General features: G+C 37.7%; 2 long non-coding RNA genes across 3 annotated transcripts; one reads left to right on the top strand and one right to left on the bottom strand.

The window, feature by feature from the left end:
- Nucleotides 1–55,804: 55,804 nt before the first annotated feature.
- On the bottom strand, nt 55,805–189,391 carry LOC134174167 (uncharacterized). 2 transcript variants are annotated; one of them, XR_009968531.1, is made up of 4 exons: nt 188,999–189,391; nt 122,118–122,222; nt 56,528–56,641; nt 55,805–56,158 (listed from the first exon to the last, which is right to left on the bottom strand). It is a non-coding gene; the product is annotated as an uncharacterized LOC134174167 (long non-coding RNA). The 2 variants fall into 2 exon arrangements; XR_009968530.1 differs by lacking the exons at nt 122,118–122,222; nt 188,999–189,391 and adding an exon at nt 61,460–61,549.
- LOC134174192 (uncharacterized) lies at nt 128,790–144,813 on the top strand. The gene is made up of 3 exons (XR_009968546.1): nt 128,790–128,934; nt 129,317–129,510; nt 144,563–144,813. It is a non-coding gene; the product is annotated as an uncharacterized LOC134174192 (long non-coding RNA).
- Nucleotides 189,392–244,748: the final 55,357 nt, after the last annotated feature.

Here is a 244,748-nt window from a genome sequence, read left to right as displayed (position 1 = left end):
TGAACCTGTGTAGGAGTTGCAGCCATAGATCACTGATATAGGGCATGTCAGGAAAGCAGAGGGAAGCAAGTAAATTAATCCCTATTTCATCTGTTAACTACTGGAGAATGAATGTGGGTGGCTTGTGGTTTGGGTGGAGTCGGAGTCATGATGTTTCCTCACCTTTCTTGCTCCTCTTGTCTGTTCTGTGCCTCTCAAACCTGTCTGACAATCTCCCAGCTGTTTCCTCAAATTGGGAAACACTATTTAGCAGCTGGTACAACCCTGTCTGTCTTCCTGCAACATACTTAGTGGAAGTGAGTGTCTTGTTTTCTTTTGGCCATTAGTCACAAAGGTCTAGTTTTATAAAAATAGGTTGCTGTACTTGGTGTTACATAGCTGAAATGACGTGAATGGCACAGTTCAAATTTCAGAATGAGAACTTGGGAAAGGCTGATTGAAGCAATGTTTAATCCACTTAAATATAACCCACTAACATGTTGAAGGGAGGCCTTATTCTTGTAAGCTGGCACAACCTCATTATTCGCAGCTTTTCAGTGAGGGTGTCTAAAATTCAAAATCAGAACAGTTTTTTACATTCATTTTGCGCAGATATGCCTTCTTGGAGGACAAAACAGTACAACTTAATTTTAAGTTATATGTATATTTGTCTTTCCCAGTATGAGAATTAGCAAAAATGTTTAAATCTCAGCCAAGGGCAAAGCCGTCTATATCACTGAGAAAGAGGAAGTTTTCTGCTCTGTTTCAGGGTACCTTAAAGAAAGGCATGATATTGCGCTAAGAAATATATCTGTGGTGCTTTGACCCTGGTTAGACTCCAAGTGCCCACCAAAGCCAGTGTGTCACTCACACTCAGTTGGACAGGGAAAAGAAAATATAACGAAAAGCTCACAGGTCAACATAAGGACAGTGAGAGATCACTCCCGAGTTACCATCATGGGCATAACATACTTGGCTTGGGGAAAAATTTACTTTATTATCAATCACATCAGAGTATGATAATGAGAGCCCTCCTGCTGCCACAACCTTGCCACACAAAACCCAATACACCATTTTATCTTGCAATTTCTTTCCATGGACCACCATCAATTCTAATTTTGGAATAACCTATTTTTTCCCCTATTTCAGTTCTACAGAGTTGATCTTTTCAGCAGTTGAGCCTGGTTTAATTCTAACCAAAGATCACTGGAATGGGAAAAGGGTAAGAGTGGTGGGGTCACACATACTATATTTATTTATTTTTGTCCAGTTAGATTAGCATCTAAGTGTTTTTTAGAATAAAGACAGAAAGGGGCACAAGACATTTTTTTAGTGGCTTCCTTACTCAAATTCTTCCTAAGACTCTGACGGTTCTGGTTGACTTGGGCCATGATTAAATGCTAGTACTGCTTTACAGTAAAGTGGGTGGGAAGGATTTCACTTCTGCTTGACCTCTGATGACTTCCTTTTGTGTACAGCTGGTTACTAGGACTTTGCATGCAGAACCACATTTGTTCTTAATACAGTTACACGTATTCTCTCATAAAGAGATGAATGATGCATTGTAGCCTAAGTCTTATGTAGCATCTGACTTTTAAAAAGGGGGTTGTGAGTGTAGGAGTAGAATGTGTATATGTGAACCACTGTATGTTTTCAGGTCCCTACGTGATGAGTGGGTGACGTGGTGACTGAACAGAACCGTCCTGGCATGCTCTTTTGTGTTCCCTCTCCTTCCTTGTGGAAGAAATATATCTACAGAATCTGTAGTCATCTTTGCTCAGGTAATCCCACAATTTGGGCTATTTTCATTAATGGATAGAGAAGTATCTCCAGTCTGCATAAAGATTTGATTCATACTTGGTAGAAGGAAACTTTGAAGGCTGTAGGTATTTCTTCAGTTATCAATGGAAAAATTTGCTGTCGCTTAGTTAATAGATTCACATTTTTTACTTCTTGCCCTTTAATAATGGCCTGCTCACTTCCCTGGACTTATTATTTCAGAAGGTTTCATTTAAGAAAGTTATTTCTGTAAATTAATGTACTGCAGATTTATTCTTCAGCATGTCTACATTTGATATATACAGTATTTAAGTTTGTATTCACTTAGCAAAGCATTTACTCCATTATCATGTAATCATTTCCAGTCCAAATACAGAATCTAGAGATTAATGTACTATAAATTTCTTCCTGCAGCAGTTTTATTGCTATATTAGTTATTAAGTTATGTTTGCATTGAACTTAAAAAATAGGAGAGATAGATAAGAGATTTGTTTATGTTTTAAATTAAAGTGAGTGTTTTATAGTCAGTTCAGATCGAAAGGGTGAAGATTATGACATACACGCTATCTTTACAGCTGGTTAAATGTTGACAATCAAATTTGGAAAAGTCAGGAAGATTTCTAATGTGGCTTTGTGCTTTTTCCACTGTAACAAATGGTTTTCCTTTGTTTTGTGTTTGCTGTGATGGTGATAGATTTTTATTTTTTATTTTTTTCCAAAGGCCACTAAAAGCATGAATTTGAATTAGCAGAAGAAGTGTTGTATCTCTTTTCAACCTTTTCTTTTTTACTAGCTCAACAAAGGAAAATATTGGTATCTCGCACTTACAATTCTTTCACTGTTCAAAGGGTCTTAAACTCCCTCATGTCAAGGAAATTGTTGTGGTTTAAGCCCAGCTGGTAATTCGGAACCATGCAGCCACTCACTCACTCCCCCCCTTTTTCCTCCCCCCACTCACAGTGGGATGGGAAGCAGAATTGAAATAATGTAAACCCCATGGGTTGAGCTAAAGAACAGTCCAGCAACTAAGGTATAACACAAAATTATTACTACTACCATTAGTAATAATAATGATAAGGAAACTAACAAGGGAAGAGGATATAAAACTAAAAGGGGAAGGAAAAAACCCAAACAAAAAACACAATACAACTGCTCACCACAGGCCTATTTGTACCCAGCCTGACCTGAGCAGCAATCTGGGCCTTCTGTGTAACTCCCCCAGTTTATATACTGGGCATGACATGCTTTGGTATGGAATACTCCTTTGGCTACTTGGGATCAGGTGTCCTGTCTCTGCTTCCTCACAGCTTTTTGTGCCTCTTCTCACTGGCAGAGCGCGAGAGACTGAGAAGTCCTTGATCAGAGTAAGCATCACTTAGCAACATCTAAAACATTGGTGTGCTATCAGCATTGTTCTCAGATTAAAGTCAAAACCACAGCATTGCACCAGCTACTAAGAAGAAGAAAAATAACTGTTAACAGCTGAAGTCAGGACAGAGACTAAGCAGAAAATAAATCGCTAAGGTAGCCTCCTAGGTCCTAGAGAAGCTTGATCACCTCCATATGGAGCTGGTCAGTAGCTCAACATGGAACATACATACCTAACAGCATCTTAAGACCAGGGCACAACTTTTTTTAAGATTCAGTAAGTCAGCCTCATTGTAACTGAATCATCCATAGGGTCACTGTTTTTCCCATGAAGCAGAATACTCTTAACTGAGAGTCCCACTGGTATATGTTCCATTTAAGTATCCTGATGCATTTGTTGTAATTGAGCAAAGCAAGTTGCTGAAGTCTCAGTGCAATCTGTATGGAAAGCTCAGAAATTATAGGGGGAAAAAAATAGGTTATTTTCAGCATTATCATGTTTTTTATATATATATATATACTGTCCTTAATATCCAAATGTCCTTCCAGCTTCAGCAACATGATGTAGGACTGTTACAAGAAATATACATTAATTTCTAGATTTCATCTTTACACTGGAAAGATTATATATAATATATATATTCTGCTATAGTAGATAGCAGAATATCTAGTTCTCTGCTGGATAAAAAAACGTGTATATCAGATGAAATCTATAGTACAAAAGGTTATATACTTACATCCTTTTACCCATACAGATAATGACAGTATCTGTATGGGTAATCCTGAAAAGTGTTTCGCTTGCTTGATCTTTTCAGTTTCTTCCTTTGCATTGTCTAATTTTAGACAAGTTGCTATATATAAAAACTCTTAAGCAAACCTTTGTGAGCACACTATATGCTTTTTATATAGTTAAATGTATATAATGTTAAAACACGTTTTACAAAATATGAGTTACTCTACACAGATTGAGGTATAAGCTGTTTTATGAGAGATGCATGCAGTTTCATTGTCCAAAATAAATTTCTAGCCCTTTAAAATACAAATTAAGTGTAAGTATGTTGGGTTGGTTGAGAGAAGAAAATTTATATTCTCTGTTTCACTTCTTGTCTGTCATTCCCATCCCTTTTTTCGTTAGTTATTAAAATGCACAAAGCCACTTCTGCCAGAACACTTATCCCCTGCCACATTGAATCAGCATTTCCACAAAGAGTGTTTCCTCTGAGCTTGGAGCTGTCACAGATGGACTGGAAGAGCTGCTTTCTGGTGATGCAGTGCAGCAGGGGACACATGCTCAAATGACAGCAACAGTGCACAATTAACATAGGCTAAAAAAGCATAAAGGAAATTGTAAAGCGAGTGAAAAGCTGCAGAACCCTTAACTGTAACTCACTCAGGGCTTTTTCAGTTCTCTTTGCAATAAGGCAAAAAAAAAAAAAGGCAAGTTATTAAAGCACTGAATATTTTTGTAAGGCAAACTATCACCCTGTGCCCTATTTTTTTATTTTTTTTTTTAATAGAATTATGAAGTATCAGTGGACTAAAGCTGCCTTCCACATGAAAAATATTCTTTGGGAGAATTTGTAGACTCAAATGATGAATTGTCTCAAATTTGCCATTCTTTTATAAAAATTTACAAATACAACCTCAGTTTCCTTGATAGTTTTAATACTTTAAAAAAGAAAAATGTTCTTAAGCTATCCTTACTGAGAAATAGGTTTTATTGGGAGCTCCCTTGTACTGCCATCCTAATCAAAAGTTGTGACTGATTGCTCTGCTTCATAAGGTATAGGACTGAAGCATGGAGAGTTTTTTCAAAACATTGCTCGGCATCTCCCAGGAGGGGAGCAGCCCTTCCACTTGGATATGATGGGCTTATTCCAACCTTTGCTTAGTGCTGTGCTTTCACAAGTCTGCCTACTGGGGCACGAAAACCACCACACTAGTTAGTGTATCATGCTGCCTCTCCTCCTCCAGCTCTGCAAGCGTCAATATAACATCTACTTGCTTGGCTGTTAAAATAAATAACACTAATGATCTCCCCAGCAGCCTCTGCAGACTCTTTGGAACTTCTCCATTTTCAAGGTCACAACTCTGCTTGAGGTTGATAAATTCATAAATTAATAATACTTAGCACTTTTCATCCATGAATGTCAAAGGTGAGAAACGTTTTTTTATTCCCATTTTTATCAAGCAGGAAATTGAGCTGTAGAAGTGACATATATAAAATTGTTTTGGAAGCCAATGCTAGATGCAGGAAAATAAGGTGTTTTTTTTTTTTTTTTTTGCACTCAGCTTGCATTGTAGCCATTGCATCACACTGCTTCTCAGTGCCCTTTGTGCAACAGTGCAGTCTTATTTAAGCTGAGATTTAAGTCCCACAAGAGTCAGGAAATTAAACTCTGCCACACAGTCTGTTCATTGTACATTTTTATTGGACATGGCCTATACATTACCAGTGGTCATCCTTTTTCCAAAGGGGGACCTTTTCAGGGGACCTCATGCTAGTAAATGATGCATATTTCATTGTCTTATTTCTTTTATGCCGCAACTGCAAAACAAAACAACATAAATTTTATTCTAGTGTTCATGACTGAACTGATCAGGACTGCTCTATTGTTTTAGATTTTTAAAAATTATTTAAGAAAATGCCATAAAATACAAATGAATGTCTTGTCTTTAACACGTCTCTGGGGCAGTCCAAGGATGATTCAGACACTTTATACCTCTTGTGGAACATGAGAGAGGTAATGGTGAAATACCCTGGGTAAAGACCATCCCCTTTTGGAAGTGGTCTCTTGTCATTCTTAATTTTGATATTTCTCACAAAACCTTTTATTCAGCAAGGATGTTCTGCATTTTCCATTACCAGCCTCATTTCCCCAAAGGATCTCTTGACTGTCTATTACAATTCTTGTTTCACTCTCAAAACACTTTCTTGAAATGAGTACTTCTAATAAGCACCTCTATTCAGGTAAGCACTCCAGAAAATCCTCTAGATGGTTAAGAGGAGATGCTGAAGAAACACTTAGAATTGTCAGAGTAATGCTTTTCTCTCCCTGAAAATTCTGGGAGAGTTTTTCTTGAGAAAAACTGAACACTCTGCCAGGCACTTCAGGTAATATTTAGCCCTTTAACAACTGAGATAGCTTTGGGTACAACCCTGTGTAGAATATACCGACAGAGCCTATTAACCTGGAGCTGAGACAAACAGGCTGCTTTATTGACAGGCTCTGGGCAGGTCCTCCTTACCAGTTTGTTAAAATCCCGGAATTGCTTCTAGGAAAAAAACTGCAAGATTGTCTTTCTTTCTAAAGATGGGTTTAAATTTAATTTTTTTTTTTTTAAACAATTTCTTTTGATAAAAGGCATCCATCGTGTAATACACATTAAAATACCTGTATAGATTTTATTGATGTGATTTCCACCTCCTCCCCCCCCCAATCTTAAACTCTTCTTTTTTCTAATCTCAGCAATATTGTCACTGAGCTACTTCTGTGTGATTGCTGCCTCAGACTGTATCATTTGTGTATTCGCTTTGTAAAAGAATTTTACAGAGGAAGAAAAGAAGTGTGAGAATACTATCATAATGGTGACATAGTGGCTGATGAAAAGTGGCTGGTTTATGGAGTCGAGGAATGAATGATCTTGTTTATCTCTGTGGCTGCTACAGCACACTCCTTGGCAACTTTTTTGCAGCAGTCTACTGGTATACTCAAATTTGAGTTTTAGACACAGTGACCCTGTATGTAGGAAAACTGGGTCAGCTTTAATTTTGCAGCTTTCACAGTCCATACCAATTTTCAGGTCCTTGGAGGACAGACTTTGTAATTTGATTAGAGTGGCACTTGCTGCTTTTTCTGTTTATGTGATTTGTCATTTAGAATTTCTTCTACACTGTAAATCATGATTATTTCATATATCAAAAGACTTAACTTATTACTGACAATATATTTTTTTTCTCTCCCTACTTCTAAGGACTGATGCATCTAATTTCCTGTTAAAGATCCCAGATAAAATAGCCCAACAATGTGGTAATTTTCTGTTAACAAACAGTGTAACTGGAACTACCACTAGAGGGCTTTAATTAGGATCTAAATCTTACCCCTGTAACACCCTTTCCAGTCTGGAGTAATCAGATGGAATATCTAGCTGTTCTTTTTTCTCTAAATTTGAAATACAGGCTAACAGCTGGGTTTTCTGTTGTTGTTGTTTTGTTTGTTTTCTAATTAATGTTAGACTTAAGAAATCGTGAAGATGATTTACTTCCCTAAAGTTCAGTTAAAAAGGAGACAGAGAAATTTTCAGATAGGCTTTGAAAATGAAAGGCTTTTCTTAATTGTGGAGAACAACCACTACTTTTTAAAGCACTTTGCAGACGGGTCTTTTAAATGTCTTCGAGGTGACTTTGTTTAAGGACAGAAACTCATAGTATAGAACTTTGCTAAAGTGCACTCATAGTATAGAACTTTGCTAAAATGCTAAGGAGGGGGAGACTTGGTGGCCAGGGTGTTCAAGTGGACCAGCAGCCAAGGCTTCACATGGTTCAAGCACTAATACAAAGAAACAAAATTTCTCAAGGGTATAAAATTCATCTAATAATACTTAACATTTACCACTCTGAGTACATCTTCAAAGAGCTGAACTAATAGCAGCTAATTTAATCTTCAAACAAGCTGAGTGAGGAGCGTTATCATCGCTGTTTAACCGAGGGCCAGAGCAAAGGAGTAACACTGCACAGAAACAGAAACGTATGCCTCTACCCAGGTACTTTGTGCCTGACTAATAGGAAATGTTTCTAGTGTATTCAATTCTGATAGGTACTTAGGGGTGGCTGCTGACTTTTCCCAAATTCTTAGTATTTGTTATTTTAAAGTCTAGAGGTGAAGAAAAGGTTATAACCTGGAGAAAAAAAAAACAAAACAAAACAAAAACCCCACACCACCAATAACAAAATCACCCCGTATTCCCTGTTATAGGAGGTGGATAAAATGTCACAGAGAGTAGACATTTTAGTTTTCTCTCTCTCTCAAGATCCCTTGAGATCTGTGATTCTCAAGGGCTCCCTTTACACTGATTCCCCTATGTTATATTAAAACTGAAACTCAGCAAATTTAACTGGGCACCTTGCAGGGTCCCTGGAAAGACTGCTGCTGTTGTGGTACCCCACAAGTGCTTCACCTCTCCAAGCCACAGGTAACCAAAGTAAGCACAAAGTGGTTTCCTCTTCATTGACTCCACATTGTACAGTGACATCCTGAGGGGGCTTAAGGAGACAAGGGATAGTACTGTAAAATGGGAAAAATGTCAAAACCACAAAATAGATACACAAAGGGACATAGGAGGCCAATGTCTAATCTATAAAGGAACAGTATGTTTGCTTCTACATAGGCAAGTCCTGACTGGAGGTTTATGTGCTTTTCTGCCATTGCAAATCCAAAACCAAACATGGAAACACACAGACTTTTAAGTACTTATGTACATATATACATACATTTATATATGTAAAATTATCACCCAGTTTAAACAACTGACTTATTTTAAAACCAATAATACCTAGTTTCAAATGCTCACACACCTCTACATATTGTTTTGGTTTTTTTTTTTCAGAAACTGCAAAAAAATGCTGATGTTGTGGTGCTGCTTTTGCAGAAACTGCAAAAAATGCTTAGATTGAGATGATTTAGAGATTCTAGCATTTTTTAAGGACTTTATTTTTAGTAAAACTGAAAAGCATTTGAAGAAAAATTATTTTGAATGAAAGAATTAAAACTCCTTGCTCTAAGAGTGTGAAAAAGATGGCTTTAAGTTTTAATCTTAATATTTTTATTATTAATTTAATATTAGTATTCAAAGGTGGTTTTATTTAAATGAATAGCTTATTGCCCAGCTTTTTATACTGCAGAGAACAAGTAGTATTTCATTGCAATGCTGGGCAATTCGCCATGTTGTTCATACTCCAGAACCTTGTCTCCAATCCCCATTTCTCCCTGACATGACTGGTCCAACAGAGCCATGTGCCCTCTTGTCAGCCGAGTGAGTATTGCTGCAGTGTGTACTGGTTGTCATTATCGCTCCCTTCCCATCACTGTTTCCTTGCAGTTGCACTTCAAAGCATCAGGAGGCTCAGATTCCACAGTGATTTTTGGAACTTAGGGGATATGATAATGAAAATCTTTTCACCTCTTCCTTTTGCATATTTATTTTGTGGTGATACTAAATTTATGAACACTTTTTGCATTACACAAAGTGGTGCACACCAGATTAACAAGAGTATTTTATTTTATAAATTAGCTCATTTTCGTGGCTTTGTCATGGATCCAATTCAAGCGAAAAAGCGAAAAGACACATTACAGTACTAGCCATTGCTTTGGAAGAAGGCAGAAATTTTGTGTGCCTTAGACAGGTAAGCAATAATAGGTTACCTGCTTAAGGCACTAACTCTAAGAGCAGCGATAACCCCTTCTACTCTACGAAACAATATCCTTAAGAGGAAGAGATGTAATGTGATCACATAGCACTCAGAAACGTATTCACTGCTCTGCTTTGTCTTTGTAAATCTTTTCAAAGTTCAGCAGGACAGCCGTGCTGTGGCTGCTAGCTATTAGGGCTGCACACTGCTTTTCAGATTTACAGCTGTGTACTTGTCATTTCCAGATGCAGTTTTAGTAAGACAGTCACTCAGGAAATGTTGTGAGAAGCAGCAGGTTTCCAGTAAAACATGCCCATAAACACCATGGTTGCTGGCAAAATAAGACTTACACCCAGATGCTTTAGGAGAAAAACAATCTATTCTTTGTTCACATCTACCCTGAGGGTTCAACTTGGATCCATAAATATGTACAATGGAGCAGCCCATCCAGCTTGGCTGGCCGATGGGACACGTAATTCCCCATTTCAGGCGCTTCTGCTATTTCTGTTGCATGGGTCTGTACAAGGAGTCCAACTGATGAAAATAATTCAGAAAGCTGTTTCAATAAAAGAGTATAAATTATGTGCTGATTTTTGTTCTCGGTTCAGCTATGGCTAGTTGAGAACTGGAATTTAGCAGGAAAATGTGAGAATCCAGAGGGTGAAATGCACAAAAATCCTGCAGTTTCCAAACTAAACTATCCCAACACCAACCATTTCCAGTTCCTCTGGACTCTGGGAAGAGCAGAGTGCAGCACAAAAATTGCAGAGGATTAACTGAACCTGACAAAGGGTACCAAGGTGGGAACAACAGGCTGCTCAGGCATTGCTGTCCTTCCTGCTGTTGAATAGAACTATGAACTGGGATCTGGGATTTCTGGTGGTGGGCTCCATGTGATTGCTGGCCTTTTCGCTTTTCCAAACTGGGCAGTGAAATTAATAATCTGTAACAGGTCTAGAGAAGTTGAGAAGCATCTTATACAACATCTATTTCTCAGCATGCATATTGACCATTTCAGTAAAGCTCCAAATACCAGAGACAACCACACTTTGAGAACACTCTTCCTCTTTTTTCTTACTTGATCTCATCTGTTAACTTCTTTCACATATTAGGAAAAAAAATAAGAACTATTCCCATCTGAGATTTCTGGCATCCTTCATTTATGCATGCTATATTTTGCAAATTGAGATTATAATTGTGACTGGTGACAACATATTACATGATGGTTTTCTTCCTCATTTATTTCTTCTAGATTTTCTTCTTAAGTGAAAGGACGTCCCAAGCCAGTTTCCACTTGAATGGTGAGCAGCATCACATCGAGACTAGAGACTGTATGTTAATGTTTGCACCCCTGGGCATTAGGGGTAGGGTACATTATCTACTTAAACTCAGATGGCTGGATGCAAAGTGACTACCAAAACTGCTCTGTCACTTCCCTCCTCTGCTGGACAGGGGAGAGAAAATACAATGAAAGGCTTTTGGGTTGAGATAAGGACAGTGAAAGATCACACAACAGTTATTGTCTTCCTGGGTGTTGTGGTTTAAACAAAGTCAGCCATAAATCATGAAGTCGCTCTCTCACTCCCCCCCTTTTTGCCTTCCCCCTGCTCCCGGAGGGATGGGAAGGAGAATCAAAAGAATGCAACTCCCACAGGTTGAGATAAGAACAGTTTAGTAACTAAGGTATAACACAAATCACTGCTGCTACTACCAATAATAACAATGATAAAGGAAATAACAAGGGAAGAGAATACAACACCTCACCACCTGCTGACCGATAACTCACGTTTTCCACCTGACCGAGCATCGACTGATATCTTTTCCAAGCCTGCAGTCCTTTAGCCCTTCCGGGTAACTCCCAGTTACATCCTGGGCATCACGTGCTGTGGTATGGAATACCTCTTTGGTCAGTTTGGGTCAGGTGTCCTGTCTCTGCTTCCTCCCAGCTTCCCCTCCTCCCTGACAGAGCATGAGGCTCACAAAGTCCTTGGCCAGACCAAACATTTGAGCAGTAACTAAAACCATCGGTGCTATCAGCACTGTTCCCAGGCCGAAAGTCAAAAACACAGCACTGCACCAGCTACCAAGACGGAGAAAAAATGACTGCTACTGCTGAACCCAGGACACTGGGCTTAACTTTACTCCCAATTTTCTATAAGTCCTCCCGCCCAGAAGCACAGGGAGATGAGAAATGGGTTTGTGCTCAGTTCATCACATATTGTTTCTGCTGCTCCCTCCTCCTCCAATGAGTCCTTCCCATCAGGTGAAGTTCTTCACCAACTGCTCCAGTGTGGATCCCTTCCATGGGGTGCAGTCCTTCGGGAACAGACTGCTCCAGTGTGGGTCCCCACTGGAGTCATGAGTCCTGCAGCAAAAATGCTTCAGTGCGGGTTCCTCTCTCCCAAAGGGAGACATGAGGGCATGCTCCCAAAGGGAGCAAAGGGGACATGAGATCCAAAACAATAGTACAAATTGAAATGTAGAAGTGATACTTCAGGAGATCTCCTGCCCCCACACACATGGTGTAGAATGATCTTTACTCTTTGAGATGACAACTCCTTTTGTAAAATATTTAACTTAAAAAAGAGGAAAAAAATAAGCTTTGTTTCCATTATTTCACCTACTGCATGTAGGCGTGAGCTGGCACTTCTTGTGTGAGAAAAAGTTAATTTCCCCAAGAAAAAAAAAAGTTAAAAATTCTGGTATAAACTGCTTAGAATTGTGAGCAGAGAATACTATTCCCAGCCAAGGTGAGATTTTCTTCCTAAAGGACAACAAACTTAATCACAAATGAAAATCTTTATTGTCTTAGTAGCTTCATTTGTAATCTGGCTTCTTTCGCTCTTTCTGAATAAAACTGTTCCCCTGTGAATGTTTTTCCTTTTCACAGTTTATTTTTTCAGGTGTGCCATAAATTGGAAAAAATACATAAAATATCAAACTCTTCAGAAGCTTTAAAATAAGATTTTTTTTTTTTCAGTCTATAATAAAAAAAAAATTTTTCTTCTGTGTTCTAACATAAATTTATTTGGGCTTTAGTTTTTCCTTACTTATTTCTTTCACTCTGTGCCTTTCCATTTTCTTGCCACTAGGCACGACCGTGTCAGAATACCCAGGCTTCATTGCATTTCCATCCCTCTTTTAGATTTCAGTTTTACTTTTTACTTTTTCCTTATCCTAATTTTAATTCCTCTTATCAGTAAAGGTAAGTCTGCAGATGTGATATTATTAGACTATTTCTTTATTGACTTATGGAAGTTTAAATTTCTTTATATAACTAACATAAGTGAGGAGATTTCAATCTAGTCTTGTGATAGGTTTTGTCATGTCTCTTCTCCCATGTTGCTGTTCAGTGAGGTACCAGAGCAAATAGCATTCATTGACATACTAACACCTCTTGCATTTTTGTCCTGGGTTCAGCAGCAGCAGTCATTTTTTTCCTTCTTGGTAGCTGGTGCAGTGCAGTGTTTTGACTTTCGGCTCAGGAACAGAGCTGATAACAATGATGTTGTGGTTTGGCCAAGGACTTTGTGAGCCTCATGCGCTGCCAGGGAGGAGGGGAAGCCGGGAGGAAGCAGAGACAGGACACCTGACCCAAGCTAGCCAAAGAGGTATTCCATACCACAGCACGTGATGCCCAGGATGTAACTGGGAGTTAGCCGGAAGGGCTGGGAGTCTGCAGGGTTGGAGGAGGTATGGGTCAGTGCTTGGTCGGGCTGGGGGGGTGAGTTATCGGTTGGCTGGTGCTGAGGTGTTGTATTCTCTTCCCTTGTTATTTCCTTTATCATTATTATTATTGGTGGTAGCAGTAGTGATTTGTGTTATACCTTAGTTACTAAACTGTTCTTATCTCAGCCCGTGGGAGTTGCATTCTTTTCGATTCTCCTCTCCGTCCCCCCGGGAGTAGGGGGAGGGCAAGAAGGGGGGGAGTGAGTGAAAGAGTTGCCTGACTGGGTTTAAACCACGACAATTTTGTACCCACTTCTAATTTTGTTAAAGGCTGTGTGATCTAGCATCCCTTTGGAAATGAGATCATCCATAGCTGTTGAAAAAGCAGTGGTGAACTGTACTTCAAATGTGTTCATATGTTTTTATACAGCTTGGAATTCCCTTATTTTCTCTTACCTGGGATATATAGCTTCAGTACAAGCAAACCACATGTGTAATGGCGAAAAAGATGAAGAAATGGAATAAATCGAAAAAAAGTAATTACTGTAAAAAAGAAGAAAGCTTGCCTTCTTTCATTGACTGTTTTGTTCCATTATCAGAGGGTACATCTTCAAGGCATAGTTCAACAAACAGCAGGATACATGTTTGAGTGTGAATAACAAGCAAAAGATATTAGTGAATTTTCTCTGGAAGCATCTTTCAGTTTAGACCCAGTTCTGAGCTTCTCCGTATACTCTAGAATTATACCTAAACTTTGACAGATGATAGTGTTAACAGCTTGTCTTTTGAGTCATTAATTGAAGTATACTCCTAAAAGTGATTATGTACTTAGAAAGATAGGAAGTTACAGCTCAGAGAGAGAAAAACTGTGGTTCTTTTTCTCTTGCATTCTATTTTCAAGGATGGTGTTGATTACATCATTCAGGCAGGGAAGGGTGAAGCACAGTGGTTAGGTCACCTTAATGAGGGCAAATAAAATGTGTTTCTTTCAAAGAGGTGGAGAACCTTTTTAATTAGACATTTGTGGAGCGCTATTATTTTTTTATATGTTATTTTTATTGTGGTTGTTTTCCCAGGAATCTGCACTTAACAGAGGGATGTTTTATGTGGTGCCTTCTGGTTTTGTGCACGGAGGAAGAAGTTTTAATGTTGCTTTTTTGGATTTTTTTTTTTTATGAGTGAGGAATATATATAACATACATTATTTATACCTGCTCTTTAGATATGCTATCCTATTTTTTTCCCACTGAAATAGAAATAGCAAGCTTTTTATATACACCATTTTCCACAGAGTATACGCAACATGACTTTTGGGGGATATGTTTGGTTATGCTTTGTAGTTTCATAGGTCTAGCACTCAGGAAAAAAAATAACTCTGTAGAAATGTCTTTATCATTATTTTAATAGATGAACATTTTTCATAGGAAAAATGTCTGTCTAAACCACAAAAGTCTCCAAGATAGTGACACCCTAGTGCCTCCATACACCCAATGTGTTTTCAAAGTAAGTTACAGAATTCTGGAATTCTGTAATGATTTTGAAAATCTTTCAGTCTTGAGTTTTCTGTCTGCAATAACCTGGGCTAGAGCAGAAAGGGAACCTGAAGTAGCTGTGTAAGACCAAATGCTGGATCACTTAGCTGCAGATACCTGGCCACCTTCAGGAAGTAACAACTTCCAAAACAGGCTCCCTGAGGGCTGCATGTAGGTATTTGAAAGTAGAGGAATAAGAACTAAAGAAGCTTTTGACATGATACACAAAGAACGAGATTGGGTCTTAAATGTCTCAGTAATGTCTGTCAGTGATACGTTGGAGAGTACGGAACTTTGAGGATGGGTGGTGGGCCAAATGAGAGTTTGTGGGTCAGGGTCAAAGGGAGAACTGTGATGTAGGTCTGCTACAGGCCATCCAATCAGGACTCTGTGGATGAAGCCCTCTATAGACAGATAGGAGCAGCCTCACACTCACAGGCCGTTGTCTTTATGGGGGACTTCAACCACCCTGATATATTTTGGAACGACGGTACAGCCCGGCACAAGCAATCCAGGAGGTTCTTCAGTTTTGTGGAAGACAACTTCCTTCTGCAAGTAATAGAGGACCCAACAAGAGGGGGTGCCATGCCTGACCTTGTGCTCACAAACATGGAGGGGCTGGTTGGAAATGTAATTTTCAGCCTTGGTTGGAGTGATCATGAGATGGTCAAACTCGAGATCCTCAGGACAGCGAGAAGAGCGTGCAGCAAGCTCACTGCCCTAGACTTCAAAAGAGCAGACTTCGGCCTCTTCAGGAACCTGCTTAGTAAGATTCCATCGGATAAAGCCCTAGAGGGCAAGGGGCCCAAGAATGCTGGTTGATATTCAAGGATCACCTGCTCCAAGCTCAGGAGTGTTGCATCCTGACAGGAATGAAACAGGGCAAGAAGGCCAGGAGGCCTCCATGTACGGATAAGGAGCTGCTGAAGAAACTTACTTAGAAGGAAAAAAGAAGCTTACAAAAGGTTGAAGCGAGGACAGGTGGCCTGGGAAGAGTATAGGGGGCCTATAAGGGTGCTGGAGAGGGACTCTTCATCAGGGACTGTAGCTTAAAACAGGGGAAGTTCAGGTTAGGTATAAGGAAGTTCTTTACTGTGAGGGTGGTGAGGCACTGGAATGGGCTGCCCAAAGAAGTAGTAAATGCTACATCCCTGGCAGTGATCAAGGCCAGGTTGGACAGAGCCTCGGGTGACATGGTCTAGGGTGAGGTGTCCCTTCCCATGGTAGGGGGTTTGAACTAGATGTTTAGGATCGTTTCCAACCCTAACCATTCTATGATTCTGTGCTGTTCCTTTTCAGCATTTTATGCTTGGATCTTAGGAAGATGTTCAGATGTGACACTTGGAATTCAAATTCCAGCTTCTGAAGTTGGATTTCTAAACCTTTTCTTTCAAAGCACAATTGCCATGGAGGAGCTAATGCCTTTATTTAATATAATAACTCTGTGATTAATACATCCTGTCAGTGTGTGGGAAACCTGAATTCAATTTCCTCTTCTGCCTGAGGGATTTGAACTCCAGACCACACAAAGTGACCTGAGCAGCCAGCTCCAGTATTTTGTAAGTGAAGAAGACTCATACTTTCCAAGATGTCCAAATAACACACAAACCCAAGTATTACGGAAGCTAGTTACTCTGTTATCAGGTGGCTAGTGTTCAGAAAACACAGAGCACTGAACTCAGCTTTTATTCCTCTGAATAGGAACTTTATTATGATGCTGGATATCAAAGGTGCCTGAATTTAGCCATGTGAGCATGGACTGTGAGCCAGAGAGTATTTCCTGAGAATATGTGTCTTGAGCCCTGCAGAGCCAGCAAATAAATGTGTATCCAGTCACTGAATCTTGTAGGACTGTAGAAGCCATTGTGTCAAGTTTCCTCACGCTGTGAAAATGGCCAGAAGCATACCTTTAGGGAGCAGGACACCTTGAATGCCCAAAATGGCAACGTAGCCATGGATACGTTGAAGTCAAGCAAGTCTTTAGAGGATTGTAAGTTTGGCATGACACAGGATTCCGCTGGCAGTTTTTTGTAGGTTCAAGGCAAGAACCACCCTCCCTTCAAAAGCTGAAGGAAAGGATGCAATTTCTTGATGACTTTAGTGTGTTTGAAGGGCAATACCATGCTTCGTTGATTGCATTGGATATGGTTGCATACTATTCCAACTTGTGTTATACTGTTACATTTTATTGGTTGCTCAGTTATTTTCATTCCCAGTGCCACTACAGCTCTGAAACCAATTGTGGACGTGTGTAGGTCAAGGGGAAGGAAATTTAAGGGTCATCTTAAGTTTATACAGTGGTGCTTTTTCATTTTCTACAAAGCTAGCTACATTTAGGCTCCCTGACGGGTAAGCTTTTTTCCCCTTGTCTATTATTTTCAAAGAAGAGAGTGCATATGACAGTCTGAGAATAGCACCAGCCTGAACACAGATGGTAGGGATTACACCACACTGAGCCTTGACCTTCAAAAGCCTGCCGTTTCTTTTCAAGGTTTCTCTTTCTTTGACAGGTGGACTGGCTTTTGTCAATTACTTTCATTAATGCATTTTTTTCATTATGATCAATTACCTGAGCTTTAGACCATGTCTCAAAATTACAGCAAAGCAGGTTCCAAATTGAAAAACTGAAACTGTTTCCCATCTTTTTTTCCTTTCTGTTGCACCGAAGTACTCTGAAACACTGGAAGATTTAACTCATAATGGAGAAATATTGCCCGGTTTCTACTAATTTCTTATCAGTCACTTGGTCTAATTCTGGCTAATACACAAGGTACAGGTTAATCCATCTAGCCACAGTTCAGGTTTGGAGGGGACTGTATTTAAAAGATATTATTTTCTGAGATGTTATAATTAAATATTGGAGCAGAAGCTAACAGTGATTTTATAATGGGGAGGGAAACTTTGCATAGACCAGGTACAGCCATGCCTGTAATAAAATGGTACTGTAATATAAACCTCAAATGAAAAACCAGGGCAAGATCACTGAAGTTAGTGGAATGAACACTGGTACAGATGAAAACAGGATTTAGCCTTTTCTTCAATAGAGATACTGACAATCATGTCAGAAATTCAGATGCATACTGGAAACCTCAAGGCTTGAGCAGCCAGAGCCATAGTAGTCTGCAGAACTGGGCTGCTGGTGTAAGACAAGGTTCTCTAGGGAGTTTGGTTTTACTGTGTTGTTTTGGGGCTAGATGAAAATACCATAAATGGTTTTCTTCAGCATTACAGAGTGATTTCTGTGACTGGGAGAATCATGCAGTAATCTACTGACTGGTCACTGATTCCTACATTTCTTTCACAATTCAGCATCTCAGCAAAAATGCCTGGTTTGAGTTTATTTCCAACAGACATTAAAATTTCTCTGTCACAATCTATTGGTCCAGGTTATAATGAGGAATCAGACCATACACTGACATATTATGACAATAAATCAAAATGAAATTCTTCATCTCAGTCCTTTAACTGGCCTCCCTGTTCTCTACATCTAGACTGAGGGGCAAAAAGGCTGGGCCTGATTTGACCTTTTTGTGCAGTGCAGTTTGCCCTTATTCACACAGAAGAGCAAAAAGAGTGCACATGGTTTGGCCTGGGTCTTCTTCCCCAGATGACTGGCAGCAGTTGATTTCTCAAGAGCAATAGAGATGAAGAGAAGAATTTGTAAATTGAAATGTTTTTCTGGCTTGGTGTCTCCTTTTACACAGTGTTGAAACTGAAGGGATGATCTAGTCCCAGATCAAACCTTAAAAGGTGCTAATAGACAGGGCAGCCGGAGGGATAGAAACTCCTCATGGTACACAAGGGAGATAAGCAATTAATACTCATTAATGTTAATAAGTGTTGCTGCATAAATCCTCAGTTTCCTGGACCAAGCAGAAGAAAGTCTAAAACCATAATAAATCTGTCTCAAATTTAGTAATATTTGTTCCAACTACAGTATAATCACTAGAATAACATTGTGGTGCTGTAAAACATGTTGAAATATAGTGTTACATCATCACTGCTATTTGTTACTGTAATTTTAGTACAATAAATTATGGTGCAACCCATTCTTTGGGATTAAAACTACAGTTTGAATATTGCATTTTTAGTCTAGATAATATGCATGGTCCAGGACAGTAAAAGTTTTGATCTAAAATAAATAGGTGATAAAAAAGCCATGAGATTAGCTTTTATTTTAGAACCTCATTAAAAAGGGATTTATCATTAGTACCAAATATGAGGGGAAAAATCAAAATCTGAAATGCTTCATAAATTGACTCATTTTTTACCATGTGACTTAGAATTCAAAGGTAGCTTAAAAACCACAGGATACTAATTTCGAAAGTTATTCACTTTGAAAGTCACAAGCTACTTAAAAGCTTTTATTTATTTTATTTTATTTGTTTCTTTTCAATACTGAACAATGATTTTCAGACTTCTGAATGGGAATTTTGCCTCAAATTCTAGTAAAAGTAGGCTAGGTCTCTCATTAGTATTACTACAGGGAATAACTTGGAAAAGCTAAGCTAAATGTGCAGGATTCTGATTTGGGGATTTTTTTTGTTTGTTTTTTTTTGTTTGTTTGTTTTGTTTGTTTGTTTTTGACATATGGTACATTTTAGAAATTCAGATATCTATAAAGAATGTGCTCAGGTGGAATCTTCCTAAAAATTTATTTTACTACCTAGACTGTGTCTTATCTGTAGGTCTAGACATGCTTTAGCAGTCACAGGAAGCATTTATCTTACACATAAAGCTTTCGGAAAAGGGGGTTTACATTGTTTTTTTTTCTCTACATACCACCCCTTTGAAAAGGATCCTGAAATATTTTACAGATTAAAACCATGGGAATAATTTCATCACTGAAGTGCTGCATTTTAATCTGCACACAAGTTAATTTACGTCCTTCCTTTGTAAGACAATGATTACATAAAGAATCAGCCTGTATTTGTACAAGTTGCTTGCAAACAGTCAGAAAACCTTATTACTAGCTGGTCAGGTTAAAACATGCAGCAAAATGCTCCTGTCCTCAGGGCCACTGAGGAATGGGTCTGAGATCATAAACTCAGCCTGTCTTTCTTCAGTGCCTATGGTTGTGCTCATCTCACAGAGTGCCTATCTCTGTGTGCCAGGTACAGGACAGAGCCACCTCTAGGTACACCACAGCCCCTCTGACTCTTCAGGCATATGTTGTTTTGCCTCTTCTGCAGGGTACCTGCCAGTGACACCTTCAGGTTCTTTCCCCAAGTGAGTGAATTCTCATAAAACTAGTACTAGTATAAGTGGTAAAAAGTTATCTGTGATAACTAATATTTATGTAGTGGTTTTGTGCTATAAAATTATGTGATTATTGATGATACTTTGTAGAACAAAATCCAATGTTACATCAAAAAACACATATAAAACCAAAATGCTTTGTCTTTGTCTAAGCAATTCTGTAAGCACTTACCAGAAATATTACTATTCACTGCCGAAAGTGTACGTAATTTGAAAAAGTGTTTTACATCCTTTCCTTCCCCAGCAAAAAATTGGCAGAAAGTTTTCAGCAAAATATTTTTGCTTTGTGATATAGAGTTTCATGTTATTAAAACCCAGGTTTTTCCTAAGAGAAACATTCTGTATCACTAGTTAATATTTTATGATTATGCTCTGAAATTACCTATTTTCCTTGCTAATTTGAGCTTAAATTTGGAAACCCCCTTAGGCATTTATTTATTGTCAAGCATGTGTTTAGACCTTATGAAAAAATACATGGGAAAAAAAAAAAGGAAGACTAAACAAATAGGCTTCAGTGGGATTAAGTTATTCTGAGTTATGCTATGAAGTTTATTATGGATTAAGTTATTGCTTAAATTATGCTGAAGTGGGGCTGACTGAGATTAATGCTAGCAGAAAAGTAACAAATAGTCAATTACAAATGTGAAATAAATTATTTTGTTCATTGGACCAGTCTTACTGAGATGAGCATGGTTATCTCTGAAAGATGCATTCACCAAAACTTTGGTTGAGTAAAATTTGCACAAGAGTTTACAACTCCTGAAGAGCAATGAACTGAGCTCTGAAATGGAAATTTATTGAAAACTTCAGTTCATATTTATAAGCACTTAACAAGAATCTACAGATGTTGAGATCTGCCTTAACATGCTGCTGTTGTGAGAAATTATCCCAAAACTTTGTGCACACTTTGTTCTTTCATTCAATGCTTTGTTCTTTAATTGGCAAGCTCTTAAACATATCATATGTCAAATTAAAAGTTAAATAATCTGTTATTTTTCTTATTAATGACATAAGTATATTGCGCCACTATAAAATTACTTTCAGTCTAATTATGTCTAGGCAGAGATTACTGGTAATTAATATAACAAATAATTTTGACTACAACTAGCAATAATTGCTTTCTTGAAGAATTTTCTAAAACCCTTAAGTAATTTTATTACCTCTACATACGGTATTGCAATAATTCTTTAGAAGTCAGTAATTACTTAAAGAAATAAGTAATTAATTGCTACATTGAATTACATGTTTGAAACAGAACAAGAACAAAGTATACGTTTGCTTTCAGAACTGTTGGTGAATGCCTCCTTCTGGTTACCAGGTCCAGAGACCCAGAGGCTCTCAGCCGGCCACTGAGTCAGAGCCTACCTCTGCTGCATAGCTACTGGGAACACCCAAACTGCTGCTCTGCCCCATCCCAGGAGCCTCAGGAACCATTAAGTGATTATGGAAATGAGCACCTAAGTCTCTAAATGCCTAATGTTGTCACAGAAGCATCTGCAAAGCTGCACGGTGGGAGTGACACCTCACAGGTAACATGCTGCCCAAAGCCCTGTTGCAGGCAAAAGCTCTGGGAACCTGAAGTGAGAGTCCCATGCAGAAAGAAAATCCCTGCACTTACAGGGGGAAAAGAGTAGATTTATTTTATTGATGGCCATTATTTTTTGTGAGTGTGTGTTTGTACAGGTGCAGTCATTGCTTGATTGCTAAAAGGGTGTCAGGTCGCTGTGAATAGGAATGGCATTCAAAGTGAAAGTGGTCCAAGAACAAGATATTTCACTTAAAGGATGATCTGTGCTGTGAAATAATTTGCGAACCTCTGATATACTGTATTACCCCAGGACATGGCACATTAAAATATAGGTCTGTGAAAGTCTGTCATTTAAAAGGCCATCTAGTACCATGTTTTATATAAATTGATACCCATCTTATCAATAAATCTCTTTAAAAAAAGATACATGATCTAAAATTTAAAAGTAAAATTTAATTTCCTCTCCTTACCAAATAATACGCCTCAGTACCAGGCTCATGCTTCAAGATCCATTTCACTAAGGAATCATTTTCATCTTCTGTATTCTGTGTTGCCTCCTTATGTCAGATATTTATACTTGTTTTATGTTTTTGCCTCATCTTATCTTCCCCCTAATACTGAGATACCAGTTGCTTCTGCTGCTACCTCTCCTGTCTATCCATTCCCTAAAGTCTTGGTGACCTATTAATCCAGGTGGGAAAAATTTCACAATTCTGAGAAAGGCTCCTTAAAGTGATATTTAAACTTCATCTATAAGGAAAAAACACTTCATGTGGAATATGAAAGTCCTGAGGACCAAATTACAGATATCCAGTGTTCATTTGTTCAACAGAATTGTAAAGAAGAGGTAGCTCAGTGACCCTGCTCGGAATTTTTCCAGATGAACTTGCTTTCATCAAAAATAAAAACCAGCCATTCATCTGAGACGTACAGCAGCATAGTACAATGTGACATCCGAGTAAAGGTTATTTTGACCAAATATTCTAATGGCATCAGAAATTTGCATTTGAAAAGGGAGAACTAATTTTTTTCCCCTGTTTCAAGATGATTGTGTTTCAAAATTTTAAAATTTCCTAGAGTCATGTGTGCAGTGACAGCAACTTAACTTTAAACAGTTTAATTTGCTCAAAATGTTTAATTGTTTGTTTGTTTTTTCCTTCGAATTTAATTTTGCAAGACTTTGCTCTTGTTTTCTGGTATTACTTTGTTTCAGTAAAAGGGAACATTTCAAAAATCACGAATCTCTCTCTGATATGAATTCTCTGGTAATCTGTAATAGACATACAAGACAATAATATCATGAGTTGCAAGTTAACATATCATCTCTACCAAAGCATCACAAGCCTTACTCTCCAGCATGACAGGTGGGTGCCATCCAGAGATGTTTATAAAGTACACTAAACACTGTTCTTACTTTTTCTCTAAAACTTCAGTGTTATGTTTTTGTAAAGCCACTGACTTTATTGGATGCGGGGACTTTTCACAAAAGGCAAGGTTTATTTTGGACTTTATTGTAATTTTAGGTTCTTAAACTTAAGCCATTATTTTGATTGCTATTTTTAATATTATTATTACGCTAAACAAAAATTAAAAGCCAAAATGGACCTCATGTTTCTCTATGCTTTTCTCCAAATATCCTATAAATTTTGAGCAAAATACACAGGATTTGTCAGAATAAACCTCATAATCCCCTTTCTTACTGCGTGTTCTATTAATGCACTAAGCTAAAAATATCCTATACATACTAAAAAGAATAAGTATGTTCTGAATCCCAGCCTAGAGGTTTAATGCTGAGATACTGTTTCAAATCTTTTTCCTGTGAAAATTGGGTCCAAATCATAATAGCTTAGATTCCAGAAAGGGTTCCTCAAGCTGTTGTTTGCAGGCTAAATTGGGTTTAAGAAAAAACTTATTTGGGAATTTATTATTGCATTCCTCATAAAACAACATCCCATAGTTTTATTTCCCTAGCTTGTGACATATTCACAGAAATCAGAAAAGGATTAGCTGACTGTAATACCAAACATATTAGAGCAATCCCTTTATATCCGACAGCAAATTGCAAACAGCAGCCCCGATCCTATAAGCTGTGGAGTTCATATTTCAGAAGTGCTGAAATATTCAACAGCTTATTAAAAGTCAGTGCTTATTGTTTCATCTGATAGAAAATGCAATATTCCTCCAAATATTTGAAGTTACAGCAAGAGGTCTGTTTGACTGGGAAATCTTGGGAATTTCTAAGCAACCTTATTAAATTAATAAGCACCAGTAATGAACTAATGAAAACTCTACTGTCCTCACAGACATTCACATAGTAACATATATACATATATACACCCACTATCTTCATGCAATCTATACTTTGGTAGTCTGTGTTGCACAGGAATACTTGCTCTGTACGCATAATGATATATTTGGAATAGGCTCTTAAATACATTATAGCAGCTTTACCTCGTGACTTGTGCAAAAGGCTTCCTCATAGGGTGTAAACTACTATACAATTTAATTAAACGTAATAAAATTAAATCAGTTGCAATGATTTACAGGATAATTAAATAATCTAGATATCATATCTTATATGTAAAGTAATAAATGCTAAAATTGTGATGAGAAGAGGCTTAAAATCTAGCAGTAGCTTCTAGACAAAGCTGACCATAGGTAATGTCTTTTCACCAAAAAAAGGAAAGGTATTTCTGAAAGAGAGATACGATATTCAATTTGGATTTGTTCTTCCTTCATTTTTAAGAAACTAGGTGTTGCTCTACTGAACAGAAAAGGAAAGAAGGTGTTCTTCTGGAATACCTGCACAAGGTATGTAAAAATTTGACATATATATAAAGATTTAGTAGGAAATTATGCAAATGTGTGGAGGATTCTACTACTTTTTTGAGGATGTCATATGGCTGCCAGTGCACCAGGCTTTACAGGGAGCCCTTGCCAAAAATGTGGAAAGGCAGAAACATTTTATTTCTGTTCGCACTATTAAAATTTAGTGGAGTTGAACCCTCCAAGAAAGGGTCCTGACAGCTTCTAGGATCACACTCTGCATTCTGTAATACTGCTGAACATACAGCCGATGACAAGCAACACGACAAGCCTCCCTGATAACACTGCTTTTCTATGGAGTTTCTGCTTTATGTGCATTTGCTATCTTGCAAGATCTGCATCTTGCTGGTACTATACTGCTGAGTACCAGTTGTTCTGTGCTCCTGCTGCTTGTGCTCAGGTAAAAAGAGGGAATTTGCTTTTCAGGGAGAAAAGATGTGCACACTGTTTTCAGTCAGAGACCAGGCTATAAATCTGGTCACTAAGACAGGTAGTTTATACCTCCATGTGGATATTAGAAAGCTATGAAATGCTCCTGCAATGAGTTGCACAAGCTATGTAATATGGGAGCTTTTCTTAATACATTCGTTTATTCATAAGTGATACTGAAACAGACAGCAGAAACTTTTGGGGTTTTTTATTTGGTGTTTTTTGGATTTCTTTAAGCAGTGACGTGTTACTGCACCTTTTGTTCTTTCGCTTCGTGTAGTTTAGCTAAAAATGTATAAAGACCGCTTTAGAAAGAGAAGTGCAATGTTAGAAAATTAAATGGAGCCAAGGTGTGCCCTTGTTTACATGTCTGACATTATCAAGAGTACCAGGCACATGTTGCCATGAGCTGTTTAATTGTGTTTATTTTTTTAATACCAGAGGCAAAAGTGCAGCTTAACTTTATAATAAAAGAGAAATTTTATTCTTGAAGTTTAAATATGAGTATAGTAAAGTATGATCTGCTGTGCTCTTCCCAACTTCCAGATTCTTTTGTGTGTTACATTCAGATAGGTGGATATTTCTTCCTCCTCTGTCCAAAGAGGAGAATTTCATATGAAACCTATTCTCCATTTTAAGAAGTTGGTTAAGGATCCTAGCTTTCAGTAGGCGAAGGAGATCTCTGCATTCCCCAGCCCTCCTCTCCCAAAACTATATCACTTGAGGAAAACTGCGTTTCCCACATCCTGCTAGAGCCATTATCATTAGTCAGAGCAGGTAAGCAGATGTGCAGATTACATAAATCCAAGGCAACATTTGTAAAGGAAAATACAGAATAGAATATACCTTTCTTATTAATTTGCACACGTGCTAGACTTGTCCAAACACATTAGGTGTAACAGTCTCCCTTCCCAGAGATCTCTGAAGCATACTGTGGTAGACCATAAAGTCAGGAGAAGGGGTAATTGAGAAAGCAGCTGTCATTGAGCAAATGACTTAACTGTAAAGTTGTACAAAGGTCTCTTGCTTTTTCTCATAGACCACTACAAACTGCAGCACTTCTTAGCTCCATTTTGAAATTGCTGGTACTGGGTGAGCTACAAACGTTGCTCAGATATGATTCATTTTTTACACTGGAGAGTGGCCAGCTCCTTAACTGCTGTATTTTTGTTCAATAAAACCTTGATAATTTTGAATACATAATGAGCTACCACTAGGCATCCCATTTGTACTTTGAATCTCACTTTGAATCTCACTGATGCTGTCTAAATCCAGAACAGATGTTACGCAGTTCTTGGACTTGGTCAGGCTTTGCAGTTCTATCAAAGAAATTAGAATTGGACCAATTGTGATATTGAAAAAGGGATCAAATCTGGTTAACCACAATCAGTTTAAATTGTATGGCAGCTTGCAATCAAGCCTTAGGGCTGGAGAAAGGGTTCAGGTACTGATTTGATGTGTTGATTTAATTTCCAGAGTGGAATGTCAGAAATACAGAATCATAGAATAGTTAGGGTTGGAAATGACCTTAAGATCATCTAGTTCCAACCCCCCTGCCATGGGCAGGGACACCTCACAGTAAAATATCTCAGGCAATAAGGGAATTGTTTAGAATTATTTGGTTGACATTAGAAGATCAGTGTCTTGAATTCGAGTTTTTCCACATTCAGGACAACCTAGTGACATAAACCCAAGGGATTCATAAGCATCATTAGCTTAAGTTTCAGAGACAAACTACTCTTAGTGGTATGTGGTAAGATCATACATCCCACCCCTTGATTGTCAGTTATTCAACTGCATTTGTTTATAATGTTTGACTAAGAGTCTGACTTGAAATTGCTACCCAATAGAATATATTGGTACTGATATGTATTGTGTGTTAGGGTGTAAATAGCCCGTAATCTGAAGTGGGATGTCTTCTAAACTTCTGGCATTGTAAAGCATGCTGGGAGGTAATGCTCCCTCTCATTGGAATTACCTGCCACTGAGTGAATAAGAGAGGACTCCTGAAGGCCTTTGGTATATAATTACTTTGTGTCAGAACCTTTATGTTAGTCTTTAGTTTTCTACTTGAGAAAAGGTTTTCACAAGCAAAAGGTATTCAGTAATTTAATGTTCAGTGGAGTCATAGAAAAATATTTCAGTCCTTCTTTTAGGTAAATCCTCTCTTAGTTACTTGTTCATTACATTACCAACTTCAGCAGTAAAAATCGTTATTTCAGCTGGTGTACATAATTAAGACATAAGTCCTGAATTGATGTAATTCACTAGACGGGATTATTTCTTCAGTGAGATGCACTCAGCCTGGGAGGTTCACATACTGCCAGCGCCACAGTTTGATTTGTACTTCACCCCCACACACTCCGCCTGACTGATCTTTTCTTTGCTTGATGCTCTTTCCCTTTCTTTTGGAGGTGTAAATGTAGAATAAATTCTGTGTGTTTTCCCACTGAAGACTAGCAAGATACACATGATTCCTCACCATTAAGCTCTTAATGGTTGTTTGTTTGTTTCTCAACAAAAAATTTATTTATGTATCTGGAGCACAGTCTAGTCATTAATTGCTGGAAGATCTCTGTATCACAAAAATACCAGACTTTTTAAACATGTGCATTTATGAAATCAAAGAAGTGCTAACTGAGGCTAATTTTTAGTCAGACAACCTTCTGTTGTCCTAAAATCAGTAGGAACTTCTGTTTTAAAACGCACATAGTATACTACTATTTTATAGTTACTTACTTTCATGCTTTTATGAAAAGTTTCACAATATTTGATATTTTTTCTTCAGTCCCATTTCCTGGGGTAATGTGATTATGTGAGATTCTTGAGTTCATTTAAAAAAATTAATTCCTTTATCTTTGAGCTGAACAGCAAAGTGTGAAAACGTGACCCGAGTGCATGCTAAAAGCTGGAAAGCTGAAGGCAAATGAAAAGAATTCAAAGTTTATTATTTAAAACCCAAATTCTTTAAATGTGATATTCATGTTTTTTTGGAAGGATGAGACTTTGTTTTTAAACACCTGGGACAATCAGTTCTCCATAGATATGACTAGAGTCTTAGAATTACATATATTACATACATTTATTATTTCTCTTATATAAATGTATGTCTACATATATGTTTATATATATGTATGTCTACATATATGTTTATATATATGTAGAAATAGATCTTAAATTAACACATAGCATCCTTTCAAGTTTGTATTTTCTTAGTCTCCTCTATAAGAAATCAGTTATTTCCATTTGTTCAGGGAAATGACACCATTGCTTTGCTCTGGTAAAATTTAAACCCTTGTAAGGAATGGTGAGGTTTTTCCATTATTAGCAAACTCTTCTTAAATTATGAGATACTAAGCTGGCATGCAATAAATCAAAATTAGCAATTAAGTTAACATTTTTAAAGCTTTTTAAATTCATAGGTGAAATAATTATGAGTATTCACTAATATCTTCCTCTTGTATTCTTACTTCATGTGTCCTTTCAAGGGTATCTGCATTTTCAAGGCAGATAAATCCTGCCTACGCACTTTTTCCCACCTATGCATACTAAAGACAGTTAATGAAAGCAGCATGAAAACAGCATTCTCCTGAGTCCTGTGGACTACTTCAGTAACAGATATCTTGGATTGAATCTGCAGGCAGTGTCTTCAAATAAATGCAGATATTAGTTTGAGATAGCTAGAGCTACAGTAAGTGTGTGCAGGATGCAATAATTCATTAAAAAAATTTAAAAAAGAGCTCATCTGAATTCCTTTATAATGTGTCAAAACATCAGTTCAAATTATTTGTGGTTAAAGTCATTATTTTTAAGTTTCATAAGTATGTCAAAGTGCCAGCTTCATTCCAAACTTAAATCATCATGGCCATCTGCAGTAAAAATCATTCTTGCTTTGGTTTTCAGAACCACTGTTACGCTCTTAGACTAAACATTTAACTGTCGCAAGCAGTCAGCAGCTTTACCGCTACTCCTGCCCTTGCAGAGGCATCCTGATTCAATTTGTCTAAGTACATCAAAATATTTTAATTTTGAAGTGCCCCAAGCATTTTGGAAAGTTTAAATGCTATTTGTCTTCTGAAATATTTGAATGTAAACTAGAATGAAAATTGTCTTCATGATTCTTTTTTCATTTTAAGTGGCTGTCACATTTCTGTTCTGAAAAAGCCACTGAAGTCCAAATGTACAGTTCCCCTCCCTTCCTGCTGCCCCCCAAGTAATTGTAAGCTGGTTTCAAGTGATATAAGTTACATGGTAACTGCTTGGTTTCCTTCATTCCAAGAGTCCTCTTTTCCTGTAGAGTTCAATGAATTGAACACTTACTAATGCCACCAATTTGTCTCAACTTCTAAGTTTGGGTTTTTTTTTCAGCACTAGATTGCAAATATGATCAATTGATCCCTGAGCCTAAGATAACACATAGTTAGCCCCAGGTTAAAAATGACATGGATGTCTGAGCTGGTTAAAAGGTATCCGTCAAGCACAAAACTAGATGAAATATGGGTATCTGGCCTGCCAAAGTAGTCACATAATATTAAAAAACAAAACAAAACAAAACCAACCTCAACCAAAACCCAACATTATTAATGACTTTGAAATATTTGAAAAAAATGTGCAACTAAATATTTGGCAATATGGCATTAATTCAATAACACTTTCAGTTGTTTTTTAAGCTTAGAAACTTATGTGAAATACATATATATGCATAACTAAAAGTTTATTTTTGTCATCACATATACTATTAAGTCAACACTTGGACAGGCTTCCTGGTAGCACTGTAGTCCGTTCAAAATTCCTCTGAAGCCATAAAACCCTTGCAATACAAACATACGTTTTCGCAACCACAGGTGGGTGATCACAATATTATAAATATCTATGCATTCAACCCTACTTATAAACTCATAAGGCTGGAAGGGCTTTGTTAGTTCAGCTCAGGCTATTCTCCATGCCCAGGACAGAATCAGCTATGCCCATGTCACTTATACCAGATGTTTGTCAAAACTGTCCTTAGAGAGGTATTGGCAGCATCAGGTCACCAGCCTGGCCATATCAGTGAGTTTCTCTTTCTAATGTTTACATTTTTTTCTGTTAATGTGTATTCTCCCAAAATATAAGTCCTGTTGGTTTTAGTTCTATTCACTAACAACATCACATATAACAACTTACAAACTTAATTTTTCCACTTTTTTTCTGCGTACTTGAAGACCTTTCTTACATTTCCTGTCATCCATTTCTTCTTTATTGTCAGCCCCTTACTTGGCCAGTCATTACTTTTAGATCATGTTTTACTTTGTTTGCTCCCAATGTTCTCATTGGGACCACTTTTATGTACTCTCCCTACCTGGTCTGTCTCTCTCATGACTATAGCACCCAGAGCCAAAGCTCAAGGGGAAGGAGGCAAGGGTGTGTCTGCAAATTGCACAAACTGGCTTCTCCTTTTCCCTTTGCCTTATGAGGAATATCTCAGCAGTATGGATAATACATTGCAGCCTACAGTCATGTAAACAAATGGAAATATATATCACTCTTAATTAGAGACAAAGAACCTGACTCATTTGAAATTCTACCCTGCTTCAGCTATCAGAACAGCCACAGAAGCCTTATATACTCTTGTGTGCCTTAGAATGAAAAGTTCTATGTTGGGGGGTGGGGTGTTGGTATGGGTTTTTTTTTATGCTTAGTTTGTTGGCTTTGTTTTGTTTTTCAAGAAGAGGACATGCTATGTTGTGCCATATCCCCTTCCCAGCTGGTAATCCGTATGTCTGCATACTTGTTCAGGCCTACCACATTAGTTACCATGTAATTACAGGCTTGTGAGAAGAAAAATGTAGCAGAAAAAGTTAAAGAATATTTAAATATAGACTTTATTTTATAACTTGGGCATTATATTCCCATTTTAAAACTGTCAATGAACCACTGGGAATTTTCTTTTTCTTGCTGATCCTCTTTAAGGCCTTTATGAATAGCAGAGAAAACAACTCCACTGTAATAAAAACAGGGTTTTGTTTTCCTTTTTTAAAATTGAGGCATTGGGTAAAATAAAGGTCATTGCAAAAACCTTTGAAAGAACAGAAAGAGTAATTTTCCCCCTTTTGCTCTTTTACTGGTTTTCAGTGCAATGTAAAAAATCATTTTTAAGTTTGCCCATCTGTTTTACATAAAACCTTAGCTGACCTTACACAAAGTGAAACAAATGCACAAAAAGCTATGCTGTTGGGTTCTTGCCAGTTAGACAGAGCAAAAAGAAAAGAAAATGTAAAGTTAGTTCCTGATCTGGTGTAAATTAGCCTAGCTCCAGTGGGGACTTAGAGTGATTTATACCAGCAGAGGCTGAGGCTTGTATTTCTTATAAAAGACAGACTTGTTAGACCCAATCCTGCTACCACTGAAATCACCTGTAGTTTTGCTATTGATGTTTGTGGAAAAAGAACCCATGCTGAAGGACCTGTCTGCTACAGGTAAGCAGTATTCATCCATACATGAAACATAGGTTATTCAGCAAATTGAGGGGAAATGTTGCCACATAAATAACTGAGATTTGTGGACTTGCAGGTTTGAAGTAAGGCTTGAGTTGTACCCTGACTTTGTAATACTTCTTGTACTGGAGTGTTTGAGTGCTCACTAACCAAGCCAAGGAGATAGTCTGACATTAGACATGAAGCAGAGATTCTCAGCACACAGAGGTAAGGCTTATGCCCTGCTGCTTTTCTCCTGTTACCCTAACTAACTCCTCTCATGCACTGTTATTGTAAGTGAATTCTGAAGAAGGGAGGTTGTGCCATGCAAGGAATTAAGTAAGTGAGGCATGTGAAAGCAGAGTACACCAGGAGAAAAATATCATCTTTAAATCCTCACACATCTTACCCTGCACTCCAATAAAACTTCTGTTAATGTGCCTAAGGGGTGAACTATCCGTATTATATTAACACTCCAATCTAATATGACTAATGAGTATAAAGTAAGGTTCAAGCTTTTAATTAAAAAGGCAACTGTAAGTTACTGAATGGTGAAGGTCTGGCTAAGTTTCTCAGAAGTAGGTTATTTAATAGAATGAGGTGCCCCAAAGAGGCAGTAGGCCAAAAATCTCTCCTGAGTCACATTTTGTAGACAGGTATGGACTCTGATTTATGAAAGCACATATAGCAATGAGCACGTGTATATGTGAGTCTATAGAAATGAACATGTATATGTGTATTACAGTGAGCACATACGGTGATACCTACATTTAGAGACTGCCTAACCTTTCCAGTAATAGCCAAACTTTTTCTAGTTGCTTGTTAATTGTAGTGTATCTGCCACACTTTCAAAATGCCTCTTGTGTGCAAAAAAAAACCCTCAAACTCTCTTAAATGTTATTTTGACATGATCAAGAAAAGACTTTAGGTGTGACTCTACAGCCTACAGACTTCTAAGTGAGTTTCAACACTGGATTAAAAGTGGTTGGTTGATATATAGTTATCAGAGATCTGCTTCTTTTCTCATTCTGATTGAAAATAGTCCAAATTTGACTGTCACGGGTTTCAGTTCACCCATGTCCAGCAAAGACTTGACAGAAGCTGATATATTCTGTAGTTTTATCCTTTGCTTCAATTATCTTAACATTATATTTAGAGTATAGGTTATTCCATAAGTTTTTCTCTGGCTGCTGAACAATGTCCATATTTGCAATGATGAAATAAGAGAGGGGCCATGCTTGACCTCATGCTCACCAACAGGGAAGGGCTCGTTGGAAATGTGACACTCCAGGGCAGCCTTGGATACAGCGATCACAAGATGGTCGAATTTGAGATCCTCAGGACAGTGAGAAGAGCATGCAGCCAGCTCACTGCCCTGGACTTCAAAAGAGCAGACTTTGGCCTCTTCAGGAACCTGCTTAGGAAGGTTCCATGGGATACAGTCCTAAAGGGCAGGGGGGGCCCAAGACTGTTGGTTGATATTCAAGGATCACTGCTACAAGCTCAGGAGTGTTGCATCCCAACTAGAAGGAAGTGCAGCAGGAGGGCCAGGAGACCTCCTTGGATGGATAAGGAGCTCCTGAGGAAAATTCAAATGAAAAAAAGAGGCTTATAAAAAGTGGAAGCAAGGACAGGTGGCACGGGAAGAGTACAGGGATGCTGTCCGGGAAGCTAGGGACCAGGTTAGGAAAGATAAGGCTCAATTAGAATTAAACTTGGCTAGGGATGCTAAGGATAACAGGAAGGGATTCTACAGGTACATAGCAAATAAAAAACAGACTAGGGAGAACGTAGGCCCCCTCAGGAAGCTCTTGGGAGAACTGGCTACACAGGATTTGGAGAAGGCTGAGGTTCTGAATGACTTCTTTGCCTCGGTCTTCACTGGCAAAGGCTCTGACCACACCACCCAAGTCTTGGAAGGCAGATGCAGGGACTGTGAGAATGAAGACCTTGGGCTCACTGTAGGAGAGGATCTGGTTTGAGACCATCTCAAAAATCTGAATGTGCACAAGGCCATGGGTCCTGATGAGATCCATCCGCGGGTCCTGAAGGAGCTGGCGAATGAAGTTGCTAAGCCGCTGGCCATCATATTTGAGAAATCATGGCAGTCAGGTGAAGTTCCCGATGACTGGAAAAAGGGAAATATAACCCCCATTTTCAAGAAGGGGAAAATGGATGACCTGGGGAATTACAGACCAGTCAGTCACCTCTGTGCCTGGCAAAATCTTGGAGCAGATTCTCCTGGAAGGCATGCTAAGGCACATGAAAATCAACAAGGTGCTTGGTGACAGCCAGCACGGCTTCACTAAGGGGAAATCCTGCCTGGCCAATTTGGTGGCCTTCTATGATGGGGCTACAGAACTGATGGACAGGGGTAGATCAGTTGATGTCATCTACCTGGACTTGTGCAAAGCATTCGACACTGTCCCACACGACATCCTTGTCTCTAAATTGGGGAGACATCAATTTGATGGATAAAGAACTGGCTGGGTGGCTGCACACAAAGAGTTGTGGTCAATGGCTCAATGTCCGTCTGGAGACCAGTAATGAGTGGTGTCCCTCAGGGATCGGTGTTGGGACCGGTCTTGTTCAACAGCTTTGTCGCTGACATGGACAGTGGGATTGAGTGCGCCCTCAGCAAGTTTGCCGATGACACCAAGCTGTGTGGTTCGGTTGATACCCTGGAGGGAAGGAATGCCACCCAGAGGGACCTTGACACACTTGTGAGGTGGGCTGATGCCAACCTCATGAAGTTTAACCATGCCAAGTGCAAGGTCCTGCACCTGGGTCGGAGCAATCCCAGACACAGCTACAGGTTGGGCAGAGAAGAGATTCAGAGCAGCCCTGCGGAGAAGGACTTGGGGGTGTTGGTCGATGAGAAAATGAACATGAGCCGGCAGTGTGTGAGCCCAGAAAGCCAACTGTATCCTGGGCTGCATCAAGAGCAGTGTGACCAGCAGGTCGAAGGAGGTGATCCTGCCCCTTTACTCTGCTCTTGTGAGACCTCACCTGGAGTATTGTGTGCAGTTCTGGTGTCCTCAACATAAAAAGGACATGGAACTGTTGGAACAAGTCCAGAGAAGGGCCACGAGGATGATCAGGGGACTGGAGCACCTCCCATATGAAGACAGGCTGAGGAAGTTGGGGCTGTTCAGCCTGGAGGAGAGAAGGCTGCGTGGAGACCTCATAGCAGCCTTCCAGTATCTGAAGGGGGCCTGTAGGGATGCTGGGGAGGGACTCTTTATTAGGGACTGTAGTGATAGGATGAGGGATAGCGGGTTAAAACTTAAACAGGGGAAGTTTGGATTGGATAGAAGGAGGAAATTCTTTCTTGTTAGGGTGGTGAGGCACTGGAATGGGTTGCTTAGGGAGGTTGTGAGTACTCCATCCCTGGCAGTGTTCAAGACCAGGTTGGATGAGGCTTTGGGTGATATCGTTTAGTGTGAGGTGTCCCTGCCCATGGCAGGGGGGTTGGAGCTAGATGATCTTAAGGTCCTTTCCAACCCTAACTATTCTATGATTCTATGATTCTAAGATGGAACACTTGCAATGAATGGCCAGTAGCTTTCTGGGGAAAAAATCTGACTTTAATCATCTACATTCTTAAACACAATTAATATACAATGACGTATATGAATCCAGTACATGAATGGTTGTACCTGAACCACTAGTCCATCAAATAGTGCCTTGTTGACTAAGGGTGGCAGGAAAGGTGAAAAAAACATCTAATCAACAGAGTAATTAGACCCCTGCAGAAGTACAATTTGGGGGGCAGTTGACAGATCCCTTCTTTGTGAACCTGAGTTTTAATATTCTTACTGATTTCTATTCTATCTGAAATAACTATATTCACCATTAAAAGGGAGAACAAGTGCTACCTAATGTCTTCCACTTCGTTTATTTAGAAAGATAAGATCTGTCTGTAAATGAGTCTCAAAACTGAGTGGAATAGTTGGTTTTCTTTTTTCTTTTATGTTATCATGATGCTATTTAAAGTGGAGCAAAGTCACTAATTTCCATATTCAAAACACTGAAGCAATCAGAAAATAGGAGTCTGGGGAAGGGATAAATCATGGCAAAAGTAAGAGTCCAAATCACTTGCTTCCATTTAGAACAGTTTTTCATACATGAACTCACTTTTCCGGAGAGGCTTCTGTCAAGCAAAATAATTATTCACCTTGAAAAATGTTACATCTGGTAGAAGCAATGAATATAAGGAGACAGAAAATGCAGAAGGTTTCTGTCACCTACCATTTCAAATCTGACCATGTCATGTTGGCTCACTGAGCTCAGCAAAAGGTGTTTGGTACTTTCAGCAAAACAAAAGAGGTAAGAAACTGTACATGACTGTAGAACAGTCAGCCTGTCTTTTTAATCTGCCAAAGGCTGCTGATGGTATGCTGGGTAGCTGGGGCTTCTTCAGACACATTTAATGCTGTGTGCCAGCATGCTTCCAAAGGCATTAGACCTCTCCCGCATTAGAGGATGAGCTTGTAACAGTTACCTGTAACAGTAGTCACAGGGCTGGGAACAGTAACTGACCAGCCAGGAGATGTCTTTTCTCAGAAAGACAAGCTGTTGTGAAGTAGCTATTGTTAGCTGCTGCCCCATAGTGGGGCAAACTTTGCTGGCTCCTGCCAAAGTTGCACCCCAGTGTGAGCTGGGATTTACAGTTTAATACCGCTTTTCTGTGAGCTGATAGAGCTCTGACCAGACGATACCCTGGGAAACAATTCCTGCTGACCGTCTGGGCAGACAGCCAGGATCTGCTCTCCTGGGTGTCGGGCTGAAATCTTTCCGAGTGGCTCTTGCAACTCTGCTTCAGCAGCTTGTCCTGGATTTTTCTGTTGTGCTCCAGAGCAATTTTGTGGTTTGGTGCAAGAAGAGACAAAACCCCTAGAAAGCTAGTAATTCTGGCACTGCTCTCTAACAGCCTTTAAGCATTTCCTAGTATTTATCTTGAGGCATTCTTTTCTGCTTGGTTTTGTGGCTTTTGCTTTGTTTTGTTTTGTTTCAAAGTCTTTTTATTATCTGTTTCATTATTGCTGTCCTAGCTCTTCTGGTGAATATACATTGCTAAATCAGTTGAATTCACATCATAGCAGCCTTCCAGTATCTGAAGGGGGCCTGTAGGGATGCTGGGGAGGGACTCTTCATTAGGGACTGTAGCGATAGGACAAGGGGTAACAGGTTAAAACTTAAACAGGGGAAGTTTAGATTGGATAGAAGGAAGAAGTTCTTTACTGTAAGGGTGGTGAGGCACTGGAATGGGTTGCCCAGGGAAGTTGTGAATGCTCCATCACTGAGTGATTTTGTTCACAACTATAGGAATGATTGCTTTTATATACTAGAAAATAACACGAAGGTAAAACTTAACCTTGAAGAAATATATAGAAGATCCTCTTGATAAGACCAACATACAGAGCATGGGGGGACTGGACTCAGTAATGGAATTTTTGCATGGTCATTGGCAAATTCTCGTCCTTCCAGTACAGTTGTGGCCACTTCAGGCTGGGATCCTGAATCCTTTGGAATATCACACCTCTAGGCAGTGCCCTCCTCCCTTCCACTGGAATGAAAGTGATAATGGTCCCTCTCTGTCATCTTTAATCTCTTTTTGCCTATTTGCACTGTGAATCTTCAGGGAACAGTCTGGTTTAGATTTGGTGTTTGGAGATCTCACAGCCCCAGAGAGCCCTGATTTTAGCTGTAAAATTCAGGTCTACTGGAATACAGACAAATAGCTGACTGCTTAAGTATGCAGATGAGTCGAATCCCTGTGGTCTCTACAGGTGTCCCTATGAGGCAGATGAATCCATCTAAAGATACAATAACAGAAAAATAAGAAAGCTAGTGTAAATGCAAGAGATTTCTATTTGTTTTGTCAAGATTTACTTAAATTATAAGTTTCAGTGCTTTAAAAGCATGCTGAGATGGAGCAAGGTGATATTTGTTTTTAAGTGCTGCAGGGCATTCTTCCAATCATTTAAGGAGAAAGCACTACATTTTCTAAAGAAAAGTATCCATTCTTGTAATGCAGGTTCATTAGGCATCAGAGTGATTTGTTGTATTGTTTCCTTTATAAATTATTTTCATTATGTTTTATCACAGTACATGACTACTGCCCTAAGGGACTATGCGGGAATGAACTGAATGGCAAGCGTAATAGACTGCTTTAATTAAAATAGTGTAATGCATATTTCAGTGCTATTAACAAAAACAAAATTGATTTTGTTTTCTTGGTAATTGAATATATTAAAGCCCAGGTGATGTTTTTCTATTGTTTAACCCTATGAGTTCGGCTTCATTTGATGCTTTGAGCAGGAAATTAATTTGTTACCAAGAATTTCAGAAGGGGAATTTTCTTCTTTGCCAGTGACATTTTCTTCTTTCTTTCCCTGCATCAAGTCCCCAAGTGCATGTGTGTACTCTTACTGGGGAAAAGCAAAGCATAAACATTAATTTCAATAGTGAAAACCCCTTGATCCTTTTCAGTATCTTTGAGTGAGCTCCAGCAGTGAGGATACTGATCCATGATAAAGAAAAGCCCATTAATTCTCTGCACTTTTTAACCTGGTGTTCTGTGGAGACAGCAGTAGTCTGCCACCATAATTCCATTAGTTAATGAACACTCAGGAATTTGTCCATCATAAGAAAGACTCTTGAAAATTACAATAAATCAATGACACCTGCTCTTCTAAGTGGCTTCCTTTTCTCCTTTTTCTCTTGATTTATATTGGCTATGAGTCTTTTTTATTTCCTTTACCCTCCAGATACCGAAAGTTTACCTTTTATCAAGAAGATGCATTATGCTAGTGACATGACAGACATGGGCAAAATCAGGTTAATGATTTCTGAGCAGAGCAGTCAAATAACCAACAGACCTAGATAGTGAACAGCATCAGAGAGCTGAAATACATGACTCATCTTTCAGAGAAAAAAAACATTTTGCATAATAGCTGTTGTCTACCATACCCTTGACACCAGAGCCTCCTTCACTTTCTTAAGTGGCATTTCCACCAGAAACTACTACTTTGCAATAAATATTGTAAAGAGCAGGGTGTTTCTGGTATAGCCATCACAATTCTCTATCATTTTATCACTTGTTAGGATGACATGTTCTCCTGGGTTCAGCTGTGACAGTTACTTTTTTTTCCTTTTCAGTCGCTGCTGCAATACTGTGTTTTGGCTTAAGTCTGGGAGCAATGCTGATAACACACCAATGTTTTAATTGTTGCTCAGTAACACTTATCCTGATCAAGGACTTTTCAGTTTCTCATGCTCTGCCATTGAGGAGGGGCACAAAAAGTCAGGAGCAAGCAGAGACAGGACACCTGACCCAAACAAGTCAAAGGGGTATTCCATACCACAGCACATCATGCCCACTATATAAACTGGCAGGAGTCACCCAGAAGGCCCAGGAGATGGTCAGCAATTGTGTTGTGTTTATTATCACTTGTGTTTATTGTGTTTTTTCCCTTCCCTTTTTAGTTTTATATTCTCTGCTCTTGTTATTTTCCTTAGCATTATTATTATTAGTAGTAGTAGTTTTGTATTATACTTTAGTTATTGAACTGTTCTTATTTCAACCCATGGAGTTTACGTTCTTTAGGTTCTGATCCCCATCCTGCTGGGAGCTGGTTAGAAGAAGGGGGAGAGTGAGAGAGCAGCTGCATGGTTCTGAGTTATTTGCTGGGCTTAAACTGTGGCACATGTCATGCCTTGAAAAAATGGGTTCCTAAATATCCAGGCCCTGAGTCTCACCTGTTTTCGCCATTGCTCTCTATATCAAGAAAAAGCATATCTTTTCTCAGAGGTTTTGTTGTTGCACTTGCAGCTGGGAGAAGAAACAAAGGAATATTAATAGAGACACATGTTTTATGTCTCCACAAAGCCAATTGCAGAAGGGTCACAGGAAGTGGACAACGTTAGCAGGACTGACATAGCATTACATTCTTCTCAGAGGATCCCTGAGGAATAGTTGCTGTTTGTTGGAGCCTAGGGTATTGGGATTTAAAACTGAAAAGATTCTACTCTGTAGCTCACATCAGATCTGAGATATATATTACTTATAGCAGAGATGCAGCGGCTATGGAAGATATTACTTCCCATTTTATGGGATGAAAGATTGTGGTTTTCCAAGTAAATAGTAAAATTCCCACTGACAGCCACAGGAGGTAGATCACCATTTTATAAAACCTGCCCTATTTCCCAAGCATATGCGACTTGCTAAAGGGGAATGGTATTGTGAAACTAAGATATATTAACTGTAATTTTATTAATTTATTTTATAAGAAAAAGAAAACAAACACAAAACCACTCCAACCCTACTGAAGCAGCATGAACCATGCTAATGTCTATCTGGGATATATATAATATAGGAATAAATCAAATGGCTGAACTGAAAAATAAATCAGAAATCCAAAAAAAAAGGAACAGCTAGACTGCACAAGAGCAGTTACTGCTGATCCATTCAGTTACTCTGGGGATACTCAGACAACACTAATCATTGTGGTATTCTGAAAACATTCTCTAGAAATCCTACACTCCTTAAAATAAAATATGGGTATCTTTGTTTTCCTATCAAAGATTTTCTGTCCAAACTCATTTACTCAACAAGAGCCTTTTACAAATGATTCTCCTGCTTGTATAACAGAAGAGTAGGCCATAATTAAACTGGTGAGTCATCAGTCCACCAGGTTTCATAGGAAAACCCTTATTACTTTAAGGCACCTGCTGTAGCTCTTTGACTCATTTCCCATAGAAGAGTTGCAGATACAGATTGATTCCAAATAGTTCCCATAAAAGAACAGACCAGTGAACTGGTTTTACATAAATTTCAGTCTTTATAGTTTCTAGTCCTATGCAATTAATGAGATTTGGCTGAATCCCCAGTTACTTCTGGGTTGTGATTTATAAAGCACAAGTCTAGATTCAGGCTTCCCAAAAATTATTTCCCACATTTTAATGTTATTAGCTCATTTCTAACAGTGCATCTTTCCATGTTTCTTCTTGGAACTGGTCACCTTTAGTCAGTTACAAGATGAGTTTAATTATTAACAGGAATATGCTGAACTGTACTTAAAAGTATTTAAAAATTACAACACGACACGATGATGTGTGTCATCAGGAAAAAGAGACGTTACTCTGAAATATGCTCAAGTATTACAAATATGTCAACATTTTCAAAAACTGTTGTTAGGTGCTGCCCTAAATAAGATATTTTGTTCAAATAATCCTAAAAAACTGTGATAGTTTAAATAGATTAAAAATATTTCAGAATAATTAAAATTATATTTTCGTAGGTAAGAATATTATAGAGGCAGGATGAAGATAGTTTAGCTTTGGCAGAAGAAACAGATCTTCAGTATTCACGACGAAACACAGGCTGTATCCTCATTCAGACTGTGATATTTGGGTTCAGTACAAACAATCTGTAATAAAAGTATAAGGCTCAAATTTCAAAGCAATTGCTAGAAAATATCTGTTAATACTCAAACAATATGCAACTTAAAAAGACATCAAGAAAGCTGCACAGAAAGAGGTAATTTTAGAATTAATAAAATTCTAAGGAGTGAGCAACTACCAGGGATAACACATTATGTTTAAAAAACATAGGGTTAAAGATAGTTTTTGTTCAGAGTTTAATATTTCACTGCAGTTTGGCAGTAAAATAGAAGGGCTTTTTTTAAAGGCATAAAATAAAGTAGTTTCACTCAAAGAGGTGATCTGGGAGCTAAACTTGCACGTTTTTTAAGAGACACATGTTTGAGAAGCACAAAAGATTATTCAGTTTGTTCAGAAACACACTGAAACCCTTCTGGGTCAAATCTTCACCTTTGTCAGGGAACATTCCCATTGAAGTTAACCTTTAATGCTTCCTCTTCTCAGCCATTCGGCTCTGGTGTATTCTATGAGGAAAGAAGTCCTCAGATGTCTGTTTGCGGTGTGTTCTGTGAACAACAAGGCATAAAAATAAAGCAAATATACTGAGCATCCCAGGTTGCTTTAGCAGGCTCAGAGGTTCTTTCACCACTGAAAAAGAATTTGCTCACAAGTAGCCAGCCTTTAATGCTATGCTTCACCAGAAACATCATATAATAAAATTGCATATTTACCTCAGATTTTCTGATTGAAATGCTACACTCTGGTCATTCATCTTTTGTTTACACCTTTTAGGTGTTCTCAGCCTTGGAAAAAAGTTGTCCTTCTGCAAAGTTTATGTAGGAGTAATCATGCTAGTGGCACAGTCACTGAGGAATAATGCGAGCAGTGGCCAGTAGATGATACATGCTATTAGGTATATTTTCAAATCTTTGCAGTCTCTTTAGACAGTAAAGTCTTTAAGATTCAGATATTTTTATATTTTTTATTTTGCATTTTTTGAACTTGTATTTGCACAGGTTTTTCAGTGCCAGCATAATGTGCACTGCTCCTTTTGGAACTATTAGCTGTTATCACAATACATTATGTTTTCATTACAGAGACCTGTAGTCAAGGATTAATAATGTGACCATTAAAGTTTCTCTTACTAGACGAGACATATTTTCTACTATTCTGTGCCATTACTGAATTTTGGCCTTCTTTTCTTTCTGCCCTTAAAAGTCAGCCAGCCTTGCTTCTCTCAAGTCAAAACGAACTGACAAACAGAAAGTATCTGCTGCTCTCAGACAAGCCACTAATGTAACTTAATTTTCCATAAATAGTGCCTGCATCATCTAAGTTCAGCTATTTCTGGCTGCTAATAAGTTAAGTTGTGCATACTGACTTGTTCATATATAGCTTTTTTTGAGGTCAAATCCACTCCAGCTAAATATGATTTTGAAAGTTGATGTTTATGCAGTAGTTTTGGCTCTAAGCCAGAGCTGGAACTGGACAGCTGGAACAAGAACTCATGTTGCAATATATTCAGGTATAACTTCTGTGAAGACCTGTAAGATTTCTCTATATCAAATGCACACAGTACTGGAAAATAATCATAATAAACCATCTTTCAGAGAACTGAATGAAAAATACTGATATTTTTATTAGCCTTCTCAGTCAGTCAAGGACAAAAATTCTTTGCCTCCCTATCTTTTTAAGGAGACTGAATTCCAATCTTGTTTATACCATTGTGGATCAGACCCCCATGAAATTAGAGCATTAAAACAAATTTACCTAATATTCTGGTAATGCAATAAACCTGTGGTCCTTTAGTGTAGTGGTTCTTCTGAAGGAAAGCAGGCCACAGCTAGATCCTAAATTCTCGTATCAAATTTTACCATAAGGATCAATTTAGAATCTTAGGTTATGAGTCTAGAAAAGACATGCAGATTTTATTCAGTTCATCTCTAGGCTAAAGTCAGGATTCACTCTAAGAATGTCTGACATTCTGAGTATTTCTAAACACATTTGCCTCACCTGTTCTTAAAGTAGTTGTGGTCCCACAGCATTTTTAATGTACTTGAATGTCTTTTCAGATTTCAGATGAAGTATCTTCCCATACTCGTCTGCATCTTGTATATTGAAGTGTTCTCTGTTATTTTTTATCACAGTCCCAGTGCAAATAATATCATCTCCACTGAAGCAAACTGCTATGTATGTATGTGAACTGTTATGACTGTCCCTTCTTTCAGATAAGCCAAATTCTTTCACTCTTGCATCTGTTCATGTTTTTTACTTTGCTTTGAAATCTCTCTACTTGATTCACATTTCCTCTCACTACTTTGATGAAACATCTTGTGCTCCATGTCAAGAAATCAAAAATCAGTCCAGTGCTTTTATCACAACACCTTTGCAACCACCCATTTCATACCTGGAAATATCTAAAAGCAAAAATGCAAAGCTGAATGAAAAGAAAAAGTAATGAGAAACAAAGTTCTTTCTTTCTTCCTCAAACAAGTCAAGGTTCATTACTTACTTACTAGTTAGTGTGAAAAATAATTCCGATTATCTCTTTATCTCTTTTGCTCTGCTTTTATATTTATTTTCAGCACTACTATTTCAAGCTTTTTATCAAATAAAAAGGCCTGCAGCAGTATAGAGTATTTCTAAATGCCCTGATGAAACCAGTAAACAAAAAGTACTTTGGAGAAACAAAATGGGAGACAGCCATGTGACACAGGTCTTCTTCAAGTCACACCAGGAAAAGTGAGAGATTCAGCCTACCTTCTGAGTGGTCTGAATGGTGGTGTGACAAATTCTCCCCTGAAGGCCAGAAGTAGTCAGGGAAGAAAGGCTTTGTAAATCTGTCCGCTCTTATCTTGGCTATTAGTTGTCTCACTGCTTTTAAAAAATGCAGTCAAACATTTCAATTAGGGTATTCTAATACATAGACAAAAAAAAAAAATAATTCAGCTTCAGGAATATGAATCATAAGGCTGATTCCCCATTCAGTCTAGAAATCCATATGGAAATACATCATTAATTTAACTAATATTTAGTTGATTAAATTAAATTCTTAGTAGCATAAGGTGCAGAAAGAATGATTTATTTGCTCATACATTTAGAATAATTCTGTTATATCTGATTCTGTTCTGACAAAATGCAATTTGCACTTTCCCTAGTTAAAAAAAATTAATGAAAATTAATTTCTAAAAGAAGCTTTTTCCTTCTTTTTTCTTTGGGTTTGTACACTGCATATGGTTTTTCGTAGTGTGGTGAAAGAAGTAACTATTCCACAACAGCAGAAGACATTTAAAAATGGAAAGGTATGTCTTAGCAATGTATTGTCTAGAGGGCTAGAAAATGGATTCAATTTAAATGAAATGACAGAAAGCAAAAAAATCTGTCAACATATCTGCGCTCTACTGCTTCTCTGAGTCATGAAACTCCCAAGCCATAAAGAAAAGTTACAAATGAGACACAGAGAAAAGAAAAAAGACACAAATTCAAGTTTTACTTCTTTCTTTATAAAATATGATTCATTGCAGGCAAATTACTACCCATCATAATAAATCATTATTATCTATACTGTGGTCAATCATAGGGAAGCGGCACAGGGAGAGAGTTGGGCTTCAGATTCACTCCTTCTGTATTTAATGTACAAATATACAAAACCAGTTACAAACTAGTAACTTATAAAATATTAAATTGAACCCGATGATACATAATCCAAGATAAAATACCAGACATGCGAAGGAATGTGATGAAGTGGTAAGTACGTATATATGCAGCTAATGCCCATTTATCCCTGAGCCTAACATGATGTGACATGATTCTTAAGCACACTTGCTTTGTTATATCAGTTTTCTCAGCTTGACCTTCAGCAGATTACCATGGCGTCACTCTAAAAAACCTGAAGAAATGTAAAGAGGGGTTCCATCGGTACATTGGAGAAAAATAATATATTGTACATGGATTAAAAGCAATAGATGGTCCTCAAGTATATATTACATGATATTTTGTCAATTTGCTGGGCTAGAGCACTCACTCTTTTTGTTTTGGACCGCATCATTACAAACTATGCTTTTAATCTGAGATTAACCAGGTCTCTGCTAATTCACCTTCAGTTAGAAATCGTTAGGAGTCCCACTATTAGATCATCTCACCCACATTCAAAAACAGGTCCCCCTTAGCAGGGAGAAAAGCACAGTGGGAATAACTCTGTAAACTTTGATGTTCCTTCTTGTTCTAGGTGCAAGGTGTTTTGTACTCATATAAGTACAAATGCCCTGGAATGCAAGGGATGAGCCTCACCCTGAGAAAACCACCTGCCTGATCATGGTGCCTCCCCTGTCAGGTAAGTCTCTGGTTGTCACCTCACCCACATCTTTCTGTGACTTTCAGCTGTAAATCTGTCTTATGGTTATGTACCAGATTCTTATAAATGTATATATATATCACGTAAAATATAGTCTTCATAGAAATGGCATAAACCAAAAGCAAAGGAGTCTCTTTCCAACTTTATTTCCATTCACTGTTGTACGCTCAAGATTGACAGATTATTCCCTAGCACTTATTTTACCTGTTGTAAAGTCATTTGAGTACACGCAGGTGCTTCACATGTATGGGACTGTAATGGGATTTAAAAAACCCAACAAAACAGCACTCTCTATTGGAGGCAGGACAGAAAACCTCAAACTATGTGAAAACCCTGTGCCTTTAGGGAGAAATATTAACAGACCCAACATGCCGAGATGGACTGGTAAGGAGAGATTTCTTACCCTATTTCAAAATGTGTTGCTTTGATTAAGATCGATGTGTAACCTTACCACCAAAAATATGGATCTTGCTCAACACCCTATCAATATGTGTAATACACTGTTCTTTAATTAGAGAGGGATGGTTTTCTCTTGTATCTCAAAGACTATCAACTATCTTTTTTTTTTGATAAAAGTCCAGAAATAACTCTTATGGAGGACTGCATTCAGGCAGTCCTTAACTGGCACAGAAAAACTGGAAAGCACCTCAACTTTTTCCACTGGGACAGGGATGCAATGTGTAAAGGAGAGAAGAGTGGATGTAAGCACTAGTTTTCGGTGCTGCTCTGAACCCCATTGGGTGATACTAAGTTTGTTGAAATTAGATGATAGTATAGCATGGTCCTGAAGATTAAGGGCAACTTTTGATTAGTTTATGAAAGATAAGAATGTTAGGACTCAAGACTTGAAACACTCTTAGTTGAAAACAGAGTGTAGTGGAATAACTAGAATTTCCTTCTATGGAACTGTTTGTTTAAATTCTCTTCTAAAAAGTGTTTTTTTTTTATAAGAGCTTGCATCCTTTAAGTCTGCTCTTACTGCTCTCTTGTAATGCTTTCTGTTAGATATTGGCGTTGGGGTGTGTGTGTGTGTGTGTGTTTTAGAATTAAAACAAATGTATTCAAAGAAACCCTAATGAGAATCTTTTATTTAACAATACCTTTGTCAGATAGAGTTTATTTCCCTAATCTTTCTGAAGCAATTGCTTGCTAAATGAGTTGCCATAACCTTGAGTCCCTCAGATTACTGCACTTTGTTTAGACAGTATGTCTTTCCACAAATCTAATATAAATTACATAAATTGCATAAATGGAAATTAAAAATATTTTATAGTGAACTCATGTGGTTACAAGGAGATCCCAAAATGAAAAACGTGGCCTTGGATCTGAAGTTTTTCTTGGGGTCTTTCTTTAATTATGTTAGCCATACTTAACAAGCTAGTTGCTCAATTCATCCCCCTCAGTTATTAGAAATTCTCTTTGACCTTCAGGGGAGGCCTGAACAGTGAGATTAAAATAAATGATTATCAACATGCTGCACATGAAACATCTTGCCTAAAAACACAGAGAAAAAGATCATCTGAGTTCAGAAATTCATGTCTGCACAAAATTAACAATGAATTTCCCACATAATTTGCTAGGTTGGCATCCAAAGCCTACCCTTTAAAATTAACACTTAGGTCCCTCTTTCCACCAGGTGCTTCCTAATTCATTTTTGTCACATAACATTTATTTTCATAACTTTAAGAGGATATAGTCTGAAGGGAGGAAAACTCTAATAACTTCTAAGATATATCTTTTAATTGCAAAACTTTTGAGCACATTTATAGCTTCCGTGAAAGTGTGATCCTGTGTTCACTTGTCAACAAACCCTGTCAGGAAGGGTTGCTGACAGGAATGAGCCTTTCCAGTTTCTTTATGATTTTGGAAGTCACACTTGAGAATGCTTGTTGGCATGGTTATCACCTGAGCAGTTTGTTCTATACAGCATCATGAATCAATTAACCTTCTTGGTTTTCAATGCAGGTAAGATCTAGATGAAGCCATTCATGTCAAGTCGTTGTTGGTATATGTGATCATAGTTGTCATTTTTGAGTGTCATCTGTCTTGTGTAGAATTTCTTCGTGTATCAAACATTCTTAAGCCGCACAGGATAGATCATGATTGGGTGGATTTTTCCAAGTGAAATGTAGTATTTTGGGGTTGAAAATGGAAGGTCAGTCTACAAATAGCACAAAAGGTGTCATTCATCTAAGTTATCGTTTGAATGACAAAACCAGTGAGAAAAATTGAAACTTTCACTGGCAGACAACATGTGTTTATAATAAGCAAACAATTCTAGTGATGCCAGGGTGGTAAAAGAGCCAAACCCCTGAAAAGATAAACGTGATTATTTCAACATTTATAACTAAATTCTGAATGCGCACACATTCAGTTATTTCAGAATACGCTTGACTATCAGCCTAGACTTGAAAGAGAAGTTTGAGACACATTTACTGCTTGGGAAGCCTAAGTCATTTACCTGTTTAAGAGAAGACACAGTAAATTTCAAAATGCAGATGATGAGACACTAGGCAGGGAACAAGTGTTGGGACAATGCATGACATGATGGAACATACAAGCAAGGGCAACACTGAAAGGGGGGAGTACCAAATGACAAATATTTCCTTAAGTGATGAGGAACAGACCTAGGCTTTCAAAATTTCCAAAATTTCCAAGATTTTGAGGAAGGTGTAGGTGAAAGGTTCTTGGAAGGTCTTTATGGGAGGCATCTTAAATCTCTCATTCGAGGTCAACACTGAAACCCAGGTATCAGAAACAGGGATGCCCAAGGATAAGGACTACACAGTACTCTGAAAAGCAGAATACAGAGCAAAACAGCATATGCTTTGTAACTGGATACTACTAAAAAAATAGACCTCAGAAGAGAAACTTCTCATTTGAAGTACGTGTGCTTTGTCACAAGGAAATAAACTAGGAAATTTTTAAAAATCAATGCAGAGACCCTGCATCCTAAACCAGAGAGCATTGCTATATAAAAGTGATCATGTATGTTCTGACCTTGAACCGTTCTAAGTATCCACAACTGATTTCACTACAGTTCAGCTATAATTCCTCTAAAGGCTTTTACTTAATGAATTAGAATATAGTTCTCACTTAAAGGTGTTTCAATATCATCTTTGTTTGATTTGCAGTTCCAAATCCTGGATACTCTAGGCTAAATCTGAGTAACTTTGTTGCAGAGAACAAATTTTTTCAAAAATGTATTGTGAATTTGCTTTCTTATGAAGACATAATGAATGCATGATGATTTTTTCCATGTACACTTACCATCTTTTCACTATTTAAACAAATCTCTTTTTTTTTAAAGGAAAAAAATAAAATATAAGATTATTTAATAGAACAAACAAAAATACTGGGTGTTTTTTTTTGTTGTTGATTTGTTGTTTGTTTTTTTTTTCTCTCTAAGATGCCAAGGCTAATCTTTCTGAAAAACAGAAAAAAATCACATGCAAAAAAAATCACTGCCTAAATTCTGAATCTTTTTCAGGAGCACAATTGGCCAAGGCTCTCTCTGAAGTCAGTGGAGAGAAAAAGTGGTACCTCCAGAGAGCTGTTCATTTTGCTGCAGGTGAGTATCTCATTCTACTTACTACGGAGACCCCCTGATAAACATACATGCCTGATAAATGTTTTTCAATTGAGGGTTTAAGTTGCCTAACAGACATCTAAGCCATCTTAGTTGCTGCAGGGCACTTCATCTGCCCCACTACTGATGATCCAGATGCCTAGATCTCCTGTATTCCCTGTGTTGTATCAGCCAGCCCATTGCAGTTGTCCTTGATACCCACCGATACCTCAAATGGCATATGATACCTGTGTTTAGGGAAATGATTCAAAGGCTAGTTATCTAAAGTCAGATGAGGTTAATTTTTGTTTCGGATATCATGTTTAGAAAATTTCATCCTTAATTTGTGGGTATGACATAAAAGAGTTTGGTGTCATTTTCACACTTCCTTAATTGTTACCTCTGCTTAGGCTAAATTGCTAACTCTGCAGGACAGACTGTGTGTGTCTGTGTTTTGGCCTCACCCACATGTGGTGGAGACAACGTAACTACCTTTCTCTCTTTCTCATTTTACATCGCTTGTTTTGATAGTAAACTTTTTGGAGCAAGGATGGTCTTTAGGTTTCCACATGGTACTCACCTAGGTGAAGGTCCTACTCTGCTTAAAATAATGGGTGTAATACTGTTAGACCTGTTAATATAAAACTGGAAAAAAAAAAAAAAGTAAATATTTCAGTAACTTGAATAGAATAGTTTGGGGGTTTTGATTTTGTTTTTTTTTCCTAGGCTAGCCAGACTTTCTCCCACATCTTCATTATGTTTCCATCAGGTTGATGAATACAAATATTTAATGTTCTTCCCAAATTATTAACATTCTTCCCCACATTGTTTTATAGAACGAGTCAGTTGGTGGTTTTGGCAAGCCTAGTTCTAATTATCCTGGCTTAATTACAGGAAAATATTTACAGGAAAATTGTGCTTAAATGCTATCTATCTTACTATTGTCTGGATGGGAAGAAAATCATGTTCTTTCTGTTGCTAAGTATTTAACACATCTGTAATAATAGCCTGCTCCACAATTTTTCTTAAGAATGCGAACAGAAATAAAAAGACTGACAAGTACCTAACTACTTAAGTTTAGTTTTTAGGAGAAATGTAGGTATTTTCACATCAGCCTGAAATGGCTGATATCACACACGTACAATCCTATCATTTCAGTTCAGTGTTTAAGATATTTCATCAGTTTATTCTCACACAGCTTTTTTTTGGTATGATGGAAAATATTTATGGCAAACTTTATTTTATGCCCACAAGGGGAATAAAAAAAAACAGAACCCAAAGCAAAACCTACAGCATTCAAAAATAAGAAAAAAACCCAAAACTTCTAAGAGGTGATTTTTTTCAAACTTCCCACCCCTTTCACTTTCACTAAGAACCGCAACAGAATAAAGAAGATAAGCTAACTACTAAGAAAACGAAAATCTGTAACCTATACCTGTCCCCACTTGAACAACAACTGCAGCCATCGTATATGCTAGCAACTGTATAGTCATTAAAAAATTACACCACTGAAATTTCTTTCCCAGAAAAGCTGCCTTATTCAGCCTTCCCTTGGCTTTCAAACACTTCTTTGCCTTGTGCTTCTACCACACGAATACTCGGAAGCAAACTGCTATGGACCAATAAACAGAATGGAGCCTAATTCTGTTAGAGTATAAGGGGAATCTTACGAACTTGTGTTCATAATTATAACAATACCTGACAGCACAGCCTTCACACTCCATATATTCTGCACATGTGCATCCCATACCCAGAGGTGCACACGGATGCACACTTTAGAGTCCTGAGAAATCTATCTGAATATTTATGCATCTTTTACTTTGTTTCAGAAAATCTGGGCCTTTCTAGCCTAAGTGTTGTAGGGTGTTCTTAAGACTCAAGTACCTAGGGAACACCGAAATAGGATCTATTCTCCCAAACCATGCATGTGGGTCTGCAAATGTTCGCTTCTTGCTTCTTTCAAGGTGAAGGTTAAGCCTAGTTAGGCAACTCAAATTGGTTTAGGTCCCACAGAATTCTGCCATCTCCCACTTCTTGCTGCCCACCTAGGGTACTGGTTCAAAGCTACACAGATCCTTACTAATAATTTTACCTGCTGAGCTCAGCACCATTTTCTGATTTTTCTGTACAGGCCTCTGCATTCTGATCATGCTTGGTGTTTGATAACTAATTTGCTGCATAGCACAAGCCTCATTGACTATTGTAACACAAGCATGGCATTTAAGTAAATTAATTTATAATTATTTCTAATGTGCAGCAAAGTATTTACAGGAAATGTGGATTATTTTCTTTATTGTTGTTAAAATACTATTCAAGAAAACTCGCAGGCACTAATTTTAATTAGGAGCATATTATTCAGGACTAACAAAATACACGAATAATAATATTTTTCTGTCATTAATAAAATGTACAAATTTTTGCTTTTGATCTTTGAACAGCTTTTCTCCTTCTGTATGTGCTCTTAAGTTATGATTTGGTGCCACTTATTAATTTGATTAAGAACTCAGTATGTTCATTTTACTTAATTTCTCCATTTTTGCACAGAATAATCAGCTCTCTTATTCAGAAAAGTGAGCTAATTTGAAAAAGCAAGAACTAATTTCAGACAAATGCTTCCGCAAGATCATTTCATAGACTTGTGCATGCCCTATTTCCAATGACTTAACAACTGCATTAAATTTTTGCTGGCTTCATTGCATTGCTGGACAGGCTGATAGGGTGATATAGAGATGTTGTTCATCTAAACCATAGTCCAGCAAAGCAGTTGAGCATATGAATACTTTAAACATATCTATACTTCACTAAAATTAATTTAGCTGCTCACACGTTCACTTTTATGTGTATGCTTTGTTGGACCGAAGCCACAATTACCAATCTGCTAGAGTGGAGCTTAGTAAAATATATTGAAAGGTACCATCTCTGTGAATAAAACTAACAGTTTGGGAATGTGATAACTATAAAATGACTAAAGTTTAATTTTCTCTATCATCACAGGGAAAGGTATTAAAAAGTCTTTCCACAATAGGCTGAGTAGTAATTCTTAGCTGACTCTTGAGGATACTTAACACATAACTTACCTCCATGGCCTTTCTAGTGATGGTTCTTCTCAGTCTTTTGCTCTTTCTTCATTTTAACATTACTCCCTCTGTCTGTCTTGACATCACTCTCTACAATGTAGTGTGGCCTCTCTCTGAGACCTCTTAAAAGGTCTGTTGCTATTCACTCTCTCAGAAATTAATTAAAAATCTTGATGCTTTCATTCACGAGAGTCATTTAAGAGAGAACACAGCTTTTTTACTTGCTTACCTTGAGGAGGGACATGGCAAACCAGGATCTGCTAGTGCTTTATGGACCTTTTACTATAGCATCTCTTCTTTGCCCTAATTTTACAGACCTCCCTTTACCCTTGCTGATATCTCACATATTAGTGAGGATTCACTGAATTCTCCTGAACTTCCAAGCTATCACACGCAGAACCAGTGCACTGAAACAAAGAGCTGGCTTAGTAGCAGCTATCCAACGTTACTACTTTATCATGAACTATTGTGAAGGTAGGAACTCTATGAAGAAGACTGACATATAAACTTGGTTGTAAATTACTTGTTTGAAATTATTATAATTTGGGTTAAATTCCAATATTCTGGTTGAGATTCATTTTATATATTTTTAAGCGACCTGCTGATTCCTAGTACTCTGTCTGCCTTGAACATCTACTGTTTTTCTTCTGTTTCTATTCCTTTCTGAGCTGACTTGTAACTTAAACAGGCCTCCTGGATTTCACACAAGTATGTAGTAATACAAAGTATGCAAGTCAAGCAGCTTTAAAATATATGGGAAAATAGAAATTATTTTCACTACATGGGAGTTGAACACTGTCGAGAGTCTTCAGTTGTGCTCCTTCACTGGACACAAAGGACAGCCCTGAAATCTGTACTGAATCATATATTAAATATTGGGTTTTCTCACAGAGAAGCATCCATCATATTACTGCTGCTCTTCAGCACAGAAACTGTAATGAGATTATTTGACTTTAATAAATCTTAGGTTTATATACATCTTTTTAAGTAGACAATTACATCCTCCAACCAATGGTATCTGTACTTGAGAAAGCATCATAATGACTCCAAGACTGATAGAGTCATTATAATACTCTCTATTACAATTCTGAACAAAACTACAGCTTAATTTTTGTTTGGTTTAGATGTTTAGGTAAGAATTAGAAACAATGAGAACTGGCATGCCTCAGAAATAAGTATGTACTTTCTTTTGTAAGAAAGAGTTAGCTGGACCTCCATGCCTCTGGAGGTCATCTGTTTTCTCTCATCTGTTGATGTTCATTCCTCATTGGGCATACTCACTTGAGTTAGAATAGTATCACCAGTTTAGGTCACCTTTTGAGTTTGGGCAAGTGGAGGCAGTTATGCTACAGTAGTTAGAGATATGTTGACAAAGTTCATCATATAGGTGGCACTGAAACATGTGGCTCCTGTCTTCCGCATGCATGGTTAGACTGAAGCCTCTGGAGGTCTGACTGCAGAGGCAAACCAGAGTTTTGCTCCATAGAGCCCCAAAAGATATGACACTGTCAAGAAGATGTTATTTACAGGCAGGGTAAAACTGAAGAAATAGAAGTGCCTTTTATGAACAGAAATCAATTTCTCATTCACTACATGTATTGTATTTTATAATAAAGTTGTCAGGTTTACAGATAAACCTTTTCTTCATAGAGAAGCCTGGAAAATCCTGTTAGCAGAAGAGTGACCTCCTTTAAAGTTTATGTGATTGAAAAGTTCTAAATAAACTGTACTTCACTATAGCTCGTTAAATTTCCATTTTATTTAATTTAAATCAGTGTGGTCTATAATCAGTGAAGTTCCTTTGCTGGAGAGAAGGAAGCTTTAGCTTTAGAACAAATACACATGATTTTTTCATTTCCTTAATCTTGTGCTGTAGGTGGTCAGTTCCAACTGCTGCCTTTGGCACTGGAGGTTTGTTTAGTTTAAAGCAAAGTAAAACAGACAGAATAGCTAAATTGAAAAATTGAATTTAACATTTTAAGTGTTATACTGCAGTTTATATAATATCTGTGTTCCCTAGAGTTATGTATTATTGATGTAATGTTCTTTGACACAGATTGATAGGAACCTGAAGTGATTAAAGGGCAGGTAGAAACATTAGGTTTGCTTTTGGAAAAAAAAGCCTGAAATATGGTATAAAATTAATCTGTCTGGCTGAGGAAGATACTGAGGGAGAGCGTAGTGATGCAGTGACAGTGGCTACGTATGATTTGATAGTATCATGGCTGGTAGTCATAATTCACAATCATCTGGGACAATAATGTCAGGATTACAGATAGCTCCTAGGTTTTTGTTTACTACTGACACAGATACCACTTGACTTCCTTTACAGGAAAAAGAGAGTAGTAGTATTTTGATAAGGACAATAGTTTTTAATATCACTGCATTATCTGAGAAATTTGGGAGTGCACAATGACAGTGGAATTTATTCAACACCCATCTCACCAATGCTGTCCCAGACAACCAAGAAGTGAGGGCAAACAGCAGTGCAACAGTTATCTCCTAGTACAGCACAGAATTCCTCTAGGAAACAAAGCGTTGCCCTGTACTGCAGTAATGCACTTTATGACATGAACATTGATCAACTTAGTGTTGTGTGGCAGTCTGTGGCCTTTCTTGCGCTTGAGTTCTGCAGAACATTGCACAGTTTGTCCTGCGCTGGGAGAACTTCAAAAAGGTAGGCCAAGCCTTGGGACACATTCCAATGCCTTTGTATGGCAAAGCCCTTGTATGTAAAAAACTACATTGATCTACTGACCCTCCAGGATCTGAGAACCTGAGCTTCCATCTTTTATGATCTTTCTTTAACTGTCATACTGATTTTCAGTCTTTTAGCAAAAAAGCTATTTGTTTACTGCACTCTACCAGGTGAGCTCTTGCGCTTCCCAAAACCCATGGATTTTGGATTTGTGTTTTTTGCTGCTGTTTATATATATAGCAGTGACCCTATGTTTGAAGCATTCATGCACAATTGGGGAACTACCCCGCTTTTAAGGAAAAAAATCTAAACTGTCCTAGCCCACTGAAAGGGTCACAATTTCAAGGGAATTTTCTCTCCTTAAGCCTAGAAACTGAAAACCTAACATGGACTTAAATGGGGAAATGGAAAGTTGAGCCTGGCCCTTTTTTTTTGAAGGAGAGGCTGGTGTGATTCCTTCCTGGAGCTTGGATGCCTATCTCACAGACATGGAACTGTTCAGGAAGTTCATAACCTAGAGAAAGCTTAAGATGAAAATAATGTATTTGTCCAAGTTTACTATTGTTAGGTGTTACTTTTACCTCCAAATCTATGGTACAGAACTGGAGTATATTATATCACCCTTTTCTCAAGGGTAATATAAACTTTTCTTTAAAACCAAGGATCTAAGTCCACTTACTTTGAATTTAAAGACAAAAATTCTCATTGTGCTCATTGAGAAGAAGACTTGGCCTAAATTTGCTATTTCACCTGAATAATTAATGTTTTAAATGCTATAAAGCTTTTTTTATTTTTTTGCTATCTAAGCAGAATGAGTAGATGAGCAAATGATTTTTCCAGGTAGCCTAGAAAAATGCTGGTCCTTTTAATATCTGAAAATGACAACTTTGCAGTTCTATTCTCATTTTATCCATCATTTTTAATTGCATGGTAGAGTGCTACTTTTTCAACTGCTTGTAACTTCTGTGGTCATTTATTCCACTGCAAAAAGGGTGGGAAACTACTCCATGCCGTTTAATTCTTAAATTGCCTATATTGAATTTTTGCCCTTTGAAAGCTGATATTTATTTTACTGTATCTGTGACTAATAGGTTTCCTAATGGTTATAGTTACAGAGAAGAGGAAAACGAAGACGCTAGTTAAGACATAAAGTAAACATGAAAATTCATCATGCTTCTATTTTTTAGTGCTTCCTGTGCTGAACAAATAGAGTGTTACCTTCTTTTGGTAAAATTCTAACAAGAAGCTTGTGCAAGAATCTGGGAAAATTATCATCCTGAAGAGTAACTTATACCTCCAGAAATCAGCAGACTCTTAAAGTATAGAAGACACCACCAGCTAGCACATGTAGAGAAGTATTAAAAAAGTCTCCTGTCAGAATCAAATGACTTCAGGATTAAAGCTTGAAAAATGAGAGGCTGCAACAATTAAGAAAAAAACCCACTACAGCATAGTTCAGTCAAGGAAATACTGAAAATTACAGAAAGATATTCACCATTCAGAATAGCTTTACTGAATCAAATTCACATTAGCTGAGGATCTAGACATATATGAATGTTTATTACAGATATTCTATTGATATGTAATTCATGGGTGGGGTTGGGAAGAAAGAGGTGATAAAATTTATGGTTGTGACTACAGATTTGCTCCAATTATTTTGGCTGTGTGCCTCTCAAAAAGGGGGGACCGTCTTATTGATGACAGGAATTAGTGAATGCAGTCAGAGTTGTCCCAGCCTAGGGTTTACTTTTGAACAGGTGGAACTGTGGTTGAATAGGGCTATTACAGAGGGTGTACTGACTTACTTCTGAGTCTGTCACCATCATAAGTAAGTCATGTTGAATCTAGGACAAGAGAAGGAGGATACTGTGCTTAATGCACCTAAGATATGGACCCTTTTGGTCAGCAGGGTACACTGATAACTCATATTGAGCTCACCATCAGTCAAAATCCCCACATCCCTTTCTACAGGGCTGCACTTCAGCCTCTTGTCCTCCACTCTATAATATATATAATATAATATAATATAATATAGGATTACACCATCCCAGATGCAGAATCCAGCATAATTGCTCTCAGTAGAAATTGCTTTCAGTAGAGTTTTAACAGATCAGCTATATGCATTATTTTACACCAACCAAATTATGCTGTAGGACAACAGAGAATGACACTGTGGGCACTTTGTATCATGTCTCCCAGCAAGCTGAGCATACCTCTTAACTGCTGCCTCCAGGTATTTGTTGATGAACCTGTGTTGTCTCATTGTTTTCTTGCCATTTAGAATTCCTTTCCTCAGGATAAACCACATTTATCTTTGTTAAGCATCTCTAAAAAAATAAAGCAAAGACAGTTTTCTAATTTAGTCAATGGATATGTTATGATAATGTGTTTAAAATTCACTGTAAGTCATTCTGTTGATGTCAGTATTATGGGATACCCTATAAATGAAATTGTATTGTATTGTAAACCTGTCCAGCAGATCAATAGATATTATAAAGGACCTTCCTCTTAGATGAAAACGTAAGTGGTCCAAACCTGATTATTTATTTGAAATAATCTTTGAGGAGAGAATTTCTTTTTTGGATTAAAAAAAAAAAAAAGGGAATCAAGAAAAAGCTGAAAGATTAATAAGAAACACTTTCTAAAAGCTTATAGATAGCCAGTTGTACAGTAGCAGAAGTATATGAGGGAAGAAGGGAGATTGATAATATTGCATTTTGTATATTCTTTGTATCAGGTCCTAGATCTCCTTGTGTTAGTGTTGAGATGCTTCTAACTTCTGCTAGAAACAGACCAGGCCAGAAGCTGAAAATGTAATGTAAAGATTGCATTATTGTTTTTGTTTCTAGCCTTGAGATGTGTGCATATATGAGCATGTGCTCATCCTGTCTTAATTACAGTGCAGATTGATGTAACTTAGCTCTTAGTCATTATTCTCATAACAGTGTCTATATGCTATTCCAACTGATTGTTCAGCTATGTAAAAAAGAGATTAAGCTAACATTTGGTAAATTAGACAAGTAGCATAAAATATCTGAGCAATACAAAAAGTGTTAGTTTTCTTTATACCTCCTTAAGTCTGAGAGAATTCACTGAGAAGACCAAGAAACTTTTAACATCTTGTGCCAGAATTTGAAGTTCAATTAACTTCAAGGCAGGGTGGTACTGGGGCTTTTGGATGAATGCATGTGAATTCTTTTGCTGGTTAAATGTAGAATCCATTTGTCATGTCACTTCAGGCATAGTGATAATTACATAGTCAAATAGCTACCTGCAAATATCACAGATATACCTTCCTGTGCTGTTAGCACAGTTAACTAGACAAAATAATTTTAAACATATGAGCTCTATTTACTATATTAGTAGCACAAAAATTTACTATATTAGTAACATAAAAAAAGGCCGCTGCTAGATTACATCTCAGACTGGCATGCTAATGCTACATCTTGCTGAAATGAAATAATTATGTTTGGAAGATAATTCTTTTTAAACAAACAGCTCTATTTTCAGATCTTTGAGATTGCATGCTTGCTCCAGAAGTAATTTGAAATTACCTAAACCATTTACAATTTCTTTGTACTTTGGCAGCACTGTGATAAACATATTATTCTTGGTAAGTCATAGGATACTATGTTTATTCTGAGATCTCTTGCACTTTCCATTTCAGAAAATCAGGAAATTGTTTGTTGGCATTTGAACTGAACATAGACTACTAATTCATACCAGGAGTACTGGCAAAGTGAATTTTAAGAAAAGTTTTCACATTTGATCTTTTTCCTGGAGTTGCAAGTGTGTGGGAAAATTATTAGAGTCTTCACAGTACTTCCTTAAGTGTGCAACAACAGCAAATTGGCTGCAGAAAGTCAAGTATTCAGGTTACTGTATCCTGTTCTTCCAGCTTATTTTTATTTCCATGGTAATGAGCTAGAAATTATCTTTGCCTGTTCCTTCTTTTACGCATCCATTTTGTTTTTCCAGGCCATGCTTAATCTGTTATTTTTCTGTTGAGACATCTATGTTCACATCTGTCATATGCTGTCATACCTTCATTGTTACCTTTTTCCCATAGCTGTAAGGTCTTCATCTCTGTTTTCCCTAAATTTCAAAATGCTCTCTCCAAATCATTTATATAAACCTGTGCTTAAATTACAACACTCAGCAATTTTGACTTTATCAGCTTGACCCCTCTGAACCATCAATTAGCCTTGTTACATACAACAGGTTCAGGTTTCCTGCCTTTATCTTAACCATAGAATATCTCAAATTTGAAGGAACCCATAAGGATCATTGAGTTAAATCAACTTACTTAATTTTTAATATTTTTTTTTCTGCTGTATGTCTGTTTTTGTCTCTTAGATTGGGAGTTATTAAAAGCATTTAGTCATTTTAAGATGAAAGAATGTGTCTGACTGAATGTTCAAAAGCACTGCTACCCAATTCCCACTGAAAGTAACATTCATTCTCTTCATTAAAAAGATCCGCGGTCTAGCCTTGCAGACTTTCTCCAGGCTTCCATCCTGGGTTCTTTGTTCTCTTCCTCTGCCAGGAGCTTGGTTCTTTCCCTTTGGTCTTAAGGGCAACAAAACTCAGTACCACTCAGTCTGTGGAGAAAGTTTGCAACAATGTGGAACAGTGCTCCACCAGTTTCTTCCTTCCATTTCCAACACAGTTTTTTAGGGTTTTCCAACTAACCATAGCACAACAGAAGAGGTATAAATTGTGAGATTATAAAGCCAGAGAGACTGCTGCAGACTGATTATGGCAATTCCAACTGATATCTAGAGATAGATAGAGCTCCCTTGTTATACGTTTTCTCTGGCTTTGGAAATCTTTTTGTGTCACTCTGGAAAGAAAGCCAAGCGTGCAAAAGCTTTTGGCAAAAAAAATGGGGCTTTGGCAAAATGTTTTTGTTTGGCTCAAGAAACTCAGGTTTTCCTTTTTTTACTCTCATCTGCCAGGAAGTCTATTTGACTATTTAGAAATAACCCTGTCAAAATTTCATCAAAGCCACTGTTTCTTTCCAAAATTTAGCAATTTTGGCATAATATTAGTTGGAGCAGAAAATGCTTAACTGAAAAAATTCAGACTAGTTTCATAAATGTTATTACATTCATTAAGTACATATGTAACAGTAGCTGAATTAGCTGTTTACACACATCAAGTCATCTGAAATATTATAAAGTCAAACAGGGCTCAAGAGTTGGTTGAGTAACAGTGTCATAAATTTTAGTAACCCTTGATCTTAACTCAGTGTTCATTATAACACGTCTGTGAACAAAACTAATTGAAACATCAGGAAATGGTCAAAATGCAAATGAAAAACATTAGCAAAAAAATTGAGAGTATTTCAATTACTTACTTAGAATAATGCATTAGTGTGACCACCAAATTAAATTTCTATCCATGTCCTGACACACTTTTTTATTTGAAACCATAGCACAGTTATCTATCAAATGAATTATTTTTTGCTGATAGTAATATTAGCTTATAAGTAACACATGAGAACTTCAAAATAGTTTAATACAGGGCATTAGGTGTCATTATTCCTAACCCTTTAATGTTACTGTAATCAGGAAAATTTTCAATATATATAATTTTCCTGTATTCATGGTAATATATAAATGAAATTAAAATTAGACCTTTTTGAGTCTTTTTTGTGCTTCATCTGATTTTTGTTCTTTTTCATATAAAAGTAGTCAAGTCTTCTGAATCTTAGTCAGGACATGTGAAGAAATGAAGGACATTTCCCAAACAGCTACCATTGTATTCATATGTAATTTCTTCTACAGTTTCTCTCTGGTTTGTGTGTGTATGTGTGTGCCTGTACATTTATTCCATCTGTAAGATCCTATCTCTCCATCTATCCTTTGCTTGATATGTCTGTCTTGTATGACCAGGATGGTATTTGATGGTACTATGGACGAAGTATAGAAATAAGATGGCCTGAAGAAATTGAAAGGAGCTGACAGGAACTTTTCACACCAAATTCAGTGTAAGTCTTTGCTTTCCATGCTTTTCAAACTAGGACCCTGTGATGTACAACTGTATTTTGAAAGCTATATTGCAATACTGTTTTTCCTAAACACCATACGCTATCACGGAATCGCTTCTTATGTAGAGTTGTTCTTTCAAACTTGCCAAGCATATTTCTTGTTTCTAAAACTACTCACTATGCCGAAAAATCTTATATATAAGGGTAATAGATGCCATTTTCTAATGGGCTTGCTCTCTCTAGGGCCATGCTGTCAGAATACTGGTGAAGCCAAAAGAGGGAACCTTTAGCTGACTAGCAGAGACAATCGCTGATGAATACTACTGTCTGTAGGCAGCTTTCCAAAGGCAGACAATCCTTCCAAACAGTCACCAGAAATATTGCCTGTTCAAAGAGTAAACCAAAAGGGTGCTTAGGTACATGTTAAGAAGAATCATAACCTGGAGCATTTTGTATCCTTCCCTACATGCAAACTTAAACATTCATGCTATTTTTAGAACTTTTTCAAACCATAACCTGAAGTTTGAGGTCTGAAAAGTCACTTTAGGCTCTGGAAACCTGTATGTGATATGTGGGTAAAGGAGAGATACAAAAAAAAGTGCTAGAGAGCTTGCACTTGCCGTAATTTTCAGCAGTACATGTATGCCGTTATAAATATCAGAAAAAAAAAAAATCAAGTCAGTTTCATATCACTGATAAATACTGACTCTACTCAGTTATAAGCGCTAAAGGCTGACAGATTCAGCATGGATGTTTAGTTGAAATAGATGAATTACTCACCTGATTATATGCATAATAGGCTCAGGTTATACAAAATGGGTGCAAAGATCTCAGAACATTTTCTTTAGTTAGCATTCTGATGTTTGTACTTCACTTCCAGCTTAGGAGAGAAAAAAAGAAAATGAAACAATTTAAAATAAATGTTTCTCATCACAAAATTTCTGTTTGGGTTTCAGTTTTGGTGAAACACTGGCCTAATTTCCACTGTTTAGGCATACACACACTGTGTATATAAATATACCAAACCTCAGATGTCAACACAATGTATCTACCAGTATATAGAACTTAACATACCTGTCGAGTCTTAAGCAATTTACATAAAACCTAAAGCACTTTGCCTAACTTTCCACTACTCCTGATGCCTTCAACTTACACTACTGGGAAGACACTGTCTTCCCTCCTGCTCCAAGACCCTTCGTTGGACACAGCTCCTCTCATGAGCTATGGAGAGTTCGCTTTTTGGCTGCAATCATGTGCCAAACTCTTGTGACACTGGGAATATCGTGTGCTGGGTTAAAAAGGTGCACAGAGATGGTTAGAGATCTGCGACACTGACACTACATCTTCTGTGCTCAAGACAATACACCAATAGCCCCCAAGAATTCTATATAATCTAATTTTGGAGAAATAATAATTAGCTAGCATAACTGAAAAAAAAACAACCAACCCACTTTTCTGAAGTATAATATATAATATACCCCTCTGTATCTCCATCAGTTCAAACAAATCATGTGCTATTGTGGTTTAAATCTAACTGGAACAAGTGTTAACAACATTTTGCAGAATACAGTCTACATTTGACTTAAATAATGCCATGATGAAAGTAGAGAAGAGGCCAACTAGAATCTTCAGAAATCGTGCATAAGATAAAAGAGAATGTCTGCATTTTTTATCACTGTTGATATGTTTTCTATAACAACAGCTTCTTTATATATTACGGATATGATATTCTGTGTTGTGTGATTAGTCCTTAAACATGAATTTTGGTGGACAATTATGTGGAGGCCTTAGTATCAGTGAAGCTCTATTAAGAGCCTGTCTCAGTCAAGGTTTTGGTCTTTATTTTGGATCTGTTGGAGCATAAAGTGTAACTAATTAATTATTTTTTTTTCCCCTATTCTCTTCATTTTGCAGAAACTTAAGAGTAACTAGGTGAATCAGGCCCTTTGTGTAATGTATAATGTATAATGTACGTGATACCCAGTGAAGGATATTTTCACGTACACACATAGACCAGCTAAAAAATTATTAACATAATTCCTGTTCAGGCATGGTAGAATTCCAATTGCCCAGATGAAAACTACATATAATTTTATGATTTCTGCAGTGCTTCTGTACTGCAAGAGGTTTTTCTATTACTGGAAGCACAGATACATCTAAGTATATAATAAACAAGAAATAAGTTACCCCACCCTTTTCAAAAGAACTAATCAAGTACTGCAAGGAGAATAAATGTAAATAAAATATTGATTAACAACTAAAAGGATTTTAATTATATTACTTTCAGAAATAATTTAATTTAACCTAAACAGACAAGTGGGAGCAGATACTTTGCCTTAGCATTTTTCAAATTGCCTATTAAAATTTCCAGGAGGAAATTCAAGTTTAGTGTCTGGATTTTAAAGATAAATAATATTTGTGTCTTTCCGTTATGAATTTATGAAGGTTTATGTAGTGCCAAAATGTAATGATGTTGCATGTGTATTCTTTTAAAAATAATCACACAGCTTGTATGCTCTGTATAATACACTGTGGGTATAAAGCAGGTTTTAATTAAGAATTTGAACACTGAATTGTGATTCTGGCTACATCTGTCACATGTTTTCATATAGATTTATATCTACATTGTTTACGGAATTGTTTAGAGATAACCAATTTTTTTAACTTTTTTTTGTACGATAAAAGCAATTATAGTGATGGAGCACTCTTTGTGTGCCCATTGCCACTGAATGGCAATTTTACTATTTATGGGAAAAGAGATTAATCCAGTTCTTTATTCTCTGCCATAAAGGCTTGATCCAAAAGCCAGTGAACTAAATGGAAATTACTTATCACTCTGATTTTGTACGGCGCTTGGCACTGCCGTTTCCTGCTTTACATCACATTATTTATTAGACTTCTGATTGATTACACATACACCACCAAAAGGAATGGGACTACAATAAGAAAGATGCACATTTCAAAGTTTCCTCTGAAGAAACTTTCAGAACTATAAATTCTTTATAGATTCTTTTTGCGATTTTGTACGTTAATTAAACTCCTTACACCGTCTGTGGGTGCAGAGAGCAAGAAAAATGCCAAATTAAAGATGAAAGGGTGCTACTGAGCTTCCTGTCCAAATAAACTGAAGACAAAATAGGAGAAGAACAGAGACTTCTGATGATACCCTTTAACATCAGATTTAGGAGCAATGGTAGAGAGTCCTCTTTATGCCAAAGAGGAGATGAGAAAATGCAGAATCACCCTAAGGAAAAGTGTGACAGGGACGGATTATGTGTCCCTTAGCTAGTGCTTCCTCTCTTGGGCCATTAGGAGTAGGCAGGTCATAGAGCATGTGAAATACAATTTATATGTATTTTGAAACTGTTTTTCTATTTTTCTATGCCTATTCTGCAAGTTTGCCTGTCCAGTCCTCTTTCCAAATTTTGACGCAGTTTCAAGCAATTTCTCGATGAACTTGACAAGTATGTTGCGGGAAACAAAAATATGAGATTCAGAAAAATAGACAGACACCCTGTTAGAGCCCCTCATAGTATGCAGCACGGTTTCCTGATTTGCTGCATGCTACACAGAAAGCACAGCAACGCTGTGACTGCTGCAGTCTACAAAGTTTTGGTTGGTGTGGGCTCACTTTCCTAGACACCAGAAACACACATCTGGGGAAACCAGGCTTCACCACTGTGTTGCTTATGCAACCCATACAATCCTCCACACATGGTACTTCTGCAAGAGTAAGCTTTAAAAACAAAACCCTTTTACTCTGTGTAGGCACAAAAGATGCAAATTTGGTGGGTCAGAATCTGAAGACTACCGGTATCCTCAGCTGACCTTTCTACAACTTCATGCTTCCTTTGCACTTTGAAGTGGCTGTATTTAAGCTCCTCTGTGTACATACAGAATGATCTCTCAGGATGAAAGGTAATACGAAACCGAAGACTGCAGTGCTAAGAGTAACGCCTGAAAGAACAAGGCAAGTAGGAGAGATGCACTAATATTCACCATTAATCATTACAGCAGGTTACACCTACATGAAAAATATGTGCTTCTGTATTTGCACAAATGCACAAGAGTGCAAAGACTGTGGAGATGGGAAGCACAGACTGTTTTACATACATTGAATACATGTATGGCTACAATGCACATAAAATGAGAACGACATTGAAACATAATGTATAAGCTAAAGGGAGTGTTTAAACCGCTGGATGTTCAGTGATGTATGGAGAGTCAGAGCTGACATTTACAAACACAAGTTATACATGCAGTTTTCATTTCTTGACCCTTGTCTGTAAAGGAGTGCTTTCACCATCCAGGAGACAGAAAGAAGGGACAAAATCCTGATAGGTAAACTGCACTTGCCTTTCTTTGGTGCACCCCAGCCTTTAAGCCTTGCTTTCATCCTTCCTACTGAGCTTTGCATGTACAAAACCTGGACATATAATAATATATAAGATATTGCCCATACTTCATTATGTGGAGTTTTATTAAGAAAACTTTTATTCCTGTCAGTCATATCCACTAATGCAAAGTCAATATTGCTGTAAACTGAATTTAGCCCAATTCAGTATCTTGCTTTCCATTAAAATCGAATGCAGGTGGGCTCTTAACATGTTTCTCTTGATGTGGACAACAGTGCAACAGTTTCCAGTCTAACATTAAAAATTTTTTGCTCATTTACGATATTTTTTTTCTCAAATACTTTCTCAACTGTAAGAGCAGGAAAATAATGCTCTAGTAGGTGCTGTAAGGGTGAATAAATCTGAAATTTTGATATGTTTAGATCCTATAGCTAGTCAGGCCACATGAGTAGGTCAGACAGATAGTGATTACCATAACTGAAGACCACAGTACTTCAAGGAGTATTCAGTATTAAATGTTACAGTGAGGTTCCCATTTTGTCTTTTGAACCTGAGCAACTACAGCTTGAAAAAGCTTTGGAGGGGGTCGAAACCTATATTCCTTACTTAAACAAATGAACTTCAAACATGAATATCGTACCCTCAGGGACAATCTACAGCTAACACAGTCTAACTACAGTTGATTTTTGATTTGTCTGAATGGAAAATGAAAGTGGTCTAAATATTGGTCTATTTTACTCCAAAACAAGTGTGCTTGGGATCAAAAATGTGCCTCTAAGAGATAGCAAAATAAAAAAAACTGTGTTAGCAGCCAGTATGCAAAGTTCATGGAACATCATAATTTATAAGAACCACTGCATTTATTAGACCACTCCATTTGTTTTCCAATTTTCAATAAACTTAATTTCTTATTTAGTTCCTGATTCTGTCCCATCATTACCAGAGGTTTATGAATATGCATGTTTGCAATTCCCTTTGAAATCTGTACAGAAAGCAGGAGTGGACCCTAAATTCAAATAAATCACTGCAAAGACTCAGTGGCTGACAAGTGTGCCTTGCCTGAACGTGCCTGGTTGCTTGCACATGTGTCCGTTCGTGTGGTGGATGAGGTATCATCTTAACGCAAAAAAGCCTTTAAGCTGTAACCCAGGTGTGGACTTTCCACAGAGGCATTTAATTCCATGAACTTCTTTTTAAGGTGAAGAAAGCACAGCTGCCAAAAGAAAAAGGAAGAAAAAAATGTGGATGACATCAGTGGGGGAATATATGTATCCCATACTCCCTGAGGCTTGTAGTAAGATTTTAGATCTTTGCTGGGAGTTGTATGAATTCTGCAAATAAAGTTTTTATCTGCATAGACTTTTGTGTTTGTTAAAATGGTTTTCCTCCACCATTTCTTCTGTTTGGCTCTTTTGTCTCTAAAAGTAGCTTAATGATTGATTCACTGACTGAGAGTATAATAAGCACTTGGTTGAAGCAGCTTTTTATCTGCCTTTTTTTCCTTTTTCTGTGCAACATATGCTTTTCTCTTTTCTCTCTCAACAGCTTCGTCTCTTTCAGCTTGGCCATACTGCTGAGGTGACTTAAGATTAGGAAGAGACATTATTATCACATCCAGTAGCCATTTAGCCACTTAGCTGCAAGCTACCCCACCGAGCGTTTTTGTTCACCTTTCTGAGCCAAGGAGGTTAGTTACGCCTCTATTAAAGCATCCAGTTTTAACTGGGAATGGGAGAAGTACAACAGCCAAGCGTATGCCTGGAAATAGTGATAGTAGCATTTCCTAGTCTTACTGTAGCTGAGCAGCTCTTGAGAAAATTCTCATGTTTCCTGTCTCACAGGTAAGGTGATAGGTAGGCACCCACGAACAAGATATTTGCATACTTGTTACACTCAATAGAGCTTATTCTTTCCTCAGAACAAAGAACCATGTAGGAATATGAATCTATATATTCATTAATTATGTCACGCAGTAAGTGAGCTGACTGGATTAAATTTAGAGAAAATATTAATCATGCTGTCCTTATTAGTGTGAGGTGACGCTTGCCTTTCTTCAGATAGCCTATAAGAGCAAGAGGGTGGGAGGAGATGACTGTATGGTGTCAGGGGAATGATACTGGGTTCAGGGAGTGGTTGTGGGATAGTCACTGGGAATGTGTGATGGTAAATATTTAGGTTTGCACATTATTGCAATGTCTGCAAAATCCTGAGGATGGGATCGTGTGGGGATGACCTTGAATTTAACTAAAATTACATTGGTTGAAAGAGACACGGTAAGATTGCAGGAAACAGATGTCACCCGGTGCTCTTGCCTGAAGCAATAATTGCCAAAGGGTTTGGAGACCAGAAAAATGCTGAAGATATTGGAGATCAAGAGTACAGTGGATTCAAGGGCAATACCAAGGTGTGATAGTGTGGTATGGTAATAAAAAGTACTGGCTTCATACTGGTATTGATGGTGCTGGGAAGCCTACTGGGAAAGGAAAGCTGTCAGTTCCTGAGAGATGGGATTACAGGAATGTGAAACCTGGTGTAACCCAGCATGGCTGCTGTTGTTCACTCTCTCACAGAACAGCAGCAATGATGAAATTATGTCTGGGTCAGACAAAAGAAGTGAAAGGAGAACAGCCCCTGCATTTGTGCTGAAATTGTGACTGCTGTTCAGGGGAGACAGGAAGAAAACTGGATCTAGTCTGTTGCTCCTCCCAGTAAAAAAGCTAATGATCTGATTTTCCACAGATGGAGGTATAGGGGTGAAGGGGAAAGGAATTTCTCAAGCTATCTGGACTAGCAAAGTCAAACTCATGACTGTCAGTGTTCTTTCATTCTGTTACAACTGTGCTATACTCCTGCAGCAGCTACAAATCCTTCCAAATGTTTCTGTGATTATTAATTTTTCCTGTGGCTTCCTCAGGTTAGAAGATTCATAGCCAAGCAGAAAACTCCGTGTATGTGAGCTAAAGAGGCTAAAATATATTCTTCAAATGTACAAAGGCTGAACTAGGGCCTCCATTACTGAAACCTGTCCATAAGGTACGTCAATTCCATTTTGTAGCTGTGTTTTATAAACCACCTTCTCCACTTTCCTTATTCTAAATGCAGAAGAAAGGCTTGCCTAAGGTCTTTATTTTTCTTCTGTATTGAACTAAAAGGCATGTCCTTCTTTCTTTTTTCCTTTATGTTTTGGACTTCTGATTGGACTGTTTACTAACCTACAGGGTGCACAGTTTTTACCACATTTTGTTTTTACATTTTCGTCTATGTTCTTATCACTGTATTCTACAAAGAAAAATTGTCAGCAAAACGAATAATAAGAAGAAATACATCTGAAAAATAGCAAATAAGATGGGCACAATATTTATGAAATGAAGGGAGTATATCAGGTATATCTAGTAATACAAAAACTTGCATAAAAATCACTTTCTGAACATTCAGTACCATGTCCTCTGTCAGATGGGGGTCATTTAAGCCATTTTAGCTGTCACATTTTATACTAGAATATTGTAATGGAGCTGAAAACTGAATTCCCCTCTTATGCCTGAATAGTGAAACAATATAATTGTATTCTACAAGAATTAAGTGTATGTAGCATTTGTGTTACTAAATTTTTTGTCAATAATTGTTGATGTATTTTAATTAGTCTTTATCTTCCATATTTACTAACAGTTGTTACAATCTAAGCCATTCAAACCATTTTGCAAAATTGATTTGACAACAATGGAGACCGTAAAATTAATTTCATCCTTTATTCTTGTTCCTATGATGTTACTATGACATCATAATCTAATGATGTCACCAAGTACAAATCTTACTCTTTATCCATAACAATGAAACATCAACTACAGTGATACCTTATGTACATTGTATTTAGAATATTAATAGTGCTGCTGCTCTTATATAAAAAATTCTTAATGTCAAACTGAAATCCTGGCTAGAGAAGAAAAACAAGCCAGAGATTGAGGTAAGAGTCTGATTCAAAGCTTTTGGAAGACCACAAAAATTTTCAGGGATTTCAGGTGGCTCAGTACTTAGTCTGAGACTCCTGTCAGAGAAGAGTGGTGGATACTAACTGATGTTTGTGTGTGCAACTAATAGGAAAGGTTAGATGTAAAGAAAATAATTAAACTTTTCCTCCCTACTTTTTTTTTTTTAACTTAAAAGCACATTAAAATTCTATCAATTCTTCTTCTCATTAAAATCCTGAAATTATCATCAGCATTCTAAAAAGCAAAATATGTCACATCCTTTTCTGGTTAGAGTCCATCATAAAAAGATTCAGTGACATGCTTTGCCCTAATGTAAATAAAAAACAAGCATGAGAATTCAGTCTTAAACTGAATTCTGTTACTCTGAGGAATGTTAGTAAGAAAAAACACTAATCCCCCCCCAAAAAAAAACCATCATAATGAGGAAAGAGTACAAATGACATCTTAATGACACTACTGTGGAAAGTATTTATTTTTCTATGGAGTTTTTTTCAGTGATTTGGGAAACTTAGTCTCAGCAGTTCAGAAATAGGCTTATTCAGTCAGAGAACTGGATCATCATACAATTCTTTTATATTTGTATCTATCTTTTATATCTTTTCTGAGCCCCCATGAGAGGCTAGTCTCCTACTCTCAAGATCTGCAATGCATTCCTTGGACTTACTTACACTTTAGATATAACTAAAGTTACCATCTATCCTTGTAATATAATAATTTATAGCAACCAGTAATTCAGTGTGTTTTCCCCTGGTGTTACACTTCAATGAAATAAATAATATAAATTAATAATTGTTAAAGTTGCAACATCAGATTGTTGTTTGATTTGGAGCTCAAGTTTAGACTAGAAAAGTTGTCTGGCTGGGATAAAAGAGAGATACCAAAGCAGCAAACGAATAATGGAAAGAACAGTGAAATGCAGTTTTCCTCTACTTGCTATCCGCACTGTACTTGTACCACTTGGATTTCCACTGCACAATGAATTAAACTTATAGAGAAAAAACATGTTTTTTATAAGACATCTGCAGAAAAAGGTAGCTGGATTACCCTATCACCTTAAATTACAAGTTAAGTATATCCTTATACAACAGGCTAAATAAGATTTCAGAAAAATATTTCCCCTACGTTTGGACAGCCTACATGGAATATCATCTTTTATAGGGAAGGAATGCACATGAGCCTAACTTATTTAGACCAGATTCATGGTATGGATAAGGTCATATGTGGCGTGGTGTTTGTTTTTTTTTAAGTATTTGTAGGAAACAGGCTTGATTACAATGAAAAGTACAAAACAAAAAAAAACAAACCAAAAATCAAACCAACCAAAAAAACTATTACTTCAATGCTTGATGGAGTATATATGACCTACTTAATATTTCTTGGTACTAAAGGATGCATACGAAGTAACTAATGTGTCCACCCTTGCATGCAGTAAACCACCTCATTGTTTACAACCACCCTGACATTTATCCTTACCACAGCCATATCTGTTCTGTTACCCTGCTTTTCTTAGAGTCAACACTTTTTGCCAGCTGAAGATCATTGCTAGAATTACATATTCTCTGTGTGTTATACTATGCAAATCATACCAAGAAAGCCCATACATGCAATTAATATTTTCTACAATATGCTAGTGGTTAATATTTTTTAAATTCATTGTAATTAGATAATCTCCTTAATTTCTGTATATTATTGTTGTGGAACATGAAACATAAATATCTACTTTCTAATGAAGAAAGCGACCTGGCACAAAGAATGTCTCTTCAGGGCTGGATGATTTCCTTGACAGAGGGGACTGACACTAACAGTGAGCACCAACTGCTGACATGAAGGTTCTAGAAACCTTTTAGCATATTTCAGACCTAGCTACTATCTGAATAATTCATTCAAAGAGTCACCTTGTGGGGAAACAAAAAACAAGCAAACAAACAAACAAATCTAACTTGCATCCATGACATGAAAACACACAAAAGAGCAAATTAGAATATTCAAAACGTCGTAACTTAGTGTGATCTGCAGGAATAGGAGTGTTGTGTGGTCTTGTGAGGCCCTGACTGCAGGGGATTATTCTGCAATAGGACACTACATCTTATTTGATAGTATTTAATTAAATGAAAACCTCTGGTCCGAGGAGTAATTTGGAGTTCTTTCAGTATGCCTGAGGAGCTCAATTATCACCACTTCGACACAGTCTGGAAAGTCTAAATGTGATGGTGAAACACAGATACTTTTGATACTTCAGTGAGCCCTGACATTCACTCTGAAGTCCAGACCAGCTTATACACAGATACAGAATTCATGACTTGTCCATCCCGTTTAGAATGCAGAAACACAGAGCTCAAAAATCAAGCCCTGAAAGCTGGCTTGTGTGAAGTATGTAGGCATTAATGTAGAGATTCTGCTCACTGGAAACACTGGTGGAACCATCTAGAGTCTTAGAATATTCTGAAACTAGAGTGGCATCACAGAATTCGGTAGTGGCTCTAATTTTTACAAGGAGACTATATTTGTGAAAACAGAGAACGGATATTAACAAGTTATGATCATGACTCTCTCCATCATGGCAAAGTGCACATGGGCTCATGGCAAGGATATAAAAAAAGCCTGTTAATTGGAAACATTAAAGAAAGAAAACAGGCACTCGAAATGTATGACCTGGGTGGAAACTCCAATTTGCAAAGGATGACTATGCCCCACTATAGTGATGCAGCCATGAAAAAGACTACGTAGTAGTAGTTATCAGAAAAAGTTAATTACCATGATGTAATGACCTGGAGAACAGAAAGCATATGAGCTAGACCAGTTCAGTTCACCAGAGTGAGGTCTGGTGGGAGACACAGTAGATAAGTCTGCTCTGATGTTTCAGTTTGGAATAGGAGCGTTCTTTAAAGAGGAGCTTCCAATTATCTCCACATACTGCTCTGTGGTTTACTCTTTGGAAGTACACAAACTGGATTCCTTTCAGACTAAACTAAACCAAACCAGGAGATGTTGTTCAGAAATCCAACAATGCAATCCAGTTAATAATGGGCATTCAGTCCACAGGACTAAAGTGTAATTAGTACGAAGACTAAAAATCATCAAAATACAGAAGGGTTGGTTTGGGCCTTTAGCACCGTATCATGTGCTTTTGAAACTGTTAGAGCCTTGTGGAGCTGGCTGCCATCTTTCAAATATTCATGCTGAATTTGGCCGAGACTGTTGGGCTCAGGACTCTTTCTGAATTTTATATTCAAGTGGTCACTGCAACTCTCACCTACAATACGCTAAACAGCTGAAATATATTTGACTTTCAAGAGCAAAAGAATGTAAAGCCAGATCAGAAAAAAAACACTATCTAATTTAATCTAATTTATTTAAATATGTGAGCTGGAACTAAGACCCTTAGGGACAGCTTAGCTCCAGACAGTGGAGACTAAACATTCTACCAAGTCCAGGTTTGTGACTGTGGGGCAGGGCTTTTTTTTTTTTCCTCTTTCTGTTGTCTTTTAGAATAGCATGTTTCCAGATCTTTTCCAACACTTAGCTGACTTTTCGACAAGTTTGTTGTTCTGATTTTTCATTTGGGTTTCACAACTACTTTTAATCCATCAGATTAATTAGAAAAATTAATGAACCTGAATTGTAATAACATTTAACCAATCTCTATGAGTACAGTGCTCCCTAGACCTAAATGACTGCCTCATGCAAAGATCACAGTCCACTGAATATCATTTAATTATGGACTACAGGCAGAAGAAGCTTGTTAGCTTTGCTAACCAAGCACACCAAGCAGATATCAAAATCTCTTTTTAATAAACCAAAAAAGCCACCTGACTGTAGATGGTCAATATCTATCACATAGGCTGAAGCATTAGGCTTTAAAATATACTTAGAGATTGGTGCAATTTAAATGTTCCATGCTATCGCAAGCGATATCCAATTACAGCTTCTTTCAAAATGTTAAATGAGTATCTGTTCAAGTTTTAGAAATATTGAGGAGCCTCTGATTTACAGAACTCTGAATTCAAAGTAAAATACATACATGTGGTATATACACAATAGTTCAAATTCTTGTATGCATAGCTGTACTTATAGCTGTGGGGGGTAACATAAAGGAAAACATAGATTTTGAAAGCACAAAACCAGATTACTCTCTGACAGATTAAGTACACTTCTCAATTAGGAAAAAGGTATCTGCAATCTTGTAAATTTCCAACACATTTAAATACCTTCAGAATAAACATTCTATTAAAAATTCTTGAGTCTATCCAGGATAGTTAGAAGCATTTTTAAATTATTTGCAGATCACAGATCCAGTGAGGGCATAGCCAAAATTACAGGACAAAGCTCACTCCTGAGCTCAGATTCCTGCATCCTGTGCAATAGCTTCATTTGAAGGCCACAGTTTCCATAACAATGGTACTGGGAGAAGAATAACTTACACGTTGCCACTGTGACACATTGTGTTATTCCTTGGAACACCAGGGTGCATTGTTTGTGTCACATTACATTTGTGATACAATTAAAGTCACTGGCTGAGTCTGACGCAGTTTTATATAACTGACACACAGTAGATTGTGAACTGAATGATCTTAAAAAGTGATCAAAAAAAGGAAACAAATCCGAAAGCTGGACTGGGTCTGGAATAAGTGTTAAAGATTAACTTTGTAACTATTATATGCACATGTATACTGCATGTATGTCTCTATATATGAAATAAATATGCATGTTTATGCATATGATTTGTTACGAAGAAGTTTCACCATTTCCCACTCATGCTTATCCTCACAGTACACATGCCTTAGAGCTACTTCAAGACAAATTAACAAACCTTCACAGCCAAGTGTAAACTGACAGACTAAAGAAAGTGAATTATCATTAAATATCAGGCAAAACTGTGAATCCCATGGTAAAGTAACCTGTGGAAATACATCCCCAGCCAAATTACGGAAGTCTGCTGTTCAAAGCATTTAAAGCCATACTGGCCACAATAGGATGTTTTCACACTGTTGAACTTTAAGTATCTAATTTATATGATTTAATTAGGAAGAAAGCTCCCTAAGCAGTTAACATCCTCCAAGGAATGAATTAAAGAACCTATGCAGAAGCCTATTTCTAAACAATGATTACGTGGGGAAGCATAGTTCCATATTTAGACACTTTCGTTAAATGCCTTAATGAAAGCGGTATAAACATCCTCAATACCAGAAAATGAACAAACAAGAAAATCTCATTTAAAATGACTTTCTAAGACACATTCTGAGGTTCAAAAAATTTTTATCAAACTTTAATATGAAAAAATTTCTCTGAGGCACTACGATGCCAAGTTCAAAGTATGGGTTTAAAGAATAATACCTAATTAATAATAACTATTACCTAATTAATAATTATGGCAATGACAAGGGTAGCTTTGATCCAGCCAGATTGTATCTTTGACAAAAACCAGAAACTACCTCAGTGCTTTATCAAACATGTGATTTAGAGCACTTATCTGGCATATCACAAACTTCTGAAATTTAATCCTAGCTCAACTAAAGCTGTACAGAATTTGCCATTGATGTCAACATGAGTGAAATTTTATTTCTATTGCATATGTGATAAAAAAAATCTGTTTTTTCTCTGTGCACAAAGTAAACTAAAGCAGAGATGTTGACATTTTTTATGTGCAGATATATTTCATGCCATTTGTATCATACTGTCAACAGTTGAAGGAATTTTATCAGGGGACAAACAAAAAGGGAAACAAGTTACTAAGAATTTATTTAGTCATTAGTTAGATTATTTGGAACATTTTTGTTGCTGCTTATATAGTACAGGGATCAGTACATGAAGATATTCTGCTACTTCTGGATTTTAAGATAACATTAATAGTTAATTTTCAATAGTGAAAAATTTAAGCCTTAAGAATGCTGACTGATGAATATGCTTAATTGATAATGAGCACTTGATTAAAATCTTTTCAAGCCCAACATGAAGCATTTAATTTATGCATTTGAAATCTATGACGAGTAAAACTTTTCAAGGTAAATATAATCAACGGCTGCTGATATAAAGTTGAAGATTTAGACAGAAGTTTTATAATTCTGATAGTGAACCAAGCTCAGAAGCATACTATAATCCCATTTTTTGCATGAAAACAGCAGTTTATATTCATATATTTCTGCTGAAATTGATACCACAGTCATGCCCCCCTATGTACTTTGTGAGAAATTACTTTTTATGTTTGATCAGTCCTAAAATACATACACTATGAAAGAAGCTGGTTTGACTTAAAGTCAACCAAAAGAAGTTGCTTAAGAATAGTGATGTCTGAGTATCCATGAGTTGCTTGTGTTCTGTATACCTCTACATTCTCCCAGTCACAACCACTGCCTGCTCCTCAAGAATCATTTTTGCTTCCCCTAGCCCTCAGTATGATGTAGAGATCCCTGAGTTAGTGATAAACCAAGCCAGCTTCATGCACACAGCGCAGACTCATAGAAATAGGCAAGTCGGAAGCAATAAATCTGCTCTCAAGAAAATGTACAGAGAGAAATTCAAATATGCGAAGCATTAGATCTCTTGCACTGAAGCTGTACTTCAGCTAATTAATACCTATAGACAGAGCTTAGTAGACTGGAGACAGTGGTCAGAGAAAGGAAAGCTGCTTCAGGAAAAAAATCTGTATGAATGAAGCATGTATGTATGAACGCGTGAATGCCTCTGCATTATATACCCCAGCACTGCCCATTCTAGATAAGACTACATAAGGCCTGCCTGGACCTACACATCTGATATTCAGCCATTAAAATCAATACTCATGGTGGTACAGGAATCTTATAAGAAACACGGAGTTCAGTGGAATTTAGGAACTGTAGCAGGTTTTATGGTGCTTCTATTTTTAGGTATAATATTTGCCAAGCAATCCAAAACCATTAAACTTGAACTGCATATCAGACATGAAGCAATATGGAAAATAAGGTAAATACTCAGCCCACAGCTCGGCAGTATTGTATAATCAGCTATTTGGTCTCTCCTTTTTTTTTTTTTTTAAATCAGCAAAATGTGCTGTCATATTAGAAATGAATGAATCAGCTGATCATAGCTGATCAAATATTAAGCAAAATTAATCATACTTTCTATTACAGTAGTGTATTTCCAACACAGACTTTTGTTTTTAAAAGGATCCCAATCAATGTTATTCTTTGTGAATTAGTTTCAAACAGCAAATACTCTTACTATTACTTTAATGAATAAATATATTTTGTTTGCAGGAACCAGAATTAAAAGCCTAGTTTCCACAATATAATAGAGCTTGTGCACAGAAAGACTTTTAACAAATTGTGTTATTTTAATATGTATGCAAATCCATACATCTGCTGTGCTTGCTAGCCTTTTGAAAAAAAAAGACTTTACGGATTTTCATCCAGTTAGTACAGATACAGGTCAAATATGCAAACCTGCAAGACAGATGCAGGAAAGATCAGGATTACATGTACTGTAAGTTTTATCCAAGTTAATGGCTTTGTCAGAGGGAGAGCAAGTTGAAGGCTTGGTTAGACATAAACCAGATCAACTCTATTAATCAAATGTAAAGGAAACAGAAAAACACTGATGGATTTGTTAGTAGGATACCAAATCTAAATCCCTTTCAATCCACCCCTGTTATCTTAGGCTCAGTCTTTAAAAATTATTCAGCTGACTTTGGGTGGTTTTGATTGCTTTGTCTTATCTTCAAAGTAGCTACATTTTTACAAAATTCCTAAAGTCTGCTTCCATAAATAGACAAACTGGTGATGTTCCCTAAAGGGATTATCCACTGACCTGTTGTTAAAACTCTCCATGTTTTAACAAAACTATAGAAATCGGCATTTCTCCAACAGCTGACAAGGCATATGCTTGATAAGGAAAGAAGGGAAACAACTTTGCAAAGCTGTATAGTGTAAAAGAGAAAAGCATTTTTTCTCCTCTTATTCTACAAAAATACCTTATACAAAGAACTTGTTTCCTCTCCTGTTAGATAAGAATAACAACGGTGCAGGTACATTCTAAAAGTGAGATTCTTTATAGCATGGGTTTTCTGAAGGGCAAATTGTGGCAATGGTTGTTTTCTTTCCAAATGTGTGTTTCTATGTGGAAGTAGTATGCACAAGATCAGCAGATATCGATGATTCACTAGGGTTTCCTTCAGATTAATGATTTTCTCCTTTGTTTGTTTCAGGGATCTATAGGTGACTATTTAGGCAGGAGCCTAGACTAGCCTCACTTTCATGAGGACTGAAGCAATAGTGTGTGTGAGATTTCAAGACACGACAGTGCAAGAGGTTGGGAAATCCTGTCTAGTGTGTAAGACTGTACTCAGAAGCCCAAAGTCAATAATAGTCTTGCTCTGCCCCTACCATACTAAAGTCAATATTCAGGTTTGCCGTGAAATATCTTCTCCAGCCAAACCACTTAGCCCATAGAAAGTTTGGCTTACCTCTTGCCAGCTTGTTCACATATTAAGGACTCATTAAACTATAAATTATATAAGCAATGTTTTCTGGTTCCTGACTTTAAGGAATGGTTTTCTAAAGCAAAATTAATATCTTGCTTTCAAGGAATGAGGTCAACTGATGCGGTACAAAAGACTGCTTTCAAGAGCACTTTAGTTCCATTAAATGGCATACAGTAATAGACTAGGAAAAGCTTATGAATGATTTTCCAGTTGCATTCTTCTCACTGTCACATTTTCTTTGTCAAACCTGTAATTCTCAGAAGAGGTCTTTACTGACAAGAATCAAGTATCTGCATTTTCTCTATTTCATTAGAGTCTCCAGCCAGCCAGTGAAACTGGCCACTTTAGAGTTTGTCATTGTCTTGAAAACTAATTTTATACTGCCCTATGAAATGACCCCTTACTAGAATGTACTGTATAACTAGCATCACACATGGATTTTTCATCCCAGATATGGCAGGGATCATATAATGATATAGGAAATAGCTAGAGTACCGTCATGTCAGTCAGGGAGCAGGTTATTTTAACTCACTCCAAAAATGCTTATCTCAAGAGCATTTCTTTCTCCTTGGAAATGAGAGTCATTTGTTTAAAAAGAAATCAGTGATACACACCCACTGTTCATCAGTTGTCACCTCATCATAGGGCAAAAAATAGTTTTAGCTCTTCACACAGACTGGGTGGAGGGCAGACTGCAAGGATTTGAAAAAGCCAAAGGAAAGTAGAACAGATACGGCATTATGAGAAGATATATAGGGCTACAATTACACTCTGCTCTTTGGCTTGTGCAACATGGAAAAGACTGCTGCATTTTAAGGGAAGCATGCTTGCAATGGTTGTAAACAGCAAATCGGGAAGGGAAACAGATGCTCGATTCATCCTTACATTTCCAGAGACATCTGTTCTTCCTGATACTCGTTTGAAATACTTTAAAATTTCATTTTTTTTTTTCTGAGTACAGTGTTGAAATGTTACGTTCACCTAAAAAGTTATGCAATTAAATCACTGATACCACTGTGGTACTGGAAGACAGCAGAGGGATAGAACTGGAATGATGGAGACTGAAAAAAAACCCCACCAAAAACCCACTGGCCTGAATATTTGAAAAGCTCTTTCAGATTTAGCATGTATATGAAAATTAAAGGGTTTTTTAGATGTCCTAGATACAGATTATTTGCACATCTCATGATACTGATAGTGTCATCAATAACATACACTTTATTCAATAAAATAATATAACAGAATAAAATAAAATATGCTCTTAACTTTCTGGACAAGCATTCAATAGCATCTTGAAAACCTAAGAAGAGAGCATATATAGCTGCCTGGCTTTCCTTCTTCTTTATTTATGAAGGAGACAGAGAAGCAGTATTTAATGCCATTATTCCTTCTCCTGGTGGAGCTTTAAAGTCTCATATCAGGGTCACTATGTTTTGCAAAACAGGTAACTATGCGTATATAAGGTCCTGTAATAATAATCCTGTATTGTTCCCAAATAAACCTGAAATAAAAATATTGATATACATTTTCAGGTTTTGTGAACTCACTGTGGCATGCCATTATGATTTACATAAGATGATGCTATCAAATGTCAAATGATAACTTTTAGGACTGTAGCACTTCTTCAGCATCTGATTACAAAAGGAAGAGTAATGGATGCAAATTAAGGTTGTCCTTAATTTGACAAATTAAGACCAAAGCAACTAGTACTGTTTGTTTTCATACTTTATAAAGGACAACTAATCATGTTATTCCAATCAAAAGGTGATCTGCTGTACCTTTCCATTCACTGTTACTTTACAGATACTCCAAAAGGTGTTATCTTATTGTAAAAACAAGTATTTTATTAAACAAACATTCTACACAGAATGTGTTGTACTTTCTGAAAGGTCGAAATGGTGAAGATGCAGGTCACAATAAAATGTCAGTCTCACAATCATTTATGTGAAACTTTCGTGCATTATGTACATTATGTGTTTACGTGAAACACGTATGCATGATTGTATATTTACAATTAAAGGAGAGAAACCTGATAATTTCAAAATATTCTCATTTTTAAGAAGCAGAAATGTAAAGTCTGTCCTAATCATATAATTTGTACTGCAAAAGAGACTGAGGTAAACAATAAAAATAATTTCCTCTCCTCCTGCAAAATGAGAAGATATTAATGATGGTGAAATAAAAGTTAACTGATGAAGCCAAGATTATAAGTGTTTTGATAGATTAATAATAGAAACTCAAAAGCACTTTAGAATTTCTACTATTAATGCAGATAACAGCAAGGCAATAAGAACTATTTAACATTTCTTTTCTATAAGCATTTAAAAGAGTATTGAATACCTGTCCAATACTGTGATTTTATAGTAGTTTGTCTGATACTATGTTTCATTACAGCAAATTTTAACACCACAGCAGTGGAGGACTGGAAATTACTGATCCTTAACAGGGAAGAGGAGGATGAAAGAAAGCCCAATATGCTTTGTATGAGCTTTGGGAAGTAGAAAATTCTGACTGCAGACTTCAGAGCAATAATATAATTGCAATATTTTTTTAAATTTTTTTTAAGGTCTGAAAAATTATCAAAATTATCTGTTCCCTTCAAATACAGTCACAAGGCTAATGACATCCAAGCAAGTTTGATTCTCATTAAAAGACAATAAATTCACACTCCTAAGTCACGTAAGTGCTTTTGAATGTTTTTGAATGCTTCCAGTCTTGTGATTCCCAATGATCTGCACGAGGCTCCACAAGAGCTAACTTTTTGAGCATAGGGTGAGAGTCAAGCCACCAGGACTAACAAAAAGGATAACTCAACTTCCTTTAGACAAGACTAAAATGCTTTGCTAGCTAGAGCTGAAGAAGTTAGATATGCTGTTCACACCCACCTTTTATTACGTGCTGCTGTATCTACTATGAGCTACAGAATCAGGAAGTTGCTACTGAGGGAATAAGCAACAAGTACTGGCACAAACAGAACTGACATTTCAGGCTTTCTTGTGTTGCTTCCCACACTTATCTGGAATTTGGTAACGCAGAGACATTTACTGACTGAACAAGATAATGGAAACAATTCACATTCACAGTAAGCAGGAATGAGAACTGTGTGGAACCTGATAACTACTTAAATATTTAGCTTGATAATCCCACAGGAAAGAGACTTTTACATGGGAATAGAGGAGACTATGTTGGAAACAACCGTTCAGAAGATCTGAAAAATGTTAGAAATATCTTCCTGATGACTTTCTGGACAGAGTTGCTTTACCACTGAAATGGGTTTCCTGATGACTCTTGCATTTCTAATCACAAGCAGATGCTGGGGAAGGCAGAATAAAAGAAGTTATATGTAAAAAGAGATGGAATGAGCCTTGCAAGAGTTTCACAAAGGTTGAGATTGTTCATATAAAAGCAATATGTTTTGACATACCCATAAAGTATTTAAAATCTGTATTTGTCAAGGTCTGATCATCTCTACCATTATTCCAACAAAATGCTGTGATGATGCAGGAGCAACAGTTATTTATGTGAGAAGAGGGTCATTGACAGCAAGAGGTTTAGAGGTTAGTTTCTTTAGTTTTTATAAAAGCACAAATGGGCTATGCAAAGTATTTCAGCTGATGGGAAACGTATCGCAGGTGCTTCATCTGTGTATAGCTTACACAGAATCTTACAAATAGTATGGGGAAACAGGCATTTCCTTCTTCTTGCTATTTTTGTCCTATGAAATATCAGCTTGGGTATTGATTAAGGTCTAGAATAGCCCTACCTTCTTGTTGGGAAAGCCCCTTTGACAACTGGTAGCTATTGTCTTCTAAGTCCGCAAGATGCAAAACATTATTATGTGTGTTGTACTTTCAAAAACTTCTTAAAGCACACATATATGACCCTTTGAAAAAAAAGTTATAACTAAAGTTATAAATATCATAATGACTTCTAGACCATACTAAATTTTTTCATGGCGTTTGTTATACCTTGTATACTTCAGTTAACCTTTTTGGCATCATTTAAGGAGCCTTTACTAAAAATTCTGTGTTAGAAACTTGTTTTCTTTTTTTCATCCACAGAGACTGCAAAAGTAAATGTTATGAGATTGAATGTGGACAGAGCATGTACAAATGTGTATGAGTGGTTTGTGACACTACATAGCCCTGGATATATTTTGGCTACTCTTTCAAGATTCTTGCTTCCTTTAATGCTGGGTTAGGGAGCAGAATGCATATGCTTTACCTAGCATATGGAATCCACACAGTCTCCAGGGGACAGACAAGAGTTTTTTTTATGGACACCGAGAAAGACAGGGTGGTGTTCACTATTTGGTTGCTATTTGCTCCTTAAGACCACTGGTAATTTGAGGCTTTTATTTTTTTTTAAATTATTATAAAAGAAGCCATTAATAAATTATCTAGTTAGGTTTGGGAAGAGTAAGAATTTGGTGTACACTAGATGTTTTTGTGACATCTTGATCATGACTCACTTGCTAAGTTACATGATTTAGGTGGTGAGCAAGACTGCTAAGAATCTCAGCACTGTTTTGGAACCATGAGGAGAGTTTCCTTGTGAAGCAGAAATGATGATCACATTTAGGAAGAAGGAGAGTATATCAGTGTTTGTTACACAACACAGAATCATCTGGCACTCAAAGAGTAAGTTACTGTAACTTCAGCTTGAGTTTCCTACACAATGCCCATATTTACAAAAAAAAAAAAATAGAAGGGAAGAAATATTCACTCTTTTCAGGTTTCATCTTTTTGGAAAAGTTTAGGTTTTCCAAAGGTTTCATCTTTTATGGAAACGTATAAACAATTGATTTATGAGGTAAAACGAACACTTTATCTCCCATGAAGCTGTTGAAAGAATAACACCGAGGCCTTGAATTCTTAATGTTCTTGGCTTCTCACAGCAAAGTGTAGAAGGTTATTGAGATTTGGGATACAGGCAGGCTTGCTAAGAGTAGAAACTAGGTCAGAAGTATTGTAATTCTGAGGTCTGGGTATGGGTCAGCTAGCTGGTTGCTAGTCTTGCTACCAAGACGGGGACTTCATGCAGAATGGATGTAATCAACTTAGAAAGCCTCCTCTCCAGTGTTGTGTAATACATGAGATGCGGTCATCTTAACTGATGCTACCTGAGTCATCCTGTAAGTCACCTGTTCTCTAAATATAAGATCTGGACCAAACTTGATATAGATCACCTTATTTTAAGAAGCAAGTCTTCTCTTTCTTTCCTACACACTGCTGTCATTCAGAGTTCACAAACATCTACTTACCTGCTTCAGAGCCTGACTCAGCAAGCCTAGTATGTTTTAATATTGAAATTCTAAATACAGAAAACACAGAAGTCAGCAGAGTTCCATTCTAAAATGCTAAGAGAGGAATTACTAATACCATTCTATGATACAATTTGCCAACAAAGTGATGCGTATGTATATAAGCCTCAGAGTGCATAACCCATGATTTCCATTTTTCAAGACAGCGTCTCAACCACTAGCCTAAGGACAACACAGGGATCTAATGGTTAGTGGCCTTACTTGTGGTAGGAGAAAAGATGTTTATTTCAGCTAGCAGATTGAAGAACAATCTTTGTGAGGACCAGGCACTTTGCAGTCTTCGCATGAAGGTGTAATTCAGACTTTGATAACATCTGACTTTACTTCAACCTGATAACACATGTGAAAATCATAGACACAGGTTTATCTTGAATGTCCTGACTCAGATTGCTCTCTGAGGCATGGTTTTGTGGTATTATAACTACAACATTGTCAAGGCCAGGATTAATATCTCTGCAATGTTTTGTTGCACCTTTTGAGGCCAGTGTGTGTTCATAGACTGCCTCACTGTGCTCTAATTAGCTTCAATGAGAAGCTAATTTGGTGGCAATTATCAAAGTGTTTTCTTTTCTACCCTAAAAGCAGGGCACATTCATGCATAACTTACTTCCATATGAACTTCCAAATCTGATCATCTCCCAGACACAGAGGGGCCTCACTTGGACAGCCTATCAGGAAATGCAGTAAGCTAATTTTGGTAAATTGTATATTCAACTGTTTAGTATACTCAGGCATGTCTTCAGGATAGTCCATGGGACTTCACTTGCCAAGTTGTGAACCCTACCCACTGTGAGTGCCTCCAGGTGAAGATGTCATTCAAACTTTACTGTAAATATGCACTTGTCCCTGAGGTCTAATATGGATATTAAAATCTGTGGGCACAGAACCAGAATTAAAAAAAAACAAATCAAAGCAGAACAAGATGATTCTTAGATTACAAGTTTAATTTGCAGAGTTGCAGATTAGATACAGGCCCAAGTAACCTGTAAGTCTGGTAGGTGACACTGCTTTGAGCCAGAGGTTGACAGAAATCTTCTGAGAGATCCTTTCACACTCAAACTACTCGTGGTAGTTTAAGTACCTTAACCATGGAATCCCTGAGAAATGGTAAATATTCACTTGCTTGTAACTGTTTCAGATTTACTTTCTGGTGTAGAGCTGCACTTCAGGGAAGTGCTGTCCTTTCTGTAAGTATAGTTTCCCTGTATCCCCACCCCAATAGGAACAAGATAATTAGGCAATTTAAATAATGTTCTTCTACTTTCAATAAAATTATAATGTCTTCAGTAGTATTCTCTGGAAAACAACTCAGCCACAAACTGAAATGAAAACACATGGAAACACCATTCACTGGTGGCACAAGAGAACAGCATACTGAGCTTACCAACCCTCCCCCTTCCTCTTTTTCAGAGAGCTGTTAAAAGATCGAGGCATAGAACCATTACAATATAAACAAGCACTACAGATTTTGCAGTAGGTGGGACCATCTGGACCCAGGTAATGTCACCCTAAACAATCTGCCATCCAGTTGCAGGGAGGGAAAAAGTCTTCTGTCACTCAGAGCTAAAAGTCTGAGATGGCAATGTGGTTTACTGGCTCCCTGGTCCAATTACAGAAAACAATGATTATTTATTATTCCAGATAATGCCAGTGGACATGGCCAAGCACCATCCTCCCTGTTAACACTATCTGAATTGTGCCATGTATCTGAAAATAATTGCCAGCTAAACTAATAGATGTGTGCTGGTATGAAGATGGTGTTCTCTGCTGTATTTCTGCAGACCAATCAGACTATAATACAGCTTTTTCTTTGGTGTTCATACAGACTACTACAGTTATCAGGATACAGTGTTCTGTGGCTGGTGATTTGCTCTAGCCTTAGAGCAAGTGTACATAGAGGGACCTGCTTGTGCCCTGTGAAAGGTTTTTTGTGTTTATGGCAGAATTAAACACATTACACTGAGTAAACATGAGATTGAGTTGTAGGGTACATACAGTGAAGCAAAGCAGAACAGTTCTCAGAAAACAGCCAGAAGTGTGATCCAGTCCTATACTACTGGTAGTGCACTCTTACTTCTCATTCTTAAAACACTCTTTTAAAGTGATGATGTCAGGGAGGTTGCTTTTGAAGAACATAAAGCCACTGATGAAAAATTTAAGCAGGAAGCCATAAGAATATTATCAGAAGTGAGGCTTGCTCACACCCCTGAATTTTAAGTGCAATTTTGGAAACATTCTGAGCAATGAAAGGAGCTAACACTTAACTTCCTGCACAAGAACTCTCTTGTTCGAGTCATTAAGTTATACCAAACACAAATTATTACCGATTAGGTCCTAAAGCTGCTTCAAATCCCAGAATCCTGACTGACTTGTGAGAAGGCAGGCAAATTCATTAGCAGTAACAACAGAAACACCAAGGGATTTATGTGCTATTCTTGTATTGTGTAAACCTGTTCTATTTAAGGTTACAGGTTACTTATTTTTCTGATTGTACGTAGGCATTCTGGACTGCAAATTAGAGATTCCAAGGCTTACTAGCATGAAATAGAATTGTAGAATCATAGAATAGTTAGGGTTGGAAAGGACCTTAAGATCATCTAGCTCCAACCCCCCTGCAGGGACACCTCACACTAAACCATGTCACCCAAGGCCTGGTCATGAACAGTGACAGGGATGGAGCATTCACAACTTCCCTGGGCAACCCATTCCAGTGGCTCACCACCCTTACAGTAAAGAACTTTTTCCTTATATCTAACCTGAACTTCCCCTGTTTAAGTTTGAACCCATTACCCGTTGTCCTATCACTACAGTCCCTAATGAAGAGTCCCTCTCCAGCATCCCTGTAGTCCCCCTTCAGATACTGGAAGGCTGCTATGAGGTCTCCACAGAACCTTCTCTTCTCCAGGCTCAACAGCCGCAACTTTCTCAGCCTGTCCTTATATGGGAGGTGCTCCAGTCCCCTGATCATCCTCGTGGCCCTCCTCTGGACTTGTTCTGACAGTTCCATGTCCTTTTTATGTTGAGGACACCAGAACCGTACACAATACTTCATGTGAGGTCTCAATATTCTGAAATTAATAAGGAAGTATGAATGCCTTTCCAACATCATCCTGGTTATTGTTCAGATTATATTGTTTTGATTAAAAAAAAAACAAACAAGACAATAACTGGGAAAGAAATTCCAAAGGAATTATCTTAAAAAGCTAACACTTTTACCCTGACAAAAACATTGATATTAGATGAAGGCATGGGGAAAAACAGCAGGTGTCAAATTTATTACAAATGAAAAAGGCAAAACAGTAAATGAACAAATTGAAATAAGGTCTTCATTATAATTCAGATTACATGGATGAAAAATTCCTTTTCTTGTACCATGTCAAGAAAAAGTCAGTTCTAATAATCTTCCCAGCTAATCACCAAAGCACTATTCACACCTTCTTCTACCTTCTCTTTTTACTTTCACAGTTTTCCAGTCCAACGATTGTTAAAAATATATGCAATTATCTACTTGGTTATCGAATATAATACATTAGATACAGTCAATCAACTTTGGCTGTACTTATGGTTAAGAAAGCTACAAACGTCTTTATGCCTTAGCTGCTAGCATCCCATTTGTATGCTGGCATACAGAAGGTGCAAATAAGAAAAAGCTAAGTGATACTTTGAAATCGAACAGAGATCGCAGCATAGTCATGTGCATATCCTGTCTCCTTTATATTGCCAACTTCCTCTTTGCATTCAGCAATCTATATTCCCCTTGATACTTATTTTAATTGATAAATATACAATAGGGAAAGCTTTTGTTTTGACTTTCACCTGTTACTTCTACAGTGCTTCCCCGAGTATAAATTCATTGCTATTTTTAATTTGAAGACATGTTAATTTATTTTTAATAAAAGGTAAGAGCAAAATTACTGTTTCCTGTTCGATGAGTTAGAACTTGCATTATATATTTTTCCAAGGATGTTCCCTTTGTTTCATTGAGTATATCACCAGCACTAGAAGATGAAGTACCTCTGTTTTCATTTCCCCATTTGTCACTGGGAAAGAAACTACCTCCAGGTTCCTTCGGTGGATGTGCTGTCTAAAGATCATCATACCAGGGGTCTCTTTTGCCCTCTGAATGCTAAGGACTTTCAGCAGCAGGAAGAAACACAGACCGTTTGAGGTCCTAAAGGAATTTAGTGGGAGTGCTGTCTGGAAAGCAGGAGATTAGGTTTACATCCTTATCTTAAATCAAAGAGATAAGATTTTTTGCAAGTATTTAATAAGTTGATTATCAGGTTAGAACAATTGCTGTAACTCTAGAATCTTCTTGCTGCGTTATCTTTTATATGAAGCGGGCAATCTGTAATGAAGGATGCTTAGAATTTAATGACTGGATGTTTGAGCCTACTGGTGAAAATACATGTGCTTGGGAAATTTTGCGGCTGGTAACTTGGGTGGGAATCAATCTCAGTAGGCATTAATTGGACAGACTGAAACCCTAACGCCTGAAAGTTTTAGGTGCTCTTAGATGCCTAAGTACCTTGAAAGATCTATGTTTTAAGAAAAGTATGTCATTAGCTTATTTGATTAAGTACCTAAATATGGCTCAGCTTACTCTGAAGTTTCTTTTGGGCGTTGCCTGCAGCTCTTGCCAATAAGAGCTAGTGCAGACCATAGTGGTTATTCCTTCTTCCCATCGCAAATATTTTCAGTTATTAATTAACCTTATATTAACAGAAAAGTGCCTGGAATTCCCACCAATTAAACCAATAAATTTTCTTTGCCTCTTTAATCTTAGTATTTCTGTTGGATTTTCGCCATGTAGATTTGTAGTTTAATAATTTATTTGCTTTCTGCTCCTGACAGTTCAACATTTATTTTTTGCATTCTCATGCATCTCTCAGAAACATTAAAACATTTTGATTTGAAACTCGGAAGGCAGATTTTTTTCACTGTGAAAAGGAAAAAACCCACAAACCTGCATGGAAAAGATTAAATGGCCCCCACTCAAAACCAAACACCAGGCTGGAGAAAAAATATTTTCAGTGAAACACTAACTGTTGTGTTTTTTTTTTTTTTATTTTTTCCTTTCTGCTGTCAAACTGTACATTGTTGCACGACTGCATTCCATGCCACTTACTGAACTACTAGCACCAATGCCCATTGCATCAGGGACCACGAGGAAGGTCTCACATCTCACTACTAACCTAGTTCAGCTTGTGCGAACTGACAAGATCACAGCAGACGGTAATAAATATGGTTTCAGACAGCCACCATATGCTTTCCTCTGGAACTCATTCCTATAGGATTTAGATTAAGCTAACACAAACTGCATTATATTACTACATAGTTCTGAGTTACTGAAATAGTCAAAGGTCCACTGTTTGTGCAGGATTCAAGATGCAAGACATGAAACGTGACCTGCATAATATCTGAAAATGTGTGAACCAGACATTTAGATTTGCATATTTGGACTTGCCTGTTGGTTGTTTTTCTGTGTTTTTACTCAGACACAACTCACCTCTAAGGAAAAATCTATAATATTTCATTACAGTTAATATAAATAATTGGAGTAAACAATTCTTCACAAAAAAAAACAAACAAACAAACAAACAGGTATAAGTAAGAATAGGAGAATATGGGTTGTTGTGCTGTTTTTTGGTGGGGTGGTTTTCCTTTTGTTTTAAAGTCAAGTACAAGAAAGCTAATAGAACTGCTTCCAGCCCTTCAGGGGCTGGATTTAATCCAAATTTATGAAAGATGAAGAGCATCATCTTAGCCAAAACACTTCCTAAATTTGTCTTTTTGCTAAAATGAGGCCACCTAGAAGATTAAAAGCTTTCTTCTTTTTTCTGCTTTAAAAAACATAATTACACTCTAATTTAAAACTCTAATTGAGTGCACTCGTATTGGTAAGATGTGCTTTTTCCCTTTAGGGACAATATTCCTATTAGTCACACAAGCTGTCTAATCATTTCATGGTCCTTCTTTTTTCCCCACCCTACTCCCCCATTATAAATGAGAAAATTAATGCTTTTTTTTCTTTTTTTTTAAGAGTATCTCAATTATATCCTCATAAATTCAGCAACTGAACATTTTAGTTGAACATTTTAGTTGCACCTTTAGCCAGTGTAAATTACCATTACAACTGCTGATTCCAGTGATCAAAAGATAACTTGCATCAGCTGAGAATTTGACCCATGGAGACAAAGTAGCTAAAAAAGTATAGAAGTAAACTATTTTTTTCAAGCTTGAGATTTTGTTTCTTGGCTATAAAAACACATTAGCTGTGTTTTATCTTAAATTTTATTAAATTTTTTTACATTATCCAACAATTGATCACATTGCACAAAATAATACCATTCAAAATACAGTGACTGTATTTTTCTGATTAAGGAGACCAAAAACTGTCTTAAACTAGTGAGTCTGATGGGTAACCTTTTGTTGTGTAAGTGACTTTATTTGAAGCTTTCTTTTGCAGTTAGATAAACGGTAACACTTTATGTTATCTCTTTGCCTGTAAATCCATCTTTGCTGATGTTTGGAAGATTCTATGGAAGTACCTTTTTACAAGCACATTTCATATTTTAATAAGTACTTTAAAGTGGTAATATTCACTTGCAGTCACAGGAGCATTTTAATGCTAGATTATTAGGAGACTACATTGTTTTTCTTCCACCAAATCACCTGGAATGCTGAATAAGTCTTGGTAAAACAAGCATGTGAACTAAAGTATTAGTTCTAGCTTATATAGCCATTGCATAGTCTTTGTAAAACAAAAGGCAATTCAGCATTTAAGAATTATCTTTTATTATTTTCCATACTATGCCTTCAGACCTTAATTCATAAGCATTATCTTTGTTCTAGGTTTAAAGCTTTTAAGGAGAAATAAACTTAATTACATATAGCATATGGAAAATTTGGGTTTTAACCACTAATCTGTGGTTTGTAATGAGTTTGGATGGAAGGAATTCAAGACTGAAGTATCATGTTTCTCATACTTGTCTCCATTGACTGCAAGAGTTCTAGGATTTCTCAGTGAAAATCATCATCTGCTTAAACAAAAAACAAATAAGCCGACCATGAATCTTTAAAGTTTTTAAAATCCTTAATTTTTCTGTGTTTTAATTTGTCAAATATTTATCTACAAATACTTTGAAAAAAATGCAAAGAAGGTGAATAGTTCTTGAAATAATAAAAGCTACTGATGAAAGATTTATCGAAATTCATTGCTGACAGGCATTTATCAGCATTTTCTGCACTGGATGCAGGGAAAAAAAATGCAGTTATTTTTATTCATCTTGTTTTCATTGTTTTTTTAGATACGATGACGATAAACAGAAATAACTTTCAGAGAAGAGGACCAGATATGCTGGTGGTACATAACTCTTCTAACATCAGACGGCTTCTCAGTTTCCCCTAGCTGAAGGAAATGTTATTTTTCCAGAGCCATTAATTATTATCCCTCTTTCTACTCTGTCATATTTGGACATATTTGGTCTTAAACACATCTGGTGGTGAATCTGAAAAGATGGCTTGTTTCAGACCCTGAACCTCCTCCTTCCTCACGTACATGAACCCTAAGGATGCTCAATACGATTAAGGAAAAATTCCAAGGCTGTAAGAAAGGCTCAAAGTGAATATTATTTTAGAACACTAGCCCAAGGCTGCAGCCTTTAATTGAATTCACTGAATTTCAGCTAAGTAGGCAACTATCTTTCCAACCTGAGGGAGGCCTGTGTACGTTAATAACATCAATGTTATTAACAAAGCAGCAAATATCACACTGAAGACATGATAGGAAGCTTTACATTTGTAGATGAAAAAAAAACACCTTTGGTTGATATGATTGCTGATCAGTCGTTCACAACTTACTGTTGTGACCTCAGTGACCCTAGCTGTTCTGCTGCATTAGATTTAATTGCCACAGTATATAATTGCTATGTGCCAATCGTAATCACACCCACTGTACACAGGCTATTTGTCATCCAACTGTGCTTAATTAACAGTATGAAATCCTAACTCTAGATCCACTTTTAACTGCCTGAGTTCATGATGAATTATTTGCTATTTAGTTATTAAGATACTGTGCAAATGACTAGCTGTCAGTTTAGAAGGAACTGGCTAGAGCACATGTTTGTGGTATGCCCCATGAACAAACTTAGCAGAATGGTTAGGAATTAAAAATGCTGAAAAGTCATCAATTAAATATCATCTGGGCATACAATGGCTCCATAAAACCCATTTACAGGAACAGTTTAATTTTCAAGTGTGAACATGCTCATTTTGGAATTCCCTTGAAACTCACAGGAAGAACTTGTTAGATTAAGTTTCATAGAGGATGAAATACCAGCTGAGCTTGTTTCAGAAGTATGGGGTAGGGAATTTATAGAAAAAACCTGACACATCTTAATACTCCACAATACAGATGTTCTTTTCCAGTTGTCCATAGGAAATACAAGTTCAGTTAACCGCTATAACCAGTATGAGTATGAAAGATGGGGAGTCTGGGTCTCATTTTAAAAATACCTTGAAAGTTTGCAGCTGCTCTATCCCACTCCTTCCTCCTCTTCCTAACAAACAACAGTGTAATTTGTCTGGCCTTGAAAATCTACTGTGAAAAAACAACAACCAAACCCAAAATTCTGAATGAAGAAATGGTAAATGAAAGCAAGAAACACTAGGGAGAAAGTAGGCACTTGTCTACTTGTATTTCAAGCACATATTTACTCATGAAATTGGCTCAACCAATGACAGATTCTCTGCCACATATCACCAACATCTGTCCTTGCAAGTTTTTTTAAGAGCCCCAAATGGGTAATGCTCCCAGGTAAAAATGAAAACCATTGTACTGATACCCACTGTGCAGACATCACAGATAGCGACGCACATCAGTATTCTTCAACTGCAGTCTGTTTCTAAACTTAAAGCTTATGATTCTTAATACTGTCTATATCTCCTTTCCAGGCATATTTATTATCAAGAAAGGTGACACTTTCCAGTCATCTGCTTGAATAAAGTAAAAAAAGTTGGCTTCTTCTCCATGTGTGGGAATGTGTGAGTGAGAATATTTTGGCAGTATTAGAAGTATCTGCAAAAGGGGTTTTGACACTGTCTGTTCCTATGCTGTTGTGAGATTAGCAATCCTCTAGAACCACCACAAATAGACTTTCAGGCTTAAGCTCACTGCAATAGGGTGGCATCATCAGTGTAAGTCAAAGAGGCGGTAGTTTTGTCATTTTTTCAGAGTAAAGTGGAATGTTCAAGGCAAATGAAGTTCCTACAAGCCTAGTAATGGCAGCGGTAGCTTATGGAGGGCACATTTTTCACTGTGTCAGTTTCAACAGATATATCACAAATCACGTGGCATTATGGGTTTGTTTTTTTGACATTATATCTCTTCTCACCCAGGCAACTCTCAGATAGATTCAATACACTTGGCTAGCTTTTACTTGCCCATTATGACAGTACAATAACATACTCTACCCAGCTTGGCATTGGCATCCTTGTTCAGAACTGTGAATGTTTTTTAAAGCCTTAAGATATTAAGCTTAAGATATTAAGCTGTTATAGATCTGCCATAGAATACAGTTAAGTGTATTCTGTGTATACTTCTGCAAAGCAGATGATGATATCACAGAGTAGAACATACCATTTCCCTTGTTTTAAATATAACAAGGTTTCATAGGCAGAGATCATACCACTGAAATTCTAAAGCTGTATTCCTGAATATATGAAATATGAGAGAACCTTACAATTACATGGTATAAAATATCAGCATATAGTAATAGTAACAGAAAATGTGAAAACTGCTGCACTGCCTTATTCATGTAACTTCTTTGTGTGAAAACTGCACCAAACAATAAGATATTACTGTATCAAGCTACTTTTGTAACATGCTTGAAATCATCAGATAAAAGGGCTTTTTTTTCTGCCGATTATTTACTGTTCACAGTTCATGAACAATCATTTTTCATCTGTACTTAGAGAAGTGTTTCCCATCTTTCCTGCTGGACAGAATATGTAGGTTTTGCCATAACAGCTAAAGATCACAAAGCAAATACAAATTCCTGCTCCCTTTGTATGACTCTCGGTGGAAGTACTGATGTTCCTATGCCTGCTCAAACTAACTGTACTGTGAGTACATTCAACTGATGGTTAAAATGGATGTCTCACCTAAGACTTAAGAACAACTGGAAAAGAGGGTGACCAGTGATAGGTTGTCTTCTGCCACAAGCCACTCCTAACTACTCACTTTTATTCTACAAAATGCAGCTGCCCTTCTGAACAGTACTGGTAATGTAAAATAGGAAAGACATACCATAATTTTTGCTGTGCCATTTTTGATGAACCAGTCAAGCAACTTAGATAATTATCAGCGGGGATATTTTCTAAAATTTTATGGTAACAATGTTTGGACTCTGATTTCATTATTTTGAATGTTCTTGATGATGATCAGCTAAATCACATATCATGGCCTTACCTTCTCATTGTGTTGGACTGGAGCATGAAATGAATGCAACCCCAACAGCAGATGACACATGCTGTACTTTCAAGATTGATTTGAGTCAGAATGATTCACAGCTATGTTTATGAAGCTTTGGAGATTCAAAACACTTTCATAAACTTATACCTCATCTACTAGCTAACAATAAATAAAAACTATATAACTTCAAAGACAATATTTAGGTATGCTGAAAATTCATTTGTAAATTGTACATTGCCTTATTTAGCCAGTCCTAACTACATGAATTTTCTTTACCAGTATTACTTCTATAAAAATTAAAGACCCATCTTATTATTCAGCCACAACTATTTCATTATTTTAGTATCTTTATAACTTTGCCTGATGCTTACATATTTGTGTATAGCATTCTTTTCCTCACCTGGATATAAATATTTTAGTCTAAAGTGATCTGGCTCATCAGATAATTGAAACTGCTCATTCTCAGTATTTCTGATTCAGTTGATATGCTTTTTTTGTTTGTTTAATTGACACTTTCATGCCTTTTGAAATAAAACCCGGCTAATGAAGTTATTAACTTTCTTGAGATAATTAGTAGCTGCTTGTTGTTTTTTTTCTTTAATTTGTTTGCAAGAGCAATATTTTTTACAAAGACGCAAATCAGCAGGTGTATGATTTCTTCCCTTGATCTTAAGGTAGTTTATAACACTGCCAAAAGAGCATGACTGGATTACTAATTTAAAATTTTCCTTTTCCAGTATCAACCCAACCAGACAGTCTACTTTCTATAAAACAGCCATATTTCTGAGCTGCTTGATACACTAAAGTAGTTTCATTTAGTCTATATTTATGCAAAACACTGAGCGACATACCAGGCCACCCAGTCAAAACCTCTATGAATTTAAATAAGGCCAGAGAATAATGTTTCTGAGAAGCAGGGTTTGATAACTGTTCCTTCTATGAACAAGTATTTTTTTGGCAAACACCCATTCTGTTGTAAAAACACTTGTGCATCTTTTAGGAACCTTGAACTACATTCTGAAGTTTGGACTAATTGCTAATTCCTCTTCATTTTAGAGAGGCTTTGCCAGAAGCAGCAGTGGACAGAATTTGATCCTGATTTTTTTCAGCATGAAGAATAACTTGCTTGATATAGAAAATAGTTAATTTATCTCTATTACCTTTCCTTTTTTATGGTGACAGGTAATTATGGTTTTCCCTATTTTACTTATTTAAGTGAAAAAAATTGCAGTAGTACAATCTCATGATCAGTTTTCTGATCTCTTAGTAAGAACTAATCCCATTATTATGAATAATTTAAAAAAAAATTTCCATTTTGCAGATTAAGAAATAACAAAATAACTGCAAAGCTATAAAACCCCAGGTATAATAGCACTCTACTTCCCAAACCATATTCTAACCTCCATTTCTGTATCAACATCTCAGGTATAAAGTATACAGTTTTACTGATCTTTTCTCCTACATACATAGACTTTTGTTGAGTTGTGTTAAAGGAGTTCCGTGACAAACTGCAAGCAGATAGTATACCCACCATTAAACATCGACAGTCTTGACATGTCTAAATATCTTTAGAGATTATCAATAAGTAACATGACTGAGGGTCAAAGCATCACAGCATGGGAAAACTGCATTAAGTGGATTAAAGGAGATTGTTTAGACATCAACCAAACATAATGGATTTATCACATCTTAACTCTTTAGCAAGAAAAATATGCCATTGTCTGGTATAAGCCCAACTAGAGTATAAAAATGCCCTGATGGGTGTTACTCTTGGGTTTTTTATTAAATCTTTGGCTTGTATCAGTTCAAAATACAGAATGAAAAACATTTGCACTGAACAGCTACATTACCTACTCTTGATTTATTGAACTAGCTTTTTTTTTTTTATGTATATTTTTGCCATTTCTCAGACTTTTCATGAGACCTGGGCTAGTACCAGTCAAAATTAATAAGATCATGGCTTAGGCCTGTATATTACTTTACTAGGTTTGCATCTAATAAATAAATATTACAAAACAATGTCTTGCTTAGGATGTACACACACATTCTTAGACAATTATTAAAAATGTTTCATATTGGAAGTATTCCCATGTTTGGGTTTTTTTCCTCTTCTTTTGAGTTTAGAAATCTGTGGCTAGATTTCTAGAACTAATTGGATACCTAAAGCTAATTAGCCACATTAACTAGATCATATTGAATGCAAACATTACACATTGTTGTTTTTTATTTGTTGTGCTACCTTTTTGTCTAGAAAGATGCTAAGTTAATAAATTTCAAATGAGTGCACTTTCTAACACCAGGCAAACTGCTGGTTTTAAAAATACAAAGTACCAGCACCAAATAGGTTTCATGAAGTTCTGGAATCATTCACCTGTTTTTTTTTGTCATATGCATGATTTCACAGTGCTCTGGTTGAACTATGCTTACATATTCCTGCAGCTTCCTTTGTTAAGTCAAGCATCAGTTACAAGTATGGAAAAAAAAAAAAAGCAATAAAACAGTCCCAGATGTATTCACTAGCATGCTTTTGTGACTGACCTTATCTCCTAGTTCTGACAGACTCACTAAAACCCTACTGAAGTAAACACGGGTGCTTCAGTTAGCTATACTCAACTTTCAGTGAACTCTAAGGCAAATGGACTTTAGATGACCACCAAGACTATGTTTTGTATCACATCACAATTATTTTCCAGCTGACAGAGTCCCTCCCAATCAGTACAGCAGACAAGATGCTATTCAGCTGAAATCTCTTCTTTAGCTTTCAAACTGATATAAATTAACATAATTTTATTAAAGCTAATGCTAATTTAAACTTAAGATTTTGTTTTAGGACCTGTCCTGGGTTCAGCAGTAGCAGTCATGTTTCTGCTTCGTGGTAGCTGGTGCAGTGCTGTGTTTTGACTTCCAGCCTGGGAACAATGTTGGTGAAACCGATGTTTTCGGTTGTTGCTAAGTGATGTTTACCCTGACCAAGGACTTTGTGAGGCTCATGCTCTGCCAGGGAGGAGGGGAAGCTGTGAGGAAGCAGAGACGGGGCGCCTGACCCAGGCTAGCCAAAGAGGTATTCCATACCACAGCACGTCATGGCCGGGGTGGGGGGTAACTGGGAGTTACCCGGAAGGACAGGGGCTTCCGGGTGGGACTCGTTTCTTGGCCGGTGGTGTCGTATTCTCTTCCCTTGTTATTTTCCCTTATCATTGTTGTAGTTGGTGGTAGCGGTGGTGATTTGTGTTGTACATTGGTTGCTGGACTGTTCTTGTCTCAACACATAGGAGCTGCACCCTTTTGATCCTCCTCCCCATTCCTCCGGGAGCGGGGAAGGGGAGAGCCCCGGTGGGGGGTCGGGGGTCCCTCGATTGTTGTCAGCCCGGCACCACTCACTGGGAGTGAGTGAACAAGTTGCCTGACTGGGTTTAAACCACGACAGACCACTGTTTAGGCTGAGGAAGTTGGGGCTGTTCAGCCTGGAGAAGAGAAGGCTGCACGGAGACCTCATAGCAGCCTTCCAGTATCTGAAGGGGGGTGCCTATAACGGTGCTGGGGAGGGACTCTTCATTAGGAACTGTAGTGATAGGACAAGGGGTAATGGGTTCAAACTTAAACAGGGGAAGTTTAGACTGGATATAATGAAGACGCTCTTTACTCTAAGGGTGGTGAGGCACTGGAATAGGTTACCCAAGGAAGCTGTGAATTCTCCATCCCTGGCAGTGTTCAAGACCAGGTTGGACAGAGCCTTGGGTGAGATGGTTTAGTGTGAGGTGTCCCTGTCCATGGCAGGGGGGTTGGAACTAGATGATCTTAAGGTCCTTTCCAACCCTAACTATTCTATGATTCTATGAATACTGCTGAAGAAAAACCCTATCATGACTGAAGTCCAAGATATTGTAATAAAAATTTTATGAGTGTATTATATTTTTATAAATAGCTCAAGCTTGAACTATATTGCTTTATACCACAAAGATATTTACAAACATATATGGGGTGGGGTGGTAGAGCTTGCTTTTTTTTTTACTTTTTAGTCACATTTAGTAATCACAAATACAAATAACAGCTGCTTGAGACATTTTTTTAAATATACCTGCATACAAATTCCACAGCAAACACAGCTCTGGTATTGTTTGTCTTAGATCTGAGAGTAAACTCAAGTAAAAAAAAAATCGATTCCTTACTTTAATCAGACATGAGCATGCAATAGATTAATTCTACGTTATTAATTGTGATGTTTATAAATCATAAATGAAATTCAGCGGTATAGCGGTATGAAACTGGGGTGTGAGGCACCCTTTAAATTTATATTTGTTTTTCTTTTTCTTGTCATTTTTTTTGAGAGTAGTGCTCTATACCACCTGGCTGTCACTACTGAAACCACAGGCTGTCTTGTCAAGGCCAATGGAGTACTGCCACACAACAGGGAGCAAAAATTACCCATGTTCTACTTGCTTACGGTTTCATCTTTTGTACCACAAAATAAACCCCAGAAACATTAAGACCTGAATCCCTTTACTAGCATATTTATTTATAGAAGAGTTTGAAGTGTGACTCTGGCCTTGTCAGGCTCCTGAGGTTTCAGCTGCATATTTTCTTTAAGGAATAAGAGAAATTATTTATGGAACAGATACATAAGTATTCCACAGAGCTATTTCTTTAAGTCTTGTTTGGTTTTCTGTTGATACGGGAGAGATATCACTCATAAACAAACTACTGGCAAAATATTTTTCTCCAGATATAGCAATGATGATGAAGGTGAGTGATTTGAGAAGGCAGAGAACAGTTGCTGAATTGTTTTGATACATCTGCATTTGTAAACTCCTGCATACTGTGAAACTCCTTAGGCACTTGAAAAGAATCAGTGACTGATAAAGTGCTGGACAGGAGTAAAGCAAAAACCAAAGAGAACCGAGAAATTCATGTCTAGGTGGAGATGCATTAGTTGTAGCATAATGAATGTACCCAATTAATGGAGATTTTATAGCAACAGAAAAGTTGTTTGTATGAGTGATAAGCTAATTATACCAGAAGAAATGGAGCAATAGTCTTCATTATGAAGTGCACATATCCTTTCAGATTTAGTTACCCTAATGGATTCTAAAACAGGCACTAGTCTCCTTCAGGGTTATATATATATCCTTTTATCAGTGTGTGTGCACACACGTATGTGTGTTCATGCATAAATGCACTTCTGAAAATAAATATACTGGGTTATATAATTACAATTTCTTTGCTTTTATTGGTTCATGCTCATGCTGGCAGATAGCTATGCTTAAAGGTCAAGCTGCTAGAAAATATAATGCTAGCAACAATAGCAGAAACTGCTGAGGTAGCAGAATTTAGGAAAATATTTCTCTAAATCTTGTGTTTGTTACTCTGTCTAATACATAAAAGGCTCAAAAAAAGCCCCAGAGAAGATAAGTATCTCAGATTGTTACATGAAGGCAGCTACTTTGCTAAGATTTAAGTGTGGGAGTTTATAGCTGTCCTCTGGATACAAGGGTGAAAGGGCCACAGAAACAGCAGCAGAACTTATCTAGTCATACTGCACTTGTTCTCACTGCAAATTTTTTTTCCAGCATCTCTTCCCCATGGATGCATTTTCTTTTCCCCAGCACAATGCCTATCTCTGTCTAGTCCATACCTGATGCTCTAAAGCCATCTTAAGAATGTTTAACTTCATATTGATCTATCCTCAAAGAATACAGATTAATTAGAAGCACAGATGATACATAACCATCAATATTTTGATGTCACATGCCAGGATCCTCAAAATCTGTTTACTCTTCCTTATTCTTTTGGTGAGCACTGTATTGAAGTTTTGATGCGTTTTGCCACACAGAATGAATCACAACCTCAGATCTGAATGCAGAAAAAAGGGTTACAATTGCAAGAAAACATGATGTATAGTGAAGTCGATCATGACAGACTGAGCAATCCAAATACTCAAAGGTGTTACTAAAGTAGGCATATTACTGAAAGGCAGATCTCCTATTTTAAATGGACTTTTTCTGAATACATTATAAAAAATCCTGAAGGTCTATTTCTATCATCAATAGTTGTGACTTTTCCTTAAGACTTTTTCTTCTGTCATTCCTTCTAATATAATATTATTCAGAGCACTAGCCTGCATAAGATGGCATTATTCAGAGCACAAGGGACATAGGCCAAGCCTTTGTAGAATTAGCATTAAAAGTCTTATTTCATAGCCACTGCTCATGAAAACAATGCTTCAGAATTTTCTAAAATTGATGCAGGAATATGCACATGCCCACACAAACGCAAAGTTGTTTTTTTTTAATATATCTATTGTTCTTATAAGACAAATGAGTCTATTAATTGACCTGATTCTTATAGAAATATTACATGGAAGAACAGAATATCCAGGACCGAATAATATCAACTGCTTCAGACTTTGTATTTGTAAAATTATATAGTATTTCCAGGTTTAGACTTAGGAAAGTGAATGTGTTATTAGAAATAGAAGTCTGTCCATTTTTCTTCTTCTACAGTATGACAAATACTGGTAGCACTACACATTTTTACTATCAGTAACTGCTCTGAAACCCATGATCTCTATAATCCTCTTTCTGACCTTTAAATGAGTGAAGGATTTATGATACTTCCTAGAAAATCTGATTTAGGTATCAGATAAATAGTTAAAGATTATGATGCAGTAACTGGGCAGATAGTGAATTACAGAATAAAGTGTTATGAAATTGTTAGACTTCCAGGAGTTCAACAAAAGCTTTTCCATCTGCAGAAGCTACTCAAGTTTTCTTTTAAACTTGTTCAGTTTCTACACCTTGCTTTTGCTTATACCCTCCTCTGGAAAGCCTTTCCAGTTTTTCTAAAGTTCTGTGAAAAACTGCTCTCTTGGAGATCTTCTTAAGTGAACATAAAAGGGATCTTAAGAAGAAAATAATTTAACCAATAGTCATTTTAATATAGCTGAAGGGATCAAATAAGATACCTGATATAAACCTAAATGATTTAAGCATTATTTCCTAGATAAGGAAAACCCCCTCTCTGTTTACTGATGATCTGGAATTGCAAATGGTCTGTCCCATGCAATTCCTACATATCTATAAGATGGATATAATATTAAAAAGAACACATCAGAAGTTAATGCATCTAAAGTCCATTTTAAGTATTTCGCTCTGGTCACTTGAAGAGCAGCATATTTAGTACTAATGAAATATACTAGCAATGCTGATATGAATGCTACTAAATTGCTCAGTACAACCTACTGGCCTTTTAAAGCTTACCCACATTTGAGGTGAATCTACTTGTAGGACTGAATAGTTAGTTTAATCATCGTACTAATTCACTATCTAATCTTGTGTCTTATGTTGTTGAAAGTATGATGACTTCACATGCAGTGAGTGCTTATAAACCGTTTGAAAGTCACCAGCTTATTTTGTATAGGTGGCTATATTAACTACCAGAGACTACTACAGTGGATGTCCTAAAAGGGTGATGGAAAACTCAGCCCATTTTTTCCAGCTCTAAACCAGAATAGGATGTCATTCAATCTCTAAGCCATGCAATTTTCCAAGTACCTTTTGGTATAATTTTGTGAGGATGGACATATCTATTGAATAGGCCAAAAGTTTACAAGATACAAGAACTAAGAAAATTACAAAGTTACAGTTTTAAAGTCTCTGTCAAAATTGCAGAATGCAAATTAAATGGTTTTCTGATGCTGTAATACAATCTATGATTATGTATGCATGAATATTTATAAATGACTCTTAGTAATGTTGCTGGACTAGGTAGCTGACTTATTTGAAGGAGGAAACAATTGTTTAATTAAAATGAATGTTTAAATGGAAAAAACTCATTAAATTCATAGCTAATATGGAACAACTTCATGTACTGCAGGTTTTAAATTTAATACTGTCAGTTTCTTCTGGAGAATTTTTGCAGAATTTATTTTATCAAACTCCATTTAACTGATCAACATGTAAGTTAAGGAAACTTTTTACCAGCTGAAGTCTAAAAAGAAAGATACTGCCCCATGTAGTACAGAGCTGTAAATCTGAAATAGAAACTGCTTCCTGTCTGACTTCAGTTCTTTCACAAACAAAACCTGGTCTGTTAAATAATGAAAGATATTTGTACAAGCAAAGTGGAATTTAATGTTTTAAAATGGTATATATTTACTGAGATGAAACAAATTGTATTTAATGTATATTAAAAATTTATTCCATAAACAAAACACAATAAGTTCGCATTTTTAATTATTGTGAAAAGCATGAGTATAATCCCAAATTTGAATGCTGGAATTAGTTTTGAATTATTTACACTGTCCTTGAAACATCAGTATTATGGATTTAAAAGACCAATACAAAAATTACTGTCCTTTCAAGATAATTTTACAGATTAGAAATAATACTACTAAAATCAGTTATTCCCCAGTTATGTCATAAAAATATGCATGCAGACACTGAAACAAATTCTCTCCATATGTTCCTAAAAAAAAAAAACCATCATACTATGAAGGCTATTATAACATAAATGGACTACACTTTTCAGTTGTACTGTGAAACAATAGGTTCATTAGGGCAGGAATTAAGAGTCTCAGAAATACTAGATGTCAGTTACCTTTCACTGAATAACTTTTTTAAAAAAGATCTGTAAAATCAGGTACAGCAATCATCTCTTACTAGTAACTGAATGTTTTAGGAAACATCTTGTCCATACTCTCTCTCAAATTACTGGAGCACATGTGCATATGAGTTATGTATCCATAAGCATCAAGATTAAAAGGCTTTGGCCTGTGTAAACAAAAGAACAGCTTTTTCCTTGTATATCATGTGCCCAGTGACACCTCACCAGTATGATGCTATGTATATGCACATATATATATCTGGGTCAACTTGCCACATGAACACAGCTCCTTCAAAAGCAGAAGATAACACAAAACACGGAGGAAGAACTTGGGCAAGTTGACAACCTCAGAAGCCCATCCTGATGAACACACAGACTCAACAGACACTGCAAAATATCCACTGAATCCTGTCAGCACAGCTAGTGAAGCTGAATTAACACTGTGCTTACAGTATTAATAGGAGATAGGAGATTTCACATGTAATATGGCTGTGTGTCCTGTGCGCCCATTACTGTCTGGAATGTTAAATTTTAGGAAAGCCATAACTTGTTATAAGTGCTTGTTGTGTAGTCACAGAGTCAGTGTGCGTATGGACAGTCACATAAGCCTGATCCATTACCTGACTTACCAACCAAAACTACTGGGAAACCGGCAGTTATGCTGTCCTTTGCAGCCTGCTTTGGTTCATTGCAACTCCTTTGCAACTCTGTCACTAGTGTGACAGAAACTGGGACTGCTTTCCATTTTCCAGCTCGATGCGTACAGCTCTGCAGAAGCTTATGCTTAATTGAACCTTGGAGAACAGCCTGAGCACACACTGCTCTCATCCCCACAGGGCATCGCAGGCACACAGCCCTGTCACAGGCTGACCAGGTGCTCATCTGTGTGACGGATCACCGTGCTCTTTTATTTCTTAATATCTAAGTGCAGATACAGCCTGCAAATCCCTGATTTCCACCAACAAAACTCCCTAGTCTTGCAAGCTTTTCCTTATTAATTTCCTAGTCAGTAAGAAGTTGTGGGAGTCATAAATCAAAGTGCTTTACACTTTAATACATTTACCTCAAAATATCATACTGTCCACAGAGACAATATCAGTACAAATTATCTATGATACCTGGCACCATAACATGATTGCAAACAGTAAAATGAGTAACTATCAAACTTCTGACATATTAACTTGCTAGCAAATCCTTATTAAGGATGCAAAAGGAGCCACTAAAAGTTAGGCAACTTAATTCTGCCTTCCCATACAGACACAATATGAAATGTTCTTGGATTTCATGATTTCTTGTCTTTTCTTTCACTACCTAAGTCAATTCCCAGGACAGATTCAATATACAACAGATAATATGAACACTAATTTCTTTTCCTCTCCCTCTCATTCTCACAATTTAATTGTCTGATATTTCATTTATAAGAGAAATCCACTACAGGTCATCTTCCAGGTATTTTACATCAATTTTCAGTATTGTAAAATCTACTGAATGATATAATAAAGCATATATTTATAGAACTGTAAACATCAGAGCACAATATTATATGCATTTTAAGTGGAATGTAGTGCTCTGACAAGCAAATAAAAATTGCACTCACTTTTCACAACCCACTAAAATATTGCTTAAGTGTTTCCCATTAGAAACAAAATAGGTTTTAATGAAGGGATATTTTAAATTATTGAGATGGTCTATGGAAGAGCTCCTTGTAAATGTGACAATTGATAGTGTTTAGAGGAGTTTCATTGATGGCTCTTTGGAGTGAAATATTCTGTCTACATTGCTTCCTAAAGAATCCTGAAAGGGATTCTTCCCTGTAGAATCAGATAAGTGAGGAAGGCACTGAGCACTGCCAAGCCATACCTTGGAAATGCCTGAATTTTCTATCTAGTCCCCACCAGAACACTACCATCACCACCACTCCCCAGCCTCCCAAAGAGCTACACTTCCTTCTTAATGTGAATAATCTTAATCAAATAAGAAAGAACATGTGAGTGAGTTCTGTCAAGAAGTCACTTGTATTTCTCTCTCCAGATTATGTCTCCTACCCATTTCTTACAATGGGAGTGAACAAGAAAGGGACTCCTTCAGGGTGTCGCTTTCTATAAAAGTTTACCTTTTTTTTCAGTCTTACTTTTCATTTAGTATCTTACCATTTACTACTATGTCTAACTTGTTAAAAAATTCCTGGCCTAGACAAATATTGAAATAACAAAATGTCATTAGTTGTAGCTAAGAAGCTGTAAACCTATATTGTACAATATTAAGTGAATTAGGGAGACTAACTTTGATAACTGGCAAGTCTAACAGGAGCAATCTGCAAGCACATTCAAAATACTTATCAATACTACTTTGATTTTACTGGCAAACATTTTCTGCTGTATAGTCTTTAACACATTTCAAGTATGACCCAAATCTCACAAAGTTAATGGGAGTCTCTTCACTGCCTAATGTCATGCTTTGCATTAAGCCATTCATACAGCTCACTAATTTACTGTATCTGACCCTAAAGTTTTAATATTCTTACTCCTCTCATTTTAAAGAAATTGATGGAATAAAAGTAGATATAAATGGATGACATTTGTGCCCTATACATGTAATTAGTATGACCACTTAATTTCCACATTTTTATTTACACACGGGTCTGACTTTTAAGAATATCTGACTGTATTTACAAATGTAAATTTAAGAAATATATTCTGGTATAATTCTTTAAATTTAATTATTCCGGAATCAATGGAGGCTTATTAAGGGAAAACATTGTTTCAATTGTCCTTTAGTAGAATTGATTCAAAAGCCAGGACTTTATTTATTGGAGAGATTTTAAGATATTCTATGTTACTGTAAATTCACTGACTTAAGCAGAGATGCACCTGTTTAACAGTCTGCCCACTGACATCCATGCATATGTCAATAAAAAAATGAAGGCTTAGTGTTCCAAAATTTGTGCCTGTTTCAGGTTTATTTATAATCTCAGAGGATGCTCTTTTTGATAACAAGTCTATAATATCTTCTAAGATTTATCACGTCAAAGGATAAAAGATAAAATGACAGTGTTCTTTAGCATTCACCTTACATGGACAAAATACCTCAAAAAATGTCAATTTACATGCACTTAACAGTTACAGACCTCTGACCTATACTTAGAACTGAAAGTGACAGACTCCTTTGTGCCCTCTTCTAGCATTCTGCTCACTGATTACACAGCTAGTAAGAATCTCACTCTCATCAAATCACCAATCAATGATTCATAGTCTTCCATCAAGTTACAAAAAAGTCTTAGTTTTCGAATTCCATACATACATTCTAAATTCAGGTATCAGGGAACTTAATAAACAGGTATAGGAAATGAAATTTAATTCCATAAGCATTAAAATTTTTGAAAAAGAATAATAAAAATGAAAATGGATAAAATCAAATTCATGGGTATGGAATGATTCTATAATAATGATCATGGCTTTTGAACATATACAGAGGAAGTGGACTTACTGACATTCTGATGAGAAGAATCAGAGTATGGTTCATTTAATTCATTTCAGTCAGGAGTGTGAGAATAGAACCTAGGCTTGTGCTGGCACCAAGGTGAGTGATGCTAAGTGAAAACATAAGAACTAGATATCAGGGAAGAATGCAATTAAGTTTCATGAAAAACTATGACATCTCTGAGAAAATCCGAATGAACTATGAAATGAAATAATCAAGGTGAGTAGCTGCAGAGAGGACACCGGAGTGAGGGGAAGCTCAGCATCCAGGAGCCTCAATTCTGAGTGGTGAGAGCCACCAGGGGAGCCTTAGGTCCTCAACAGGACTTGCCCAAGTGCTGGCAACTCAGCAACATAAAAGAGAGCAAAAAGGAGATGTAACTCAGAAACCTGAGTACAATGAAACATATATATATATATATATATAAAGAGATAGAGATCAAAGGGACAAGGAGAAAGTACATCCTGAGGGACCAGGATCAAAGAATGAGGCAACAACAGGATGACTTTAAAAGGAAATGGATTAGCCACAGCTCAACTGGAAAGTTTAGCGATATCTAAGTGTAAAGACATTTTGAGAGGAAATGACAATATGTTTCTCTAAGTAACTTCCAAGCTAATATTAAAATATGGAGTGGAAGAGTAGCCTAACGAAAGTCAGTATATTACAGACAATTCTTATGCCTTCATTCTTCAATGAAACTTAATTTCAAACCTGAAAAACTTAAAAAATATAGGGAAATTGCTGTGATATAACAAATATTGTTGAAAAATACACAAGAAAGATGGCTTTCTACATAAGAATGGGTCTGTAAAGCATGTCATACTAAGGCAAAGAAAGGAAAATTTCAAAAGCCAGGAAAGACTGAATATGGTTGAGCAGATGCAGAAAAAAATATATAGTATAAAAATATATACAGACTAAAATATCAACAAAACTTGTGCAAACTGAAAGCAGCAAAAAGGATACAATTTGGGTCTATAAGCACTTCTGGATCGACAGATAAAAATAAGAAAATAATCCCTTGTAGGAATGGGTTACATAAGAAGCAAAAAAGTTCCCATCCTGTCCAGAGTTTATATGTCATTAATTCTGTAGTAAACACATTCACCAAGATTCTCTAATAATGTCACACATTCTTTACATTTTTATAGTACAGGAACGGATTAAAAGCAAAGAAAAAAGGGAAAGGATTTAAAACCCCTCTAAATGACATGTCTATATCATTACATGATTTCCCTAGTGGTCTTTAAGTTCACCCTGGGTGGCATATTTTAAGCTTAGGGCAAGTCTCCTGCTGGAGGTCAGGTTTTTAATTTTGTATTGTGGCTCAACTCAATGTTCAGTTTGGCTGCTTTGCTGCATAAATTTCTGCTAAGAGCAATATATGCTGGTAGTGTTAAAAAAATACATTGCTCATGGATGCGTAAGGCGTTGAAAACCTCTATAAATGTCTCTTTTACTAGAGGTGTAAAAAATGTGGCCCAGTGTGTCAAAACCACAGCTGCTTTCCTTGGGGTTTCAGAAGGCTCATAACAAATACATTTTTTTATGAATTTGTGAGAACACCCTGAGGAAAACAGCTGCATTGTTACAGAACCCATGAAATCTCAGATGAGTCCGAAGTATTGGATTTTAAAGAACTGCTACTTTAAAGACTTTTTTGGTTCAGGTAATATAATTCTTTTATTTCATTTTCTATAAAGATATTTTAGAAGAATATTATGGTGATTATTTCTAGTTGACTGAGACAAAAATGCAAAGGCCTTGACTGTTGCTCTCACCTGTTAAAATGGAAACAAACCAACATGCTGCACATGAAAAATAGTGGTGGTTTAGGCTGTTAGGTAATATTTTCTGCCAAACACTCAGCAATTGGAATGGGAATGAATTTATCCAAGAGGCTGTACAGATAGGTAGAATCAAATCTCAACTGTTTCATTAATTTCTATGTACACAACTAAGTCAACAGGTTCAAGGCTCACTTAATGGCTGAAGTTCCTTATAGCAAATGCCTTACTGAGAGTTTTCTACAAGGAATACTTATATTTTTCCGTATCCCCTACATAAAGTTTTACTGAATTAATTTGGGAAATCAGCCCTCTGTCTTTCTAAATACCTATTTATTCACAGAGTGCTGTGGTTTAAACCCAGTCAGACAGCTCGTTCACTCACTCCCCCCCCCCCCCCTTCCTTCCCAGCCCCTACTCCCGGAGGGACGGAGAGGAGAATCGAAAAGAATGCAACTCCCACGGGTTGAGATAACAACAGTTTAGTAACTAAGGCATAACACAAATCACTACTGCTACCACCAATAATAACAATGATAAAGGAAATAACAAGGGAAGAGAATACATCACCTCACCACCAGCTGACCGATAACTTGCCCCCCCAGCCCAACCAAGCACCGACCCATACCTCCTCCAACCCTGCAGTCTCCCCGCCCTTCCGGCTAACTCCCAGTTACATCCTGGCCATGATGTGCTGTGGTATGGAATACCTCTTTGGTCAGTTTGGGTCAGGTGTCCTGTCCCTGCTTCCTCCCGGCTCCCCCTCCTCCCTGGCAGCGCATGAGGCTCACAAAGTCCTTGGCCAAACCAAAACATCATTGTTAGCAGCTCTGTTCCCGAGCCGAAAGTCAAAACACTGCACTGCACCAGCTACCAAGGAGGAGAGAAATGACTGCTGCTGCTGAACCCAGGACACAGAGCAATGAAACTAAGAACTAGGAGATTTCTTCAGTTTGCTCTGCCTTTTGTGTGAGCTTTTCAATACACTAGCACTTCCTTAATGCCTAGGTATTTGTGCCTAAAGATACAAGAGAATGTTTCTAACTCTTCTCAAGACATATGACATTGAGCTCACTAAATCCTCAGAGCTGCTGCATCACTGCTACAAAAGCCTTGACAGGAATTAATACTGGATCCTAAATGAGTGTACTCAGGTGCGTGGTTGCTTGTGTTTATAGAGCTACATAAAAAACCCACGGAAGGAAGAAGTGGGGGTGATAGTGTAGAAATGGTTAGAACTTTGGATTCTAAAAGCCATCATTTATAAAGCACTTGCAAATTCTACAGGTAAAGAATGCTCTGGAAATGAGAAGTAGTCTTTACAGAAAGTTTATTAATTCTGCTAAATTTTGACAAGAATAACATTTGGCTTGAGCAGGTAGACGATTATTTGACAAAGTTTATGCCTCTGTCTATAAATCCAAAAACTCTCTATGGGCACAGACAAAGGATGATGAAAAATGATAAAATCACTTCTTCCTAAATATGTTCTAAAGTATATCTGACAGGACCATCATATGGAAATTATAGGCTATGAACAAGCTAATATAATAGCCAGGAAATAAGTTAATGTTATTTTATTTATATACAGCCAATTTAATTAATTTATAGCCAGTAGGAGAATTAAACGGCTATAGATCTCTCTGCCATGGCAGACAAGAAGCTTATTCAAGAAGAGTGATCCTGAGTGTGATCATTAAAATTGAGTCAACTATAAATCATATTGCAGTGTTACAAAGTCTGGCATTATGTATCCCTATTGTGCTGAGGTGTTAATTTCATCAGTCTGATACCAAAACTTGGCTCCAAGCAGTATGTATTTGGCAAGTACTAGCACAGATAAAAGTTCCATGACCTAAATTACTACTGTAAACTACTGTAATTCACAGTTTGATTTGTTTGGGGGCTTTTTTTAAAGCCACACATTATTTTGTAAATAGCATTGTAAATATAACTGACTATTTTTCAGTTCCTTATGCCTTTACAATGAGAAATCCTAGAATGGTTCTAGGTGGCAACATTCCTAGAAAGATTCTAAACAGAAGAATTCCTGGAAGAGAATATGATGTGCAAATGCATAGAAACCAGTGGAATTTTCCTAGAAAGGTTCTACATAAAGGGATTCTTGGAGAATATGAGAAACAAAAGTAACTAAAAAAAACCTATAGAACTCTTAGAATGATTCTATGAACAGAAAAAGTCCTAAGCAGCAGTTTTAAAGACCTCACATGCGAAAGGAAATTCCTCAAAATTGTCCTGAAATTCCTAGAATAATCACTGAATGATCTGTAAAATTCCTAGATTAGTGAAATTTCAGGAAGTAAAATGAACTTCCGCAAAACCATTCAAAGGTTTTTAGAAACGTTCTAGAATTTGGAATTGCTAGAAAGCTGTGGAAATACCTAAAAAGACAGAAAAACTACTCAAAACTACACGGAAATGCAAATAAAACAAGGCAAATTTCCTGGAAATGTTCTGGAATGAGAAATTCTTGAAGACAAAAATACAAGATAGGAATCCTAGAAAACAGAGAGGAATTCTTGGAAATCAAAAATAACCAGAAAGGCTCTAGATTGAGGAATGCCTAAAAAAAGCTCAGAAATTCCTAGAAAGACTCCAGATATCAAACGATTGTCCCAAGTCTCCTGAGTCGTAGTCCAGGAGGCATTTTAAGTTTCATTGCTTCTGTTCAGTGGTTACTTATAGATGAGAAAAAAGGTTAAGACTCAGTTAAGCACAATTACCCTCAGAGATTTTATCAGGTCAAAGACTTTTAACATAGTTTCTTTTATGGAAAGGGCATTTGTATAAACAGATTCTCTGAGGCAACTGCATTTAACCAGAATTCTATCAAGTAGAAAATGATTTTGTTTTAATATTTATATCCACACCTTCTTTAGTTAAAGATTTATTTCCATAAAAGCTGAACACTGTCAAGTCATAAAAACACAAGGCAAGCAGCACCACATAGGAAAATAAAACTACCTAAAAGAGGGGTGAAAGAATCATAGAATCATAGAATAGTTAGGGTTGGAAACGACCTCAAAGTCATCTAGTTCCAGCCCCCCTGCCATGGACAGGGACTCCTCACACTAGACTATCTCACCCAAGGCCTCGTCCAACCTGGTCTTGAACACTGCCAGGGATGAAGCATTCACAACTTCCCTGGGCAACCCATTCCAGTGCCTCACCACCCTAAAGGAAAGAATTTCCTCCTTATATCCAATATAACTTCCCCTGTTTAAGTCTTAACCCATTACCCTTTGTCCTATCACTACAGTCCCTAATGAATAGTCCCTCCCCAGCACTGTTATAGGCACCCCCCTTCAGATACTGGAAGGCTGCTATGAGGTCTCCACGCAGCCTTCTCTTCTCCAGGCTGAACAGCCCCAACTTCCTCAGCCTGTCTTCATACGGGAGGTGCTCCAGTCCCCTGATCATCCTCGTGGCCCTTCTCTGGACTTGTTCCAACAGTTCCATGTCCTTTTTATGTTGAGGACACCAGAACTGCACACAATACTCCAGGTGAGGTCTCAAGAACACTCCCCCAACTCTATTGTGCCATGGCAGTGAATTGATGATCCAGTGGCTTCTTGTCAGACATGAAGAGAAAAAAGTGGGCTGAGAGATAACTTACTTTAGTATACAATGGAAAGTTCTGGAGTATTCAGTATGAAAACGGTGACATTTCCTGGCTCTCTTGAGCATCATGATCAAGTACTTAAGAAAATAAGCAACCTTGAACAGTTCATGAGGTTAAGAAGAGATTTGTTTCACTTAAGCCGATCTTTTTCTGTCCTTTTTATATAAGATTGTTCAGCAAATTTAATTTCTAACAATAATCAAATGCACAATTATTGCTATCTACATCATACCTTGTTTGCAGGCAGCTTACATATATGAGTTAAGATCCCTGATCTTTGGCACCAAGATGTAGAGAGGAATAAAGTATTTTAGAAATTTTAGTGAACTGAGGTTCAGAAAGGTCAAATGACTTATTTAAAGTGGCCTGGTACCCTGCTTGGATGGTGAACAGCAGCTAGGAACCTGGAAAAAAGTTGCTTTGAGAGAGATAAAAATTAAAACCCAATGAAATTTCATCACTGCCAATCTTCAGGGAAAAAAAACCAAACCAAAAGCAGTTTAATTTGAGGTATTGGTGGGGATGGGTTCAAGGGTCTTGTAGGAGTTTTGTTATTCTCACTCATTCCTGCCAGCATTAGTTTTCCCCTTCTTTGTATCTAAGTTTAAGCAGTGAGAGGTAAGCAATACAGATTAGCCCTTGTTTGCCCAGAGTAATCCTGTTGCTGCAATTACCATGAAACGTAGAGTTTATTAGTTTTAAAACTTATGTTTTCCCATATAAAAAAAAATAAATAATAAAAGTATCTAAAAGCCTATGGTCTTAAAAAGTCAGCACATAGGACAACTTGCTAAACTAACTATGAATTTAGGACAAGAATGCACTTTTACTATTTCAACAGATGCTGCTAGATTTTCATTTTGTTTATCTTCTAAAGTTTTAGCAGAGCCCATGGAATTAAACAGTCCTGACATTCCAAGATTCCCTAGACATGGTTTAAGGCTCTGGCTTTATCATTTTCTGTCTTACAGACCTTCAATTTTTAAAATGCTCCATTTATTACCAATATCCAAATGGACTATATTTGTGGATCAGCAAGCACTCCAACATGTAGGTCGGCAAGAAATTTACAACTTCACAGCACTGAGAGCCTTGTCATAAACCTTCACTGCTTTTGTATCTTCCCATTCTGGTACAGATGTGGAATTCAGCTTTAAGACCTTGCAACAGGTTGTACTTTATTTCATTTAAAATAATACCTTTTCATGTATGAGTAATTTGTGTTGAAATGCATCTAAATCAAAACAGCTGTACACATAATACAACTGAAAACTCTCACTATATTGAAAAAAACCCTGTATGTTTTGTAAAGATATAATGAAACTTTGTTTCTTGATTGGGTATATACAGAAGGTAGAACAGACATTAAAGCACATATAAATAAATATAAATGTAGCCATTTTGCAAAGCCTTCTTTGTAGAGAAGCTGTGAAATGATAAACTTGTATGCCACTGGTGCTGATGTATTGCTGGACTTTTCAGAACGTGGAAATAACATTTTTCAGGCATGATCAGTTTAATTGTGTCATTCTAGCATGGTTAAATAGTTTCCTTTTAACTTTATCAAATTGCACTTTAATATTTTCATAACATTATATGATTTGGGTTTTAATTACATTATACGATTTGGTTTTAAATTTATAATTGAGATTTCAGCCTTTTCATATTTTTGTTTAGTTTTATTCATTGTTTGCTGTTTCCAAAATTCATGTTCTAATCAGTATGTTGTATTCTTATTGTTCACTGTTAGCATAACAACTGGCATTCAGTTTGGTTTTGTATGTATCATGTCAACTACATGACCTACCTGGTAATTGGAATTTCCTAGTTTTGGAAATTTGTCTACTACATATAGAGGTTTTACGTATACAAATATAAACATAACATTTATATACATAAAATTATCTATTTAGCATATTGTCTTTGTATACACACAGAGTATATATACCTATATACACGCTGTACATAACAAAAAGCTTCCTGTTTCCATTACATGTACTTCTAAGGGGATTTCATAATATAAAACTTTATATACTTATACACTTATATACAACAATATATACACTTATACTTTATATATTTATACACTTATATACAACAACAGATTATCTGTCATTCAGCGCATTGTGTCCAGTAAGAATATTAATTATCAGACTGGGATAAAACACAGGCACATGGCTGAAGGTGAGGCATTCAGGATGGGAAACCTTCCTGGATTGGAGACTTCAAATTCAGGATCTGAGCATTCAGTGCATGGCTAGCTGGCCTGGGCAGTCTGCCCACTGTAAATTCCTGGAAGGTAACCAAGCAGCCTGCCTGGTTTTTGTCCTAAATGTTAGCTGATTCAACACAATCCAGTATAAAATTTGCCCCTTTACTTTTCTATGTCTAGGACTGAAATGGAAGAATTTGGTAAATGCTGTATTACTAATTGCCTGCAGTTTCATCATAGCGTCGAATATCCCCAGTGCTGTGGTTTTTTTTGTGTGTTCCTTCTTAGATTCTGTACATATGCCTAAGTCAGAGAATTACTGAGTCTGATAAAGTCAGTGTAGAATTTGAAAACAGGTTATTAGAAAAAATTAATAGAAGGGCAAGAGAAACTCTTCCCTCCTCTCCTCCCTCCGGTTTCATATCCCCAGTGCTGTGTTTTTTTTGTGTGTTCCTTCTTAGATTCTGTACATATGCCTAAGTCAGAGAATTACTGAGTCTGATAAAGTCAGTGTAGAATTTGAAAACAGGTTATTAGAAAAAAATTAATAGAAGGGCAAGAGAAGCTCTTCCCTCCTCTCCTCCCTCCGGTTTCATACCAGCTATTATATGAATTCCTGAAACAAAAGCCCTTCTAAATAACAGTATTATTAATTTATGCTCATATAAAGCTTCTTTACCTCCATGACACAGCACAATCTAAAGATTCCTTTAGAGAAATTCACAATTAATGGATAAAGGCAGTAACAAATTAATTATGTTTTATGTGTTATCATTCAAATATCCATAAAGCTTCTAAATGAAAAGCTAATTAATATGAATGAGGGCTACACTTTTTCTACAGGAATAGAAATAGCATAAATCTATAAAAGAAAGTACACTCACTCCTCCCAGTGTCACTGTACCAGTATGTCTAGCCCATCTACAGACAAAAGAAGCCTGTAGGATTAATTCACACCGTGAAATATATCTTTGTAACTGGGTCACATTTAATTCACAGTGAAGTTAAAGAACTTTGTAGACTTCAGTGGGATTCCCAGACACATGCAACTGATTTAGGAGCACAAGGTCCCTTTGGCTTTCAAATGCAAGTCATGCCCTAAGTCATCTAGACATTTTCTGAACTGACCTTCAATCACACAGAGATAGGGTGCAAGAAAAAATGAAAAGCAAAAAAAACCAACCCTACTCAACAAAACTGCGTAACTACAGTCAGTTGAAAACTACTACTTGCTTTCCTGTTTAGTTACAGATTTTCATACACTGTTAAACATGAAAAGTAAATACAAAACATACAATTGCTCCAATACCTGGAGAGCCAGTGGTTTCCAGCAAATTTCATACACCATAAAGGCTCTTGGTCATACGCCTTATGTCATATGAGATGAGAAAAAGGACCTTGTAATTTTTGAAGACTGTCTTATGCTTAGGTTACAGATATTATGTGGTTTTGAACTATGTTTATTCACTATGAATATAATGCCATATTCTGTTAAGCCCACTGTTTCTTTTAAAATATTGTAGCAATTCAACGATAAATCAAAAGAGAACAATGTTGATAAAAAATTTGCTTGCAGGGTGGAAAGTAATTTTTTCAGAAAATAACTATTTCTTAAACAGGATCTGTTACCAGTTCCAGTGAGTCTTCAGTTTAAAATATTTGGGGGAAAAAAAGAAAAAAGGAAGAAGAAAGCAGAAAATTAAAAGATTGAAAAGAATCCTTCTGGATTTTTTAATGTCAAAAATGTATATAGGGCGCACAATGAATTGCTATTCAAAACTGTTTCTGATGCAAGATAAAAAAGTGTTAAGAATCATGTTAAAAATAAAAGACAACTGAAACACTTCAAACCTGCACTTTACTCCTTGAAAAAAATAACTGGTTGCTTCAACCCATTCTCATTTTCTTGCCTGATTGTTCCTCACAAAAAAATCAAGACTTTTTTTCCCTAACCTAAACAAAGGCAGGAGGAGGCTGTGTCAGTCACTACTACTCAGTAAGTCTCAGTGGATAATAAGAAGAAACAATATTTTTTCCCCCTTTTTGCTCATGTAGGACCTTAATCCCAATTTTGATTGAAACCCAGGAAGTTGACTGAAATAAAGCTGGCAAAAATTAATCTTTATTTAAAAAGGCTAATTAGTAGCCTTAGTAGAAACCAGTATTAACAGCAAATTATTTTGGCCCAAGAACCTCGTAAGAACATTCAGATTACGCAGTGAGCAGGAGTGAAAACTAGTGCAAAACCAACAGATTCTGTCTTTTATTCTTCATATCCCTTGACTAAGTTTCCTTTTTAGTCCCCTAAGAAGAACTTATGGCATTTAAATGTTCTTTTTTTTTTTTTAATTGTCAGTACTGATACGTGATATAATGATCCAGGCCTTTTCAAATGCTTTTGGGAGTACAATACATAGCTTAGCTTTATGCAAACACATCATTATAAACACAGCTTCTGTGGTAATAGAGTCTGGAAGAGCCTTCCATTGTTCCCCAGCAAAGGTGTCACCTGACCTTTTGAAGAAAAATTCTTTAAGATGCCACAATTAAAAAAACTTCAAGTCCACCAATCAAGCAAATAAAATCTTGACAAGTAACCAGTCATCATATGCTTTATAAGACAGCAAGAGTAGTAAGCTAACTGGTAAAACAGTTTGCTTGATCCAGTCAGAGAGGAGAGGAAGCTTCAGGAAACTCTTAAAAAGAATGAGATGAATGGGACAGAATTCCCAAACTGAAATCTTTCAAACTTAGTATCTGAAGAATGACAGGATCCAAAGGCAGCACACCATGCTTCCAAGGGTCTCTGTTAAGGCAGGAGGGAAAGCCTGGCACTCCCTGAAAAAAATATTTCATTGTAATTCTTTTCAGTTTGTCATAATTTATCTGAAAGAGTGTAAGGCAAGTTCAGGGTCAGTGATCAGAAACACACATGAGTTATGGTCCCCGCTTGTGCCCTTGCTGGCCTTAATTTAACATGGCCTCACAGTCACATTCTCCTAAGCACTTAACTTCTAACCATCCACCTAAAAAGACAGAGCAATTAGTGATTTAAAAAAAAAGAATGACTACATTCTTGAAACATCTGGAGGAGAGGCCACTACTCAAGGATACTAGCAGACAGTGGGATGCTTCAAATGAGAAAGAAAAAAAAAAAAAGACTTTGATTTAAATGAAAATAAACTATTTAACAAATTTCATGCCTCACAAAGTCCTTCATATCACAAACTGTATTTACAAGGTTCTACAGTTGGAAAAGAGTGTGACTTTTGATATGTATTTTCAATAACTTGTGAATTTAAGAACAGGGAAAGCACAGTTAATTCACTAAAGGTAATGGTCTGCACATGCAGATTTTCTTTTACACTGAAATACACTTGTTTAAGCTAAATTTAGAATTTAGGACTTCCTTTTTATTTTTTGGGGGGGATGGGTGGAAAGGGGAGGAAGAGAGGAGAGAATACTATTTTGTACTCTACATTCTACACATATCTTTTCTGATTTTTTTTTTTAATATAGCATACTAATAACTTTTCATTATTAGTTTCTGTCAGGTTTTCTTCACATGTGGAACTCTTATTTCCTCTTGGTGCTCCTATGAATTCTATCCACATTTTTATTATCTTTTCAGCAGGAAAATCAGTCCAGGTATGGCTGCATATGCTTTGCATACGTGGAAAATCAGTCCAGGTATGCAAAGATGCTACATGGTGCTGTCTCTGCTGACCGCGGATTCTTGAGAAATTCACTGGCCACCCGAAACCTTCTGTTCCAGTTGAAATGCGCCACTGTGTCACTGCTGACAATTCTGACATGAGTTTGAAGTGACCAACAAGATTACGGCGTTACATGTTTCAGTGTTGCTTAGTTTGCATTGCTATGAAAATTCAGAAAGAATAGCCTAAACTGGTTTTATTCTTTGGGTCAACTACCATATAGAAAGAGAGAAATTGTAACAGGTTTGTTTATAGATTTTTTTTTCCCCTCCACTTTTTTTTAAAAATAAGGATATTAAATATCTAACCTTAATAAGCTTTTCAACTAACAGAAATACCTGGATTAGACAAGGCTAAACTGATTTCATTTAGAACCTTTATTTTCAGTGAATGCAAGTAACTGAAATTCTATAACAAAATTAGATTTGAATAATCAGAGTATTTTTCTACACTTGGTTCATATAAACCTTGGCTGTAGAAATGGGAAAAATATATGCAATTTTTATTTTTGTGTATGCTGAATCTCAAAATTTTTTTTTTAACACTGGAAATGTAGGTTTTTATTTTAGCTGTCTTTTGGGGTTGCAAATTGCTAACATCTGCCTTTTAGTATCATTCTTTACAATAGTCTGCTCTCTAGATATCCTGTTAATGACTGTAATTTTCTAGTCAGCTGCTATCTGTCAAGGTAGTTTAAAGGTCACTACTTGCTATGTATTAGAGAACCTCATGTAGAAAGTGGGCATGAGTTCTTTACAGCAAACGGAGCTTATGCTTGTATTTGCTCTGTGTTTGAAAACAGGGAGTTCAGGAGCCTCAGGTCACACATCTTTCAATTTCACTCTCCTTTCTGGATGTTTGGTCATACACCTTTCTGCATGTGTTTTATTCTAGCAACAGCTTGCTATTTCTTTTGTTATCTTTGCCTATTTGTAAGACATTCTTTACTTATCTGTAACTGGCAAGGCTGTGTTAATTCAGAGCCGTAAATTTCTCTCCCACCTCTCCCTTAGAGATTTCATTTTCGTAAGTTTTTTATTCAATTACAAATGTCACTGGACACATCCAATCTTTTCAATGGTATTTACAAGTGTTATGCTGTGAGAAAATGAAGGAGTTTGTGTATTTATAGCCTTCTTTATATGTGCTGAATTAAACCCTTCAGTGGTGAATAAAAGAATGATTGCACATTTGACTTGGAAATATCTGTCGTTCCCCTTCTATCAGGTATTCTCTAATACGACTTACAACTGAAAGAGTGCCTTTGCCCCATGGCCAAAATTACACAAACGTAATGAAATAATGAGTGCACATCTAACTTTTTTTAGTGCAAAGGCTGCCTTACATGAGGGATCTTATTCACATCTGAAGCATACTTAGCTGAAGGAATCATGATGCTACCTACTCCTCTTTTGAAACCTGAAAATATCTCACCGAATCACAGAGCTGCTGAGCTTGGAAGACACCTCTAGAGGTCAGCTGATCCAAACCCCCTGCTCAAGCAAGGTCACTTAGACCAGGTTGCTCAGGAACCTGTTCAGCTGGACTTTGATTATCTCTACAGACAGAGACTCCACACCATTTTAGTGATCAGTCTCCTTTCCAGGAAAAAAAAGTTTGTCTTATGTGTAAGCAGAATTAGGAGATTAGCAAAATTGTATTTGTTAGATAAACTTTGTTAGAGGTGTCTTCCTGCTCCTTGCCCTTAACATTCCTTCCCTCCAGGGTATCAACTGAACCACACAGCTTGGTGTCATCAGCAAACTTGCTGAGGGCGCACTCAATCCCACTGTCCATGTCACCAACAAAGATGTTGAACAAGACCAGTCCCAACACTGATCCCTGAGGGACACCACTCGTTACTGATCTCCAGCTGGACATTGAGCCATTGACCACAACTCTTTGTGTGCGGCCATCCAGCCAGTTCTTTATCCACCGAGTGGTCCATCCATCAAATTGATGTCGCTCCAATTTAGAGACAAGGATGTCGTGTGAGACGGTGTTGAATGCTTTGCACAAGTCCAGGTAGATGACATCAACTGCTCTACCCCTGTCCGTCAGTTCTGTAGCCCCATCATAGAAGGCCACCAAATTGGTCAGACAGGATTTCCCCTTAGTGAAGCCATGCTGGCTGTCACCAAGCACCTTGTTGTTTTTCGTGTGCCTTAGCATGCCTTCCAGGAGAATCTGCTCCAAGATTTTGCCAGGCACAGAGGTGAGACTGACTGGTCTGTAATTCCCCGGGTCATCCATTTTCCCCTTCTTGAAAATGGGGGTTATATTTCCCTTTTTCCAGTCATCGGGAACTTCACCTGACTGCCATGATTTTTCAAACACGATGGCCAGCGGCTTAGCAACTTCATTCGCCAGCTCCTTCAGGACCCGCGGATGGATTTCGTCAGGTCCCATGGACTTGTGCAAGTTCAGATTTTTGAGATGGTCTCGAACCAGATCCTCTCCTACAGTGGGCCCAAGGTCTTCATTCTCACAGTCCCTGCGTCTACCTTCCAAGACTTGGGTGGTGTGGTCAGAGCCTTTGCCAGTGAAGACCGAGGCAAAGAAGTCATTCAGAACCTCAGCTTTCTCCAAATCCAAGGTAGCCAGTTTTCCCAAGAGCTTCCTGAGGGGGCCTAAGTTCTCCCTAGTCTGTTTTTTATTTGCTATGCAACATTCCATTGTTGCTGTTATGTTAGAGCCTTAGAACATTAGTTTTCCTTCAGTATGGAAACGTTACAGTAAAGGTGTTTTTGCAGCCCTGACAAACAGGCATCTGGCAAACCTGCATGTGCAGTTTAACAAATACCAGAGTCTACAAAGGCATAAGCTCTTCATAAACTGAATGAATGAATAGTAAACTTCTGTTCTGATCTGCCCATTGAATAAGCCTCTCTCTCCATTTTTTACAGAATGATAGGAAAGAGATCTTAAACTTTTGAGAGAATACGTCAGGACTTCTGTGTTTAAAAACTCACAGAAAAAGTCTACATAGAGCTTCGTATAAAAATATTTCACAACTCATAAAAAGAAAGATACTTCTGTCATAGAAATGCTTCTATTTGAATGAAATTGTTTGCACAGACAACTTCTGAAGCGAAATAAGACATTGCTGAAGAAATTCACCATGGTAATCTTAGGCAAATTGCCACCTAAAAGCATAATCTGAAAGCAGAATCTACCACAGATAGAAGAAACTAAGGTTACCACTTCTACTTCTTCTACCACTTGGAAGAAATCAAGGCTAATATCTTTCTGAAAACTTACATTAAGCCACTGACCAAATCTTTCGGTTTAACCTACAGGAACAGTGTGTAGAATTCTTTTCCCAGTAGTTGACTGGAAGTGATTAAGAATAATATGTTTTGCGTACTGAGACTAATATATTCAGGAGTTGGTGCTCTGGGACTGAAATAAATTCCATAAAATTTGTTCACTTGTTAGCTGAATGGCATTAATGACTGACCTTCTTAATCCATATTCAGAAACTTTCAGATCAGAAAGGTCATCTCTAACAGCCACACCTATTCATATGTATATTCTACATCACACTTACAAATGGGGTTGTTGTCTTCAGATTAATAGAAAATTAACCACTACATCATTAAATCTGGGAATACAGTCTTGAGAATTATACAAATCTATGTACAATAATAATAATGATAAGCATGTGGATATTCCCTGCAATAGCAATTGCAATCTGCAAAACCCAGTGTCCTGGGTTCCGCAGTAGCAGTCATGTTTTTCCTTTGTGTTAACTGGTACAGTGCTGTGTTTTGACTTCCAGTTTGAGAACAGTGTTGGTGAAGCCGATGTTCTCGGTTGTTGCTAAGTGATGTTTACCCTGACCAAGGACTCTGTGAGGCTCATGCTCTGCCAGGGAGGAGGGGAGGCTGTGAGGAAGCAGAGACGGGGCGCCTGACCCGGGCTAGCCGGGGAGGTATTCCATACCACAGCACGTCATGCCCGGGGTGAGGGGTAACTGGGAGTTACCCGGAAGGACAGGGGCTTCCGGGTGGAGCTCGTTTCTCTTGGCTGGTGGTATCGTATTCTCTTCCCTTGTTATTTTCCCTTATCATTGTTGTAGCTGATAGTAGCGGTGGTGATTTGTTGCTGGACTGTTTTTGTCTCAACCCGTAGGAGTTGCACTCTCTCGATCCTCCTCCCCGTTCCTCCGGGAGTGGGGAAGGGGAGAGCCCCGGTGCGGGGAGACGGACACGGACCTCGATTGTTGTCAGCTCGGCACCACTCACTGGGAGTGAGTGAACAAGCTACCTGACTGGGTTTAAACCACGACACCCAGGCAGTGTATAGAAAAAAAACCTCAGAGTTTTGTACCACATAATATTCCCAGTAAAAATACCTGCTTTCAAATGCAGCATTTTACTAGCTATTTTGGGGAAGATATAGCCATTAAAGAGTATCATTTAGATATACAGTATGAAATAGCTCTTAGCAAAACTGAGCTTTTGGCTTTCAGTTCAGTGAGTCATAGAATTTAAAGAACAACAAACATATCCTGAACTTCATTGTATTGCTTGGTACCATTGATTATTTCACAGGCAAACTAAAACAAGTTACAAAAACGAGGCAATAAAAATAAATATTTAAGTTATTTCATTTTGTTCTTTATCACTGCTCAAAATTACTGGTTTTCGTAGTAGAAAAAAGAAAAGTGGTGCACCATTAACAACTTTGATGAAATCTGAACAGCTCTATTAGATACAGTAAGTAAAAAACTTACGGTATCTTTTAAACAGTCATAGTGCAAAGGCAGATTAAAAGCAGATGTTTATAAGTGAAATAACCTATCATAACAAACAGCTATTAGGTTACCAAATAAAATTGAATTTACCATGGCTGTGAATTTGGCAAAAGTTTTTTTAGCATAGGAACAGGCTGTTGTTTATTAATATTTAACCTGAGAATGATAAACATTTTGTAAAGCGTTAACCTACATTCTATAGTCTATGTATTAGAGCAGTGACTAATAGAAATGACTAGAAGAAAATATAGTTCAGACTGGAGAGAGGATTTCAGTCCTAGAAAATATATTATTCTATCAAAGTAAGCAGTGACCTTCAGCCTCCCTCATTTAGTCACATGAAGCAGCCTCCTAAGTGAATATTTTGAGTGCCAGCCTAGCTCATCAGCTACAAAATGGCATATGTCATGTGATGTATCACATAAACTAGGATACACAGGTTAGTGGACAGCATTTGCTCTGCAAATACTGAACTTAAGCTTTAACTGTTACATACATTTTTCCTTGTAAATTCAATTATTCTGTATTAAAACTTGCATGTTAAATGTATAATAAAGCAAGAATACATTTAAACCTAAGTTTGAGAATGGAGTCTTTTTGCTTATTAGGAGTCCATTGTAGCATCTCTGGTTAATAGCTGTAGTAAAATAATCTACTGAACAGCATACTACAAGTATAGTATATCTTACAGCCTGTCACTAAATTTTTGGATCATATTCAGGACATCATAGCACTTCCTTCTATATAGTTAGTGATATTAAACTATGTACACAGTACTCTACTGATGATGAATGAATGAATGATGATGATGAATTATACAAATCACCATGTTTGTATGTAATTCTTACTTTAGCTAGCTGTGCCTTCAATTTAATTTTTATGTTATGTAGTTATATTATGATGTAGGTACTGATCATGGATCAGGCCATCTTGTACATAAGCACAGAATGACAAGTCAGTCCTCATTTGACTTTTGCATTACAGGCAACACTGAGTGAATTCTAGAATTGTTCTTACCTTTTCACTTCTTCCACTGTCTGTGCCCAGGTGTCTTCCAATGGTATTTGCCTCACTACTATTTTTCTCTTCCTGGCCTCTCCTCCAATAACCATATTGTGCATCCTGGAGTACAAAAAAGGTGTTTGCCTTAGAAGGTGGACTACAAAACCGCTGAATTTTTTCTGTTTGCTTAAAATGCTGTATAAGTCAAGTGCAGAAAAGAACTTCAGTCAGACTCTGTAACTTCTAGTTATTTTGGAATCACTGGATGATGTTAGAGGTAGCTTAGACATCCCTCATGCACCGCCTGTATATCTACATTAGCCTTAAATTCAGTGGAGAAAGAGGTAGGCAAGCAATATAGCTCATGGTGCATTGAAGTTAAAAGAAACTGTAGGGTTTGTTGTTTGTTTTTTTTTTAATTTTCCTTCTAATAATTACTCCTACTATCCTCAGGTTGAGGCTTAACTGTGTTCTGCCTACAGCAGATCTAACAATCACAATTGTCATTTACAAGGTAATTGTTTAGTTCAGAGTTGACTTCCAATTACTTTCTTTGAATGTCTGAGGTACTCTGCTGGAACTACTAAATATTGATAACCAGTGACAAAACCCAGGAAAATATATTTCAGTTCTGCAGCACTTTGCCATAAATGAGAAAAGGGACAGAAAACCAGCAAGCAGGCACTTGCACTCTGATACTAATACCTGTGATATTTTCTGGTTTTGTTTCGTGTTTTTTTTTTCTGAAGTCTTATTTTAATTAAAAATAATAATTAAAAAACAAAAGAAAAAAGAAAAACAAAGAAACAAAAAACTGTACATTCTTATACAAAGAGTTGTCTTTTCCTTTGGCTAAAAATGCCAATCACAGCCTGTTTTCCTAACAGAAGTGTCTCATAGGAAGTAGTCTGTAGACTATGAGCACGAGACAGACTTCCTTCCTTACTTGAGGACAGGGACATTCTGAATTACATAGTGCTAATAACACAAAAGACAGCAGTCTCTAGTGTTGACTTTGGCATTCTAAAAGACCAACAGCCTCCTTAGATGTGGACAGCTTCTATTTGCACTTATGTCATATTGCTTCAGCTACCTCCTCCTGTTCAGTTGTGAAGATTGGTATTCAATGTCCATTGGACATGTCTGCAGAAAACATCTTCTAAATTGCTAGTCTGTAATCAAAATGAGGTACTATTTTTCCTAGGTTGTAATCAAAATGAGGTACTATTTTTCCTAGGTTGATCATCAAGATGTCTCATACTAGTTGGAAAACAAGTGCTGTTAATAGCCTTGATATGATCTTCCTTTTCACAGTATATCCTAGACTATTTTCCAGATAGATATTTCTGTTGTACAGAATTTACATGTTTTTTCAGTTTTATCCCAGCAACTTCAACTTTATTCAAACCTGTTCACAGTCCTAACTCATGGCTGGGCTTAAACCATGACACTTAAATGCTTTTTTCTCCCCCAGATCAAAACATAACGTGGTTGAAACATGAAAATTTGTATTTTCCTGTGAAATAGCTTGGGTGCCAAGCACAATCCAAACTGCAATCTTAAGCATGTCTCCCAAATGGAATGTTGACCATGCTCAAAAATATGCTCTGTTTTTCCAACAGAACCTGCCAGAACCCTGCTGATCTATCAGTTAGGAAAACACTAGGCATCAGCCACCTCTCCTAGAAATTATACTTCAGTGGTAGAAGTTGTTACCTCCCTTAGTTCATAAGCAAAGTCATCTTCCACCTAACCTTAATTCTACATTTTTCTACTGTTTTCAAAGAACTCCCCCTTTCAGACTCTGTTTGGATGAGAAAAATGTTCCTAAGGCAATTAGTTGTGGTATACCTGAAATCCTTAAGACATTTTTGTCTGGTTGACAGCTTTCCTATCTCAAGAAAACACTCCCAAACATTCTCTAGATATAATTTTACTCCCACCTGCAACTCTTCAAGTCAAATTATTTTAACCTAATGATTTTTTCCTCCTCTGGAAATGTCACAAACTGCATCTACTTCCACATGTTTTTTACTCATGTATGTTAGAGACAAATTTGGCTAATGAAGATAAGATCATAACACTAAACCCCATACGCCACTCATACTGCAGCCTGTGGCTTCAACTTTTGCGTTAATACTGCTGGTTATGGCACAATGCCGTTCCCTGCAGTCTCCAAGTAAAATTCAACTTTCTGTTTGCGTTAACAGCCTGATTGTTCCTGTAGAATGGCAAAAAATTTTCAAGAGAACAGAGACTAGAAAATGCTTGTAGTATTTTTCTCTAAATGCAATGTAACTTCAGCCTCTCAAAAATATGTCAAGAAGTATGAAACCTAAACATTAGAGGCATGGCTCTAATAAGAATAGACACTCTCCCTATTCTTACTCAGTGATGTTATTCTTACTTTTCTAGATTCTACTAAGAAATTTCTATATATCGTCCAGTTAAATTTAAGGAAAAGAAGAAATCTTGAAGTTGATTTTTATGTTAAAATGCCTCAAACTGTTAAAACACTGAATTTGATTCAGTGTTAAATTAAATTGTCTAAATTCCTGTGCCACTAGTAAATTAAGCCAAAACTACCTCAACAGCATATGGATTTACCAGCCTATTTAACTATTGCACATATTTGGGAAAAGGAAGAATTACTTAAACCTCCCTGTCCCCCAAAACACCCTATCAGGTCTTTATTGTAACTGTTTTATCATATAATTTACTTTTGTACCTGTGCTTCATTATGAAGTCAAAAAATTTTATTTATACTGCAATCTCAAAGCACAGCAAATATGCTGAGCTAAGCAGTAATATTATTACAAATTATGGTGTCAACAAGGCTCTTATACATAAGGTCAAACAATTTCACTGCTGCAGAAATATTTGTGATTTTTTATAATTTTTTAAAAACTCCATTGCAAGTACAAGGAAGGCCAAATTTTCCAAAAATAACAAGACAAAAAAACCCAGAGTCTGCTCTGGTGGCCACGGGGATACACGTAGTCATGTTTTGGAAGTTTCTTCTGGACTTATGATCTCAAAAAATCACAAAAAATAAGACAAAAGTAAAACCAACATTTTCACAGTCATTTAACAGAATTATGATGAAACTCAAAATTACAACCAGTTAACCATCTTAATAATTATCAGAATAATTAGCAAACACATAATATTTATTAGAAGCTGTTTTCTCCACAACCTTTCATTATTTTCTTTCCAATAAAGTATATTATTGCTTTAGACTCTTTTTAATGTTACCTATTTAACCTTTTTCTTTTTGTCAGCTCTTGAAACAGAGCACAGATATGGATTTCATAACAGCCTTACATTAATGCTTTTCAGAATTAAGTTTTTCCCCTATAGAAATTCAAATTTTTATTTTAGCTCTGGTTTAGGATGAAAATAAATGTATGATTAATATACAGGGAAGATGGATGCATGATTAATATACAGGGAAGATGGATGTGTGGAGAGCTTTTTTCCCTATCTTTCTTCATTATTTTCTCTTATCTTTCTTCAGTAGATTTTCAAATATCCCGTGGCATAAGGAAAATAAATTTATTCCTCTTTTACAACTAGAAAATAACCTCAGACTGTGAACATAAGTTGTCTAAAACAACCTAATAGACTGCTGGAAGACAGGGGTAAGATGTCCATCACAGCTGCAGGGTATTTTAAGAGTTAAACTGGTATAATGCATAACTATGGAATGTAAGGATGATTTCAATGAGATTCTACCAGGAACATAAATAAAATCACATAAGAACATATTTTAAAGTATGGTCATGACACAAAGAGGAAAACAGAACATAAAGAATAGTATTTGTAGAAATTGTGAAACAGTACAAAACTAGAACACTGGTAGAGAACCATGCCTAAGCAGAGTGAAAGGTACATGAATATTTGAGGCAAATACTTTATTTACTGAGCAAATAAAGAACTAAAAAGAAATTAAAATGTTTTGTTTGGGAAGCAAATGGACTGGTTTTTATGTTCTTATTTAAAAAAAAAATAGCCAAAAAAAATCACATTCAATTTGAAGAAGATCATTCAGGTTTATACTCAGTTTAAAAACAAGAATATATTAGCTGCACATATACACATGACATTCCAGCAGGAAACTGTAGAAACACAGATAAGCATGAAATTCCATTTCCAACTAAAGAATTTTCAACCTTAGCTTTCCTCAAAGTTCACTGTCTATAATTTATTTTTAAGGTTAACCAATAAAGAACTCATCAGTAAAATATCCAGAGTTCATTTCTTCTTCTGGGTATGATCATCTGTAGGAGACTACAATTGTTCTGTACCAGCTCTTTTGCCTGCATTCAGTAACAGCAGTCATCAGGCATAGATTGACCCTGTAAAATATTTACATTTGAGTCTAGAAAGAGTATAACAATCTGTAGTGTCATAATATGAGTGGCAGATCCTCATTGTTTCAGGCTCTGCTCCTTCTTGTTAGAGAAATTCAGCAAGTGCAAAGGAGCATGACTATATCTTGCAGTGCTAAACAAATGATTCTGATATCCGGTCACTGTCAAATGCTTCTACTTCTTTCGGTTAACTGAGTATCCTTCACAGACTTCACAAACCAAGATACTGATGGGAAATTAAGAACTTTTTGGTTCAATAGGAATTTTACAGAAATCTAAATGCCTTTGAATAAACCTTATTGAAAGTTTGAGAATACTTAATTGAAAAATTGTAAATTAAAAACAAAAAAGTCTGATCAAGTTGAGTTAACTATAATCTTCTGTAAATGTTTAAGTAATTGGCACTGCATAGTCAGTTGGAGTTAAGCAATAAACAAGAAAGAAGAATTCATGGTTTCTGCTACAGAATCTATCATTCAGGCAGGTAATTGAAGATCCCTACGCCTCTGCTGTTCATTACTAATATCGTTTATTTAAATAGAGGTCATCTGGACAAGAGCTGCCTTTTATCAGATTTGTATAGAATCAGAGAACCATAGAATAATTAGGCTTGGAAAGGACCTTAAGATCATCTAGTTCCAACCCCCCTGCTGTGGGCAGGGACACCTTACACTAAATCATATAACCCAAGACCTCGTCCAACCTGGTCTTGAACACTGCCAGGGATGGAGCATTCACAACCTCCCTGGGCAACCTATTCCAGTGCCTCACCACCCTAACAGGAAAGAATTTCCTCCTTATATCCAATCTAAACTTCCCCTGTTTAAGTCTGAACCCGTTACCCCTTGTCCTATCACTACAGTTACCCCTTGTCCTATCACTACAGTCCCTAATGAAGAGTCCCTTCCCAGCATCCCTATAGGCCCCCTTCAGATACTGGAAGGCTGCTATGAGGTCTCCACGCAGCCTTCTCTTCTCCAGGCTGAACAGCCCCAACTTCCTCAGCCTGTCTTCATACGGGAGGTGCTCCAGTCCCTTGATCATCCTCGTGGCCCTTCTCTAGACTTCTTCCAGCAGTTCCGTGTCCTTTTTATGTTGAGGACACCAGAACTGCACACAATACTCCAGGTGAGGTCTCACGAGAGCAGAGTAGAGAGGCAGGATCACCTCCTTCAACCTGCTGGTCACGCTCCTATACGGTATCTTGCACAAAAAGGTGACAATCTTTGACAGAGTTAAGAGGCCTTCCATTACAAATAAACCTTCAATAATAAAGAGAAAATATAAAAAGGATAGGTATTTATAAAAACTGTTCATTTACCCAAGAATTATGTATGCAAATAAAGTTAAACAATAATTTCTTACTATTAATTTTAAAAATGTGAAGTATACGTTATGGATGAACTTCATGTAGAAAAATAAAATATTGAGTCTTATGGCTGATTGAATTATTTGCTGTGGCTATTTTTCAAACATTTTTTATTTCATGACTATATCCCTATATAGTCTAATATTTTCCAGTGAAAAATGTATTCAGCTATTTCACTCATTACCTAATCAATTGTTGAATAAATTATTCATGAAGAGAATTATTATCTTTGACCTTTGGAAGATGGAAGATACATCATGACCCCAAGTAATTAGGAACTACAATTATGAATATAGAGGAAACAGGGAACAGTGTAACTGCTCTTCGAATAAAAAGTCTTGCAGGCAATAAGCTGTTCAGAAAAAAGTTTGCATTTGATTTCCATTCTGCAACAGAGCCATGAATATTTACAAGACAGTAATATTTTACTCTTTGCAGACAATTTCTAATTCCAGTACACATTTAAGTCAAAGAAACAAATCAATAATCAGCTATAATTTTTTTACTTTCCCAGTCAAACAAAACTGCTAGCCAGCTCTTCAGAAGGCCACACTCGGGAAAGCTATTCTGAGTGCATGGGCGGAAATTCATGTGATTCTTGAAATAAATATATGATCAATGTCTTAGTCTAAAACATCTGGGCATCTCACTAGATGACCAGCACACAGGACATGTGTATCTTGCCACTGATATACTTCCTTTATGGCTGATATAGCTACCAAATATGACTTAGTAATTTTCTCAATTTTTAATTTTATGCTTGATGAACATTCATTATTTCCCATTGAACTGCTTGCTGTATGACATTTCACTACTGCAGAAATACTTGAATACAAAAATGTATGTTTATTAAATATGAACCTGAAACCCCTTCTTCCTGTAGAAAAGTAATGGTTGACCTGAAATTTCATTTCAACATTCTCTTTTCAGATTCCATGAAACTGTTTCACTTGTGCACTGCTTAACATACAGAAACTCAGCTTCCATACTTGGACACTTATGAAGCTTTTGACTTATTTCTTGTCAAAGCAATAAACTTGAGACTTGTATTCTTGTACCTAGTTATTGAAGAATTTTACTGCTGGATGTGGTAAGATTATTTTCTTTATTCCAGAGGTAGTGAAAATTTTATCCAGGCTATGGTATGTAGATGTAGAATCCTTGTTCAAATTGCACATAAATACTTATGAAAGGTCCTCCAAAACATAGTAGAAAATAGCAAGCATTTTCATCCAACTTCCAAACCTGCCTGTAGAATGTTAAGTGGGACTATAACTCTTTATAATTATATTTTAAAAGTAGCTTTAAAAATGCTAAAGAAAAAATGTTAGTGTTATTTACAATAGAGTTTTGAGTTTTGTCTTTGTTTTTGTAAGCATTTCACTACTTTTGTTCTCTTAAATTTCACAGGAATTATGGGAATACTTGCAGGAAATTATTAACATACACATTACGCTAAATTTTTACCACAGACCATTTCCTGTCATGCTACTGCAATGGTCACCAGAAGCAGGATTTCTGTGTATTCTCTGCCAAAAAAACACTCAAAACCTGTAATGGAACAAGAATTACATGGCTTCTAACAAATAACTCTACTTCACTTTCAAAGTTAATTCTGGAAAGAGAAGAGACTAAGGTGAAGGGCAGACTGCCAAAAGTCAAACAGGTATTTGCACTCAGCTTTGTATAGAGTTCTTTTTTCTTATTCTTTATATATTACCTCTGAAAGAACAAAGATCTTAAAATTATGATTTCTCCATTTCAACACTAATTACATGGCAAATTTTATAAAAAACATGTATGATGAAAAACATAATGGACTTTCTCAGGTGTCACGTCTAACAGGCACGTATGCCAAGTAAAAGCCATGTTGCTGGTTTGCTTTTTTCCTAACCGCTCAGAACTGTAACCTTACTCAGCCTGTTTTGCAAATTTCTTTGAAGTATTACAATGCTGAGATCGAAATCCCATCGTGGCTTGTGGGGCTGGATGGCAAATGAAATTTAAAAGTCTGCCAGTCCAAAAGTGCTGAACCATGAATGCCAATGAAAGCCTCTTTTTATCTGAATGTCATCAGCATTAGAAGTTAATTTATGGACTCCTTTTCCTGAAGTGCAGATATTTAATCTGAATTCACTGACAAGCTGGCAGTTTTAACGCCGAGTTGGGTATCAAAGTTCTAGACTGAGAGGCAAGAGAGCAGCTTACTTGATTGCTTACTTGATTGATCAATATTCTACTTGAGCTGAGATACATCTCCTGACTATTCTTTGCTGCTTCCTGCCCAACACTGTATCTATATAATGCAAAACCAGTTGCAGAAAGATATGGACACTCTTTTATTCAAAGATTCAAAAGCATTTTTGACTGCTGTGTCATTTGAAAAGATTTGATTTATTTAAAAAAGAAAGGGAAAAGGACTCAAGTCATCCACTGAGTCTCTAATTTGGAAAGAAAATAACATGTGTATGTCATATATGGTTGGTTTTTTTATAATCTTTTATGTCTTGGAAGACAGAAAGGTGAACTCAAAGCCCACAGCTGGGTTTCAGAGAGTCAGAACTAATCTAGCCCTCATTCCGAGTAATTCTGTTAATGCTCCATCAAGGGACGAAGCATAACTGAACTGCTAGATTCCAATTTTGACTGGGCCTTAGTTTAGAATCAGAGAATCATAGAATAATTAGTCTTGGAAAGGACCTTAAGACCATCTAGTTCCAACCCCCCTGCCAGGGGCAGGGACACCTTATCCTAAATCATATCACCCAAGACCTCGTCCAACCTGGTCTTGAACACTGCCAGGGATGGAGCATTCACAACCTCCCTGGGCAACCTATTCCAGTGCCTCACCACCCTAACAGGAAAGAATTTCCTCCTTATATCCAATCTAAACTTCCCCTGTTTAAGTTTGAACCCGTTACCCCTTGTCCTATCACTACAGTCCCTAATGAAGAGTCCCTTCCCAGCATCCCTATAGGCCCCCTTCAGATACTGGAAGGCTGCTATGAGGTCTCCACGCAGCCTTCTCTTCTCCAGGCTGAACAGCCCCAGCTTTCTCAGCCTGTCTTCATACAGGAGGTGCTCCAGTCCCCTGATCATCCTCGTGGCCCTCCTCTGAACTTGTTCCAACAGTTCCATGTCCTTTTTATGTTGAGGACACCAGAACTGCACACAGTACTCCAGGTGAGGTCTCACAAGAGCAGAGTAGAGGGGCAGGATCACCTCCTTCGACCTGCTGGTCACACTGCTCTTGATGCAGCCCAGGACACAGTTGGCTTTCTGGGCTGCAAGCACACACTGCCGGCCCATGTTCATTGTCTCATCGACCAACACCCCCAAGTCCTTCTCCACAGGGCTGCTCTGAATCACTTCTCTGCCCAACCTGTAGCTGTGCCTGGGATTGCTCCGACCCAGGTGTAGGACCTTGCACTTGGCATGGTTAAACTTCATGAGGTTGGCATCAACCCACCTCACAAGTGTGTCAAGGTCCCTCTGGATGGCATTCCTTCCCTCCAGGGTATCAACCGAACCACACAGCTTGGTGTCATCGGCAAACTTGCTGAGGGTGCACTCAATCCCACTGTCCATGTCACCAACAAAGATGTTAAACAAGACCGGTCCCAACACCGACCCCTGAGGGAGGCCACTCGTTACTGGTCTCCAGCTGGACATTGAGCCATTGACCACAACTCTTTGTGTGCGGCCATCCAGCCAGTTCTTTATCCACCGAGTGGTCCATCCATCAAATTGATGTCTCTCCAATTTAGAGACAAGGATATCGTGTGAGACTGTGTTGAACGCTTTACGCAAGTCCAGGTAGATGACATCAATTGCTCTACCGCTGCCCATCAGTTCTGTAGCCCCATCATAGATGGGCACCAAATTGGTCAGACAGGATTTCCCCTTAGTGAAGCCATGCTGGCTGTCACCAAGCACCTTGTTGTTTTTCGTGTGCCTTAGCATGCCTTCCAGAGGAATCTGCTCCAAGATTTTGCCAGGCACAGAGGTGAGACTGACTGGTCTGTAATTCCCCGGGTCATCCATTTTCCCCTTCTTGAAAATGGGGGTTATATTTCCCTTTTCCCAGGCGTCAGGAACCTCACCTGACTTCCATGATTTCTCAAATATGATGGCCAGCGGCTTAGCAACTTCATTCACCAGCTCCTTCAGGACCCGCGGATGGATCTCATCAGGTCCCATGGACTTGTGCACATTCAGATTTTTGAGATGGTCTTGAACCAGATCCTCTCCTACAGTGGGTCCAAGGTCTTCATTCTCACAGTCCCTGCGTCTGCCTTCCAAGACTTGGGTGGTGTGGTCACAGCCATTGCCAGTGAAGACCGAGGCAAAGAAGTCATTCAGAACCTCAGCCTTCTCCAAATCCTGTGTAGCCAGTTTTCCCAAGAGCTTCCTGAGGGGGTCTAAGTTCTCCCTAGTCTGTTTTTTATTTACTATGTACCTGTAGAATCCCTTCCTGTTATCCTTAGCATCCTTAGCCAAGTTTAATTCTAACTGAGCCTTAGCTTTCCTAACCTGGTCCTTAGCTTCCCAGACAGCATCCCTGTACTCTTCCCGTGCCACCTGTCCTTGCTTCCACTTTTTATAAGCCTCTTTTTTCATTTGAATTTTCCTCAGGAGCTCCTTATCCATCCAAGGAGGTCTCCTGGCCCTCCTGCTGCTCTTCCTTCTAGTTGGGATGCAACACTCCTGAGCTTGCAGCAGGTTATCCTTGAATATCAACCAAGAGTCTTGGGCCCCTCTGCCCTCTAGGACTGTATCCCATGGAACCTTCCTAAGCCGGCTCCTGAAGAGGCCAAAGTCTGCTCTTTTGAAGTCCAGGGCAGTGAGCTTGCTGCACGCTCTTCTCACTGTCCTGAGGATCTCAAATTCGAGCATCTCGTGATTGCTGCATCCAAGGCAGCCCTGGAGCGTCACATTTCCAACGAGCCCTTCCCTGTTGGTGAGCACGAGGTCAAGCATGGCACCTCTCCTTGTCGGCTCCTCTATTACTTGCAGAAAGAAGTTGTCTTCCACACAATCGAGGAACCTCCTGGATTGCTTGTGCCGGGCCGTACTGCCCTTCCAACAGATGCCAGGGTGGTTGAAGCCACCCATGAGAACAAGCGCCTGCGAGCATGAGGCTTTTCCTATCTGTCTATGGAGTGCTTCATCGGCAGGTTCTCCTTGATCAGGCGGTCTGTAACAGATCCCCACAGTAATGTCCCCCATAGCTATATTCTCTTTAACCCTGACCCACAAACTCTCTGTGGACTGCTCATCTGTCCCCAGACAGAGTTCCATACTCTCCAGCCTATCCCTAACATAAAGGGCAACTCCCCCCTCCCCGTCTGCCAGGCCTGTCTTTCCTAAAGAGCCTGTAACCTTCCATTCCAACACTCCAGTCGTAGGAGCCATCCCACCATGTTTCTGTGATGCCTATTATATCATATCCCCGTAGACATGCACACATCTCTAATTCCTTTAATTCCATCTGGTTTTCTAGTTTCACATTTGACACTGTTTTTTTTATATATCTTTTGCCTCCAGGTACTGTTCTCTACAATGGAGTCATGGTATCATTGGCAACTCAAGGTATGGTACAGTGTTTACTCCATAAAGATTCCCTGTTCAGAGAGTGGAAAACTCTTAATCTATTGTTAAGGCAAAGTCCCTCTTCAGGATTAGCAAACAGCAGAAATATTGGCATATCGTATTTTCAATTACTTTCTTGAAAAATTAACCATCTTTACAGATTCAGAATTTAATTAACAAAATCATACTGGTGTCATGGAGGCCAGCACGCTCCTACTTTTCATTGTGTAAACTGAATGAGGTGTGGATTGCTTAAGGATGAGGGCTGAACCAGTAAATTAGACTGGGAGATATTTGAGTAAGCACCCTTGTTTTATAGTAAATTATGTCATGTATTAGAGTAATAGCAAAATTTTGTACTGTTGTTAAAGCAGATAGGAAACCTGTGGTTATGTCATCACTCAGCTGAGACCAATGACTCTTACTGTGTGAGCAGCCTGCAGGAAAGCAGGACACAAACATAAATATAAACAGTAGAATAATGAGTAGAAAAAGAAACATTACAAACAACTGGTTGGTGGGGTTAGGGTTATATTCACAAGTATTAAGAAAAGCAGATAAAGATAACTTTGTCAGGAGGGCTAACAATTTCAAATACTTTTTTTTTTTTTCCTCTCAAAGCCTGCCACATGTGCAGCTAACTTTCCAAAATACCTTTGCTATGAGTCTACCCATTTCCAAATGAATCAATACAAACTGGGAATCCATTGGTCTAGTTTATTTATCTATTGTAATAAGCATGCTTGATTGCCAGGACCTGCCATTCGAGAGGCCAAATCAAAAATATTAACTTCTTTCAAAGATGCAGCAACTTAGCCACTAGAAGAATGCAAATAAATCAATTCTGCATGCTTAAACCCATCTCCCTTTCATGCAAGCCTGGTGATCGAAAACGATTTTTTTTTCCACCCTGCCTTATCATTCTGAGGTATGAAAAAGAGATTTTGTCACAGTAATGTAGCACAGGAAGAGAGAGCTTGTTATAAACTGATTAGAGTTTAGACTGAAAGGCAGGTTTTCATTAGTTTTGTTAGATTGGGCATCATGGAGTAATTACCACAAAAAAACTTCTGAAAGAGAAGGTGGGCCCAATGTGTGATGCATGAAAGTATAAAGGAAAGACCTAATGAGCAAAAACGAAAAAAAGATCTTCCCTTATACAAAGCTAGAGCTACACCAATACAAAATGTTAAACTTCTCTGTTAAGGCACTCAGGAAAAGGTACACATCCTATTTGAGAAACACTTTCTTTTAGTTGCTTCTTGCTGCAGTTAGCTATTCAATGTTTGTTTCTCAAAAATATCTAGGGATATACATCTATCTTTCCATCTGCAATTATTCAGGCATTAGTGGCAGGAATACAAGTTAGACTGGTGACCAGGTGGTTTGCTTAAAGTCAGAATCACAGTACATACGGCTAAACCTAGCCTTAGTGAAACTTCATGTATTTACTTACTTACACAGAGATTAACCCATTGTAATCTGCATGAAGGTAAAGAATCTGTTACAGACTTTATTCCTTTCCACAGCAAGAGACAGGACAAAAGATCCTTTTTTCAAACATTCAGAAGAAAACTTCAAAAAATTTGCTTACTCAGAAATATTAGAGAATTCTCTAAAGGACAAATTGTTCATAAAAGGAACAGTTCTCTATAAAATAGATTAAAGGCTGTAATGATGGTATCATTAATTCTCTTACAATTCAATCTCATCTTTATAGAAAGCGGTGACCCTCTCCACTCTATTATGCTTTAGAGCCTGATTTATGAAATAATCCCAAGACATTAATGTTGTCACAGGTAGCGTCTGTAATATTTCAGGCGGTTTACAGCACTGCTCTAACAATGGATTACATTTTGTTTGAACTCCATTGCACTTTATTCTTCATTGTGCAATACTTGCTTCAGAAAGCACTGAGCTATACATACATGGTTTCAGTCACAATACTTCATAAATTCCTTTCCTCCACACTTTATCCTCCTGCCCTAGTCTCCAGTGGTCTCCATTTAGTCTTCCCTTGGTCTCCTTTCTACACACACACGTTTTGTCTTGCTGCATATCTGGAACAGCCTTCATATTCACATATACCAGATGCCTTTCTCCACATTGTTTAGCAAATCTCCCCATCTTCTTCTCTCATCATTAATAATCCTCTTCTGCTCCTTTTCAAGTGTGGTCCTGTGTATGTAGATATACACATACACACAGGTAATATTTTTTTCCTCTCATATTTACACTGAAATTTCTTGCAGATATGGTTGACTGAGAGAATAAATATTTTAATGGATACATCATTTGAGAGGGGCCAGATAAATTGCGTTCTGCGCCTCACTCAGCCTTATTATTCACTCTTCCCTCCTCTGTGATGCTTATATTTTTTCTCTGCTTAACCAATCTCAATGGCTCTTCATAATAGTGCTCTCTTTTACATGCCATTAATAGTGCTGTTATTACAGAATTTTATCCATCAGAGCCCTGATCTCAGTTTTGGCCTACAGACTAGGATGACAGTGCTGGATTTCACTGCAGACTTTCAAACTGAATATCATATGATGAATGGCAAGAAATTTTCTACTCCACCAAAATAACTGAATTACCATCTAACATTTTATCATGATTCACCTTAAATACCTGAAATATTAAAGTGTAGTAGAGATAAAAGCTCACAACAGTTACAAGGATGCTCTCAATTATACTTTGTGCTATAAAGTATAATTGTAGCACAATTACAGACCCCATGGTATGCCCTAAATATTCTTTCTAATTTTCTTCACACTTCTCTTTCCCTGTCTTTTAACCTGTGCCTGTCTTACTGAAAACTATACAGTGTCACAATGTACTCACCTGCACCAAAGTTCTCCAAAACAGAGCTATGCTGAAGAAAATTATTTTCTCAGTCTAGAGTAAGCAGGTCTGTAGTACATGTGTGTAGCTGACAGAGCTGTGTGCTGGATATTTCACTTTGGTTAGGCTACAGCCTGAATCCTTTATAATAGAAGTTTATATAGTTAATAAATCAGGCAACTTTGTAACTTGAAAATTTTCGCCTTTTTTAATTTTTTTTATTTTTTTTTAAGTATACTTGCCAAAGCTGGTTTTTTTGTTTGTTTGTTGTTTATTTTTACTTTTGCCTCAAGACCTCAGTTCAGGTGTGGGTATTTTTGTGTGACTCAAATACCCAAACAGGTCACAATGTTAAAAAATCTTTTCACTTTTTTCCAGGAAGAGCATGAATTTTAATTAACAACACCACTTTTGCTCAACACCGTGCCTTTTGCCTAATGAGTTAAGAGCTTTACACAACTTATGTCTCAAATTACTCTTATAGATTAGAGAAACAATATTATATTCATGTACTTTGGTTCATCTAAACTGAAGTTTGTGAAAGACAGGATCTTGACCTTGAATTACTCAAGCAAGGTTTTAGGTCATCACTGTACACCACAGAGTAATTGCCATTAGCTTTTGCATTCAATGAGGACTAAATAGGACAGAATAGTGCCCGTTACAAAGAGCAGTCATGCATTTGTCTATTTTCATCATCCTCTCAATTAACATCACAGTATTTGTAAGGCAAAAAAAATGGAACTGTACTAGAAAGACATATCATTAACAGACCAAGATCCTGCTTCTCATTAATATTATACTTTGCAAAAATCTTTTCAAAAGACATTCTAATATAATCAGTGCAAATGATCATACAGCATGGTCTTTCAATTTTCTGGACAAAATTAAGAGCAAAATCGTTACTTACTCTTCTCTTGCAAGTTTGTATGACACAATCACTGTACTGATTGCCACAGACAGCCTGCTTCTTCCTACTACTGCAGAATCAAATTCTTCAAAGGTTTTAGGAAGAATTTAACCCCAATAGATCCTGCCATCACACTTCACTTTTTCATGGTTTGTTATTTCTACTGTGGTTGACACTTTGAAAGCAGAAGTCAGGGCCCTATTAAGACAGGTTACCAAAAGCTAGAGGAAACTGAATTCATACCACCATCACCATTACATGCAGTGACTGTACTCACCTCTCACTGCTTATTGTTTAAGTCAAACCTTGACCCAGAAGCACAAAAAAGGAAATTTAACTGCCTTATTTATTCCCTGCTGATGAAAAAGAAAGCCCTGCCCTCTATTTACAGTGCCATAAATCTAATATCCATTACAAAGACTATTTTGCAAAACATAGGCCCTGAAATTTAGGCCAGGATTTATCATTCCAGGCAGAACTACTCACTGCCATGAACACCATGTCTGAGAAACAGACTATGTCCACTTGAATACTAAAAATAAAAGGAAAAAGGCCTCAATCTCTACATCAAAGTGTCTATGTCTGTAGAACTTGCCCTAGGATGTGAAGAATAAGAATATAGCTCTGTACAAGGTTTTTATTTCACTTCAGTATAATAAATATTTTATTATCCATAGTCATATGACTATCTACCACTCCTTATTCACAACACTGCCGTCGGGACACCAGAGAAGGCTGATCATCTGGGCCTTCACCTTTCTTAGGCAAAATAAAGGTTAGAAAGTGACAGAGAATTGGCAAACCAATGCTCCATAGCAACAGGCAGGCTGAGGAGCTCAGATGGTGGGCCAGCATTAGGGCAGAAGAGTAGGATCCATCCTCACATGGGTAAGAGGCAGGGTAGGGTAGTATAATGAACAGGATGACGTGGATATAACCAGATTTTTTGTAACCTTCAAAACCCCAGTTTCAGGGAATGAAAATATTTAAAGAATTCACTCTGAACTCTGAGAAAAAGAAAACAAAACAGATTACTCTGTGAAAGTAGACTGCAAGAAGCCTAATTGTGGGGTGAAACAAAAGGGGTCAGTTGGAAAAACAGGTGGAAGGCTCAAAGTTTCCCTTCTGTTTCCTTTCCCTAAAATCTTCTAATTGAGATCCTTATACAATGCTTCCCCTGTAAAGCTTGAGAACCCCGTACTGCTTTGGGTCTAAAAACCAGGTATGCATTAGAAGAAGAGAAATGGAAGACAAAAGGAGTGGTCAAGACAAAATAGAAGGAGGGAAGAGTCGAATTAAATAACGTTCTGCTTGTTCTCTTATTCCACTTGAAAAATCAGCCTTTTTCTTTTTACAGCTGTGTAATGTATGTCACATAGATGCAAAGTTTGGATGTAAATTTGATAAAACTGAAAATAGATGCCTTCTATTTACAGAACTAGCATTCCAATTAAGCAATAGTTATTGTCATTAGTTTGATATCAGTTCTCTGTGATTAAACAGATTCTTGATTAAGCATGCCCTGATCAAATGGATTGCACTGTACAAGTGTTTTAATGTTATGCATCAATAGGTGGTTTGAATTGCCCAACTGAACAATTCCTAAACAAAAAAAAATAAAAATAAAAGGAAGAACAAATGAAAACTACATGAGAAACAATGGAAAGATTATTACAGCTTGATGTCATTTCCTTTGAAGAAGAGCAAATTGGAAAAGCTTAGCTGATCAAGAGGTACAGCTGTGCAAGATTTACAATATACAAAATAATGTCCTGACAGTGGCAGTATTGGCAGATAGTACTAACAAATCAGTACTTAACATGCTAATCTATTAGACATATTACTTACAACTCTCAACATTTTTCAAGCATGAAAGATTTGAAAAGGCTCTGGACAAGAAAATCTCTATCATTTTATAAAGATATTATGATTTTATTATTATGTCAATGTGAGATGTCTTCTCTCTCAATTCCATACGCTTCATCATAATATTTTCCTCTTCTTTTCTCTGCTGACATTGATTATTTTAATTTACTGTCACAGCCAGAGCACTTGGAAGACCAATAATATTTTTTATTCCTTATTATAGTACAGAGTATACTTGAACCCATCCCCTCTGACAGTCACTGTATGAGGAAAATAGATTTTTCACCTGATGCACTGATTGTAGCCTGGGTTTCATAAACCAGCAAGAAATTTAATGACCTTTCAGCTATCTTTCATTGCAGAAGAAACCAACAAATCCTTAAATCTCCAGCAGAGCATTAATGAACAGTAATGTTAATTTAAGATAATACAACATACAATAAAAGGTAATACAGAGAAGAATCCTTATTAGATTGACTAAATGGAAGGTTATAAACTCATGCTGTGTATATTTTAATTTCTAAATTTTGAGCTACATCTCAATTCTCTATTGCAATATAAAAGGCATTGCTGTAGCATTACAAATACTGATATTTTAAAACCATCATTCACATTTAATTGGTGTAATCATTCTGTAGTCACCCCCAACCTGATTAAAGGTTATTCAGTACTCTAGCCATTCTCAGCAATTAAGATCCTTCAGTTTGGCATGGATCATGTGCCATTGGTATACCATCATTATGCTGTATTTCACCACTGTACCAAGTAAACAATTTGACATCTAGTCAGCAATTCTACTAAAAGAGCTTTGCTCATTGTCTCCAACCTCACTGTGAGACAGCAATGCTATTAGACTGCTATTTATATTCCTAAACTAAGAGAACTACCTCAGTGACCTGTTGATCTGGTCTCTACAGAAGGAAAATTCTCCATGCCATGCCCTGGATCCTGTATCTCATGGGCCAGATTTTCTTCCACTTACACCAGCCTTTCCTCAGCATAGTTGCAGACTTTCTTGGAGGTATAGTGGTGTAACTCACAAATATGTAAGGAAAGACTCAAAAATATTTTAAATAAAAATTTCAGACCATTAGCCTTTGGAAAAAAAAAAAAAAAATATATATATATATATATATATGCTTGAACTTCAGCTTTGAATCCCAGTTCTTGAAACAAGAGAATGTTTTCAATTCCTATGATAGCAAAAGAAGAGAATGCTGACTAAACCTATTAGCTTTTCTGTGTGCTTATTTCACTTTCACTTTTTTATGTACAATAAATAAAAAATGAACTGAACGATTCTAGAGTACGAAGACACCACATCATTGTCACTGTGTTCTTACAAATCTGATCCACTCATGCTGCTTAAGCTGCTGAAGCCTTTGAAGTTGGGAAATACTACCACGAACTTCTAGCACTGGTAATTAAGACATAGTGTAGCAAATCAAAGGAGACGTGCTACCTAGCATCTACAGTTCCTTCCTAAAAAAATGCAAGCTGGAAGTCATGATAATAAATCAATTGGTTCTGCCTTTCAGTAGAAAAAAACCCTGTAACTTGTTATATAATAACTCAATCCCATCTCACATCCAAGATCAATTCCTCTTTCTCTTCATGCTTTATGATCTCTGAATTTCTTTTTCTTAAGACTAATTTTTCTTATAGAAAGGGAGTGGAATACTGTGGGGTTTGGAAAAAAAAGTCTCTCGCCATTTGTCTTCTCAGCAGGGAGAGCAGAAACATTTCCTTTCCCCTCTCCCCTTACTACCACATTTTTCTTCTTCAAGCTGTTGTTTTCCTATAAATTTAAGCAGGCTGAGCTTCTGAGGCTGAGCAGAGCTAAAAGCTGAGCTAGCAAAATATAGTATATAATGGTTTATTAGCACAACAGGGTTAAGTAACATGTATGAGCCTTAGGGAGCGTCATGTTCTGGGTAGTAGACTGACTCTCTTCACATTTCATAATGTATTAAAAATATAAACTATACAACATTTCCATAAAAATAAATTTATATGTGTCCTAATTGGAAAACTCACTGCCATATTAACTTGCTTACTACAGTAAACCATCTCATAATGCACAGATTGTGGCTGAGTTTAAATCATGCGTTTCATTAAAATATTTCTCTTTTTACTCTTCTATTATATCTTATAGTTTAGTTTTTGCTTCAAAATGGGTAGCAGGATAAGGAGTTATTAAAAATACATATACACCTAGAGGGCACTGAGCAGTTTGATTCTAAGAAGGAAAAAAAAAGAAAACCTTCTGCATAGTGATAAAGCTATTTAACATTTTCAGACCTGTGGGCTTTTACTTGGCCTTTCCTGTCTTAAGTTTACATCATTGAACTAAAGTTTTGTATTACTTCCTAGAACTGTGAGCTTCTTCAGCTACTCTAGGTCTATGCTGGATTTGTGGGTGTCTAGCCCAGCCCACCGATCCAGACGAACCTAACTGCATCTGTGCAGATTAGCATGTGTTGGTCATTTCCTTCTTCTTTACCTCTTTGTATTAGTGGCAAAGCCTCAGAGAGCAGATCTAAAAGGAATTACACAAACTTTGACCATCTATAATCATACATGTAAAAAGCAGATCTCATTAGATCTCATGTGCTTACATCCTGCTCATTGCCTTGGACTCCTTCTCACATGTATGGGTGCATTACTATAAAGCTTGTTACCTGTGAAAGCACTCCAGAACAAGCTTCAAACTCCTGCTGGTACTCACAGGTGCTATGTGAATAGTGCTGAACGTGATACTGCTATCACAGCCTTGATGTTCACTTCCTGCATGATCCTGCACAATGCTACATAAATTATTTTCCACACCCAGGAAATCTTTTTTATTGAAATCATAAGACACTCAGGGCAGAACATGTTTACCATTATAATTTCTACAGTGTATTTTGTAATAGGACCTGACTTAAAATTTTTAAACATCTGTCCCAAAATGCAGTCTTCCACCACAAAATCTGGCTTGCCATCATATACCATAAACGTTCTTATTTTTAAGTTATTTTTCCATAATACCTGAATTTAAATACTTCCAAAATGACAAAACATCAGCATTTTCTCTTGACATCTGAACTGTGATAAGTACACAAGGCTACACAACTTTCAGTGTCTGAATGTTTCCTTATATTTTGCATGGGTAATGCACAGAAGAGCTACTACACAAGACACCCTTCAGTTTTGGATTTAACTATATCTTCTTTCTCCTATCAGCTATTTTTAACTTATTAATATCCACATAATCTCTAACTACATGTATTTCATATGAATGTATTACATGAATTTCCTTATTGTGGCTGTATGCCATTATCTTTTAATTACTCACTGGACTGTATGTTTGAATAAGGTTTTCTTCACTGGTGACTGAGAAGGACTTGTCTCTGGCTGAATTCCTCTGATGAAGAGCTTGTGTTGAGGGGGTATATCAAATTCAATATGGGATTTAAATTTTCTCTACATGAGATGTTCTGATACAGAAATAAACATGCTACATAATCCTACCATGACTACGAAATACATATGTTCAAAGGGCCTTCAGGGTTGTCACTTAAATTTGGTAAAGAACTTAGATACCACTTAAAAACATTTTATAAGGTCATGCTTCTCCTCATACTTCACAGAAAGGACACATAGGTATATTTCAAAACCTTGAGAATGCTTCTTTTTTGTAAAGAGAAATGCTTTGCAATACAAAACATTATTAGGGCCAGTTTGTGGTAAGATGGGAACATTGGTCAGATCTCTTCCTTTCTGATTTTCAGCCACGGTGGAGTAGATCCAAACCTAAAATCACCATGACATCATTTTATGTCATGTTTGAATGAATTGCTCCAGTTACCAGCCTGATTTACTCACTGCTTGGTTAAAACTGAGTGATTATTGTTTTTGATACTCACTTGTAAGACTTTCAAAAATGAAATGCCATTTTCCTGATTTTCACAAGCACATTTGTAATGTACAAGCTTTAAATATGCAATAAGATACCAAATTGCTGAAAACAGATGCCTGTGTTTTCAAGTAATCTACTTCCGTCCCACATCTAGAAAAGTATTTTTCTTTCTGTTCAAAGATATTGTTACAGAGTAAACATGTAAACTGTATGTTTAGAATATGTCACAGATAATAGAGCCCCAGCATTCTGAAACAATATTCAGCAGAGGAAGAGAAAAATCCATAGAGAACTTGTTATAAGAAAAAAACCCAGTGAAAGCCATGTAGGTCTCTGGAAGATAATACTCAGTTGCAACACACCTTGAGAGTTGACAGCACTTGTAAATAAAAAAAAATCAAGGCTACTAACAAGAGGAAAGAGAAACAAGAAAGGCTAAATCATCCTAAAAGTCTCACAAAAGAGGTAAGGGTCCTTCTAAAATTATGCTTAATATATAATAATGAAAAAAAAATCTAATTTTTTACTGAAACAATTTCTGCCACCTTGAACAAAAAAGGAACTTTAAAAAAAAACAAAACAAACCAAACCGTAAAAAACCCAATGCAAACAAAAAAACCCAACTAAAAATGTGCCTTGCCCTCCCCCCACCCTCCCTACGGAAAAATGAAAAAAAAAAACAAAACAAAGTTGATCAGAACTTGGGAGGGGTGGGGGGGTGTGGGGGCGGGGAAGAGAGAGAGAAAAGTCAAAATCTGTTCACAGATTGCAACAATGGTCTTGTGGGAACATGTGCATGTGCTTAAACATTATGCTTCCTTCCTCTCTGGTTGTGAGCAGAGTTATGAGTATGCTGAGGCATTTGCAAAATCAGATTCTAAAATTAGAATGCATCTAACTAAAATCCTGTTCTTTGCCTAGTCAGTTAATATCCTCCCAGTCACAATTTCACCTTCACATATGTTAGGGAGCTAATTTTTTAAACAAAGAGACTCTGTCTAAAATGAAAAAGAAAAGACCATCCTCAAGATTTTCTGATCCCCTGAAGGGCTTATACCTCTTCTCCTTCGTTTTTATACACAAGGAAACAGTTTTAACAAATATTCATATTTTCCAATTAACCCACCAAAATCCTTGCAAAATCACAAGTCAGGATATGCATTTCTTTCAAGGAAGTGACATGACAGATGTTAAATCTGACAAGACCCATTTTTCCCTACAAGAAAATATTCATAAACATTTCCTGTCCCAATGATTCATTACAATTTCATCTTCAAATATATTTTTCTTTACACCTAAGGATGTCAGAGATGTTATATGGTCTTGGGTTTAAATTTAAAATGCATCAAGACAAGGAAGGAAAGAACATCTTTTTTAGGCAAAATAATTAAAAAAAAAAACTTTCAATGCAAAGTAGACCACTGACTACCTGCACAGGCTTCACTTTGTGCTTGAAGGGCTGAAAACACATGAAGTAAATAGAGTAAAAGCATGCCACTACTACCAAAATATCAAACACATGAATGCATAAAAACGCCAAGCTTTGACACACACACAAAAAAAAGAACCACTGTATGTAAAAACCTCCTCTTTCTTCCTCTGCAGCTCCACCTTGGATCTCTGATACCCCTGCCTCTAGAAGCACTGAGAGCCATGCACTCTTGAGAACTGTCTCCAGAGCTACAGAAAGTCCCTCAGTTTTGTCTGTGTACAGGAGTTGAATACCTGTAAGCTCAGCATCATAGAAATGATCCTATTTGAGTCTTAAATCACATAATCTTTTTAAAATGCTAGTAGTTTTGTGGAGACGGGCTTTGTCTAAATTCATAAGGATGCTTACATGTTGAAGAGAGTAAGACTTAAGTGTGCCGAGTTGTTTCCTAAATAAGACTAAATAAGAAAGTTTTTTACATGCACCCCAAATCTGATCACTAGTCAGAAGCAGGAAGAAATCCTTCTCAATAGAAACAAACAAACAGAACAACAGATTTAAAAAAAATGATCTTTTCTACACTGAATATTGATGTGGCCGTGTTCAGGATGTACAAACATGAGCAAGAGCCTTTAAATGGCTTCCTAGACGCACAGGAGAAACTAGTAGCCAATGAAATGAATGAAAGGTAATCAGAAAAAAGATTTAAGTCTGCAGAAGATATAGAAGACCTTGGGGGGGGGGGGGGGGGGGGAATAGTCTCTGGGGCTTAGAGAGGAGGTTTCTGGGTAAGGACAATTCAAAGACTGGAGGTTTTTTATTTTGGAAAAAAGAGCTTGTTTGTAAGATGAGTCTGTGAAGATCCCACTGCTCTACTAATTAGTGTTCTGCTAATTAAATTGCCACATTAGTAAGGCAGATGTTGTATGTGTTAGCAGGATTAAAAGACACCTATACCAGTGGGCTTTTTTTTATAGTTTGCCAAGGTTGGAGCATCTATTGATTAAATGCTTCAAACATCCCTGGTAAATACTTCACTCTAGTGAACTATCACTTTCTCTCAATGTCACAAAGGCAATAAGCAGAAGCTTATGTCTGAAAAAATATATGTGTTTTGGTACGAATCTAATACTGCAAGGTTACATTATGTTACTGAAAATTACTGTCTTCAACCCAAAATTAACTACGCTGTGTCAGTGCCTTAAGGATGTGTAACATACTCCTTGAAAGACATAACAGCAACAACAAACCATCTCTGGACTACGCTTGCAGGAACACATCCATATTTCTCATACAGTCGCTTTCAGACTCAGTTACTAATAGAGACCACCCTGTTGTGGTTGGCAGGAGCTTCAAATGCTCTGACTTCTGGGACCTTTCCTTACATCAATGGATAGATATAGTGATATCTAAGTAGTACTATATAATCTTTCAATTCATTGTGTTGTCTCTTTGAAGAAATATTGTGCATTCTGACCCTACTCTTCCAAGTCCTTTTTTGCTCCCAGCCTAGATGATCTTTAAAGTTCACTTTTCGTCCAGTATTACGGTGGTCTCATGAAGAACAGTTCAAGTTTTTGCGACTACAGTGACTTTACATAAAAACCAAATGCCAAGCTGTTTGCTAACATAATTAATGTTACGCAACATTATTTTAAGCCTTCACCTATGAGAAAGCAGATACTCTGATAAAACACTCCTAACTCAGGCAGGGATTTTAAGCTACTCCAGGTGGAAGGAAGGTTTTAGCTTTCTGAATGACCTCTGTGGGATCCAACCTACATAATGAAACTAAAATGCTGCAACATACTTCAGAAGTTCTTCTGGATCAGATACCGTTTAATATGGCATTTTGGTGCACTTTTAGAAGGGTGATGGAACTAGAATAGATAGTTTATGAAACCAACCTGCAGATCATTTATTACTGGCCTGTATTTACTGATGCAGCAACAAACCCATCTAGTTAGGGTCTTATTCCTTAATTAGTTAATTTAACATTTTTGTCTAAAGTGAAATCAACTATATGTACTGCATAAGGCATAAATCAGTCTCTCGATATTATATAATCAAGTAACTTACTGGGCAGTATTTATTGTTGAGGCCAATTGATATATATTTCATTCATGTGCCAGAATTGTCAGTGTGAAATTGTGACAACAGCTGTCTATAAGTGAAGGATTATGACCTCCTCACAGTGATTACATGCTAAAAATTAATTGTGTTAGTGTCGTCGTCCCCCCCCCCAGCACTGTAGCGTTGTCATTACTTGAAGCAGAGAGCGTGGGTGGGTATGGGCAAAATGCATGTAAGAACAAATAGATTACAAGCCACACAAATCAATGCTTGTTATTGCTAAGTCATAAAAAATGGTTTCTAGCTAACAAATACCAAAAGAAAGAAACAAACAAGTTTAATTTAACTACCAGTGTGTCTATTTCACACACTGTAGTAACTGGACAAAGATAAATTGTGAAACTAACATATTGAGGTGCTAGTACAGCCATATCTTTCAAAGCCCTGAGTTTACCAATCATTAAAAAAAATACCCCAGTCCTTTTCTATGCCATAAGTAATGTAGTAAATCTTGTTCCTTTCAATGTTACAGCATCTTTCTTCTTGGTGCTAATTCTTGCCAGCATTTCCTGTATGAGATATTGATCTCTGCTTCTTAAAAATGAGTTTTCTTTGTATCCTTTCTTACTCAGTGTACTTTACATTTGTATACTTGATATTGCACATTCTTTTTCTGGGGAAAGCTCTGCTCTGCCCCTTTCTTTCAGCAGAATTCTTTTCACACTTCGAGTAGCACTGCACTGTGCTAATTTGGGAGCTGGGAGAAGACAACACACAACCAACCAAAAAAAAACAACACTCAAACCAAAATCTGTTTGGTTTATTGTATATTTTTGGTTACACTCAAAAGCATTAACTGGAAGCCTGAAGGTCAGATCAAGCATTGAACTACCTATGACTTAATCATATCCTTTCCCAGAGGCTACCATCACAGTAAGCTACACAGGAACTTCAAAGAAGCTTCACGTATTTGTGCTATGATCAAAAGCCTAATTTGCAAACTCACTTGTCATGAGGCAGTATAGCGAATATGGGAAAAATCTAATTCTTGGGCCAGAATTCAACACAGGATATAAGCGCATTCCTAACAAAAGTATGTAAATACAGCTCTTCACTTTTTACATATTTTTTAATTACTTTAGGCATATGCTTCAGTAACCCCTCATTTTTGGTTTTAGATCTCTAAGAGACATGAGTGGTTTCCATCTACTTATTGACAGAAGGGATAAAGACCAGCAATACTGTTACTTCCCATAGGTTGAAACTCTGTCTTTCTGCTGAGTAAAAGAACTGCAAATAAAAAGTACTGCAAATAATACACAAAACATTTGTTCATCTGACCACTGATGTTGGGGGCTGGAAATACGGCTGTGAACATTGCTAGTGATTTGGCTGGGAAGAAAGAAATTTTCTTATGTTTCCATATCCTTTTAAACCATTGTTTTTGTTTTCCAATGCCTGCATATTTATTTTCCTTTGCTCTCATGAGCTGCTTTCCAAGATGTGACCTACTTTTCAAAAATATTTAGTCAACACATTTTCCATTACATCAGTGAGAGGTGCTGGTTTCTGAAGTCTTCCATATTTATTTATTCTTCTTTAATCAAATTAATTAAAAATGGCTTTAGAGAGTACCTTTAGGTCCCCATTTTAAGAATGTTACTAATAGTAATATATGTGGAATCTTTTTCCAGCAGAACAAAACAGTAACTCCCTGTGCTCTCCTTTGAAGTAGTCTCACTCAATTGATTCATCCAGCTGTACTACCACTGGCAGAGAGCACATATCAGTATGTCCAAGCAGGCTGGAGATAAATTCTTCCTTTCTTACCAACCCTGACAACTCTAGTTTGCATTTTCATGATAGTTTAAGTTAAAAGTTCAGTTAGACAAAAAGGTTTTCGACAAGTAAGGCTTTTTTTTCCCCCAGGCCATTGGGGCAGGGAGTAGGAAGGCTGAGACTATTCCATACGATAAAAAAGCCATTTGTTTCACCAGCACTGAAAATAAAACACAACACAACAAAACAAACAAACAAAAAGACACCAAACACCTTTCTTTTCTATGAAATATTGAAACTCACTTACATGGGGCTTTTCTTGAATTTTCTATTTGAAAAAACAGCTACCTTAATACAAAATTTTGATCAGATCAATATTCTAACATAATGCAATACAAACAGCTTGATTAGGAAGCTGTGCAAAGACATAAAATTACTCACAAGGGTAATTTTTCTGCTTCAAGAAAAGGCTGTGTACTTTATACAACCATTCCCATCACCCTCAACTTCCAACTAGATTCTTAGCAAAAAATAATTTCAAGCGCCATCTGGAAATTGTGGAAAATCTGTCATTCTACATGTCAGAAAATAATATCCTATAATGGTTGTTTTAGGTGGCATGTTTGCACTTATCTTTATTTATTTATTGCACCAGTTACATACCCTTTCTTAAAAAAAAAAAAAAAAAAGAAAATGGTTGAATGGGCAAATTCACTTGGGGCGATTTGAAATCTTGCCAAGTTTTGGTGGTGAGGTTTGTTTTTTTCTTTTCTTTTTGATAAATTATTTCAGATACTACACCTATACCTACATTTAATGTCTGCTTTTGTAGTTCTATAGTAGTTTTGTTTTTATCTCTAGTCATTATATTTTGAGATTGTCCTATGTTTAATCCTTGGAGGATTTTGCTGATGTATGTAGATAATGGTATATCCTATACTCCATTGTACATTAAGAAGTAAGCCCATTCAGGACTACACAGAGAATAAATGAAAATGTAAGATCCAGAACACAGATATCAAGACGTCATGTGTTCCAAATAATATACTTCCTGGTCTGTTACTGGGAAGTTACTGTCCATCTAAGAATTTATTTTTTCCCCACTCCAAGAAAGTAATTAGCTTAAATATTAAAACTTGAAGGAGAGGGGGAAGGAGAGAAAAGTTTTCCTGCAAAAAATTGCTGGGTTTTATTTACACAGAATTGCAAACAGTGCCTTGCAATTACAGTTTTCATAACACATGCACATAATAGGATATATTTGTGACGTATATACAAGGAAATAGGCATGTGCCATTGTTTTTTCTAAATTCATGCAGGTATCAATACGCACAAATGTTCTTCCCTCCAGAGACTGAGATTCCTTGGGGTTAGGATTTGTGTGTGGCAAGGTATCAAGGTAATCACTTGTCCTGTAGGGCTGTTCCCAGAGACTGGCTCTGTGGCTGTGGCCTGCCCAGCTCCAGCAGACTGATGAGGCCTTCCATGAGGCCACAGAGCCAATCTGCAACCATTGTGTTAGGGTGAAGCTGTCATTCATTGCCTGCCTGGAATGCAGGCTTGTGTCTACTTTATCTACAATCTCTTTGAGTATAAATGGATGTTTGCTGGGCCATAAGACCACACGTATCACCTCAGGTGGAATAATAATTGTACTTGTAGCAGCAGCCAAGCTATTTCATGGACGTGTTTGGTTGGCAGAAAAGTGAATCAATTTATAAAAGAGTGTGCAGCATTAGATAAAGCCCAAGCCCTGACAGCTTTATCTGATGGGTTCAGTTTGTTTCTTAGAAGTGAGTTGCCCTGAGGCATTTTGCTGAGTTTTATCGAATAGTCACTTTATTTTAAGCAACAACAGAGGCTTAATAGGAAGAAGGAACTTGCTGAAAGGTCACCTGTAGACAGGTACTATCATCTGAGTAAATGCAAGCTTTGTATCATGTGAATCTCACTACAAACTGACAATAAGCATTCATCTCCTATAAGCGCTTTAATTCCTATGCTCACATTTTAAACAGTTGCATTGTTGTAGATGTTTAAATATGATTTTCATACAACCAAACTGGACAGAACAAGAAGCTGTATTGTAATCAAGAGAGAATAAATGAGAGTACAGTTTAGTTCATTCAGTAAGGTTCTTTTGTAATGAAATACAGTCTAAGATAATTTCCATAAAAGCAAATTAAACAGACACAGAAATAAACTTCTATACATCTTGGAAGTATTATGATCACACAAAGTAATTACCGCTAGACACTAATTTCAGTTACTGCCAGCAAAACCATACTTAAACATTACAGATGGCAGGAAAAAAATAAAGCAAAAGGGAAAAATCTTGGAAGTTTAGAAACTGCTTTCTCCATTTTTTCTTTTCCAAGCAAAAGGTAAAAAGTTCTGAGTTAAAGCAGAAGTATTTTGCAATTAATTAATCTAGCCACAAAAGCAGAGATGCTCAGTCCATTAGTCCATTGAACCGACCCACAAATTACTTTAGAAAATGTTGCAAGACAAACCACTGCGAGACCATTTAAAGGTTCTTTCATTGCTGCTATTTTCAGTTACCCATTTCATTACAATAATAAATGTATGTAAGGAAAAATAATACATAGAGTAGTATTAAGGAGAAGATATGTTTCCAGAGTAAGACTATGATTTTTCTTAAATCATGCCTTCACAGCCCTGCACCGCTATTGTTTGCACAAGCCAATCAGTGAATCATAACATACTCAAAGACAGTATGTTCACAAGCTTTAAGTTAGCAAACTCACCTCTCAAGCTAGGAAAAAACCCTACCACACAACAAAAATGTCTTGTAAATTATAGCTGAAGATCAATGTTTTCAAACTTCAAACACTGGGACTGGCAACTCAAATTCATATTCATGAATCAACATGAAAAAAAAACAAACACTTTATATTAAGAGGTCTCAAAAATTCTAAGTAACTAAATGAAAATTTCTAAGTTTTAATATTAGAAAAAAATAATGGTCAGTATTAAGAACCCCCTAGATTCTTAGGGACAGGTACCAAGTATTGCTAAATTAGTCACATTGTTCTTTAGAAAGTTTGAGGTTCCAGTGTGTAAATATTCAAAAGGAATAAGTTGCTTCTGTTTAGTTCTGTTTAGATTCCTAGGATCCCCAGACATCAGTCAGTGGCAAATCCCTCTGCTATGTCCCAATGTATACTGTTTTTAAAATCTGTGGGTTTGGTAGAAGAGTCCAGATTTTTGTTTGTCCAAGTAGAATCCTGATCTCATCTATAGAAAGACCATATCCCCACTAGAGTAAGCTAATAAAATTCTCACTATTAAATATTGGTTCAGACCTTACAAGAACACAGGGACCCTGTCCCCTATGTAGTCAATAAACCCACCAGCTTTCTATACAACTTTCAGCCAAAGATCTAAAAACTTTTCAAAAATTAGAGTTGTGCTTCCTACTCCTCCCAAACAGCATTACTCCCTATTCTGAAGATGCAACCTTTATATCCCCAAGTACCAGTAAAATTGGAATCTGAGCTTTGCAGTTGTCTGAGTATTCTTCCCTATTCTGAAGAATTCTGAGCTGTGCTGTTAGCAGAGATGTACAGGATCTGTATCGCAGACTCATACAAGCAGCAGCAAGCAGAGTTCTCAGAGTCAATTTTGCCATTCATAACACAAGGACCTTGTAATGTTTTGTTTTGTTTACTCGATATTGTGTACTGGATTGTATTTTTTTGCAAAGTGACAGATGCATTTTATTTCATTTCTAGTCAACCATACATTTAATTTCAGGCATCTTAGTAGAAATACGAAGTATGAAGTTCAGGTTGATTACTATACTCAAGAACCTAAAGCAGATATTGGAGGGTTTTGTTTTTTTTTATTATTATTTTTTTAATACACTATTTATTCAGGAGGCATTTATTTAAATGTCCATTAAAGGTTTAAGGGGTGTGGAGTAGTGGAAAACACAAAAACACAAAAAAAATCACGGAAAGTCAAAACCCAGCTTGCCAATATTTATTATCTTTCTACAACAAATATGTCAAGTCCCATGAATCATTTAGGATATGTTTTTTGCCCCCCCCCCCCCCCCCCAACTTTCTCTCGGTTGTACATGGTTATTCGTTAGCCGTTAAACAGTGCAGCAGCTCTCTCTTTCAAGGACCTGCCAGCTATCTCCATCTGGCACCAAGTCCCTGAGAGGAAGGAAGCTGTAGTTGCATTTAAACAATCCCCAGTATAATCTCTTTGCTGATGCAATCTTAAGATCCTGCTATTTGCCATGACATGATTCTGGGCTTTGACACAACTGATGCACAAACACAATGTTACTGTATGTCCTAACATGTAACTGAAAAGGCAAGAAGCAACAGTACTCACGGGATGGTGAATGTGCATGTGCTTGTGCCTTGGGTTTGTGCTATTCTTAGTGACTTTGTCTCAACCACCTGGAAAGGGGGAAGGGGACTTGAATGTCTATGTTGCCTCTAATGGATGGGATTTTGAGAAACCTGGCCTAGTGGAAGGTTTCCCTGCCCATGGCAGGGGCTTGGAATTAGATGACCTTTAAGGTCCCTTCCAACTCTAACCATTCTGGTTTGTGTGAGCCCTATATGTAGGTGCTGCTGAATGCAGCACCTTGTCCCTGGCAGCCTGTGCAGCTGGACCTGTCCCCTGTTGCTGGGATACATGCTCAGCTTTGCTACTGGTTTGACTGGCAAATGAGAAACTGCAGCTGCATCCCTCAGCCTAGGTCCCCGAGCTGAGCTCAGTGCAGGAGCAGCAGGAATTCTGGGCTGCAGCAGGCAGTCATGCTCTTACCATTACTTAACATGAACCACAGTGACAGCCTCTGAGAAATTCTCTGTTCATTTACAGCCTTACTGGATTCAGTAGAAATGCTGGTGCAGTCAAACAAATATCCAGTGTGAATGAGGTCATCAAATTTATCTCAAAACATATTTGGCCCATTAATTGCCCAGATCTAACAATGTAAACTGACTGCATTATAGATGTATTTAGATTACTAAGCATCCCTATTCATTAGCAGTAGAGTACTGGATTTTGTGATATGCCAGGGCACTAGAGTGGAAAACCTATGGCATCTTCAACTACTGAATAATTAATTCTTTTGCTGAATTAAATATGAAAATGGTACAGGTTATGCAGAATTTCTTATGCTATGCAATGTCTCTTCAAAACACATCATATTACTTAATTTCATGTCAACATCCTATTTTATTTACTCTCCATTTTTAACACGCAGCACTCTGCAATATTTTGAACCTACTGCCACATAAAAACATCAGATACTGTCAAGTGGGAAGTGAAGATTTTCTCAGCAGATTACTAGGGTGTTAGCTTGGGATTGTGGGTTAGGCTTCTTTAGCTCAATTTCCAAAAATTAAGGCTGTAACATAGTTAATAAGGGTATTTAAGTAGTAAAAGCTGGTTTCCTGAATAAAAAAAAAAAATTGTTTAAGCCTTTGAATCTTCCCAGCACTAACAATAGCTTCCTGCTGCATGCGTACTACTGAAGAGGAAATACCATCATGGTAACCCTCATCACAATCAAAAGAGCTAGAAAGATGCAGATTTGTTTGTTTGTTTTAAAGGAAAAAGCCAGCACATTAGTGCATTTAAGCATGAGTCAGACATACTATAAAAATCACTTTCCCAGAATAATGAAGTCTGACTTGCCCCTTCTCCCTAAGCTTTGCTATGAGATGAGCTGCTCCATCCATGTAGGCAGCAGCCTTGACAGCAATGGGAAGCCACTCTTCTGTAAGCACCACAACATACTGTGAACAGAGCTACCAGGACTCACAGGAAGTGATTTGTGCCACAATGGTTCCTAGCAGTCTGGACCTCGTCCCTGTTTTTTCCTCCCCATTCCCACTCATTTACACCTTTTGTCAGTATTTAGAATTTTCAGGGTAAATTCAGCACCACATGCCCCACACCTGCACCCAAGAAGGACCAGAGGAATTTGCTGGAAAAGCTTTAGTTAACAATACTGTTTGCCAGAAAATCTGAGATAAGATAAAAGGTCATCTCTCATCACTGGGAATATTAAGGTAGCTAATGCTAAAACATACTAAAAATGCTGAGATTTGATACTATGACATGGATAGCTATAGTGATGCAATTGCTGAATTTAGGATATGCACAATAGTATGGTTTTATTTGTGAGAAACACACAACATTTGGAGCAGAGACATAAAACTTCTGGATAGAATTTGTTACAGGTAGGAAAAGAAAAATATTTGCACAGGACTTAAAAATTCATCTCTTTATTAAAAGTTGAACACTGTATCTTGAAGTTAGGAACTTCTAATGCCCATTTCTGAACTTGTTGGGTCTACTCACAGAATATTAAACTAAAGCAAAAAAGACACAGAAAACCATGTTTCAGGGAGAGAACAAAAAGTTGAACTGCTGCTAAGGTCCAGAAATAACATCATATACCACAGAACTATACCAATCACTGCTATAAACTATCTTCAAGCACTTCCTATTTTATTCCAATTCATCTGCTATTACTTCAATTGTGATGTTCAGCCTCTTTGTCATGATGGACAATTAAACAATTATTAAAATATAGCGGTTTATATAAATAACAAAAGCCAGAACAGCATATATTTGATGGAATCAATATTGTTTCCCCTGTGATCAAAGCCATTTTGTCCTTTAAACCAAACAAAATATCTGGAAAACAGAACAGATGATGCTGAAGTGACCTTTAAAGGGTGAACATTAAGCATTGACAAAAAAAAAAAACAACCAAAAAACCCCCCCAAAACACCCTGCTACAATTTTTACAATTAAAGGGAAAACAACAAAATTGTTAGCAATACAATCCAGTCAATTCAGAGTCTCTCTGCTAGCTGAGAATCTGCCAACTCATATAAAAAATTTGCATTTCAATATGAAACATGAAATCCCTTTCTACCTGTTTGAAATTAAAAGAGATCCCAGTGGAGCTTGCAAAATATATGCCCATTGTTTAATGACCTTCTAATACTAGTGAAAGAACATCCAAGAACATTGCAGATAATTCTGGTCTAATCAGGTTAATGACAGAAGCCAAGACCAGGACTACAGCAAGCTGTTCGTTAGCATTTGATATTTCTGGCAAATAAACTCACTGCTGTTCATCCATTAAGTTCACATCCAACAAATGGTAACAACTGCTCTTGACATTCAGTACATAATATTCTGCTCCCATATAGAATCCTGCTGCTGTAAAAGAGTCATCACTGGCTTGAAAGAAGAAGCCAAGCATCTTTAAATTGTACTTCAGTAAAGCTACAGCAACAACTGATCATCGTTTTTTACTTTTTCCTCAGCATGTAAGGAAGAATCTGAGACTATTCTTCACTGACATGCAGGACAGGGAAAAATAAAAACGAACCACATATTATGGGATATTCAGCCTTTGTGCTGAGATCGTGGTTCAGTGATCATGTTCTGAACATGATATTTTTCATAAGTACTGTTCAATCCACCATGTGCAGGAGTCAACATTTCTGCTGGCCTTTAAGTCCCAGTTTTACGTGTTTCTCACAATCAGTATGCACTAGTGAGCTAAATGGACATAATCAAGCTTGCTAGAGCTAACCACTGACCAGCTTTAAAAAGCCTGGAAAAGCTGTTTTCTCCAGCTGGATTGTCGATTACAGCTATCTCAGCAAACATGCATATAAGAGCACTCCATTTTTAGCCATTTACCTAGAGAGTATAGGGAAAGCAAAGATTTGCTGAGGTCAGACTGAGATTTGTAGAAAATTGATAGCTGTTTGGCCAGAAGGTACTATTTCCCTGTTCACTAGAGGGGTTCCTGCCTTGCAGGCCAGCAGCCCTCATTACAGTTTAGAGTTGCAAAATGCCTCAGATTCCTTTAGTCCTAATTCCCTCTGCAGCCAGTAGAGTCCTGAATGACATCCATCAGTGACAGCCTTGAGGAGCTGCTCAGGTAACTTCTGATTCCTCAGGCAGTGATGGACTCTTCCTGTTACATAGGGAAGTCACTGTGGAGATAGATTCACTCTCTTAACTCCACCTGAGGAACACCAGCATGCCAGTGCCTTGAGAAGCTAACTGAAGGACTGCATTTACCCACTGGAATTACTCCCCACTGTAGCAGCCATTCTACTGATATGTCTCGCATTTTTTTCTGCTATCCTGAAAAATATACTGGAGGTAAGGTACGTACATTCAGAAATTCAGATACACGAAAGTTTCTAATGAGAATCTTAAACATTACTCAAGACTCTGCCTATTTTTTCAGAGGAACCTGGATTTCTATATTCATCACAGATGCAGGCAGAACATGGGAGTTCAGCTAGGCGTGTTAAGCAACATCTGAAGTTCAGGGGAAGTCACCAAGACTCAGTGAAAAGAACAAGCCTTTCAATTCCTCCAGGTTATTAGCAGAAACCGTAAAAACATACAAAAGACAAAGAATAAGCTAGCCAACAGTAGATATCAAAAAACAAGAGTTCCTGTGGTAGGCAAGGAATCCATTCCCTCACAGTTAGTTTCTCATCTTTTCCCTTTGGTCCTCCCCAAAGATACAGGATCTCAATATGAAAGCCTCAGTGTTCCTGGGGATGATCAATGACTCGAGAGCGGGGTACATCTTCTCATGCTGCTAATCTACTCTGCTTACAAATCAATTAAATGTTTCATCTATCTCTTGAAAATTGCCTTGAAAACCGGTAGACAGTTATGAAGTTCAGCTAGTCTGCCAAAGCAGGTGTTCAGCCTTTTGATCTTCAGTTGCAGAGTGATCCATACAAGTCCACATATGACATGGACTACATCTACCCTGTGCAGGGATGTGCTCTGCAGAGATATCCATTAGGTTCCCCTAGAGGGCTACAGTGAAACTGCTTTGGGATCCAAGCTGCTAACCTCTCTCGCACTAAATGCTGTCTTGGTATTGCTGCTATGTTCATTACTTCTGTTGCCACTTTATTAAGAAAAACAAACCAAAGTTCTTTACAAAGCACAAGTAGAGTAGATCAAAAGTCTCAGTTCTTAGAAGAAAAATGAAAACAAGATAACCTTCTAATAATTTTGAAATTGTCAATACTACATAAATATATTCCCTTTATACACTTTTTCCAGCCTTGCCACTTTATTCAGTGGATGCATAACCTGAAGTCTCTTTGACAAAAAACAAACCAAGGGGTTTTCCAACTGAATCAGAAGTGAGAGACTATGGATAAATACTCTGATAATATTTTATAGTCTATTTCTGCAACAGCACTATATAATTTTAACTATCTAAAAAGACACCTTCATTTTTCTTACTGATGCCCATTTGTACAGTCTTACAGTTACCTCTCAGGACTCCTGAATATGCTTTATTATACACTTTAAATGGTTACAGATATGGACTCTCCAAAATTTAAATGATTATGCAGGCAACATGCCATCTGACAGGTAAGTGCGTTTAGTGCACTTAAGTGGTTTAAGTGCATTTAGTGGTTTGGTAAATATTTTAATGGGGGGGGTCAATTGTAATTTTGTTAACAAGCTAAATAAAACTTAAGTGAAACTAAACTCATATAGATTCACAAAAAAAAAAAAAATGGAACCACCAGCAATATACAACATTGACCAAGAATCTAACAGAAAACAAAACACCAAAGCAGCTCTGACTTTCTCTATGACAGTTAGAAAAAGGTTAGGAAGTGCTTCACAGCTACTTAAACCACATTTGAGATGTGTTCTTAGATATACCACAGAGGTTAGCTGATAGTTACAGCTCTAGTTCTCATACAGGCAGGAGAAATTTCCAGGCTGCTCTAAATTCAACAATCTGGCTTTTAATATTTCAGGAAAATATGGTCTAGCTGTCTTTTGTTTCCATTCTAAAATGACTGATGTACCTCAGCAATTGCTGAAGGAGAGGTATGAAAAAACATACCAATCTATCCAGGAGAGCCCATCAACGGGTCTTTCATGCGTTAACATTTCCTGATTTGGAGACATATTAAAGGATATTTCGTCTATGTTTTTTATTACTCTAGATACAGCAATTTAGACAAGCTTAACTGCAATTAATTTCAGCTGAGGTGAGCAAGAGTATACATCTCTCCTATCCAGACAAGTCTGTATTCCCCTTGCCTTCCCCCCAAGGTACTCCTTGCTTGCAACTAGAGAGCTTATCATTCCCCAGGGGTTTCTACTGAGTCGCAGCAGGATTTTAAACCCCCTGAGGCCTAAGAGCTCAGTCCCTGTGGGGCTCCGTTTCCAATGTATCCAAGTTTGCCATCACATCTGCACTGTGATAAAGGAGGCACCTCAGAATGTGAGGATGAGAAACAACAGGCTGTAGCTCTGAAAGGCTGCTACACTTGCTCATACCAAACTACTAACAGTGCAGGTGGAAAGAGCAGCACAGAAAGCAAAGTGTAGCAAGGCAGAAAGCAGCAACTGATGGACCTGGTGATGAAATCAGGTGGGAGTAGCAAGGCACAAGATCATGAGCCGTTGCCATTTTTGAATGAATAAGGAATCATAACTGGATTGTAGATTAACTGGTAGCAGTAAATAAGGTAGGAAAAAGCAGATGGAAGCAGCAACATACTTCGGTACATTATAAGATATTCATTACAAGACTGCCTGCAGCAGAGGCTGAAACCTCATTACTCATATGTACTTCCCTGCACCAAATGTGTGATATTTACAGTTATGATTAGTTTACAGACTAGCTGAAGCTTGGACTGCTGCCTGGGTTTGTTCTTTCAGAAACACTTGAGCCATCTTCAGGGTAAACAGATACGACTAAGATAAAATGTATAATGCAGAGTGGCTAAGAAGTAGCTCAAAGAGCAAAGATGGCAAGAATGGGACCTGAAGACAGAAAAATATTAATAAAATAAAAGAAGAAAGCAGACTGATGGCAAACACTGCAGGTGTATGGCATGCATTCATATACAGTGGGGCAATTAATGAAATAACATATACCAATGAGATTGTCTTTTAAAAATAAAAATTACTGCCTGATATCAGTTGAATCATTCATCCTCTGATTTGCTGGAGGTTTAAGCAGCATTGTAGCTCACACAAATAAGTTTCTTTCTCTTACTGTGGATATTATGCATTAGCTATGAGGAAAATGGGAAATAGCAAGCCACAATCAGCCCTGATCAGAATCTTAGTGTTAGGGAAAAAAAAAGTCAAAACGTTTTTAAAATAAGGTTTTTTTAACGTAGCTGAAAACACTTGCTCAGTAAAGGCTGGTTGTGAATCAGGGTGGAATCTTACTTACTAGTAGCATTTTAGGATGCTTCTCACACCAAACAGTATTTACGTGAGCTGACTGAGGGCTTATCAGTTGTGAAGGAAAAAAAATTCAAGGTTGTAGGAATGGCAGAGAGTGTGTGGAAAAGGAAGGGGAGATGAAAAGGTAGCCCAGTAGAATAGAAGGACCAAAAGGGATCAGCTGTTTTCTTATGGGAGGAGTGAGACAAACCTAAAAAGAATGAAAAGTGTTGAAGCTTGAGCAGGATGAATACTGATTTCCCTTTCTCCTTCTCTTTGCCTATCCCATCTTGTCTGCTATATTGAGAACTCCTGACTACCTAGGGGACAAACTTGCTTTTCAAAACTCCTAAATCAAGCCTCCTGCTTACTTTTTTCCTTCAGCCTTTTCTACTCATCTGTACCCTACCATGCAAAAAAACAAGCAGATAACTAGTCCGTGCCTTAGCAATGAAAAAGGGAAATGTTCAAAAAATGGAGTCAGGGATTAGCAGATAAAGATGATTTCAGAGAAGGGTTTTTTATTCTTTTTTCCAAGACAGCAGAAACACACTTGTTGCTAGAAGAACCTGACCCTGATAGCACAGTTCATCTTTTCTTCTTTATTTAGTGGGTTGAAACAACTCATTGTGAGGCCACATGAGTGCCAGAGCTGGCAGTGTGAGTTGGACCGTATTAAAATCAGCAATGAGCCTAACTACCCCTCTCAGCAACAGTAAGTTGTTGGGTTGGCTCATACTGGATCAAATGCTGTCTAGCTGCACCTTAAACTCCCCTGTCTCCTGCTTCTTTTTTTCCAAAGCTGATAAAAATGAAGATCTGATCATAAAAGGCTAATGCTACTTGGGTGAGAGCTGCCTGTGCTGAAAATGGGCTTTCTTTTGACTTTCTGATTCAATGCATTCAGCTGTTTGATTGGCTGCCTTCAGGAGTGCATGTCCCAACGATTATTACCCAGAACTTCCCCTAATTCTTAATGAGTAGTTAATTAGTTTCTGCCTAAAAAGAAAAAAAGAAAATCAGTGTCATGATATGGTAGAATCTCACCAATCTAATGCAGAGCCCTTTGCATCATGTGAGAACAGGTATCAACTCAGCTGGTTTTGAAAATACCTTTTATGAATAATCCCAGGTTTTCTGAGTTCACATTTTTCCAGATTTATGGCTGACCATTATTCCTATGGGTTTTTTTTACATCAGCACATGGCAAAAATTGATTGGTTTTTACTTTCTTTCTCTTCTCATATTTTCCTTAGACTGCTTCATATAGCAAATCTAGCATGGTGTTCAAAAATTATACTGATGTATGAAGACCTTAACAATCTGAGGAATATCAAATTGCTTTCAGACTGAAGAGCAAAATAAAAAGAAGAAAATTACTTGGTGTCGTGGTTTAAAACCAGGCAGAGCTCCTTCCCTCACTCCCCCCCCCCCCCCTTCTTGCCCTCCCCCTACTCCCAGAGGGATGGAGAAGAGAATCAAAAAGAATGCAACTCCCACAGGTTGAGATAAGAACAGTTTAGTAACTAAGGTATAACACAAATCACTACTGCTACCACCAATAATAACAATGATAAAGGAAATAACAAGGGAAGAGAATACAACATCTCACCACCAGCTGACCGATAACTCCCCCCCACCTCCCCAGCCCGACCAAGCACCGACCAATACCTCCTCCAACCCTGCAGTCTCCCAGCCCTTCCGGCTAACTCCCAGTTACATCCTGGGCATGACGTGCTGTGGTATGGAATACCTCTTTGGTCAGTTTGGGTCAGGTGTCCTGTCTCTGCTTCCTCCCGGCTTCCCCTCCTCCCTGGCAGATCATGAGCCTCACAAAGTCCTTGGCCAAACAAAACATCATTGTTATCAGCTCTGTTCCCAAGCTGAAAGTCAAAACACTGCACTGCACCAGCTACCAAGGAGGAGAAAAATGACTGCTGCTGCTGAACCCAGGACACTTGGAAAGACATGATCACAGAGGAAAATATATAATTTGCAGAGCAAATTGCGTATCAAATGACTTCAGAACTAGTTCACATTGTGCTGCTTCCCACAGAAAATGCCAAAGGACTTTCCCACACCTCTACTAAATGAAGACAGCCTTTTCTACAGGTGAAGATTTGTTAGGAATTAAGGAGTTTAAAACAATTATCTACATGTTTCATGCAATTCTGGCAAATTTTAAGGGAACCATTAAAAAGTTTATGTTATCTTCTTATGTTGGAATTGGTTTATTTGTATCACACATATTCCAGATTTAGTCTCTTTAACAGTGAAGACAAAGAGCATCTCCATGATACAGTAAAAGAACAAATAATCAAAAATATTTGAGCAAAAGTAAATCTACATGTATATACTGTGTATAACAGCAAAAAGACACCTAAAAGAACTAATAAAATGGGACTCTGAAACCAAAATTGAACTGAAAAGTCTACTACAGGAAGCTATCACAGACAAAACTTAAGATTCAAAACTGTTATGAATGTATACAAAGATAGCAGACTCACCTAGATTGCTATAGTTAACAACTATATATATAATTCAAGATTAAAACTTGATTAAAACCTGAAGCACAATTTCTAGCAACATCATGATTAGACGTGTGTGAAGATGTGCTGTAGTATGCCTGCCTGCTATAGGTCCTTTTAAAGAACCTGGTTGTGGCCACTTCTAGAGACAGGATTATTGGACTGCCTGATTTTATCCAGGATGAAATTTCTGAGCACTTATCAATTTCTTAACTAAATAAAAGTGTGTTTCCAATGTTTTTTGAGCACAAATGTTTCTGAAACTATTTCTGTCTCCACAGTAGGAATAATAAAAATAATAGATAATAATTTAATAAAAAAAAATAAGTAAATAATATGTTTGTCTTCACTGTGAGGGTGGTGTGACACTGGAACAGGTTTCCCAGAGAAGTTGTGGCTGCCCCTTTTCTGGAAGTGTTCAAGGCCAGGATGGGTGGGAGTTTGAGCAACCTGGTCTTGTGGAATTGTCCCTGCCCATGGCAGGAGGTTTAGAACTGCATGAGCTTTAAGGTCCCTTCCAACACAAACCATTTCATGATTGCTGTATCCAATCTCTACCCTTTCAGAAATAAAGGAAGAAAAAACACCCCAACCCTACTGGAATAAGTAAAGGTATAATGTCTCTGTAGAAAATGTTGCTACCAAATTGAACAATATTCCAGTATTGAGCAGTGGACTTTGCACAGAACATGTATTGCCTCAGCTATATCTACAGCTTATTTTGGCTTAGCCTATACAGTTTAAACCCCAGCATAATTAACCAAACCAATTCATTATTGAAACTAGATGATATTAAGGTCCTTTCTAATCCTAACTATTCTATGATTCTGTGATTGCCTCTAAAGATGAAGAGATACGGCTTTAGAAGAATCAATTTAAGCCTCTAAATGGAGTCACTGAGTGTCACTGACTCAGCCCTGAAGAATAAAAGAAACAACAAGGTATTGGCCCTTTGCCTCTTCTGCTTTAAGCTTCAGAATTCTAATTTTCCCTTTGCAAGTATTGGCATACATGAATTGTACAAGTATTTGTAAATGTATTGATGAAGAAATTACATTGCATTCATGGCTCAGAATAATGATGCATCTCAATTGTAAATATTTTGCATCAAAAATTTCTGCCTCTTTACTCTCTGTTTCCTGCATTCTCCCCTCCTAGTTTTATTTACACATCCAGTTTCAGCAACTGCAAAGTCCTACAGGTCAAGTTGTTCCTGACTTTCAGAAAATTTTGTATTTTTTTTCTCCTGAAATACATGTGCAATTAAATTGCATCAAGTTCTATGTCTTCTTTAAAGACAGATAAGCAATGTCTTACCCTTTGTGATCTGAAAGATGCACCTTAAAATGCACAACCTATGTAAAAAAAAAAACAAACAACAACTACAGAAAACCTATCAACAAACAAAAACTCCTGAAAATTAATTTGCTGGTTTTAGTACAATCTAATTATTTTTCAAAATCTTGGTCTTGAGCAACTCGAGCAGCACAGGCTGTAATACTATGAAAGCCAACCTGATCTTTCTGTTTATATTTGATAATTTCCCAAAACCTCAGTGTCAGTCATTTCCAGCAGATATTTACCAGAAAAACAAAGATGACTTAGTAACTTCTGGCACCAATGTATGTGAATCTGTGCTACCTGTGCTCTGCTGCACAGGTTCTCTTCCAGTGTGATTTTCCCATCTCAGTTCACTAGTGAGCAATGCCTCTCACTATGGAGCACAGATTTTAAAATCAGTTTTGAAGCTCTCACACAGAGATTTCTTTGCCTATTTGTTATTTAAAATCAAAATCTTTACACTACCACAATTAGAAGGAAGAACAGTTTGATTTAGACTATAATCAAGTTGTCTTTTCTGAGCCAGAGTAACCCAAGTAGGCCACAGAGATACCACACTAATGTAACATTCCACTGTCATACCACACATGTCAATTTGCTGGCTTTTAAGAAAAAAAAATAACCCACCACTTTATGGGAATTCCACTATTTCATTAATCTTTTCTCATTTATTACGATAACTGTAATTATCATAATGAAAGAATACTACAGAATCACCAAGCATATTTTGTGTTATTGTAGTGGCCAGACACATTTCTAAGTGATATACAAGCTCAGGACAAAAAGGAATCCTTACTCCTAAAAATTTTACAACCCTGGTTTAATGTTAATGGATTAGTGAGTCTAGAGATTAGAATCGTCTGCTGTCTAGTCCTAGGCACTAGGACTAAAGAAGGAACCATTCAGATTAACATGAGACAATAGCCTCAGTTCACTGGCAGTTAGTTTGCCAAATATTTCTGAGGGTAGATGGAAGTTTAAAGAATTGTTTGCAGCTCTTCTTGGAGAGCACCTCCCAGGCATGAAGTCCCAGTGGGACAAAGCCCAAAAGCACTTAATACTCAGCCAGATTTTCAAAGAAGGGATGATCGGATTCTAGAATAAAATTCTCTGGTGTGAACAAACAAGGATAAATTTGGCAGGGTGACAGCCCTGAAAGTAAGGACAAGTGCTTTCTCTTTGATATAATAGAAAATCAGTGGAGAGGTGCAAAAACTAAATGGTGATATAGAAGAATTATTCTGTCAGCAAGCTTCAGTGTGGATAAATAGGGAGCAAAATCACATTTCTACAGGCAAGAGAAGAGCATATGCAGTAACCAAGATGTGACCTGATGATCTAGACAACAATCTTAGTTATGTGAACTGACTGAAAAGGTACTGACTTAGAACTGTAAAGCAGGATGAGACAACATAATCAAGACATACGAAGGATGTGAGGATCTGCGGAGATACCTAAAGACAATGCCTGGGGTATTTGTTAACAACAAAAACTGAGAAGCTCTGCATTTAACTGAATGAGCCTTAAAAAGAACAAAACATATTGCGGGGAAACTGAAACATGGTACTAGATCGTAAGACATATATGATATTAAACAGGCTTCTTCAGTTCTGTCTTGGCACTGAAATTGCTGACCTGACTTTCATATATTTATTCATCAGTATTTGAACTCATTTATGAGTACAAAGAGAAACATCTCTTCCTCGAAAAAGACTAAAAAAGATTTATATTATTTTTTGAACAATGAATTGTATTTAGATCCTGATGACTTGCTGTTTTTTTTATACATATATTTTTGCTCTGACAAGTCTGTGTTTTTAAATTAATTTGACAGTGTGATTCAGTGTAATCCAATCCACGTATATAAAGAGAACTGTGTATAACGCAGAAAAGTGCTAAAACAGAGTTCTTCTGAAAAGGCATTTGGTGTGATTGTAAAAGTTCAGGAAACTGAATCAGAAATCTGAAGCAGGAAACAGAAATCTAAACCAGTGCTACAAATCTCAGTGGGACAGCCATTTGTAGACAATGAAGTATTCCCACCACAAATCTTAGTATTCATGCATTATATAAAACTGAGTGCTCTTCTGGGAACAAATAGAGGAGAAAAAAGAAACTTAGATTGGCCTGAAACATTAGACCATTATTGTTCAATCTCACGTAGCTTAAATTCTCATAGCATTCCTGTTTTGAACCTCTATTTTTAGGGACACTATCATCAGGTGTTACTATGCACATTTAGTTGCAATTTGGCATGCAAGGTATAAGCCCAGAAGTGAAATTATTTTAGTTAATTCAAGGGGAGAATGTAATCAGTCAGACTCTTTTTCTAATTAAAAGCTGAAGAAAAAAAAAAAATTAATTCCAAATGCTTTCTTGCACAAAATAGCTCCAAATCAGATACGGATTTAAGATGCGTAATTCAAGCTTGAATACAGGCTTGAAATCCTCTCCAGAAAACTCCAGGATATTTGCACCCAGATTTTGGGCTGGGAACAGTTTTTGTTCAGTCATTTAAAAAAATGCAAAACAAGACAGTCATACATGCTATAAATCTGTTTTGAGTTCTTTAGAGAATTTGAAATTACAATATGAGTAAAAGATTCAGGGTCTTGGTTTGGATTTAAAAGACCCACAAAACTATGAACATATCAGTGTATAACTACTTCATCAACATAACAGAAATACAGGCCATAGGTGTAAGCAGCACTTTGAGGGGTAAATTAAATCAAATGCTTCATGATGTTTTTTTCACTAGGATGTATTCTTTTGCCTACTTTAAATCTTCCCTACTGTATTTTAAGATCACATTTGCTTGTTTTAGGAAGAATAAGTTCCCTACCTCCTTACATACTGAAAAACATTTTCGCATCATCTCCTTGATGGTGAACATTGCTATTTCCTTTCTTCCTTCTCTTCCTGGAGGTTATGCCAATTTCCTTTTCAGTCTATCCAGCCAAATTATATTTCCCTACAGTGCACTGCCTGGACCTGGACACAATAGGTAGTCTTTCCCAATGTTAAGTACAGCAGAGAGCAATTTCATGAATTTTGCAGGCTGCAGAACATATCATGAGCTTGGGCACTGTATATATAATATTATCATGAGATACTATTTGAGTATTTATCCTCTTGTGACAATGTGGTATTTGTCATTTATGATTTATATGTGATTTATTATAATTACCAGATCACTTTTTGAAGGATTTTGATTGTCTCATTTTCTGAATAAGCAGCTTATTCTTATAAAAATGTAGTTAAATTGTATTTCAATGAGGACCAATGCAATATATTTTTAATCAAGGTCTTGAATTTGTCATTTTGAATTCTTTTACTGTTTTTGACATATTCTGAGCTCATTTCCCATTGCTGTCATCTGCAACTTTAATAAGCATTAATAAAAATATTGAATAGCACCAAAACTGGTGATAGAGCATTTTAGAGCCCTGTCAAAGGAGAATAATGAACTGAGTGAAGAATAACTGAAAAATTTCAAAACCTTGCCTCACTCACTTAAGAGCTAGACCCTATACCACAAGGTTATGAGGGTGTTTAAAGAGTGGCAGGATGAAAATCAAGCTAGAATCCTTCTGCAGTATATTATCCAGAGGGCCTGCTACACCATCAGACAAACTTAGATTAGCTGTACATGATTTGCTCTTTACAGGTCTATGCTGGCTGTTACTCATCTCTGTTGTTTTCTAAAGAGCTTAAAAATAGACTGATACTTTCTGTACTTTTACAGAAATTGAAGTTCAGCTGGCTGGTCTAGAATTTTATCCCCCACCATTTTTTTATTATTTTTTTTTTTTAGTTAAATCACAAACCTTTTCTAACCTTCCCACGTATAGCATACATTCTACACATTCTCAAAGATAGTGTTCATCTATAAAGTTTATTTGGTCTGATTTAAAAATATCTCCAAATAACAAACAAAACAGTGACCATTCTGTGGAGATATTTTGTTAATGCTGTTACAGGATTAGCTTGTTCTTCTGAATCTTCTCATAGCAATGGATTATGATCTCTTAAGCTAATTTCCTTTCATCTTATTAATGGAATGTCTTTGCAGGCGCATAATCAGAGGTAACTGCAATAACCAAATCAGGAGTAGAGCTTCTGCCATTGTTTGATCCTATTTAACAGCATGTTGGATTTGAGCAGATCATTATGAGGATATCCTCCCAGGAATTTCCTGGTTGTCTGTCTGAAGAAAGGATCACATTGTTTGCTATTACTCGCTTTGTGGCCCAACACTTTCATTACAAGACTTTAAACTGATGTTTTCTTTCTTCCAATATTTCCATTATTATTTTCAATGATACAGGTTTCTGGAGATGCCTACAAAGATTCCATAAGTAAGTAGATTATAATGTTTGGGTTTTTTCATTACTCCAATACTCTTAAATGTTACCATTTCAGAGTTAGGTAGTAGCTGCTACCTGAAGATCCATCCAAGTAGTAATGTTTCTGTATAACTAAAGCACTGCTCAGAGCTCTGCCTTTCAGGCAGGCAAAACTGTTCTGGCCATGAAAAAGTATTCCTAAGCAAGGTAAACATCCTTAAGTCAATGCACTGGGTCATCTGCTAATATACCTATGGCACTCTCAAACTGCTTTACTACTTCACTCCAGACTAGATTTGGTGTATCACATTGGCAATCTTTCCCTAGATAATGCAGAAACTTTATGAAGAATAATTGTTTCAAAATATGACCCAGCAATGCTTGAAAGGAGCAGCAATTAAAAGCCCAGCTTGGTATTCACCCTATTACTTCTGAGATGGCAGCACTGAGTAGGGGCTATCCTGTGAGGCCTATTAATTAAATAATGAAACAGATACAGTTCTCCAGCAAGAGACAAATCTGGCAATCCCAGATTACAAGAGACACTGAATGGAAACCATTCAATGCTGAACATCCAAACACTGAATATCAGAATTCTGAACAAGTCCAGCAAAGGGATATGGAAATGATCAGTTACTGCTTGAGTCATAAACTTTGGAAGCATCTGCTGAGCTTAGAGGAATCTCTTTGTTTTGAACACTCAGTTGAACAAAAATGTACACATTTCAGCATTACAGGACCTCTTCAATACAGGCCTGAATTACAGTGTTCCAGGGGAATGTGCACCCCCCTGAAAAATTACTGAAACAAGTGTGTGCTAGGGAAAAGTACAGGCTAGAGATCAATTTCTGAGTTAGTGTGATATGTTTGAGTGCGGAATTTCCCTTCTACTTTGCAAAGTAAAACATTGTCTGATGCTTTGCCTTTAAAGCTATTTGGAGTTTGATGCCTTAAAACAGTTTGTGACTAAGGAAGTGTGCCATCTTGATAGAATAAATTGTTTTCTCACTGTTGAAAATTAATTGTAGGGTTATCAGACTGAGAAATTCGATCATTTTTGATCAGGGAGAAGCAGAAAGATATGGTTTGAGTTGGCTTTCAATTAAATCATACATTGATACACTAAGTAAATACAATATCTCAACTTGAAAAACCCTCTAGAACTTTCCTAAAGCTCTGATTTACTTCTAGCTGAGGTAGATAATTTTACTCTATTTTCAAATCCAGAAGACTCGGGCACAGGTTCCATTTGCTCAAGATTTTACAGATAAATAATAATAAATATCTCAAAGGTTATAATTAATGGTTGCTGAAGGTACATACACACCATGAGGTGAAAAAACTGTAGTGGCTGAAGTGTTTCATCAGATATATCATGAATGACTATTAGCATAAGAACCTTTTTTTCAGAATAGAAAACAATCCTGTAGACTTTAAAATCAAAGCTTTTACAATATACTACGTCTTTTGTTCTGTAGTCTTTTGTGCCTCCTCAGAAACTCCTACAGGTTTGTGTGTCAACCTGGCCTTTAGAAAAAAAAATTAAATATAATTAGGTTTGCATCTGATATGAAAATCTTAAGTCCTCCAGCAGTTGCCATATTAAGTTTGTAATAACATTAGAATACTGTTCAGGACTTGTAAATTTACTTCTTTAAGGGCTGCAGAGAGAAAAAATATAGGAGCTACCACAGTGACTGTGAGGCCAGCAGTTGGTTCAGTCACATACTAAGAGTAACCCAGAGCCAGGGAGATACAAAATATTTCTCCCCCCAGTTTTAGTAGCCTTCTGTTTTCTAGGCCTAAAACATCAAGTTAATCCCCCCTTCATAATACATACTGCCACTGATTTCAGTGACAGAGAATACAGATGGGATAAATTCTTAGGCCTAACCCAGAACTCGGGAATTAAGAATCTCCCCAGCGGGCCTTCAGTCAAATTCTGCAGATGCATAGTAGAAAAATTAGGTGAATAAAACTGTCCAGCTAATGTAGTGCATAGCTTGGCTGTCATCATAAAACACAGACTGTCCCCTGTGTTCTGAGGAGTTGGAAGAGACTCTTCACTTCTGCTTCAGTCACTATTCCACAAGGTCTTGAGAGATGAAGTACAGCCACTAGTCTTTTTGGAGTGGGACCTCAGCAGCAGCGAAAATGGTGAGAGCAGCTCTGGCCCTCCCTTTGTTTGACCTTCCTCAATTATGTTCTTACATTATTTGAAGGGAGAAGCTTATCTGAACAGATTTATTCACTACATGGGATAATGCAAAGTAAGAGGGGTTCATTTTTCATCTTGTCCCTGCCCCCCCCCCCCCTTTTTTGTCTCCAAAGGAAACATTATTTAGCTCTGTAACTAAAAATCACTTTGGTAATAAGCACATTCAATATTTGCCTAATTATAATGTCTCTGTTTTGTGAAGAATTCTGTTCTTGTGTTCAATCCTACTTTTTTTCCTATCATCTATGAAGTATATTTATGAATTATGCATGCAAACATAATTAAAAGTAACAATTGGTGAATTTAATTCTAGTGGCATTGTTGTGTCTTTAGGTCTCTTACACAACTTTAAGTGCAATGAGTTTATGCATGTGGCAAAGGTTCTCTTGTAAAAATATAACTACTCTGTCTAAAGTTTCTTAGCATACTAACTGCACTGTATTTGGGAAACTAGTTTTGCTGTTTGATTCCTGCTTATTTCTGAGTGATTAACAGGCTAAATTCTGGACTGGAGTAATATTGACCAGGTATATAACTAACTAAAATGTTAGTGGAGTACTGGAAGTGGGTACTAGAAAATAACGCTGCTTAGATTTTAAATACCTGATCAATATATCACAATTGTTAGCCTGGATTATTAACTCTCCTAACATAAATTGTATTATTCATAGTCTTTCTATCTGATACAGTTGGAAGATTATTGCATTTTCAGCATTCTTAATACACTACATTTTTCTTTTATCTGCTTTTAAAATGAATTTATTTACTCACAGAGAGCACAAAATAGTTTTACCCACAGTTGATCTGAGATCTGCCTGCTGAAGTTTATCAGAAATTACTCAGAAAATATCAGATATGATTTACTCTTCCAAGGTCTCTTACAGTTCAATTGGTATCAGATCTATAGTTTTGCTCAAGTCCTTTTATTATCAGCATGTTGAGATCTTTCAAAAGAATAATTCCAAACAAAGGCACAAAACCCATGAAGAATGCATCATTCACTAGCAGAAGAGTTGCCACCTATGCAAGATAGGCCACTAAGATAAACAGCTCAAATGAGTTCTAATATCTTGCCCTTATTCCCTCTTATTTTTAATATAAACTGGGTTTATGCTATATAAAATATATATTTTTTTTTCTTGTAACAAGTATGATGGACAAATCCTGAAAATACGGTTTAATCTAGTGCACGAAAGTGTTGCTAACACAGTGTATAAAATGCAGACTTCATATCAAAAGGGTCTGCATATGTCCTGTACTTAGGTCTATGAGAATAACAGCTCAGGGCAGATCTGGAACCTTACTTTAGACATAACAGGAAATACTGACCCAAGCAAAGTTGGCTTGAGAACTCTATACTAAAATAGAGTCTTAGAGATAATCCAAGACATCAAAACACATTGTCTTTGATGATGCAATACAACCACATCTGCATTGATCAGATCTGTATAAATCACAAGTCATCTTAAATCAATGCAGAAGTTGAAAATTGTCAAAATTTAATGGCTCGGTGATGCCTTGTTTTATCATTGTGTTAATCCAGCACTTTATTACCCATGCTTTTCTGCCTTATTCATTCAGACTTGATTTACACAATTCTAGGTTTGATGCATAAGACCTTAAATAGAAATACGGAATCCCTACCAGACCCCAATTTAGGGTATTTTGCTATTGCCCTGAACAATAGTAGTTTAACAGTGAACCTGAAGATAAAATGCTGTTAACAGTTTAGATCATACTTCCTTCCCTAGTTCTTTTACTGTCTTCACAATTTCAAGGTGTGTCACAAATTATTTTTTGTCAGCCAGTTCCACTATTGTCCTAGGTTTGGGTGTGATACAGTTAATTTTCTTCCTCATAGCTGGCACAGTGGATTTAGTCTGAGAACAATGCTGAAACACAGCGATGTTTCAATTGTTCCTAAGCAAGGGCTTTTCAGCCTCTCAGGCTCTGCCAGTGAGAGGCGCACAAGAAGCCAAGAGGAAGAGACAGTAAACTTGACCTGAACTAGCCAAAGGGATATTCCATAACACAGCACATCATGCCCAGTATATAAACTGAGGAAAATCGGCTGGGAGGGTCCAATCGCTGCTCAGGTCAGGCTGGGTATCCCCGTCAGTGGGTGGTGAGCAATTGTCTTGTGCACCACTTGTGTTTGTGGGGGTTTGTTTTTGTTTGTTTGGGGTGTTGTGGGATTTTTTTTGTCATTTTTCTATTTTATCTCTCTGTTATTTCCCTTTTTATTATTATTATTAGTAGTAGTATACCTTATTTTGATTGTTAAACTAGTCTTACCTCAATGCAAGGGTTTTACTTTTTGCTCAGTTCTCCTCCCCACCCCACTGACGCAGGAAGGGTGAAGAAGAGTGAGTGGGTACATGGTGCTTTATTGCCACCTGGGGTTAAACCATGACAACTTTCTATTGAGATTCTGTTTTAAAACATGGGTTTATAATTCAAAGAAGCATAGGAGAAAAGTAAATAGCATGAATGATGGATTAAATGCACAGCCAGAATATATTAGATAGTTCTGTGCTATAAGAAGTCTATTGACTCCAACTTCAAAGCAATCTTTTCAAATTGACCAAACATTCATGAAAATATCTGTTAATTTATTAACCTTTTGAAAGAGTTCATGAGAAAAAACTTAGCAAAAAGTTTGCAAGGAGAGCACTTCAAAAGAGTCCAGGATGGAAATAGTCTCTGATTAAATAACTGTCAATACAGTTTATTGTTTACTTTACTAGATAACAACTTTTATTTTATTAGCTATACATTTCCTGATTTGTTTCCTGTGCTTCCAGGTTTTCACATTCATTTTGTGCTATTGACACCCACTAGAAGTACTCAATAGTGAGAATAAGATAAGCAACTTTGAACCTGAATCCCCTTGAATCCTTTTACCACTGTTTAACTTGTACAGGTTAATTGATTTTCTTTCCAACCCAGTGCTGATGCCAGATTTACATTTCCTCACTTTCAATCTCCTGCTGTACCTAACCTTGTATCGTTCTACTTTGCTTGTAAGAATCCTTTATCTAGAAATGTTTAAGGAAGGAAACCTGCCTGTCTTCTTCTCTCTCCAATTTCAACACAGGTTATTTTACAGTGCTTCATGGCCTTCTATATAAAATGTATGAAACCAAAAAGGAACATGACATTATGTGAATTAAGAGCTATGGGAAAACAAGATCAAAAATGAAGATATTTACTTGAAAGTGATCTTCATATAAATATATACACATATACACTTAACAAATAATCTAGAATTAGAAATTTATACCATCTCTACATTGAGGAGAATACTAAATTACTGTGCTTAAGAGGCATTAACTACTATCTTACAGACCAAGAAGGAAGGTAAGGAAAGAAGGCAGAAGAGAGATTATTGTGTAATTGGGTTTGATTTGTTTATTTGTTTTGTACAGGAAATGTGAGGTCATCAAGAAACCTTGACTGGGAATGAAAATGGTTTGCAATCTCTCCTTTTATGGTTTGAAAAATAACACTTTAAAGAGATGTTAGATGGGATGGCTCCAACAACTTGCCATCTGTCTTCCCCCTGCTTGGCCCTCCTTCTTTCTCTCTATTAAAAATTGGATTTTTTTTTTTTTTTAAAGTGAAATGTAGAGAACTTTCATCTGATTGATGGCTTCCTGTTGTCATTAAGAAGCGGTAGTATATTATCAGAAAGAATTTTCTGAAAATGTGCCATTCTGTTATAAGCCACCAGCAGGAAGCTATCACTCACAGAATTGTACAGTTTATTTTAAAAGAATTAAAATCTGTTAATTGACACAGAGAATTAATATGAGAAAAAGACAATCAGACACTACTTAAAGTTTTCATATTAGTGATTGATTGTATTGAGTTGGGAATCATGAATTTTTGGAAAAGGGAGAATAAGGTAAAATGACCTTTCTCCATGAAAACCAGATGACTTTGCATACAGTTATATCAGTGTTAGAAAAGCATAAATAATCATATATATTTACATATAAACTTTTAAAATATAACTCTGCGTATACTATGTACATATATACAATATATATTTTTTATTCATAGGTAATTGTACACTTATATAACATACAATCAGTTTCAAACATGAAGTTGAGAAGTCTTATAGAGCATAAATCTCGCTATGCTCAGTGGCAAAACAACTCGCACAGCAAGATATGGCATGGAAAAAGTATTTCAATGAACACTCCAACTGAGGTTTATTACATATTGATCAACAACACAGCACTGATATTAAGATGAAAGGTATGAGCCTCTTGTCTTTTATCTTTTGTGTTAGTACAGGATACAGTTTGCATAGCGCTTCTTTAGGAGTATCATCTTTCTAAAAAAAGAAAAGTCTATTTAAAAAAAATAGATATGCCAGGTATTTATGATTTAGAAGGACCTCACTGACACTCTAAAAACACACATCTGCAAAGGTAAAATTTCTATGTCTTTGGAATGAAATGAAGATTTTACTGGTAGAATTTAGAACCTTTAGAACCTATCTTTCTATACTTTCATATAACCCTTCACCAATATCAACCTACAAATCATATGCTAAGCTTCAAGTTCATCTTTCATGTTTACAGGAATATTGTGTTGGATGCACATAAAGATTATTTGATTTAATTCCTGGGTACAAGAGGAATACTCAAGAAGCAAGCATCCTGAACACTGTCTTCAGCAGCCAAAGAGGAAAAAAGTAGTGCATGAAGTGCCTTAGCTGACCTAGTCAACACTGTCCTCAGTCAGGACAAGCACGAAAAAAACCCAACCCTTACAAGAGTTATTGTAAACACAACCTCAAACATGAGTAGTACAGGAAAGCTCTTTTCTTGGCCAGGGATGAATCCAAGTCCCTAATATCACATGGCTAATATGATCCCCCCATTTTAAAAGCTACAGTTGAAACAGAACGTTTATATCAATATTATGTTCCTCCACAGAGATTATTTTTCTGTGTCTAAGAGGAATATGAGATTATTTACAGTATGGCATATGAAATGCTCCATGAACTATCTTGTGTTTCTCTAATCTATCCAGTTCTATTCTTGGAGAGCATACCAAATCTGTAAATTACATGTCACTTTATGTTATCATATATTTAATTGATTTCCATTATATGCTTTTATTTCTACTAAATAGAGCATTAATTGATGACAGTAACTGTAACTGTTCAGCAGAGTGCCATTGTAACTGACCAGTTCAGGATCTATGGTAACAAATCCTTTAGATAGAAACAGCAAACCTCTAGTGGGTAGGACTACACTGAGAATTACCTAGGTCTTTCAAACTTTCAGTTTCGAAAGAGTTCTGGACACATTCAGTATCACAGAATCACAGAATCCCAAGGGTTGGAAGGGACCTCAAAAGATCATCTAGTCCAACCCCCCTGCAAGAGGAGGGTAACCTAGAGTACATCACACAGGAACTTGTCCAGGCGGGCTTTGAATATCTCCAATGTAGGAGACTCCACAACCCCCCTGGGCAACCTGTTCCAGTGCTCTGTCACTCTCACAGTAAAGAAATTTTTCCTGATGCTCACATGGAACCTCCTATGCTCCAGTTTACACCCATTGCCCCTTGTCCTATCACTGGACATCACTGAAAAAAACCTAGCTCCATCATCCTGACACTCACCCTTTACATATTTGTAAACATTGATGAGGTCACCCCTCAGTCTCCTCTTCTCCAAGCTAAAGAGTCCCAGCTCCCTCAGCCTCTCCTCATAAGGGAGATGTTCCACTCCCTTAATCATCTTTGTGGCTCTGTACTGGAATCTTTCAAGCAATTCCCTGTCCTTCTTGAACTGAGGGGCCCAGAACTGGACACAATAATCTAGATGCAGCCTCACCAAGGCAGAGTAGAGGGGGAGGAGAACCTCTCTTGACCTATTAACCACACCCTTTCTAATGCACCCTAGGATGCCATTGGCCTTCTTGGCCACAAGGGCACATTGCTGGCTCATGGTCATCCTCCTATCCACCAGGACCCCCAGGTCCCTTTCCCCTTCACTACTGTCCAGCAGGTCAGCTCCCCAACCTGTACTGGTACATGGGGTTGTTCTTCCCCAGATGCAAGACTCTACACTTGCCCTTGTTGAATTTCATCAAGTTTCTCCCCGCCCAACTCTCCAGCATGTCCAGGTCTCGCTGAATGGCAACACAGCCCTCTGGTGTGTCAGCCACTCCTCCCAGTTCAGTATCATCAGCAAACTTGCTGAGGGTACATTCAGTTCCCTCATCCAGGTTGTTGATGAAAACATTAAACAGCACTGGTCCCAGCACCGACCCCTAAGGGACTCCACTAGTCACAGGCTTCCAGCTAGATTCTGCCCCATTGACCACAACTCTCTGCCTTCTTCCTTCCAACCAGCTCTTGATCCACCTCACTACCTGATCATCAAGCTCACATTTCCTTAGCTTATCTATGAGGATGCTGTGGGAGACAGTGTCAAATGCCTTACTGAAATCAAGAAAAAACACATCTACCGCTTTACCATCATCCACCCACCTAGTTACTTGCTCATAGAAGGCTATAAGGTTGGTCAAACATGACTTCCCCTTGGTAAAACCATGTTGGCTACTCTTAATGACCCTCATCCTTGATATGTCTAGAGATGGTGTCAAGAATAAGTTGTTCCATTACCTTTCCAGGGATGGAGGTAAGGCTGACCGGTCTATAATTGCCTGGGTCCTCCTTCTTGCCCTTCTTATAAACTGGTGTGACATTTGCCATCCTCCAATCCTCAGGCACCTCTCCTGTTTCCCACGACTTACCAAAGATGATGGAGAGTGGCTCGGCAATGACCTCCGCCAGCTCCCTCAGCACCCACGGGTGTATTTCATCCAGACCCATCGATTTGTATGTGTCCAGATTGCTTAACTGATCCCTAATCCAATCCTCACGGACCAAAGCAAACTCCTCCTTTATCCTGACTCCTTCTGGGGCTATAGGAATCTGGGTCTCCCAGGGAGAGTCTGCAGGAGTAAAGACAGAGGCAAAGAAGGCATTCAACACCTCTGCCTTCTTTATATCCTCTGTCTCCAGGGCACCCACCTTGTTCAGCAGTGGGCCTATATTGCCTCTTGTGTTAGTTTTATCCGCTATGTATTTGAAGAAGCCCTTTCTATTGTCCTTGACCTGACTTGCAACATTAAGTTCCAAGGAGGCCTTAGCTGTCCTAATTGCCTCCCTACATTCTCTAACAGCTGTCCTATATTCCTCCCAAGTGGCCAGCCCCTCCTTCCATAATCCATAGATTCTCTTTTTCTGCATAAGTTTGCCCAGCAGTTCCTTGTTTAACCGTGCTGGTCTCCTGGCTCCCCTACTTGACTTCCTACCCATTGGGATACTCTGATCCTGAGCTTGGAAGAAGTGGTCCTTGAATGCTGACCAACTGTCTTGAGCCCCTTTACCACAATACTTCACTTAGCAATTGACTGAAGAGGCCAAAGTTGGCCCTTCGGAAATCCAGAATTGTGGCCTTGCTAGGTTTTCTATTCCTCCCACACAGGATCCTAAACTCCACCATCTCATGGTCACTGCAGCCCAGGCTGCCATTGACCATCACCGCTTCAACCAGACCCTCCTTGGTGAGTACTAGATCCAGCAGCACTCCTCTCTTAGTTGGTTTGTCCACCATTTGCATTAAGAAGTTATTATCAATACACTGGAAGAACATCCTAAACTATGAATGATTGGCTGTGCAAGTCTTCCAGCAAATATCGGGGTAGTTGAAATCCCCCATGAGGACCAAGGCATGCAGTCGTGAGGCTGCTTTCAGTTGCCTGTAGAAAGCCTCATCAACTCCTTCGTCCTGATCAGGAGGTCTATAATAGACCCCCACAACTGTGCCACCCGTACCAGCCTGTCCCTTAATTCGCACCCACAGACTTTCCACTTGCTCCTCATCTGCCCCTGGACAGAACTCAATACATTGTAGTCTTTCTCTCACATAGAGAGCAACTCCAACACCTCGCTTTGCTGACTTATCTTTCCTAAAAACGACATAGCCATCCATGACCACATTCCAGTCATGTGAGCTGTCCCAACATGTCTTTGTAACTGCCACCAGATCATAACCTTTAGACCGCACACAGACTTCTAACTCCTCCTGTTTATTCCCCATGCTGCGTGCATTGGTGCACAGGCATTTAAGGGAGCAAGCCGAGCACACTAGTGGCACCCTTGGGAGGCAGGAGGCCTTCTGGTCTTCATTAATACTAGAACAATGCCCCACTAGTTCAAACCCAGCTACAACCCCCTCGCACTTTGAATCTAACCTAAAGGCTTGTGAGTGAGCTCTACTAACTCTTGCCCAGGTACCCTTTTTCCCCTGGGTCTAAATAATTATCCTTTCCCTCAAATGAAACAATAGATTGAGAGTCCTCCCTAGTCTGCCATCCTTCAAGCCCTAGCATGTTTCTCTTGGGCTTGTCCCTAACAGGCCCAGTTATCTCCCCTTCCCCCTTCATACCTAGTTCAAAGCCCTGTCAATGAGCCCTGCTAACTCCTGCCCCAAAAACCTTTTCCCTCTCTGGGACTGGTGTATCCTACCTGCCACCAGCAAACCAGGTGTCTCATATAGCAGCCCATGATTGAAAAACCCAAAACCCTGCCTTTGGCACCAGTCCCATAGCCATACATTAATCTGCAGACTCTTCCTATTTATCTCTTCTCCCTTGCTTGTAACAGGTATGGAGGCAAACACCACATGCGCTCCAGAGCCTCTAACCAGCCGTCCCAGGGCCTGGAAGTCTCTCTTCATTGCCCTTGCCCTCCTTGTAATAATTTCATCACTGCCAACCTGAAAAACCAGCAGCGGATAGTAGTCAGAGGGCTGCACCAGATCAGGGAGTTTCCTTTTAACATCTCCAATCTGAGCATCAGGTAGGCAGCAGACTTCACTGTGGGATGGATCAGGTTGACAAATGGGCCCTTCTGTTCCCCTCAGAAGGGAGTCACCGACCACAATTACTCTTCTTTTCTTCTTCATTGGGAAGTTCTAAGGCATGGGGGTGAGTGACAAGCCCTAGGTGACTCACAAGATAGATCTACTCCTCCATCTCCATCTACCTGGCCCTGTAGTTCCAAGACCTCGTACCTGTTACTCAAGGGCAACTGGGAGGGAGAAAGGGATTGCGAGGGTTTTCCCTTACCTCTCTGAGGAGGAACCTCCCTCCATACTTCCTTGTCCCTTAAGTTTCCTCCTTCTGTCCGATGGTAGGAGGGAAGGGGATCCATCACTTGTTCAACCACTTCCCTCTGCCCTTGCCTTAGGGTGTGGCTCCACCAATCAATTTCACTTTCACACTCTCTGATAGCTCTCAACCTTTCAACATCCTCCCTCAGTTCAACCACCTGCTTTAGCAGGTCATCCACTTGCTGACACCGCACACAAGCGGTGTCACTGGCTCTCTCCAGTACAAGTGCTGGGCTCAGGCATTCACTGCAGCCAGAGACCTGCATGGCCGCATGTCTGCAGGAAGGCTGTGTACCCACATTATTCATCACTACAGTTTTTGATCTTCTTGTGACCACGATCTATCTAGTCGATCGGTCTGTCTACGTCTCTCTGCACAAGCAAGCAATCCTTCCTCCTCCTGCGGTCCCGGCAAGTCCTCTTGATCAGGCGGTCAGCCTGCTCGCACTGCCACGCAAAGTGCCTCAACCCGCTCTTTTTGCCCACTGCCGAGCAAACCGCCTTGCCGAGCTCCCTGGGCAGGTTTTTACCCACTCAGGGCTGGTGCCGCTGCTTCAGGCTTCGCCCCGTGTGAGTCAGCTGCTCGCTCTCATCAGCTGAGCTGCCGGCTCCTGGGCAGGTCCTGTCGAGGCCTTGAGGCTCCCTCGGTGGGAGGCTCTTGTCGCTCTGAGTTGAGGCTCTTGAATGCTGGTCTCACCCCACTCTGCTCCGGTGTTGCAGGCGTCCTCTCTCAAGCTACTCACCCCAGCAATTGTATAGTACATGCCTTTCTTCTATTTTATATTTTCTATCTATATCTCAGTTTAAAAACAGAATATCAAATGCATGAAATAGTTTTTTTTGTTTTGTTTTTTTTTTTGTTTTGTTTTTTTTTAAGATGGACAGACAAGACCCTCAAAAAAGTGTAGTTCAAATCCATTAAACCCTATGGAGATCTTCCACATCTAGATGAACCTTCTGAGGTCCATACGTTTAAAGAATTCTAACAATATGAAGCATAATCATTAGGTAAGAAAGGCAAGGTAAGTTCACGGTAGGAAAGATACCTAATACTTGTTTTCTCCCCATGGATTTGGTCTGAGTAGACTGCTTTGATTCCATAAGAAGTCATGGATGATGGCTGAGAAAACAGCATAATCCATTTACATTGTGGATCTGTGATTTACAAATTAATCCATCAGGGAAAAAAAATATCCATTAAAATCTTCCAAAACTCCTTAAAACATTACTTTGACAACTCCAAAATAAATGAAGCAACTTGGGCACAAGACGTACTGCCAAGATGTTTGGGCTGGAATCACAATATAAAATACTAGTATTCTTTTACAACAAACTTTGAGACAAAACTTGAAATAGGCTGTTCTAAATAAGGTTTTAAAAGTCTAGAATATTTACAGAAATTTAGAAACAGTAGCATGGGTAATTTTTAAATGGAAATATTTTGGTACCACCTATAAATAAAAACTCATAAAGCTAGTCTGACATTAATATTTTTAAAGTTGCTCTCCCTTTTGCTCCCCAGCTTTCTCTAATCACAAAACTTTAGTGAATTAATTTTTCCCCTTTGCTACACATCAAATAATCATCCTAAGTACTAGTCTTGCTCCAAGGGAGTCAATACTTTTTCAACCTGTGCCTCATCAGCACACAGTATTGAGTGTCTTCTAACATACAGAGAAGTCAGGAAACCTTGGTTACTTCAGATGAGAAGAAGGGAATATCTTCTCCAAGATGACTGAATGTTCTACTAACTAAGCGTGAGTAGAAAAAGAGAGGGAGCAGTTTCTTAGAAAGAAAGTATGCACTTAGGGCTCTATAACTTATTATGGCTCTTTAACTCCAAGTTGAGATAAATTGGATTAATAATTTTTTGTAGGTCTCACAAACTTACATCTAACAATTTTATGCCTCAAACAACATGAAATCTGATCATCTAACAGCTTTAAGTGTGTTCAGCCCTCCAAAACCTTACTTTTAGTGCAAATTTATTGATGGGGACTGAAGCACAGATATAGCAAGTTGCATGCTCAGTCCTGTGGCAGAACAATGATTTGAGCAGAGATTTCTCAAGCTTTACACATCCCCTAGTCCTAACTAGATCTAGAAAAAAGTCAGACTTTTCCCACCTCAAAATCTTAAGATTTTAGAAATTCCATTATTCCTGATACATATAAAGCAAATTTTTCCTTTTCAAAATATTTTAATTAAATTAAAAAAATAATGAAAGGAGGAAAATACACTATATTCACTATTAGTGTGTCAACAGTTTTCCGTGCACTGTTGGAGGACCACTGGATCAGACACCTTTTTTAAGGCTGCCCTCAACAAATGACACTTATTTTGCCTTATTCTATACAGATGCACAGGACACAGACCCATTCACTCTCAATCACGCAAAACTGTACAGCTCCTCATACCAGCACTGAGGCACCCAACATGAAGGCATCTTCTATGGGTATCTGTGAAAGCATTTTTTCAACAGCATGAAGGTGTACATAAAGCGTACACAAATAGGACAAGAACAAAGCTAGCACATGAGATAAGCAAGAAAACAAAAAAGAAAAACAAAAAACAAAAAAAACCCAACCAAATAAAAAGGAAAAAAACCAAAAAAAACCAAAAACACACACACACAAAAAAAGTCCAAGAAAAAAACAAACACAAATGACCAATCAAAAAAAAAAGTTAAAACCAAAAAACCCCACAATAGAAAACACACACAAAAAAACCCCACAACAACCAAAAAACTAAACAAATGCCAAGATCATAACCAAAATACCCCCAAAACTCCAAATCTTCCCCATCCTCCAACATAAATCTTTATTCCAATAATTCTTTAGGTTTCAGGGGTGGAGGGGTGTCCCTTTGTTTTTCTTTAATAGAAATCAGAATTTTGGTTATGATTTCTTTACTACTATCTACAAAATGGTTACCCAGTGAATGAGACAGAGCAGGTTTCTATAGACCAGGTGACAGAAGAGAAAGAAGGGAGATTTAGACTAGATATAAGGAAGAAGTTCTTTACTGTGGGGTGGTGCAACTTTGGAACAGGCTGCCTAAAGAAACTGTGGATGTTCCATCCCTGGAAATGTTCAAGGCCAGGTGGGGTAGGGCTTTGAGCAACCAGCTCTAGTGGAAGGTGTCCCTGCCCGTGGCAGGGGGTTGGAACTGGATGATCTTTAAGGTCCCTTCCAACCTAAACCATTCTACGATTCTATGTGTAAGGATCTGAATTTTTTCTGTCTTGCACTTTAAAAGGTCAAGTCCAGTTAAACAGAAGTACAAGTTTTAAAACTCCCTTATCTCAGGTCAAAACTCTCTAGTTGCTTCATGAATTCTGAACTCAGACCAGCTAGAAGGTTCAGCATAATAAAAAACAACAAATCAGGATTATCCCAACCATGACAAATCCTGTAGTTACAACAGAACTCTCAAACTAATATTCTAAAAGTAAATACATTACATTATAAAAATGACATACCAAATGGTGAAAGACGAATCTAGACCCTTTGATAAATCTATTCTGCCCCAATTTATGTCAGTGATTTGCATATAATAAAATTGTCCTTGAGCAAATAACTGATAACATAGTAAATCTGTCAATGGAATAAATTAATTGCTTGTTAAGGCTCTCTGGCAGTTTATTCATACAAGAGGCAGATGCTCTAGTACAACACACTACTTGCAGGAAATATTTTTCTGTTATGTGGTAAGAGGGGAAAACTGAGTAAAGATTAGCTTTGGTTTTACAACAGGCTCAATACCGCAAAAGAAAGGAAATACTCTTTAAATAATTGATATATTTGATGCTAAAACAAAATCGGTGTATGTTAAGTTACCTGAATTAGACTACTTTCTCAATTGGTCTAAAGATTAAGGGTTGTTTTCTGAATATGGGAGAGGTTTATAAACTGAATATTTGCCCCAAGCACTTATTTTGTACAGAATATTTCATGTTGGTCATTTTACTTAATGAACAACTGCGAGTAGCTAGAGCAGAATAAGAATGCACTCAGACAAGAAGTTAAGACTATAAAAATCTGAATCTAAACTTTTAGTCACCATAGATAATGAAATATTCATGTTCTCAATACACCTATTTCACAGGTGATTAAACTGACACATCTACCCCAAATCTTGTGGTAAACCCATTGCTGTAGGATGTTCGGCAGTCCTTTCCCTCAGCCAATGGCATACATACAATGGCATATATACATGATGAAATATACACCTATTTCTTGCTCTGAGGCAAGCCTTAAGAATTGCACAGTCCTGTTTAGTATTTAAGAGACCAACATTTTAAGGAAAAAAAAAAATAGAAAAACATTGAGGAAACACAGATGTCAATTGCAAACTACTGCTCCTCACCATTTTCTTCCCATCCCCTGTGATCACACAGAAGCCTGGAAGACTGTTCATGCAAAGGTGTAAGGTAGGAACATTTACAGGGTTAAAATCTTCAGGCAAAAATGGTATTCATTTTGATATTTAGTGTCTAGTGATGATATTCCCCTTGAAATATGCTTTCTGCTAAGTCATGTGGAGTGAAACTAGTGTGAGGGATGATAGTAAAAATGCAGTGTTTGTGAGATTTGATCAAATAAAACCTGTAAAATTGTGTTCCTGCTGTCTTCTCTGCTCCCTTCTTTAAAATAGAAAAGAAAAAAAAACACAAAAAGTCCAAAAAATATACCACCAAAACCACCAAACCATACACAAAAAAATACCACCCTCACTTTTCTTTAAGCTACTGTTGAAATATAGACAAAATTCATGAAAACATATGGATTTCTTGCAGTTAAATACAGAGCACATTAGGGGAATGGCAGACCTTCGATTTTCAAACTCCTGGGAAGTGAGATTTTTCAAGGAGTTTGAAGTGATAATTGCCATGGATGAAGCCACCTATTGCTATGGTTGTATCCAGTTGGAAAAGCCATTTTTCAGCATGCCTGCTCCTGATGTACTGTGGGAAAATATGTCTCACAAGCTGAAAAATCAAACCTGTATGAGAATCTGCTCCTGGTAGAAGTGAGGAGCAGGTGCTTACATATAAAGAGCTGTCAGAGTCAACTGAAAAAATCTTCTTATAAACCATAAAGTGACAGCCATAACACATCCTGTACTAGGTATATTACAAGCCACAAATTCTCCCACTCAGAGCTTAAGGCAGCATTTATATGTACTTAAGTACATATATTTTTACAAATACATCCCAAAACCAAAACAAACTGCATTTTGCAAGAGTAATTATTGCAGAAGAATGCTGCTAGTTATATACATGGACCTCATGGTTATAGCAGGATATAATCTTTCATATTATCTATATTGTATAATATTTGTATTATTGAAAGTTAAATCCAAAGCAATTGTGTTCCTATGTGTTACTGTAATCTATCACTTCTGGTTATAATGAAAATTTTTTCTGGGTTCTCCAGAGCTTCTCAACTTCTGCTGTTGCACATCACTGGAGAGTTTAAACAGCCCTGTTTCAACACAGCCCTAAGAAATAACAAGATTGTTGATGCTCTCTCTTCTAGTAATTTTTTGTCTGAAAGGGCACTATACTTTCAAAACAGCCATGTTAAAGCTCTTTCCCCGAATGACAGTAACTTGGGGGAAGAAACTAGTACCAATCTCCAGCACACTGAGGCACATATTAGAGTTCTCTTCTCACAAGAGCCCTAGCTCAGACATTGCCAGAGAATAGAAAACAAAAAGGCTTAAGCAGGCCCCTGCAGAAGGCATTGTCAGCATGTTTAGGCTTTATTCAGAAAATGTTTTTATTTGCATCAGGCTCTATGATCACTTTTCACCAGTGTTGGAATAGTGAACTTCTAGTCAGTATTGTATATGCTGTCTTAAAAAAAAACACAAAAAGCCCAAACTGAAAAGTACATAGCATGGACCTCAAAACAAAGGTATTTCACACAGCGCTTACACATCATTGAGGATCTGGCCTTCATGTTGTACCTGTGCTAGCTACCCCATAGGAGACTGGTTAATGCTGCTTAATTCCTTGCCAGACCCAAGAAGCAAATTACAAGTCCGATTCAATCTGCAACAGCTGACTGCAGAAAATAAAGACTGCAGCATCTATTTCTTTTTCCATGCTTAACCCTTCTGTTTCCCACTTATCCCCAAGGGATCCTCATATCTCGAAAGTCAGCATACTAACTGGAGATTTTTATGTATTTAGTTTTGGGATTTTTATTATTAATCTCTCCCCCCCCTCCTCCCCAAATCTATACATGTTCAGCACAGTCTTTCACTGTGATTCCCACTATCCTTAGGCACAGTTTCAGACTGTGATTTTTACTCTCTGTGCTGCTGGGAGAAGTGGAGAGAAATAGAGCTCACCTGAAATTCCTAAGGTATGTTTGAATAAACCTGCATTGTAGCAAGCTTGACTTACATAGCAGCTACAAGGATTTAGTCAAATAAAAGGGGACTCGGTCATTTTAAAAACCTTGTTAGTAAAGGTGCACCTAGATGCAATTTATGTAGTAAAAACAATGTATGATATAGCTAGAGACTTTGGGGCATTTTCTGAACAGAATGACATAGGGTAATTTCTCATCCCTCAATAGTAAAAGAAAGTAAAAATTGTATTCCATTAATAGAATTACATAGCCTGTAATCTAATGTTTCATATACCTATTTCCTGAGGTTCTTAAAATCCAACACTGAAAATCCTTCTTATGTGATTAAGTATTTCCTATGTGAGCAAGTCTATATTTGTGAGTAATTCGCTAGGTGTTGCAGTAGCTTCTAGTGGGCAGCTTATGCCAAGATTGGCTATTAGAGTACATATGTGAGGAGAAACACAACAGTGGATATGAGGAAAATCAGAGGGATAGGTAGGAGTAAAGGACGTCTGAGAGTTATACTGTCATGCTTAGGCTATATTGAACTTTATAATACATTACTTAGAGAGAGGGGAAAAAAAATGTACTTAGATTGAGTTCCTACTTAGTAGGAATGTCATTCTTTCAGAGATCTGTCATGATGCTTAAACTAACAAATAGAATTCCCTCTACAGTCCAGTACCAAGGATTACCTCTACCTCAAAACTGAAGAGTTCCACATATGCTTGCAATATTGAAACAGCCAGACACAAGTGATAAATTATAAGTACTAACCAATCTTATTAATCTATCTAAAAATAGGCCAGGTTGGACAGGGCTTTGAGCAGCTTGGTCTAGTGTGAGGTGTCCTGGCCTATGGCAGGGGTTGGAACTGGATGATCTTTAAGGTCACTTTCAACCGTAGCCATTCTATGATTCTACGTCTCCCTGGGCTGCTAGAACACCCTGGAGCAGGATGAGGCACAGACAAAGCAGTTTCCAGGTGTCTTCCACCACTGTGATGTTTGGCAGGGGAATTTCTTCCTGATGTGTTTTAACATTCTCTAGCTCTCTGTCATGGCAAGTGCATAGATAACTAATTACAGTGCCTAAAACTAAAGCTCCTTTTCCTTCAGATTTGATGCTAAGCAACCATTTACTTAATCTTCAATGAACATAAAGGGAAGAGCTTTTCTTCACAGGTTATTCTACAGGTTTGAGCTCAGAAAGGTCAAGTCTGGATCTTTAAATCCCTAATCTAGAAGATAACAGTATGTCTACCGACTACATTGAAACTACTTCTATGAATTAGGTTAAGTGAAGTGTTCATGGCAGATGCAAATCCTGACAACATGCTGAAAAAGCATGAAAGGCAAAAGGATCAACACTGTTATAAGAATGCTTTATATGCAGAATAACATTATGTGACCCTTTATTAGAAACCTTGCAAATTCCTGGTACTGAAAGAAAAATAATAAGTGGGAATATTCACAGGGGCTAAAGAATAAGAAGTATAAAGCCTGAGTCACTCGGATTTTTAGCAATTATAGTTTCTTCTGCTAAAGGTATAAATTACAATTACAGCTTTATAGTGCTCAGTGGAAGTTTTGTACTGATTACACAGAATCAATCCCTCCTTCCTGTCCACAGGCCCATAACTACAGCTGTTATATTTGAGAAAAAGAAGAGGGGAAAGGTATGTGGCATGAAAATTGCGTATGTTCCAGCATCTTAAAAGGCAAACTTTGCTGGAGTCTGGGTCAGTCAAAAGGTTTCAGTATCACAAGGTTTGTAACCCCAAAGTGAGAACAAGGACTCATGTTGCTAAACTCCCATTGATCTCCTACTGTCTGTCATGCGCCTAGGAATACTGTACTTTAACCTCTGGCATTTCAGCAATGCTTCCCACAGGATCTTTTAAGAAACGCTCACGCATAACATGGACTACCACTGAGATAATTGCACTGGGTTTACTTCCATGTTTCAACTGTTCTCTGAACCACAGGTATCACTCATTATTATGAAGCAGGTCTCATAAGCCAGTACAGCTTAATCAGACAGTCTAAATTCTACTTTAAGCTGTCCTACTTATCAGCTGGTGCTGCACAGGCCGTTGGTCTGTGCCATACAAAGGTCCTATGGACTATGCCTTTACAGAGGCCTAATACTTACCTCAACCTAGGTAGGTTAAAGCTATCCGAGTATGCTAGCAGCTGGTGATCATTTAATGCTTTCAGAAAGCTGTACCATATGAGAGTGGAGAGAAAAACACCCCACCCAGAACAACAACGAAAAACCCAACTATGATCAGAAAGTCTCTGTACTACAAACTATTAATGTCTGGTAGACTACTGCTGGCAAATGCCAGTCTCTGTCCTGTCTGCATCTTCCCTCAATCACCCCCCGCTGGCCAATGTGAATGACCAGGCAGAGGGTTGGGATGATTAGTCTGCCACCATTCGGCTGTTGCTGTGCTGTAAACAAATGTGAGTTAGTCAAAATTTTATGGCTGAACAATAACAAAGCAAGTGGAAGAGATCCTCAGCTGCAGGAAAAATGAATCTGCAGTGATTTACACCACTCAAGTCTCACCATCTCATGTTTATGGCTTTTCATCAGTTCATCAAAACAGATGGCTTAATAGAGCAGCTTTGGAAATTTAGGACTAACTTAGGACTTTTTCTAGCCAATATTCTGCATCCCTATCTTTCTTTGGTCTTTATAACACCTCAAGTATACCAGATACTGTTCTTAATGCTGGAATAAATTAAGGAGCAATGGAACAGGTTGCCCAGGGGTTTTGTGGAGTCTCCTATGTAGGAGATATTCAAGGCCAGCCTGAACAAGTTCCTGTGTGATGTACTCTAGGTTACCCTGCTCTTGCAGGGGGGTTGGACTAGATGATCTTTTGAGGTCCCTTCCAACCCTTGGGATTCTGTGTGATTCTGTGTGAAGGACAGAACTGTGTCTACAGACTCTAGTCCAGGACCCCTTACATCTGCAGGATGTATTTCTTACTGTGGAGAGAATCTAATTTTAAATAATTTTAGTAATTACTATTTTAATGCTTATTCTAATATCTATAAATATACATAACAATGTCAGTGATAAATAACTGTAAAAATAATATTTCATCAGCACATTTCCTCATCCATAGTTTTTAAGGATGACTGAATTAATAGTAGGGGGCAGTTTCTGTAAAGGAAATAGGATATATGGGGAATATGTTCTCCCACAACCTCTTTGATTCTAAATTTAATACACAGATGTAAACACACCTGGTTTCTGCTGGGAATAAAACTATTATCATCTTGTGAAGAGGTATGGAGCCAGGTCCAATAAAGGACTTCACTGCCTGCAATTTAGGCACTGAAAAGTCTGTACTTAAAGAAGTTGGCCTCAAAGTGAAATTCAAAACCATGAGGCTTCTAGGCTTTCTACACATTTGGTAAAGCATCTAAATATCCCCATGCTGCTGCTGGTAAATGCTGAGCACAGAGGTACCTCTGGATTCCAGACCATGATTTCAGGATTATTTCCCATTTTTCTTCAAGAACTCTCTAACGCAAAATGCAGAAATTGGTCTTGCTGTCAGGGCTTGCCAGCAAGGAGTTGCTGCTTTCACTTGGGTACTTTAAACTCAATGACGTCTCTGCTGGTTGTTCCCCTTTTAAATATTGCATTGCTTGTTGCATAGTGACCTAGATTCAACAAGATAGAAGCAGAGCTGGTTTAGATGCCAGAAGTGCCTTAAAAGAATGCCCTACTTGGACCCAAATAGCTGTTAACTCTAAGTCAAGGCTCTCCCCTGAGAGATAACAGTGCGAATTTAAATGTCTCCAGCCTGAGGGCAACAGTGAACTCTACTGTTCAAGCTTCTCAGCCAACCAATTCTAGCTACCAGATGATGCCTAAAAGGATACTGCTTTTCTCTTCAGTTTAAAGAAAGTGGTTACAACTGCTTTGGGTGAGATGTATGTTTCTATCAGCAGCTCTCCTATGCTCAGAACCTCCTGTTAGATCAGACCTTTCACTAGAAAGCCAGCGAGGTTTAAGTACAAGCCAGATATTTGGTCTGAGGCAATACTGTGCATATGAACAACATATGAACATGAACACTGCTAATTTTTACATCAAATAAGGCACAAGGAAGAGCTGTCTTCTGGATGGTGAAGCTTTGCATTTCATTTTTGGTCATGGACACCTGAAGCCCGAGTAAAAGCCATGGTTTTTACAGTGTATTTACATGTATTTTTACATGTATTTACAGTGGAGGGGAACAGGATTGGGGTAGTTTGTTTTGTGGTTGGGATTTTGGTTTCTTATTTTTCCTCCTTTTCTAATAAACAGTCCTTGCCATATTAATAATAAATAATATTGAAACAAAATTTCCTCCTCTGCAGCTGTTTGTAGGCAAAGCCCATTGTCAGTATCTTAGTCAGGAGCTCATCTCCTAGATTCTGGCTCTTCGCCTTTCTCAATGCTTTGGTCAGGGATTTTATTGTTTGAGAAAAAAAATAGCTGCCAATCTTCAGAACCAGCTGTTCTATTTTATGTTCATCATCCATTATTATTTAACAGTATGTATGATCTTAATAGGTACAAATGGGAGATCCTTCACATTTTAAGTGTAGACCTATGAAAAGAATAAAAGAAGACCCCAAAACAACCCATGATATACTTACCTACTTCTCAGTCGATCAATAGCTGTAATAGAAAACTGCCTAGTAAGAACACAGAACAACTGCAGGTCTAACATTATTGATCCTATGTATTTTATTATAGGCTTTTGACTCAAAATTTGTTAATTCTTCTAATAAGCTGATAAAAGTTCCATTTGTCTATTTACTTGTTTTACTGAAATACAGTTTTCCAAACTAAATTGGAATGAGAAATCACATTAAGAATAGGACCTTTAGAAGTGTTATAATTTGAAACCATGTACAAGACATTAATGTCAAATGTGGTTTTTAAAATTATTTAGGATTTTTGTCTCTTGATTACAAATATTAAGCACCCTTATTACCATGGCCTTCTCTTGGTGCCAAGATTTATGCAGCCTAAATTATCTCCCTTCCAAAAATGTTTATTTTGGACCATTTTTTCTATTACAATGACCACGATTCTGCTCTTCCAGTGGATGCTGGAATAGAATGATAGTGGGATCCTGTAGGGACAACAATCTATTCAGATCTTATTAATGGATTGGGATATTTTGTAAAAAATAATCCTCAAGTAGCTATAAGATATATTACTGTTAATGATTTATGAAGAGCAGTGCACAACCTTTGGTATCCTTCAAACGAATGCCACCAATTATGTAAATGCAAGCTTTTGCAAAATACACAGAAACACCAAGAGCATATGGCTCATAATAAAAAAAGTATTCAAGAAACTCAAAGACCAGTATCAGGCATAACAGAACTATCTTGATTAGGTAGATCAAACATAGGTAGTACCTGCCTATTTAAAACCAGGTGTTTATGACTGTACATAGACAACATTAATTAATTACACACCTCAAAATACTATTAGAATAGTTTTAATTCCTTTGACTAAGGCCACCTTTGGATTAGGAACATGAGACAGAGCTGAAAATACTTGTTCTAAAGGGTAGCAAACCTTTAGCTGGTAACAACCATTAAAATAGTACACTCAAGGAAACAGCCTTAAGACACTGGATGCTCATGGATGTCAATAGGGTGAAAGCCCTCTCACAATCTCTCCAGCCCTGCACCATTTTGTAGTGCTTCATTTTTGTTAATGGTAATGATGTGTATAATGTGTAGCAAAGTGTATAATCTGATGGGCAGAGCTCAGACGGAATGGCTGACTGTTAGAGTTTTATTTACCAGCTGAGCAACTTCAATATGGACATCAGTGAGGCACAGCGTCTAAAGAATCCCTACAGTGCATGTTTTTTCCAAGTCATTTCTTAGGGGTATTTCTGAAAGTATTCTGTGCATAGATGTGTCTAGATTATTAACTCTGTGGTGCCTGATAAAAAGGCATAGCAATTAATCTGCAAAGGAGTCCATCCTATGTTTTAAAACTCATCTGTTTGTGGTTGCCATAGTTACTAAACATACTATAAACATGGTTTGCTATTTGCAATATATGTAACACAGCTACACAGAAGCCCCCCACAATGTTTGCTGTTGGAATTGATAATTAGTGTTGGCAACTTCCACTGCCAACTTGCCTTTTGAGATGAGGGACAGTGCTTCTAGCTGTGGAAGCAGTGCTCAAACGCTTATGGAGAAAGAGTGATATGAACTAAACAGGGAACCTTCCAACAAAAATTATCAGGGCAGGACATTAAATTAATAAAGCAACATTAAGTAAGTAAACTGATCAAACTGGCATAAGGGACTCAGATATTCCCTGTTGTTTATAATAGGGAGGCTGTGAGTATCTCTGTACATGTAAGCATTAGTTGGTTCTCAGCCACCAAAGCGACCTGGCATCTTGTTTGGACAGGCGAATATTTTTATTCTCCTCTCTTACAAATTTTAACTGAAGGCAGCTGTATCAGTGTGGTAAGTGTGGAAGACTCATATTCACAACTAAGGATTGCACATAGATTGCAGCCAGCATTTTAGGCTTGCAAACATCATTACATGAGAGTTTCATTATATAGTACTCAGAAACAGGTTTGTCAAGGTTCTTTCCCATTCCTTGCAAATCCCAATTTACATGTCTCTTAACCAGTCAGTCTAAATTATTTCTCCCATAATTCTTGGCTTTTCCCACCATATTATATTTTGCCATGCTGATGATCATGCAAGCTGGTCAGTCCTTGAACTTTTTTTGGCTGATGATACAAGTCACAATTGCACTAACTCAGTTAAGCTGTTGGAAACCAGAGGAATTCACTGAACTGACAGACAGAGGAAGACAAAATGCCTGAAGAGATTAAAGAAAAAAAAAAAAAAAAAGAAAACAAACAAACACAAACAAAACAAACCAACCAACCAAACAGAAAAAAAAAACCAAGAAACCCACCCAAACCAATTTTAGTCCTGTGCAATACTAGTGTCCTCCCTTATTCAGTTCTTCACTGATCAATGGTTATAGCATGAGTTCACCGCTTACCAGCTGTAGGATGATCCACACAGATGAGAATCGTTATGAACATCACAGCTATGGGAAATGATTCTGAGCCTGACCTTGAACAGAAATCAAAGAACAACTAAAAAGGCAAAAAGAATAGACAGCTTCCACTGGTTTTAGTACTCTTAAACTTGCTTTTGTCAAGACATTATTCAGCATAGAATCATCCTTGATAGGTCTTTCAGTACTTGAAGGGGGCTTATAAGAAAGATGGGGACAAACTTCTTAGTAAGGCTGCTGTGATAGAACAAGGGGTAATGGTTTTAAACTAAAAGAGCATAGATTCAGACTAGATATAAGTAACTTATTTATTTATTTTACACTGAGGTGGTGAAACACTGGAACAGGTTGCCCAGGAGTTGTAGATGTTCAGGGTCAGGTTGGATGGGGCTCTGAGCAACCAGATCTAGTTGAAGATGTCCCTGCCCATTGCCAGGGGACTGCAGTGGATTGGCCTAGGTGACTTCTAAAGGTCCCTTCCAACCCAAATTATTCTATGATTCAAAGCATTTTCTGGAAACGTGTTTTATTTGAAAGAGAATTTATAACTGCTCAGATATTTCACCTTTGGCCTTGTAGAATTAAAAATTCAAGTTAAAAGCATTTTCCTGCACTGGATTTGAAGTATAAATAACAAAAGCAGTAGCAACTACAAACCATTTTTGTGAAAAATCCTGATCAGGAGTTTGGTCAAGCGCAATACTTTCAAGTTAACCACTCACATTTTTGAAATTGTCAGCTCTATGCTATTTGCTTTTGTACATGACTAGTCAGACTAAAATATGTCAAAATCTGTCTTCACTTCACACAATGATGGTCTAATTTAACCCCAGATAGACTTTCACTATTTTAATCCAGTGGTTGACAAGTTTCTATGCATGCAATATAAAAGGAAGGTGGCTGAAGTGGGAATAGAGTTAATTTCAGTCACTGGTTCCTGAGGAGAGGGAATAATAGAAGATGAAAGATCAATTAAATTATTTCTTGAATGAGTGTTTAAAAATATTTCACCTCTAGAGAGGAGCAGCTTCAAAAATCAGTATAGAATATGGAGCTTTTTGTTGCTTGGTTATTGGCTAGAATCACAAGCATATCAACAGTAAGTGCAAGTCACTTTGACTTAGAGTTGTAATATATGTGAACTGAGTAAGTAATCCCACCAGCTTCTAGAAGACACGCATCCATTTTAAAAAAATGCATGAGGCAAGGTATTGGCATCCTTCTGGTAGCAGGACTGAGTAATTGTGGAAGCTGAATAGATACTGCATAAATGACCTAGCCCCATCAGAGCACATTAAAATCACAGTGTGCGAATAACACCATTTTTGACATAGAAATTTTATTCTCTAATTCTGCCAGTATGGCACCCTTTCAAAAACCCTTTATGGTGCAAATTTCTTCAGAAATTACAAAGGACATCAAAGTCTCTAGAAGATCCAAATCCTTACGCTTTTATTTTGTATGTTTGATGAACATAATCAACCTCGTGATTCTCTAATAAATTTTCACTTGTCTCACAAAACAAAATGCTTTGAAGACATGAACTTCTTCACAGAGAATCTCTTTATCTGTCATGAATTTCATGTGTACATTACAAGGAAGAAACGATTATTTTCTCATGCAAAAGTATAATGTCAGTCATATGAAATAGGGTTATGTCCCTTGGCATTTATTAATTACACTGAAAATTCCCTCAACTCTTTGAGTACACCACTGTCACTGTTTCTTTTAACATTCAGATAATTGAGGCTGCACTGTATTCTATATTTGTAAATCTAGATATTCTCTTTGTTGTTTTTTTTTTACTACCTGAAAACAGTTTTTCTCTGGCTACATAGTAATTTAGGCCAGATTATACTGTTTCAGGGCAGAATTTACCTAAAATTTTGGTAAATACACTCAGTCATGGCAAAGAACAGTGAAGCTAGGGAAAGCTAGAGAATATCTTCAGGTGAAAATGTCTTCTTGAGGAATCTAGCACAGCCTTGCAACAAGTTACCTAGATTGGCTGGGGAAACCTACTAACAAATAAAACCCCAACCAAAAAGAATGAACAAGATAAAAAAATATAAACAAACAAAAAACACCCCCCCCCCCACTCACCAGATAAAAGACCCACAGACAAACTCAAACAACCAAATACCCCATACCTCAGATTTGGAAACAATAAGTAAACAAGTGAACTAAGGCAGCCATTTACTTCTTGACTACATGGTAAATAAATTTATTACTAAGATAGTTGAGCTTTCTATTTCTAGCAGAAAGGCTCTAAGGCAAAAATTTAGGCCTGCCACTTTTCTACCCATGGGTGGATGCTTCCCTTTTGGGAAGCAGCAACTTCAGGTGCAAACATTTTAGCTCGTTTCTCATTCTCTTATTCTCAGCTGTAGAGGTAATACCCAATTTTTGCCTACCAGGAGCTTTGCTACTAAATTGCTCATAAGGCATCTGGTTGCTTTTCCTGAGTAAGCCTTTCTTGGCAATACCCTACTGCTAGTTTTCAGCCTCTGTAAGCCAATTCCATTTCAGGGAAAGAAACTTAGTTCTAATTTCTGTGAGCCAGGTCCAGATTTACAACTATGCATTTGTAGCTAGGAAGCAAAGCCTTGGTTCTCTTTCTAAGCTTCTGTGCAGTCCACACTGGAATCTGTACAATGCATTGTTTCCATGTTCTCCTCTTTACATGCCAGTCATGAAGCAATTCTATTCAATCTTTTGAGGATGATATACAGAGAACAAACGATAAAGAACACAGAATTCTTTTAGGATAAAGACCCATAAACTGACTGCTTACATGAAGTTGCTGGTTTCAGACTTACAAAGCAGACTTCAGCCATGTGTTTTCGAATTTTTATGTCATAGTCAGTAGAAGGCTCTGCTTACTGTATATTGTTAAATATTACAGAGTTACCAAGTGTGGCTCTAAATTTAGCCAATGATGTTCTTTTGTTTGGATCCTTTTCTTAATAATCATCCCATGTTGCTTGGATGCATGCCCCCTGTTTTTTGTTGCTCTGTTGTATGGGCATAATGCTGCACATTTAAAAAAAAAAAGAGAGTAAAGCTGCTAAAATAATTACTGTTCCACTGAAACTACCCAAGGATTATTTTTTGGATAGAGAAATACAGACATTCTATCCCAAGATTGGTTTGACCCTTGCTTGATTGAAAACAACATCTGTTTTCCATGTTTCCAGCTGCGCTTGGCTAGTCAGAGGTAGCCAATTGCAGACATGTGACATCTCCTCAGCATGTTATGTTGACATCACTGACTTACACCTTATTTGAACAATAGGCAGCAAAACTTCTCAACACTTTTTAAGTCTCCAGTAGCTCTAGCCCAGAAAGGTCAAATACTTGTCAGTGGCCTTTTTCCCCCTTATAGACTGAGATAATACCCAGTACAAATGGAAGCCAGGAGCATAGAAGACAGAATGTTCATTCCATAGCTGCAGAGAAACGACACAGAAAGAAAAGCTGTTTAGAATTTCAAACCTGCAATTCTGTGGAATTTGAGGGTAGATCAGGAAAATAAAGATTAAAATATCAATACTACACAGCCAGTTCTGAGGCTCCTGATAGCAAGTAATTTTAAGATCAATAACTACTTTGTTTAAGAGACTGCTGAAATAGAGGTGTCTGAATAGAACTAATATGTAAACAGCATCCTTTTCAGGAGGAGCCATTTGATAGCCCCATCTGGGACATGAGATAGTATCAGGCAAGTCACAGAATGTGTAGTGAAATAGCTTAATTTAGTACTGAAAGAAAAATAAATGTATGACTACTTTAAGATTAATGACAGATGAGACTTGATTCCCCTTAATCTGTTTCCCCATTGCTGTAGCTCTTGAGAAGGTAGGAGGAAACGGCAGTCTGTGAGAGTTGGATACTCAAATCCATTGCCAAGAACGCAATTCTGATTTAGCTTACTCTGGAGTCAGTTCAGTTTATGCTGCCTGAAGTTCATTACCAGACACAAAGCCTAATGACTTTAGTTCCACATCAGGAATTACTCTGCTCTTTATTCTGGAATGCCAGTTTCTGCTAAAGCTGGTGGCCCTTTTTCTTGCTTCAGTCCTGTCTACCTCAGTAATCTGGTTCCCCTAACTAACATTATCCTGAACAACCTACACCTTCCAGCATATTTAAACTGAAGATAAGAGTTCATTTCATGACTGACTTTCATATATGGCCAGACCAAGAAAGGATCTATATATTTTGTGCCCAGATTTGCATGCCTACATGGCAAATACATTGGCAGAATTTGAAGACTATCTTTTTTTTTCACAGTTCAACAACAAAGGAGGAATGAAAAATAAGTAAAATCATTAGTGGCACTTAATCAAGGAAAAATTGCCAAAAAGGCAACAAAACAATATGTAAAACAAAACCGGACAGAAATAATTCTTGTAACTGTACTCTTTGCAGATCTAGTTGGGTCGGTTACAGACAACCTTGAAGTTAACAAGCAGAACAAAGAAAGGCTTAAGCGGACATCAGAAATTTGGGCCTGGAACTAAATCAGTATTCTAAGCACTATCGGCACACATAGCATCACTAAATATTCATTATAACTACAGTGGCAATTAAGGCAAAAAATATTTAATTTTCTTGTAATTCTCACAACTAAACACATTCAGGTTTCTAGCATTTCCAAGTTTGGGATATCTCTAGACTTCATGTTACAGGAAATATGTCAGATTTAAAGATCATACCAAGAAAAGAAAAAAAAAATAAATCTGTCCTTGGTTACGTTACATACATCACCTTTGATTACTGAACTTAGAAGAATGTTTTCGATTGACCAAATTGACCTTCCATTTGGCCAATAATTCTGCTTGCTTACTTTTCCCATTTACTTCAGAAGTGCAAATAAACTAGCCATTTATATATTTGTTTAGACTTTCAACTGCTTTTCAATTTCTGGTTCTAATACAATGTTTGGGTTATATGCACCACAAAGGAATGCTTGTTTAAAAATTCATTTCAGTTGGAAATTTTATATTCCGGAAGTTGTATAGAAAATTCCGTGTTGGTCTTCAATTAAACAAGACTGCACATCTAGCCAGATACTGCCCATTTAAATTCCACTTTCTAAAATTTGTCTCATTGTTTATAAAGCATTATGCAGCTAATGAACAGAAGAACCTGCTCAATTTGTCTTCATTACTGAGCACATCAACAGTGGACCCAATGGACGTCACCCAGCGGATTGTGGGGCTGGGAACAATCAGTTTACGTTTTTGTGCTCATCAGTATTCAGAAAACCCGACACTATTCATAAGTGGAGCTGTCTCAAGTTGTAAAACATACCCTCTTTGCATCAGTGTCCAAGAATAAACAAACAAACCTAGGGGGTAAAGTCACAGGATATGAGTAAAGATATTAGTGACCCAGACAGGGACTTCTTAATTGACCCTCAGGCCAAATCATTAATGTCGTCTATTTATTTGCATATGTGAGTAGTATTGTTGCACATGTGTTCAAATACGTTGTCAAGGTATGCTCTAGTTTAAGGTGAGATTTGCGTTTAATTTTGAAAGAGAACTTTGTTTAATAACATTTTCTTTCTGATAATACAGTAATGCACAGGGGCTTTAGTCTCGAAAAAGTACACTTAAACATAGGTATCATGTCGTTTTCAAACAGCTAATACCCTCTGCTAAGGACCAGTAAATGAATACTGCTGACAGGGAGAGAAAGGAACAATCCAAGGAGATGGCAGTAATTGCAACAGGCAGAGATCTTAACATATTAGTTCTCTAGCCATTGCCAAGCATCAGATTATTACAGGCAGCTGTGGGAGAGGCAGCCTAGGATAAAGCTGTAAGTTTTGAAAACAATACGTGGGTGATAAGAAGAGAGTTAGATCATCAGACTCTGAAATATAACCAAACCTTCCTCATGTTTGGTATAAAATTGTGAGGCTATTCAACCGCACCAAGAATTAAAACTGGGAAAATATTATGGAGCTTGTTTGGCAAGTGGATGGATCTTCTGCCAGTACACTCTTCAGGCCCATTATTTCTATCGCAGTTGTTACAAAACAAGCAAACAAACATGCAAGTGTCGCAAACATAGGCGTAAAGAGAAAGCACATTTCAAAGTGGTGATCTGTAATGTCTACAAATTACCTTCACATAGACACATGTGTACCTATAGCAGAAGAGCCACTTATATGGCTGACACACAGTAAACAATCTTCAGAACTAAAAGCATGAGTTATTGTTTGCTACCTCTGGTTGTAACAGGCTCCTATATTCTTGTGAACATGCACAGAAAAGACCTTCCAAGACACTGATCAGATGTTGTCATAATTCAAGTAGGAACCAGAAGCAGCACTACACAGTTCCTCTGAATAATAATTGTTCCCCAAACTGTTCAAATTATGACTATAAAGTACTCAAATAAAACTGCTTTCTGTCAGACAAAGAAATTTATGAGATTCTTGAAACACAATCTGAACACAGTTCAGCTTAAAGGAACAAGGATTAAAATCATTCAGCTCTCTGCTGAGTAATAATGCAGTTGAAGGCTGCCATCTATTTTGGGAGGTGAGAAACAAATACCATTTGCCACTCAAAGCTTGATGTTTGTTGGATTCACCAATCTTTCCCTCAAAATGCAGCTTATTTCCTGTCTCTCATTAAACCTTTTGTTGTTCTTCTGACACCTTTGCACACTCGGTCATGTAATAGGTATTTTTCCAGACTACAAATCCATTTCAATTCTTAATGCATTATCTGAAAAAATTACTTGCATTAAGAGCTTAAAATGCTCAAAACAAGTGTCAAAATCTGAGTAGAAATGCTACAACACATTTGAACAAATCAAAGAATTGTGTGATCTAATTACTCTAAATCCAAACACTGAAAATTTATTAAAACAATTTAGCAAATGGCTAAATTTTTTAGACAGCTTAACAAGAGTTCTGTCTAAAAATAAATCCGCAGGGTAGGCTTTATTAGACATGCTTAACAGAGGCAGGTCTTTCCATAAAGTGCTTTTAAAATCTCACCCTAAACACAAGATTTTTAACACTTAAATATATTGCAGCTTATCAGTCGAAGCATAAAGTCAATGAAGTTGTACTAAATTAAAACTGCAAGAACAGAAATGACCCCACAATAGCCCATTAACATTTTACCTGAAAAATTAAATCAGGAAACATTTCCCAAAACCATCAAGTTGGCACTGCACAGTTAATAACCTGCCCCAAGAGACTAACCCTTGAATTCCAAATTCCCCAATTTCAAATATGCTTAAAGGGAATTCTATCTTCCATTAACATATTCAGTACAAATTCTAAAGCAATTTGCAGAGTCTATATCCATCTGGAGACAAGTGGTTTCTCTCAATAACTGAGCCACAATGGCTTGCATCATTCTTAATAACGAAACCTTCAATCCATAATCACTTCTTTCCTGAAACATGCCTATGCAAATCCCAATATTCTGAAAAGTCCAAGTCAAAGTGCTATCCTCAAAAAGGAATAACATCTATAGAAATCCACACCCTTTGGTACTTTCCAAAATAATGCAAACCTTGAACACTAAGAACAAGTAAACAAAGGCAGTTCTTTATCAAAAGTATTTTTCAACCCACAAATCTTTAACACCTTTTTGTCCTATGAAATGTTTGTTCAGTAAATGCTTTTATGATTTATTTGTGCATGATAAGCAAGGAATAACAATTTTCTGTGACAAGAAGAAGCCATAGCCCATATTGACAGAAGTTTTAACAAGGACTAGTCCCCTGAAGAAATAGGTTCCAAAGATGAAGACTGTTTTCTGAAATCAGCCCATCCAGCAGATGGAAAAGAGGGAGAAAATTAAGAAAAACACACCCCAAAACTTCTTAATCTTTTAGTACAAATTCTCCTCAAACAAAATATCAGTCACTGCTATCTCCCCAGACACTAACTGTATATGGCAAGTTACACCTGAGCATTCATATGTTATACTGGTTGCTCACCTCTGAAGTTTCTGCTGCAAGAATTAGGTACCTACTCCAAGAAAACAGCTAGCTGCTGTCATATAGGTTACTCCAAGGGGTAATCTGACAGCAATCTCTCATGTTCTTCTTTGCTGAAGTAATCTGCCAGAAATCCTGAAGTGTCAGAGTTTCCAGCAGTCACCATCCCAATCCTTTACTTCCTTGATAGCAATTATGACAAAGACATTGCCATGCAGCTCAATAGTTTCTGGTGAACAGTTTCAGAAACAGCCGGCACAAACAGGATCCTACACATCAGAACCTTCAAAAGTCACTTAAGGCTTTAGTATCCAAGACCAGACAAAAACCTGAGCAGTAACTTGAACAGTCTGAGAGGTAAGATTAACTGTGTCACTTTATAGCTGTTGGTCTAGTCAAAGGTCAGCTGCAACTGAGGAACCCTTCCAGATCAAAAATTAAGCAAATATTATTTACCTAGAACACACGCTCTTAGACTGCATGAATACACCAAACACAGCTAAACTCATACTCAGCAGATAAGGGAAGAAAATAAGTTAGTTTAAGAAAACCTTGCAAACATAGAATCATAGAATAGTTAGGGTTGGAAAAGACCTTAAGATCATCTAGTTCCAAACCCACTGCCACAGGCAAGGACACCTCACCCTAGACCATGTAACCCAAGACCCTGTCCCACCTGGTCTTGAACACTGCCAAGGATGCATCGTTTACACTTTTTTTGGGGCAACCTGTTCCAGTGCCTCACCACCCCCACAGTAAAGAACTTCTTTCTTATATCCAACCTCAACTTCCCCTGCTTAAGTTTAAACCAATTACACTCCTTGTCTTATTGCCACAATCCCTGAAGAAGAGTCCCCCTCCAGCATCCTCATAGGCTCCCTTCAGATATTGGGAGGCTGCTATGAAGTCTCCACACAGCCTTCTCTCACGCTGGATTTCAATTCCACAAAACGGTTTGGTTAAAAGTCAGCTCATTGATATTTTCCAAAAAAGACCCCATCACACAACTCACAATTCACGTTCCTCAGTAAGATATTTTTTAATGCCCTTTTCCACATCAGAACTGACATATGCACAACTTACTCCATTGTTAATCACTATAATAAAGAGCCAGTTTCACCCATTACTGCAAATAGGGGTCTGGCCATTCATAGTGTTATTGATAATATATATCAGTATTATAGCTGCATATACTCTATGAGCAAAATCTCAGTCAGAATTGAGTTCACTGAGCTGAAAAAAAAAACCAGAAATATCAAGTTAAATCATAAACTAAGTATCATACCACATGTCAGCAACAGTCATTTGGAGCTCAGAGCACTGTGAAGAGAATTCCCATTCATGTATGTATAGAAAAAACATAGTGCGACTGTAAGAAATACTAAGCAGTTATACATACATTGAATATTATTTAGTGAGATTGTGTTACACTGGAGGCTAATTATAAGAGTTGCTGAAATGGAAATGAGAATTTGCCCCTCTTTCAAAGAAAAGAAAAATTACACCTTTTTGTACCATAAAAATTTAAGGAAGATGTTTGCATCACAACATTGCTCCACTCCTTCTGCTGGGGGGTAGCTGGAACCACTTTAATTCTGCAATTTTGTTCAAGTGCTAAAGTATTTGGATATAGCTAGGCTAAAAATGAATAAGTAAGCTGTAAAATCAAGTTTCCAAATTATTCCACAACCTCTACTATATAAAAAAAGGAGGAAAACAAGTTCCTCTTTTTTTGCAATAAAAGTCCTTAAATACTTTTTTCTGAGAAAAAAAAAAAAATCATCACTGTTATCCTAATTTTAGCTATCTATACCAGTGGGCTGATGTGCTGTGTGAGCCTTTTTAATGGTGAACCCCAGTTTACCTTGACAGGAAAGCTGTTGGCAGGACTGGACAGACATATAACATGTAAAAACTGTTAAAGAGCCAGGAGATCGAACCTATGTGAATTCGTGAAAGTAAAACACTTGAACTTAGTAACATCTTTTTATCATCCTCGGTATTGGACTGGAACTTGAAATATCAGTTTGAATACTTGGTAGCTATGAGAACAGAAGAAAAGAAACTGCACATGAAAAAAATAAAAACACCACTGCTTTGATCAAACTGCTGAATAAACACTACAGAATAACTTTGCATTTATTATAACAATTTAACTGTTCCTATTTATATGAAGACTGAGCTATTCACATGTTATATCAAACAGATGCACACCTTTTTATCAGTTCAGAATTTCCTTAGGTGCAAATATACATATAAGTAAAAATCGGCCTCTTTACAAAGACTGTCAGCTGATTGAACATTCATTTAATAACCCAGCACACAGTGTACATTAATTTCATTTTTTCTTTTCTACCTCTATATACTTTTATGGAATTCTCACAGGAGATGTTCCAGCCCTATTGTGTGCTGCTCCACTCCAGCTGCAAAGGGGCTGGGACTGGGGCCAATGTGTGTGAATACTTGAAGGGTCACAGGGTTAGCAGAAATTGGCTGCTTTTGCTCTTTCACTCTCCTCTGAGAAACTGCTCCACACCTCATCACTGAGAAATACACCTCCCACAGCCACTTTTGCCTAATGCAACCAAAACACACCAGGAAAGAACGTGAGGGACTGGAAGCCTGAGGTCACATTCCAATCAAGCAGAAGATGTTGAAAAGGAAAAAAGTACCTTTAAGCAGGACCTCAGGAAAGTAAAAGCATTTCTATTCATATTGTTTGGAAAGATGCACTTTATTAGGACAGTGGAGCAAAGCCAGGGCAGAAAAGCTGTCTGATTGTGCTCAAACATGACAACATATTTTCTGTGTGTTAATGCCTAATGGTGGCAGTTTTTCCTGTTTGTTTACTTTCAACAGTTTGGAAATAAGGACCTCAAAACCTGAATTCCTTGACTCAACCATACAAGATGCAGAAAAACAGTGAAATGCTTACTCACAGTCTCCTATCTCTTGCTCCATTTCAATCCTCTGCCTTCAACTGTGGATATTTCCTTAGACACGAACCACTACTACGTATACTGGTAGTTTTTCCCTCAAGTACTAGAACAGGATCTCCATGTTTATTTATGTAATTTCATAAAAAACAGTACCAATTAAACTTAGCAGTGATCTGAGCAGGTTTATATTCAGTGATGAAGTGCATGTGGGTCTATTTATTCTTCTCTTTAGTGAAAGATAAATGAATCTGAACTAGATTAAGGAATGTGGCACCTTTCATCTGGAACCATTGGAGGAATATTTACATTATTTCCACTGGTTCATTCATTGCCTACAGCATTTAAATGATGCATTTTAATCATACTGCCGTATAAAAATACATTTCTCTTATGTATTGACTCTCATCAACACTGGAACACGTATAATCCTGTCAGGTGAGTTTACTGGCTTTTAATTCTAGAAAGCTCTTTCTACAAACTCGTAAGAAACTTTCTTCCCTATTTTTGTTTAGATACTTCAGTAATGATTAACAGTCAATATAAACCCTATGGTTTCCATCCAGAAAGCACAAGATAATGGTCACAAATGGTTAGTTGTGTATTTTAGGGTTTGTGGGTTAGGTTTTATTTCCCAGTTTCATCACTATTTTTCTATGAATTTGGCTTATTGAAGACTGAAGTTGTTAGCTTTGAGTGCATGTTTCTTAATACAACATCAAATGCAGCCAGCTGCTAAATTCATTTTTTTGTTAATGGATGGAGGGAAATATTTAACACTTTGACTGAATGCCTGCATATACTTGCAACCAGAGACAGACAGTTCCTTAGTGCTAAATCATGGCTATCTGGTAGACTAAATGTTCACAAATTGTCAAAACTAAGTAGAAATTGTCCTGCTTGCAGCCTCCAGAAGGAAAAAAGTTGGATACAACATAATAGCATGTGTGAGCGCAGAGACAATGAGGCGGGATTTATACTTAAATCAAGTACACTTTCCCCAGACTGTGTGCTTCCTTAATTATGAGGATGTCACAGAAAATTAGTATAAAAAAATAACAAGGACACTGCAGTAATGAAAATACATGCATTGGTTTGCTAATGATGTAATCCACAAGGAAGGTAACATGCCAAACCCACTCCTGAGGATCAGAGGGCAAATGCTCTTGGAGAGTTGGCTGCCTCCTCAACCTACCTCCAGATTAATGAGCTACTTCTGAGACACCTAGCTCCAGCCTCCATCCAGGCTCACTCTCACAACCACTACAGATACATCTGCATTGACTTTCTGAGTTGGTTATCCCCAGCTGTCCACTAGAAGTTACCAGTGCCCAGATGTGCCAATGAGAATCCTTGTGCATTTCAGCACAGAGTCACCCTTGACTTTAACTGGGGGTGAAGCTTACTTGTGCTTCACAACCAATTTTGCAGTATGATTGATAAAGAAATATTCAAGATATTATCTATGCAGGTTCAGACACTGGCACAGTAATTTTTAGTTGTGAAACTGTGGCAAAGTTCATTGGAAAGTAGCATCTTAATAGCTGTTTTCACCTGCACATGTGATCTCACTGTCAATGACAGGGTAGTGTCCCTAGCAAGACCATTAGACCTTTTATAGTGCTTTTAGTACCTAAAAGATAGATCAAGAAAGAAATTTGTGACAGTTTCTGCTGGTTTGAAGATATTCTTTTGAAAATGTATTACAGAAATAGCATACAAATCTAGATGCAGGTACATCACCTGAAATTAAAGCCTATCAAACAAATCATGAAAAATAAAGCATTCGGTCTTACACTGCTGTAGTAAAGTATATTAGCAACTGCTTGCTGACAGTAGGTGATTTAAGTTCACTCAATTCAGGTCTCTATACGGGATTTTCAGAACTTCATAATTATCTTTTCCTTCCTATCAGTTCTTAAAGGTATCTTCTGAAAAGACAAATTCCACTGTCATGTACACCAGTTTGGTTTAGCTATCGCCTGTAATTCTGAAATAATTCAGCAAAACAGTGGTATAAAACCCAGTGGAAAATATAAATTTTTTTTTAGCAGCTTAATATTTTGTCACTTAAAAAGAAGGCAATATAAGTTACCATGCGAAAAAAGCTGATTAGAAAAGCAGGCACATCCTATCCTTCTCTCTATTTCTGACAAGTTGGCAACTGCTCAGGATTGATCAGAGACTGGCCTATTTCTCAAGGACCTCAGGAGATTATAAAATCTTAAACAATAATCTCAGGAAAATGCCTAAAGCGACTTTTTTTTAAATGACTGTCTATTATAAAAGAGACAAAAAAAAGAAGAAGAATTAAGAAAAGGTTCTGCTCTCCAAACTGGCAGAGAGGTTATAAACAATGCTTTAAGGAAAGCCTGAGACACATGACACTGACATGGACTCAGGCAAGCTTGAACTTCTGCCATAACAAACATACTATATCTGGAAGAGACGAAATTAGATTTGAAATAGTGTTGTTCATGTGCAGAGTAAAGAAGCTGAACTGGTCAATAGTACAAACCAGTCCTGGTCAGTAAAAGAATGGGCTGGAAATGAAGTATTGAGTGGGAGAACAGCTTAACAGCTTTCCAAATTTCACATAACTGTATGAACACTGGAGAAAGCCCCTTAACAAGACTGAATAGATAACTTCACAGGGTTGTCCATTCTGTGATCATAATTTCCTCTTCTCAGGGGCAGAAGCTAAGGTAGAAGGCATGCCGAGTACTCTGTCTTCAGATGATTCAGCTGATATGGGACCGGCCCTAAATTTAAGTACTGCTTTTAAGGATCTAACCTCTTTAATTAAGGTCCTGCACCCAGTAGGAAGCATGAGAGTCAGAGTCTGTTTTTAACTCTGTAGCAAAAAGGCTTTCTACCCTATCATGTAATTTCATGCCAACGAGCACCCCTTAGCATTGTTTGCAGGACCTGCACTACTACAGTGTTTAGCAGCCAAGTATTTTATGAAACCTGGATCTTAATTCCTCTGTGTGTTAATGCCCCCTCTGAAAAAATGACTTGAAACCATTTATCCTCACAACAGCTTTGTGAGGTTAAATAAAGACCATTCTTTGTCACCATATAAAGCTCTAACATGGAGTACAAAAATGTTCCTCTTTTGGGACATTTTACATTAATTTCCTTTGGTTTTGTTGTTACTAACTCTTTTAGCACACAAGTTCTCAGCATGAAACACCCACATAATCTGTGGAATGTAAAAATTTATTTTAACAGCTAGAAAGAGCTAGTTTGGCCTTTCACTTCAGTGTCTAACACTGAGGAGTTTTAATTAGAACAGGACCGATAAACATGAATATTCATTACTAGCTCTGTTAATGTTAAAATCATAACATACATACTTTGTGGTGTGGGATATAAATACAGATTCTCTTCTTATCAGGCAGTCAAGTTTTTTGGAGTAGACTAACATAATTTTGGTATCTCTTTTTGGCTTCAGTGTAGATTTGCATAGTAAAAACAGACAAGAGCAAGTAGGAGGTGAGAAGTAAACTTCTCTATAATGTTACCTTTCAACAGTTTTTACTGATGCTACATACTTCAGATTATCCATTGGGTTAAAAGTACAAAGAAAACAGGCACATGTATCCCTATATTACTTCAAAATTAGTCTGTTTGAATCACTGCATCCACACAGGAAACCTTAAGATTTCTCAGCATGGGAAAATACAGTATTGAAAGGAGAATGTACCTATATTTATAGTAAATATTATAGTGTCTGTACTGAAAGGAGGGAGACGATGAATTTTACTCTTATTAATACCACCCACAAATATTTGTTTTACAACTTCAGTCCAAATTAGAGTCAAAGAAAACAAGGTAATCTGCAAAATAATCAGTAATAATTGAGCAATTGTATTAAAATATAAATTTTGTTTCTGATTTTTTTTTAAACAGTAAAATAAGGTCATCCTATCAATTTGTAAGAGCTCATAAAAATAAACTGATTGATGAGCATTAGATTAATATTAGCATTTTCCAGGGAAAACTTCTTGTATAAATTGATGAGATGTTGGAAATAAAATATTCAGGACATTTTCCTTGTTTTGCAATTACTATCACTGATATGTGAAGTTCTTTGGAAACAGTAATAATAAAAAACAGCTTGGAGAGGAGTTTATTTTAGCCCTTTCTTTGTTGAAACAAAGAAAGTTTATTATCTTTATTCTGCTGTTATGGTCCAAGCTGGTAAACCAAATAAGTGATGTTTTTACTTGGTAAGCCCTTATTTATTTTACGTTCACATTTCATGCATTAGTTTCATTATAGGTTAAGTAATAACAATCAGAATTTATGATAATAAATATTTTGCCAAGCAGTTTAAGACAAAGGTTTGAAAAGGCTAAAAAGCAGGAAAAAACCCTGAACAAACCTCTCTGCAAAGACTGCCCTCCCAACCCTCATTTCACAGAGCATCACTAGATCTGACAGAGGTTAACAGTTTTAACACTATTTTGTCTCAACAGCCACATGTGCTTTTTGCTATCCTTGTGACTTTAAACTCCACAACTTCCTATACATCTGCATGTGTAGTCCAATTAAACAGGACTGTTCAGTCCTCCTGCAAAGCAGGGAAATGATGCGCATCTCACAGAATATTGTGAAAACGCATTCAAATACCTTAACAAATTGTTGATGACCAATGGCAACCCTGTTGATTTCACTCAGACACAGCTTCATAAGCTTTTGAAGAAATATTTCAAGTTCATTTTATGTCCCCAGTTCTAATAGTTCTGGCCAGGACCAATATGGTGTAATAATACAAAGGGATATAGAGCATATTTTCCTTGGCTGGTCTCCCACATATAACTTCTTACCTCAGCCACTGACAAGACAATTGCTTTCAGTCCACTTTCAAGGAAAAGTTGAGCATGGTTTTTAAGAAAACATTAGTATGTGTCTGAGCATTCTATGTAATCTCAATCTTCTTGTGAAAAAAATGCTTTATGTTTTGGGTCATTAAAACGTGACAAAAGTGTAAAAGTATTCAGAGAGGTGCTGTATATAACCAACTCGAGTTTCTTTGTCAGAAACTTCTGGTTAAATTAACTATACAAAAAATGTACTTACTGTATCTGGCAGAACAGTGTTTAATACAACAAGTTCATATTATAAATGTTCATTACTTTTTTAAAAATGCAGAAATTTATTAAAGACCTGCATCATTTTCTTTGGGACAAATCTATAGCTCTCCAAATATACAGATTTCTCCTATGAATTAGGGAGCACTTGAATTAAGTTAAGCTTGTTCTTCTGTAAGCATCTTATTCATCCTTGATATTTCAGACAAACTACAAGAAAAGCAATGTTTATATTTGTTTCTCAAATAAATTGCAGATTTATAACCATGGCTTTCTCTCAAATATGCCTTCCTTTACAACTTTACAGAACTGGAGTTTGACACAATTGCTCTACACTGCCACCAGTTCTTCAGAAGATGAGAATCATGGAATACCTCAATTCAGAAGTAACACATACGGACTGAGTCCAACTCTCTGCTCTTTGCAAGACTACCTAAAACTGTATAAAGAAGATTGCCCCATCCCAGGTGGAGAATCTGGCATGAGTTTTGGTTAAATTTTATATAGTTGGTGATTGCCCAGCTCTCTAGTTTATACACATCTCTCTGTAAGGCTTCTCTGCCCTCAAGGGAATCCACATCCCCCTCCTAGTTTAGTATTATCAGTAAACTTACTTAATGTACATTCAATTCCTGTGTCTAGATCCTTTATAAAAAAAGTTAAAGAGCACAGGCCCCAAAACTGAGACCTGGGGAACCCCACAGGTGACTGCTTACCAGCCTGGTGTAACCTCATTTACTATAATTCTTTGAGCCCAACCCATCAGCCAATTGCTCACCCAACATACTATAGGCTTCTCCAGCTGTGTGCTGGACATTTTACCAGAAGGATAGTGTGAGAGACAGTATCAAATGTGTTGCTAAAATCCAAACCCAGCACACCTACAGGCTTTCTTTGCTCAACTAGGTGGATGAACTTGGCATAAGAGGAACTTAAGTTTGTTAAGAGGGGCTTTACCCTCATGAAACTATGCTGCCTGTGACCAATGACTGCAATGTCTCTCAAATGTTTTTCAGTAACTCCCAGAATAACCTTCACTATAATTTTAGCAGGCACTCAAATGAGACTGACAGGCCTGTAATTACCAGGATCTTTCTTCTTTGCCTTCTTGAAAACTGGACAGCATTTGCCAGCTTTCAGTCAATTGGAACCTCTCCAGTCCCCAGGACCTTTGAAAAATAATGAGGAGAGGTCCTGCAATGATATCAGTCAACTCTTTCTGTACCCTGGGATAAGCCCCATCAGACCCAACAGATTTACATGCATCCAGATGGAGCAGCAAGTCCCGTCTGTTCATCTGTATTTGTAAAAATAGAAAAAAAGATCACCCATTCCAGAAAAAGTGGTACTACTCTTTCTCCTCTAAGTATTGTTATGTCAGAACAACACAGAAAATTTATATAAATTTCAGACACCTCATTTTTTAGTTATAATAATAAAAAATTCAAATATTGAGTGAAAATATCATATATCGAGCTACATGAAGAGAGGGGCTTGCCAACTCCTAAAAGACATCCAATGTCAAATCCTTTGAAAGCATCAAATGAAAGTTTCCAAACTTTTTGACTCCCTCCCCCCATTGCTAAGCAATTTGATCCATGTATCTGTTGGGCCTTTAGCAAGATCCACAGCAGGTTCATTACTGTGTCTTGAAACCTATGAGACATCTGTATCTGTTAGCAAGGTAGATAGTATCATACTACTAGGTGCTACGTGACAAAGCAGTCTTCATCACTAACAACAGCTGACCATATAATCCACCACAAGCTACTTATTGGATCTAGCATGAGGTATGGATGAAAGAATAGCAATTTGACTGAAATACTGACATTACAGCAAGAGTGGATTTATTGGTTCCTAACCGATTCATTCAAACAGTAGAATGCTCAGCCAATTTGGATGATGAAGTCAGGCAGAGCTTTAGAGGCTTTTCATTTGTGTGTTTGAGTGCAGCTGGGGTATACTATGTGCACTATTAATGTTCTCCAATATTAACCTTACGCCTTAATTTCAATATATAGAGGCAGTATCTGAACAACAGTTTGTTCTAATTTTGCCATCTTGGAAGAAAGGAAACACAGGTGGACAGTTCTACTTGGAGTCTGCATGTCCTAATTTGTTGATGAAAACAAAGATATGTTCTTTATAAAATGAACTGTATTTTCTCCTGAAATGACAGAAGTATATGCCGTACTGTCATACATAATCGATAACATTAGTGAAAAAGTTTGATAACACCAGGCAGAAATAGAGCACAGTCTTAAAGCCTAACGAAATTATGAATAAATACAAAGTGCTTAAATAGTAAGCTAAATGTACTGTAGATTTCATTCAAGAACCATGATATTAAATTGAAAAATAATCTGCATTGATTTTAATTTTTCTTGTTTTGAATCTTTTTATAACAGATGTGAACTGCAGAAAATGGAAAAGCTGAAGGGCACAATGTCTTTTCCTCAGTATTCTTGCAAGTATCTTATACTTTTCATTCTGAAGTACGATTTATATAATTGCCTATAATGAAGAATGGGAGGGGAGATAAAAAAAATTGCACTTTTACAGGCTAAGTACAGTTCTTTGTGCTCCAAAAGCTTTCATTACATCTCTTGTCTGATTTTAGCTAGCATCAAAAATGACACAATAGAGACTAGCTGAAGTGGGCAACCTCACCTGCTCCAAGGGAACATATACAAAAGTGTGGTAGCAATTCACAGGTCACTGAAATCACAAAAATTTCTGCTGTTACACCCTTCAGAAGATTGAGCAACTACTGATGTGTGTGAGGTGAGGTGCCAGGAAGGCAGTCAAGACTAAATACAGTAAACGAAACTTAAGACATGTAATTTAGATTACGTAAACCTCACTGATTTTAACTTCAGGTGCACTTAAGACTACCTATTTAATATAGAGCTGCTCAAGTTCCAGAACTGGTGTTACACAAACATTTTTCATTCATGAATCTCAAAAGAAGGTAAAAGTAACACTGCATTAATTTTGGAATGGTGGTTTCAGATAATTTACCTCTAGGCCTAGATACATCATTAGTTCTGAAGTTTTAAGTGGGGCTCCACCTGCTGATTTGAAGTTAACACAACAGGTTCCGTTCATCAGGGAGACCGCTTTCCTCCACGCTTTTGAGTACCATCGTGAAGGAAAGCAATGCATTTAACAGTCAGTCCCTTATTTTTAAACAACAATGTACAACTGGTTTCTCCATAGGAACTTGTAATTAAGAAATGTATTCCTCTCCCTGCTCTACGCAGCTGATCTTTCTGTGTTCTCAGTGTGTGTTGCCAGTATATCTCCCAGATACCTGGGGAGAGAAACAGATACTTGCTTGTGGGGTATGTTGATATTTGCAGATGTTCTTACTTTGCCATTCCATTTGCAAATCATTTGCTATAATAAATTACACCAAACCCTCTCTCAGTAATGCTTAGTTACATTCTTATTATCATAACTTCTGGTGTCTTCTCTAAGCATCAAATTCAGGATTTATTAATGCTTTCTAATGCCTAAGGTACAGTCTTTCCCTGTTAACTTTTGGGCAGATAAGACTGTTTTCTAACACCATGCCCCTGCACCTAGGGAATGACTGTTATATGGGGGTGACAGAATAACCCAGATGTCCTTCTTCAAACAAAATTTGTGTTGCCAGGTTTCTCCTTTAGTCTCAGAGAAGAGGTAATAAAAATATAGATGCCTTGTACAAAAGAAGAAAAAAGATTTTTTGAGCTTTCTTCAGACTTAGGAAACCCATAACAGAAAAGGGATGTCTCAGCTCAAATAATCACTACCAGAAGCTATAGCGAGTAAACTTTAAAGGTTGCCCATATAGCCTACTAATCCTGTATAACTTCCTAACATTTTGGCTGACAATTCCCAGCAGATGAGCTGACAGAATTTAAGAAGGGTGTGAGAAGAAAACCCAGAAGTCTGATGCAACTGGAGAAAGCAGTTATTCCAGAGCTCACACCAAAATTTTATTAACAACTGTACATTTTGTTGGAGTGGATTGCAGGGTTAATCAATAATGCTGTATAACTAATAATTAATCTCTTTCAGGTTTGGCATTGTATTACTCAAAGAAAAAGGTTACTTTGGGGAGAAAATGTAGGTCATGGAAGTATGCTAAGAAAATGCTTTAGGGAATTCTTGTAGGATTTCTGTCCTCCAAAATGAACAGTTCTATCAGTTCATTGAATAATATTTTTTTTTCTTTATATCTTCAAAAAGGTATGATTTACTTTGGTCCTTGTCTTTTTGGCGTGGAATCTTTTTCCACTGAAACCACAGGTGAAATTCCCACTGAACAGAATAGCAATGATCAAGCTTTAAGTCTCCATTATCAGACTGGCACATTTAACATTACCTTCCTAGTCTCTCATCTGCTAATGATTATCTGGGGCAACAACTGTTCCTTTTCACAAAGAAAGGTGCTGCTTATGTGTTTCCATTTTTGGCAACAGAGATAATGAAATAAAGTACATGCAAGGTTCAGAGACATCTTGTTTAAACAGATCACTACTACATAAAAGCTGAATTTGGAAGTTTTAGCTACATTTTGTCATTGTTTTACTATCCTTTAAGAGTATTAATCTCCAAACTAAGAATCAGGTAATAATCTTGAAGAAATCATCCTGTTATAAGTTAATGGCTGGATTTTCAGTTAATGGACCAAACTGAAGACAAGGGCAGTTAACACTATAACAAACTACAGTAATATAACCAATTTCAAGAGGATTATGGCTATCATAAACTGTATTAAATGGTTTATAAAAGCAATGGCTTAGACTTTTTTTTTTTAGTTATGTGAAGTAGAGTAAATGAGTGACTGCTTTGTTACATAAGTTGTTTTCAACCAATTTTCTAAACATTTGGGACACAGTAAATGCTAACTGTCATATAATCAGTATTTTAAATGCACCAGAGGTTATTCTTTGTTCTAACAGGTGGAGGAAATCATTTAAAAAAACCCACGAGATTCAAACTATGCTCAGTTTCATTGCCAGAGCGCATCACTTGACCATTTAAGTGTCTTATAATCTGTCAATTATATTACAAGGCCAAAGGATGACAAAAATAAACATATTGAAAGACCTCTTCTGTACCACAGCTCAGTGTTTTGGATTTAGTACAAGAATAATGTTGATAACACATTGATGTTTTAGTTATTGCTAAGTAGTGTTTATACTAAGTCAAGGACTTTTGAGCTTCTCATGCCCTACCATGTTGATGAGCAGTGAGCAACTGCATTATGCATTACTTGTTTTGCATATTTAAATTCTTTTATTATTTTTATTACCATTATTATTATTATTTTCTTCCTTTTCTGGCCTATGAAACTGTTTTCATCTCAACCCACAAGTTTTCTCATTTTTAGTCTTCTGATTCTCTTCCCCATCCCACTGGGCAGGGGGGAGCAAGTAGCTGTGTAGAGTTTAGCTGGCAGCTGGGGTTAAACCATGACTGCCCTTAATATAATTACACATCATGATTTAGGCTGACATAGCTTTAATCTGTTCCTAATAAATAAATCAGAGATAGTATCCAACATACAAAAATACTTGTTCATTAAGGGGGCAGAAATAAGAGGGTGGAATGATAATAACTCAAGTTTTTTAGATGAAGGTCCTCTGCCCATGGACACTGTAAGTATAGAGCAGTTAATTACATTCTTTTCTATTATCTGTGACCCAAATATTTTCCTGAATTGTCTATTTGAATAGCTGCATCAGAGAATAGAAGCAAATGTCATGCTGTTGCAAAAGGGCAGTCACTGTAGTGGGACATATAAGCATGAGTATAGCCTGCCAGGTGCACGATGTCTTTTTGCTCTCCTCGTCACTGATAAGGCCTCTACTGGCATATTATGCATTAAGAGAGATGTGGCCCAACAGAAGAGTCCAGAGGACAGCAACACAAATTGTCACTCATTCAGAAGATGTCATCAGTAAAGAAAAAACATCAGACTTATTTAACCTAAGAAAAGGAAGGGCCAAGGAAGAAAAATCTTCAAAACCAAGTGTTTGGCAGAATAAAAGAAAGCAGTTGTCCATTTCAACACAGAAAAGCTCATCAAGTGATAAGCTTAATCTATATCTTCCTTGAATTTTATATATTAGGAAACTATCTACCAAAAATGGAATGCTAGAATATGTTTTCTGAGAACATCATGGTGTTCCTATCGTAAATTTTCAAGCACTACAAAAACATCACTTTATTCCATTTAGTATCATATCTATTTATGGAATTTCAACTCAAGAAAATTTTGTAAAACTAAGCCTCTGGGCTAAGCAGGACATGAGGCAAGTATTCCTCTTTCCCAGGATATCAGGATGAAAAATGGTATTCACCACCAGTATTTTTCCTCTCTAAGAAAGAAGAGCCACAATGATACTGTGCTCTTCCACATTCGGTACACTAAGTCACAGACTAGCATGGCTCAAGATGAAACAGGAGACGGAGGTCCTTTTCAATTAGGGACTGTGAACAGAAGCACCAAACTCCCTCATTTTTGTACTGAGGCAGATCATTCACAGTTAGAAAGCTCCTTTGACTTTTCTAGTATTGATTAGGGGAGATCTGGGCTGTTTCCATGCTGCATTACAATCTGTATATCTAACAAGCTCACAGGCAGTTCCTCTATATTTCACTGCAATCTGATTACAACAGACAACTGACTTTTGATTCTCACTACTATGATTTCAAGGCAACAAGCAGTAAGAAACATGGCACCATTGCTACAGGACTAGCACATTTAAGTCTTCTAGAGAACCAGCTGACCTCTGACTTGGAAATAGTATTTTTCTGATTTTTTAAATCTCAGTAGTCTATGCTGCATAAAAAATGTCAGTTAGCTTAACAACCTGTACACATGCAGCGTAATGTCTTCCAGTAACACTGCCTGCCAGGAGTCACCATCTGTACTTCCTCTGCTGAGAACAGCCAAACTGTTACACAGAGTTGGGCTAACACAGGAATAATGTTACAAGATCTCTCACCACAAATGTTGGGGTGCATATGAAGGCTTCAGCTTCATAATTTTGTAGGTGCATAAAGATTCCCATTTTTATACTACTTCCATCAAGTTTATACTACTTCCATATCAACTTGCAAGGAGAGCAAGTTACTAAAACAGAGCGAGGGTTTGGGGATTGCAAAGCTTTTCAAGGCTGTGACAGCTGATTATGTCTTTATATGGCATGTTCTGGTAGAATGAAAAACAAAACTACCCTGTTCATCAGTCATTAGAAACACAGGAGTGATGGAACCGTTTAGACAGGGGGGCAAACATGGAAATCTAAGTCTTGTTTTGACTAACACAAGGACAGCTGCTTAGCTGGTATAAATTGATTGGGTAGTGACAAAATACACAGCTGAGAATCTGCTCACGTTCCATTGTCTTCTCTTCTGTAAGCAAAAATGTCAGTTCTCCATATGCATATGCTCCTCTACCGCAGCTATGCAAGAGTAACTAATAATAAAAATCACTCGCCTAAAGCTGTTATTATTGGTCCTGCCCTGCCATGACTGGATCACCAAATGCTTGCCACTGTCCTGCAGCCAGTTAACTGAGCTGCACACCCCTGGCAGCTGAGGAGGTCTCAGCTAGGTCCCACCTGAATGTTAAGTGCTCATAATACCGTGCTTCACTCAGTTGGACAGCTTTGATTCCTCCTCACAATCTTTGGTACAAACAGATAATTCTTTTACCCTCTGCTGTCTCCATGGTAGGATTCTGTTGCACAGTTTTCAGTTCAAGCTTTCTTCCTTTGCTAACATACTGCTTTCTGCTTGCCTTCCTGTTGTCTATTGAATAAGCTACATGATTCTCACATACAACACACAGCTCTATTTCTCAGAATGATGAGTTTCAGACCCAGAATTGTCTAAGAACACAAGCCAAGAAAACCATTATCATAAACCTTTAGACTGAACCCTAGGAGGAGCAGGGCTAAAAAAGTAATAAATCCATTTCTTCAGCCTCCCTACTGCAATCCTAAAGAACCATGGGAAACAAAATGACAAAAGAAGAATGCAAGAATTATTGCTAAACTTACATGTAAATGTGCTATTCTGAGACAGCAACATCTTACAGCTAGTTTCTACTGGCATGTATGACTGCTTAGATAAAGGAAAACTCAGGAACTTGTGTCCTTTACTTCCACTAGTTTCTGTGAAGGTACTATTCTGGAGAAGAAAATTGCCTCTATACTTGTGAAATCCTTTCTCTGGGTCTATGATAACACATACATGAAGGCTCTCTGTTGCTGTGAGATGAAGGAGGTCTGGAGAAGGAGAAAAAGCACAAAGGGTTGGCTACAAAGATGTTAGATTCATTTTAGAAAATATACTGGAATATGCAAATCTTATGTAAAACTATGGCAAAAGGAAATCTTAGTGAATTTGCTTTGCCTTCAATGCTGTAGTCACTCAGCAGATCAGCACATTGGAACACTAATCACTTACAATGGTGACCTGTGCACTATGTTTAGACTAAGCTTCACTGCAATATTCAGGGTTTTTGATGCCCTGGGTTTTATCCAATTTTCCAGTTGGGTTGGAAGAGGCATGAGTAGATCAATTGACTTTTCCAAAGTCACAGAGAAAATACATTAGTTAAGATCAGAAAGCCAAGACACTCCTACTTTTAGCTTTCTTGCTTGAAAAGCTAAAACTTAGTCCATATATTCCAAACAAGAATTCCAATATCTCAGCTAGCTTAGGGATCTCTAACCGAGTCATGAGCCAACCTAGTCCTCAGGGCATACGTGCAAGTGTACCATACTAAACACAAGGATTAAAATCATGATCACGAGAAGACCAAATTCAGCCATTTAAAAGTATTAAGCTTTTCATAATTAATTCGATTATTTGTAATTAGGACTCCTTTAGTCCTATGAGTGACAGCGTAGGATACCGAAGCATACAGAAACAGGAAAAAAAAACCTACACTTATAACTAGTTAGAAAAATTTTGACAAAAGTGTGTTACATTTCAACATTTTACATGAAGTTTAACTTCAAAAACAAGCATTGCCAAAGCAAAGGAGGCAAAAACAAAGCCAGCTGTCACTCAATGGAGAGGCAAAACTTCCAAGAGTTCATGGGTCTGGGAAAGTCTCAGATAAGCAAACCAGGACTAAATCTGAGCATGACTGGCAGCGAACCCAAGTGACAAGTTCACAGTTTCCTCTAAAAATTACACCTGAAAAAAAGAAATCTTCTTCCTGAAACAAAATGCTATCTAGCTATCCTCAAATCTTTGCTTGTCAGTGAAGCTGACATCAAAGCTTTTAGCTTTCACCTGTTCCTCAAGGGATCCTTTAAAAATTTAAAGGATTTCTAAAGCACCTACTCTTCTCTCAGGATGTTTACCACTATGTATCACTATTAGTACCATAAATAGTTTGAATTACTAAATTTACACTTTGAACACCAAGATAGATAACTCAGCAACACACCACCTCCGTATTGATAATAAGTGCTGCAACTAAGCACTGTTCCAGGCCCCATCAGAAGTCTCCAAGGGAAATCTTATTTTTACAGTGTCCTGAAATGCAGCATAGATTCAAACAGAAACAAATCAACTTATTCACGAAAATCTCTTTCAAAGACCACATAACACAAACCCTTACCATCCAAGGTACCCAATCCTTCTCAAGAATCCATCTTACCTGTGACTGTCCTGCAGAAACCAAGTTTATCTTTTTTTTTTTTTTTTTCCCAAAACCAGACTACAGTGCTTCTGGCTCTTTTCAACCTTGTTTCTCTAAGAAAAGCTTGCCTCACCTGTTCCTGGTCTTTTATCTTCTACAGCTGGGCTAATTTTCTACCTGTCTTTAATTGTACATTTTGGTAACTCCTTCATTACTGGAAAGAGTTCATGAACAGAGATAATACTTAGGAAAATAAGGGTGACTATAGGATTAATGCCCTAAGAAGTATTTCAAGTTATAGGTCTGTTTGTGGTTGTTCCTTTACGCATCAGTCTCTGTATTAACCAGGAAAGGCTGGTCCTATAGCTGTGCTTATGATTTATATGCTTTAATTAAACATTTTCACGTAATTTCAAGCACTGAAGATACTGTAAATTATAAGTTTTGCATTTATTAAGATTTGCCAGCAGGCAACAAACTGATGACTGATACTTAAAAAGTCAGATCCAGCAGTAATTTAGTGCAAACAGATTTTTCACACTCTCTGATCATTTGCATAATTCAGTCTTTACCACCATTAGAATTTGTGTCAGTTTTATTGACCCCATAGCTGCATTCTGCTCTTCAGCAGTGCAAGCCACTCATTCCCCTAGCAAAATTCAGTGGGAATCTTTCAGAACCCTAAACTGCTTTCTAACTTCACAGAGCATGTGTGAGGTACTCTAAGTTACAACATATCTAAATTCAGATTTCTTCATTATATTGAGAAGACTGTTTACTTATTGGCCTTATGTGAAGTGGCCTCTACAAACCAATGTCTGCCTTTAACTACCTAGCTAACAAGTAGCAACATATGCTAATATTCTGTTTGCACCTGAAAGAGCAAAGTTCCTAATCACAGATGGAGAGATACTTTGAAACACTGTTTTTATGCATGTGTTTTTATCACTGAAATCAATTGGGCTTCTGAGACCTTCAGGAAAGATGAAATTACAACATTCTGAGATAACTTTAATATTTTAGGAGGTTTAAGTAGGCATTCAAACTGTCAGAGACTTTCCCAAACATTCAGGCTTGGAGAGTCAGAATGGAATTGATTTACATGAATTAAATTATGCTTGAAAAAGACAGGAATGAGAAAAGCAAAGCACACTGGAGAACCTCAGAGGGACCTCACAGAGGATTCAAGGGGATAATGAAGGAGACCAAAGAGGAGAGCAGTCTGTATATTGTCTAATTCAATAATCTAGTTTAATCCTGCTGAATGATTGCTTACTTCAGGCAAACTATAATCAAATCAGGTCTCTAGCAACTAGTTGCTAGGTTATAAATGTTAATATGAACGACTCCTACGACAATTTCAGTACTTTCCAGTCCTTACAAATAATTATTGTTGGTTGAGAGCATGAGCCACCATTTGCTTTGTTCCCTAGCTTACTCATAAAGTTATCCCATCTGTACTTCATGTACTGATTGCAACCTTTGAAGTGACTCTCTGTGAAAGTACTTTAAAGAAGAAAGCTCTGAAAGGTATCACAAATTTGGAGATGAGATTAAATGAACTGCTTGCATTATGAAAGTTTGTTTCCTGACATTTTTCAAGGAATGGGATTCCTAAAGGCAGAGAAAGGATGTCGTGGTTTAAACCCAGTCAGGTAATTCGTTCGCTCACTTCCCCCCCTTTCTTGCCCTCCCCCTGCTCCCGGAGGGACGGAGAGGAGAATCAAAAAGAATGCAACTCCCACAGGTTGAGATAAGAACAGTTTAGTAACTAAGGTATAACACAAATCACTACTGCTACCACCAATGATAATGATAAAGGAAATAACAAGGGAAGAGAATACATCATCTCACCACCAGCCGACCGATAACTAGCCCCCCAAGCCCGACCAAGCTCTGACCGATACCTCCTCCAACCCTGCAGTCTCCCAGCCTTTCCGGCTAACTCCCAGTTGCATCCTGGGCATGACGTGCTGTGGTATGGAATACCTCTTTGGTCAGTTTGGGTCAGGTGTCCTGTCTCTGCTTCCTCCTGGCTTCCCCTCCTCCCTGGCAGAGCATGAGGCTCACAAAGTCCTTGGCCAAACCAAAACATCGCTTGTTATCAGCTCTGTTCCCGAGCTGAAAGTCAAAACATTGCACTGCACCAGCTACCAAGAAGGGGAAAAATGACTGCTACTGCTGAACCCAGGACATTATCCACCCCTTATTCCATACCATTCACGTCATGCTCAGATCCCCCATTTTCAATACACTCTTATCTTAGTGCATGGACCAGTCCCTATAAAGCTGCTGAGTCCATCTGGTCCATGATGTCAGGCTCCATCTCTTGTAACAGTCTTCCAGAGCAGGAGAGACTGTGTGCAGTGTTCACACTCGTGAATAACCTGGGCAATAGTGTCCATTGCTAGGTCCACCCCTTGATCATGAGTCCATCTCTTCCTCCTCTGCCTTGCTGGGAAATGCTGCGTGGTCTCCTGCATCCTCCTGGGGCTCGGCGGGCGGCTTCCGGGAAACGCTCTCTGCCATCGCGGGGCTGAGCTCGGCCGCGGGGCTCGGCTCGGCCGCGGGGCTCGGCTCCTCCGCCGCCTTCTCCCGCTGCTCTGCAGCCGCCTCTTTCCTCTCGACCGCCCCGACCTCCTCCACCGGCAGCCGTCCCCTCGCGGCCTCCGGCCCCGCTCCCGCCGCCGCTTGGTCCCCGGGGCCGCTCTCCCGGGCCGGTTCGGCTGCCGCCGGCTCCCGGGGCCGCTCCCCCTCAGCTCCCCGCAGCCTCACGAGGATGGAGAGTAGGGCGAGGGCCAGGACGGTGAAGAGCAGCCGGACGGCCACGTACAAGTCCAAGGCCACGTCCGTCCCGCCCTGCTGCTGGAGCCCGCCCGTATTACAAGCCATTGCCATAAAGCACAGTGAGACTAGAACCTTAGCCCAGGCCCCATACTTGATAAACACTATCACAGCAAATACCGGCTCTACGTAAGTTACAACATTCTGAAGCTGTGAGATCAACAAGAACAACTCTGAGAGCCAATAAATCAGCATTGTGACGAGCGACTATTAATCTGGTCAGATCTGTCGTTATCTCAACCCTTCGTGCCCCACGTTGGGCGCCAAAAAGAACTGTCGTGGTTTAAACCCAGTCAGGTAATTCGTTCGCTCACTTCCCCCCCTTTCTTGCCCTCCCCCTGCTCCCGGAGGGACGGAGAGGAGAATCAAAAAGAATGCAACTCCCACGGGTTGAGATAAGAACAGTTTAGTAACTAAGGTATAACACAAATCACTACTGCTACCACCAATGATAATGATAAAGGAAATAACAAGGGAAGAGAATACATCATCTCACCACCAGCCGACCGATAACTAGCCCCCCAAGCCCGACCAAGCTCTGACCGATACCTCCTCCAACCCTGCCGTCTCCCAGCCCTTCCCGCTAACTCCCAGTTACATCCTGGGCATGACGTGCTGTGGTATGGAATACCTCTTTGGTCAGTTTGGGTCAGGTGTCCTGTCTCTGCTTCCTCCTGGCTTCCCCTCCTCCCTGGCAGAGCATGAGGCTCACAAAGTCCTTGGCCAAACCAAAACATCGCTTGTTATCAGCTCTGTTCCCGAGCTGAAAGTCAAAACATTGCACTGCACCAGCTACCAAGAAGGGGAAAAATGACTGCTACTGCTGAACCCAGGACAAAGGATGAAGTTCATATAAACACTCTGATCCTTACTTTAGGAAAACAGAAGATAAAATGTTAAACACAAACATGACTAGTCAAAAAGGATGCCATACATAAATGCAGCCATTCAGAGAATACTTATCAATCTGTCACTTTCTGTGCCATCTCTGTAACTTTTACACTACCTAGGACAGCATAAGGCATCTGATCTTCCTACCCCATGAAAATTTTGTTGTACTATTTATTGGGTTCTTGCAAAGGACCACCCAACAAGGAACTGCAACACCTTTCTGGTAACATGCTGCTTTTTTCTTTTCACAGTATGCCAGGGTTCTCTTGGGTGTCTGCGGTGAGTTCCTTGTCTGAAGCTCACATTTGCCAATCCTAGTGTTATTCATTTTCTGTACTGCCTAATAGGCACACACTGCCTCAGTCACTGTCCAAATGTTCTAATTAGCATTCACAATATCCTCAGGAAAGAACGACTAAGTATCTTTTGTGGCTTGTTTAGATAGCTCCTGTTTCATATACAGGATTTATGCTCAGAAAAACTTGTGATGTCTGACCTTGATATGTATGGAAATTTTTGCCTGGGCATGCTGCCAGACATTTTGTTTGATATCTACATTTTCTCTCTCTTGGCCATCTTGTTGTTATAAATTTTTTCCCTTCTGTTTTTTTAGCTTTTTTCATAACTACTTCAGGGCTCATTATCTTTACCGAAAGACACTGACATTACAGATCTTTCCAGTTATACCTTTTAAGTTCCTAACAATACACTGTGAAAAGCAGGGAGCAAATTTCAGAGGCATCTAACTTAGGAACTTAAATTTCACTGACTTTCAATCAGGCAACTGTGACATAGTTGTAGACTCACATAGGCTACAGCAGTAGTATTTTACACTTACAGATATAGCTCACCCCTATATATGCATATTTAAGTTCTCTTATCCATTATTATTTACAAGATGAAAAAAGTTATGTTACTAATAATTGGAATTTTCTCAGCTCCTAATATTGTTTTCTTCTCTCAGAAGATTCTTTTAAAAACAATTGAGATAAAAACCATCATTGTAACAAGGTAAACCACTGGCTAATTCTGAAAGCTGAATGGGTTATTGCTATTGTTTTGCAGTTTGTTAATTTTAGGAATTTTCCATGGCTTTAAAATACATTCCCTTTACTTACCTAACATACAGGATAATTACTGCTTTTATCCTCCTTTAAACGTTGTTATAATGTGTATCTTAGATTGGTTCATCCTGGCTTTATCTTATTCTCATGAGTTCTGCTAATATCAATAAGCTGTGGTACTGGCAATTTTTTGTAATCCTGTCCAAAGAGATGCATGAAGTACAAGAAAAAAATGTCACAAACAAAATAGGACCTTGAAATTTGAGGCACTGGGAAATATCTGTCTTCAGCTTGCTAATATTTTTTTGCACTGATAAGCTGAAAGTACTGTTTTATGAACCTCTGAGACTGCCAAAAGGCAGACTCTGATCTAAAGGAAAGGGGGAAAAAGAGAGAAGGGCAGACAGACAGAACCTTAACCGGATTTGGAAGTTGGCAAGAAAAAGTTTCTAGAATTTCTGTTCTGCAATTTAGCTCATCTAGGCAATTATATTACCAAAGAAGTATTGAAACCTTCTACTGAACATCTTGCAAATGGGCCTAAAAATGTTGAATTACTCCTCAAAGGAAAAGATGGTGACAAAATACCCTGTATCAAGTTCTCACACAAAGAACTGCCCAATCCCATCTACAGAGAAATAAAAGCTATCCAAGCTGACCTTGAACCCTCTCTAAGGACAGGACATGCACGACTCAAATCAGATGCTCCCTTTTCCTTAGGAGAAACTGTAACTTTTCAAGCCATACACATGAATATTAAATTTCATGCAAGGTGGAGTGAAGATTTGTTCTTGAAAAAGGAGGAAGTCTGCCTGAAGGTAAAGCAAATTAGTATTGTTGACCTTGGCCCTGACTCTGCTCCTGTTTAAGTTAACAGAAATACTCCTATTAATTCCATTGAGACCTGGATCAAGCCTCCTGTTGAAGTAAGATCGAAAGCTTTAGGTTAGAGGAATTTCAGGGAATGCTAGGGTTACTAAGATACAACATGGTGCTTTAATATTGAAGACTTATTTTCTCATGTAGGTTAAGCCCTTTTTTTATTGACAAGAAAGCTTGTGTATGCCTCCAAAGTCACCAGAATCTTGGTTAACTGTGAAAAAATGCTTAAAGAATCTTTATAAGTTATTTTTCTAGACAAAAACTAAATCTATGCTTTCAGGAACATAGGATTGTATTCACAGAATGTCTGACAGTACTGAGCAAATCATGAGGAGACAGATGACTCCCTTGTTCTGTGTAAACTGGGGTAGACTTCTCAGGATCATAACCTCAAAGTCATTTAAGTACTACGTTTCACTGACCCTCAGGTTTTTTTCTTTTTCAATGAGAATAATAGAGTTACTTTTTTTCAAAAATGTTGTGACACTAAATACACTTAAAATGCAAAATCAATTCATTAAAAGTTTCAACCCAGCCAGTGGGAAAGCTCACCATATTTGTTGGGTTTATGTTCTTTCCTAAAAACATGTTTGCATAGTATATTCCTTTCACCAAACTTCAATGCAACTGACAAATAATAGGTAATAGCAATGTATTAGCTAAAAAAAATTAATAAGAATAATTTTGAAGGCACAGACCTAATAGACATGACAATTTGAACAGATAAGGTGAATTTTTTCACACAAAAAAAAAATCTCCATTTTTTTAAATCATCAAATATGGTAAATCAGCTGTCTGGATAACACATTGACCTTTCTTATGAGTTGAAGAGTTAGCTAGAAACTTCAGCCAATCTCTTTTTTTGTTCTAGTGAAGTGCAAGGATGTTAACTCTACTGCCATATTTCTGAACAGTTTATTTGAACCATGGAAGGCTTACCTAAGCCACTGCACACGGGACCAGTCAGAACTGTGGTCATCTAGTAATCACCATTGTAAGTGAATGTAATTTTTAAAACTAGCACTTATGCCTTACAGATTTTTATACTAGGAAAAATAATACGTTCCCTGCATGTGTACCCTTGCTTAAGATCTTCAAATTGACATATATAGTATTTAATTCTAACAAATTTTGCCTTTTAAAACCTGGGATTTTTTTTACCATGTTCAAGGCTAACCCTATAAAGAACTTTCTGCTCAATGTGCATTTGTATGAGGGACAAGTGGCATTCTCAACCCTTTTCTAATCTCAAGAATGATAGATATATGAGTTGTCTTCTGCCTGTGATCTAAGTGGAGGAAATATCCTATAGTGTGGCAAACATAAATCACATCCCCTACAGCAGGAGTGCTAAACACTTGGAAGTTTCCAAGGGAGTGGATTCTTGAATTTATATACGTTGATTATTCAGTAATGCAAAGCACAATGTATAGTTATGATCATGGAGTTTAGACAGACCAAACCAGTTTCTTAGTCGATCTTTAGCAGATTTGACTGCCTATCTTCAGAGTGCGTGGCTTATAAATTTAAGTAGATCACCTTAATGGCTTAGGTTAATATAAATCCCACCATGGTGGGTGTATCACTTTAAGAAACCCATACTTCAAAGAAAGCAACTATTTTACTGCAGTATGTCATAACAGGGAGGATATATTTTCATGGAGAATTTTTCCTAAGGAGTATTATCGATACCAGTATTGGGAAATATGAACACAGAATTAGAAGACTAATAATACACTCAACCCATGACTAGTAACTGTGTTTTAACTGTTACTTGTGTAAGGAGTAACTATAATCCAATGAATATTATTGTTACATTTGCTTTTCATTCAACAACAGTGACTCTGGTTCCTTCACGTAACACAAAAAATTACAAATATCGCCAAAATTTTATGGATACAGTAGCATCAGTACCTCTCCTCCAAATCTAAGCACTGACAACAGGTAAGGGAGAGGGACCAGGGTTACGAAACAAAAGGAAAAAAGGAAAAAAAAACCCAAACAATATTATGTGACATATACAAAAAATGTCTCATTATGCAAAAAGATTCTATATCTGATTAGCATTATTAGAGGCTTATGACTGAAAAATGAACACGCAACAGCTGAGAACACATCATCACTAAAAGCTAGCTCTTGAAAGCTAGTAAATACAGTTAAAGCCAAAAGTTCAACGTTAATTCTGCCCCATATGCTAAAATATGTCACATGGTTTGAGTCATTTTGCATTTCTTGATTTATTCAAGTTATAAGGAAAATTCTAACTAGAATTTCTCACAATCTGACACATATACATATGAAATGAACATATTCTATTTTTGGCTTGGATTTTTAATCTCACTGAGATCTAATAAAGAAGTCTGGTTTGAAGGAATTTGATTTAGTAATATTAGTCCTATATAGGTTTATATTAGCTACTGAAAACTTTGCACAGGCTCAACCTGGCAGGATTAAAACGTTTTGCATTGCCTTGAATGCCTTCATTCTGGATAAGCCTTTAACAGAAAAATTACAGGTGGTTCAGATGGGATAGTAAGTGAAGATGAGATAAGCTAAGTGACTAGAAATCGATTTACTGTGGATTTGTGCCCTTTGCCTCGTTAGCTCCACCACTGAAGTAACTTCAGCATCCTCCATATCCCATAACATTCATAGTAAGCAAAAGAAGCTCATGTAGTCTGAAGCTCTTCTATCAGCTGACTGGTATTTATGTGCCTGCTGCTGAGCTAGCTAGCTTATGCCAGACAAAGCACATGATATCTGAGCTCTCCTGGGCATTACCTCAGTTGATATTAATTTGAATCTTTCTCCTGTTTCCCAGTAGCTGATTCTCATAAAATCTGAATTTATAATCCCCTTCTCCTTATGCACTGCAACTGGCAGAACATGACTTGCAGATCAGAAATTGGTAAAGGTGACAGGTAAATTCAGTAGCTTACAGTTATTCATTTGGGAATTATCTTATTTGGGAAATCCTATATATGATCTAAACATGAAAACTGAAGATGGAAGACAGAGTATCTGGATGCCATATAGATTTTCATGGTATTTTTAATGGCTAGTGTCATACATTACACATTTATAAGACAATTGCATTTTTAAAAGTATTGATACAAATCTGTGTAACCAAGGGATTTCACATACCAGAAAATAAAAAGAAGAAAGTACACTAATGTTTCATAAGTCACCTTCTACTTTCCTAGACCACACATCAAACAAGAAAAAACCTGAACCACTCATGGCTTTATTTAGCTTGCAACTTCTAAGTGGATTCTGAAGGTCATGGCTTAAACAGAGGGAGCTGTATTTTCTATTTTGGTCTGGTTTTAATTTGGGTAATCCTTCCATTAAATATAACTATTTATGACTTTTGTTAAAAGCCTATGCTGCTAATTTAGCTTCAAGGAAAAAAAAAAAAAAAAACCGAAAAAAAAACCCTAATGGAGATGTATTGGAAGTTTTCCATAAAATTAATGTTCCAGACTTAATGGATGTCTAAGGTATCATTATTAACGGGAATATTCCATAAACTAAAATCAGAGTCTTTGAATTGGTGATCTGATACAGTTAGATCGGAACTTATTGAAAGTTGGAACAATGCCAAAGTACCCAGGAATTCAATTTAAACACCTTATGGAGGTTAATGCTTTTACAGTATTTACTTTAATTAGTGTTTTATTAGATGCTCAATTTCACTCACATACTTGGGAAAGAGTAGTAGCCAGCTTGCGGGTAAAGCAAGTATGACGGAAGTAAGAGCACCTTATTTTCTCTGTGTCTGTCAAAAATACCAATCTTCTCTATGATTTCTAAGGTTATATTGCCTTTGGTTACATTATTACATTGCTAAGAAAGTCATATGAAGTCACATGTGTGTATTGGAAGGTCCTGTGGCTGCCAAGATTACATTTCAAACTGTAGGACTCCTTAAAATTTTGCTTTACAGACTGCACAAGCCATTTTGTTCTACAGATTCACTCCTATTAGTCTGCGCTACTTGATAATATAAATATGGACGCTAACTTTCCAAAATACATGGGGTGTTTTCATGTCTTGCCTTCCCTTCCATGCTGAATTTAAAAGCATGGGGTTTAGCTGGTTAATTGCATGTATTTTTACCCTGTGAGGAATGAATGGATTACCACTGTAGCTAACTCTTAACACAAAAAAAGTTTATTCTTCTTAACTTCAGAACTGGTGCTATGACGATAAAATCAGATTTTGCACTTAAGACTGTGATAAGCTTAGAAACCTTTTCTTACTCCATGTTTTGTCAACAAAGTACTGAAGTAATAGTAAAATTTTAAAATGCACAGAATTTATTTTTATTGTCACAAATTAATCAAAAAGACAAATTAATTGTTGAGCTATGAGAATCTGTAATCACGGTATATGTGGGGTTACTCTATTTACCATACCCCTTGGACTACTGTGTTTGACCCATAAGCAAGGAATGAACTCCACAGATGTTTAGCCTTCCAACTCATATATCAGCTTCACAAAGCCACCCTATTTAAGCTTTTTTAATATAAAATAGATACAAAATGTTTCTTTTATTTCTTCACCTCCAATGTGGAAGTTTATTCTTCAAAATGCATCTATTAGTCCCCACTAACAATAATGATTCCAGTAGGAACCAGAGTAAAATTTTCTATACAGAGCGAATTCAATAGTTCATACACTTTTATTTCTTGGCACCACAAGTTTAAAAGAGAAACATATCTTTGTATGAAAAGCACATTCTAAGATTCCAAATATCACCTAACAAAAACCACTAATGTAGATAGATGCCATTATATTCTATTGTCTTCTACCGTGCTGTTATAGGCACTTGAATTCAGTCAGCACTTTTACGAAAACTTTGCAAACAGGGAGGCAGATATATTTGCTTGATTCTCTTTTCAGGTTCATTTTATTATGGACAGGAAAGTATACAGACTAAGGTATATACACACACATGCACATATTAATAAAAACAAGGAAGATGAGAGAAATGTCTTTACTGATTTTCAGCACTGACATGCAGAGGAAAGGCAGATGGAAGCTGTGGATCTCACCATTAGCTCAGCTTAAAAATGTGAGAACATTAGAAGAGTTTCTGTTGTGAAGATAAACTCATGGTGGAGTTGATTTGAAGGCACATTTAAACATTGTCCTGGGTTCAGCAGTAGCAGTCATATTTCTCCTCCTTGGTAGCTGGTGCAGTGCAGTGTTTTGGCTTTCGGCTCGGGAACAGAGCTGATGACAACGATGTTTTGGTTTGGCCAAGGACTTTGTGAGCCTCATGTTCTGCCAGGGAGGAGGGGAAGCCGGGAGGAAGCAGAGACAGGACACCTGACCCAAACTGACCAAAGAGGTATTCCATACCACAGCACGTGATGCCCAGGATGTAACTGGGAGTTAGCCGGAAGGGCTGGGAGACTGCAGGGTTGGAGGAGGTATGGGTCGGTACCTGATCGGGCTTGGGGGGTGAGTTATTGGTTGGCTGGTGGTGAGGTGTTGTATTCTCTTCCCTTGTTATTTCCTTTATCATTATTATCATTGGTGGTAGCAGTAGTGATTTGTGTTATACCTTAGTTACTAAACTGTTCTTATCTCAGCCCGTGGGAGTTGCATTCTTTTTGACTCTCCTCTCTGTCCCTCCGGGAGCAGGGGGAGGGCAAGAAGGGGGGGGGGCGGGGGGGAAGTGAGTGAACGAATTGCCTGACTGGGTTTAAAACACGACAAACAGGCACATGGGCAGTTATTATGAGGTAAGATATTGAGTGGCCTTCTAATATTCCTGCTATTCCCTAGTAGCCGCCAATAATGAAAGAAATGAAAAAAGGATATGCCCCCTGATATTTACAGTACAGTAATGAAACAAAAGAATGTGCACATAGGAAATAACACCGAGTAGCTAATGCAGTAAAGTTCACACAGTATCTTATCCCCTAGAAACTTATTAATCTGCTAGACTCTGCATATACACTGAATTCAATTATTGACTAGTGAATTAAGGATGTAACTTCCAGAGAGAAACTGTAACGACTAATTCATTCATTGATATGAAAAGAGCGAATATTTACTCAGACAATGTTGTATAAATATTTAGCTACCTATCTGTTACAATAGCCAAAAAAGTCAAAGGTCCACAACAATGAAATGAAAAGCAAAAATATTAAAGGGATTCAAAACTTAGAAAAGGCTTAAAAGAATGAGAAAATAAATTAACCCTTAAAAATAAAGAAGAAATCAAGCGACCAGAACAGCACCTTTGACATAAAAGATTAAAAAGAAATATTTGGTATAAAAGGTTACTAAAGAGATCAGAAGAACAGAATAGATTATTGGGAAAAGAAAAAAAAAAAGGGAGGGGGGATCATTTGCATAAAGGAGCTTTTACATGAAACAGGTCTGTTGTGGTTTAAACCCAGTCAGGCAACTTGTTCACTCACTCCCAGTGAGTGGTGCCGAGCTGACAGCAATGCAGGGCCCCCCCTCCCCCCCCGGGGCTCTCCCCGTCCCCGCTCCCAGAGGAACAGGGAGGAGGATCAAAAGGGTGCAACTCCCACGGGTTGAGACAAGAACAGTCCAGCAACCAATGTAAAACACAAAAAGTCAGCAACTCTGTCAGCAAATCTGTTGGCAGATCCTCTGGTGTTGACCAACCAGGTGGCCTTTGGTAAGTGTATATCCCAATGCTTGAAAGTTTCCCCACCCATTGCTCTCAGTGTAGTTTTTAACAGCCCATTGTACCGTTCAATTTTCCCAGAGGCTGGTGCGTGGTAGGGGATGTGATATACCCACTCAATGCCATGCTCTTTGGCCCAAATATCTGTAAGGTTATTCTGGAAATGAGTCCCATTGTCTGACTCAGTTCTCTCTGGGGTGCCGTGTCGCCACAAAATCTGTTTCTCAAGGCCCAGGATAGTGTTCCGGGCAGTGGCATGGGCCACAGCGTATGTTTCCAGCCATCCGGTGGTTGCTTCCACCATGGTAAGCACATGGCAGGATGTCGGCAGTGTGATATAGTCAATCTGCCAGGCCTCCCCATATTTATACTTCAACCATCGTCCTCCATACCAAAGAGGCTTTAACCGCTTGGCTTGTTTAATTGCAGCACATGTTTCACACTCATGAATAACCTGGGCAATAGTGTCCATTGTTAAGTCCACTCCTCGATCACGGGCCCATCTATATGTTGCATCTCTGCCCTGATGGCCTGAAGTGTCATGGGCCCACCAGGCCACAAAAAATTCACCTTTATGTTGCCAATCTAAGTCCACCTGAGCCGCTTCAATCTTAGCCTCTTTATCTACTTGGTTGTTCTGGTGTTCCTCAGTGGCCCTACTCTTTGGTACATGGGCATCTACATGACGTACCTTCACCACCAGGTTCTGCACCCGGGCAGCAATATCTTTCCACAGTGCAGCAGCCCAGATGGGTTTACCTCTGCGTTGCCAGTTGCCCTGCTTCCATTGCTTCAACCACCCCCACAGGGCATTTGCCACCATCCATGAGTCAGTAGAGAGGTAAAGTACTGGCCACTTTTCTCGTTCAGCAATGTCCAGGGCCAGCTGGATGGCTTTCACCTCGGCAAACTGACTCGATTCACCCTCTCCTTCAGCAGTTTCTGCAACTTGTCGTCCAGGACTCCATACAGCTGCCTTCCATCTCCGATGCTTTCCCACAATACGGCAAGACCCATCGGTAAACAAGGCATACTGCTTTTCACTTTCTGACAGTTCATTATATGGTGGGGCCTCTTCAGCACGCACCGCCTCCTCCTCTGGTGACATTCTGAAATCTTTGCCCTCTGGCCAGTCCATGATGGCTTCTAGAATGCCTGAACGACTGAGATTTCCTATTCGAGTTCGTTGTGTAATTAGTGCAGCCCATTTACTCCATGTAGCATCAGTTGCATGATGTGTAGAGGAGACCCTGACTTTGAACATCCAGCCCAGCACGGGCAGCCGGGGTGCCAGGAGGAGCTGTGCTTCAGTGCCAATCACTTCCGAAGCAGCTCGAACCCCTTCATAGGCTGCCAGTATCTCTTTCTCAGTTGGGGTATAGCTGGCCTCAGATCCTTTATATCCCCGACTCCAAAAGCCGAGGGGTCGACCTCGAGTCTCCCCTGGAGCTTTCTGCCAGAGGCTCCAGGTAGGACCGTTTTCCCCAGCTGCAGTGTACAGTACAATTTTTACATCTGGCCCGGTCCGGACAGGTCCAAGGGCTACTGCATGAACTATCTCGCTTTTAATTTGCTCAAAGGCTTGTCGTTTCTCAGGGCCCCATTTAAAATCATTCTTCCCGGTCACATGATAGAGAGGGCTTACAATCGAACTGTGATTTGGGATGTGCATTCTCCAGAACCCCACAGCACCCAAGAAAGCTTGCATTTCTTTCTTATTTGTTGGTGGAGACATTGTTGTTATCTTGTTGATCACGTCTGTGGACACCTGGCAACGTCCATCTTGCCATTTTATTCCCAAAAATTGAATCTCCTGTGCACGTCCCTTGACCTTACTCCGTTTTATGGCAAAACCGGCTTTCAGCAGGATTTGGATTATTTTCCTCCCTTTCTCAAAGACTTCTTCCGCTGCATCGCCCCACACAATAATGTCATCAATGCATTGCAGGTGTTCTGGAGCTTGCCCCTGTTCCAGTGCAGTCTGGATCAGTCCATGGCAAGTGGTAGGGCTGTGTTTCCACCCCTGGGGCAGTCGGTTCCAAGTGAACTGGACACCCCTCCAAGTAAAAGCAAACTGTGGCCTGCACTCTGCTGCCAAAGGAACTGAGAAAAATGCATTGGCAATATCAATCGTGGCATACCACTTGGCTGCCTTTGACTCCAGTTCATACTGAAGTTCTAGCATGTCCGGTACGGCAGCACTCAATGGTGGTGTGACTTCATTCAGGCCACAACAGTCTACTTTCAGTCTCCATTCTCCATTAGACTTTCACACCGGCCATATGGGGCTATTAAAGGGCGAGCGGGTCCTGCTGATCACCCCCTGACTCTCCAGTCTACGGATCAGCTGATGGATGGGAATCAGGGAGTCTCGGTTGGTGCGATATTGCCGCCGGTGCACTGTTGTGGTCGCAATTGGCACTTGTTGCTCTTCAACTTTCAGCAACCCCACAGCAGAGGGATCTTCTGAGAGACCAGGCAAGGTGGACAGCTGCTCAATTTCCTCAGTCTCCAAAGCAGCAATACCAAAAACCCACCGGTACCCTTCTGGGTCTTTGAAGTACCCTCTCTTGAGGTAGTCTATGCCGAGGATGCATGGAGCCTCTGGAACAGTCACAATAGGGTGCTTTTGCCATTCCCTCCCAGTCAGGCTGATTTCAGCCTCCAGCACAGTCAACTCTTGGGATCCTCCTGTTACTCCAGAAATATAGATGGGTTCCACCCCTTGACAGCTTGATGGCATCAGGGTACACTGTGCACCGGTATCTACTAGAGCCTTATACTTCTGTGGGACTGATGTGCCAGGCCATCTGATCCACACAGTCCAGTAAATCCGATTGTCCCCTACCTCCACCTGGCTGGAGGCAGGGCCCCTCTAATGGTCATCACAGCGTTGGACACTTAAGTCATGGTGAAAGGGATTATTCTTTGTTATCACAGGAGCTGGAGTAAAATCAGCTCTTCCATTCCGTCTGGGAAACTGCTCACCAGAGACTGAAGCCGTAGCTCTCATGGGACGATCAGTCTTGGCCCTTGCTCCCCTCTTCAGTTCACTTACCTGTTCCTCCAAAGCTGAAGTAGGTTTTCCATCCCACTTTGTCATGTCTCCTCTGTGATCCCGCAAGTAAAACCATAGGGTAGCCCATGGCGTATACCTCCTGTATCTCGTCTCTCGAACAATGGGACGCCTTTTGTTAATAGCTGAGACGTGTGTTGGTACATATGAGGAGCTGGATAAATCGGATAGATCGTCCCTCAATTGTTTGAGGTCCTGGGACAGTTTTTCCACAGCTGAGATGATGGAAGGGGTGAGATTGTCTTCGAACTCTTGGAGTTTAGGAACCATTTCATCCACTGTTAGTGGTACTATGTCATTCCAGGTTACTGTTGCCAATGGATGGGCATATGATGACGGTGCATTCCGTCACATGGGTCGTGTACATTCAACTTCATCTGGATCTATGGGTGTATCCCCGTTATTTGGCTTGATGTGATAGATCATCTCTACGATGGCCGATTCCCTCAGAGACTGGATGCCTTTGTCTACAGTAGTCCACTTGGCCGAACCACTCATAACATTGTCCTTGTATGGAAACCTTTCTTCACAGCTGCCAAGAGCCGCCTCCAAAGGCTGAGGGACTTTTTCTCTCTTGCAATTGCTTTGTCAATTCCCCCTTCTCTAGCAAGTGATCCCAGCTGCTTGGCTTCTGTACCTTCTAGTTCCTGACCATCGGCCCCATTGTCCCAGCATCGGAGTAACCAGGTGATGATGTGCTCCCCTGGTTGACGGGTAAAATCTTTTTGCATATTCCATAGCTCGGTTGAGGTCCGAGGTCGAGAAATTACCTCTTCTTCTTATTCTTCATCATGTGATGATGACTCCTGATCAGATTCTGGACCGGGTGGTGAATTCATTGTTTCTTCATCTCGCTTCATCCTTCTTGCCTCCTTTTTGCTTGTTCTCTTGCGTACAGGGGCAACCGATATTGGTGCGAATTGGTCCTCTGGTTTGGCTGCAGTGATTATCACTGTGGTTTGAGTAGTAACTGTACTTGTTGCTGGGGGTGGTGCAGCTGCTGTGCTTGGAGCTGGGGTAACTGCGCTGTCTGTTGCAGTCAAAGTTTGAGCAGCTGCTGTACTTGCCACTGGGGTAGCTGCACTGTTCATTGCAGCCAAAGTTTGAGTAGTGACTGTACTTGTCGCTGGGGGTGGTGAAGCTGCTGTTGCTTTGCCCTCAGATCTGCCAATATTCTTTTCCTTTTGAAGGTGCTGGATAGTGTTGAACAAGGCCCTGTAAGCATAGGCCAAGCCCCAGCACGTTGCCATGATTTGTCCACCTCTGGTATGGCCAGAATGACCACACACCTCATTTAAGTGTTTTACTAATTCTTCTGGATTTTGCAGTTGTTCGGTAGTGAAATTCCAAAGTACTGGAGGGGCCCACTGACCTAGATACTTGCCCATACTATCCCACACACCCTGCCACTCATGGCTGTCCAGCCTCAGGGAAAATCTCTTGGTCCTCCTACATCGTCGTTTGACCCCAGACAAGACCCAAACCTGACCCTGCTTAACTCTTGAAATCAGTTGTGGGCAAAACACACTCTGTATGCGTGCTAGCATGGTGATTCCCATCACCATCAGCAAACAAGTCTCAACAGCTTAAAAAGGCCATTCAAAAAATTCAAAACTCTCAAATGTAAATAGTCTGGGGGGAGGACTAGGAGGGTAAAAGGATGTCTCCTTCACAGGTTGAGCACCTGAGAAGGAGAAAAAAGATGTGTAATTGCTAAGCACTTCTATTATATACCTCCCAAAGTATAAAGGTGGTGACCACACTGGGAATATAAGCCAGATCAATTTCATGATCAATGATTCTATTGTATTACAAGTCATTACCATAAAGTACAATGAGACAAAAACCTTAGCCCAAGCCCCACACTTGAAAAACACTAATCCAGCAAATACCGGATGGAAGTAAGATACGATATACTGAAACTGTGAGATCAAGAGGAACAACCTTGAGAGCCAATAAATCAGCATTGTGACGAGTGACTATTAATCCGGACAGATATGTCATCTCAACCCCTCGTGCCCCACGTTGGGTGCCAAAAAGAACTGTCATGGTTTAAACCCAGTCAGGTAACTTGTTCACTCACTCCCAGTGAGTGGTGCCGGGCTGACAGCAATCAAGCCCCCCCGCCCTGGGCTCTCCCCTTCCCTGCTCCCAGAGGAACGGGGAGGAGGATCGAAAGGGTGCAACTCCTATGGGTTGAGACAAGAACAGTCCAGCAACCAATGTACAACACAAATCACCATCGCTACTATCAACTACAACAATGATAAGGGAAAATAACAAGGGAAGAGAATACGATACCACCAGCCACGAAACGAGTCCCACCCGGAAGCCTGTGTCCTTCCGGGTAACTCCCAGTCACCCCCCACCCCGGCCATGATGTGCTGTGGTATGGAATACCTCCTTGGCTAACCTGGGTCAGGCGCCCTGTCTCTGCTTACTCACGGCTTCCCCTCCTCCCTGGCAGAGCATGAGCCTCACAAAGTCCTTGCTCAGGAAAAACATCACTTAGCAACAACCGAAAACATCGGTTTCACCAACATTGTTCCCAGGCTGGAAGTCAAAACACAGCACTGCACCAGCTACCATGAAGGAGAAACATGACTGCTACTGCTGAACCCAGGACAAGGACTTAATTATTTTATCTCACGCACTGTGAAAGAAATTCAATGACTTCAAAAAACAAAAAAAACAAACAAAAACTAAACAAAGAAAATTTAAAAACCCCAACCTGCTACTAAAGTCTGCAGGAAGAACCTTCCAGAAAGATTATTTTTATTTCCCAGTCTGAGCACAGTGAGTCAGAAACATTTGTAAGTCATTGGGAGCAGCTTCAGGCTCAGACCATTTCAGTAGGATTGCAATGTTTTACATAATTCTGGAAAGGAAGTGTCTAAGAAATAAAAATTAATAGTGAAGGAAACTAATCTGGGTCAGATTTTTGGCTGCTGAATATCAGCTTCCATTTATAACCATTTGGAATAAGGCTATGGGGATATTGTAATACTTTGCTTCTGGAACCACACTGATGTCTTATTTCTTGACTGGCTCTCTGGGGATCTCAGAAGTTAAATGTATTGTACTGTTTTTGAGTTTGGAAATGATGCAGCCATTTATAGGAGGTGGGCTGTAGGAGGGAATGGAGATAGAAAAAGGAATCGGGTATACATTCATTCAGGTCTTCCTAGATATGTCTGCACCTCTGCTCCAGGATGTCATTGCTGCCTTGCCTGGTAGAGCTCTAGCCATTGGGAGTACCTCAGAACAATAATGCTGTCACAACACTGCCTTCAGCTTGTGCTGCCTGTAGCTACAAGCATGCTTTCAGCTGGTTTGCCTATGCTGAGCTCCATGTTGCTGAAACATTACAGGTGCCATAAAAGATATGAGCAAAAGCAATAATGGCTTCTTCAAGAAAAATGACAAAATTTCGGGGTTAAAATCAGGCTCATCCATCACCACTGGGTCTTCTAATAAAGTTATAAAACACCTACAGTATATGGTACCTTTCTTGTAGTCTTTCATACTGGTAATTTTTTGTTGTCTGAACAGCTATCCAGCCTGAGCACTTGACCAGAACATCGGGAACAATTTTGTTCTAAGGTCCATCTGGCTGCAAGGGGTAGCAGCAACCAATCCTGCAACATGGTTTCAGTAGCAGGTGCTATCACATGTTAATTCCTTAAGTGACTGAAAGGTCTTAAGCCATTTTGTTCAATATTTAAAAGTACTGCTATATTTACATCTCATGGTCTCATGTTCAATGAGCCACTGCTCCTATAAGGAAGACAGAAAGATGCTTTAAGCCATTGCACGTGATCTTCTGGCTATAAATAAGAAGTATTTCTGACAGCTCTGTGCCAGGATAAAGAAATAGAGCTTATTACATTTAAGAAGCAAGATACTGCACATAGTAGGTGATTGTCACATGAAGGTCTTTAATTACAATGAGAACTGTCCGTGCTTCAAATACCTCAACTTTTATGGAACAGAGCAGCAGCTAAGTGCTTAGACAAGGCTGTAATGTTGTCTTCTAGGTGCTGGCTGAGAGCCAATTCTCTTATGTCAGAGAATAGTAGTATAGTGTAGTGTATTTCTACCTATTGACCCAAAGACTGGTTACATGCCTGCTCCCCTGAGAAAATGGAGAGTATATAAAACTCTTACCAAGCTGAAGAAGTAGAATAACATCCTTGGCATGTTTCTTCCACCAAGATTAACAAAGCAGTCCAGACCAGATCAGCCCAGGTGAGCAGCCCACTAGAAGGGCTTTAAGCAAGCACGGTAAGATGTGGATGTGATCAGGTGTCCCAGATGGCATTAATATTGCTTGAGGCATTGCTGAGAAACACTAGGGTGACTGAGATAATGGTAATATGGTAACTGGTACTTGTATGGTACCATCCTTCCAGGAAGTATACAGGAATGTAATTGAGAGGGAAGCAAACAGGACATATATCAGTATAGCATGTGAAAGGTAAATGGTGAGGCAGAAAAAAACCTAAGGGTAAGTGTTATTAGGATGGTATGGTACTGGTACTGGTACTGGAAGGCTCTCAGCCTGCCCTCCAACTCTCTGTTTCTTGGGTAGATGATGTTAAAAATATTCATCCCTCTAAATCACACAAAAATTCCTGCCCTGCTGGTGGCCTCCTTGTAGGTTTTGTTATTAGCAGTGGTGATTTGGCCCCGAGCAAGGTATTTTGAAGCAACCCTTGTAAGCTGGATGCCAGGGAACAACAGAGACTTAGAAATCTTCTCCCAGATAGAAAAAATATATCTAATCCTATAATAGCTAGTGTGACATCTTTGGCAGACATCCCAGAGTGAAGGACAGAGCTGATCAATATTAAACATTCACAAGCAAGTGGAGCAAGCCAACAAGAAAAATAGAGGAGGTAGCCACTATTTTGAGAGAACAGGGAATGCTCAGGAGAAGGGAAGCAGAGTTGGTATTTGGACACTATCTCCGTTAAATGCAGATTTTTTTTTCCTTTTTTGGATTGTGTAACTGTTGAACATGATTAACTTTAAGCACAGACTCCTACCTGTCTTACAAGGTCTCTCTGATATACTGATTGCCAGAGCTCTCCAAATTTCGCAGCTGAAATCTGATATTGTTTTGAAGAAAACAGCTCTATAGATATTCTTTTAACAAGGTCAGCTTATAGATTTTCAGCTACATCCTTTGTGCAAATGAGAATTAAAAAAGGTTGCAACCTCCCTCATGAAATGTTAAAGTTTAAAAGAGATAAGGAAATTAATCAATTAAAGAAAAATATTCCCCATGAAGTTAGTCTATAATGATAATATTTAGCTTTTTAACTGCTGCTCCAAGAATTCTATTCACCAAACTTCAGATTGGGATCACTTCTTAATTCATTCACACCAGGACACAATGTGGCCTATGCCATTCTTAATCCCCAGGACTCTTTATGAAGTCTGTCACAATTATGTTCATCTGTGCTTTGAATTTAAGTCTCCATTCCTTAGGCTTCTGAGTCTTTCATTCAAGAAAACCTATTCAAAGATTGTTCCTAAGTCTTAATAAATTAGAATTGCTTTGACACACAACTATTTTAGACTTTACTGCTATGTACAAGAGCTAAAAAGAGAGTGAATGTAAATGTAAATGTCTATTATATCAGGTGCTATAAAGTTGGCTTGTAACTCTTAAACTTTCCTCAATTAAAATTTCCTCTTAAAATTGCCCTCAATTTAAACTAAAATCTGAGGTTTTCCTACATTCTTCTACTCCGTTTCTAGTGTTCTGAATGTCAGATTCACATTTTTCAGAGGCATACCTTGCATGCAAAAGAAAAGATATTCAAATAACACTTCAGAATGTCAGCCAAGCATATTTCCTTTCACACTCATCCTCAGTTTATGCTGCTTCTTTCCTGCTTTTCCTGAGTAAAATATGCTCTATTTCTCGTGAGCTTTTCAAAGAAATAGGGAATGTTTGGGAAACCTGAAATATCTCTTACGTTATCAGGACAGGAATGACCTGCAGTCAGAAGCACCTGAACAAAACAGGGGATTTCAACTCTTTGGCTGGAATGAGGCAAGTATTTGAAGATACAGCCCTTTGACACGAAGAAGCAAGGGACAGAATGGATTCAGGAGCCTTGGTATGAGGGATGGTTATCCTCTCTACATTTGCTCTTACCAGCAGAAGATGACAATTAACTGCTCAGGATATCAGAAAGGGCAGCTATTTTAGCACGCTCACCTCCACCTGTTGGTGCAAAGAATAGTCTTACAGTTTTGTTAATATTTTCCTCACTGTCTGCAGGTGACAGTCTCTTTACTTAGGCCCTTTCGATTTTCCTGCTCATAGCTGGCCAGTAAAGAGGGCCAAATTAGAGGGCATGACCCAAATAACAGACAACTTTGTATGTAGCTGTTCTCTGTAAACATCATCTTGTGGCTATTCACTTCCCTTAAGCTGATTTCCCTCCAGAGGGTAAAGATGTTCTGTTCCTAATCACACAACTTCTGTTCTGAGATGAGGTTTAGTAGAAGTCTTTAAAAACTCCAACCATCTACTATGAAGGTCCTTTTGTAAAAGAGGTTTCTGTAGTAACTAGTAATAAGATATTCCTCTAGCTTTCCTGTGTATTTCCTATCTATACTTAATTCTGTAATAGTAGGAAAAAAAAATAAATCAAAGAATAATCAATAAACCCTTAAATCACATAGGAACAGAGGGAGACAAGTCAATGTAAATTAACAGACGCTGTGCAATTCCAAAGAAGAAAATTCAAAGAAATTAGGCAGAATCTAAATCTTGTTGCTGTGTGTCTTGGGGAATTGTAACTCTGGGAACAAAATCCCAACAAGATATGCCAGTTAGTCAAAATGAATGTTTGTAATTATGAAACAAAGTGAGTTTTAAGTCAACTGTCTCAAAATAGAGAACAGACCATAAATACAACTTTTACATTGGAGAAACTGGAAAGAGAACACAAAACATCAATACCAAAAAGACCACAGTATTTAACATATGCTCATTTTCAGGAGCTTGGGAGTGGCAAATGATGCTTATTGATGTTCTCTGTAGAAATAATAGATGGGATCCTGGACACTTTAGTCAAAGATTCTTCTAATCCCCACATTAATGTTTCACCTGAACAGACTAAATTCATAGCCTGATATAATTGCAGCCAGAATGCTAATTAATGGAATAGCTGTACAAACTCCACATGGAACTTCAAAAGTTAATTTACTACTTTTCTAACTTGCACCAAGCCATCTGCTATGCCTATCCATAGCCTCCTTCATCCCTTGAGCTGAGGAAGCTGGAAGGCAAGCCTCCCTCCGCTCCTGAGGGACCCATTAGCCACTACCTTTAGAATGATCTGCAGATCCCTGAAAGCACTTCAAAGCTGCCTTTACCAACAGCACTAGATGGTCTGCACACATTTCTGGGATGCACTTTTTCACTTTCTAGTATCTCTCTACCTCACAGTCTTTAATGTACTGTTTTTGCTCACATCAGACCTAGACAGATTATTGCACAGTAAGGTAAAACCCATTCCCAACTGATTTACTAGGATGTTGACCACTCGACCGTTCTTCCCTTTTTAGTTTCCATTAAGGAAGTTGTCTAGTTTCCCAGAGATCAAGCTGATTAAATTAGGTGAAATACATGGAACATTCCTATAGTTGTGCTATCAGCAAAAATTCATCTATATAATATATAGATGCCCTTGAGAGCTTGCAACCAACCAGTTGTTTGAGGCATATTGTTTGACTCAGTCACTGATAACTAATTATTTGCCACCACAGTAAAATGCAGCATGTGACAGCTATACAGTAAATACCCCCTAGCATGTGGGATTTTTAGTTAACATAACTGCATTTTTTTATAATTTTGGTGGGATTTTTTTTTTTTTTTTTTTTACACAGCTGATCACATCCTACAGTAAAGAAAGATGTAAGTCACTTTAATATGGTGAGGTTAAGAGAGAGAGTAAAAGCTTGGAAAGGGAAAACAAAGATTAAACAACAGAGATTTATTGGTGAGGATATATCACAAAGGTCATGTCAAGGAAGTTCTCTATCAAATCCTTATTACCAAGGTGTAATAACTTTATGTGAAAGCATACTGTGTATAAAATTGACATTCAATATTCTGTACTTTGACCTAAAAGTCAGCATAATACCACTCTATTGTATGTAATTACAGAGGGTTTATATTTCCTCTTTCTAGTTATTTAGATTTTCACAATTAATTCTGCAAATATTTTATACCATTGTGGTTTTTACTATAAGAAGATAATAGTGATGATCTTCTCTTACTAGATCACCCAACAGGCATAACAACTATTTAAGACTCGGAAGCATGGTAAGAACCACCAAAAACTGTGAGAGACCCACAGACACTAGAAAAGGTCCTATGACTCTCCGGGAATCCTGGAAAATTGTAGCACATGTCTCTTTTTATACTGAAGAAAATTGCAAAAGCTGATAAAGAAGTCAATAGCCAAAATCAAAGGCCATGTTAGTCTGGAGTTGCCGTGTAGGAAATGGAGGTGCTTGTGACAGTACTTTATTTGTACTTATGTAAGTAGCACCATTGTTTTTTTACCCCATGTGTACTTCTAATAGCAGTACTCTGCATATTGTCAGTACCACAAAAAGCACAGTGTAGCTCTTCAGAAAAAAAAGGTTCAAATTAATCAAAACTCAAACCTTTTTATACTTAAATTTTTCAGCAGTTAGAGTATGTATATTAATTTGGTGGATACACTATTCTTCAATACAAAATGATAGATGTAATTCCTGCTGTGAAGGGAAAGCAGAATCCGACTTTAACCATGGAGTAATCATTCCCACAATACAGTATGAATTGCTAACAGGCTAGATCAGCTGTGACAGGGGGAAATTGTAAAACATTGTTATAAATTACATTTACCATGGACCTTTGACTTTTCTACCTATCATGTGATCACTTAGTCCAAACTTTACTTTCCAATTCATTTTTCCAGTTCTGCAGCTATCATGTGAAATCTGAGTAGTTTCAAGGGAAACCTTTTGAAAGAAAAACAGAAAAATCACACTTTGCTTTTTCCTGTCCTGCGGCCATTCAAATGAGATCTTTTCCTTTCTTAATTCTGCTGGCCAGAAGCCTAAAATATATTTGGACCAATGACCAGCTGCCAATTTATACTAAATCATACATTTTGAATATAAAACAAATTAGATCATAATGTTCTTGAGAGCTATTTCAGAAATTCAAAATTTTAGGAATGTGTTACAACAGTGTTTCTCTTCACTTTTAAGCCTCTAGATTTGCAACCACATCACTTGAAGACTTTGATAAACATGGTAAAATTATTTGAAAACTAACCAAGTAACTCAGTAACATTACTAAGCCATTTGATTCTATACTGGGACCGTCATATACTAAACTGTTATGGTTTGGTGGTTCTAAGCACTTACTAGTAGTTTACATTCAGGCTTTCTTTCTCTTAAAAAGGATGCTTTCTTTGTATAGAAATGAATGAACAGAAAATATCTGCCCCTACTCCTGTTCCTTCTGCAAATACAGCTCTTGTGATTTCCATTGTCTTTCTCAGCCTTACCTCCATATAAACATTTTAACTCTCAGAACATAGTCACAAGTCTTACATATCTGATGTTTCTGTTTTTGTCTGATTATTGAATGAGAACTTCAGCTTTCATTTCAGCCCACCTAATTTGCTGAGAAAACAGTGGAGTAATTGTTTATATTTACTAATTTTAGGATACTTTTGCATTTTCTAATAGCACAGTTCACAAAATAACTTAGAAATCTGTTGTGTAATAATCTTGCAAAAGCAATATGAAGCTTATCTACTCACATATTTTTAGGGACAGAAACATGCTCATTCCCATTAATATAATCATAATGTACTGGAACTGGCTGATAAACAACAAAAAAAGAAAGATAAATTTACCTTTGTTAAATTATTTTTATCTTAGCCATGCAACTCCATCTTATATGTGAATCTCTGTGTTGTATCATGAAACACCATGCACATAAATTAGGTGGACTCAGTAATATCTTTGTTTTAACCACCACTCTTTCATGCTTTCTTCTAATCCTTGCTCTTCATAAAATTTTTTTGTTAAGCAATATATTGAGTTTAATAAATAACATTACTCAAGGTAATACACTGGGAAACAGACACTCAAACAGAGAGCAACACCTTGTGCTAAAACAGAAATGGGATGAAAGATTAGGCTTCCTAATTTCAAGTCTATGTTCAAAATTCAGTAGGTCCCATTAAACTCCACTTCTCACAGAATCACTTGAGCTAAAGCTAAAACACTCATCTTACATCAATATGTTAAAACAGGTAAGATTTTAATGATTTGTGGTCATGAAAATAACAAAGTTATCATAGCTTTTAAATAAGAGAAAGAACAATGAATTTTAAACCGGTAATTGAGTTTAAAGCTAGTAACTCTTTTTGCATTTTTGTTATCTAGGGTAGTAATACTCATTTCTATGAGAGGAATCAGCTTAATGGGTCTTAAAAACATAACATTCTACATGCACATTGTTAAAATAACCAAACACTCCCTTGGTTCCCTTGTAGAAGAATTTTATACAGGTTGAAGAAGGAGTTCATATCTTCCACTGTTTTACAAAAGCCATTATCCTTGCAAAGAACCTAAAGATATTCAACCTAGTCATAAGCTTGAATCAATAGATACCACCAAGACCTAATAAAAATAATAAAACTATGTTAATAGTAGTGAGAAAAAAGAAAACCCAGGAACTGGAACTTATTGAAAAATATTGAACTTCAAAGAGAGAGAGAAAGAAAGCTTTGACTCATTTGAATATGCTTCAAACCAGCCCATCTCTTGTGGTGCTTGGGTGTTTTTATGTTTGCTTCCAAATTTTTCACTTTCTGGACAACTGAAGACTTTGTATTTTTCACAAAGAAAAACTGTTTAATAGCACTTTTAAAGATACTTTAATAAGCAATTCTAGTTATTCTATCTACTAATTGCTTATTTACCTTCTAATCTAATTATTTTC

The sequence above is a fragment of the Pezoporus occidentalis genome, unplaced genomic scaffold (assembly GCF_034315485.1).
Source record: "Pezoporus occidentalis ecotype Australia unplaced genomic scaffold, CSIRO_AGI_Poc_V1 ctg59, whole genome shotgun sequence".
Taxonomy (NCBI): domain Eukaryota; kingdom Metazoa; phylum Chordata; class Aves; order Psittaciformes; family Psittacidae; genus Pezoporus; species Pezoporus occidentalis.
The sequence above is the reverse complement of the archived record's forward strand: the minus strand, read 5'-3'. Positions and strand labels throughout refer to the sequence as shown.